Source organism: Micrasema longulum, unplaced genomic scaffold (genome assembly GCF_059751315.1).
Source record: "Micrasema longulum isolate JH-2025_06_02 unplaced genomic scaffold, ASM5975131v1 h1tg000644l, whole genome shotgun sequence".
Lineage (NCBI taxonomy): Eukaryota > Metazoa > Arthropoda > Insecta > Trichoptera > Brachycentridae > Micrasema > Micrasema longulum.
In genome coordinates, this window is record NW_028277840.1 from 21,187 (window position 1) to 268,208 (window position 247,022).

The 247,022-nt window shown below is 33.4% G+C and overlaps 10 protein-coding genes and 1 long non-coding RNA gene across 13 annotated transcripts; 5 read left to right on the top strand and 6 right to left on the bottom strand.

The window, feature by feature from the left end:
• Positions 1 to 39,214: 39,214 nt before the first annotated feature.
• Positions 39,215 to 138,740, top strand: nvy (CBFA2/RUNX1 partner transcriptional co-repressor nervy; the record flags this gene model as incomplete). The annotated part of the gene is made up of 9 exons (XM_088229201.1): positions 39,215 to 39,334; positions 39,513 to 39,676; positions 43,195 to 43,341; positions 56,126 to 56,250; positions 124,026 to 124,456; positions 131,893 to 132,029; positions 133,641 to 133,772; positions 135,615 to 135,722; positions 138,207 to 138,740. Coding segments are annotated over 9 exons (1,736 nt in total), but the record flags the coding sequence as incomplete, so codon positions are not given.
• On the bottom strand, positions 67,284 to 76,706 carry LOC148279913 (pancreatic triacylglycerol lipase-like). The gene is made up of 4 exons (XM_088229216.1): positions 76,617 to 76,706; positions 73,633 to 73,906; positions 71,383 to 71,625; positions 67,284 to 67,576 (listed from the first exon to the last, which is right to left on the bottom strand). The coding sequence occupies exons 1-4, from the start codon at positions 76,704 to 76,706 to the stop codon at positions 67,284 to 67,286; spliced, it is 900 nt and encodes a 299-aa protein (XP_088085342.1).
• LOC148279914 (lipase member I-like) lies at positions 95,842 to 108,091 on the bottom strand. The gene is made up of 7 exons (XM_088229197.1): positions 108,083 to 108,091; positions 103,967 to 104,036; positions 101,863 to 101,975; positions 100,447 to 100,720; positions 97,636 to 97,878; positions 95,933 to 96,249; positions 95,842 to 95,874 (listed from the first exon to the last, which is right to left on the bottom strand). The coding sequence occupies exons 1-7, from the start codon at positions 108,089 to 108,091 to the stop codon at positions 95,842 to 95,844; spliced, it is 1,059 nt and encodes a 352-aa protein (XP_088085323.1).
• A 9,828-nt stretch (positions 138,741 to 148,568) lies between the features above and the next one.
• LOC148279915 (nucleolar protein 9) lies at positions 148,569 to 154,591 on the bottom strand. Its single transcript, XM_088229202.1, has 5 exons — positions 154,279 to 154,591; positions 153,136 to 154,193; positions 151,767 to 151,895; positions 150,368 to 150,691; positions 148,569 to 148,856 (listed from the first exon to the last, which is right to left on the bottom strand). The coding sequence occupies exons 1-5, from the start codon at positions 154,469 to 154,471 to the stop codon at positions 148,590 to 148,592; spliced, it is 1,971 nt and encodes a 656-aa protein (XP_088085328.1). The 5' UTR covers positions 154,472 to 154,591; the 3' UTR covers positions 148,569 to 148,589.
• Positions 154,592 to 154,676: 85 nt separating this feature from the next.
• Positions 154,677 to 157,216, top strand: vih (ubiquitin conjugating enzyme vih). The gene is made up of 2 exons (XM_088229204.1): positions 154,677 to 154,937; positions 155,053 to 157,216. The coding sequence occupies exons 1-2, from the start codon at positions 154,837 to 154,839 to the stop codon at positions 155,492 to 155,494; spliced, it is 543 nt and encodes a 180-aa protein (XP_088085330.1). The 5' UTR covers positions 154,677 to 154,836; the 3' UTR covers positions 155,495 to 157,216.
• A 7,661-nt stretch (positions 157,217 to 164,877) lies between these two features.
• Syx16 (syntaxin 16) lies at positions 164,878 to 171,615 on the bottom strand. Its single transcript, XM_088229207.1, has 4 exons — positions 171,406 to 171,615; positions 169,706 to 169,872; positions 167,224 to 167,399; positions 164,878 to 166,224 (listed from the first exon to the last, which is right to left on the bottom strand). Exons 1-4 carry the CDS (start codon positions 171,484 to 171,486, stop codon positions 165,557 to 165,559), a joined length of 1,092 nt encoding a protein of 363 aa, XP_088085333.1. The 5' UTR covers positions 171,487 to 171,615; the 3' UTR covers positions 164,878 to 165,556.
• A 181-nt stretch (positions 171,616 to 171,796) lies between these two features.
• Positions 171,797 to 174,092, top strand: Arp8 (Actin-related protein 8). Its single transcript, XM_088229205.1, has one exon. It carries the CDS (start codon positions 171,991 to 171,993, stop codon positions 173,692 to 173,694), a length of 1,704 nt encoding a protein of 567 aa, XP_088085331.1. The 5' UTR covers positions 171,797 to 171,990; the 3' UTR covers positions 173,695 to 174,092.
• Positions 174,093 to 183,463: 9,371 nt separating this feature from the next.
• LOC148279919 (XK-related protein 6-like) lies at positions 183,464 to 194,808 on the bottom strand. The gene is made up of 6 exons (XM_088229206.1): positions 194,363 to 194,808; positions 188,786 to 188,914; positions 186,616 to 186,803; positions 186,109 to 186,261; positions 185,548 to 185,767; positions 183,464 to 183,939 (listed from the first exon to the last, which is right to left on the bottom strand). The coding sequence occupies exons 1-6, from the start codon at positions 194,626 to 194,628 to the stop codon at positions 183,672 to 183,674; spliced, it is 1,224 nt and encodes a 407-aa protein (XP_088085332.1). The 5' UTR covers positions 194,629 to 194,808; the 3' UTR covers positions 183,464 to 183,671.
• Positions 194,809 to 196,006: 1,198 nt separating this feature from the next.
• LOC148279920 (putative peptidyl-prolyl cis-trans isomerase dodo) lies at positions 196,007 to 205,303 on the top strand. Its single transcript, XM_088229203.1, has one exon. The coding sequence runs from the start codon at positions 196,288 to 196,290 to the stop codon at positions 196,771 to 196,773; it is 486 nt and encodes a 161-aa protein (XP_088085329.1). The 5' UTR covers positions 196,007 to 196,287; the 3' UTR covers positions 196,774 to 205,303.
• A 2,467-nt stretch (positions 205,304 to 207,770) lies between these two features.
• LOC148279921 (uncharacterized) lies at positions 207,771 to 241,973 on the bottom strand. Of its 3 annotated transcripts, none has more exons than XM_088229209.1 (6): positions 241,785 to 241,973; positions 223,718 to 224,158; positions 216,047 to 216,241; positions 212,686 to 213,177; positions 209,594 to 209,797; positions 207,771 to 208,492 (listed from the first exon to the last, which is right to left on the bottom strand). In XM_088229209.1, exons 1-6 carry the CDS (start codon positions 241,971 to 241,973, stop codon positions 207,980 to 207,982), a joined length of 2,034 nt encoding a protein of 677 aa, XP_088085335.1. In that variant the 3' UTR covers positions 207,771 to 207,979. The 3 variants fall into 3 exon arrangements, with proteins under 3 accessions (XP_088085335.1, XP_088085334.1, XP_088085336.1); XM_088229208.1 differs by having other exon boundaries at positions 241,776 to 241,973; XM_088229210.1 differs by lacking the exon at positions 241,785 to 241,973 and adding an exon at positions 235,064 to 235,201.
• Positions 241,974 to 243,120: 1,147 nt separating this feature from the next.
• Positions 243,121 to 244,507, top strand: LOC148279922 (uncharacterized). Its single transcript, XR_015822752.1, has 2 exons — positions 243,121 to 243,254; positions 244,119 to 244,507. It is a non-coding gene; the product is annotated as an uncharacterized LOC148279922 (long non-coding RNA).
• The last annotated feature ends 2,515 nt before the right edge of the window (positions 244,508 to 247,022 follow it).

Here is a 247,022-nt window from a genome sequence, read left to right on the forward strand (position 1 = left end):
CAATTGCATAAATCACACTGAATCAGTCCAACATCGCTTGCTTCGAAAAGTAGCGTGGATGCTTGGACTAGAGAGAGGTAATTATTCTTATGCTGATATAGAGTCAATGTTCAATATTTCTAGTCTACAAAAACGTAATGCTAATAATGATTCCATATTTATGTTCGGCATACTAAATGGTATAATCGATATTCCATCATTACTGGGACAAGTAAAATTCCAACTCGTAGGTTGAGAAACAATGAAGTGCTGCCCATCGATCAGCATAGAACAAACTATAGCCTTAATTCTCCAATGACCTGTCTTTGTCGTATTGTTAACTCAAGACAAGATCTGGACTTTTTTGGTTAAGGTTTACAAGGATTTAAACGAGCACTAAATAAATAGTCCAGATCTTGTCTCGATGTCCCTTATGTTTGTCAATGCTTTTTTCCCATTTTTAAATGTTTTTAACTATTCTTTTATTGTTATATTTAAACCCCATAAATTGTATAAATGGACAATGTCCTTTAATAAATAAATACCTTAAACTACGCAACGTCCGTCCGGCTCTAGTGTTTATCTATAGCAAGTTTACGTTCGAAAGAAAGTAAAGTCAGCCTCGTGGTGAAGTGGTCAGCGCATTTGCCTATCACGCGAGAGGTCTCGGGTTTGATTCCCGACGTGAATGATATGAAATATTCATTTAAAGGGGTGTTTTTACACTAGAATATTTCATAGTCCCTGGACTGGCACCTGAAGCGTAAGGCTGATCAAGATACGCTGCGATTGGTGTACCAATGCAGTGCCCTAGGCCGAAAAGGAATGACGTAGTAAGATAATACATTGTTAATGGAAGGTATGTATCTTAAAATATTTCGTCATTTATCTACAGGTATGTAAACTTCCCTGTCAAAAATGAAGTATTATGCTAACTTTATCTGTTAAAATGTGTATTTCCTACTCTGTTGTATTTCGCCATTTTTTTTCACTTTTCCCACCTTTTAAATAATAAAAGCCTAATCCCAATTTCGGTCCAAAAACTCCCAAAAATGAACTGTTTAGCAAACTAGTTGTAAATATTTATGTTTCTGTCCCCTGTTAAAATACTTATTTGATCTTATCTCCAAAATATGTTAAGAATATTATAAAATTTTCTGATTATCGTAGGCAACTGAAATGGCTCAAAATTAGACAGCGGAGAGACTATCACTCCCTCTCACTACTGTTCAATGTACTTCATAGTCCTAACGCTCCTATATACCTGTGTGAAAAATTTCAACGCTTATCAGTTCATGGTTTACCTCTTCGTTCTCATTCTCAAGGCACTCTCTTAATACCCATACACAATTCCTCTTTCTTCTCTAACTCATATAGTGTCCATGCGGCTCGACTGTGGAATCATCTCCCATCCACCATCAAAGATGTTACTACATTATCTCTGTTTAAATCACGTCTGAAGAAACATCTCCCTTCTCTTCCTTAATCTCTCCTCCTTTCCTTTTTCCTCTTTCCTCTTTCCTCTTTTTTCCTTTTTCCCATTGAGTAATAGTTTCGATTTAAGGTAATTTATAAACAAATACGTTTATTTCTATTTTTATATATCTTTAAATTTTTAATCTTTTTTTTTCTATTGAATATGTTCTGTAACTTGAATAATAAAAATAAAACTTTTATTTTATTGGTTGGTTGGAAGAAATTGCCATTTGGCAATAAGCCCGCCAATGTAAAAATAACATTATGTACAAAAAGTTAAATAAATAAATAAAAACTGTAAATGTTGTAAATAATTCACCAGTCTTGAAGATGCCCACTAAGGCGAAAGCGCTCGTTGGTCAAAATAATAAAAAGTTAAACTAAACCAAGAAGTTTCATTGATAGGTTTATTTATAATTTTATCATAGTCATTAACTATGGAGTTATATCAAGAAATATCAACAAAAATCATCAATTTGGTAATGTATCCAAAATAAAACAGGTTTATTGGATTGTAATTCTACTTTATTTTTTATAAAATATACAAAGGGTATAATATGACGCGTTTCGTATTGTTAGGACATTTTCAAACAAACGTTTGTTTGAAAATGTCCTAACAAGACGAAACGCGTCATATTATACCCTTTGAATATTTTATAAAAAATAAAGTAGAATTACAATCCAATAAACTTGTTTTATTTTGGATACATTACCAAATTAAATATGGAATTCTACCAATTGTTTGCATACACAATATATAAAAAAAATAAATCATCAATATTACTTTATAAATTGTTTATCTATTGTATTTTTTAGCAGCTTGTAATGATTTTTTAAATTGTTTGTTTTTTTAAAGCAAAAAAAAACTATAATAAAATAAAACGGATTTCTTTGAACCGTCCAATCTTTCCAGTCTCACCTGGGTAAAATTTATGATATACAAGTGAGACAGTAACAGGGAATTGTACCGAATAGCGTAATCCGTAGCCAGGCAAAACGTATGGGCGAAGGTGTATCTTTTTTTATCAAATAAAGCAATTTTGTTACTTCAAATTGACTGAAGATCACTTTGTCTTGAATTAAAAAAAAAAATTTTACTCACGATACCATGTTAAAAGCTATGGGTTTCCTGGCATTATAAATTACTTCAGAGATCGAAGATTTAATTGCGTTTTACCAAGATTGTTTAATGATGAAAAATTTCTTCATGGGGTCGATTATTTGGGATAGTTGCTGAATGTACATCTTGAGTGGTTTATGCTATGTATATGTGCCGCATGTAATGTATATGTTTGTGTATGTTTTATATATTTTTTTTATTTTTTTTTAAATTTTATTTCATTGGAAAGCCAACAGACATTTGTACATTTATAAGAATCAGTTATACCATAAATACATATCATAAAGTCCAATTAGAGGCTTCCACATAATATTGTTATTGTAAATGTTGTCACATAAAAATTATACATAACATAAAATAACTAATCATACAAAACTTATAATATTACTAGAAATGTAAATGAATATTGGTCACACAGTTGCACATTACAATAAATAATACAACTATAGTTGACCATACAGTGTTCATTTATTATGTGCCTACATACAGAACTGCACATCACCTGCATAATATAGGCTGCGGATTCAAGGCGCAACATCATAACTTGAATTATTTTTGGAAATTTCACTTTTAAAGGAAGTTAAAGATATATTATTAATATCAATACAATTTAATTTTTGATTACACATATGGCAGGTTCTATTTACAAATGAATTTTGAAAAGATTTAGTTTTACATTTAGAAATATGTGCGTTCATGTGTGTGCGTGGATGGCTCGGAGTGTACATCCGGTATTTTTATTTATTTTAATTTATTACGTCCATGGAAAACGCAAATATCAACAATTATCCTTTTTTCACTTACAATTCTTATTAATTTTTTATTTTTTGTCACATTTAATGTTTATATCTTTTTAATTTATGAAAACTTAATTGGTCTTTTTATGTTAAAAAATTGTTGTTTTTTGTACTTATTTTGTATGACTGTATGTTTTCTAAATAAAATAATATATTTTTTTTTTTTTTTAAATCTGTCGAAAACCATAGTAAACACAAAAGATCTTTAAATGTAAAAGAAAACACGTACTTAGTCCGTTATAGGAAATGATAATAATTAAATGTATTATTTATTTATTTATGTATACGCCCAATGGGCATTTTTATGGACACATTTATACATAGAGAATTATTATTAAAAAATTAGAAAGACTCGATGGTTTATAGTAGCCTTTGTGGGAGTGGAAGCGGGAGAGAGGTTTTTATAATTGAATTTGATTCAGTGATTGTTTGAAAGAAGACAACTTGTTATTTATTTATTATATATATACGGCCTAAGCTAATAACAACAGTTACATGAAGAAACCTTAATGCAAGAAACTAAAAAAAATTACATAAAACTATTTAGCAAATACAAACAAGGGCAAAACAATAATAGTATACAAATATTTAAAAAAATCAAAGATCAAAAACTTTGAGCTAAACCATGCCAATTCAACTTCATCCCACACTGTTAAGTCGCGAAGAGATCTACGAAAAGCCGGAAGATCTATCCCAAAAAATTCCAAGTTATTGGTACGATGAGTAATACTTAATCTAAACATTCTTAAAATCTACTTAAATTAACAAAGTGTATAATTAACAAAAGGTATGTATATAGCAAAATCTAGGCGGAAATGGCAAGTGTGACATTGCGAGTCACGAGAGACAACACCGTTTGCTTCTTAAATGCCTGCCCTTGCTGTAGGAACACATCGACAGTACCGTTTAGTAAGATTTCGTTCACTGTTCTGAGGATCCTTGACAGAGGGGAAAAGAATCCGATGTTAGTTTTATAATTTCCCACAGCAAAGAAAGGATTGGTTCGCAAGTTACGGCGGGTACATTAAGGTTTATCTGAGCAAGGATATCATGGGCATATATACAGTGAGATATTAATTTGTGCAAGAATATCAAACCAGCCAAAATCCTTCTGAATTTTGAGCAAATAACAATTTTTCTCAAACACTCGAATATTAAAATAGCTTTCCTAACAAATTGTGATCAACTAAATGCTGGTATTTGAATCCGCTCTAAATATATGGACAACATTTCCTCCCTAAAGTTGGTCAAACTCAACTATTATTAAAGTTCACTTCAATAGAGGAGTAAGTACAAAGAATATCAAAAGTATATATTAAACATTGAAAATATTTTTTACTCTGTTTTATTTATTTATTTATTTATTAACGGAGATTGTCCATTTACACAATTTATGGGGTTTAAATATTACAATAAAATAATATTTTAAAACATTTAAAGAAAAAAGAAAGAAGCATTGACAAACATAAGGGACATCGAGACAAGATCTGGACTATTTATTTAGTGCTCGTTTAAATCGTTGTAAACTTAAACCAAAAAAGTCCAGATCTTGTCTTGAGTTAACAATACGACAAAGGCGGGTCATTGGAGAATTTAGGCCATAGTTTGTTCTATGCTGATCGATGAACAGTACTTCATTGTTTCTCAATCTACGAGTCGGAATATTGAATTTTACTTGTCCCAGTAATGATGGAACATCGATTATACCATTTAGTATGCCGAACATATATATGGAGTCAATATTAGTTCTACGTTTTTGTAGACTAGAAATATTTAACATTGACTCTATTTCAGCATAAGAATAATTATCTCTCTCTAGTCCAAGCATCCACGCTATTTTATGACATTGTAGAGGTATTTTATCATACTCTACTGGATAGTAGCTATTTGTTAGTTCATGTAAAGGTAGTTTTGTAAAGATTATTCATATTCCAATTTAAATATATATTTTTAAAATATTTTTACATTCAACTTATTTATTTTATATGAACTTCATTATTGATGTTCTAAAATAATCTTCCTAAATATTTACATATTATATAGGTGCATACATAAATGTAATCATTATATGTGTGTGTATGTGAGTGCTTATTCTTATATATATATATAGTTGGATAATTTATATAGCGCCATTTTTGTGAACATTACCTCAAGGGCGCTGTATAATTAATAAATATCCCAGTACGTCTTGCAGCTACAGAGCGCATGGACGGTTGGGATTCTAGTTCCTCGTTTTCAATTAAGATCAATAAAAAATTATAACAGATAGGAGCTAGATTACAGGACGTCTTGCAGCTACAGAGCGCATAGACAGTCAGAAATTTAGCCCCCAATTGTACATTTTAAAAATTGACAACTAAAAAAAATAAAAAAAATACGAATAATAAAAAGGAGTAAGATAACAAAACGTCTTGCAGCTACTAAGCGCATAGACGATTGGAATTCTAGACCCCATTTACAAAATTTAGGTATTTTAAAGTTGATAAATGAAAGTTTGATAACCAATCCTCGTGCAGCTACAAAGCGCATGGGCGAGTGGAATTCTAGCAAAGTTAGAATGAAATCAATAAATTTACAAAAAATTGAGCATAGTAGTAAGTTTGTCAAGTGTTCATGCCAAGAAGTAAGCAATAAAAAACTAAATAAATAAAGCACTGTATCAACTCCATTGTTAACAAAAGGAGATAGATGTCCGAAGATAATTTTTTGTAGACAGTAGGTAGATACCGTCACCATGTGGTCCACTGGCTGCTGGAGAATTTCTGGAAACGCACGTGTGTAGACTGGGGGAGTATGCCTATTGTTCCAACGACTTGGTGTCCATTTTGGTCCGTATTATTTCATTTTATGAGACGTCAGTGTGAGGGTCAGTGCTTTTCAAACTCCCGACGTGACTGCGACCTGTGAATATCTATTGTGACAGATCCCTGTGAATGATAAGTACTTATTTATATATATATATATATATATATATATATATATCTGTGTTATATACGTACTGTTTTTTTTTCTAATTTAGATTTTAGGCCGGAGCATTCTTATTAAGTTTTTTTTCATCGTTTCCTCATTAAGGTTTTTAAAAAAAAAACAGAATTTTTTTTATAATCAATTGATCAATAAGTCCACTTATATTCACTACACACTCTCGCATGCACACAATACTCACACACCCATACACATATACACACACCCTCACACACCCTAAATATATATACTCACCCTTACTAACATGTACAACAATAATAAAACGGATACACTAAATAAGAGTACGCATTGTTTTTTATTTATGTTAATTTATTCTGACTATTATTACTATAATTTATTGATGTACATTTAAAAAACTTATGACTACTACGAGACTTTATTAATAATCTAGTAAAATTATATTTGATTGTATAAATTGCATCTTTCTTAAATTAAATTTTAATAAAATTAATCTTTGATAAATTCTAATAAACTGCTTTAATTACATATAATGAAAACTAAATTTCGGTCAATGTACAATTTTTAATTTTTCTTTTGTGACTATTCTTTTCACATATAATTAAATAAAAATTTAATGTATTTACGTTAATAAAAAAATATCAAAAAAAATATTTTTCCTTAGTAGATTGAGAAATAAATTAAATAAAGATACTGCAGAACTAATTTACAAAACAATCATTCTTCCACATATAGATTACTGCTCAACAATATTATTTTTAGCAAACGAAGGAAATTTAAATAAACTAGAAATTTTACAAAATAAAGCGATGAGAATAGTTCTTAAGAAAAATAAATATAGCAATGTAAAAAAAATGAGAGATGAACTAAAATGGTTATCTGTAAGAAGGAGACTTAAATTTAATATGTTGATATTTATATATAAATTTTTTCACGATAATTTACCAAAATATTTTAAAGATAAAGTTGTCTTAAACAAAAATTGTCATGAATATGCTACTAGACAAAAGGATAAAATAAGACTACCATTATTAAAAAGAGCTGAGTCGCAAAATTGTTTGATGTATAAGGGTTTAAAAATGTATAATGAGATGCCTGAATGTATGAAGAATGAAAAGTGTCTGAAAGAATTTAAAAATAAATGTATAAGTTACTGTAAGGAAATGTAAATATATATAGATGATGTAAATGTACATAATAGTTTATATTAGTTTTAATATAAGCTAACTTAAGAAATAAATAAAATAAAAATATATATATAATTGGTGAAAGATGTTTAGTGTTATTATTTTGTATTTTATAAATTGTATTTATATTGTGATATATTTTACTATTGTGATATATTTTACTATTTACGATCTGAAAATAAATAAAACATATGATTGAATGTATTTAATGGATTTAACCTCAAGAAATAAATAAATAAAATAATTTAAGTCACTTAAAATTTTTGGTTTATTGCACACGAAAATACAGAGATTAAACACAGAATACTTTAAAGTGAATTTGAATAGTTATGAAGGCAGAGAAGGGCGAGTGACGTGTTACGCGCCCTTGTTTAGGTCCATTGGGCACTGCGGACATAGAAGACAACACATCCTCGTCTCTCACTCTCTGGTCCCCACAACATTTTACCCTTTTTTGTTTATAAATAACAATGCAACTTTTAAATTTACGGTTATTTGTCGACGGTTTTGAGGTAATTATTTCTTTGTCGAGACTAAAACAAGCTTAAAATTTCACGCGTCACTTATTTTACTATTTTTTTATTTTATTTTGCAATTCGCCGTTTACAATAATAATACAGGTAAGTACAAACTTCGTTATAATTTTAAATATAAACAAAAACGTATTTTTGAATTTTTTTTAAAGACATGTTGAAACCAAAAAGAAATACTGCAGAGCAAAATCAAATATAAAAACTTTGGGTAATGAGAGTAGATATTTATTAATAGATTATTAATTAATCGTCGGCCTCGTAATGTATGCCGTCGTGAGCAAAAATGCATTTTTTTGACAAAAACCACAAAATAAGTTAAATATTAGGTAACGTTCAACAATGAATTTCGAGCCAATGGATTTTTTTTTCGCACCAAAACTGGCCATGAGTCCCAATTGTAGTGGTCAATTACAGTACAGGACACTCAGGCTTGAGAAAAATCACACCTTGATAAAAAAATATTAAATATAAATGTTTTCAGTTATTTTTTACTTAGGCCTCTATGCCTATGAACTACCATTTTCCACACATGCCAGAAAGGTTAGCTCATGCCTCATGTTAACAGAACGCGCGTGTGTGCGGAACGGCGCTGCGTGCGATTGACAGTTTTGGGAATGCTGGCTTTGTGAATATGAGGGTGTGTGTGTGTGGGGGTAGCGTGTAGGTAGCTGCCTGCTAGGTACGACCCACCTTAGCAATATTCCGGGGTATAAAGTAAAAGCGGTGATAAGCGCGAGTGTGACAACACCGTCAAGCGAAAATATGTTTTCTATGGCGTTTTTTTAAACTCTCCTTCCCGGTGATGTGTGGCTAGTACACATGGCATCGAATAACTTTAATATCTCTATAAATATCGGTATCGTAACGTATCGGTTAAAATTTAAGTAATTAATGCTTATTGGGAATAGAAAAAGCATTTTATGAAAAATTGGAGACAAATCACCAATATTTTTTTTTTTTTACATATTTATTACAGCAATTTACAAGTAATTATTTATACAACAAATTAATTAAGTAGTAAAAGTAAACATACATATTTTTTATTTTTGCTGTTGGTTCATCTAAACTGCCTAACTAGGGATAGCTTCCCCGTTCTAAGGCAGTAATTACGTATTTTATAATAATATTAAAAAAAAATTACAGTTTTATCATAATGTGTGCTTTTTCAGTCTTAAAAGTAAACAATGAATATCCAGAGAAAACATAAATAATACCAAAATCTCTATATCCTCAGTCCTAAGTCATTACTAGTAAAACAAGAAACCAGCTTACGTCCTTCTACATCGGACAACAATTTCTCTGACTCCCTCCGACCAATATGGATTAAAAATGCAGTCAACACCTTCCTCAGCCTGGCAATCCCACCACATTTCCACGAATCTGTGATAAGGTTATATACCCTCGGGCCTATATAATATTGCTGCCTTTGAGCCAAAAAAGTACTAACTCCTCTCTGTAGAATCAGATCCTTATTGGAGTGTCTAGTATTATGAACATGACAAATCCTTGCGTGTTTTTCCCTGTTATTATTATTATTATGGATAACTTATATAGCGCCATTTTCGTAACAAAATACCTCAAGGGCGCTTTACATAGTGATTCTTTTAAATTTGTAATTTAATTAAAATAATTTATTCTGTTGTCACATGCTACGGATTTATTCAAATGATTTAGAGAACAAGTGGGTTTTAAGTTTTTTCCGAAACATCACTTCACTTTCACAGCCTCGCGCCTCTGCTGGGAGAGCATTCCATGCCATAGGGCCTGCGACCGCAAATGCGCGTTCACTAAATTTAGTGCGCTGTTTGCGTAGAGGTAAAATAACTTTTCCTCTCGCCGTAGACGTAGCTGATCTAAGCGTTAGACGCCTGTCAGCAAGTTCATCTGGAATGCATAGTTTCCTGAGATATTCCGGAGCAGAGTTGTGCAGTGACTTATACATAAGCCAATAGAGTTTGTATTCGACCCTCTGTGGAAAAAGTAGCCAGTGTAGTTCCCGAAGTAGTGGAGTGATATGACTGAACTTAGAGATTCCGAAAATTAGTCTCGCTGCGGCATTCAATACAGATTGTAGGCGAGTCATTTTGTTCATTGGTAGACCTGCATAGATACCGTTACAATAATCGACTCTAGACACTACACACGCATTTATTAATTGACGGGCGGCATATTGAGATGTGTAACCGCTCACTTAATACAATTCAGTGTTTATCTATGTTGCCGTAGAAACATCTCCTTAATCTTCCTTAATATCTTCTCCTTTCCTCTTTATTCCTTTTCCCGTTGAGTAATGGTATTGATTTAAAGTAATTTATATACAAATCCAGTTATTTATATTTTTACGTATCTTTAGCTTTTTAATGTTTTGTAACTTGAATTATAAAAAAAACAACTTTTATTTTATTAAATAGATGCGAAGGTTTTCACGGTCACTGTTATCAATATTATGTATCTATTAGTTGGTTGTAAGAAATTGCCACTAGGCCCGCCAATGTACGATTAACGTTATGTACAAAAAGTTTAATAAATAAAATGAAAAATAAAAATAATTAATCCAGCCTTGTCTACAAATATTTGGACAGAAAATATTAAAGTTCGGTTTACAAATGACGTTACTTGAATGAGGAAGTTCAATACTACGGGAAATTGGATATAATAAATGTTTTCTTACGCCGGGTCAAAATAAAAGCACAACATTGTTCGGTAAAGTGTCTTGAAAATGTATGAAAAATTTTTTTTTTTTTTTTTTTAAATGAATTACTTTGAACGACGCCGCTAGAGCTTCAGAATCAATCAATGCAGCGTGTTGTGATTGTATGCGAATTATGTGAGTATGCATTGTTAAAATATTGTCACAACTTCAACATCCTTTGAACCGGCAACCGTTGTTCATTTCCCACCTTAGTATCCTTTGATCATCCGCCACAGTAAGACCTCGTGTAGTGAATCACGTGTTTATTTTGTTGAATGTGTGCCGCATCATAGACTTTGTTTCCACCAACCACCAGTGTTCAGCTCCAGATCGGGGGCCTGTCCTAGTGTTGGTACCGCTTGCAATTGACCAGTCGGACCACCGCAGTTCCATCAAGAACGAACCAGGTTAGTGGCATCCATTCCTAATCCATCTCATTCGTTGGGGTTGTGACCGATTGACACTACATACCGCATATCGAGGATATTTACTTATTTTATTAAAATTAAAACACAATCCACTCCGCTAAATAATATCGTAGAAGCCCTAGGGCTTCGCCCGCCGCAATTTCTCGCCCCGCATCCGCGTAGGAATTCGTTTTATTTTGATATCCGGCTTATGAAAAGCCAAGTCACAAAACTTGTGACGTCACACGCGGAATAATTTCAAAATTAGAAAACTTTAAAAAATCACAGCGCTGATAATACGTAGTTTGATATTCTATTTACAAATAAAAAACCGCTGAACTTCCTCATTTCGCGTTCGTTTTTTCGTCTATGGATTACATTTGAATTTCGAAGGAAGGGAAAAAATGTAGGGCACTCGTGTGGGACCCTTCAGCAGTATGGCAGTACGTAGGTAGCCACCGCCTGCGCGGGACGTCCTCTTCACTTGTCGTCTGCTGGGAATAGAGTGCCCCCTTGCCTACACTCCAATACTCCTCTTTAACTTCTTGATTCCTGGCCTTAGTAAAAAAGATTTCTATTGAATAACTATTTCGACGGTGAAAGGACGAAGTTCCTGAGCGACACGTAGGAGTTTTACAAAAGAGTCAGTTATTAGTATTTTTATTTTTTTACGGTAAAAAAAACTCATTTATACGCATTATTTTGGCGTGATTCCTACATAATTTAAATAAAAATCTATATACATCTTGTAGAGCTAAAAAATATTTATTTATAGATGAATATCTATTTTTTCCCCTTCAAAATAATCCCCACCAGATATTATACACTTGTGCCAACGTTTTTTTCAATCCTTGAAGAACTTCAAAAATATTTTTTTGTGATCTTGTTCAGCTCCTCCTTCGATGCCGTCTTTATCTCCTCAATCGTAACGTAGCGTTGTCTTTTCATGAGCCTTTTCAGTTTTGAGAACAATAAAAAGTCACAGGGGAGAATGTGTGAGCAGGGGTGTTATCATGGTGCAAAAGCCAATTATTAATCTTCGACAAATCCGGGCGTTTCTGGCGGATTGCTTCGCGCAGATTGCGCATAACTTGCAGGTTATATTGCTTATTGATCGTTCTACCCTATAGCAAGAACTCATGTTGCACCACGCCCCTAAAATTGAGGAAAACTGTAAGCAAAACCTTTACATTCGACCGAACTTGTCGCGTTTGTTTCGGTCTTGCTTCGTGAGGCAGCTTCCATTGGGATGATTGAGCTTTGGTTTCCATGTCATAACCATAAACCCATGATTTGTCGTCAGTTATAACCCTTTTGAGCAAATTTGGGTGGTCGCTGACAGAGTCCAACAGCTCCTGAGCAATGTTTTTGCGATGCTGTTTTTGGCCGAAATTGAGCAATTTTGGTACGAATTTCGTGGCGACCCGTCTCATGCCCAAATAATTGGTCAAAATCAAATGGCACTAGCCAATCGATATGTTTAGGTCCTCAATAACTTTTTTAACGGTGATTCGAGGGTTGGCCTATACTATTCTCTTCACTTCATCAATGTTTTCGTCTGTTGTTGACGTGCTCGGGCGTCCGGCACGTTCTTCGTCGTTCACATCTTCTCGGTCCTCTGAAAACATTTGTACCACCGATAAACGTTGTTTTGGTCCAAAGTAGCTTCACCATGCCACAGTCAACATTCGGAATGCGTCTGCGCACTTAATTTTGTTTTTCACACAACATTTGATACAGATTCTTTGATCCATTTTTTGGAATAGGGAAAAATCAAAGACGAGCCAAAAGACGTGCAAGCAAAGCAGCTGTCAAAAATTTATTGAACGTTCAAAGTGGCCGAACTTATCGACACAAGTAAGAGACATGAGTGTCAACATAACGCCATAAAAAAATCGAATAGACCCGTGGAAATTCCAAATTTCCACGGGTTTAAATTAAACATGTTTTTTTAGGGGAGACCTCTAAACTTCAGAGAAACATTCTTTATAGTGAGCTTAAAAAAAGTCCTTACGAGTTTTTTCCAAAAAGTCGTGTAAAAAATAAATAATAATTTATGATCTCAAAATGGAGTAAACCTTTAATTTCTCGGACTAGCATCCCTTCCGCAAAACCCTAACTCTCCCCGGCAAAAAAAAGCGATAAAAACGTATTTGACCAACGAAGCGATACGCACCAGACGCGGACAAGCGAAGCGGCTGGGTAGGAAAGCGGTAGGGGTTTGTGGAAGCACCGCTTGTCCGAGAAATTAAGGATTTACTACATTTTTCGTCGAAATAAATCCGACCTTCTTCTCATATTTAAAATTCTCAACTCACTCTTTGATGCGCCTAAACTAAGCTTAATGAAATTAAATATCCCAACTAGAAACCTCAGACTAAACTTACTCTTTCATTCCGATAACCATAGAACTAACTATGATTTTCATTACCGTATGCCCAGAATTCTAAGGTCTGCCAGCAAACATACCAGTTTTGATTTCTTTGATTTGTCTTTTTCCAAACGATCACTGAATCAAATTCAATTATAAACACCTCTCTCCCGCTTCTACTCCCACCAAGTCCATACCATTGTGTCTTTCTACTTTCCTTTACAATAATTTTCTATTTATAAATATGTCCTTAAAAATGCCCATTGGGCGTATATATAAATAAATAAATTTCGAGATAATTTTTTTAAATTTATTTTTAAAAAAAAGGCTTTTGGAGAAAAAAAGAATTTTTTTAAAGCTTACCATGAGGAATGTCCCTCTGAAGTTTTGCGGTCTGGCCCTGAAAAACCGTGTGTAATATTACATATATTTAATTCATTAATTGACTGTTCATTTGCTGGAGTTGATGTGTTTCCGTGTACCTGGTCGAAAAACCCGCCACACTTTTTGCTCTGCAAATTCTAGGACCGACTATCACATGCACTGCTCTATCCCTAGGAAACACAAATATTATTGTAATCAGTATGAGGACAAGACTGATATATTTGGTTCGGGACTTGATAGTTATAAAACAAGTCTGATTTCTTTTTACTCTAAAAAATAACTTTTCCCTATATTTAAGAATGTTTTCCTTTTTTGTTTTTTAATATTTTTGTAAATATTCCGTTAATATTTTTGGTCACTTATGTGTATTTACCTACTAGTTAATGTTCCCATAGTTATGAAATTTAATATTTTTTTGTTATGTATTTAAATATGTATATACATTTACCCGTACATATGTTTATTTTTCTTCATATTTATGTTCAATACATATTATGTTAAAGGCAATTTATGCTGTTTAGGTAAAAATAAATAAATGTGTTTATATATATTTTATTTTATTTATTTATTTTTATTTATTTATTTATTCACACTCTTTATCAAAATACAAATTCAAGTTTTTATTTGCCCAGCTAACAAGGGTACATACCCCGTTCCAAGCTAGGCAATTACATTTTAATATATTATAATAGTTAACAAATTAATATAGAGCACAGACAAACAAAATATAAACTTATTCGGATACACATTTTGATTCATATACATACAGACATACACATATATACACACATATATATATACACATATATACACATGTACATACACACACACGTACATACACCCATGCGCATACACATAAATACATTCTATATATGTATATATATCAGAACTTTCTCCCTCTTTCACACAGTAATACACGTTTTTTTGGGCAAAATAAGAAAATAAATTTAACCGATTTTACATAAAAAATACTGTGGATTTCAATGGGTTATTTCTCCATAACTCGTTTTCCATTATCTCTATCTACGCATCCGGTCTTGTTGAAAAAACGTCATCACCGGAAACTGCTCATCCGGCCTTCCGGTTAGGTAGTTACTTGAATTTAGAAATAAATTATGTCAAATATGTGTCTTATTTTTTATGAAAGAAATATATCGTCGGCAGATATTTTAAACGCTGTAAGAGATAGAGTCGTAAGAGGCAAGATAAGCAGTTCACAACGGAGTCCTGGTCCCGGCCCTGATGTATGGGAGCGAAGAATGGACTTGGAAAAACAGGGATGAAAGTAGGCTGAATGCTGTCGAAAAGCGATCTCTTAGGCGAATGTGTGGTAAACTATGTACGATAGATGCACAAATGTTGAGATCCGTATATTATGTACGGCTGAGACAAGCATTATCGACAAAATCAAGAAAGGAGTTCTGCGCTGGTTTGGACATGGAGAGCGAATGGACAGCGAAAAAACGGCTAAGAATATTTACAATATGAATTTTGATGGATGCAGAAATAGAGGAATAACGAAAAAGACGTATGATGTAAACAGACTACAACGACAGCAAAACAAAATTTTGAAGCTAATATATGACCTCCCTTTTCCAACACCAACTAAATAACTCTTAAAAAAACTAAATAATTAAATGACTGAGAAGTTTAATGGAACTCAGTAAATTTAGTAGCTAATGATGTTATTAATAAATTGAAATTATGGTTTGACAAAAATATATACGGTTTCCTTCTATGCAAAATAACGATAGGGCCCATCTACATCTACAGCTAGCGCATTATTACTCTGAGTCAACAACAAAGTATGAATGAAAAATGGTATGTTATTTCTGTAAAATTAATGTAATAATGCGTAAGGGTTAATAAATAAATTTTCAACAATCTTGTTTCGATCGATCGATCAATGAGGAAGTTCAGTGGTTTTTAATTTTTTTTTTATTTGTTAATAGACTGTTAAACTAAGCCAAAAAATTTTTTTTAAATTTTTATATATCGTATTATCGGCGATACGATTTTTCAAAGTTTTGTATTTCTGAAATAACTCCGCGTGTAACGTCAGAGGTTCATTTCCGCTTATTCTCATTCAGTTCTTCCCATTGGTCCAGAAGCGACAAGCAGACCGGAAATCTTCCATAGGTTTATTCACATGAACCAGTGACGTCATTTAAAGTAGTGCGTTTTTATCAAAATATTTTTTATTATTTTTTCTGTACATTTTAAAGAAACTTTGGCGTACAATTTAATGCTCTAATTTTTACCCCGCGTAAGAAAACATTTTTTGTATCCAATTTCCCGTAGGGCTGAAGTTCCTCATTATTTTTACTACAACGAATGGTGGATATAGACGTCTACGTATTTACAAAACTTCTGTCTTTAAGTAGTTTGACTAATCATTTTACACATCGTTATTCTGTTTTAATATCAATTTGTTTTTCTGCCAAGAATTTTCCCCGAGGGAGCGAGATGTTTATTTTTCGGGGTGAAAAATAGCCTATGACACTTTTCAGCTCTCCGGCTGTCCCTATGCAAAATCACGTCGATCTGTCACCCCGTTGCGATGAAAGAAATTTAAACAAACAAACAAATACACTTTCGTATTTACAATATCTGTTTAGAATCATTTATTTATTTATTTTATTTATTCGGTAAACAAACAGAATGTACCCAAATATTGACAATTTCTTTGTGTGTAGAACACTCATGCATACACCAAAATAATTGTTTACGTTTAAGACAATAATTTAAATTATGTTAAATATATTATATGAGTGGTCAGCGCGTTTGCCTACCATGCAAGAGGTCTCGGGTTCAATTCCCGGCATGGTTGACATGAAATATTGATTAAAAAATGTGTTTTTACACTAGAATATTTCATACTTCCTGGACTGGCACCTGAAGCGTAAGACTGATCATCTTACCTTCATGTAGCAAAAATGATCAAAATAAGCTTCGGTTGGTGTACCAATGCAGTGCCCTATGCACCATTGGGTGCGGAAAAGGAGTGATGATGAAATATAACAAATAAAAATATAATAAATGAAAGAAAGAGGTTGTGAAATCCAGTCTTTTGTCTACAAGCATTTGGACAAACTCAAATATTGTTCAAATAATCGATTTTTATTAACTATTAATTGGAACAGGTGGCATTCAATGTTCCGATCCGCCGGTTGCGAAATAATAATGCGCTGTTCCTCGATCAACACAGCACAAACTATGGCTTGCATTCACCAATGTCCCGATTCTGTCGTATTGTAAACTCGAGACAAGATCTGGGCTTTTTTGGTGTAAGTCTAAGATAGACCGTATCTTGTCTTGAGGTAGTAATTAATTTTTTTTTTGTCCTAGCTTTAATTTTATTTAGTTGTATTTTATTTTATTAGTGCCTGTATCTATTATAAGAAATTGTATATACCACCGTTAGAATGGACTTCATAAGTCCGTCAAATAAATAAATAAATAAAATACATTTTTTTTTTTTAAATAGATTCATAGCTGAAAGCCTTCGGCATAATTCAAAATTTGGTGCCTACTTTGGAAAATACGAAACAACAGACGAAAGAATACGAAAGTTCACAATTTACATTCTTCTTTTGCGATTTCCTAAAAGGAAGATCTTTTTAGTTGAGTCGTTTTCTTCCTAAAGGTGCGAAATATGAATAAAACACCTAAGTCTACTTTCGTCATATAAATGATTTTTTAAGTTAAAACTAAATTCTGAAGTGGACTTTGTTTTAGTGCAAAAAACATCAGTAGTCCCAGATATGCGTACTGTTGTTATCAAAACAAACATTATTTTATTTAACAAATTACAACAGGGTTGGAGAATACCTTAAATAAGGGAATATGGAAGTCTAGGCATGTACAGGGCGTATGACCTGTCATTGGCTGGTTTAAGTGGCCACTTTACACACTGTGTAACATTCACCATTTTGTCTATGTTTGAACATCCATATTTCTTCAATTCTTCCATCTGTTGATTTCAGTGAAGTTAAAGAGCTGTTGAACCTTTATTGTTGTGAAGAGATTCATCTGACTGAATTATTTCACATACTAGGCAACGCCTGAAAACAATTTAATAATAATCTTAATGACTCCCGAGGGGGTAAAATCCAGTCTTTTGTCGACGAACATTTGGACAAACCCAAATATTGTAATTATTTTATTTATTTATACTTTTACATTGTTTGTATTCTTTTTTTTATACAGAATAATGTTCCCTCACTGGGGTGTCTCGTGCGGAGGGAAACATTTTACAAAATGTGAAACATGCCTAAGATTAGCTATTTAATAAAGTTAACATAATAATAACAGCTTGCCCACCACATACCGCACGCCGCATCTGACGACATAAGTCTCTTTGGCGTTGCCCACATACACGGAAAATTTGCTCGTTGTCAAACGAGAAAAGCTGCCCGAAGCAGCTCTCTGAAATCTGGTAGCCTTAGCATCTTTGTGCTGAAAGAAAGTAATCCAGAAACACATAATATGTACTTCATTGGATTGAGAAAAGAGGGAAGTGAATTCTTCACTGACTGGGATTAAATTGATTGGACATGATCAATTCGCCGAAATGATTACAAAACTTTTTAAAAGCCTTGAAATTCTTGAAACAAGATCTGTATATCCGACAGGACCTATAACAGGGCCACGAATAGTAGCGAGAATAATAACAATAAAAAAACGTAATTAATCCAATTAACCTAATTATAATTAACATAATAAACAAAAATATTAATGAAAAACATAACCAATTTATACAGACCAATTAAAATCATTTTACCTGTTTGGCTTGATCCACTCATCGATCCGTGCGCAACCCACCACCACTATCCATTTCTTAATAGCAATTTTATATTGTGAGAACTTACTCATTGTCCTTGTGGATAATGGAAGTAGATTGTACACTTTAAGCGAGTCGTAGGTCAATCCTCTTTGACTGAAGGTTGTATTTAACATTTTTATATTTAACATTATTTGACATTGATAGTTCTTTATAGGTTGAAATAATCTCATTTGGTTCAAAGTTAAGATGTTTTGAAAACCGCAAAATCACAATCGTATATCTTTGCATTTGTTGTTTATATGCTTACTGTTTTTTCTTGCATATATTTGTTATCATTGTTTTTTTTTTGTTTTTTTTTACTTAGTAAAACTTTTTATTATATCCTTTTTAACTAATTTCTCATTTTTTTCTGTATATTCTGCGTTTATTATTTAGCATGTTAGCATGTATTTCATTTTTATTTTTTGTAAATGCCTTTTGGGCGTTAATGAACAAAATAAATAAATATGTAACATTAGTTTTATATATTTTTATTTTCTTTTTCTTATTACTTCATTTTTAATTTTTTGCTACTTTTGTGTAAAATATTTATATTTTTATTTGGGAAATCAACAGTTCCACATACATATTTAGTAAACAAACAGATATAGTGTATAAACTCAGAACTAATAACAGATTTCCACATAGTATACAGAGTAAGTCTGTTCTTTATATATAAATATATGTAAAACATGTAAAAGCCTACAAGGCGTTTAAATAAATAAATAAATTTAATCGCTGACATTTTTCGATAATCGTAAGCACCGGTTCACATCACGTCTCTATATCATCTAATATTTCTCATTCCAACGACCGCCTTGAGGGCTCTCACGGGAAGCGAGTGTGTATGACGTGTCGCTATTAATTTTTGCTCCTACAATGGAGCGGCGGGCTGCCTCTGTCGGGACAAGTCAAACCCTGCGACGTTTGGAGTGTTCTAGATGGCTGCCTGGCGCCTACATTGCCTACACGAATTTTCCACAAAAAAATATTCTGTTTTTTGAATTGAGTCGAAAACAAACGCGAATAATTTACTTTTTATTTCCTGATAACGATCTGGATATTTGGCAATCCGGAAGACTGACGTTCGGATAAACGGAGTTCTATTGTATTTTCAACACAATATTTACATTTATGCTATCTCCTTTTTTTGTAATACTTTTTTAGAGTACAATCCAATTTTTTTTTTTCTTTATAAATCATATAACACAAAGTATTTTACTAATACGTTGAATTACATTCTCAAGAGTTACAACAACTCAATTCGGGAGAACAACAAAGAAACAAAGCAAGTTTAGCACCTTTATAACTAAATATACAACAACAATATATACGCCTAAAACCTTTTCTTACACAAGCAGATAATGACAGATCATTTCCTCGGTTGCAATTTCAAATCCAAAATAAACCACCAGATCATTACCCGACAAGTATCGGCACAGCAGCTGATGGTACCACGACAGAAAAACTACTATGGTGACAGAACAATGGGTAGTGTAGTACCAAAACTGTACAATTTAATACCAGCCAAAAATCGTGAAGAAAAAAACATAATTTCATTAAAAAAAATAGTCAAAAATTATTAAACAGCAAGGGAAACTTACATGTATAAATATATTTTATTCTTCAATTATTATTAAACTATGTACTTACTTATAAATTTTAAAGAAAAATGTAAGGTAACCCGCAGACAAGCTTCGGCTTTGCGGGAACAAAAATACAATTATGTATGTTACTTATTTGTTAAAATGAATAAAACTTAAAAAAATAAAAAAATTATATATTTGTATTTTGAATCGGACGACTTGCGATTGTTTGTTATACTCTTTTTACGAAATTTGATAATATGAAACGGTTATTTTTATATTAATTGATTAAAGACCCGTACTGATTAAGATTTATTATAATTCACTAGCATTTTTGTGCAAACGCCATATATTAAATGAGTTCGGGGATGGCCAACGTTCCAAATATACACATATTTATTTTAAGGGATTCAAAGAAACAATGAGAAGAATCTTCAAGTGAAATACAAGACGGTAAATTTAAGTCAATTTAAAAAATATAAATATTATAATATAGTTATTCGTCATAATATTGGAAGTTTTGTAGACTGTACATTGTACAAGTGCAGTGAAAAAAGCATACATCATCTTTTCACCCTAGTGAATTAATCATCATTCCCTTTCCGAACCTTATGGTGCATAGAGCACTGCATCGGTACACCAATCAGTGTATCTTGATCACTTTTGTTACATTAAGGTAAGATGATCAGTCTTACGCTTCAGGTACCAGTCCAGGGACTATGACATATTCTAGTGTAAAATTAAACAATTATTTCATGTCAACCATGTCGGGAATCGAACCCGAGACCTCTTGCATGGTAGACAAACGTGCTGACCACTATACTACGAGGCCGTCAGGTAAATTGAAAATATATGTATATGGGCTTGCCTTACTGGTAAACCCTAGGCATGCTACTGAGTGCTATATTGGTATAATTACAGTGTTATTACAAAAAACATGAACCTAACACAGCAACAATTACGTACACAACACAATTTCTGACAGGACAACAAAATGTGACAAGAATATGTTTAACGCATTTCACACCATGTGTGTTAAATGTGGTGTTTGTTTTATATCATATTTTCTTTCAAAAAGAGGGTAAATATTATAAATAGAGGCTAATATTATTAATCGAGGCTAAATATTATTATTGTGAATGAGACTTAGCTTCCGTTTGGAGCGGAGAGCTGAGTCGTTAAATAAATCAAGATCGTACATCTTCAAATTAGGAAAAAAGACTAATTGCTCTTCCTAAAAGAGAATTCTGAGCTGCTCTGGTGTTGCATTTGTCATTGCTCAATAACGCAATATGTCTAGTCCGACAAAGGGGAATATTAAAATTGATTTCAGCTAGCAAATCGTCACAATCGATCCGATTATAAGGAAAATTATAGATAAACAATTGATCCGCAATCATGCGCCTTTTGTAAAGGCAAGGTTAGTTTAGGTTGTTTAAGCTAGGGAATTTATATTGCACGAATTAAAGAAATTTGTTTTGACTTCTGTCTATTTAGTTTATGTAAATGTTATATTGAGGGTTCCAGATGCAGGAGGCGTATTATAGGTGACTTCTGACTAATATACTCGATATTTAACAAAAAATTATTTTTTAAGTAAAAACGAAACCGATAGGAAGGTACTTTGTCTTTAAAACAGCTTTTAAGTATGCGGAGGAACAGCTTTTATTGCAACACTTGGCAGTTCCTTAACTGGCACCTAAAGATCAAAACGCAATAAAGCGTCACCACACTTAAACTGCGCTACGCGACAAAAGTACGTATGGTGTGCTGCGCAGTGCAGCGCAGTTGTTGTACGGCTTGTTTCATCCAAAGCAACTTAAATAATATTTCGTGTTGCCGCGACGCGCTGCCCTGTGTTGTTTTAGTGCGGTTTGATCCTTAAGCGTAAGGCTGAAGTTAAATAGGCACTGCATTCATCGGAATATTGAATATCTTTACATGTTTTTTTCTCTAAAAAAATTTTTAAATGCTTCAAAATAAGAGTATCTGTACTGTAAATCGTAACTCTTAATATAAACAATGTAATCGTAGTTAAGAACTGCAAATCTAGCGTAATCTTTTTTGAATTTCTGAAGAGTCGATTAATTCAAGAAGGTCGATAGTATCGCTACAAAAAATAAACCTTGAAGTTGTCAACATTCCGTTACCTTCCCAGCAATTACCTACGCCGGCTGCCATTTTGACAACACTTTCGTTCGCAAGTTTGTAGCCTGAAGTTTCAAATTGGGAGGTCGGGCGCCGGTGTTGCCAACCTGGCGCCGAGTTTGGCGATATCGGTCATTAGGGTACTTGGGCGGCCATTAGCGAGAAGTTCGGGAAACTGCCGCCGCGCACATCTGGCGTCTCGTTAGTGAAGACATCACTCAAAATCAAAATGTCTCCCACCTCGCGCGGGAAAACTCCAAGTTCGATGGGAATTTCAAATATTTGACATTTCGGACAGTTGGAAAGGAATTTTTAGCGGCTAAGTGTTCTCAAAGCCGCGTCATTCAATTCAGAATTCTTAAACATGAAAAATAAACAATTTTTTGAGTTTGTCCAAATTTTTGTAGACAAGGACTGGATTCAACTCCCTGGGAAGCTGTTTATATTAACCTATTATAACAGAGATGAAGAACATTTAAGAGAAGATAATATAGAAGTCTAGGCATCTACAGGGCTTATGACCTGTCAATGGCTGGTTTTAGTGGCCACTTTACACACCGTGTAACATTCACCATTCTGCCTATATTTGAACATCTATATTCATTCAATTCTTTCATCTGTTAATGTTTGTGAAGTTAAAGAGCTGAAACCTTTATTTATGCGGGTGAGATTCATCTAGTTGAATTATTTCACCTACATACTAGGCAACGCCTTTATTGTTGATAAATTACCTGGTCCATGAAGAAGTATAGAAATTGAAAAAATAACATTTTCCGTAAAATTTCGTTTCGTAAAATTAAGTTTTCTGTATAAAAAATTAAATATATTTACATTTTTACTCTAAACATGTTCAATTACTGGTTACCGACCAAGCACTTTGAATTTTAATACAAATATACACACTTTCGTACGTAAATATCGATATTAGTCTATACAGTCTTAGTATATACCGATGGAGATAGCCGTTCAAAATCGGGGCCCTGCAATCGGTTTCAAATTACTCGTATATTAACTGCTAGTTCAGAATAAGCATCCAGGTAACAGAAATCTGCATATAGATAAGCAATGACTGGAAGAAGTAATCTTTGTATTGACGCTTGTGTTTGGACCTTTTATGAGCAGATTTTTGAAAATATTTTATTTGTCTATTTGGCCTACTAGAGTATTCTGATTATTATTATTATTTTTTTTTTCTTTCTGTTGACGCCCGTGGGGCTTTTACATTATACATACTATAATAAGAAAAAGTTACACATTAAACATAATTAACATTTTTCAAATATAAAAATTTAAAAAAAAAAAATTTTAATTTAAAAATAAAGTTACATAGTTAACATAATACACTATTAAGACATAATACATACATTATGTTATGTTTATAATATAAGGCATAGTAGGATTCAAATAAAACATAATTATTATTTTTTTTACACCGGTAAACTAAACATTAAAGTGAAGTTATCCAAAATGTTAAAAACTGAAAAGGGTTTTATAAACTAAAAATATAAAACATAACACGGGCTAACTTTGAAGCATACATAAATACGATCGAAGATTTATTGACTAGACTCCGTCGCGTCGGTCGCCTGTAGTACTTATGTAGTGATTATGCCTTATCGCGTAAGCGCATTGCTAATTTTTTGTATGACGTAATTAATACTAATATTTTCATGTACTTGTATTTAAGTTTTGAAACTTTAAAGATGTACTTTTGCCTTATCATAATTGTTAGACTATTGTGTTATGAATAAGAAACAATGTGTATTGTTTTTGTAACATTATAAGAGTAGGTAAAACAGGGCGCTTTAAGAAAAATATATTTGGGTTTGACTTTATTTCTTTGAACAATGCAATTCATGTGTAAAGTTCTTACATTTTTAGATTTGCTGCGTAATATTTCTTATAAAGGAAATAGAACTTTGTCATGTTTGGAATTACGCAGTTTTGTTTTAGACGAATTTATTATTTACTACGGCGTTTTCACGCCGGCCATTTGTTTATAATAAAAACTAATGTTTCTCCTTTATAAGAGGGAAACGCGGGCAGATTGAGGCAGACCGCAGTCAGAATTAAGAGAGTGTGGAACATTTTAGTTTGTTCAGTGGAGTGTGTACTAACGCCGTTCCCCCGCGGGAGTAGGCGGAGAGGACGGAACGCCGTATTACTTTGTCTTTATATACGGACCTTGTTTCTTCTATTTTTCTACGCCTTTTTTTCGCAAGTTGACATCTACGCCCTGTCTTGATAGAGTTGTACTTCTAAACAAGTGGAAAATAAAGATAATTCAAATCAAAAGTGTTTTTATACTCTTTGATTTACGAGATTGCCATGTTCCAGTACCATTAATGTTGGAAAAACAAAATACATGGAGTTAGGAAGGAAAAAGCCAAACCCAAGGATGAATGTACTTATTGATAATGAAACCATAGAAAAGGTTAATGAAATGAAATATTTGGGGATAATACTTGATTCAAAATTGACATTAAATGCAAATTTTGAACACGTTAATAAAAAAATATCAAAAAAATATTTTTCCTTAGTAGATTGAGAAATAAATTAAATAAAGATACTGCAGAACTAATTTACAAAACAATCATTCTTCCACATATAGATTACTGCTCAACAATATTATTTTTAGCAAACGAAGGAAATTTAAATAAACTAGAAATTTTACAAAATAAAGCGATGAGAATAGTTCTTAAGAAAAATAAATATAGCAATGTAAAAAAAATGAGAGATGAACTAAAATGGTTATCTGTAAGAAGGAGACTTAAATTTAATATGTTGATATTTATACATAAATTTTTTCACGATAAATTACCAAAATATTTTAAGGATAAAGTTGTCTTAAACAAAAATTGTCATGAATATGCTACTAGACAAAAGGATAAAATAAGACTACCATTATTGTAAAGAGCTGAGTCGCAAAATTGTTTGATGTATAAGGGTTTAAAAATGTATGATGAGATGCCTGAATGTATGAAGAATGAAAAGTGTCTGAAAGAATTTAAAAATAAATGTATAAGTTACTGTAAGGAAATGTAAATATATATAGATGATGTAAATGTACATAATAGTTTATATTAGTTTTAATATAAGCTAACTTAAGAAATAAATAATAAATAAAAATTAAGACGATACAGCTTGTGTGATATTAATAGGCAAGAAATTCTGCAATATTTTAAGCGAGTATAGACTGATATAATGTTTAATTATACCCCATATAAACATACGGGTCCAGTTATCGCCGTAATCCTACAGGAACACGCAAGCGCAGTCTGGTCTCATAGACAACACCTATCTCCACCGACAGCCGCTCGCGAGTTGGCCTACGGGACACTATTAACAGAGTTCTCTCACACTCCCATAATGCGGGCCGTGTTAAGTACCTACCCACCTACTAAGCCGGGCCAGTAGTGTGCTAGGCTAGATAGCGATATCTGACAGCCCCGGTTGTATTTTGACAGCTGTAAAGGCGGGAAATGTTACGATTTGAATGGTTCCAAAATGGCGGTCATCAGTTTTTTTGAGATGCAGGCGACAAAAACATAAAGTGAGCCATTACAATATGTTTGAAAAAATTCGCGTTAGACGTTAATAAGATTCTGTTCTTTAGAAAACACTTCATTATATAATTACTAAAATTCCTAGGCAGATCTTAATAGAAAATGTTGACAAGACTTTTAAGAAAAAATATTTAAATGGCTAATATGTAACAAGGCTTTATATTGATTATTATTTTTGTTAACAGTCATGTATTTAAACTTTTGTAAATAAATTTTGGGCAAAAAATACGTATGTTTTAGTTCTTATTAATGCTTTTATTACTTTTTAAATTTAAATTATTTTATTTTATTTTATTCGAGATTTTTACAGCTATTACATAAACAAAATAAGTAGAAAAATATTAACAATACCAGAGCCAATTAGAAAATCCACTGTTAATCTAATGACATGTAATATATAAGAAAAGAGTTTACGTAATTGTATGTGTGTGACGTTTGTATTCATGTGTATGTGAATGTGTGTATTTATTTTATTTCAGAAAACATACAGTCATACAAAACAAGTATTAAAAACAACATTTTTTTTACATAAAAAGACCAATTAAATTTTCATAAATTAAAAAGATATAAACATTAAATGTGACAAAAAAAAAAAAAAGAATTTTAAGTTAGAAAAGAATAATTGTTGACTTTTGCGTTTTCCATGGAGGTAATAAATTAAAATAAATAAAAATACCAAATGTACACTCCGGGCCATCCACGCACACACATGAACGCACATATAAAACATACACAAACATAATGCATAAATATATATATGCGTGAATGAATAAGGTAGAGGGTACATATGCTTGTGGGAATGAATGAGGAAGAGGGTGCGTGTGTGTGGGTGCGTAAGTATAAAAAATAATTGTATAAAACTTGTAATTATATTGAAAATGGTACAAGAAAGAGATTGGTAAAAAGTTCGAATCTTTTTTGTTTAAATTTAAACCAAGAAATGTTCTTAATTGTATTTTTTAAAAGTATGTTAAATTTCAAAACCGTATGCTGAAAAAAAAGCGTTTTATCTTAAAGTTCAACTGATACACACTGAATGAATAATGTGCGACGAGTCCCATACAATACGAGTACGGTAGGTAAGCACAAAATGCAGTAAATACGATATAATGTCAACAATAAAACAAGGTTTGACAATACGCGAACGTTGATTCAAAACGAACATACAAGTACGTATTATATGCACCTACATAATATATAAATAAGAATAACATATAAGTTTGAAAGAAATTATTCGAATTATAAAAATCAGGTGTCACAAACAGTTGGCCCGCAGTACGGGGATACATAATTATATTAAAAGATCTTCTCACCATAAAACTTATATTTATTCAGGAATGGAGAGCAACGGAGAGGAGGATGTCTGCATCCGGAAAGACAATTTATTATCTATGACAGTTTTGATAAATTTAATATTTTTGGTAAATATATCTATGTCGTTAAATTTTTTGTTATACGTATCCATAATACGGTTAATCGTAGCGTTTTTTGACAAATTTGTTCTGCATTTAAGTGTGTGAAAAAGTTGTGTATAACGCGTTTGTCTCTGTGGTACATTAAGATGAATAATGATAATTACAGTTTAAAATTTTAATTTTTTCAGAATATTATTTTTAAACGATGTTGCAGAGTCTAGCAAAATGTCAATGTCGACAGTATATATTTGATTGTACAGGGCCAGAGCACGATAAATGGGGGAATTCGTTGCTGCATTCGTATTGTATTTCGATTTATAGAAAAGTTTTGTGTGTTCGGTCCGCCTAGGTGGAATATTGAAATGAATCGAGGAGAGTATGTCTGGGCAGTCAATTTGGCCATGAAGTATTTTATGTACTCGTATAAACTAGCGGAACCGACTGACGTTGTCCTGCCTCAACGTTGGCTTGCCTGCTATTATTTTAAAAAAAATACCTTTCATCTAGGTACTTGCTTGTGATTTAATTCCAAAACTAAAATTTTTAATATTCAAATATTGAATTTAAGCAGGTACTTTTTTATGGTCAAATTCCAAAACATAAAATAAATATGGTGCAAACGTCAAACTCCGGTCTTCTCACCAACAGAGAGACTCATGTAGGAATATATTTTTTAAAATGTATTGAATTTAATATTATTTTAGTATTACCAAAAAACCAGTAAAAATATATAAATGGGTAGAAATTATAAGAAATTTACGGAAAAAATCTGATTGAGGTCCACAAAAAACAAATGCTGTTTGTAAACATTCAAAAACAAACTTTTTTATACACAAACAAACAACATGTTTACATTTTTTTGTAAATTCCTAAAATGCAACCTTGGTAGATAGATGAAAAACATTTATGCTCCTTTTTTTCATACATTAGATTGAAGATTTTAATATCTACAAACTTGCACAGCGCAAAGACCTATATTTCTCTAAAAACCGCACGTAAATCGGTTAAGCCGTTTAGGAGTTCGGAAAAAGATAAAAGGTCCACCTGTGCTCGCCGTTTTTTTCAAAGTTGCAAGTAGGTGACACGTATTATTGTTGCCGCATTTGAAGTTAAAATACATATTTCACGAACTTGTCTTGGATGTGTTCTATTTTATCTATATATATTTTATAAAATATTATTTTTAAGGTGGTTCAATTCTGCAATTTATTTCATGAAAAGAAAAAAAATAGCATCACGGAACTTGCAATTCGTGAGATTTCATTAAATAGGCAATCGGCGTAACATCACTCTTACGCCTTTGTACAGGCTATTTGCTCAACATATTGGCTTTTATTGTTTTTATTTATTTAACTTTTTGTACATAATGTTTTTGTAGATTGGCGGGCTTATTGCCAAATGGAAATTTCTTCCAACCAACCAAAAAAATAAAAGTTCTTTTTTTATAATTCAAGTTACAGAACATATTCAATAGAAAATAAAGATTAAAAAGCTGAAGATATATAAAAATAGAAATAAACGTATATGTTTATAAATTACCTTAAATCAAAACTATTAATCAATGGGAAAAAGGAAAAAAGAGGAAAAAGGAAAGGAGGAGAGATGAGGGAGGGAAAGGAGAGGTTTCTTCAGACGTGATTTAAACAGAGATAATGTAGTAACATCTTTGATGGTGGATGGGAGATGATTCCACAGACGAGTCGCATGGACACTATATGAGTTAGAGAAGAAAGAGGAATTGTGGATGGGCATTAAGAGAGTGCCCTGAGTATTAGAACGAATACGATAGATATTAAGAAGTTAAAAAATGAATGCTGATATCAGAACACAATTTTTTGTCACATAAAAATAAGAAATTTCTAGTAAGTGTACATTCTGTTCGTTAAAAAAATAAGCCATTTAAATCTGTTTTTCTTATTCATAATTTCAACAAAAATTAAAAATTAATTTTAAAAAAATCAACTACATCAACCATGTCGGGAATCGAACCCGAGACCCCTTACATGGCAGGCAAACGCGCTGACCACTACACCGCTTGGCTGACGTATTAATCCACTTCAATTTATTTGAGAGAACTTTTTATATACGCATTAATCTTCGCATCAGTAAGATTTTTCTAGTGCTGTGCGTGTTTTCTGCAAATTGAGAAATGCCGTTTTTGCGTATGACACTTTTTTCAGAAGGTGATTATTACAGTTTTTGCGACATGCGGCATGCGGCATGCGACAAGCGGCATGGCAGTTTTTGGCGGAACATAGAATTGACCTAACTGCATCCTATAAAAGCAATATCGCTTTTTTTATTGTGAACTTGCTGCTCTCTACATAACTACGTTCAATTCTTTATTTATGTATGTCTACGTGGAAGCAAAACTCCCTCATTTCAAAGCCTTTAATTCAAGTTGAGAAATACTTGTTCCGACACCTGGGGAAATCAATCACAGCACCTGCCGTATGCCTGTTTGCTAGGGGAAGGTAGGCTAACATGAAACACGGGGTAAATTGCAACGTAACTTCGCCCCTATTTTTTTTATTTTTATATCTCAAATCAATAAATATATATATATATATATATACAATGAAAGAACTAATTGACCGAATAGATGCTGCTAGTTCAGATATGGGACTCTCAATGAATATAAGCAAAACTAAGCTTATTATCATTGATTGAGCTAATAAAGTAGCGCTATTATCCTTACCGCGCAACTTAGAAAGAGTCAACAATTTCATTTATCTAGGTTCTCTCATCAGCGATGGCGGTGGGTGTGAAGGTGAAATACGGCGACGTGTTGGTATTGCCAAAAGTGCAATGAGTCGGCTGGTGAAGATCTGGAAGAATCGCAGTATAACCATTAACACCAAAAAGAGACTGGTGAAGGCCTTGGTTTTCTCAGTGTTCATGTACAGTGTGGAATGTTGGACGCTGAAGGAATATGAAAAAAAAATCGAAGCTTTCGAAATGTGGTGTTGGCGGCGAATGCTGCGGATTTCGTGGACGGCCAAACGTACGAATACATCTATATTCCAGGAACTAGACATAGGAGAAAGACGTGCGAGGAAAGAATCCTGCAGTTCTTTGGGTATATTTCCAGGGGAAACTCTGATAGTATGGAGAAAACTATTCTTCTGGGAAGTGTCGAAGGGACAAGGTCGCGTGGACGTCAACCGACAAGATGGAACGGCACAGTCACTGAGTTATCAGAATCATCACTGACGAATCCCTATAGAAGAGCAAAAGACCGTTCCAGATGGAGGAAGACTGTCTACAGACGAGCCATGCCTGGAGTCAGGCGTAATCACCATCCTCAGACATGAGGCACGGATTGAAGAGAGAGAAATATACATTAAAGAAGCAATGTACAAGTATTCACATTAAGCGGATATGCGATGTCAAAGAAATTTGTTGAATATGTATTTGAACATAGGTTTTCGGTGACTCTACGATATTACTCTCAGAGTAATAATGCGCCAAGCTATAGAGGAGCCCAAACGTAGGAAAACCATTCTACGACTATTAGGTATTAAGTTAGCTACAGTTCGCAGCAAAACAATAGGCCGTACTGAGGTCAAGAATTGCTAAATGGACATTAATTTAAATTGAAAATATTTTTAATATGTACCTGTGTATTTATTAATGCAGGGTTATTCCAATCTATTTTTCTATAATTCGTCTATATTTGTTTTATAAAACTGAAAATACATGTGTGTATTTTTTATTTTTTTATTTATTCATTTTATTCTCAATGTACTTATGTAACATTTATTAAGACATAAATCACAACTCCATTGAACCAAAGTCCTGTGTTGAGTTTGTTTTTTTGTCCGTCATATCTCCGAAATGGCGAGTCGTAGCGGCCTGAAATTTGGCCACGTCATTTTAGATGCGATTTTAAGGTTAACGTTGCTATTTTCGAGTAAAATTTTAAACAACCTCTACTCGATAAAAACTCAAAAATTATATGGATGCCTAGTGCGGCTCCGACATATTGCCCGTAATTAACTGTCATTATCAACAGTAAACATTCTTTAATTCACAAATTTTTCTTCCGAATTAAGAAAAAATTGTATCTAAAGTAAATATGTTGATAAAAGGAAAGTTTTTAAGTAACACAATACACGTGTCGGGACAATAAATGCCAGAAATCAATGTTAATCATAAGAAAATATTCTTAATCTATTACCTGCGAAAACTGACTCCTTTAACATCTTTGACGCTCCTACTGCTGCAACCAAACATACTGCAATTCACCATAGTCGATTTTTATTTATTATAACGTAAATATCCAACTTATTTACAAACAAAGCCAAGCACAGCTACCAAAGCATCCGATCAAACCATTATGTCTATGTTGACAAATAAAACAAAATGGCCACCAATTGGTTGCTAACCAACAAACCAACATCATTTGCGTTCTATGAAACATAGCGATAGGGCTTCTCTATAGGTTTACGCATTTTACTCTGAGATATTACTAAATATCATATCAGTTCAACATCGATTTTCAAAGATTGGACGGAGGTTGGGCTTATGGAGACCAATATACGTATAATAAGTTAGAAACTACCTTAAATATATCTTCTCTTCAAGACCGTCGAAATAAATCCGACCTTCAGTCGATAACTTCTTAGAGAGAAAATCCAGCTAGTCTGCGAGCATTTGGACATACTCAAAACATTGTTGAAAAAATTGTGTTGAATGATAGAGTTTAATAGATAGAAATACGTCCTTGCTAGGGAGCGCTCAATCTGAGTGCCGTTTGAGTGATTACTTTCGGCCTGCTGCGTATTGTAACGTTCCACGTGGCTCCGCCTACTCTTCGTCATGGTTGGCACCGAAGTGACATCTCTTAAACAGTGAGTGTTATTACTTCATTACGAATATATAATATAATATCGTAAAATAAAAAGAATGATCTGGGGTAGCTTATTAAGGCTCAAATTCATGCAACAGATCCACAGAGAGGTCCATGCTTGATATATGGTAAGCCTTAGACGATAGAATAAACAAACAAACAAACAAACCATCACGCTGTTTCCGTAGGCAGAGAGGATAGAACGTCATATCTCTCTATCTTTGCATACAGACCTCGCTTCCTCTACATTCATACATCGTCTCATGCATGCACCCCGATTATTCCTACTTTTGACATGTCCATCTTCAAGTATTTGATGGACTTGATCATTCGTTGTCCATTCGCTCTACATGTCCGAACCAATGCAGCACCCCTTTCTTGATTCGGTCGATAATGGCATATCTCAGCCTTACACAGTTCACGGATCTCGACATTTGTGCACCTATCATACATCGTTTTGCCAAACATTCACCCGAGGGATCGCATTTCGACAGCATTTGACCTACTTTCATCATCATTTTTCCATTTCCATACTTTGCTCTGGCACTACAACTCCATTGTGAACTGCTAGTTTAGCCTTCTGCGATAAACATTTGTTAACAAATGATGAAATTAGGCACTGAACCAGATTAGTGAATATCATAGATCGTGTGGCGAAGCGGCAATGGGCAGGGTATTTTGCAAGGCAGGATGCCAGAAGATGGACTAGAGATCTGCAGTGGAGACCTTGGAAGAATAAGAGAGGCGTCGAAAGACCCTGAAAAGATGGGTTGATAATATATTTATTTAGCTTTTTGTACATAATGTTATATGGCTTATTGCCAAATGGCAATTTCTTCCAACCAACCTATAAAATTTTAGCTTTATTTTTATAATTCAAGTTACAGAACATATTTGATAGAAAATAAAGATTAAAAAGCTAAACATATATAAAAATATAAATTAACGTATTTGTTTATAAATTACCTTAAACCAAAACTATTACTCAACGGAAAAGGGGAAAAAAGAGAAAACCGGAAAGGAAGAGAGAATAATGAAGAGAAAGGAGATGTTACTTCAGACGTGATTAAAACAGAGAAACAGAGTAACATCTTTGATGGTGGATGGGAGATGATTCCACAGTCGAGCCACATGGACACTATATGAGTTAGAGAAGAAAGAGGAATTGTGGATGGGTATGAAGAGAGTGCCTTGAGAATTAGAACGAAGAGGTATAGCCGAAATGGAGGGGAATCAATGGCTGCAAAAATCAAAAGACAAGGAAGAGTGGAATGATATGGAAGGGGCTTATATCCATCAGCAGAGAGTTGAAGACTGAGGAAGAAAATTAAGAAAATTTAGGGTGTTATTCTGAATCCCCTTTATCCCCTAGAAAGTGATTAATTTGGTGATTTCTATATTTTTGCATGCGTTTATACTTTGCTTCATATATGGCCATACTGATCATGAAACGCTACTACTACTACTACCATCACGCCATTTCCCCGTAGGGGTAGGCAGAGAGAATGAACCGCTACACACGTCTATCCTGGCATACATTCCTACCTTCCTCCACATTCATACATCTTGTCATAGATGCCCTTCGGTTCTGTCTGCTTTTGACATGACCAGACTTAAGATTTTGGTTCATCTGATCATGCCACGTCTTCCTCGGTCGTCCCCGTCTCACGTTGCCGTTCATTTTCACCGTATGTACTTGTTTTACCATTCTCTCGTCGTCCATTCGTTCTACGTGACCAAACCATCTCAGAGACCCTTTCTCAATCTTATCAATTATACTTGACTCAGATTTACACTCTCGCCTGATTTCATCATTCGTAACCCTGTCATACATTGATTTCCCACACATTCGTGAGAGAGATCGCATTTCAACCGCGTTCACTCGCCTTTCATCCTTCCTCTGCCAGTTCCATGTTTCACCTCCATACATAAGTGTTGGGACTAAAACTCCGTTGTGCACTGCCAGTTTAGCTTCGATTGATATATTTTTATTAGAAATTACTGTGCTTAGTGCTCCGTACATTTTGTTGCCCGCATTCACTCTTCTTTCAACATCTTTTTCTACTCTCCCATCTCTTGAAAACATGCTTCCCAGATGCACAAATTCTTCTACTTGCTCGAGACATTCGTTGTTTACATGATGAAACGCCAAATAAATAAAAACACGTGAACTCAAACGTAATGATTTTTATCTATAGCATTATCGCGATCTTAAGCATTACCCAAAACACCTAATTAGGTCGGATTGAGAAAACCGTATTAGTCTTTTTTCCGTTTTTGAAATAGATTTATACGCCATTTTGCGTTTAATCATCAGTGTGGCTATATATGAAGCAAAGTGTATTCGCATTCGAAAAAAAAAAACCAAATTTCTTTCTTCTCTGCCCCCGCGATAAGAATCATAATTGCACCCCTGGTTTGAACATGTCTGGCCACCCCTAGTTCATTGCGTAGAGTTGTTTTGACAGATAACAGTACCGGCGACGGGAGACGGATCAACTTGTCATTTCTCGCTTACTATCAACGTTTTTACAGCCGTGTGGAACTCGCTTTATAAACAGAACTATACAGACATCCAGCGGAATGGTTTTAGAGGAGATTATCTCGTCAAAAACTATGTAGGCGGGAGATTAACATTGAAAATTTTTACTATTTTCATTTTTCCATTTTATTTTTTAAATATTAAAATTTATTTCAACAGAGAGGGAAAACATTTTGAGAAGGAAATATGGAAGTCTAGGCATTTATAGGGCTTATGACCTGTCATTGGTTTTACAATAAACATAATAATAAAACAGAGTATTAAAAAAATAAAGCATAATTACATGTCAATGAAATACATATTAATAGAAAAATAGTAAACGAAAAAATCCCACAAAGGCATGGCCTGTTCGTGGGTATACAAGAAAATGTTAACGAATTTTAGCTCCTATAATAATTAATGGACAGTTATAATATTTTTGTATAACATAAGAAAGAAAAAAATAAAATATTCTGTAAAAGATAATAGGGTATTTTTTTTATAGTAATCAAAAAAGGAAATAAAAAATATTTAAAAAAACACAAAAATATTCCTTATTATTTAAGGGCAAAAAATAAATCATAGAAAAAAAGAGTTCATATCTTTAGTTTGAATCCAGGATAGTGGATGTTTTTTAAAAAGAGGAAAATTTTGAAAGTTTAGAATCAATGAAATAGTATCAGTAAAAAAAGAATTAAAAATGTTTGGGCCTATAAAATATGTATGTCTCTGTGCGAGCCTCGTTTTACAATGTGGTAATTCTAACACACGATTCCTTCTTTGACTTGATCTATTTGAATTACTTGTAAATAAATTTTTGGTTGTAAAATATATAAGTGGTAACTTTACACACTGTGTAACATTCACCATTCTGCCCATGTTTGAACATCCACATTTCCTCAACTCTTCCATCTGTTGACTTTTGTGAAGTAAAAGAACTGAAACCTTTATCACGTGGGTGAGATTCATCCGGCTGAACCAAATCACCTACAAGGCAACGCCTGAAAACAATGTTCCAATTTTAATGCTTTTTCTTTTACCAGGTAGTTAATTCAACAATGTTTTAGTATGTCCAAATGCTTGCAGACCGGCTGGATGTTCAAACATGGGCAGAATGGTAAATGTTACACAGTTTGTAAAGTGGCCACATAAACCAGAAATGACAGGTCCTAAGCCCTGTAGATGCCTGGACTTTTATATTACTTTCTTTGCAATATTATTCATGTCTGTTGTAATATGTTAATGTTAAAAGCTCTCCAGGGAGTTGAATACAGTCCTTGTCTACAAAAATTTGAACAAACTCAAAATATTGTTGATAAATCCACCTGGTCTACGAAGAAGTATAGAAATTGAAAAAAAAAATTTTTCAGGCGTTACCTAGTATGAAGGTTAAATAATTAAATGAGATGAATCTCACCCGCATAAATAAAGGTTTCAGCTCTTGAATTCACAAACATCAACAGATGAACGAATTTGAGGGAATATTGATTGGTTATCTAGCTTTAAGACGTGTTAAATCTTACTCTTTTTTATTATTAATATTTTTATCTTTTTTAAAAATCATTAATACACTAAATTTATTTGTCAATTTTCAAAATGTTTAAATGGGGGCTAAATTTATATCTGTCTTTGCGTTCTGTAGCTGCAAGACGTCCTGTAATCTAGCTCCTATCTGTTATAATTTTTTATTGATCTTAATTGAAAACGAGGAATTAAAATCCCAACCGTCCATGCGCTCTGTAGCTGCAAGACGTACTGGGATATTTATTAATTGCACAGCGCCCTTGAGGTGATTTTCACAAAAATGGCGCTGTATAAATTATCCAACTATATATATATTTATGGATTTTCAAATATGGGCAGAATGATGAATGTTACATTGTCTATTGAGTGGCCACTTAAACCACCCAACGACAGGTCATAAGCCCAGTAGATGCCTAGACTTTTATATTACATTCTTTTAAATGTTCTTCATTCATGTTGTAATATGTTAATCTTAGAAATTATGGAAGAAACCACTTAAAAGTACAGTATGCATGGTCATGGCAAAATCTAGCCAGACATAAAAAGTGTGTCCTCTCAAGTCAGGAGTGATAACACCGCTTGCTTCTTGAATGATCGCCTTTGCTGTAGGAACACATCGATAGTACTGTTTGGTGAGATTTTGTTAACTGTTCTGAAGACGAATGTGTGGGGTTCATAGTCCATGATTGATGTCACACGCGTGCTAAATAATTTCACCTGAAACATAGAGTCATGACTTCAAGAAGCAAGTCAGCATTTTCTATTGAATTCAATTCTGCTGCAAAACACGAGATCAACGTTACGCAGTACATTAACATTAACGAAGTTAGTCGTAAACTTTAAAGCAGTTTGCACTTACTTTGATAAGATATTGTTAGAAATTGAATATTACATACAGATTCATTATCTTAAAAAGAACGGGAGAAAACAAATATATAAAAAAAGGTTTTAACTAAAATATTTCAGTAACTATTTTTTTTTTAAGTATTACCAAAGGCATAATTTTTCCTTTTTCCTATTGAGTAATGTTATTGATTTAAGATAATTCATAAACAAATACGTTTATTTCTATTTTTATATATCTTTAGCTTTTTAATCTTTATTTTCTATCAAATATGTTCTGTAACTAGAATTATAAAAATAAATAATTTTACTAATAAAGGAAAATGTCATAAAGAAAGATGTGCTTTAAAATGCTTGTATTTCTTTTCAGAAACAAAAAATTTAGATTTTGCTTCGGCCATTTTAATTTTTAATCTATTATCTATAAATCATTAAAAAATAAGTCAAATAGTTACTAAAGATACTAAAGTTTGGTTTAAATTTAAAATGACGTAATCTGCCGGTTGAAAAGTAATTATATTATAGTTATATAAAACTTTTAAGTATATTTTTTAATAGAATTACCTTTTAAAATTATTGTTTTTTTATATCTATTTTTTTTATATATTATTGCGCGATTTTAAAAAAAAACATTCGTTTTAAAATGGTAAAATCGTATGATTTCCTTTCTTTTCGTGCGTTTTACCCGACTTCAACCCTTGCCACTGGCTATAAATTAATTGTCCAGGTCGTTTTAATTTTAGGGACACTGTTTTATTTTAAGCATTATAATTCAGGCAAACAATGTTGAAACACTGGAGCTGTGTTGATATTTAATCGTCAACCTGACAAAATGATTATTGGTAGAAACGAAATTACCCATCACAAGGCTTTAATCGGTAATCACATTTTCATCGAAATTTAACAATTTCAAGAATCCAATTTAACAAGCTCTTGCCATGTAGCAATTACTTCTGTTTGTTCTGTTGAAAATTAAAAGTTTCGTACACTTATTTCAGACAAGGATAACAAATATTAAACTGTATATAAAACTTACTTAAAATTTGGAATTACGCTTTGTCCTCAAGCCTTTTTAATTTTTTTTCTTAAAAATGGGAGTTGCGTTTGTCTTTTTCACCGCACAGTATCAGGGGATCATTTGCGAGAGAGCGACTGAAAAACTATGTTCAAACACATATTTATAATTTAAATTTCTTTCAACAGAGAAAGAAAATATTATTGAGAAGGGTAAATGGACGTCTAGGCATTTACATGGCTTATGACCTGTCATTGGATGGTATAAGTGGCCAATCTACACACTGTGTAACATTCACCATTCTGACCATGTTTTAATATCAATAATGTTTTCCGTCTCTGTTGAAATAAATTTTAATATTAATAACTCCACAGGGGGGAAATCCAGCCAGTCTGCAAGCATTTGGACATACTCAACCATTGTTGAATTAACTACCCGGTAAAAGAAGAAGTATAAAAATTGGAACATTGTTTTCAGGCGTTGCCTAGTAGGTGATTTGGTTCAGCCGGGTGAATCTCACCCGCATGATAAAGGTTTCAGCTCCTTTACTTAACAAAAGTCAACAGATGGAAAGGTTGAGGAAATGTGGATGTTTAAACATGGGCAGAATTGTGAATGTTACACAGTGTGTTAAATGGCCACTTAAACCAGCCAATGACAGGTCATAGACCCTGTAAATGCCTATACGTCCATATTATCTTCTCGGTAATGTTTTCCCTCTCTGTTGAAATCAATTTAGATACGAATAAATCCCTAGGAAGGAAATCCAGCCAGTCTGCAAGCATTTGGACATACTCAAACATTGTTGAACATATTAATAAAACTGCGCTCCACTGTTTATCCTCTTAACAATGTGATTTTCACTGCGACATTTTATCAGGGTCAGGATAGACGTGAGGAGCGGTCCTTCTTCTCTGCCTACCCTTACGGGGAAATGGCGTAATAGTTGTAGTAAAATTGAGTTCTATTAAACACAGTAGTATTTGTTATTATTTTCATGCATTAAGAATTTGTTTTTATCTTCTTGCAGGTAGTAAAGATAGATGCCGCAGTCTATCACCAGCTCCAGGAGACGGACGATCTCCCGAAGGTGGCTCTCCGTCCAGCAATAGTGCTCCGAGGGTCAGTCCTCATCATAATGGAAGCGCGGGTAACAGTCAAATAATTCCTTTTAATCCTGGCTTCTGACCAGCAAAATGAAAAATAAGATTACCAATAAGTAGAAAAACAATATAAAAACTTACCGATTTAGGATTTAAATTTTTTCGACATTTCGACCTTTGCACGATGGTTTGTTTGTTGTGAATGAATTCGTTTTGTTTGTTCAGGTTCAGCGTCTCCCGGGGCCTGTGGCAGTGCATCAGGAGCTGGAGGAGAAGCTCGCCCTCCACCAGCTCGCCTGAAGCGTTTCCTTTCCACTCTCGTGCAGTTCGCTGCTGATCAGGGTACGGAACCAGGCGACAGAGTGAGAGCCCTGGTGCACAATTTGGTTGTAAGTCAACATATCTTTTAACGATCCTTTGTTAATTTATAATATAAAGAAATAGAATACCTGATATACTGTAACTCTATGGCAAATGTCAACGACACTCACTGTGCTATCAGTTTGCAGATGATACTGCAATTGTTGCTATTGGAGACACACAAATAGACGCGCAGCAAAAAATGAAATCGGATTTTAATCAAGTTTTGAGATGGTCCTATGATTATAGCCTAACAATAAATACAAAAGAAACGAAAGCGTTACACATTACGTCCCCATATAATAGACCAAAAGAAGATTTGTTAATATATGCACACACTCACGAATGCTTGCATATCAATCTACAGGACTGCAAATGCACAAAAATAGATCATGTATCAAAATATAAGTATTTAGGTATTATTATAGATTCCACTTTTAATTGGGAAGAACAGATAAAAACAGTTTACAATAAGCTAAGAGTTTGCCTACTTAACATGTACCATTTAAAACCATACATACCATACCCAGTGCTGAGACTAGTTTACTTGGGGCTAGTTGACCCAATTATTCAATATGGATTAAGAATATGGGGACTAATTTTCAAATCTTATACCGACAGAGTCTTGAACTTACAAGTACAAATCTTACAAACTATCGTACCTGTAAAAATAAAAATTGGGAAAAAAGACAACAATAAAATATTATTTGATTATGTTAACGTTTTGCCAATTAAGAGTGTCAGTATAAGATAGTGACAGCTTACCCACTACATACCGCACACCGCATCTGAGGACATAAGTCTCCTTGGCGGTGCCCACATACACGGAAAATTTGCTCGTTGTCAAACGAGAAAAGCTGCCCGAAGGAGCTCTCTGAAATCTGGTAGCCTTAGCATATTTGTGCTGAAAGAAAGTAATCCAGAAGCACATAATATGTACTTCATTGGATTGAGAAGAGAGAGAAGTGAATTCTTCAGTGACTGGGATTAAATTGATTGGACATGATCAATTCGCCGAAATGATTACAAAACTATTTAAAAGCCTTGAAATTCTTTTTAGAAGCCAGCAGATCTGTATATCCAACAAGACCTATAACAGGGTCACATAAAGTAGCGATAGGCTCCATTCGGTAATCATAGAGATGGGGAAAGGAACAAGACCACAGGATGTGTTCAGAAGATTGGTTAGGATATCCGCAGCAGCACGAAGGGGAGTCAACAATATTAAAAACAAATAATTTTTGATTAAATTTACCATGACCTGATAAAAACTGCGTAGTCCAGTGATCGGGGATAACCCAAGAAGATTCTAAGCGCTGACGGTGGTGGACAAGATAGTGACAGATCATTTCCTCGATTGCAGTTTTAAATCCAAAGTAAACCACCAGATCGTGACCTGACAAGTATCGGCACAGCAGCTGACGGTACCACGACAGAAGAACTACTATGGCGGCCTCCGTGGTGTAGTGGTCAAGACGCTGGACTCACGCACGGAAGGTTCCGGGTTCGATTCCCAGTGAGAACACAATAATTAAAATGTGATTTTTCTCAAGCCTGGGTGCTCTGTGATGTAATTCACCACTGTAATTAGGCCTCCTGGCCTGTTGTGGTGCAAAAAAAAATGTATGGAGATAGAACAATGTGGAGTGTAGTACCAAAACTGTACAATTTAATTCCAGCTGAAAAGCTTGAGGGAAAAAACCTAATTTCAGTTTAAAAAAAAGTCTTTTTTTTTTTAAAACAGCAAGTCAAACTTAAGTGTGCATATAAATATATTTTATTCTTCATGTATTATTAAACGGCGGCCTCCGTGGTGTAGTGGTCAAGACGCTTAACTCACACACGAAAAGTTCCGGGTTCGATTCCCGGAGAGAACACAAACATTAAAATGTGATTTTTCTCAAGCCTGGGTATTCTGTGATGTAATTCACTACTGTAATTGGGCCTCCAGGTCTGTTGTGGTGCAAAAATAAATGAATAAACCATGTACTTAATTATAAGTTTTTAAAAAAAATGTAATGTAACCCGCAGACAAGCTTCGGATTTACGGGGAGCAAAAATACAATTATGTATGATACTGATTTGTTAAAATAAATAAAACTTTATAAAAAAATTAAAAATTATGGCCAACGAAGAAAAAACATCTGAAAGGACACATATTAAAGTTACGCAGAGCCTAGATACCAATTCCAGGAAACACTTCTTGTGGGTCGTCTCTGTTATTTTATTTTATTGTTAATATTTTTTCTGCAATTATTTGTAAAACAAATAATCCGCTGCCAAAAACACCAAGGACAACATTATTTTTTTATCGTTGTTGATCCAAATTTAAAATTCTCTAAAATTAAAATTTGAAAGTCAATTCCACTAGATCGAGGAGTATCCGTCTTCCCCTTCCAAAAACTCTGCGACCTAGAGTAAGCCGATGATGCGGTTGTAATTGACGATTCAGTCGGGGGTCTTCAGGTCACTGTAGATAAGCTAAATAGGTACTCCGCATGCATGAGTTTGAAAATCAATATTGCAATAACCCATGTACTGTGTAATACTTCGTGCCTTGATGCTCAAAATCCTCTGACTCTATCAAACCAAATCATCGAAAGGGTCGAGAGTTTCAAATACCTTGGAGTATATGTAACAGAAAATGGCAGCTTTTAAAAATAACTGGGAGTTTGGTTAGGAGTAGCAGGCTCCACATTCAACCGTACGAAGGCTGTCTGGAGATCAGATATCTACTCAGTGAAAATCAAACGCCGCCTATATAACGCCTGCATAACACCTATTCTCCTCCATGGATGCAAATCGTGGCACCTCACTAGAGCCCAAAACAGCAAAATACAGAGTTTTGAGAATAGGTGTCTCAGAAGAATCTCGGGTGTGCGTTGATTTGACTTTGAAAGAAATGAAGTTATAAGAGAACGGACGCAGCAAACTCCGATGACAACTGTCATCAAGCGGAGGCGATAAGGTTAGCTAGGCCATGTACTGCGGATGCCTCCTGAGAGCCTTAACCACGCTTGCCTATTTTACAAGGCGTCTGATTCTCGACGTCCTGGATTGTTCCACTGCTATGGCAGAACTTCGGGACGAGAACCTGATTTGGGAGGACGCAAAGGAGTTGGCAGCCTATAGATATGTATGGAGGCTATTTTTAGATACCATATGCTCCAACAAGGGAGCGGACATAGAATAATATAACTACACATTATTAACGGCTTGACTAATTTTGATTAAATATTTTGTGTGTTTGAGTGGGTCCCTGGATGGTTTAGATTCACAATTGGACCCGGTAGGTGAAATGGAAAAGATTGAAATGTCAAACTCAATTTCAAATGTCACTTAGTATATAGTATATCGAAAATTCGAATACTAAAAAAACGTTTGCTGAACCAGCTTATAGCAGTCAACCCAACGTTCGGTCAGGATAACGGCTGTCAGGTCCGCTAGTTATAAAAATTTCTTCTTTATATTTTCTATATCTTCTTCTGAATGAACAAATATCTTATTTGTTTCCGTTGGTCGTTTAAACGTCTTCCTTGTTTTCCAGAGTTCGACTATCAGCGTGGAAGAGTTCCAACAAGCCTTACAAGATGCCACCAATTTTCCATTGCGTCCGTTCGTTCTTCCCTTCCTGAGAGCAGCGCTACCGCCCCTCCAGAGAGAAGTCCAGGCTCTTGCCAGAGTAGCCAAGCAGGTGGGTTTTTTTCATTTGCCACCCCAATTCTCCCGTGTCCCAATTTCACCGTGGCATTCATTAGTACCGTTACAACCCTGTTCCAACAATATTTTGAGTTTGTCCAAATTTTTGTAGACAAGGAATGGATTCGACTCCCTGAGGAGCTGTTTTTACTAACATATTACAACAGAGATGAAGAACATTTAAGAGAAGGTAATATAGAAGTCTAGGCATCTACAGGGCTTATGACCTGTCAATGGCTGGTTTAAGTGGCCACTTTACACACTGTGTAACAGCTCCTTTCTTGATTTTGTCGATAATGCTTGTCTCAGCCTTACATATCGTACCGATCTCAACATTTGTGCATCTATCGCACATAGTCTTACCACACATTTGTCTGAGAAATTGCATTTTTACAGCATTCAGCCTACTTTCATCCCCGTTTTTCCAAGTCCATACTTCGCTCTCATACATCAGGGTTGGGACCGAGACTCCGCTGTGAACTGCATATTTTGTCTCTTGCGACAAACATAATCATGTGATATAGCCACACAAAGGTTTTAAATGCCAAGACTTCCATATTCCTTCTCTGTTTTAATATGCTAAAAATGATTATATTTTTTGATAAATTATGACACTTGTACGCGAGGTCACGAGACAGAGTTATCTTAAATCTCACCTAGCGATTTGTCAGTTAACCCTCTACCCTCCTGCGGGCTGTCACCTACATTACTGGATTACACGTTTTGTTTGCTCGGCCGCAGACAGGCGGCGCGTGCAGGGGTTGAGTCCGCCTCTCACCCCATAAGACGCTCAGATCTCGCGTGAATAGGGGTGCATTGTACCTACCCGTTATCGGCCTGCACGATGGCATTACACAATATTTATTCTATACTCTTTTATCTTTTTCGAAGTTTTTTTTTTTTTTTTGGGAAAATTTTAACTTTTTCACAGTTCAGTTCAATGCAACAGTGGTTTTACTAAAAAAATAGATTTGACAAAATCATTTTTGGGTTATTTTATTTGTTTATGGACTATCAAACCAAAGCCAAATTTTGTGTATGGAAGTAAAACATGAAACTAGCAATAGAAGAATGAACGCAGATTGAACGCTGTCGAAATACGATCTCTTCGAAGAATGTGTTGAAAAATCAATATATTTATTTATTTCAATATGCTTTTTTTTAAGTTAGTTCATAACATCTTAAGAACTAATTTAAACTTTTAATAACATTACAATTTTTTTATCGAAATTTCTCAAAAACATATTTTTTCAAATTAATTTGAAATATTTAGATCTTTTCTGTCTCCTTTATTTCTTCAGGTAACTCATTGTACAGCTTCAATCCCTTGTACAATGAGTTTTGAGATTCCGTTTTTTTCCTCATTGGTAATCTTATTTTTTTATCCCTTGTTTCATACGTATGACATTGTTGGTTAAATTTTATTATTGTTTTTATTTTATTCATCCCCTTAATTACGTATAAAAATTGCTACATTATATTTAATTTGTTGCTTTACTGTGAGCGAGCCAATTTCTGTGTGCATTCTTTCTACATTAGAATAGATATTTATTTTGAGTATAATCCTTATCACCTTTTTTTGTAGAATTTGCATTTTTTAAATTTCTCCTTCATTTCATAACGATTGGAAGAACAGTAATTTATATGTTGACATATGATTGTTTTATATATAAGAACACTACTCTTTACATCTATGACAGGGTTACGAATGATGAAATCAGGCGAAAGTGCAAATCTGAGACGGGTACAATTGATAAGTTTAAGAAAGGGTCACTGGGATGGTTTGGTTATGTGTAACGAATGTTTGTTGAAATATAACATTATCTAGGATTAATAGACAGACAGTTCAGACAGCAGACACAATTCCCAGCTGAAGTTGAAGAGTGGCCCCTCGAATTGGAAGAAGTCAGCTGGATGAGGTTCTAAAAATAATAATTTAATACTGCCTTCAATCTTCAATATTCAACGTTTATTTTTCAAACATTCTATTTTTACATTATTTTTATATCTGTAGTTTTCTTTACTTAGGTTTTTAGTTATTTCTTTATTTTTTTAAATGGGATTATTTAATATATTGTGAAAAAGTAATAGAATGTTAATGTTTCTTCTATGCCTCATACTGAGCCAGTATAGTTGCGTGCGATATTCGGTTATGTGGTTGAATTTTCGAAGATCAAAGATATAATGTAAACAAACATTCTGCAATCGTTCTAACTTATCAAGTAATTCAGAATATAGATAGATACCATTTCGCTCTAGATCTCGTTTCGTCGCTGAGCCTGTGATTCTCAACCTAAGTACCAATGGCCCAATGTGTCGCTGTTAACTATACTGCCGTCGTAAGGAAAAAGGCAAATATTTGTAAGTCAAATAAAAAGCAACTGTAATTAATCATAAGTAAAAACATCATAATCATTATTCCCATGCGCACCTAATGGTGCATAGGGCACTACGTTGGTACACCAATTCCAGAGCATCTTAATCATTTTTGCTACATGAAGGTAAGACGATCAGTACTACGCTTCAGGTGCCAGTCCAGGGTACAATAAAATATTGTTGTGTAAAAACACCTTTTTAAATCAATATTTCACGTCAACCATGTCGGAAATCGAACCCGAGACCTCTTGCGTGGTAGGCAAATCATTTTAATAAAAATATCAATAAAAACGCCTTAATTCAAGTAAATTTTTTTTGAAAAAACAGAAATATTGGCGTTCTTATTATTTACCCAAATATTTCAATTTTGGTGACCATTTTTAATGAGTTGTAAATAAATCACCATTAGAAAATGGAAATCAAGTTGGGGTAGAGTGGGGTCCGAACCTCGGACCTCTGATCCGTGAGTCCGCAACACTAGCCACAGGACCATAACCCGAATACATTAGTTTTGTTTTTTTGCAAACAAGAATCTAATTATATATTTAAACAGTTTTTATGATTTTCAAAGAAGCGGGTAATTTTTTTGGGGGTTTTCTGGAAATTGAGAAATGCCGTTTTTGTGATCGACACTATTTTAGAAGATGATTATTATAGTTTTTTGTATGAAAGCGGTCTGGCTGTTTTAAACGAAACATAGAATTGACCTTACTGCACTTGATAACTCTAATAATTTTTTTTAAATTGTTGACTGGCTGCTTCCTGCGTTCAATTGTAAAACAGAAAATACCAATCCACCGTATTGTATTTTATCATGCTGTGTACATTTTTATCGTGGTGTGAAATGGGCCAATCACGCGATATCACGCAGTGGGTTCGTGGTTTGCGCGTGCACAGCGGTCCAGTCTTTGTGAATGTACTGTAGAATAAATTTTGACGGTATGGGCGGCTCTGTAGCGGACGCGCGTTTCTGAGTGAATAACCGTAATGAAAAGCGAAAAACAACCTTCGATAATCATAACAACCTTGAGATGTTTATCTCCGAATTTCCATCTCGTATGTGGCCAACACGGGCCAGGCGTCACTGACCACAGCTGGTCCTACCCCCTCTCCCGCTCCGCAGCGTCCGGGCGGGGCGGGACGGAGGGAAGGAATTAGTGGAAGAGTGTCGCCAGAAGGCTCACGCGGCGACAGATCGGAGGGGCGGGGGCGTTGAGAACAGGGTTGGCAAAAACTAAATCAAGGGAAAAACATTTTTTATGTAAAAAGTCATTAACGCGGCTCTAAACGAAAATATGAATCCAATTTTTCATAGATGACGCTTTTATAAATTTTCATTGAAAGATGCCTTTTTTACGTTTATTTTCAATGGAAATTTTACAGAACTTGATTTGCGGAAACTTCACAATAGATTGTTTGTAACAAATATCATAACAACATAATTTGGGTCCTTTTCCCAAAATGGTGTATAAAACAAAAAATAACTTATCTTACTTAAAATATTTTTAAAAAGTGATATATCAAACAAAGTCATTTTTTCTTTAAATTCTTAAAAAAAGTAACCTTTATTTATTTATTAATTTACACGCCCTATGGGCTTTTACATATTTTAGAAATTACATTCAAGTGCAGCAGTGAAACATGAGTATGTAAATTAAGTTAAAATTAAAGATAACACAAGAAAAGCTAAAAGATACAATAATAAGTAAAAATCAGGAAATGTATCAACATAGGTATATGGTACATAGAAAAATATTTAATAAATTTACATATGAAAACATACACGCATACATATACATTATTAAAGAGATACATGAAAAAAAAAGTAGTAAATAAAGAACAATATTAAGAAATTTTACACAAATTAATTTATAACCTTTTGAATACTTAACCTATATTTATATAAAGACAGACGAAATATATCAACTTCACCATACTCGTTACCTAGCCGGTGTAGTCTAGGTATTGGTGAATTGTAATAATAATTGTGACTGCCAGGAGATTCAAAAAATAACGTTAGCTGCCGAGTATTTCGAACTGGTACTTTAAAGACATTTCTTTTCCACTTTTTTTATTTGTCATCTTTTTTAAGTGATGCTTTTCTGTTGACGTTGGCCATCATCATAGATGTCTCCATGTTGTGTAAAGTGGTCGCTTAAACCAGCAAATGATAAGACATTAGCCCTGTAAATGCCTAGACTTCCATATTCCCTTCACGAAAAAAAATCCCTCTTTTTTGCAACAAATTAAGATCTAAATAACTTCCGAGAGAAAAAATCCAGCTAGTCTGCAAACATTTGAACATACTCAAAACGTTGTGTAATTGAATAACTAGTTAAAGAAGTATAAAAACTGTAAAAATATTTTCTGGCGTTGCCTAGTCGGTGAATTGGTTCAGCCGGATGAATCTCACCCACATGATAAAGGTTTCACAAAAGTCAATAGATGGAGGCAAGAAAATTAGAGCGATGACAGGGTATTAAAAGGGTTCTCTCGTTACTAGAACGAAGAGATAGTCCGTGTTGTGAAAGAGGTTGGAAGAGCTCTCTCAGATAAACAGGCGAAGTGGGATTATTTAAAATATTGTGAAAAAGTTATAGAATGTGAATGTTTCTTCTATGCCTGATAATGAGCCAGTGTAGTTGCGTGCGATACTCGGTTATGTGGTCAAATTTGCGAAGATCAAAGAATAACGAATACAAATATTCTGCAATCGTTCTAACTTATCAATTAATTCAGAGGATAACATACATCCGCATAGTCAAGGAGTGGAAGAAGTAAGCTCTGAACTAATGTTTGCTTAACATTAATTGGCAAGAAATTCTGTAATCTTTTAAGTGAGTGCAAACTGCTATAAAATTTACGACTAACTTCGTTAACCTGATTGTGCCACCCCAAATGCGTATGAATGATAACACCTATGTTTTTGACTGAAGTCATGAATGGAATTTCTGTACCATCTATTTTGAAAAAAGGAAGTGTGGAAAAATTCACTTTTGAATACATTTTTTTACTACCAACAAGTACAATTTGAGTTTTTGTTGGATTTATGAGAAGTCTATGTTTTTTTGTCTATGAAGAGATAAGCTCGAGTGCAAGTGACATTACTCTATGTGTTTCAACAATTTATTGATTGATTTGGTGTTTATTTTGTTGAACTTTATATTTAAACTTATAATATTAGAAATCAAATACTGATTTGAGTCTACTGAACACTTTATTTTATTTTTACAAATATAAAAATAAAAACTTCGTGACAATTGTTTCGCCTTGTTAGGCCTTTCCTATTATAAAATTATTGATATTTTTTCGACAGCAATTATCTAAATTTACAAAACTATAAAGCTTCATTAATTATCTCACAATACATACTTGTATGTCAATAAATACTTACTTTGTTACATTTTTCCCGAAATTCAAATATTAATACTTAAATTCCCCATTTTCTACTAAAAATTTAGCCTCGCCCCTAACCATTGGTTTTTCCCTCAATTATGATTAATGTACATGCTATAGTTCATAAGATTATTTTTATTTTCTACTTAAGTACCTTGAATTATATAACTATATAAGGACATTCAATCCATATAATCTTCACATTCGTTTGAAAATGCCCTAACAAAGCGAAACAATTGTCACGAAGTTTTTATTTTCATATTTGTAAAAATAAAATAAAGTGATCAGTAGACTCAAATCAGTGTTTGATTTCTAATATTATATGTTTCAACAATGTCAGCGGATTCGAAATAAATATATAAAATTGCAAATCATCGGCATATAAATAGTACCTACGTATGTAGCAGTGGCGAACGGTGACTTTTTTATAGGTAAGCTTTAATTTTTTTCATAATTTGTACCTGCATGTACATACACACATATAAGTAATCTCGCAAATGAGTGGAGGCGTATAAAAAAAAATATATCCAGGTACACGGATTTTTTTTATGGTTTTGTGTAAAAACAACTTCATCTCTCCAGCTCCAGTTTCACCTGCTGGCAACAGAAGACGCAATACCTACTTATTTTTAGTAAAAATAATTTTAACTAACAACCCAACAAACAAACAACAATAAATAACTTTGCGTAATGTGTAGGTATATTCTCCATTATTTTAAGACGACATGTATGCAAAAGTTTAAAAAAATAAAATATGTTAAAAAATAAGGATAATAAAATAAGTATATTCATAATTCCTTTTTGTTTGGCGCTGATTAAAAACACCGTATATTTGTTTGTAATTTACATTTTATACTGCAATTATTTAGGTACTAATATAAAAGAAAGTAAACATTCTATTGTAAGACGTCACTCCCATTATGTACACAAAAAAATATTTATTCTTTTACTATATATTTTTTTTAATGAAAAATTAATAAAAAAAACAATAAGATTAGATTTCATTTAATTAATTTATGCCATAATACATAATTTTAACTTTACATATTACATAACATAACATAACATAACATAACAATAACATTCATTAGAAATATTCGCAATAATATTGCAACAAAAATGTCACGTGACAGTCGTGACCGCCGCGCCGCGCCACTCCGAACCGTCAGCTCTGTTTCCTTCTAAACTGAGAATGAAATGAATAATGCAAGCAATTGACGACACCGAGCGAGGCGCCACTAGCTAAAACGCGCGGACTAAAAAACTGGCGTCATATGTCAACAGAATACTATCAAACGAAAATGGTCTTTAGGAAAAAACGCTCGAAATGCTACTCTCCAAATAGAGAAGATTGAAATAATATCTGTAATCTGCGAGTGAACTTAGCGAGGAAAATATACGCACTGGGTTTTTGAATGTTAAAATACAGTATACATTTTGTATTGAAAAATAAGCTGCAATAATAGGAACCGGGCAATGCGCTGGGTGCGCATTTAGCAGCTTATATTTATTTTTTGAGGAAGATATAAACAGTGACGTTAATTTATAATAAAAAAAGATTATTTTATTTATTCTCCTATAATTAAAACTACTATAAAACATTATTATTGGTAGTGAAATATAATGGTAAGCTGCGAATAATCGATTATATGGACGGTTCGCCCCTGGTATGTAGTTGCAAACAACTCCGTACTTCTAGTGACTCGATTCGGTATTTTGAAGTTAATAAGATTCAGGAGTTCACAAAAGTCGAGCTCTGAATTAAAAATTTTAAATGGTCCTAAACAATTTCGGAAAAGGGGTGGACGCTTTTATCACGCTGAAAAAAATATTTTTTTAAATTTTTATCAGCTTCCCTCTGACGGCCCTGTGTGTCCCCACCCGCGGTTTGGGTAACAGCTGTTGAGCCTGGAGCGACACAAATAATTTTAATCTGCCACCCCGCCACCCCGTGGTAGCTAGCGCCTCCCGTCTCCCTACCCTCCCGTGGGAATCGCAGGATCGGATCGGGGTGAAATGTATTGACGTTTTCCACCGAATATCGAAGGGTAATTATTACAATTTCTGACACGTTCTCTTCTTTATTGGAGCCTGGTACAAACTTTGACAAATAATTAACCCTTTTTAAGGGAAATTCCTCGGAATTTGCCTTTTCAACAAAGTTTTCGATGATTAAATATTTTTTTATTTATTTTTCGATATTTTTGGATTATTAACATCATCATTCGCATCCGAAGATGTATAGGGCACTGCATTGGTACACCTTATGCGGTTTGTATTGATTATTTTAATTGGCTCAGATCTATGAAGCTATAAATCGAATAAAAAACCAAACAAACAAACCATCACGCCGTTTCCCTGTAAGGGTAGGCAGAGAGAATAGAACGCCATATCAATATATCTTTGCATACAGATCTCGCTTCCTACATTAATATATCTTCTCATGCACGCGCGCCGATTTTTCCGACTTTTAACATGTCCATCATTAAGTATTTGTTGGATTTGGTCATGCCATGTCTTTTTCGGTCTTACTCTATTTCTGCATCCATCAATATTCGCATTGTTAATATTCTTAGCCGTTCTTTCGCTGTCCATTCGCTCTACATGTCCAGACCAGCGCAAAGCTCCTTTCTTGATCTTGTCGATAGTGCTTATCTCAGCCTTGCATAATGTACGGATCTCAACATTTGTGCATCAATCGTACATAGTTTTACCACTTGTTCTCACGAGAGATCGCATTTCGACAGAATTCAGCCTTCTTTAATCCCTGTTTTTTCAAATCCATACTTCGCTTCCATTGCAATATTTTCAGTTTGCAGACAAAAAACTGGATTTTATTTCCTAGGGAATCATTAAGATTAATAAATTACAACCGAGATGCAGAACATTTTAGGGAAGGAAATATGAAAGTCTAGTAATATAGTTTTACCACACATTCGCCCGAGGGATCGCACTTCGACAGCATTTAACCTACTTTCATCATTGTTTTTATAATTCCATACTTCGCTCCCATACATTAGAGTTGACACTAGAACTTCATTGTGAACTGATAGTTTTGCCTCCTACGATAAACGTTTGTTTGCCAAAGTAGATCTAAGTGCAACGTTCACCTGCAACTTCGAACCAAATATTAGTAAAAATATTTTTTCAAAAAGTAAAAATTGACTAAGTATCGATATCCTACTATGAAGAGAGGAAAGGATAAAGAATGAAGAAAAGAGGGAGGAAAAAGGACAATCTAAATTTTCAGGAACCTTTCATAAGTGATTTGAATTTAAATAAAGAAGGGGGCGTCTCTGACATCAGTGGTTAGATTATTCCATAATCGAGCAGCTAATACTGTGAAAGAGAAAGAAGAAAAAGAGTGGTGAATGCGTATTGAAAAGGTTCTCTCGTTGCTAGAACGAAGAGTTAGCCCATGCTGTGATGGAGGTTGGAAGAGCTCTCTCAGATAAACAGGCGAAGAGGGATTATTTAAAATATTGAGAAGAAGTGATAGAATGTGAATGTTGCTTCTAAGCCAGTGTAGTTGCGGGCGATATTCGGTTATTTGGTTGAATTTGCGAAGATCAAAGATATAACGTATACAAACATTCTGCAATCGTTCCAACTTATCAAGCAATTCAGAATTAGCATCTGGATAACATATATCTGCATAATCAAGGATTGGAAGAAGTAAGCTCTGGTCTAACGTTTGCTTAACATTAATTGGCAATGATGCAGAAACAAAATAATTATTATGAAAAAGAATAAATAAATAAATATAAAAAAGTATCTGTTGTAATATGTTAATATTAACAGCTTCCCAGCGAGTTGAATCCAGTCCATATCTACAAAAATTTCAATAAACTCAAAATATTCTTGATAAATCTTCCTGATCCATGAAGAAGTATAGAAATTGAAAATTTTTAACGCTTTCGAAATTAACAGTTCTACATACATATTTTTAGTAAACAAACAGATATAGTGTATAAACTCAGACCTAATAACAGATTTCCACATAGTAGTTACATAATACATTTTTAGTGTAAATTTTAAATCTGACAGAGTGATGTTTGTGTAATCTATATTTTTTAAATTTTGTATTGTTCATTGAAAAAGTCCTTCGAAAAAAAGCATTTTTAACATACGATGTTTTACTTATTGGTACATGAACCAGGTGGTACCGTCTACAAATCCTGGCTGGCACATGTATTGTTATTAAACCAAGCAGCTCTGTACAGTCAACCATTCCTGTCATAATTTTGTAAAGCAGTTGTTGGTCCGCACACACTCTGCGGTATTGTAGAGAAATGATTCCATGGAAGGTGAAATAATTCAATTAGATGAATTTCACCCTCATAAATAAAGGTTTCAGCTCTTTAACTTCACAAACATCAACATTGAAAGCATCCACCACATACCCAAATCCATTTAAGACTAAATGTCTTTCTTCGGATTCACTCATACAAGCAAGCATTTAAAAAAAATTACAAATTGATTATATTTCATCATTTTCTAACCAAATTCAGTAAGGAAAAGCGCGAACAAATATTTTCATATACAACTTTCAATGTCCCTTTCACTGTCGCTCTAAAACCACCCCTCATCGTTTACAAGGTAGAGACAAAGGGAAGCATCAACATATGAAAGAATAGAAGGAATATAGTTGTTCAGATATGGGCGGAATGGTTAATGTTACACAGCCTGTAAAGTGGCAACTTAAACCAGCCAATGACAGGTCATAAGCCCTGTAGATACCTTGACTTCTATATTACCTACTCTTAAATGTTCTTCATCTCTGTTGTAATATGTTAAAATTAACTTTTCTCTCTCTAAGCATACAAAAATTACACATGATCCGAACGGGGGGACCAAACGACCCCAGCGCCTATTTGTATATGGCGTCAAGAGAATAAAACGTTGGAACCGTACAATTGGACCGTACAATAATTTAATCCTGCTTGCGCATAAACATATTTTACTCATTCGTGTATTTAATTATTTTTATGTCGGCCTCGTTGTGTAATGATCAGCGCGTTAGCCTGCCATGCAAGAGGTCTCGGGTTCGATTCCCGACATGTTTGATATGAAATCTTTATTTAAAAGGGTGTTTTCACACTAGAATATTTCATAGTCCCTGGACTAATACCTGAAGCGTAAGACTGATCATCTTACCTTCATGTAACAAAAAAAAAGATCAAGATACGCTTCTGTTGGTGTACCAATGCAGCGCCCTATGCACCATTAGGTGCGGAAAGGGAATGATGATGTATTTTATACATTTTTGTTAGTTTGCCGAATGCTTATGTACGTAAAGTGAAATTGACCAAATCGGTCAGTGGGGGATTCGAATCTCCCGCTTCAGGGAGTTGAATCCAGTCCTTGTCTACAAAAATTTGGACAAATTAAAAATATTGTTATTATAAAAAAGGTCGCGGTTGATGGGTGAAAAAAGGTCACAAAAATGTGAAAATTTGCAATTTTTTATTTATTTATCTGACGCCTAATTCGTTTACTATCCCCCCCTTAGTGTCGCAGGTGGCTCTCCCCTCCATCTTCACACTCCCCACCCATCCTCCACAGAAAACCCACGACCAATGTAATCATACATTATGTAGCCGGCCCCACGTTATTCTAAAGTTCGATTGAGAAAACTTTACAGATTGATTCTCATTCGCGCAGAAACGTTTGTAAATCATAAACAGAACTGTGTATCTCAAAAAAGATGGAGAAATCTCCGCGGTGTGGCGGGTGGGACGCTTGCGCTTCCACACGCACGGGGTCCGAATCCAATTCACGCAAGATCGCAAAAATGAAGAAGTTCAGTGCAACGGGGAATTGGATAAAAAAAAGGTTTTCTTACGCGCGGTAAAAAAGAGAGCATTAAATTATACGGCAAAGTTTCTTGAAAATGTTTGAACAAAATATTTGAATGAAAACGAACGAACGACTTTGAACGATGTCACTAGTTCATATGAATCAATCAATGAAAAGAGAGTTGTGGAAGATTTCCGGTTTGCTTACCGTCAACGGACCAATCGGCAGAACTGATCGGGAAGAATTTTTTGTTGTGGAAGTTTATTTGTGAAGATCAAGTGCCGAAATTTAACAATTTATTATAAAACAATTTCTGTACAATAAAATGCTACCTATTTACGTTTATTTACGGATGCGCAAATGACACACTGATCAAGCAAATAATAATTCGACAAAAAGCTTTAATAAAAATTATCCTAAGAGTCCCAATCAGAACTAGCTCCCTCGATATATTTGAAAATCTCAATGTAAATTCCATAAAACAACTTTATGCAAAAGCTTTGTTACTATACGCCCGTAAACAGTATTCTCTACCTTCCGTTACAAATACAATAGTTACTAGATACTCCACCCTGATGCTGCAAAAAAATAAATACAACCTTCGGTTAAAGAGGATTGACCTACTACTCGGTTAAAGTGTACAATCTACTTCCATTATCCATAAGGACAATAAGTAAGTTCTAAGTAAGAGTATGTCCAAATGCTTGCAGACTAGGGAGTTATTCATATTTAAATTTATTTCAGCAGAGAGGGAATTTATTATTTATAATGCTATTTATTGCATTTAGCCGGCGGTTGGCAAGCCAAATGTCAAGAAAGTAGTCACCATAGTAATTGTAATTTAATTTTCACTTGTTGTATTAAATACTACTTACTATTTTCCAAATGCAATATATTGTTTTATTTTTGATAGTAAACACCGATTTTTCGCCAATGAACTGTATTTATTTACGAGGAAAACAAATAACAAACCGTCACGAGCGTTGACTTAGAGATTACACACGCGTTGACTTATGACTGCGATAACTTAAGCATGTTCATTATTGTTCATTGTGATCTCGATAGTTATTTGTGATTGAGGAAACGAAAAAGTTACCAAGCGATATGTAGCAACTTTACAAAAGAGCCAATTAAAGTTTTTAGTTATTTTTAAAATTAAATAATAAAAAACAATTTCACATCTAGAATTTTTTTATTGATTGTTGCAGCTCCCGTTGCAGTATGTGAGGAACCATGAAAGTGTGGCTCTAGAGCCAGGAGTAGCAGAACCAGCCGATATGTTCCTCAGTACTCCATCATCCCCAGGAGCTGGAAAAAGAAGTGCTTCTGATACGTGAGTACTGGAAAAATATTTTATTATATTTTCTGTTATAGACAGTATTTTTATTTTATTTTCGATAAACAAGATTATATGATAGAAAAATAATTAATAATTGTTAATTAAAATCCTCGATATTATCTATTTTGGAAGGCATTACTATTAGGTGTTAACATAAGTTTTTGATAACAAACTTAAATTCAACCATCACATTTCCAAGAAAGCGTCCAAAATCTTTTAATTTATTTTGCGAATATCTTAGCCATTTAAAAGCCCAAAAATTGCAATAACATTGTATAAATTATTTGTGTATCTGGGAAGCATGTTTTCAAGAGATGGAAGAGTAGAAAAAGATGTTGAAAGAAGAGTGAATGCGGGCAACAAAATGAACGGAGCACTAAGCACAGTAATTTCTAATAAAAATATGTCAATCGAAGCTAAACTGGCAGTGCACAACGGAGTTTTAGTCCCAACACTTATGTATGGAAGTGAAACATGGAACTGGCAGAAGAAGGATGAAAGCCGGGTGAACGCGGTTGAAATGCGATCTCTTAGACGAAGGTGTGGAAAATCAATGTATGACAGGGTTACGAATGATGAAATCAGGCGAGAGTGTAAATCTGAGACAAGTATAATTGATAAGATTAAGAAAGGGTCTCTGAGATGGTTTGGTCACGTAGAACGAATGGAAGACGAGAGAATGGTAAAACAAGTATATATGGCAAGATGTATAAATGTGGAAGAGGCTAGGATTGTATGCCAGGATAGACGTGTGTGGCGGTCCATTCTCTCTGCCTATCCCTACGGGGAAATGGCGTGATGGTAGTAGTAGTAGTAGTAGTAGTAAATTATTTGTTTGTAGCTTGCGTGAATTTAATTCTTTTATATAGTCTCCTAATTATAATATTCATAAAACGCGGATTGATTCGGTGCATTTTTTTAAATCGTTAATATTTGAGGATCGTTTTCACAAAGTGAAATTTTCTAAAAAAAACAAATGCGTTTTTTTATTGAAATGGGTTCTTCCATGTGAGCTTTATCGATTGGTGAAATAAAATTTTAACAAAACAATATACATGCGAAGTTGTAGCGGTTCAAATATCGTGAATTTTTACAAAACGAAATAACTACACTACATAGAGTTTTCATAAAACAAAATATCCACATATTTTTTTTGGGTGTTAAGTTTTTTAAAATCGAAAAAAATCACAAACAAAACATGATTTCGGCCAAGAAAAAAGAAGTATAATAAAATAATATTGTTATAAATAATATATAAATATATTTTGTTATTTTTTTAAATTTAAATCTTAAAGTAGGGCACACATATCATACATATTGTTATGTGTTTTCTAATAATAACATTGCAAATATATTTAATTTATAAATTGTTTATCACATATGTCTTGACCATTATTTTAAATTTTAATATGTTTTTTTCTTCAAAAATATTTTTTTCCATTTCGTAATACTTTTTAATTGCTTTAAATAAAATTTAATTTTGCGACTTTGCCTTTTTCCTAAATGGAAGTCTAATTTTGTTCTTTTCTCTAGTATTGTGATCGTGTTCATGCTGGTTCCGATCAATTTTTTTCCAAAATTCTGTTTTTTTATTAGAGTTTATAATTTTATGAACAAATATCATTGTATTGTAAAATATTCTTTGTTTATATGTTAATAATTTCATTTCATTTACCATCGACTTTACCCTCGTGTATCTGTTTTTTTTCAAAATGATTCTAAAGGCTTTATTTTGTAACACAGTTAGTTTATCTATGTTTTCTTTGTTTGATAAAAATAAAATGCTACTACAGTAGTTAACGTGTGGTTCAATAATTGCTTTGTAAATAGTTTTGCAAGAGTCCTTATCAATAAATCTTCTGATCCTTCCCAAAATTGATATTTTTTTTGCAATCTTATTTATTACCATCTTAGCGTTATCACTTTTTTTGTGCTATTATGTATGTAAAATATATATGGGAGGTAAATATCTAAACGCGTATATTTACACAGGTACTTAGATATGTCAGTAGACTTATAATTTTACAAAAAATCAGTTGAAAATGATTTCACGCAAAAGTAAACTTATTTCCTTCCCAACATAAATCAATTTTCTATACATTCCTATCACAAAAATATAGATATTTCGTTTTCGTGAAAATTCGTGAATTTAGAACATTTTTGTAAATAATTTTACTGATTTTACATTGTTGATTTTTAGTACATGTTTAGGGATTTTATATATCTATAAAATGTTTTATTTTATTTTATTTAAAATCGTAATAGTTTTTTTTAACATGAAACCTTCTCCGGAAAAAAAAACATTTTGTAGATATTTCGCTTGGTTAAAACGGCCCTCATTTAGAATCGGATTAAATACTTTCATAATTAACTATTATGATCGTCTAGAATACTTTCATATCTTTCGTTTAAATTTAGGAAGAAATTGGTTTGTTTGATATTCTGGTACAAATTAATATCTTACAATAATATTCTTGCTCAGATTAACCTTAATGTACCTCACCGTAACTTGCGTACCAATGATGTCTTTGCGATGGGAAATTATTAAACCAACATCGGATTCTTTTCCCGTTTGCCAAGGATCCTCCGAACAGTGAACAAAATCTCATTAAACGGTATTGTCGATGTGTTTCCACAGCAAAAGCAAGCGTTGTTGTCACTCCTGACTCGCGTTGACACAATTGCTATGTCCGCCTAGATTAGGTCATAATTATACCTTTTGTAAATTTAAATAGATTTTAAGATTGTTTAGATCAAGTGTTATTATATATATATACTCATTAATGCTAATCTGTTATTAGCTTCCATAATCCTGTTAATTGGCTTGAAAATAAAAAAAAACAGTATTTTCCGTTTTTTTCCAAATAAAAAAATTTGTACAAAAAAAATGGTTAAAGTTATACGTTATTCGAAAATAAAAATTCTGTTCTAGAAAATATTTTTAACATTTTCGACACCACCTTCTGTTCGCATTCAATTAGGGAATAAACGAAAAATCAATTAAGGAATAAAAACATTATTGACTAATTTTTTGTGAACTAATGAAGGATACTTCGGAAACAGGGAAAATAAAGCAGTCTTTATTATTGTATAAGGTTTTAATTATTAAATTGAGTTGGGTTGTGGTCCCGTGGCTAGTCTCGCGGTCTCTGGATCAGCAGGTCCGAGGTTCGAACCACGCTCTATCACAACTTTCCCATTTATCTACACTTTTCTTTATATCTTGCTCCACTGATGATTGAACGTCAAATAAATATGCGAAGTTTCTCTAAATATATAAAGGCGCTCCACGTAGACAGCAATTGTCGTCTGAGAATTGGCAGCTGATTGGTTCAGGGTCTCCACTGGAGTGAGGCAAGGCTGTGTCCTTGCACCGTTCTTATTTATCATATTGATGGATTTTATCTTATGCAAATCAATACCATCTCTAATCCAAGCATAAAAATGAACTATCCCCTTAAGTTGTCCGACTTGGAGTACGCAGATGATGCGGTTCTTCTTAAAAAGTATATTGGTCGTTGACAAACTGCAGAACAACATCTCCTTACCTGGGTCTTAATATTAACATTAAAAAAAACTCAGATTATGTGCAAAAAATCCTGTCATAATTCTGATCAGCCTCTTTATGATAATGGACAGTGGATTGAGAAAGTTGACAGCTTTAAATACTTGGGAGTTCACATAATTGAGGATGGAAGCATCCTCAAAGAGCTCGTAACCCATCTAGGGATTGCTGAAACAACTTTTAAAATGATGCATGTTGTCTGGATCTTTAGTCTATACTTCGTCAAATCGAAATACTGATCATTCAACTCTTGCATGCCAGTACCTCTATATGGGTGCAAATCTTGGGACCTCACCAAAGCCCAAAACAGATGCATCAGCTTTCTATAACAAGCGTCTTGAGGATGCGGCGGTGAACCTGGCTTAGACTCTTCATGCTTCAAGAGAACCTAAACCCAAGTTGCCTCTTCTTTTCACCTGCGGACTCCAGACGTCTTGCAAGGCCATCGGTGACCATCTTTCGAATTTACGAATTTATTTAAAAATAAATTAAGACTCATTCTTTCTGGCTGCAATACGCTCCAACTTGCTATTTTATGATGCTCACGCTTACACACACCTGAACGCTTACTCCCACTTGTGTAATACTGATTTTATATTTTCTATACTGGCAACTCAAATAAGACTGAAAATATTCCGTTTCTTCCCAAATCCTTCCAATTTCAAAATTATTGTGCTTCTACCGTCCTGTGAGCAAGTCACATGTGAAAAGTTGTCTCTCTGATAAATCTTTATCATATCCTGCGTCAGCATATTTCGTACAAAGTGAAGTCAGTGTTGTATAAACAGACTAAATTATTTAGTTGACCAACATCTACACGATACCGGTACCCATGCTGCAGCAGTAGTGAAGTGCTCCATATAAGAAACAATCGGAAGAACTTTAAAAGTGAGTAACAATTTCCATACAGTCCACTAAAATCTAATTCCCTTTGTTATCAGTTGCTCAATGCCTGAAAGGCATTTAACTGACCATACACCCAGACAAAAATACACCCTTTTGTTGTGCCAAAATTTAATGTTATCTTTGATTTTTATTTAGAAACTTCGCCGGTCTGTCTTTAAACAGTATCTTTTTTATGTTATTATATCACTGTTGACTTTTTTATTTATTAATATCTTTTGCTTACAAACTATAATTAATAATAAAAATAATGTGATCTCACTGGGGTTTCCCGTGCCGAGGACACTTAACAATCTACTTTTTTAAAATTACATTTGAGAATAAACAAAGAAGACTAACTTAAAATAACGAATATAATTAACAAATATTCAGACACTTTTAAAAACAAGGTATTTATGTACATCTATATTATTTATATTACAAAACATATGACAAAAAAGAAAATAACAAAAACCTAACATAAGCACTTGTGGAGCAGTTGATTCAATATTGGTATGGGCGAATAAGACAATCCATTTTACTTCTACCTAGCTCCACTATCCATTTTTTATAGCCTTTTTAAACATTTTCTCGTTACTAATTGTTTTAATAGATAGTGGAAGTAGGTTATAGATTTTAATTGAATAATACTCAAAGTCCTTCTGTCCGAAAGTGGTTTAGTTTGTATTTGTTTAAGTTGTCTATGTGTTGAGGATCTAGTGATTATATTATTTGTATGTGATGTATTGTGGGAGTTATGTCTTTCATTTAAGTAAGAGTAGTTTTTGAATCTATAAATGAGTATTCTTTTAGCGTATAATTGTTTTGGTGTCATAAATTGTGATTTGTGGAATATTTCTTCAGTAGATGTCTGTATCGGGACTGTGAGTATTATTTTAATTATGGATTTTTGTGCAACAAATACACTATTTCTTTCTGTAAAACAAATTAATAAATACCTTTGTTATTATTTTTGTATGTATGAAATTGTATATTATAGTGAATAAAGATTTATTATTATAACTGTTCACAGCATGCAGGTAACAAGAGTCATAAGGAAAAAAATAAAGCAAAACATGAAATAAAACACAAATATTGAGAAAGAAATGAATTTTTACTATTATAATTGAAATTTTGGTTATTTATAATAATTTCAGTACCCAGACTCGTCTATTTGAACCTTAATCGACAAAACGACAAACGCAGAGCCTCACTTTGAAATTTTACCACAACGAAGAGACTATCGTAGGGACGCGCATAACCCGTTAAATTAAAATAACGGCGTGATTCGTAACCGATTATGAGAACAGAAAAATAATGAATAAAGTTAGAGCGATATTGCATATTTTATAGGCCCAAAAATTTTTAATTCTCTTTTTACTGATAATATTTCATTGACACAACATTATTTTTGGTACGTGTATTTTTGTACATACACAAATCTGGATTTCTCCCAAGGGGGAGTAGGTATATATTTGCTTGTGAATGGTTTCTCATTTAATAACATATATACAAAAATCAAAAATGTTACCTGTGTCGATATTCGCTAATAAGCGGAATGGGGAATGTTGTAGTACGTAAAAGTGGCCACTTAACCCAGCCAATGACAGGTCATAAGCCCTGTAAACGCTCGAATATCCATAATCCTGAATTTGAAAAAATTCTACCTCATCTCTGTAGGGATATTAATAAAAATATATTTCATTGATCCCAAACTTTCAAAATGTTCCTTCCTTTATAAAACACGTTCTATCCTGGAGTCAAACTAAAGATATGAACACTTTTTTCTATGATATATTTTGTTGCCCTTTAATAATATTTATATTAATATTTTTATGTTTTTTTTATATTTTTAATTTCCTTTTTTAATTACTATAAATTTTTTTTAAAAACCATATAATCTTTTACAGGATATTTTATTTTCTCTTTCTTATGTTACACACAAGTATTATAACTGTCTTTTTATTATAGGAGCTAAAATTCATTAACATTTCTTATTTACTCACGAACAGGCCATGCCATTGTGGGATTTTATTTGTTTACTATTTTATACTATTAAAACGTATTTCATTGCTATGTAGTTATCCTTTATGGAGAGAATTTAGAAAAAAATTCTTTGATATCTCTACCTGAGGGAGTGCGGATATTATCCATGGCTCTAAACCAAATAGTTTCTTCAGAGTAAGCTTGGTTATCACAGTTTAAATACCAAAAAAGATGCGTATCTAATGACACCTTTCTTTTGATTGCTGCGCGGTATTGTCCATAATCCTAAAATTATGAGGAGCAATGGGTTTTTTGATCCGGATAGACCTAAATACACCTTGACAGCGTCAATATAGATTGTTTCACATTCGTGGCAAAGGTGGGTTTCCTCTGTTGTTGAACTTTATTGCTTTGGACGTTGATATTTTTCACGTCTCTGAGCTTTGAGGGAGTTTTTCTATGCAAGATTATCTTATTTTCTAAAGATACTATAAGCATCCATGTGCTATTTTGACACGGTTTTGTCTCTTTTAACTATTTTTTGACACGGGGATCAACAATGAGGAAGTTCGGTGGTTTTTAAAAAAAAAAATATTTGTTAATAGACTGTTAAACTAAGATAATTTTTTTTTTTTAATTTTTAATATATCGTATTATCGGCGCTACGATTTTTCAAAGTTTTGTATTTCAGAGGTTCATTTCCGCTTATTCTCATTCAGTTCTTTCCATTGGTCCAGAAGCGACCAGCAGACCGGAAATCTTCCATAGCTCTTAGATCATAGGTTGATTCACATGAACCAGTGACGTCATTTAAAGTAGTGCGTTTTTATCAAAATATTTATTATTATTTTTTCTGTACATTTTCAAGAAACTTTGCAGTACAATTTAATGCTCTTATTTTTACCCCGCGTAAGAAAACATTTTTTGTATCCAATTTCCCGTAGGGCTGAAGTTCCTCATCTACCAATTAAAAAAGCGCACTTAAAATAGAAATATGGTGGATAGGTTTTCTTGTATAAAAATCCATTCGGGATTAAAAAATACGATACAATTATTGTATCTTCATTTTATTTCAGTTTAGTACCGTGCCAAAAATCAGCGTTTAATATATTAAGTAATACAATATGTTCTGTTTGCAAAACAGTGAAAAAAGTATGTATTACAGTTAAGTAAAATTAAATTATAAGCAAACGAATTAGACACCGTCTATCCTATCTACAATCGTAGCAACAGACATGGAAAACATTTTTAAGACTCCCTAGGGAGGAAATCCAGCCAGTCTGCAAGCATTTGGATATACTAAAAACGTTGTTCAATAAAATACCTGGTAAAAGAAGAAGTATAAAAATTGGAAAATTGTTTTCAGGCGTTGCCTTGTAGGTAAATTCGTTCAGCCGAATGAATCTCACCTATATGATAAAGGTTTCAGCTCTTTTACTTCAGAAAAGTCAACGGGTGGAAGAGTTGAGGAAATGTAGATGTTTAAACATAGGCAGAATGGTGAATGTTACACCGTGTGTAAAGTGGTCGTTTAAACCAGCCAATGACAGGTCATGAGCCCGGCAAATGTCTAGAATTCCATATTCCCTCTCAAAAATGTTTTCCCTCTCTGTTGCAACAAATGTAGACATGAATCACTTCCAGGGAGGAAATCCAGCCAGTTTGCAAGGATTTGGACATACTCAAAACATTGTTGGAGTGTCTATCCTCACTAATTTTAGTAAATACCTGTTCTGAGATAGGCAGCATTTACTTTATTTTATTTTAAAAAAAACAGCATATTTAGTTTTAGTAATGCCTAGAAAATATTTAAATATGGAAAGTTCTTATAAAAATAAAAATAAATGAAAAAAATCTGCTAATCTTACAAAAATTATCGAACTAAAAAAAACTGAACTGTCAAAATGTATGACGAAACTGAAAAAAATACATTAAAAAAACTCCAAAAATGTATAAACATATAAAACTTACAATATAAAACATCAGACACTGATTTGAGTCAACTTATTTTACTTCATTTTTTATTCACTTTATTTTATTTTTACAAATATAAAAACAAAAATTTCGTGACAGTTGTTTCGCCTTGTTAAGGTCTTTTTTAAACGAATGTGAAGATTAGATGGATTGAATGTCCTTATAGTTATATAATTCAAGGTACTTAAAATAAAATTATGTGTTCAGTAGACTCAAACCCGTGTTTGATTTCTCATATTATAAGTTTAAATATGGAGTTCTACAAAATAAACACCTAATTTGCTAATTTTGCTAAGAAAGTAGCATGGATGATTGGCCTCGAGGGGGGATACTACACTTACGGAGAAATGGAGTCAATGTTAAAAATCTCAAGCCTACAAAAACGTCGAAATAACATTGACTCCATAGTTATGTTTAATTTGCTGAATGGCTTAATTGATGTACCATCGTTACTGGAACAAGTGGCATTCAATGTTCCGATCCGCCGGTTGCGAAATAATAATGTGCTGTTCCTCGATCAACACAGCACAAACTATGGCTTGCATGCACGAATGTACCGATTGTGTCGTATTGTAAACTCAAGACAAGATCTCGATTTTTTTGGTGTAAGTCTTTATAATTTTAAAAATTCACTAAGATAGACCGGATCTTGTCTTGAGGAAGTAATTTTTATTTTTTTTGTCCTAGGTTTAATTTTATTTGGTTGTATTTTATTTGTGCCTGTATTTATCATAAGAAATTGTATTTACCACCATAAAAATGGACTGCATAAGTCCGTCAAATAAATAAATCAATGTATAAACAATTCATTATTCGTGATTCGATTATTCGATTTGATCATAGTCGATTATTGGTCTCACTAGATTTTAATATATTTGAGGTACATAAACGAAAGGCAGTAAAATGGATTTGTCGAGGTAAATGGTACACACCACGCGATTTTCCACGCTTAGGTTTTCGGATTTAAGAATATTTTGTAGTTGACAGGTTAATTAATGGCGCGCGTGTATTTGACAGGTTAATTACACAAAAACTATGTTTCGCGCCATGTTGTACATTGCGGGTGGAGGGGACGTGATTTCAAACTTTTGAATTTAGAAAAGGTGTTCGGCGTTTGTTTTTGTTTTTCGATTTTTTTAATATTGCGAATTGGCAGCGAGCGGCCGTTTGATGTCAGAAGCGAAGTTAAAACGCGTCTTTGATGTGAAAATGGAAAATTCAACATCTAGATGGAAAAGCGCAATTATATTATTATTTTTATTGACGCAGTATGCCAAAAATTACAGTTATTACTAAAAATCTGAAATTATTTAATTGATAATGATTTTTTAAGCCGAGAACAAATTGTGGACTTTTAGATACCATTCGCAGAGCAGCGTTTATTTGATATTTTAAAATACACATTACCATTTTTACTCACTAAGTCAAGACTTTTCGGTGAGACACATTTTTTTTTTATGACAGGCTTCTTTGACATTATTTTATTTATCTTTATATATATAATTACGCTGTACGTGTGATGTAACTGAATTCCTCCTAAACGGCTTAATCGATTTACGCGCGGTTTTTAGAGAAATGTAGATCTTTGCGCTGCGCGTGTTCGTAGATATTAAAATTTTCAATCGAACATGTAAAAAAGAAGTCAGGAGCAAAAATGTTTAATTCATTGATCTACCAGGGTTTCATTCGAGCAGAATGCATACACAAAAAAATGGAAGGAAGTTGTTTTTTTTGTATATTTTTTTTTTGTTTTTGAATGTTCACAAACAGCATTCATTTTTTGTGGATCTCAATAAGATTCTCTCCTCAAATTCTTTATAACTTCCACCCATTTATTTATTTTTATTGGATTTTTGGTAATACTAAAATAATATTGACATTTAATACATTTTAAAAAATCCTATTCCTACATAAGTGCACCCCTCTGTTGGCGAGAAGAATGTAGTTTGACATTTGCAAAAGGAATGCCATATTTGAAAAATAATTAATCTTATGTTTTGGAATTCAACCATAAACAAGTACTTATTTAAATTCAATATTTAAATATTATCAACAATGTTTTAAATATATCCAAATGCTTGCAGGCTGGCTGGATTTTCTCCCTAAGGAGTTGTTCATATTTAAATTTGTTGCAACAGAGAGGGAAAACAGTTATATGTTTTCCGTCTCTGTTGCAACAAATTTAAATATGAATGACTCCCTAGGTAGAAAATCCAGCCAGTCTGCAAGTATTTGGACATACTCAAAACATCGTAGAATTAACTTCCTGGAAAAAAGAAATATACAAAATTGAAAAACTGTTTTCAGGCGTTGCCTTGTAGGTGAATTGGTTCAGCCGGATAAATCTCACCCATATGATAAAGGTTTCAGGTCTTTTACTTTAGAAAAGTCAACGGATGGAAGAGTTGAGGAAATGCGGATGTTCAAACATAGGCAGAACGGTGAATGTTACACCGTGTGTAAAGTGGCCATTTAAACCAGCCAATGACAGGTCATAAGCCCTGCAAATGCCTAGAATTCCAATTTCCAGTCGAAGCTGTTCTTGGAGCTGGGACGGGACAATATGTTCTTCTATATTGTATTGTCCTCCTGTGAACCCGGCTTAAATCTTTCCAAACAACTACCCAAAATTACGAGTTAAACCTTTGTAGCTCAAACCATACGGTGGACTACCAGAGGTCCTTAAGAGGTACACTCCTGAATTGTTGAGTCCTCTGTACCCCATCTCGCCCACGCAGTTTCCTGGGCAGGTCCCTCGCGAGAACTGGGCCCAGCTGGGACACTTGATCCCCAAGAAATCTCCAGGGTGACGGATGGACTCGGCGTACAACTCCCAGGATCTGGAGTGGCTGCATGAAGGGCTGATGCAGCCGGGTTGCTGCTGTCCCTTGTTAGGGAAGAAATCAGCATCACCTGGTAAAAAATAGAATAGAAAATATTCAATAAAAAGTAAAAAAAAATATATTTAACAATATTTGAGTTTGTCCAAATTTTTGTACATAAGGACTGGATTTACTTCCTAAGAAGACATTAAGATAAACATATTACAACAAAGATGGAGAACAAGAGAATAAAGAAGAATAAGCATTTGACATGCATGAACTTCGCACAGCCTTTTTTATCATCATTCCCTTTTCACTTCTTATGGTGCATAGGGCGCTGCATTTGTGCACCAACCGCAGCGTTACTTGATCATTTATGTTACATAAAGGTAAAATGATCGGTTTTACGGTTCAGGTACCAGTCCTGTGCCTCGATTATGAACGCTATCTTTATCTGTATATATCGAGACGGTATACTTAACTTCTGTACTATCTGTATCTTACCTCGGTATGTTCTACCTACTTGTCTTATCGACATTATATGAGCGAAACAAGCCAATGGAATGACCGCAAACAATTAGTCCGCGTTGCTTACGTCATTAACATTTAAAATAGTTTTCATTTATATTTTAAATAGGCTTCTGTGATAAAAAGTGCCCACTTCAAAGCGATTATAAACTCCAATAAATCCCAATTCAAGCAAAAGATGTTCGCTTGAACATGAATTTTTTGTGACTTTTGGAAATCACCTAGACGGTACGCTTAACGATCGTCTGTATGTATCTACTGATCGACTACAAAGCCGGCTCCTTTAACGTCTCGATGCATACACTCGAAAAGATAGTGAAACAGATGAAAAAATATAATAACTAAATTATTTTTTTAGAGTGGTAACTTTCTAACGCCTAAATAATCTTATTTGTTAATAGTACAGAACCTAGTGATATTATTTTCACATCGAGGCGTTCATTTTATTAAATAAACAGTTATGTCGGAATTTAATTCGACTTCAAAACTTACTTATTTCTCTCTCATATTTTTAATACGCTTTTAAGAAAAAAGTGCCAACCTCAAAACGATTTTAAATTTTAATAAATCATAATTAAAGGAAAAATTTATCGGTGAAACAAAGTTTTTTACACTTTTAATGCGTTGATAAACGTATCGAGGGGTTCTAGACCCGTCGGTATAAACCGATGTACTTACATCAAAACTTGATGGTGGGGTATCGGTAGTTTACCTTTGTAGTCGATCGGGAGACTTTTATTTTCAACTATGACGTTATACTGAAGCTATGTCATTTTAGAGCGTAGATGTGTGTTCCGTGACGTACGCTTCCCCTTGTTTCATATCGATGTACCTAACCAAAACTTGAAGGTGGGGGGTCCGTAGTATATCTTTGTTATTGCTAGAGGGAATTTATCTTCAACTATACCGTCAAGGTGAAGGTACGACGTCTTTATCTTCCCATCATAATCGAGGCCCAGGGACTATGAAATATTGTAGTGTGAAAACACCCTTTTAAATAAATATTTCGTATCAACCATGTCGGGAATCGAACCCGAGACCTCTTGCATAGCAGAAAAACACGCTGACCATTACACCACAAGGCCGACACCGACGCCGGCCGATCGCACCGCCTATATTACGCCTTCATAACTCTTATTTTCCTCTACGGGATACATTAGGGTCCAAAACTGCAATAAATGAATTTCGAGAATAGGTGTCTTAAAAGTTGGTGGTGGTTTGACTTTGTAAGTAATAAAGTTATAAGAGAAAGGACGCAGCAAACTCTTGCGACAATTGTCATCAAGCGTAGGCGATACGGTTGGCTTGGCCATGTACTACGGGTGCCTCCTAAGACCTTAACCACGCTTGCCTACTTTAAAAAGGCATCAGGTTCTCGACGTCCTGGACGTCCACTGCTGACTGTTCGTCGGCAGATTATGTCAGAATCAAGGCACGCGAACCTGACTTAAGAGGATGCACAGTTGCTAGAAGCAGACAGAGATGCCTGGAGGAACTTCGTGGACACCATATGCTCCAACTAGGGAGTGGACATGGAATGATGATTATAATTTATTAATAACCTAGATATCTTCGCCATTAACGCAGCGCGGGATTGGCATGGGTTAACTCAAAGTCTCATTTGTTCATAATGTTTTTTGCCCTTGTTTGTCTTATAATAATTTATGTTTTATTTTGTTCAGCTTCTTGTACATATTTTTCTTCATATAACTGTTGTAATAAATACATACACTGGTTTATATCCCGACAAGCATTACAGGGCTTATGGCTGGTTTAAGTGGCCACTTTGTAACGTTTACCATTCTGCCTTTGTTTGAACATCCAAACCTACATAAATATAATAAATTATAAAAAAACAATAAATTTTTTATCATACTTAAAAATAAATTTGAAAAGAAAATTGTCGCAGAGCGTCATTAGGATTTTGAGTTTTGGATCTTGGATTTGTAAGTCCACGGCCCTTCCACAAAACGATAACCTACTTTAAGTGGTTATTTTACATTCGTAAAGAGTTACAATAGTCTAACATTTACCATGTAATTATTATAATTAATCTAATCTTTTACGATTTTGACAGTTTATATTTTTATTTATATAATTCCTCTGTACGTGTGATGTCACCGTACTCCTCCTAAACGGCTTAACCGATTTACGTGCCGTTTTCAGAGAAATATATATTTTGCGCTGTGCGTGTTCGTAAATATTAAAATCTTCAATCGAATGTGTAAAAAATAAGTTAGGAGCGTAAATGTTTTATTCATCGATCTACCAGGGTTGCATTCGAAGAGAAAACATTTGCAAACAATGAAAAGATGTTGTATTTTTGTGTATAAAAAAAGTTTGTTTTTGAATGTTTACAAACAGCATTTGGTTTTTGTGGATCTCAATCAGATTCTTTCCTGAAATTCCTTATAATTTCTACCCAATAATGAATTTTTAAGGGATTTTTAGTAATGCTAAAATAATATTAAATTCAAAACATTCATTTAAAGCGTATTCCTATATAAGTACACCCCTATGTTGGTGAGAAGGCCAGAGTTTGACGTTTCCAAAAAGAATGCCATATTTAAAAAAATATATATTTTATGTTTTGGAATTCAACCATAAACAAGTACCTCGGTACCTACTCAAATTCAATATTATTTTAATATTAAAAAATTTAGTTTTGGATTTTAATCACAAACAAGTACCAAGGTACCTAATTGTCAATGAAATGTAGTAAATAAGGTAAGAAATGGCAGGCAAGCCAACGTTCGGGCAGGACAACGTCTGTCGGGTCCGCTAGTAGATATATATAAATTGAACTTAAACTTTAAACAGGGTCTAGATTTTCAACTGTCCGTGCGCTTTGTAGCTACAGTACATGTAATCTAGATTCAATTTGTAAACGATTATTTATAAATTTGGTAATGTATCCAAAATAAAACACGTCTATTGGATTTCAATTCTACTTTATTTTTAAAAATATACAAGGGTTTCTTAAATACTAAGCTTTGTAAATATTTGAGTTGTCTCTAACAACTAACAAGACGAAACGCATCATAATACACCCTCTTGTAAATTTAAAAAAATAAAGTATTATTAAAATCCAATAAACGTGTTTTATTTTGGATACATTACCAAATTTAATATGGAATTCTACCAATTGTATGCATACTCAATGAATAGATTATTTATAAATTCAAAACAATTCTTTTTAATTTTTTTGTACAGTGTAAATAGGGGTTAGATTTCTAAGCGTCCGTGCGCCGTATGGCTTCAAGGCGTGTTGGAATGATTATTGTACAGCGTCCTTGAGGTGATTTACACAAAAATGGCTATATAAATTATCCCAAAATAAATGAATATAGAAAAACATTTAAAAATTACCTATGGTAGCTGCGATTCCATACACCCCCGCCGACGTATGTATCACATCTACATAGCTAGCATCATTCTTGCTCAATTTAAAGGACTCGTTGACTTGTACAAAGCAAGGTCCTGCAGGATCCAAGCCACTGATCCTGGCAATCTTTTGTCCAGTCATCTTCTTAAATGTTTTTCCTGCAAAGCCAGCAATATGAGCGCCAAGACTATGGCCAATCAGGTGGATGGAGTCTGGACTTGTTCCACCTATACAAAATAAATCGTGTTGCAGGAATTTGAAATGCTGTAGGGTGGAATGAATATTATTATTTATTTGACTGTTTATACTATAATATTAGCACATTATCGGGATTAAAATTATTGCGATAGAAAGGAAAAACATTTTTGAGAAGGAAATATGAAAGCTAGGCATTAACGGGACTTATAACCTGTCATTTTCTGGTTGAAGAAGCCAATTTACACACTGTGTAACATTTACCATTATGCCTATGTTTTAATATCAATATTTCCTCCACTGTTCCATCTGTTGACTTTTGTGAAGTAAAAGGGCTGAAACCTTTTTTAATGTTTGTACTCTCTGCTGAAAAAAAATTCAATCTTGATAACTCCCTAGAAAGTAAAATTCAGCCTTGTCTACAAATATTTTGACATACTCAAAATATTGTTAAATAATTAAAGTATTTACTTTAGTCCGTATTGAATGTTAAAATATTACTTTCAAGTCAATTTTTATTTTGTTAGCACCGTTTTTTTTTCTGTAGTACTTAAGTTTCTGTCAATTTTTCTCCAGTGAATCTCGTTTATTTATATGTACATGTGATAATATTACTATTATTTATGCGAGTTTGACATAGATTATTTATATTTAAAAATGAACAAGATGGGTCCTAAAATACTTCCTTGTGGCACTCCAAAATCTATACTGTTTGCTTATGAATGATTATACTGAATGCGACTTATCAGTTGTTTTGTTACATGAGTGGCATGTAAAAAAATAAAAGACTCACTAACATATTATGTAAAGTTTATTATTAAATTGTAATTTAGTCAACTAGAACAATGATTCGAATATAATCAATTAAAATGCAGAAAGTACTGATTAAATCTAGCCGCGTTAATAAACGCGATTTGAATTTACGTTTGCGTTGAATGTCGCTATCGTGTGGGTCAAACAGTACCAGCACAAAGAAGAGAGAGTCTTATTTACGTTTTGCGGCAGTTGGTGACGTTTTTGTTTAGTGTATTGGTGGGCCTGGCACTTGGTGTTGCCAGTGGCCATGATACAAATAACTCATAAATCAGTCTAGGAAATTTCCTTGCAAACCAACATCAGACAATGATATGATTTTATATACCGTATCAAAAACTTAGGCTAATTCTTAATATACAGTCAAACTCATAGAATTAAGAATAGTCCAAAAACCGCGTACGCGCATCAAACAGAAGGCGACTAAACTACTCATAAATAAGTAGTTTTACGTTTTGACCCATTAGTTTCTTTGTAGACGTCGCTCAGTACGCAACTCCTGATTTGAATTCAACTATGCCGTGTTGTATCCTCTCAAAGTGTAGAAATACTGCTAGGATCATAAAGAAACAGGATGAGATCACATTTTATTGTAATTAGCAAATGAATGTGTAACTAGCAAATACATTACTTAAAAATCAAATTATTTTTACATTTGTCAGATTGTCGAAGAAAAAAAAAGAACATTTCGTTAGTGTTGCCAGGGTAGTAATTTATTTTACCGTACTTTGCTCGTCTAATGAGAGAACTAATGAAAATTGGACCTCGGATTAAACAACTTTGTGGTGGGCATTTGATCGACATTATCTTAAAAACATCAAATATTATATAACATTATATAAAAATATCCGTTCTATGTAAAATAAAATTTGTTTTATATTTTAAATTCAAAGCTCATTAATTCAATTACTCTTATTAAATGACACATTACTTATCTACTCTTGTTTCAATCAATATTTCCGCGTGCATAATAACATTTTGGAGAAATTAACAGATTGCTTTTTTTTTTACCTTACATTTGTGTTATGGTTATATTTTTCCCATCGTGCAACATTACACGGCGACATCACGAATGCGCGCGACGAAAGTGCGGCATAGTGGGGGAATTTTAGAACACAGTCCGATGTATTCAAATATGATTCTACGCTCCTTCTAGACTATTCTTAATTCTATGGTCAAATATTTCCTACCTGAATCTACATATTTGGTGATAGGCGTATACTTACTTTCGTACATATTGGCCAAGATTTCCCCCAATTTCTCTCCAATGAACTGAACGTACGTGCTGGATCTTAGATATAAAGACATGATGAAGCTACTGGAATCCAAGGCCATCACATTCAACCCCCCTTTAGCAAGCAAGGCTCTACAAACTGTCTGCACAGAGTCGCTCTTGCCACTGGACATGAAGCCGTGAATGAATATGGCAATTGGTAGATCTTTCTCGAAGTTCTTTGAAGACTTGATATTATGAGCTGCTCCGGTAAAAGATACCGCTTCCTGCTAAAAATATCGATCGTCAAGTTCATTAGTCAAATATATCCAAATCCATTTGATTGACATCCATTGATATCCTTATTGATCCATTTGATTGTAAAAAAATAACATTTAGGCGGCCTCCGTGGTGTAGTGGTCAAGACGCTTGACTCACACACAAAAGGTTCCGGGTTCGATTCCCAGTGAGAACACAAAAAAATTAAAATGTTATTTTTCTCAAACCTGGGTGTTCTGTGATGTAATTCTCCGCTGTAATTGGGCCTCCTGGCCCGTTGTGGTGCAAAAAAAAAATGTAAAAAAAGTCATTTGAAATGCGCGTCTTAAAACATTTTTTTTTGTCTTATACTTAGTTTCAATAATAAAGTCTTATTTTATTTTACTTTATCTCTAACTCTTAATATTTTATATATATTTATATTTTCGACACTTGACACTTGTGCAATATTTACACACATGTCCACCCTTATTCCAATATAACACCCAATCACCCACCCTCTCACTCACTTACACTCACACAAACACACTAGTACGTGTTGTACGCGTATTTAATGTATTTCTGTGGATATCTGTCATTGGTTTTGTTCTCTGTATATTTTATTTGTTATATTTTTGTTACATGTATTACTGTTGATATCCCCAATAAATAAAATAAATAAATAAAAGTTAAGAGATAGTGAGAAAATAAATAAATAAATTATTATTCATGCCGTCGAATTCCCAATATCTATAACGAATGAACATTAAATTTTGGCTTAAAGCATACTGGGTCTTTCTAAACTTGGTATAAAGTTACACCTTGGCATATTTGCAAACTGCGAATGGGAATCCCATCCTCACTATAGTGGTAGAATAGGGATGTTATTTTCATCCTTATTCTACCACCTTCCACACCCTTTTAACTCTTGTGTGGCTGTGATGTAACACTAGTCGACATAGGACACAAGACTTGATATATCTCTCTTAATTTTTTAAGTGATTAACTCATATTTTTTCAAATCTTTAATTGGACGTTTTCACACCGGATTAAGAAAGTAAAATTTAAATAACTCTGCTGGATGTTAATACAAAGAATTTTTATCCGTGTTATGCGAAGAATGAATGTCCGCTAATTCAGCAACACATCTGTATAATAGAGAGAACACGAAGATAAAACTCATAACAAGGAAGACAGAGACGCTGTTCTGTGGCGGGTATTGTGTAAAATAGATTCAGTCTTCAGTCGGTTGATGACAGTGATGGGGGACGCACGCACGGTATTTATGATTTTTAATTTATTTCACTATAACACGGCTATATTATATGTTTATTTACATAAATCATGGAAAATTAATTATTAAACAGTATTTCTCCATAGTTTTTTTTTTAATATTCCGTATTTTACTAGTGGTAACACGATGTTACATCACCGCGCGCAAAGGGATTTAAGAGTTAAATATATTTCATAGTCCCTGGACTGGTACTTGAAGCGTAAGACGGTCAAGAATGGTCAAGATACGCTGTGATTGGTGTACCAATGCAGTGCGCTATGCACCATTAGGTGCGGAAAGGGAATGATGATGGTGATATTATACCTCTATGCCTTGACGTAATTTTATACCAAATCCAAATATACAACTAAGGCACACTGTAGAAAAAATATTTTTAAACCAAAACATTTTTATAAAGTTCATGAAGTTTACTAACTGTAGCAAAGTTTATGTAACTTTATGGTGTTTAAAACTGTCTGAACATTTTGTTTATTATCTCTGTTTATTAAGTTAGTCTTCTTTGTTTATTCTCAAATGTAAAAATATTTTATAAAAAGTATATTTATAAGGCTGTAGTCGCGTAAAACAAACGCAAAATTAGAAATTCATACGATTTTGCCATTTTAAAACAAATGTTTGTTAAAAATCGCGCAATAAATTTTTTTTAAAATATATCTTAGATAAAAACAATATTTTTTATAGGTATTTCTATCAACGACCGGTATAAATGTAATAAAAACCCAAATAAGACATTGTTTAAAATTGAATATTACAACTAGAATTATCGTATTGAAAAAAAAATACATTTCTATAAAAAAAGGTTTTAACTAAACTATTTCAATATTTTTTATTTTTTTATGGCATTACTGATTGCATAATTTTACGTAGAAATAAAGGAAAATTTTACAAAAATTTATGTGATTTAAAATGCTTATATTTCTTTACAAAAACAAAATAATAAGATTCTGCCGCGGCCACTTCCTTTTTAAATTTATTATCTTCAAATTCTTATTATAAATTTTAGTTCAATACTTAGTCTTTATTGAGATCCCAAATTAATAAGCTTAGTCTAAATTTGAAATGGCGTAATCTGCCGGTCTAAAAGTAATTATATTTGAGTTATATGAAACTTTTAAGTACATTTTTTGATAAAAATACCTATAACAAATATTGTTTTTATCTAATACATAATTATTTTTTTTTTTTTATTGCGCGATTTTTAACAAACATTCGTTTTAAAATGGCAAAATCGTATGATTTCCTAATTTTGCGTTCGTTTTACCCGACTACAGCCTTTTCGGCACGGGTAACCCCAGTGAGGTCACATTATGTTTCATTATTTTTTCTTTTATATTTTCTGTTCATGTTTACCTTCTTAAATAAAAAAAATACAAATAAAAAAACAGTTTATAATGGAAAAAATAGTAATAAATATATTTAACAATAAATTAAAAGTTCGAACTAACCTCGTATTTGTTCTTCCAAAGATCCAGAGTAAGAAGGGAAACGTTAGGAACATGGTCAACCAGTTTGTCGTATTCTAATCCTAGCGACATTTTTACCAATGTACCTGTAGTAAAAAAAACTAAAAATTAAACAAAACGGTATTTCTATTTTTTACGATTTACATAGCGCCATTTTCGTAAATGTCCCCCCGAAAACAACCCAACACGTCTTGCAGTCACATAACGCGTGGGTAGTACAGTTAAGTATTCAATTCCATTGAAGTTATTTTGTCAAGTATCTATACTTGATAGTCATTGGAACAATACGCACCATCCCTCGGAAACGGCAGATATGTACATCTACCATCTTCCAGGAATCAGCGAGCAGCCTGTTAGCCACATGTCCGGCAGTGACTTTGATACGTACAATCTTCAAAAGCTACCCTACGGAACTATTATTTGAAACCAGGCTTTATTTATTAATCTTTTTAATGTTTACTTTTTAGCATGAACACTTGACAAATTATCTACTTTGCTCTATGTTATTTTTTGCAAATTTATTGATATAATTTTAAGTTGCTAGAATTTCACTCGTCCATGATCTTTGTAGTTGCAAGACGATTGGTAATCTTGCTTTAATATGTAAATGTTTTCAACCATAAAATACTTTTTTTTAAATGAGGTCTAAAATTTCAACACTCCGTGCGCTCAGTAGCTGCAAGACATGTTATAATCTTATTCCTTTTTTGAAAAATTAGTTTAATTTTAATATTTTAATATTATTCGAACACTAAACTTCATTGTCAAATTTAAATATACTGTAAATAGGGGCTAGATTACTTACCGTCCATGCGCTATGTAGCTGCAAGACGTGCTGTAATCTATGTTAGCTCCTATCTGTTATAATTGAAATATATCATAAATGAAGTCGAGGAACTAGAATCCCAATCGTTCATGCGCTCTGTAGCTGCAAGGCGTTCTAGGATATATTTATTGTACAGCGCCCTTGAGGTGATTTTCACAAACATAGCGCTATATAAATTATCCAAGTATAATAATAATAATAATAGATAAGAGCCAAAATCTGATTAAATGAGGCCCAGAAGGCTAATTAAGTGGAGCCCGAAGGGCCGAATTTTTGGCCCGAAGCATCTAACAAGAATGTACATATGTATAATACATACTTACAATTTTCAAGAGTAATTTTTAGTAGAGCGCTTTCTTCGGCTGTAGTTATCGATGATATGACTTTTTGACTACTTTTCAATATGGCTTTATCGATATCTTGTGATGCCAGAGTTGTCGGAAGTATAAAACACAGTACATATATCGACATTTTCGCAGCATGGTTTAGACTCTAAAAACAGTGAGTTTTTTTTATCTCTCTTCAATGCCCCATTGAGACGATAGTACAAATTAATCTACACGGTATGAAAAAATTACATTAGGTGGATTGATTTATATTGTATAATCAAAAATTGTACACGAAATAACATCTCACGGAGACAGGAAAAATGTTAGTAGAACAATGAATTAATTCATTCAAATTGACGATCCGCGTCGTATTATTTTAATAACGATAGTTGGAGAACCGGCAATCGATACAAGCTACATTTTATCCCGATCAAATATATCATTCCATCGAGAAACTTCTTTTTGCTAAACGACAAAACTAATATCGCACGAGCGAAATCGCGGGTAAAAGCTATGAAAAGTAGCGTTTGATATATGAAAGCTCTTCGATTAGCAAAAAATATGCAAAAAATCACGTCGATCGATCTCTCCGTTGCGACGTCAACGAAACAAAAATAAACAGGCCAGCACACTTTCGCATTTATAATCTAAGTATGGATAATAATTATTAAATTTATTTTATTTATTTATTTTAAAGAAACAAACAGTCGACACTGATATCGTAACATTAAAAAAATACAGTTTAAAGACAGACCAGCAAAGTTTGTAAATAAGAATCATACATATTATTAAATTGTGTTACAACAAAAGGGTGTGTTTATGTTTGTTTGTATAAGAGTAAATGTAGATGTGTGTTTATGTGTGTTGGAATTAGTGTTCAGGTGTGTGTAAGTGTGAGCATCATTAAATAGTAAGTAGGATCGTATCGCAGCCAGAAATAAGGAGTCTTAATTTATTTTAAAATAAATTAAGGGGCATGTAAAATACATCTAGAGAAAAAAAAGGCATTTTGTGGTAGGCAAACGCACTAACCAGTACACCATGAGGCCGACTGATTTCCACTCTATTTCCTTTTGCAGGATTTTTATCTGAGAGTATTTTAATCAATCGAAATAATAAAAATTAATCCACCCTAGGCAATTTTACCGCGCGTGTGGATTTTACGATCCGTCTAAAATAGGCGTTTAAATATTCACAAAAGAACGAATAGTAATAATTTGATTTTACCATATCGAGTTTTTTACAGTTTTGTAAAATACGTTTATACCTTTAAAAGTGACTGTGGCTACTAACGAAAAGACGCGACTGAATTATTTTCCCATGTCAATATGACAGTAATCGTAAAATTGCTAAAACGTTATGCATACGCATTATTTTTAAATTAGCCAATTCATAATAAATGAACCATTATTATTTCTGCAGGGTTATGTTATGAAAAGACAAATCAAAACACGTCTACGAAAATATAAATATTTCAATTTATCTTAAAATAAAGGTTTTTGAAATGCGCATACTACCGATCATAATATATATTTGGATAATTTATATAGCGCCGTTTTTGTGAAAATCACCTCAAGGGTGCTGTACAATAAATAAATATCCCACCACGTCTTGCAGCTACAAAGCGCATGGACGGTTGGGATTCTTGTTCCTCGTCTCCAATTATGATAAACAGGAGCTAGATTACAGCACGTCTTGCAGCTACAAAGTGCATAGACAATGAGAAATCTAGCCCCTTTTTACATTTTTTAATTGACAATAAAGTTTAGAGATTTAGTGATATTTTTTAAAAAAAAACAAATTTATAAAAAATAGAGACCGGAACACAGCGGTGTTATTATTTGTTAAAAGCGGTGTTATTTTTAAATACTGGCGGTGTTATTTTTTAGAGCCAATTTGAGTTCACGGGTTGATAATAAAAGTCAAAGGCGTTGTTTTTTCGCATTAAAAATATTTATTTTACAATAATACAACATTAAAAAAACGGAATATAAACTACATTTTTTTTTTAAATTCATTTATTATTGGTGTAAACCCGGCACTAATGCCTTGTATAAACATTAACATATACAATTAACATACAGTGTTCAATTACAAAATTATGAAATAATATATTAAAAATATATCCATACATATTACACAGTTGTTTTATAAATGTTCTATATAATAACTTTGGGATTTTAATACTTAACATACTTAGGTAGAAAAATAATAAAAATAAAGATAACGCGGTATATTCGAAATAGCAAAAATCATAAATCATTGATTTGTTGGTATTGTTGCAATGTATATTGAATGCCCTAGAAATAATACTAACTGTCTCCTGATAAGAGTTCAGGGGTTCTCAACCGTTTTAAAAATAAAATATAAAAATAAACAAAATAATAAACCTTTTAAAAAAATTAAATATTGAAAATTTTATTTTTTTATTAATGAACATAAATACCATAAATAAATATTATAAACTAACAATATATTTTTTTTAAACTGAATAAGAAAAATTAAGCAAATATTACACAAAACGCGAAATGTATATGTGTGCAATGCACATGCAAAAGATGGTCACCCAAAACCACCTTCAACGTCTCTACATATTTAGTCATGTAACGCGCTGAATCTGTCACTACACTCTTCACATTTTCAAACTCAATATTGTTGTCTTTCAGGGCATCTATTATAGCCCTGACACAATTTGTAGTGTTGGCTGACTCTAAAAATTTTACCCCTGCCACAAACAGTTTTACCTCTTCAGGACTTGTATCAATTCTAAACAATATGGCGAACACACAACGGCCTGAGGAATCGGTGGTTTCGTCGCAAAACACATAATTTTTTTTGATTTTTAAAACTTCTTTGACTTTGCAAACTCTGTCGGCAGCTACAATGAGGAATTCCAGCCCAACCCGGAATTAAATTTTAAAAATGTTTTCGTGTACAAGTGAATATTAAAAATTTTTGGAGTAGGATGAAATATCTCAAAAACGCACGCAAAAATAAATAAAAAATGTTAAAAATAGTATTCATTATAAAATCGTAAATAATGACGTCACTCCTTATATCTACGTGTAGTATTTCCGGTTTCCGCTTTAAAGCCCCCGCACCTTGTAAGGAACGTTTTGACCATATAAAAAAATAATATAATTTGTGATTGCAAATAATTCGATTACGATCTACGACCTGAAAACCGGCAAATAATACTTTGTTTATATTTCAACCAGAGATTATGTCAACTTTCTAGGTTTTTCTAAATCGAAACGTTCGTAAAAACAACCATAACATAGAAATGAGCAAATTACGATCAACTAAATGAAGTGATCAAAGCAATATTCCATAGATTCTTGTCAGTTTTGTTATTGGCTGAAGAAATACAACCTACCGCGGTCAGTGAAAGTAAAAACGCCAACCGTTTCATGACGTCACTACTGAAAAGTGACACACTGATTACAGTCATTTGGCACGTTATTTGATAAATGTAACTTTAAAAAATCATATCTTTGTAAATAACGCGCAAAAAAAAATTTTTTTTCTTAGTTAAATAGTACGCTAATAGAAAAAAAATCAATTGTAAACTGAGAAAGGAAAACTGTACGAAAAATGTTCGACAATTTTTTAAGTCTACTGTCAAATGTTTTCATTCGACGTTAATCTTGAAATTATAATAGTGTTTGTAAAAGTTGTGGCTTTGGAAATTGTTTTGATCAGTGAAGTTCACGAAACGAATTCACTGGGTACTATAAAAATTACAGGTAAAATGTCTAATGTCGTGTTTTCACCACTTTTAAACATGTGTCAAAAACAGTTAGGTTATCAAAATCGGTAAAATAACATTAAAAATAAATGTTTTGCTCAGAATAAAAATAAATCAAACACCTTGCATGTATTTGTCAATCCAGGCTCTGACATGCGGATCATCGAGCTTTTCCAAAGGTTTCAGTCGTGTCTTTAGCCAATTCCGTAACAGCGTCCTGTCTTCTAGTAACATATTTTATTTATAAGATTGCTTCGAAGTACAAGCTGAATTCTTCTCGGCATTTTTCCTATGTTTCACACCATGAATATGTTTTTCCACAAGAATTCTTTCGTTCCCAAGATATCGCCATATTCAGTAGAATCGGCACATAACAACACTTAGAAAATACAACAGTTTTTTTTTTGCTTTCTTACAATAAACATAATAATAAAACAGAGTATTAAAAAATAAAGCATAATTACATATCAACGAAATACATATTAATAGAAAAATAGTAAACAAAAAAATCTCACAAAGGCATGGCCTGTTCGTGGGTATACAAGAAAATGTTCATGAATATTTGCTACTATAATAAACAATGGACAGTTATAATATTTTTGTATAACATAAGAAAGAAAAAATAAAATATTCTCTAAAAGATATTATGGTATTTTTTTTTATAGTAATTAAAAAAGGAAATAAAAAATATTTAAAAAAAAACACAAAAATATTCCTTATTATTAAAAGGGCAACAAAATAAATCATAGAAAAAAAAGAGTTCATATCTTTAGTTTGAATTCAGGATAGTGCATGTTTTTTAAAAGAAGGAAAATTTGTTTGGAATCAATGAAATATTATCAGTAAAAAAAGAATTTAAAATTTTTGGGCCTATAAAATATGCATGTCTCTGTGCGAGCCTCGTTTTACAATGTGATATTTCTAACACACGATTCCTTCTTTGACTTGATCTATTTGAATTGCTTGTTATGAAAATTATGAAAACAAGTATGGCCTCCAACCTCCAATTCGAATCAAGCCAAGATTTCATAGAATGACGCAGAGAAACGAGCGTGAAGTTAGCAACTTAAAATGTTCGGCGAAATATTTTATGGCTGTTCAAAGCTTGCTGTTTTCCAAATACCCCAAAAATGCCGAATTTCGCGTGATTTTTGTTTTATCGCGATCGCGAAATTTTCCAGTATCTACTTATAAACTTTATTTTTTTACGGCAATCCTTGTGGAAAAGTATCCTTAAATTTAAATGCACACAACAGTTTGTGGAATGGCTGATGCTTGGTGTGACTCTACGAGATAGAATAATGAAGGTTTCAAAAGTGATTTTTGCTACTAATACTACCATCACGGCATTTCTCCGTAGGGGTAAGCAGAGAGAATGGACCGCTACACACGTCTATCCTGGCATACATTCCTAGCTTCTTCAACATTCATACATCTTGTCATGCATGCCCTTCGGTTCTGTCTGCTTTCGACATGACCAGACTTAATATTTTGGTTTATCTGATCATGCCACGTCTTCCTCGGTCGTCCCCGTCTCACGCTGCCGTTCATTTTCGCCATATATACTTGTTTTACCATTCTTTCGTAGTCCATTCGTTCTACGTGACCAAACCATCTCAGAGACCCTTTCTTAATCTTATCAATTATACTTGACTCAGATTTACACTCTCGCCTGATTTCGTCATTCGTAACCCTGTCATACATTGATTGTCATACAAGAGATCGTATTTCAACCGCGTTCACTAGGCTTTCATCCTTCATCTGCCAGTTCCATGTTTTACTTCCATACATAAGTGTTGGGACTAAAACTCCGTTGTGCACTGCCAGTTTAGCTTCTATTGACATATTTTTATTAGAAATTACTGTGCTTAGTGCTCCGTTCATTTTGTTGCCTGCATTCACTCTTCTTTCAACATCTTTTTCTACTCTTCCATCCCTTGAAAACATGCTTCCCAGATACACAAATTATTTTACTTGCTCGAGACATTCGTTGTTTACATTTATTATGCAGTCAGTAACTAACTTTTAAATACCATCACTTTTGACTTACTTTCGTTCATCGCCTATTCGCTCTCCAGGCATACATCATACATCGTAGAGACTATTTGCTGCAAATCATCCTTGCTGCTTGCGATACCTACATAAATATATTTTAAGGGAAGTTATAACTATCCATGCTTGTATCTATCATTATTTCTAGCAGGGTTGCTGTGTTACAGCACTCTCGAATCTCGTCATCATTTTTTTCTTTGTTAACATTTCTATAATCTGATTTCCGGAAGTAAATATAATCCAAATATCCTAAAAGAGATCAGTTTAAATGTTCCCAATAATTATACTAGAGCGAGATCTCATGCACTGTTTTACGCACCCAGAAGCCGTACAAATGCAAGTCAGAATTTTCCCATTAATAGGGCAATTCTCTAGCTCAATGCGCATAATATGGATCTATTTTTCTGTACATATCGGCAGTTTAACAGCTATCTTCTTTCTATGCACTAACTCACCATTATGTACAATAGAATTGTTTTTTCTTTTACATAATGGGAAACTTTAATGTACGAGTATATATATATGTATTTAATTCATATAAAAACTGTAAATAGTTGTAATATTGTAAACTTATATTTATTATCTGAATAAACTAGAAGAAATCATAAATTAAAAAGATAAAAAAAGATTATTAAATTTACATCATAAAAAAATTATGCGTACACTGAGGAAGTTCAGTTGTTTTTTTCTTCATTTTTATATATCAAAATACTTTAAAATTAATTTTAAAAATTAAAAAAAATATATATATCGTATTATCAGCGCTAAGGTTTTTTAAAAGTTTTGTGATTTTTTAAATGACTTCGCGTGTGACGTCTTAAAATCTCTTCCCCTTCTTCTCGATTACAACTCTCTTATCCTCGGTTGGTTGAGAAGAACTCGTAACGTCATGCAAAGTAGTTCGTTTGTATTAAAATCATTTCTATTATTTTTTCGTACATTTTCAAGAAACTTTGCCGTACAATTTAGTGCTCTAATTTTTACAACTCTCTTATCATTGGTTGATTGAGAAGAACTCGTGACGTCATGCAAAGTAGTTCGTTTGCATTAAAATCATTTCTATTATTTTTCGTACATTTTCAAGAAACTTCGCGGTACAATTTAGTGCTCTAATTTTTACCGCGCGATGGAATACATTTTTTGTATCCAATTTCCCGTAGGGCTGAACTTCTTCATTTTATATTTTCAGTGTAAATATGGTGTGAAATAATTGGATCGAAGTAATAACAATGAAAGGAAATGACATTAAATTGAATATTTATATATGAAGACAGTAAGCAAAGCTTACTACTTAAGAGTCTGTAAGCCATTTAACAATCCACAGACATTAAAAACACTTTATTTTGCACATGTTCGCAGTATCCTTGAATATTGTTCCACTGTCTGGTCTTCTCAATATTCCAAATATATTTCGAGAATTGAAAGAAATTCAAAAAACAAAATTTTAATCACCTAAACTATCATCATATTACAACAGAGATGAAGAACATTTGAGAGAAGGTAATATAGAAGTCTAGGCATCTACAGGGCTTATGACCTGTCAATGGCTAGTTTAAGTGGCCACTTTACACACTGTGTAACATTCACCATTCTGCCTATATTTGAACATCTATATTCCTTCAATTCTTTCATCTGTTGATGTTTGTGAAGTTAAAGAGCTGAAACCATTATTTATGCGGGTGATATTCATCCAATTGAATTATTTCACCTACATACTAGGCAACGCCTGAAAATATTATTTTTTCAATTTCTATACTTCTTCATGAACCAGGTAATTTATCAACAATATTTTGAGTTTGTCCAAATTTTTGTAGACAAGAACTGGATTCAACTCCCTGGGGGAGCTGTTTATATTAACATATTACAACAGAGATTAAGAACATTTAAGAGAAGGTAATATAGAAGTCTAGGCATCTACAGGGCTTATGACCTGTCATAAGCAGGTCATTTCACCTACATACTATAAATAATTCTTAAATTCTAAAAATTCGAAATTCTAAAAACTAAGAAATAATTCAATTAGATGAATCTCACCAGCATAAATAAAGGTTTAAGCTCTTTAACTTCACAAACATCAACAGATGGAAGAATTGTAGGGCTATAGATGTTCAAATATAGGCAGAATGGTGAATGTTACACAGTGTGTAAAGTGGCCACTTAAACCAGACATTGACAGGTCATAAGCCCTGTAGATACCTAGACTTATATATTACCTTTTCTTAAATGTTCTTTATCTCTGTTGTAATATGTTAATATAAACAGTTCCCCAGGGAGTTGAATCCAGTTCTTGTCTACAAAAATTTGGACAAACTCAAAATATTGTTTACCTAAACTGTCGTCAATATTTACATTTAAATAACTATGAAGAAGCTGCAGTACATCACAAAATCGATGCCTTACAATCTAGAAGAATCATCAATGATACCGTTTTCCTTAACAAAATATGCAATAACAACTTAGATTGCCCTCAACTGCTTGAAAAAATTAAAATTCGTATCCCTCAACGTACAACTCGGCTGCAACAATTATCGCATGTTGGCATTTCAAGCACGAATAATAATAAGAATGAATTTTAGCCCAGAATTTTAAATAATTATAACACGTTTTTTTGCTGAAATAGATATATACGAGTATTTCCTCACATTAAACAAATTTACAGAAAATGCTAGAACCCTAATTCAAAATAGTAATTATAATTTAATCTAACTATATCTACCTTATATTTTGTTTTTTTTGTGCTCTTTAATATTGTAATTATTTTCTCTTGTTTGAAAGAAGAAAGAAGAGAGGACTGATAGCTCCGTATTACTCCGTATGGATCTCCGCGCGAAAGGATTTTTAAGTTCGATTAAACAAAAAACTTTTTATTTTTATTTTTTATTATTTCATTATCAATGTGATATTTTAGATATTTTTTACGTGTGATTGTGGCTATTTCAACGTACGATTTTTTTCTTCTTTTTTTGACATTGTATTTAGTAATTTTATTTTATTAACAAAAACGGCAAATCTGCCTTTTACAAACATTTATAATGCTACATATTTGGCTTAATATTTTTTTTTAAACATAAATTTCCTTATACCCAAGATTTATATAAAAAAAATTAATCCTTAAAATTATACAGCATATTCAGTAGAAAGTTTAAGTACCAAAACATTCTACAGTAATACAACAAGAAAATCGTAAGTACTGTTTCATACAGCTGGGCAAAGTGAACAATAAATTGTGTATATTATGAAATGCATAGAAATGTACAGAAAACTATAATAGGCCTATAATTTTGGTTTATTTGTTGATACATATTTTTTTGATGTAATGGCAGTTGTTTTCTTTTAATAAATAAATAAAAATAAAATAAAACAATTTTTTCTACATATCTGTTGGAATAAATTGCAATATTGATTGAACTGTGTTTGTTAATAATTACGTCTTTAATATGCATATTCAATGAGTAAACACTTAAGATTGTTCTGGTAGAGAGAGATATTACCTTTATTACCTTGAGCATAACAAGCCATGTTATGTCTCATATTATGCTTGACATTGCATTTTCCGCATCTGGAAAATGCACGCAATGTTATGCAGGTAAAAAGCATAATCTCGAGTCTTAGCGCTATAAATTTTATTATGAAATATTGCCTTTTTTCAAGAACAGCTTTAATTTGTTCAAATTTTTGTAGGCAAAGACTTTTCACCCATTAAGGAGTTTTACAAAAAGGATTAATATTATTTATTGATTAAAATCTTCCATTACAAAGAATCAGTACTTTGCCGGACTTGTTGCTTTTAGCAATAAGTCCGGCAATAAGGCTACTTTATCATCATCAGGACTTCAACTATCTTAGAATAGGGAAATATCACATACTATAAATACCGATAAAAAATATATGAAATGGAATTGGAATAATTAATTGTATTTTCAAAATCAATATGGATATTACGGAGAAATGTTTTCATACATAAATTTAAAGATTTTTTAAAAAAAAGTCACTAGAAAAATGCGACAGGTTTTAAAAAAAAAGGAATAACCCGCTAAGCCTCAATTTAGAGGCTTGTCAGCACGTGGGATAGAGGGGATGTGGAAGGAGGTGATGAAAAATACACCGCAACATCCAGACCAATTAAGAAAAAATCTTTCTTGGATTTTTTTTGCAAATGGCGGGAATCGAACCCGCGGCGCCAGTTTCACAGTTGGCTGTCTAACCAACTAAGCCACGGCACCTGTCCAATTTGGCCTTGATAGCTGTGACGTCGAGATGCGTGACGATGTTCTAAACAAAATTAAATGGCCAGGAACAAATAAACATGAATCGTGACGTATTAGGGGCGTAGCCAATGGAACGGTCATTTTTGCGGGAATTCAAAATAACAAATTTTAAAATGTTTTTTATTCTACTAATTAGTAGCAAATATTAATTGTTTTACTGGACAATATTTCATGGACCTTTATTGCTTTAAAAATGTTTAAAAACACCGTGATATTTCCCTAATACCTACTTTATTTTTGGAACCATAAGACGCACTTTTTTCCTCTGAAAATTCAATCATAAATTGGTGTACGTATTACTGTTCGATGCGTCTTATCGTCCAAAGCATTTTTTTTTTAAAATAAGAATTTAAGATAAAATTTAAGGGTTCGTCTTATGGTCTGATGCGTCTTACACGCAAAATTGCATTAATTCACGGACTAACTTCGAAATGCACTCACCTATACCCAGTACCCAGGATACATAGGTATGGAAATGAATTAGAACAAATATTCGATATTTTCAATACAAATTCTGTTTGTGAATTAAAACGAATTCTCACTCGTTTTTTTTTACAAAAATAATGGATTTATTTTTAAATATATTATTAAATTTAACTTTGTTTCCTGGAATACGTGATTTTTTATTTCTTTATTTAACATGTAACACATAATTTTAAATTGTACATTGGTGGATTTATTGCCAAATGGCAACTTCTTCCAACCAACTGATGATGATGATTTCACTAAATAGAGGTATTATTTAGTAATTTAAGTTTTTTTTTTTTTGTTTTATTGCTTAAAAACTTTTATTTAAAAAAAACACAGCAGTTTGACATAAACTACTTGACTAAAATTGAGACCTTAAAAATTGTGCACAAAATAACACTGGGAAACATACAAGATGACGGCATAATATTAGTCAAAAATGCTGACATACACAAATATAACACCAGACAACAACAACACTATCATTTTGAAAAAGCAAAGACAAACACAAGACAGTCAAAAATACTACATAATGGACTTAAACACTACAACGACTTACCTTACTACTTGAAAACTTTTACTGGAGACAAATTTAAAATCAATCTGAAAAAGCACATGATGACTGAACTAACTAGACTAGACGAAACATAAAATGACTAGACAATATTAAATTTCTAATATAACTCTAACGGGTTTTTTAAAATTGTAAATAAATAAAAAATAAATTAAAAAAAGTACTCATGTTGTATTAATTTTTTTTATTATTATTATCTAGTTATTTTTAACTTTACTGTGTTATATTTATATTTAGTATATAAAATTTTCTCATGGTTTTTGCTATTTTTTATTTAGAAATAATATGTTTCTTTTTAACTTTTTATTTTTTGTATTATATGTTTACTAATTTTTTTAGTTTTAATTATTCTATTATTTCATACTTTATACTTCATGATTATTGTTCACTGCTGTGATTATTTCTGTAAATTATGATTTTTTTGTAAAAGGTTCTTTGAACCGTTGATGTATAAATAAATAAATAAAATACGGTATTTGGAAATTTTCATAATAGTAGTAACACAAGTATCTCCAAAAATTACAAATAAACTGTGTAAATAATTCGTTCGTAGCTTGATTGAATTTAATTACATACTATTGTCACTTAATTATATATATTCTTAATTATATATCTATTTACTTAGTACTTAATTATATATATATTCTTATTCTATTTATTTATTTTTATTTTCTTTTATTTAGGAAACATGCAGTACAATTACATAGTTTTATATTTTACACAGTTAGACTTAACTCTAATGGACCAGTGAAGTTTCCATATGATAAAGTATTTATATGTAAGGTTATTATTAATTAAAGTACAAAAAAGAGGTGGAAAAAAAACGTAAATAGAAGTTGTTCAAAAATTTAAATTAAAGTAAGAAAATGAAGAAAATTTGTAAAAGAAATTAAAAGTTAAGAATTAAAATAAAGAATGAAAAACATGCTCAGATGTAAAAATAAAATAAAATAATAATTAAAAAAATTTAAAAAGGAAAAACATAAATTTACACATACATATTTTAAGGGATTCAAAGAAACGATGAAACGAATCTTTAAAGAATCTTTAAATAAGAAAATAAATTTAAGTCAATTTAAAAACACCTTCAAAATTAATGACACAGTAAGAGCAGCAACATATTGATTTTATATACTTATACATAAATAGCGGTTAATAATTTTAATCGGTTCAATGTAAACTTTAAAAACCGTAAAAATTTAGTAATGGATTAAATATTATTATAATTAATTTCTATGATCATCTAGAATTCTTTCACATTTCAGAGTTCAGAAGGATTTTGGCTGGTTTAATATTCTTGCACAAAATAATATCCAACTATATAAGAGTAGATGCCCATAATATCCTTGCTCACCGTACAAATGCTGTCTTTGCTGTGGGAAATGTTAGAAGCAACGTCAGATTATTTTCTCCTCTGCCAAGGATCCTCAATAAAATCTCTGTAAACAGTACTGTCGATGTGTTTCTACAGCAAAGACAAGCATTCCAGAAGCAAGCTGTTATCCTCCTGACTTGATATGACACATTTGCCATATCTGCTTAGATCATCATCATCTTTATCATCATTCCTTTTTCACACCAAATGGTGCATAAGGCACTGCATTGGTACACCAATCGCAGCCTATCAATAGCGTGAAAAATTTCAACGCTTATCAGTTAGTGGTTTACCTCTTCGTTCTAATTCTCAAGGCACTCTCTTAATACCCATCCACAATTTCTCATTCTTCTCTAACTCATATAGTGTCCATGCGGCTCGACTGTGGAATCATCTCCCATCCACCATCAAAGATGTTACTAAATTACCTCTGTTTAAATCACGTCTGAAGAAACATCTCCTTTCTCTTCCCTAATCTCTCCTCTTTTCGTTTTTCCTCTTTTTTCCTTTTTCCCATTGAGTAATAGTTTTGATTTAAGTTAATTTATAAACAAATACGTTTATTTATATTTTTATAAATCTTACGCTTTTTAATCTTTATTTTATATTAAATAATATGTTCTGTAACTTAAATTAAAAAATAAAACTTTTATTTTATCGGTTAGTTGGAAGAAATTGCCATTTGGCAATGAGCCCGCCAATGTACAAATAACATTATTTACAAAAAGTTAAATAAATAAATAAAAAGTATCTTGATCATTTTTGTTACATGAAGGTAAAATGATCAGTCTTTCGCTTCATGTACCAGTCCAGGGACTATAAAATATTCTAGTGTGAAAACACCCTTTTAAATCAATATTTCATATCAAACATGTCGGGAACCGAACCCGAGACCTCTTGCATGGTAGGCAAACGCGCTGACCATTACAACGCGAGGCCGACATAATATCATAATAAATATTCAATTAAATTCATAAGCCCTGTAAATGCCTAGACTTCCCTATTCCTTTCTCAAAATGTTTTTCCTCTCTGTTGCAACATTAATTTATTTTTTTAAATTCATATTACAAATATAAGTATACAATATTACTACTAATATGCACAATTTTTATATTAATTAAATAAATACATTTACATTAACGTTTCCCATTACGTAAAAGAAAAAACAATTCTTGTACACATAATGGGAGTGACTTATGACAATAGTTTGTTTATTTTATTTTTAATAATTAAAATTTTTAGGACAAAATATAAATTACAAAAAAAACTGTGTTTTTAATCAGTGCTACACAAAAAAGAATTATAAATGTAAGTTTTCATTTCTTTCTTAAATATATTGTATTCCTACCTGCACATTTTCTTTGTTCATTTCATTAAATAAAAATATTCCTCTGTAAATATATTGATGTTGTGCTGTAGTTGTTTTTAATTTGGGAATTAAGATATTACCACCTGCTAAGTCGCGTACTTACGTTTTGTGAACTAGAAATACTACTATTTATTTTGTCTATATGTATTTGAAGCAAACAATTCTTTTCGTATAACAATTTTAAATCTAAAACCTTAATTTTTTAAAAATAATTTCACAGCGAGAAAAGTAGACGGTTTTTTCAAAAATACCTATTATAATTAGGGAGGGAGTTCCGTAGGGAGTCAGAAAAGTTAATACATGCCACGGATTGTAGAATCTTACTGGATGTCAAAAATAAAATATAAAAAATAAGGAATAATTAAAAAAATATATATTTATAGATAACAACCATGAAGTTTCGCATAAATAAATTGTCTATGTTTTTTTATGAATGTATGTATGTATGTGTATGCGCATGGGTGTATGTACGTGTGTGTGTATGTACATGTGTATATATGTGTATATATATACATATATATGTGTGTATATATGTGTATGTCTGTATGTATATGAATCAAAATTTGTATCCGAATAAGTTTATATTTTGTTTGTCTCTGCTCTATATAAATTTGTTAATTATTATAATATATTAAAATGTAATTGCCTAGCTTGGAACGGGGTATGTACCCTTGTTAGCTGGGCAAAGTGAACATGGAATTGTATTTTGATAAAGAGTGTGAATAAAATAAATAAATAATTTTCTGTATTTTTTCGGCCGGTAATTTTTTTCTTAAAGCACCACCCCATCCGATTATTCCGTACTGTAATATGGATCGGGCTAATGCAAAGTAAATTGATTTTAATTTTCCGATAATATTTCTTAATTTAATAATTACATACATAAGTTTTCGCATTCTATTTACAATATTATTTATTTGCTCCTTCCATTTTATATTTTCATCAATTATAATGTCTAAATATTTTATGCAATTTTTTTCAGTGATTTGAAGGCAATTATCATTATGAAACTGATATCCTTTATTGCATTTTGTTGTGTGGTTACAAATATTTATAGGAGGTATAACTTGTTCTTTCAATTTAAAAGTGATGTAATATGTTTTTTCGGTATTTAGAGACAAAATATTGTCATCGAGCCATTCTTTTAATTTATCAATATCTATTTTTTATTTTAAATTTACTTCGTCTCATGAAAATCCCCTTATAATGAGTACGGTACAATCAGCATGTGAAATTATATCACCATTCGTATTCTGTATATTATTAACATATAAATAACTCTCAGACATTTGGACATAGTCAAAACATTTTTGGTTTGTACAAATTTATAAATAAATAAGGCAGACATGGATATTTATTTAGAATTGATTAAAACATAAATGATTCACCTATAAAAATAAACTTGACATAGTATTTAAACAAATTTTTTTTTGTTTTATTTCATATGATATTAAAACAATAAAAAAATATTATTATTAAAGCAAATTAATCACGATTTTTTCACAGGTACATTTTGTAAATATGTAATGTTTCTCCATTAAACTTATTCTGAATATAACCATAGAGAAATATCACGTTTTTTTACATTTTAAAAGTAATAAGAGGCTATGAAATACAGTCGAGTAAAAAAAAATTTTACGGTCATTGCATTGGACACGCCACTAAAACGTCACGATTCATCTTCATTTTAAACTTTGTTCCCAACCGTTTATTTTTTATAGAACATCGTCACGAATTCGTCACAATTATCAATGCCAAACATGTCACGTTTTTCTAGTGACATATTTTTTTATATTTTTTTTTTTATGTATGAGAACATTTCTCCACAATATCCATATTCATTTTGAAAATACAAGTAATTATTCTAAATTCATTTCATATATTTTTATCGGTATTTGTAGTATGTGATGTTTCCTTATTTTATATATTTCCATATAGGTTATACAAACGTCATTTGAAACGAAATTTTATCCTCTACATGATATTGTGTTTGCTTTTACGTTACAAATATTATTATTTTTTATTCCAAGCCCAAAATGGAACGTCACATTGCCGAAAGCGTGTATTTTCGACATCTCCTACTGTTCACGTGTAATCGAGGGAATAAAGCCGCCAAAGCTGCTCGCGATATTTGCGCAGTGTACGGTGAAGACGTTATGAATTATTGACTAATTGTTTGTAAAGCAATGAAGGAAAATACATTGACTAATTTGATATAATTTGTTATTTTACATAATTTGGAAAAAAAACGGAGACAACCTTAACATTAATATATCATTTTATTATCATCATTCGCTTTCCGCACCCAACGGTGCATAGGGCACTGAGTTGGTACACCAATCACAGCGTATCTAACATGCAAAACCCACTAAACGCTTTTAAATTGGAGTTGAAAGTCTAGGCTAAAAGTAAATCATATGGAAATATTTCACATTAGCAAAGTGTAAAAAAATAATCTTCCTTTGATCAATAATCAAACAACCTTTCAATATAGCCCATTATACGATGTTCCATTGCAATGGTCACCCTATATCTATTAAACTGACGCCCCTACCTTCATCCCCCTTTTTTCAACTATTTCTCCCACAACATAAAATATTTTCATAACCTAATCAGTGCATTAAGACTTGCTATTATTTTAATTATTAAATGTATGGCATGTTGGTTTTTTATTTTTGTGTAACAACTGTTGCGAAGGTGTATAGTAGGTTTTTTATGTTGGTTTAATTGGTGTCCTGACGAAAAGACGGGTACGTCTTGAAACCGGTAGACATAGAAAAGTCGGTAAGTGGTTATATACAAATATTCAATAACATTTAGTAAATTGTTTGAACAATAAGTTAATGCTTTCAATATCAATAAAAAAATTACCACTTTAATTTTAAAAAAATATTTGATATTTAAAATCGTTGATCTATACTCTATTCCTTCCTCTCCCAAGCCTAAATTTGAAATAGTATTACCCTCAAATGATTTTTCATCATTCAAGAATAGTCCAGAAACCGCATACGCACATCAAACAGAAGGCGACTAAACTACTCATAAATTAGTCGGTTTACGTTTTAAAGTATAGAAATATTGCTAGGATCTTAAAGAAACAGGATGCAATCACATTTCATGTCTAATTAGCAAATGAATATATATGTAACAAATGCATTACTTAAAAATTGAATTATTTTTCCATGTGTCAGATTGTCGAAGAAACAAAATGAACGTTTCGTTAGTGTTGCCAGGGTAGTAAGTTTTTTTTACCCTACTTTGCTCATCTAATGAAAATTGGATCTCGGATTAAACAACTCTATCGTGGACATTTGAATGACATTATCTTGAAAACATCAAATATTGTTTAACATGATATAAAAAAATTCGTTTTATGTAAAATAAAATTTGTTTTACATTTTAAGTTTAAAGTTCATTAATTCAATTACTCTTATTAAATGACCCTTTACTTATCTACTCTGTTGTGTCAATCAGTATTTCCGCGTGCATAATTAAATTTTAGAGAAATTAACAGATTGCTTTTTTTACTTTACATTTGTGTTATAATTATATTTTTTTCCATCGTGCAACATTACACAGTGGCATCACGAATGCGCGCGGCGAAAGTGAGGCATAGTGGGGGAATTATTGGAAAAAAAACGGATATATTGTTAGTGTTGCCAGGGTAGTAAACTTTTTACCCTACATTGCTCATCTAATGAAAGAACTAATGAAAATTAGACCTCAGATTAAACAACGCCGTGGTGGACATTTAAACGACATTATCATTAAAACATCAAATATTATTTAACATGATATAAAAATATCCGTTTGATGTAAAATAAAATTTGTTTTATATTTTAAGTTCAAAGTTCATTAATTCAATTACTCTTATTAAATGACCATTTACTTATCTACTCTGTTGTGTCAATCAATATTTCCGCGTGCAAAATATTTTTTTTAAAATTATCAAATATCTTGTTTCTTACCTTACATTTGTGTTATGATTATATTTTTTCCCATCGTGCAACATTACGCGGCGACATTACGAATGCGCGCCGCGAAAGTAGGGCATAGTGGGGGGATTTTCTGACACAGTCCGATGTACTCAAATATGACTCTACGCTCCTTCTGGACTATTCTTCATTCCATGATTCTAATTTTTAAATATGTCAAAGATAGATTTGAAAAATCAAAAATGATACTGTTGATCTACATGCTATTCCTTCCTCTCCCAACCCATGAGCGTCTCCTGAAATTTTGAGATTTTATTACCCTTATGCATTTTCATATTCCTAATGTTTAAATACGTTAAAAACAGATTTGATTTTTGATAGCGTTGATCTACACTCTATTCCTTCCTCTCCTAAGCCATAAGGAGCGTCTCCTAAAGTTTTGAGATAGTATTTTCCTCTGGCCGCTCTTGGTACTTCATATCCCATGCGAGTCCTCTCATTAGAACAAGATCCGGATTCGAAAGACTTCCAGTCCGCACACTTGACCGCTTGGAATGTGGAAGGTGCCTGGACAGAGTCGCTAAAGAGTCGCCAAGATAGGCTGTGACTACAGGGAGGGACCACGCAGCCAGGCTGCTTCTCACCACCGTTTGGATAGAAGTCGACGTGACCTGAAAAATAAAATTAAAAATAATCAGCGAATCGTCATCATTTTGGTAAAGTGATTAAATATCAAATATAATTTAACGGTCAGTTTGTGTATTTCAGTTTCGAAAACAAAAAGTTTATTTATAGCAAGACGTCTCGAGTCTCAAGTTTCGGATATTTAGGAACTGATCCAGCCATAACGGTTTGTGTATATCGATAACTGCATGAAAGAACTGAAAGGCTTAAGAACGGGAGCAAAAATGGGTGATTCAAATGTCAATTGTCTTTCGTATACTAATGATGTCGTGATTATTGGAAACAACAAAGAGGAACTGCAATTCTTGGTAACAAAAGTCTACAATATATGCAAGTGAAGCGATTTGCTGATAAATATCGATAAATTGAATGTGATGGTTATTTGAAAGAAATGAAAGTATGACTAAATGTGAAATCACTGTGAATAGAGTTATACTTCAACAAGTAGAGGAATTTGTGTATCTGGGAAGTATGTTTTCTAGGGGTGGAATGATTCAGAAAGATATTGAAAGGAGAGTGAGTGCCGAGAACAGAGTGAACGGTGCACTTACATAAACCTTGGAAAATAAATGTTTGACGTAAGAGGCAAAATTAACAGTTCACAACGGAGTCCAGGTCCAAACCCTGATGTATGGGAGTGAAGTATGGACTTGGAAAAACAGGGATGAAAGTAGGCTAAATGCAGTCGAAATGCGATCTCTCAGGCGAATGTGTGGTGAAACTATGTACGATAGATTCACAAATGTTGAGATTCGTATATTATGTAAGGCTGAGACAAGCATTATCGACAGAATCAAGAAAGGAGCTCTGCGCTGGTTTGGACGTGTAGAAAAAACGGCCAAGAATATTTACAATGCGAAGGTTGATGGATGCAGAAATAGAAGAAGACCGAGAAAGACATGGCATGACCAAATTCAACAAATAATCGGCGCGCGTGCGAGAGAAGACGTATGAATGTAGAGGAAGCGAGATCTGTATGCAAAGATAGAGTGATGTGACGTTATATCCTCTCTGTCTACCCTTACGGCGTGATGGTTTGTTGTTTTTGTTTCCCAAGAAAGTGGTGCCATTGTCTAGCGACCATTATATGCCATGACGCAGTGGAATTAACAAGACAGATTTCTTAACGGCGATCAGATATTTGAAATCAAAGAGTGCGGTGCCGTTATTTAGCGACCGTGATCACCTAAGTGAGACGTACTGCGGTGAAATATGGACAATTTAGACAAGCTTAGGATTATGTGTACTTATATTTTGAAGATAAGGAGTCATCGAAAGTCAAAATAATAAATCCACAAATACATATTTTATTTTATAATTTAACAGAGGAACAAGTTTCGTTCCTTGCGGAACACCTTTGATTATCTTTTTACCTAATGGATCAACGATTCCGAGAATCCCCGCATCCGTGTGAATAACATCCACAAAATCTGCATCAGTCCTCTTCAATCGCAGATCCGGCTGCTCTCCGAAGAAACAGGGTCCAGCGGGATCAAGCCCGGTGATTCTGCCAATTCTGCGTTTGGTTTGGTTGTGAAAGGTTTTTCCAGCGAATCCAGCAATATGAGAACCCAAACTGTGACCTATTATGTGGATGTTTGACGGTGGAATCCCATCTGAAAACAAGGAACAAAAACAAAACAAAATTAAACATTAAAGATCATTGCCAACTGTCCTGGATGTCCACTGTTGACTGTTCGTCGGCAATTTATGTCAGAACTTTGGGACGAGAACCTGACTTGGGAGGGTGCAAAGCAGTTGGCAGCCGATAGAGATGCATGGAGGTTTTTTGTGGAAACCATATGCTTCAACTAGGGAGTGGACATAGATTGATGATGAATTTAAGTTCAAAACATATTCAATAAAAAATATATAAATATGTACGAATATAGAAATAACTGTATTAGTACATAAATTACCTTAAATCAATACTATTGCTCAATGAGAAACGGGAATAAAGAGAAAAGAAAAAACGAGGAGAGATTAAGGAAGAGAAAGGAGATGTTTTTTCAGATCTGATTTAAACAAAGATATCTCAGATAGTGGATAGGAGATGATTCCACAGTCAAGCTGCATGGACACTATATGAGTTAGAGAAGAAAGATAAATTGTGGATGGGTATTAAGAGAGTCCCTTGATAATTAGAACGAAGAGGTAAACCATGAACTGATAAGCGTTAAATTTTTTCACGGAGGTATATACGAGCGTTAGGAGTATTAAGTACAGTAAACAGAAATGAGAGGGAGTTATAGTCTCTCCGCTGCCTAATTTTGAGCTATTTTGGTAGCCTACGATAATCAGAAATGTATTCATATGTGGTCAGATTATGCCAATCGATGTTGTAGAATGTCTGCCAGTCAGCGGTTTGCACAATAAACGTTAGTTAAACCCAAGTTATATATCGGGTTGTGGTCCTGCGGCTGGTGTCTCGGACTCACAGACCAAAGGTCCGTGGTTTGAATCCCACTCTACCCCAACTCAATTCCCATTTTCTAATAGTTAGTTATTTACAACTCGTTGAAAATGGCTCTCGAAATTAAATATTTGGGTAAATCATAAGAACGCAAATATTTATTTTCTTTAAAAAAAAAAAAATCTTCCCTTCTTGTCAGTTACGTTTCATCGTTTAGATGCGTGTTATGTAATTTTGATGTTTCGGTGGGGTTTTTTAAAATTAAGAGAATTATGGCGGTAATAATACGTAAGTACATTTTTGTTTTTTTTTGGTCAGTTTAACAGTTTATTATCAAAGATTTATATATATATTTAAACTATTGAACTTCCTTATTTGAAAAATCATGAATACACTATAAATATGGACATTTTATATGTACAACCATCAAAAGTAAAAAAAAATTCAAAAGGATTCAAAAAAATAAAAAATAAACAAATAAACAATATTTCATTTAGTCCACTCCTGTCTAGTTTTAAAAATTGTATCCATCTCACTTCACACAAAAAGATTTGACTTATAAGCTCCATATTATTATACAGGACTCATATTGACCATATCGAGTCTGTCCAACACCGTTTTCTAAGAAAAGTGGCATGGTTGCTCGGATTACAAAGGGGTAATTATTCCTATTTTGAAATAGAGCCATCTCTTGATCTGTTTTCATTGGAGAGACGTAGAACTGAGATGGACCTTATATGCATTTTCAAAATACTTAATGCTTTAAGTGATGTCCCATCTCTGTTTCAATCAATTGCTTTTCATTTTCCCAACCGAGTCACCAGAAGTCAAAATCTGCTATTTATAAAATCTTCTAAGAGCAACTTTGGTTTTTGTACCCCAATGTCCAGAATGTGTAGATTAGTCAATTCATCACACGACTTGGAATTCTTTGGGATAGATCTTCCTGCTTTTCGTAGATCTCTTCGCGACTAAACAGTGTGGGATGAAGTTGGATTGGCATGGTTTAGCTCAAAGTTTTAGGTCTTCCGTTTTTTTGAATATATTGTATACAATTATTGTTTTGCCCTTGTTTGTCTTTGCTAAATAGTTTTATGTTATTTTTGTTCAGTTTCTTGCATTTATGTTTCTTCATGTAACTGTTGTAATTGGCTTAGGCCGTATATATAATAAATAAATATGTATCGATGTAATATTAAATTATCACTCTTAAAATAAAATTGTATGGAATTCATTAGTTAAGTATATCTTTATAAAGAAGCTTGTGTAGCTTTAAAATGGGTTAGTAGAAAAAAAAAGTGGTTTAAAACAAAATGGTTTTATATTTATTTAATATCCATTTTATTTACTTTAAATCCTGTATTGTTTGTAAGATTTTAACTCCTATGTATTTATTAAAGTCATGATATAAATTGATTAGGTGATTTTTCAATCCGGAAAAATTGTCATTTTGGGTTTTGCATTTTGTTTTTTTTTTTTTTTTGAAAAATAAATAATAGCGTTCTTATAATTTACCTTAATATTTCAATTTAGGTGGCCATTTTCAACGAGTTGTAAATAACCCACTATTAGAAAATGGTAACCAAGTTGGGGTAGAGTGGGGTTCGAACCCCAGACCTCTGATCTGTGAGTCCGCAACACTAGCCACGGGACCACAACCCGATTCTCTTTAATTGGTGTCCTGACCCAGAGACAGGCACTTCTCGAAACCGGTAGACATATAAAAGTCAGTAACAATTAATCACATAAATTGAATTTTTAAAAAACATACGTCGTACGATATCCTCCAGCAACTGGGCCAAGTCTTCTCCAATGAACCTCACACAAGTACTGGACCGGACATAATACTTTTTGATAAAGTCACTCGCGTCCAGAGCCAGGACATTCAGTCCCCCCTTGTTTATCAGGGACTTGGTAACTTCTAAAGCAGCTTCACTCTCAGAGCTGGACAGGAATCCATGGAGAAAGATGGTCACGGGAAGACGAGGATCGAGGGCTTTGGTAGCCAGGGAACGACCATCAGCATCGTTTATATTGAACGTTATCTGTAAAACAAACATTTTTGCTTCTAATGTAAATATGACCAGTTTCCAAATCTGAAACTTTTTTGTATATACGTACATTAGTTCTTCGTCATCAAATAAAAAAATAAACAATTGTATTAAATATAAATATATGCAACGTCTCGCAGCAGTCTCCTGCAATGGTCTCTTTCTTTAGACAAAATCCAAACTTGTGCACTACTCCTGAAAATGGCTTTCATTTTGGAGAACTTGTTATGTTTCCCCAGGACATTAAACACTCTTGGGACCACAAAAGATAAATTTCTCAGAGCGAAAGTCGTACGTGTTTTTGGTATTCAATAATTCAAATTACAGGAAATTATTTCTGGCTGCGATACGATCTCACTTACTATTTAATGATGTTCACACTTACACACACCTTAACACTTACTCCCACACTAATACACATAAACACACATCTACACTTACTATCATACAAATACACATAAACACTCCCTTTTGTTGTAACACAATTTAATAATATGTATGATTCTTATTTAGAAACTTCGCTGGTCTGTCTTTAAACCGTATTTTAAAAAAATGTTATTTTATCACTGTCGACTGTTTGCTTCTTTAAAATAAATTAATAAAACCTCGTACGAGCATTTTGCTGGGATCTCCTCTTTTAACCGCATGGACAGAAATGTGTCAATGACTCTTTAAAAAAATTGACTCATATCCAGTACCTTCATAAATTCAAAGAATGTCTCAGATAGGAATGTTAGGGGGCGTCGAAGCATCACTCTAAGAATTGTTTTTTTGGGTTTATGAAAGACACCTGGCAACCTCCCCAGCCCACTATACCAGACTGGTAATACAGTTCTGTAAGTGCCAATGTCCAAGATGTTCCTGAGTGAGCAGAATACATGACACAGCTTTCTTAATCTGGAATCCAGCGATTGGATCTGTACCTTCCGTCGTAGATTTTTGACAATAATTATTCCCAGATATTTATTGTAGTCAACTGGTTTTAAAAGCTGGTGCGAACAATCAGATCTTTGCACACTTTGGACAGTAAAGTTAAAAAGGGTTAATGGCCCAGTTTGATTTGTTTTGTATGTGTGTATATAAGTATTACTGGTGATCTGTTATTGCTCTAAAAATAAAATAAATTAAAGCCTTACGTTTTCGTCTCCTTGCCATATATCCAGTTCAATGCTGGCTTCTGCCTCAGGATCTTTAAAGGTTTCATTCAGCTTCTCGTAGGTCACACCCAAAACTTTCTTGAGCGAATCACCTGTAAGGAAAAAAACATTTGACTTTAGTCAACCTTTAGGTTGAAAAAATTTATACTGTAGAACTCCAGTCAGATTTCCAAAAATCTGGATCGTTATCAGAAAATAAAACCTCGAAATAAAGAGCTCGCTGCTCGTAAACAAGTTTCTTCGTCAAAACTATTTACTTTGCTGGACATGTTTAAGCAAATTTTTAATGTGATTCCAATTCACTGTATTATTTCAAAGGTAATAAAAAGTCATCTTACAGTAAATTTGTCGTTTTCTATCAAAGCATTGCCTTAATTTGATCGTTAATCCAATTATAAGAATTTTTGCATATCAAGATAACGTCTGGCACTCATTAATCCGTATAATTTTACTGTACTGTATTTAAATAATCGAAATTAGGTTCATTATAATTTTTTGTTCCTTGATAAAATTCCGTTGTAAATGACATTTTATTTTTAAAACACTGATTTTATTTTATAAACAATTAAAGATAATATTATGTTTATAAAATTTGTATAAAACCACTCACCGACTTATCTGTCTACCGGTTTCGAGACGTAACCCGTCTCTTCGTCAGGACAACAACACTACACCAACATGCAAATACCACTACACACCTTCACCATAGTAGATTTGCAAAAATATAAAATCGACATGCAGGTTATCGACAATACACATTCCTTCTAGTCTCTAAACTGTTGTAGCCAAGCATACCCTGGAGAAACTCGGTCGGGTAGAGCCAAGGATAATACCCGCACTCTCTCATGTAGAGATATCTCAGAAACTTCTTTTGGATTTTCTTTATCATAAAAGAGAGTACTTCCGTTCATGTGTCCCCCAAATCATCGAGCCACTCTCGAGTCTACTTCGAAACCAAGGAGTTGTAAAGAGTTCTCAGTACGCGGGTATTTTCGAAAACCCTGGCAGTACGCAGAACAAATCCTAACATCTCAATGCATTACCACTGGTTGTCTCTATGTGTTCATGAAATGTCAGGGTGCTCACAAATCTAACGCCCAGATCCTGCTCGCGCGGACTACCATAGTAATCCAGTGCCGCGATTATGAACGCTATCTTCATCTGTGCGTATCGAGGCGGTACCTACACTTAACTTCTGTGCTATCTCTATCTACCTCGATGTCGAAATTTCAGAGCGGTCCCAAGAGTGATCAATGCCCTGGATGAACATATGAAGTTCTCCGAAACGAAAGCCATTTTCAGAAAGAGTGTACAAATCTGGATTTTGTCTGAGGGGAGAGACCATTGCAGGAGACTGCTGCGAGATATTGCATAGATTTATGTACTAATAAGCGTGTTGTCCAGATACCCTTTGCAATATATGTATGTATGTTTGTGTTATAATAATTTATTATCAATGTTTGATTATGTCCAAATGCTTGCAGACTGGCTGGATTTCCTCCCTAGGGAGTTGTTCATATTTAAATTTATTTCAACAGAGAGGGAAAAAGTTTTCGAGAAGAAATTTGGAAGTCTAGGCATTTACAGGGCGTATGACCTGTCATTGGCTGGTGTGAGTGGCCACTTTTTACACACTGTGTAACATTCACCATTCTGCCCATGTTTGAACATCCACATTTCCTCAACTCTTCCATCTGTTGACTTTTGTGAAGTGAAAGAGCTGAAACCTTTATAAGAGTTGAGGAAATGTGGATGTTCAAACATGGGCAGAATGGTGAATGTTACACAGTGTGTAAAGTGGCCACTTAAACCAGCCAATGACAGGTCATAAGCCCTGTAAATGCCTAGACTTCCAAATTTCTTCTCGAAAACTTTTTCCCTCTCTGTTGAAATAAATTTAAATAATTTATTATTGCTATTATTTAATTATGTACGTGCTTCCACTTTCCATTATGTTGTATCCCAACTCAACACATGGCTCTTGGCCTCATAGAGTTTGGGATACTTTTTTATTATATTTTTTTGTAATATGTATGTATTTGTATAAATAAATAAATTTCTAAATAAAATTTAAAACACTTACATCTTTCCAGCAAAATTCCTATTACAGCTTTTTCAATAGGGGTTGCGATATTTGATATGGTTTTTTCACCCTTTGAAACAACAGCATTAAAAACCTCTTTTAGAGACTTTCCATTAATTTGTGTTAAAAGAAATGCAAACAATAGAAAAAATCCAAACATCGAGATTCTGAAGTTCACCATTTTTAATCTGAAACAAAATCAACATAAAATACAATGTATATATATGTGTTTATATGTATTTGTATATATGTATTTGTATATATGTATATGTATTTGTATGATGCAACTTTTCTTATAAATAGGGGCTTAAAATGAAAAATCACAATATTGGACTTATTTTTACGAATTGTCTAGATATAGGTTTACATTTATTCATTGGATTAGCGGCTGAACTTATGCATTTTATAGCACCGGGACGCGCTAACAATCGGAAGATACAGAAGTAATACCATCGCCATGACGATATAGCCATATAAAAATTTACGAAGATACACTACCGACCCTCTGTCTCTGTCACGCAACGTCGGATTAATTTTCTACAAAGGTTTAAAATATCAGCAGTCATACTTGCTACCTAGATGGGTTCATGCTCATTCGGTTGTACATGGGAAGTAAGTACCACTGACTTTGAAAATTATAACGGACTCAGTATTGATGTAGACATTTTTAACTGCACGTTGCATTTGTACAGAAAAATTCTTCATAGGTTGGTTATTTGGGATAGTTGCTGAATGTTCATCTTGTTTGTGCTATGTAAATGTGCCGCATGTAATGCATATGTTTTATATGTGCGTTCATGTGTGTGCGTGGATGGCTCGGAGTGTACATTCGGTATTTTTGTTTATTTTAATTTATTACCTCCATGGAAAACGCAAATGTCAACAATTATTCTTTTCTCACATAAAATTCTTATTTATTTTTTATTTTTTGTCACATTTAATGTTTATATCTTTTTAATTTATGAAAACTTAATTGGTCTTTTGATGTTAAATAATTTGTTGTTTTTAATACTTATTTTGTATGACTGTATGTTTTTTGAATAAAATATTTTTTTTTTTTAAAATAACCGATGAACCGGAGATTTAATCTGTTTGTATAATATACTCATTTAAATGTCTATTTATTTTTATTTTTGCTGAATTCGTGTTTCTTTTTAAGATTAACAAACCTAACATGTATCTTTTATTAGCTACTTTTCTTCTATATTTCACTGTTTTAATATAAATCTTGTATTCTTTTTATTAACTATACATTGCTTTTATTGAGTTTAACCATAAAAAAAAAACTATGTTTTCCTTCAATTATATTTAACCTTAATTTAGTACCAATTGGCTCCGGCCGTTAGTTATAATAATGCATATTTTGAATTGCCCGTAAACAAAACTTTCGCCCCTTGTGGGACAAACGGCATGTATGATGTTTTTGCGCCAAACTTAATGCGCAATGTAAACAATAAAACAATAGTAGCAACAATAAATTAGAATCGCAGTCGGCGGTCATAATGCGTGACGTCAAAATGACGTGATGCTAACTTCGAGCAGTTTTGTATGTGCTCATTTTTAAACTCGAAAATTATAAATTAAAACTATTTTGAATACATTGATAGTTTTATCGTTAGAATCCTAAAAACCTGCTTAAATATATATAACATTTTTAACTTTATCTCCGACTTGTGAAAATGCCATATTTCGCTCTAAAGCGTTTGAACCGTCTTTTTGAACCGGATAAAAATTGAGTTACCCATGCTTAGTGCATTCAAGTCCAGAGAGACTATGTGAAAAAAAGGTACAAAGACTCTTTTTCATCCCTTTCGAAATAGGTCAGGGGTAAAACATAGCAATCAACCCTCGTATGTTTGTTTATTTATTTAACTTTTTGCACATAATGTTATTTGTACATTGGCGTACAAATGGCAATTTCTTCCGACCAGCCGATTAAATAATAGTTTAATTTTTACAATTCACGTAACAAAACATATTTGATAGAAAATAACGATTAAAAAGCCAAAGATATATAAAAAAGAATTAAACGTATTTGTTTATAAATTACCTGAAATCAATACTATTACTCTATGGGAAAAAGGAAAAAAGAGGAAAGACGAAAGGAGGAGAGATTAAGGAAGAGTAAGGAGATGTTTCTTCAGACGTAATTTAAGCAGAGATACTGTAGTAACATATTTTATGGTGGATGGGAGATGATTCCACAGTCGAGCCGCATGGACACTATATGAGTTAGAGAAGAAAGAGGGATTCTGGATGGGTATTGAGAGAGTGCTTTGAGAATTAGAACGATGAGGTCAACCATGATCTAATAAGCGTTGAAATGTTTCACGTAGGTATATAGGAGCGTTGGGACTATGAAGTCCATTGAACAGAAGTGAGAGGGAGTTATAGTCTCTCCGCTGTCTGATTTTGAGCCATTTCAGTTGCCTACGATAATCAGAAATGTGGTCGTATTTCCTAAGACCAAAAATGTACCTTATGCATGTTTTCTGAAGTCGTTCAAGTTTACCGAGTTGCTCACAGCTTAAATTAGTCAAGGAAACATAAGCGTAATCTAGAATGGGTATTGGTAATGCTTGTACTAGAGTGCATTTAGTATTAATGGGTAAGAATGTTTGCAACCTTTTAAGTGAGTGTAGACAGAAAAATATTGTTATGTTGTTTAAAGTAAGTGTTCTCTCAAATTAAATATATGCATGTCTGAATTTCTCAATTAATCATTGAAATGTATTTTTCTGCTACAAAATTATGCAATATGAAAAGGTTAATACTGATTAATTTTGAAACTGTACATTGATTCAATAACGTCATTTATAAAATTGTGAAAAAAGCATTAATAACATTGAATTCAAGGGTAGCAAACATTACAATATGCCCTTTGATTGACTAACTCTTTTGTAATGATTGAGAATCATTAAAAGTAATGAAAAATGGTGTACAATGCTTGAGTATGTCCAAATGCTTGCATACTGGCTGGATCTCCTCCCTAGGGAGTTATTCATATTCAAATTTATTTCAACAGAGAGAAAACATTGTTGAGAAGGGAATATGGATGTCTTGGCATTTACAGGGCTTATGACCTGTCATTGGCTGATTTAAATGACCACTTTATACACTGTGTAACATTCACCATTCTGCCCATGTTTAAACACCCACATTTCCTCAACTCTTCCACCTGTTGACTTTTGTGAAGTAAAGGAGCTAAAACCTTTATTATGTGGGTGAGATTAATCCGGCTGAACCAAATCACCTACTAGGCAACGCCTGAAAACAATTTTCCAATTTTCATACTTCTTCTTTTACCAGGTAGTTAATTCAAAAATGTTTGTGTATGTCTAAATGCTTGCAGACTGGCTGGATCTGCTCCCTAGGGAGTTATTCATATTCAAATTTATTTCAACAGAGGGAAAACATTGTTGAGAAGGGAATATGGACGTCTGGGCATTTACAGGGCTTATGACCTATCAGGGCTTATGACCTATCAGGGCTTATGACCTTAATGACAGTTCCATGTTCCCTTCTTAACAATGTTTTCCCTCTGTTGAAATAAATTTTTAAAATGGTGTACATTCTAAGTATTAATTAAAGTTGCTAACCTCCTTTTATTAATTATCAAATACAATAGGATATGTATGTATTGTATATTGTAAAACGTATTTGAATCGGATTCGCCATATAATTTAATAAATTATATCCCATGAGATCTAATGTCGACAAGACGAGATATTAACTACCATAATTACTAGTATGAATGAATTAAAAACTGGTTTGAGTGACGTTAAGACACGCATTTTTTATTTTATATTACGTTTATGTTTATATTATTGAGATAGATGTTTTCAAAGTCAATATAACAGAAACCGAAGCTTCGGTCGATCACTAGTATCTTCTTCCATTCCTCCATCATGTTCGCACGTCCCCCGGTGCTGCACCTGACCCTGATATGGCTGAATTGAACCCAGGACCGTATGGATGGCGAACGCGCCACCACTACGCTACGAGACGTACTTATCCTCACTCGATTTCCCCTTTTCAGGTGTTTAACTGAGAGTAGCCATGTGGAAAACATTCGTCCAGGGCCGCGATTACGGTGGGAAGCTAAGGACGGCATACCTTCGCCATGACGGTATAGTTAAAGATAAATTCTCCTGCGCGATTATGAAGATACACAACCGATGCCTCCCCCATTAAGTTTTGATGTAAATACATCGGTTTGTATTGACGGGTCCAGTACCCCTCGAAACGTATATCTACGCATTAAAAGTGACAGGTCATAAGCCCTGTAAATTCCTAGACTCCCATATTTCCTTCTCAAAAATGTTTTCCATCTCTGTTGCAACAAATTTAAATATGAACAACTCCCTAGGGAGAAAATCCAGCCAGTCTGCAAGCATTTGGACATACTCAAAGCATTGTTGAAAATCATCACGCTTGATTTCATATTTATTTTATGTTCAATTATCAGAGTGGCCAGATATAAAGGAAAGTTCAAACGCATGCAAAAAATAAAAATCCTCAAATAATTCACTCTCTAGGAGGTAGAGAAGATTCAGAATACCACCCCTGGGAGTACAAAACAATTTTGTACTATTTAATAAAAAATAAAAATAAAATAAGTGGAAGTGTTCCAAGTATTTTTAATTTGTAGCAATTAATTTTATTTTTATTGACTTTTTTTTGCTTACATTTTTTATTACACAGTATTTTTATTTTATTTATAAAAACAAAAATATCCCTAATAGGTATGGCCTATTCGTGGGAATACTCAATCTAGAATACATTATAAAATCTATGGTGTTGATGCATTTACAAATACATATAGCCTTTATTTAAATATAAGAAATTACAATAAAATAAATAAAACAACTTTGTTTTAAACCACTTTTTTTTTCCACCGACCGGTTTCAAAGCAAGCAAGCTTCTTTGTCAAGGTTTACGTAACTAATGAATTAATTCCTATTTTATTTTTATCATGTTTACTAAATACTACACGTTGACCCAAAAAATCAAGTCTTCAAATATAAACTTTATATAAGTAACTAGCGGACCCGACAGACGTTGTCCTGCCCGAACGTTGGCTTGCCTGCTATTATCTTGGAAAAATACTTTTCATCTAGGTACTTGTTTGTGATTAAATTCCAAAACTGAAAATTGTTGATATTCAAAAAGTATTGAATTTAAGTAGGTACTTGTTTATATTTGAATTCCAAAACATAAATTCAATATTTTTTCAAATATGGCATTCTTTTTGTAAACGTCAAACTCCGGTCGTCTCTCCAACAAAGGGGTGTACTTATGTAGGAATATGATTTTCAAAAATGTATTTAATTTAATATTATTCTGGTCACCAAAAATCCAATAAAAAGAAACAAATGGGTGCGAATTATACGGAATTTAAGGAAAGAATCTGATTGGGATCCACAAAAAAGAAATGCTGTTTATAAACATTCAAAAACAAACTTTTTTATGCACAAAAAAATAACATTTTTCTATATTTTTGCAAATGTATTCTCCCCGAATGCAACCCTGGTAGATCGACGAATAAAACATTTATGCTTCTAACTTATTTTATACATATTAGATTGAAAATTTTAATATCTACGAACATGCACAGCATGAAAATCTATATTTCTCTAAAAACCGCACGTAAATAGGTTAAGCCGTTTAGGAGTACGGTGACATTACACGTACAGATAAATTACATATATGAAGATTACATTTACATTACGTTACAGGCCTCCGTGGTGTAGTGGTCAAGATGCTTGACTCACACACGAAAGGTTCCGGGTTGGATTCCCGGTGAGAACACAAAAATTAAAATGTAATTTTTCTCAAGCCTGGGTGTTCTGTGATGTAATTCACCACTGTAATTGGGCCTCCTGGCCTGTTGTGGTGCAAAAATAAATAATAAAAAAAAAAGTGTTATTTGCATGTACTACATTTATCTTTGACATGTTGATTTTCATTAGGTGCCTTAAATTTGAAAAAAAAACAGACACAATTTATGTTGTGATTTTTATAATTCGAATCATTTCTAACAAACTTATATGTTATTCTTATTTATATATTATGTAGGTGCATTTAATGATATAATATGTATTTGTATGTTCGTTTTGAATCAACGTTCACGTATTGTTAAACCTTGTTTTATTGTTGACATTATATCGTATTTACTGCATTTTATGGTTACCTACCGTACTCGTATTGTATGGGACTCGTCGCACATTATTCATTCAGTGTGTATCAGTTCGATTTTAAAATAAAATGCTAATTTTTCAGAATACGGTTTTGAAATTGAACATACTTTTAAAAAATACAATTTATAACATTTCTTGATTTAAATTTTAACAAAAAGGTTTAAACTTTTTACCAAGCTCTTTCTTGTACCATTTTTAATATATTTACAAGTTTTAAACAATTATTTTTTTATACTGACGCACCCACACACACGCACCCTCTCCCTCATTCATTTACGCATACACACATTTACATACACATGAATACAAACGTCACACACACACAATTACTTTAACTCTTTTCTTATATATTATGTGTCATTAGATTTACAGTGGATTGTTTTTTTATCATTTATCATTTATTTATTCATATATATTTACATTACAAAATAAAATATCTTAATTCATACATATAGAAATAATTAGGTAAAATTAGGTATATGTAAAAAAAACACATTAGTATACATAATATCCAAAGAATAATATGTTAAAAAAGTAAGAGAATCTTGTAACGAAAAACTCCCTCAGAGACGTGAAAAATGTCAATGTCCAAAGTGATATTGTTCAACATAGAGATAGCCCTTCCAACAGGCATAACCATTGGCAGGTTGGTCCTGTATATTGGAATGTGAAACAGTCTATGTTGACGCTGTCTAAGGTAATTATCAGGAACATAAAAGCTAATCCTCCGCATAATTTCAGGGTTGTCAATAATACCGCGCAACAATCGAAAGAAGTGCGTAGTTAAATACACATTCCTTCTAGTCTTCAAACTGCTGTAACCGAGCATACCCTGGAGGAACTCTGTGGGATAAAGCCATGGATAATATCCGCACTTCCTCATGTAGAGAAACTGAAGAAATTTCTTCTGAACCCTCTCCACCATAAGAGAGTACTTCAACTCACACGGTCCCCAAATCATCGAGCCTTTGTTTTGATTGGCTTAAGAATTGTTAATATTTTTCAACTTATGTTTATGTAATAGCTGTAAAAATCCCAAATAAAATAAAACAAAATGTTTACCCTTAATAAATTTCAAACCCTTACCTTTGAAATAATCCTCTAGTTTGCCCGGATAATCTGCTAATAATATAAATATGTTTAACAATTTAATCTCGGACACTACTGATCATCGCTGATCGCCATGTGCAAACTGACCGTCAGCAAAGATCGCATCCATTTTATACTTACGTAGTTATTGAACGGTGATAGCAATTTTCTGCCTTTGTTAAGAGCAACCTATTAACGTTATAAAATTACCCGAGACACTTTTGCAATTTTTCCTCGTTAGTTTAAATGCACCAATGTATATAGTATGTTAACATATTACAACAATGATGAAGAACATTTTAAAAAAGGTAATAAAGAAGTCTAGCAATCTACAGGGCTTATTTATTTATTTAACTTTTTGTACATAATGTTATTTGTACATTGGCGGGCTTATTGCCAAATGGCAATTTCTTCCAACCAACCAATAAAATAAAAGTTTTATTTTTATAATTCAAGTTACAGAACATATTCAATAGAAAAAAAAAAAAAAAGATCAAAAAGTGAAAAATATATAAAAATAGAAATAATCGTATTTGTTTATAAATTACCTTAAATCAAAACTATTACTCAATGGGAAAAGGGAAAAAAGCGGAAAGAGGAAAAAGGAAAGGAGGAGAGATTAAGGAAGAGAAAGGAGATGTTTCTTCAGACGTGATTTAAACAGAGATAATGTAGTAACATCTTTGATGGTGGATGGGAGATGATTCCACAGTCGAGCCGCATGGACACTATATGAGTTAGAGAAGAAAGAGGAATTGTGTATGGGTATTAAGAGAGTGCCTTGAGAATGAGAACGAAGAGGTAAACCATGAACTGATAAGCGTTGAAATTCTTCACACAGGTATATAGGAGCGTTAGGACTATGAAGTACATTGAACAGAAGTGAGAGGGAGTGATAGTCTCTCCGCTGTCTAATTTTGAGCCATTTCAGTTGCCTACGATAATCAGAAATGTGGTCATATTTCCTAAGACTTTATGACATGACATGTCATTGGCTGGTTGAAGTGGCCACTTTACACGCTGTGAAACATTCACCATTCTGCCCACATTAGAGCATCTATATTCCTTGAATCCTTTTATCTGTTGACTTTTGGACATACTCAAACATTGTTGAATTAACCACCCGGTAAAGAGAGAAATATAAAAATTGGAAAATTGTTTTCAGAAGTTGCCTAGTAGGAGATTTGGTTCAGCCGGAGAAATATCACCCACGTGATAAAGGTTTATGTAAGGCTGAGACAAGCATTATCGACGAAATCAAGAAAGGAGCTCTGCGCTCGTTTGGAGATGCAGAGCGAATGGACAGCGAAAGAACGGCTAAGAATATTTACAATGCGAATGTTGATGGATGCAGAAATAAAGGAAGACCGAGAAAGACATGGCATGACCAAATCCAACAAATACTGAAAGATGCACATGTCAAAAGTCGGAATAATCGGCGCGCGTGCATGAGAAGATGTATGAATGTAGAGGAAGCGAGATCTGTATGCAAAGATAGAGTGTTGTGGCGTTCTATCGTCTCTGCCTACCCTTACGGAGAAACGGCGTGATGGTTTGTTTGTTTGTTTGTTTAATAAAGGGTTCAGCTTCCTTACTTCACAAAAGTCAACAGATGGTCAAAAATATCAACAATATTTTGAGTTTGTCCAAATTTTCGTAGACAAGGACTGGATTCAACTCCCTGGGGAGCTGTGAATATTAACATATTACAACAGGAATTAAGATCATTTTAGAGACGGTAATATAGAAGTCTAGGTATCTACAGGGCTTATGACCTGTCATTGGCTGGTTTAAATGGCCACTATAGACACCGTTCTGCCCATATTTGAACATCTGTATTCCTTCAATTCTTTCATCTGTTGATGTTTGTGAAGTTAAAGAGCTGAAACCTTTATTTATGCGGTTGAGATTCATGTAATTGAATTATATCACCTACATACTAGGCAACGCCTGAAAATTATATTGTTTTCAATTTCTATACTTCTTCATGGACCAGATGCATTTATCAACAAAATGTTGAGTTTGTCCACATTTTTATGGACAAGGACTAGATTCAACTCCCGGGGGAGATGTTAATATTAACATATTTCAACAGAGATGAAGAACATTGAAGAGAATGGGGCAGAATGGTGAAGGTTACACAGTGTGTAAAGTGGCCACTTAAACCATCCATTGACTGGTCATAAGCCCTTTAGATGCGTAGACTTATTTTTTACCTTCTCTTAGATGTTATTTATTTATTTTATTAGGTTAACAAACAGTATGTACACATATATTGCCAATTTCTTTGTATATTAGAGTAAGAAACTCATGCACACACCAAAAAAATTGTTTACACTTAATACAATAATTTAAATTATGTTCTAACTAACTAACTAACTAACCATCACGCCATTTCCCCGGAGGGGTAGGCAGAGAGGATAGAACGCCACACCACTCTGTCCTGGCACACTTCCTTTGCTTCCTTCACATTCATACATCTTCTCATGCACGCACGTCGATTATTCCGACTTTTCACATGACCACTTTCAAGAATTTATGTTCAATATAATAAATGTAAAAGAAACGAAATGAAAAAATATTTATTTAATAATAATGTTAAATGTCTGCTTCTCTCAAAATTTCTATAATTTTTGACCTAAATTTACATTCATTGTCACAAAAAATATCAGCCTCGGTAAATATATTGTTATATTGGTCGCATATTCTAGTATTGTAGATTGTTTAAAATAGTTTGTTGACGCGTTTTCAGTGTAAAACAAAATATTCTGTCTCTATATTCCATTGAAATAATGACAATCGTCCGTAAGACCTCAGAAACGGTAACACAGTACACTAACCTTACGGCTGAAGGAGGAAGTGTGTCTACCTTTGAGCATAATATGGTTATTCGAAACATGCAGCGGATTTTTATAAAGATACAATTAGGTAATTATTTATTTTAGATGCATTTTCAGTTAAATGTCACATTTTATTCCGTGATTCAAAATTCAGGAGGTTAAAAGGAAGACCCTGACAGTTACCTCGCTAATATGGAAAGGATCAATTATTTTTTTAATTAACATGTATTAATTTTTTATTTATTTATTTATATATTTTTTTTTTGAAAAAAGAAATATTTTCGTTCTTATGATTTATATAGTTGGATAATTTATATGGCGCCATTTGTGTGAAAATCACCTCAAGGGCGCTGTACAATTAATAAATATCCCAGTACGTCTTGCAGCTACAGAGCGCATGGACGGTTGGGATTCTAGTTCCTCGTTTTCAATTAAGATCAATAAAAAAAAAAACAGATAGGAGCTAGATTACAGGACGTCTTGCAGCTACAGAGCGCATAGACAGTTAGAAATTTAGCCCCCATTTACACATTTTAAAAATTGACAAATAAATTTAGTGTATTAATGATACTAAAAAAAATAAAAAAATAATATGAATAGTAAAAAGGAGTAAGATTACAACACGTCTTGCAGCTACTAAGCGCATAGACGATTGGAATTCTAGACCCCATTTATAAAATTTAGGTATTTTTAAGTTGGTATATGAAAGCTAGATAACCAATCATCGTGCAGCTACAAAGCGCATGACGAGTGGAATTCTAGCAAAGTTAGAATGATATCAATAAATTTATAAAAAATAGAGCAAAGTAGTAAGTTTGTCAAGTGTTCATGCCAAGAACTAAATAAATAAAGCACTGTATCAACTCCATGGTTAACAAAGGGAGATAGATGTCCGAAGAGAATCTTTTTTTTACATTTACATTTTTTTTTTTTTTTTGCACCACAACAGGCCAGAAGGCCTAATTACAGTGGTGAATTACATCACAGAGCACCCAGGCTTGAGAAAAATCACATTTTAATTTTTTGTGTTCTCACCGGGAATCGAACCCGGAACCTTCCGTGTGTGAGTCAAGCGTCTTGACCACTACACCACGGAGGCCGCCAGTAGTAGTTTGTAGACAGTAGGTAGATATCGTCACCATGTGGTCCACTAGGCTGCTGGAGATATTTAATTTTGAGGGCCATTTTCAACGAGTTGTAAATAATTCACTGTTAGAAAATGGAATCAAGTTGGGGTAGAGTGGGATTCGAACCACGGACCTTTGGTCCGTGAGTCTGAGACACTAGCCACGGGACCACAACCCGATCAAATTTATTTAGTTCTATGTAACATAGTCTAATATATATTTACAACACAATATTTACATCTATACTTATTCTAACATTATTTATCACTATTATACACTTAATATCCTAATTTATAATATTCACTGTTTCATATGTACATTTTCATTAATTATATTCACTATTTACACTATATACTACCTGATGTTTTTCACAAATATACTTTTTACATTTAATTTTAAATATATTGACATTAATTTAATTTTTTATGCTTTCTGGCATTTCTTCAAATAGTTGTATTCCCTTGTACATGCGGCAGTTCTGGGACATTGCTTTTGATTTCTTTTCCAGTTTTATATTTTTAGATCCTCTTGTTGCATAGTTTCTATGAAATAACTCATTATTTTTTAATTTATTTTGAAAATATCTCGGAACTATTCCTTTAATAATTTTGTTTATTTCATTGGCAACATTGAATTTTATTATTTGATCAATTGTCGTGATATCTAGAAGTTGAATCATTTTCTTAACATTTGTTCGTCTCCCACATCTTAATATTATCCTCATCGCTTTGTTTTGTATTATTTGGAGTCTCTTTAGATCTCCTTCATTACTTAAATATAAAATACCAGAGCAATAATCAATGTGGGGAACGATAATACTTTTAAATATCAGCAGAGAGGTTTTAATGTCTAATTTATATACGCCCAATGGGCATTTTTATGGACACATTTATGCATGGAAAAGTATTATTTAAAAAATTAGAAAGACCCAATGGTTTTATAGTAGACTTTGCGGGAGTGGAAGCGGGAGAGAGGAGTTTATAATTGATTTTGATTCAGTGATCGTTTGAAAGAAGACAACTTGTTTTCAAAGAAATCAAGACTGGTATGTTTGTTGGCAGACCTGAGAATTCTGGGTATAGGGGAATGAAAACCATAGTTAGGTCTATGGTTATATTAAGTTTAGTCTGAGGTTTCTAGTTGGGATATTCAATTTTATTGAGCTCAGTAGTTCAGGCGCATCAAAGAGTGAGTTGAGAATTTTAAATAGGACTATTTTTACTTGAATTGTATATCATTAGGTATACACACAGATGTACACCTACAATACTTATTCCTAGAGAAAAAAAGACAGTTCATAATAAGGCCTGGGTTGCGGCTGCAATCGAAAGTTGAAGACGTCATACCTTCACCATGACAGTATAGTCGAAGACAAATTCTCTAGAGCGATTGCGAAGATACACTATCGACTCTCTGCCGCCAAGTTTTGGGTTGGTATTAAGTACATTGATTTGTACCTAGGGGACGCGTACGCCACGGTACACATATTAAAAAAATAACTTAAAATAAATATTTGCATTCTTAAGATTTACCCAAATATTTCGTTTTGAGGGACATTTTCAGCGAGTTGTAAAAAACTCAATATTAGAAAATGGGAATTAAGTTGGGGTAGAGTGTGATTCGCAACACGTACCTTTGAGCCGCGAATCCGAAACATTATTGTAATATTTGTATGCAATATTTGAGTTTGTCCAAATGTTCGCAGACAAAAGACTGGATTTCACCCCCTCGGGAGTCATTGAGATTATTTGAAATCCAGTCTTTTGTCTACGAACATTTGGACAAACTCAAATATTGTAATGAAACCAACTGGTCCAAGAAGAAGTTTAAAAATTGAAAAATTGTTTTCAGGCGTTGCCTAGTATGTAAAATAATTCAGTCAGATGAATCTATTCACAACAATAAAGGTTTCAGCTCTTTAACTTCACTAAAATCAACAAATGGAAGAATTGAAGAAATATGGATGTTTAAATATAGGCAAAATGGTGAATGTTACACAGTGTGTAAAGTGGCCACTTAAACCAGCCAATGACAGGTCATAAGCCCTGTAAATGCCTAGACTTCCATATTCCCTTATTTAAGGTATTCTCCATCCCTGTTGTAATTTGTTAATATTTGTATGATCAATATCGCTAAATTTATCATAATTTTAATATTATAAATATGATATAAGCAGTCTGCGAGTGATTTGAATGACCCTGCCTGTTTGAAAAGCGTGCATTCCGTTCAATCCATAGACAAAACGGTTGACAAATGACCCCCTTTCGGTTTGCCATAGACAATGAATATACCACCCCACGGGCGAGTGCCAACTAGATGTATTATGACCAATAATGGCCGCCCGAGTTCGAATTTTGATTAAGTGCTCGGCGCGAAATGTCATTCGTGGCTTTATCCAATATGGCTGCGGTCAACAACTGATGCTGTCAAAATTTTAGTCAAATCTTCAATAAATACATCAAAAATTGAATTAACCGTCCGAAACTACAATTTATTATCATAGATAAGCATAATATTTTTAATAAATAAAAAGAGTTTTAAATTACTACATACGAGGCAGTGCGTTCGAATGTTTAATAAGTTTATTTTAATGTGTGCGTAAAAAGAAGTTTAAAAAACAAATCATTTAAATTTTCGTGCTTACTCGGTTCACCGAAGGCACTAACACAAATACATCAAAATATTATTCATAAAAGCTACTGGTCCAAGGAGAAGTATAAAAATTTTAAAATATTTTCGGGCGTTGCGTTTTTTATTAACTTTTTTACTAATTGAAAAAACTGTTGACAAAATAATTATAAAATTACAAGTTGTTTGTACACGCATAATTAATTATAACGTTTCTACCTCTTTAATAGGGTGAAAACTCGTGTTTAGAGACGGAATTGTTTTACATTATTTTTTATTTTTTCATATATATAGTATATTTGCACTTTATTTTATTTACATTTAATTTTTACTATCTAAAACCGATTCCTTAAAATAAAATACTATAGTAAAACATCGTGTGTTGATGAGAATACAATTTTTTTGCCACTAAAAATGAGAAAATCACAATTAAAGTACATACATTTTATTCATTAAAAAAAGAAGCTATTTAATTTTTTTTTTTTATCCATAATTTCAACCAAAATTTTAACCGAAACAAATTCAAATAATTCATCTCTATCATGTTGTCCTTATGAAATGCATTGAACAGTTTTGAAGCTATGAACAAGGAATGTCTTTGGCCGAGTCTGGATTTACGAAAGGGATTTCAAGTAAACTATTCAATCTTTGATTAGATCTATTAAAGCTTTTAGGCAATAAATGTTGATGCATTATTGCTGGCAATAGATTTCTCGTAGCTTAAAAAGTTCAGCTTCTCGAAATAATTGGTTGGAGGAAAAAGTTAAATCTCTATGAAGTATAATTTTAATAATTAGTTTTTGTGCGGTTTCTAAAGGCTTACTACGATTATTATAGGCTCCTCCTCATCCAATCATTCCATAAGAAAAATAAGACTTACAAGAGCATGATGAACTATTTGGCTAGTGTATGGCATAGGCATTGAGGGGATTCTGAGGGGTGGGAACGACGTGTTGGCCTCTGTCCATACATTCTCCCCCCTCCTCAACCTGCATAGAGTTTGTATTCTTTGGGAATATTTTTGATTTTTTTTTCCTATGCGCGCTGACAGAAAGTCCCACAGGGCCGCGATGATAAAGGCTATCTTTATCTGTACATACCAAAACAGTTTACTTAATTTCTGTACAATCTACCTCGGTATGTTCTACCAACTTGTCATCTCGACATCATAAAATGGAATCCAACCAATGAATGACCTCAAAAATTTAGTCCGCGTGCCTTATTTGATTAAAAATTACAATAGCTCTCATATATATTTTTAATAGGCTTCTGTGATAAAAGTGGCCCCTTCAAAACGATGATTAATAAATCACAATTTCAGCAAAAAATACTCGCTTGAACATTATTTTTATATAACTTTTGACAATTACCAAGATGGTATGCTTTATTGTCGTCTGTATTTATCTAACGAGCGATGACGAAGCCGGCTCTTTTAACGTCTCGATACGTACACTCAAAGCTGGTACTCCGAATGCATTTTTATGATCTAAATAGATAAATATAAATGTGTTCGGAATATCAGCCCGGGAATAAAGCAAAACAAATGGAAAAAATAAAATAGATACATTTATTTTTTATGTACATATTTTTTTTCCTAGATGCTCTTATATATTAATAGGGCCAGAATCTTGCCACATTATTCGTACATCTAGGCGTTCGTTTTCAAAACTGACAGTCATGAGTGGGGGGTACTAGACACGTAGATAGGGTATCAAATCGGTAGTATATCTTTGCATTTGCTCGAAAGAATTTATATTTAATTATGACGTCATAATTAAACTGTGTATCTTTAGTTCGTAGGACTAGTTCCTAAAACGTAAGACTGATCACCTTACCCTAATGTAACACGTGATAGAGATCGCTTTTCCACAAGACTGTCATGTAATCATGTTTTAATGTAAAAATTAAAACACCAGCATCAGTAAGTATCATTAATGTTTACAGAAATGTAAAAAAATATGGCTATTTTTTAACGGATCAATAGCATTTTTTAATTTTTTAAAATTTCATCAAAAGCTTGTATTTAAAAAGTTAATTAACGTTTTTAAAATATAAAAACAGGTACCTCCGGTGTATTTAAAACAAATTATGAATTTCGAATTCATTTGTTTCGGACGCGACGCTTCCGGAAAACTCTCAAAGATGTCAGAAACCCTTGCCGTCCGCCATGTTGGCAGGCCGGACGAGCAAAATAAATTGTTTTGTCAATTCGCGGCCTGAGTTTGATGGCTGCTTTTGATCGCCGTGACAAAGAGGCCGGGCACGGGGAGGCGGGGGAGGTGTCGGACATCCATAGAGAATATTGAGGTGAATGCAATTCTCTATGGTCGCGGTAAACGTCAAATTCAGAGGACGGGGCTTGTTGTCCCGAAATATCGACGCGTCCATTATTATTATTATTTATCAAAGCTCCCGCGTCTGGTTTGGAGATGTGGACGGGAGCTTTATTGGATTTCGATTGGTCTCGTCATTTTCTCTGTTTCGTAGGTAACGGAGACTAGGTACGTACTCTACAAGAGTGGATTATTATTTTATTAATTATTATCAAATAGTTCGTTGTTTATTGCGGCGAATTGTGTATTTACTATCTTTAAGTAGCAAGTGGTGATTTTTTACTATAAAAGTTACCAGTAATGTCCATATTTTTTTTTATCAAATTGCATTAACAAAATGTTTATTTATTTATTTGAAACTTCAAGTACAAAGAAAAAGTACTTTGGCGGATTTATTGCTAAAAGCAATATCTTTCAGCCAATCAAAAAACAGATTGGTCAAAAAGAAGAGATTCTTCATAATTTTGTACAAAAAAAACATAAATACATAGAATTAAGAATAGTCCAGAAACCGCATACGCGCATCAAACAGAAGGCGACTAAACTATTCACAAATGAGTAGTTTTACGTTTGACCCATTAGTTTCTTTGTAGACGTCGCTCAGTACGAAACTCCCGATTTGAATTCAACTATGCCGTGTTGAGTCATTTTAAAATGTAGGAATACTGCTGGGATCTTAAAGAAACAGGATGGGATCACTTTCATGTGTAAGTAGCAAATGCATTACTTATAAATTTAATTATTTTTCCATCTGTCAGATTGTCAAAAAAAACAAAATGGATATATTGTTAGTGTTGCCAGGGTAGTAAACTTTTTACCCTACATTGCTCATCTAATGAAAGAACTAATGAAAATTAGACCTCAGATTAAACAACGCCGTGGTGGACATTTGAACGACATTATCATTAAAACATCAAATATTATTTAACATGATATAAAAATATCCGTTTGATGTAAAATAAAATTTGTTTTATATTTTAAGTTCAAAGTTCATTAATTCAATTACTCTTATTAAATTACCATTTACTTATCTACTCTGTTGTGTCAATCAATATTTCCGCGTGCAAAATATATTTTTTTAAATTATCAAATATCTTGTTTCTTACCTTACATTTGTGTTATGATCATATTTTTTCCCATCGTGCAACATTACGCGGCGACATTACGAATGCGCGCCGCGAAAGTAGGGCATAGTGGGGGGATTTTCTGACACAGTCCGATGTATTCAAATACGATTCTACGCTCCTTCTGGACTATTCTTATATATACACATACACATAAAATAAAATAAAAACATAATGATTCGTAATATTATAATGAAAAAACTACTAAATTTTGATTCAACAGACAGAAAAAACATTTTTGAGAATGGAATATGGAAGTCTAGGCATGTACATTGCTTATGACCTGTCATTGGCTGGAATTTTTAAGTGCCCTACGCACTATCGGGTGTGTATGTTCATGAAAAAGGCTAATGGAGTAGAATCAATTTATTTTAAAAGGTATAAAATGCCTACATAATTAAAAAAATTCAGAAAAACAGTAATAAAATGAATAAATATATTGAATATATATTAAAGTAAAATAAAACAAGAAAGATTAAATTCTTACAAGAAAGAAAATGAAACAATTATACGTTCTAAATTTGTTGCAAAAGAGAGCGAAAATATTTTTGAGAAGAAAATTTGGAAGTCTAGACATTTACAGGGCTTGTGACCTGTTATTTTTTTAATTTTTTTATTTGTTTATTTTTCCATGCACATATTATTTACATAGAAATAAATTTACAAAAACTCACTTTAGAAAAATATACCTTAAAATTAAGCTATAACATGAATTGGAAAAAATGCCCACAAAAACTTCAGCGTTTAAAAAGTTTATAGCACATATACATATATGGTTTGACATGACCATGAAAAGAAAAGAAAAGAAAAGAAAAGAAAAGAAAAGAAAAGAAAAGAAAAGAAAAGAAAAGAAAAGAAAAGAAAAGAAAAGAAAAGAAAAGAAAAGAAAAGAAAAGAAAAGAAAAGAAAAATAAAAGAAAAACCAAATTAACATGTGCTGAAATTCTGAAAATATTATTTATTTGCAGTATGCATTTATTGGCTTGTTTAAGTGGCCACTTTACACACTGTAACATTCACCATTCTGACTATGTTTAAACATCCACATTTCCTCAACTCTCCCATACTTCACACACAGAACTGTATTCTTCATTTGCCTTGACACGTCAACAAAAAAAAATATGTATTCGTGCCCATGATTTAAACATTTTTTTTAATTTTTGTCCCCTTTTCAACTAGTTGTAAATATATGTAATTCAACATTAGAAAATAAGAATCAAGTTGTTGTAGAGTGATGAGTCCGCAACACTACCCACGGGACCACAACCCGATTCTCTTGGGGGTTGAAAATTTTATACCAAATGGTTCGGTGGGACTTGGAACCGTGGTCTCGCTTTTCCTCATACAAACGTATTCCGGTATTTTCTCCATGGATCATGGCACTAGAGCAATGATTTTTTTACACACCATATACTTGTACTATTTGCGTGTCCCTATAATAATTTATTCGATCAATTGTTTATTATGGAAACTAGACCCATCCAGTTACATGCTAGGAGATTCGGCCCTTCGGGACTCGTGTAATCGGCCCTCCGGCCTCGATTGATTCGGATCTCGAGCACCCGGCCATTTGGGTGAATATAATTAGTAATTAGTAATTACTGGGTAAATATTTACTACAAAAGTATCTAAAAATCAGAGGGATGATTTTTCAAATATGCTGGATAAGAGGACATGTTGGTTTCGTAGGGTATGAGAGAGCGGATGAACGAGCAAGAGCCGCAACTTGTAAAAGAACGGCACTTTTCTTCTCAGAATTTCCCCTCAGTTTTGCTAAACGCTGTATTAAAAAAAATACGCAGCAGCATTGGGAAGATCATTACCGCGCTTCTTCAACAGGTAAAATCACTAAAATGTTTTTCCCAACGCTGCGCTGGCTGATGCAGCAAACTTCCGCCGTCATCACCAAAGTACTTTCGAAACGACCCAAATTTTTACCGGACTCGGAGCCATGAGAAGTTACCTATATAGGTTCAAATTAAAGAATGATGACTATTGTCCGTGCGATGATATTTCTTCACAGAGTATCGAACATCTGTTATTTCAGTGCCCAATTTTCAGTTTACAACGCCATAATCTTGAAGCAGAATGCAGGAAAGATAGAATATCCTTAACAGATACCCGCACTGTAGTTAAAAGTAGTTATCACGCGCCATTGATAATGGACTTATGGCAACAATGGTGATTGAACTCATTAAGGTAATAAACCAAAATCAGTGATCGAACATCCCATTTCCAAGACAAACAAAAACAATTTTTTCTAGTACCTTAGCCTTGTACATGACACGTAAGGCTACTAAATACAGGGGTCCAAATATATATATATATATAAAAATATATATACAGGGTGTTCATTAAACCCTTTCACACCCGAAACCACGATAATCAGTATGAGCAAGAAGACATATTGGCACATTAAAATATTTTTTTAGAACGAACAAAACTTTTAAAAATAAAATATCAAAAAAAGCAAATGGTTGCTTACTTCTGCAGGGGAGAAACGAAGTGGGGGAGGGGGGAATCTGATACTGCGCCACGCTTCCCTCACTTTTCCCTGCAGAAATAAGCAACCATTTGTTTTTTAAATATTTTATTTAAAAAAAAAATCTTTTTCTAAATATATTTTTAAATATGCTAATATGTCTTCTTGCTATGGACCTAAGAACTCTTAATTTATCTTAATTCATTGACTAAAGATGAATATTTCCTTGTTCACAGGCTCTACGACGGATGTATTCCTCAGACAAACGGAGCCCATCACCCGATGGATCTGGATTACCAGCCGCCCCCCAAGAGATCACACCCCCAAAACCTTCTAGTCAACCCCTCCCCGCTACTGTTCCCCATCCAAACGCACTCCCATCTCTTTGAATACCCCCACCCGTATCACCTGGGCTACCACACGCAGACGGAGCTGTCAAACAGCTATGACGTCAGAAGGGACGCGCGGGAAAATCTGGCGGGAAACTCGGACCAGAGGGCGCCAGCGTCGTCCAACATGGCGGCCGGACTGACAGCCGGCATGACCATGAACTCTATGCCGAATTCTAAAAATGACGAGGAATGGAAAAATATCAACACAATGCTCAATTGTATTTTGTCTATGGTGGAGAAAACTAAGAGGGCGCTCGCTATTTTACAGCAAAGAGGTTGGTTGTCCGCAATTTTTTACTACCATCACCATGCAACCGACCAATTAATACATACTGAGACGTAGAATTAAAATATACATGCACTTAGCTCAATCACAAATAACTATCGACATGCTAAGTATTTAAGCGATCACAAGGAACATGCTTAAATCGCAGTCATAAGTCAACGCGTGTGTAATCTCTAAGTCAACGCTCGTGTCGGTTTGTTTTTGGTTTACCTCGTATATAAATACAGTTCATTGGCAAAAAATCGGCGTTTACTCTAAACAATAATACAATATTATCGAAATTAGCAAATATTTTCAAATCTGCTTTCCTTCCATACTTTTTACTTTCATTTGCTTTTTATATATATTGATAATTTTTATGTTTTTTTTCATTACGTATTTTTGTTTAATTTAATTTAGTACGTACTATTATTTGGCATATGATTTATTGCTCCTATTTCTTATATTTCTTACTGTAGTATTGAGTGAGTTTCTAAAATACATATCTCAATTATCATTTTAATTATGCTTTATATATATTCTTTTTCTGTTGATGTAAATGATACTCTTATTTTGTGTTTTTTAATACTATTATATTTTACTATTATTTTGTTGATTTTAATGGTACCACTATTTTGTATATTTGATTATGTGTGATTCTTAATTTGTATAATTTATATTTTAAAAATTATTTCTGATTATCTTTTTTGCATTGTATTCTTTGGAAATTGATTATTTATTACATTTACCTTTTTTTCTAGATTGTTATTCTATGTCATAAAAATTTGATCTATTTAATTTTACTATGTATTTTTATTGTTATTTATTGTGGCTTGACACGGGCATAGCCTAAAAAGCCTTTATAAGTTCATAAATATTTAATTTTGTAATTTTGAATGAATAAACAAATAAAATAAAATAAATATATTGCACTTGCAAAATACTAAGGAGTATCTTATCCAAAAAAGTGAAAATTAAATTACAATTACTATAGTGAATGCTTTTCTTGAAATTCGGCTTGCCAACCGCCGCCGCCGACTAAATGCAATAAATAGCATGATAAATAATAAACAAATAAATAAAACGATATTTTGAGTTTGTCCAAATTTTTGTAGACAAGGACTGGATTCAACTCCCTGGGGAGCTGTTAATATTAACATATTACAACAGAGATGAAAAACATTTTAGAGAAGGTAATAAAGAAGTCTAGGCATCTACAGGCGTTGCGTGGTATGTTGGTGAAATAATTCAATTAGAAGAATCTCACTCGCATAAATAAAAGTTTCAGCTCTCTAACTTCACAAACATCAACAGATAAAAGAATTGAAGGAATATAGATGTTCAAATGCACAAAAATCCATCATTAAAATAATACTCAGTCCCGATACAGACATCTACTGAAGAAATATTCCATAAATCACAACTTATGACACCAAAACAATTATACGCTACAACAATACTCACTTATAGATTCAAAAACTACTCTTACTCAAATGAAAGACATAACCCCCACAATACATCACATACAAATAATATAATCACTAGATCCTCAACACATAAACAACTTAAACAAATACGAACTAATACCACTTTCGGAAAAGGGGATTTTGAGTATTATTCAATTAAAATCTACAACCTACTTCCACTATCTAGTAAAGCAATTAGTAATGAGAAAATGTTTTAAAAGGCTATAAAAAAATGGATAGTGGAGCTAGGTAGAAGTAAAATGGATTTTCTCATTCGCCCACGCCAATGCTGAATCAGCTGAACAGCTCCACAACTGTATAGCTTATGTTAGGTTTTTTTTTTTTTCATTGTGTGTTTTGTAATATGAATAATATAGATGTACATAAATACCTTGTTTTTAAAACTGTCTGAATATTTGTTAGTTATGTTTGTTTTTTAAGTGAGTCTTCTTTGTTTATTCTCAAATGTAATTTAAAAAAACTAAATTGTTAAGTGTCCTCGGCACGGGAAACCCCAGTGAGGTGTCATTATTTTTATTATTAATTATAGTTTGTAAGCGAAAAATATGAATAAATAAAAAATAAAAATAAAAAATATGGGCAGAATGGTGAATGTTACACAGTGTGTAAAGTGGCCACTTAAACCAGCCAATGACAGGTCATAAGCCCTGTAGATGCCTAGACTTCTGTATTACCTTCTCTAAAATGTTCTTCATCTCTGTTGTAATATGTTAATAAATAATTAAAAATACCAGTTTTGGAATATTTTACATATTTACACCGTTGAAATTTAAATATGTGATTGCGCAGCAGAATTATACGTCGCGAAACGTAAATATTTTGACGTTTAATATTAGGTGTTTACGGATGTTGCATTGTGATCGCGAATACGATAAACAACCATGGTGAGACATTTTTATCACGTCGCTTATTAGCACGTCGATAGTTATTTGTGATTGAGCTACAGAAGGTGCGTAGAACCAAGTTTACATGCATTGCACTGTGTCCAAAAGTTTCCCAATAACCCCCCCTTGGCACGACATCCCGCCTGAGCGCATGTGTGAAGTGTTCACGTAATGTTGCCAGACCATTAACAACATATTATCATAACACAAAAATAAGTTTATTTTGTGTTATGTTACGTTATGTTTTACCAAAAAAAATATTTTACCTACTTGACTATAAAAAAACATCAATGAATCATTTATTTATTTATTTTTATATTAACGGTTCAAGGAACCTTTTACAATAAAAAGTTCTACAGAAATAATCACAGCAGTGAACAATTCATTATGTAATATATAATATGAAATATAACTATAATGTATATATTAATCAAATTGAAAACATTCAAAAGAAATTTATAAGGAGCCTGGAATATCGTTTTGACAACATTGAAAATGATTACGGCGCTTCTTTGATCAATTTTAATATAGAATCACTACAAAAAAGGCGCCTTACATATGATTTAATTTTTCTTTTCAAAACTCTCAATAATATAATTGATTTGCCGTATCTTTTACAAAATATTGGTTTACGTTGTCCTCTTCGCTATACTAGATTAAATTCCCTTTTTTATGTACCTACTTGTAAAAACAGTTATACCTCGAATTCATTCATTAGACGTACCTGTAGAAATTATAACGGACTCAGTATTGATGTAGACATTTTTAACTGCACGTTGCATTTGTACAGAAAATTTCTTCATGGGGTCGATTATTTGGGATAGTTGCTGAATGTGCATTTTGAGTGGTTTATGCTATGTATATGTGCCGCATGTAATGTATATGTTTGTGTATGTTTTATATGTGCGTTCATGTGTGTGCGTGGATGGCTCGTACATTCGGTATTTTTATTTATTTTAATTTATTACCTCCATGGAAAACGCAAATGTCAACAATTATTCTTTTCTCACTTAAAATTCTTATTTATTTTTCATTTCTTTGTCACATTTAATTTTCATATATTTTTAATTTATGAAAACTTAATTGGTCTTTTTATGTTAAAAAATTGTTGTTTTTAATACTTATTTTGTATGACTGTATGTTTTCTGAATAAAATAAAATAAAAAATAAAAATAAAAATAAAAATAAAATAACTATATGATTCAACTGAATAATTAAAACTAAACAAATTAGATAAAATATTTTATTTTTTTTAAACTACAAAAAAGTAAAAAAGAAACATAAAATATCCAAGATGACAAATAAAAGATATTAATTAATGTGAGAAAATCTTATGCTCTAAATATAAATATAACAAAGTAAAATTAAGAATAATTAACATTAATATAAAGTGACTAGTATTTAGCTAGCTAATAATGAAAAGAAACATAATGCAACAATAATACTTTATAAATAATACGTTTTTTGGATCAATATGAAAGCTTAAATAATCTTAATAACACCTTTATTTTATCAGTTGGAATTTGGCAATAAATCTACAAATGTATAATTTATATATTTATTTATTTTGCGTTAAAAAATATTTATGAAGAAAAAAACATATCAAAATTTAAAATAATGGTCAAGACATATGTGATAAACAATTTATAAATTAAATATATTTTCAATGTTATTATTAGAACACACATAACAATATGTATGAAATGTGTGCCCTACTTTAAGATTTAAATAAAATAAATAAATAAAAATAAATATATAAAGAAAAAAACAAAAATACGTATCCACGAAAATATAGTTTAATTTAATAATATGTTTAAAAATAAATTCATTCCTTCTCTAAAAAATAACGAGTGAGATTACATTTTAATGTATTAATCGAGTTAGTATTGAAAATATCAAATATTTTTCGAACTTATTAATCAAACAAATTAATACTGTTTAATATTATATTTGTCGGCCTCGTGGTGTAATGGTCAGCGCGTTTGCCTATCATGCAAGTTGTGTCGCGTTCGATTCCCGACATGGTTAATATGAAATATTTATTTTGAGGGGTGTTTTTACACTAGAATATTCCATTTTCCAATTTTTATACTTCTTTTACCAGGTAGTTAATTCAACAATGTTTTGAGTATGTCCGAATGCTTGCAGACTTGCAGAATGCCTAGACTTCCATATTTCCTTTCAAAAGATTTTCGCTCTCTGTTGCAACAAATTTAAATATGAATAACTCCCTTGGGAGGAAATCCGGCCAGTCTGCAAGCATTTGGACATACTCAAAACATTGTTGCGTATATTTTCATTAAATAAATTTAAATATTTATTTATTTATTTATATACGGCATTTCTGCCATTTACATATATGTGGTATAAAGGGTGCTTAAAAATAAAAATATTTAAAAAAAATCGAGTGTGAAATATTAATATATTCGTACTTTACACATTATTAATTACTTGAAATACATATATATTTTTAAGAAATTATACAATAACAAAATACATTAATCAATCAAATTATAACTATTCCAACCCAATCTTTTTAAGATGATTTGCTCTTTTTGATAAAAATATGTTGGTCACTTTATTTTTTAAGTTAGGCAGAGATAAACTAAATATATCAAAATGTGATGCATATTCATTCCCGGTATTCTGTAATCTAACAATAGGTGAGTTATATTGAGCTATCGTTCGAAAATTTTAAAAATAAAATATTTTAGATGTTCTGCTTAATCTAGGTGGTACATAGAATGAAATCAATTTCAGTAGATCAGGGGTATCAAACATTGGTTTTATTATTTTATATAAGGTCGTAAGATCGGTCGATGTTCTTCGTTCTTGCAATTTAGTTAATTTAAGAGAGTCTAAAATTTTGTTATAATTTAATTGATGAGTAGAAAAACCCATCTTAAAATTAATATATCTAAGAAATTTATTCTGAATTCTCTCAATAGAATCTGAGAATATGTAATATAATCAATCTTTTATGTATAAATATAACGAGAGTCATTTTCTAAACGAATGCTAATTAAAATTTAACTGAATGTAATGTAAATTTGATGACAATATTGCAGAAAGCAGCCAGCCATAGAAAAGTGAAACTGAGATAATAGCACGTTTGTGAAAAGAGTGAATAATCAAATTTACACAGTAGTCGGAATGTTTTCGACTTTTGACAAATGATAAAAAATGAATACATTAGTTTATTTTAATTTTATTACAATCAAGAATTACGTAGGTATTTGACAGGGTTTAATGATTTTTAAAGTACCGTGGGTGTTTTCTGGAAATTGAGAAATGCCGTTTTTGTGATCGACACTATTTTCAGAAGGTGGTTATTACAGTGTTTTGTATGAAAGCGGCCTCTCTGTTTTTAGCATAACAAAGAATTCACCTAACTGCATCCGATAACATCAATATCTCATTTTTACAAAATTATGCTTTCTTTATAACTACGTTCACTTTGAAATCTCTAAAAAGACAGCCGGTTTTCTAAATTGTTTAGATTCGAGATAAATGCAATTCATTTTACTACTGAAAAATGACAGAAGACAGATCGCAGGCTTATTTCAGTGTTATACCGCGTTGGACGCAGGTGTAAACGTGGAATAAGTTGCTATGGTCGCTATCCAAGATACCGGGTATAACTTTATGCGAGGTTCATAAGTAATAATGAAAGGTGTAATTTTATACCGGTTTATAAGAAACGCATTTCTGGCCGCAAATCTTGGAAAGGATCGATGGATTGACTCAATTTTTTTTATGGAAAACTTCATTTTCGTATATTCTACATTTTCTACAGCATAGTCAGCAAATAAAGGTATTAAATTAAGCAATGTGTTTTCTCGGTAAATGTATAGTTGCTGGACTATTTTTATTTACTCCCCTAATAATTCATATCAGACAAAGCCACAGCGAAGCGTGGCCGGGTTCAGCTAGTACATTATTTATTTATTTTGTTCATCAACGCCCAAAAGGCATTTACAACAAATAAAAATGAAATACATGCTAATATACTAAATAATAAACAGAATATACAGAAAACAATTGTGAAATTAGTTAAAAAGGATATGATAAAAAGTTTTACAAAGTAAAAAAAAAAACAATAATAACAAAGGTATGCAAGAAAAAACAGTAAGCATACAAACAAAAAATGCAAAGATATAAGCTTATGAAATAAATTCTGTAAAGCAAACAATAAATAAAGTGTTACGGTAAGCAAGAAAGACATTTTTATGTTAAATTAATAAACAAGCAAGCATATATTATCACGAAAAAATAAGAAATAAAAATATGTATCTATGAAATGCGTATTTGCCAATACTACAATGCAATTTGATATAATAGTAAAAAATAAAAAATAAGTATAAGGTAATAAAAATAAACAAGTAAGTTTTTTTTTTCAATTTATGAAATTGAATTGTCAATAATAGTTTGACGAGCAGCTACAAATAAACTTGATATTGTGGACTTATAAGATGGTAAAGAATTGGACAGAATGTCTGCAGCCGTTCCATAAGTGTTACCTTACCTATGCAGTCTCGGTATCAATGAATTGTTTTGTTGGTACATTATATAATTTTATGAATAATCTTAATATTTGTACAGTACTTATGTTTTGTGCTATACATGTATACCAATATTGAATCAACCGCTCCACAAGTGTATAGCTTATGTTAGATTTTTGTTATTTTCATTGTGCGTTTTGTAACATAAATAATAAAGATGTACATATATACCTTGTTTTTAAAACTTTAAATATTTTGTTAATTATCTCTGTTTATTAAGTTAAGTCTTCTTTGTTTATTCTCTAATGTAAAAACATTCTAGCGTTAAGTGTCCCCGGCAAAAGTAACCAGTGAGAACACATTATTTTTATTATTGTTTATAGTTTGTAGGAGAAAAATATGAATAAATAAATAAATAAAATACATTTATGTGTGTGTGTATGCGTATATTATTTTGATATTAACTATTATGACTAGGAACATAGTATAAATGAAGACAGAGGTTATTTAGTTGGGATTTTAATACTCTTCCCGTACTGTGAATATTTTTAATTTTACTTATTTATTAATTAGGAAATGCCTCGGATAGCTGTTCCCCCGAGGGGTCGGACATAAAGAGGGCTGCAGGGGAGATTATGGCCGCCACAGTTCGTCAAACAGAAGAGAGGGTAGCAGAGGTCAGGAGAAGAGCCGAGGAATCTGTCAATCAGGTGCCCACACCTTATTTTCAACTTTTTAAAATTTAAATATATTACATATACAGGGGTAGGCGCTCGAAGTGTTACCAACTTCACGCTGCTGTTGCAATCAAACGGCTAATGACAGTGTGCTCATGTTTTGACGCGTGTCAGTCTATTATATTGTTAATAATTCTACCGAAGCATATCGTTTTACGTCACAGTTAAAATAAGTTATTGAAATGGAATTCAAACTCAACAGTGTTATTGCTCTGTCTTTGGCTGAAAAATCACAACCAGCAATGATTAATGAGCTACGACATTTACACGTGAGCAAAATGTTTGTGTATCGGACCATTTCACGTTGCGGTGATACTGGTAGCATAAAAAAAACGCCATGGAGGTGGACATTCAAAAACAGCAACATCGACAGAAATGGTTTGAAAGGTGAAGGCCAGAATTCAACGTAATCCACGGCACAGCGCAGCTCAATTGGCGAAAAATCTCATGTGTCTGCTCGTAGCATGGAATGCATATTAAAATGAACTACGATTGAAGTCCTACAAAATACAAAAAGTGCAAGATTAAGCGCCTACACAAAAAGCAGTTTGCCGAGCCTTTGTGTCAAAACACTTGCACGTTGGTGGTGAGCTAGAAAATTTGGTATTTTTTAAAAGACAATTTAGACCAGCGAATTGCTCTGCGAAAGCAAGCGCCTGCATCAGTGATGGTTTGGGCCGCGGTAACTGCCACGGGACGCATACCACTCATTCCCATTGAACAGGGTGTAAAAGTATAACAGGAAATCTACCGTGAAAAGATTTTGAAAGACGCGTTGTTACTTTGGGCACGTAAAAAATTTCGGTAGTAACCATTGGACGTTTCAACAAAACTCGGCACCATCCCACAAAGCCCGCGAAACCCAACGTTTTTTTACAATAAAAAGTTCCCAGCTTCATTTCATCACAACAGTGGCCTCCATATTCCCCGGACTTAAACCAAATGGACTTTTCCATATGGTACATTCTAGAAGCCAAAGTATCAGCTAAAAAATATGTGACGGTCGACGCCTTAAAGATTGCCTTCGCCGAGGATGGGACAAAATACCATCAGCCCACATTCGTGCAGCGTGTGAAGCCTTCTTGGACAGACTCGATGCTTTTATCCGCGCTAAAGGTGGCTACATCGAACAATATATATTTATATATTTTTTTTTATTGAAATGTTTTTACGATATACTGAAGTTTTGAAATTAAAAAAATCAAAATTGTCAAAATTACAGAATTTTTAATTGGTAACACTTCGAGTGCCGACCCCAACAGTTTAGTTTGTTTACACCACAACAGGCCGGGAGGCCCAACCACAGTGGTGAATTACAGCACAAACACCCAAGGTTGAGAACATTAAATGTATGTATCGGGAATCGAACCCAGAACCTTCCGTGCGTGAGTCAAATGTCTCAGCAATTGCACAACGGAGACCAACTTGCCGCGCGCCTTTGCCATTTTTGCCTCTCAATGATAATGCCAATTAAATAATTGTCACAACTAAATAGTTACAAGTGGAAGTGTGTTTGGTAATAATATTAATACGCGTTAACCATTATTTCATTGGAATTTATATCATTAACATCGTGGCCCTCAGGTGAAGCGCCAAGCGGTGGCGGAACTCCAAAGGGCTGCTGCAGCAGAGCGGGCCCGCCTTGAGAGACTCTTGAGGCTCCCATCAGCTCGGAGAGCCACCAGCCAGTCTCCACCACCACCCGAACACCACAATGTAATATAAACTTTGCTAGACAGTATTCAAATCCTTTCGTGAAATGGCTCCAAGATACCTATCGGCCCTCTGTATTAGGGAAAATACAAGTCAAATAAAATATTCTCTTGGGTTCATTCAGGCAGAGGAAACTTGTTGATATCTGGCGCTGACGTTTGATTATCAGTGCATGTTAAAAAAAATCCTAAAATTAATCGCTCTCTAGAGAGTTATTTCTTTCACATAAAACGTTGAAGAATTCACTGAGCATAACCCGTGTCGGGGCATCATTTACGTTATTTTAATTTTATGATCTAGTACATAAAAAATATAATAGATAACACTGTATTGTCATGAACATAAAACATAATTCCGAGTTCAAATAGACTACCGTTTTGGCGGGGTGACTATTTCAAGACAGTTTTCAACACCCAAATCCAGAAGCCATTTTTTAACAAATAAATTAAATTTCTGTTTATTTGTATTCAATTTTAAATCAAAAGGTAGAGTGTTGTAAATTTTGGAAGCAAGGTACATATCGTGGGCGTACAAGAGAAATTGACCAAGTGACAAAATCAATCATGTTCAGGGGAGCCATTTTAGTGTTTTTCTAGAGTTCAATTGCTTCTCAAAGATCAGATTTTCCAAGTAGGTGGTTGGTAATTTTACATTATATGTACGGTACTTTCAACTTTAATGTAAAGTATAAACATATTCAAAAAACTTTATTACTTTTATGTAAAAAAAATCAATTGAAAAACTTAGTCAATTTTACCTGTAAAATTTGTCATGAAATTTGACAGATAATCATTTTTGTTTCGTTCATTGAGGGAGGTAGTATTTTATTTTATTTTATAACTATTATGTTTTGGGGATTTTTTATTTCAATAATCAACTTTTTTATATTTATGAAGGTTAAATAAACACAGAAATACAAATTTAATGAAAAAGAACAAATAATTAAGAAGTGTTACGTAATAATCTAAAAAATAAATTTTATTAATAAACTTTTTATAAAAAAAACCGTATCTGTCAAATACAAAACGTTGACTAATTTACTAACTACTGACTACTAACTCTAACTAACTCTTCACTGGTGACATCACCTACAAGTAAAATTGACTAACTGTTACTTGGTCCATTATTTGGATTTTAAATTTACTAATAAAAGTGACTGTGATGTGTGTTGGTCAGTTTTACTTGTCAAACATCTGTGAGCTTCTATCAAATGGTCACATATTTTATAAATCGAATTCTTTTTTGAGTGTTGGATTGACTTGGCATTTTTACCAGTCAAGCATTATGCTAATACGATGTCAAAAAGTCAATAATCTCAATTTCGTCATTTTTGCAAATGGTCACTTTTACTTGTATAACCACGATACGACTCCTCTGACCAAACGCCAAACGATGTTGTCATTTTAGGTGGCACAAATAGTTGTCTCTTTTTTATCTTGTTTCATAGATTGTATTATATTGACTGCCACTAGTTTTATGTGTGTGAACGAGAAGTGCCCTAGCGTACAGTTGCCTGACGTCCAAAACGCCTACTCGTTCAAACACCTCCGTTGTGGATGTTCTGATAGGGACCCCGAGCAGAGCCTTGAGCACATACTTTTGTGCTATTTCCAAGGTTTGCATAGCACTTTTGCTGGCTCCACCCCATGCAATTATTCCGTAATCTATAATGGTTTGACAGATTGAGTAGTATACTTGATTTAAAGTTTTTCTGTCAAGAATTTTTCTTACGGTATTAAATACATAAACAAGATTTTTAACTTTTGCCGAAGTATCTACGTTAATTGTCCAGTCCAATTCATTGCTTAAGAGATGTTCAACGAACGACTAATATTTGTTTTGTAGACATGTTGGAACTGCGGACGCAAAGCTCAGGAGACGTGTAGCGGCTGCAACGTGGCGCGCTACTGCGGTGCATTCTGTCAACACAAGGATTGGGAAAATCATCATCAGGTTATTCACTATTTACATTTACATCAACTCTTTCTTCCCGGTGATGTGTGGCTAGTACACATTGCATCTAATAACTTTAATATCTCCATAAATATAATAAATGATGGGTTGAGATTTTCGGCATTCCTTCGTTATACATTTACGTATCGGTAAAAATGTTTTTTTAATTAATTAATCAATGCTTATTGGGAACATAAAAAGCATTTTGTCTAAAATCGGAGATATCACCGATACAATAGAAAGTTTACCAATGTGTCGCATGTTGCTCTCGTAGTAAAAGAGTAATCCTAATTTATAATTGTCTCGCACACTCTTTACGTCTCACTCTCGATAATACGGGTAATTTGGGAGCGAGAGATACAATTTTTATGCGTCACACGCGCGAACAGCAAATTTTCTTGTACTTCTCCCCGACGCCCGTTAGCTGCGTTAGTAGCTGCCTGACTTCAGGTGGGGGCGGTTCTTTTTGCGCGCACTGAAGGCATGAATTAATGTTTTTTCATGTTTTTAGCAATTAGATTAAAAATATCATAACTTCTGACTTCAACTATATACAATTGAAGCAATTGCCGATGAATATTACACTTTTACCATTTAAAATCTCTCATTTTTTGCGTGTGTAGTGACTAGACAGCACCGTAATACGCGGAAATTTTTAAGATAGTAAGGAAAAGGTTAAAAACACATAACTTTTTCAGTCAATATCCTGTCACCGTAGAATTATAACAGCCCAGAAATCGCGTACGCGCATCAAACTGAAGCCGACTAAACTACTCATAAATTAGTCGTTTTACGTTGTATTTTAAGTTTATTTATTAAGATAAACAACAGCAATACAAAAAAATATAAACAACATTATCAGAAAACATCAAATAAAGCCAAATAAGTTTTCCACATAAATACAATTATAAAAATCCAGTTCAGTTAGATATTAAATAAGCAAAGCTACTGACCTCAATATATACTGTTGATGAATATCCAGCAAATTCTTTGAAAGGCGAATCACTCGGGTATCGGTATGGTTTTTTTAATATAACTCTTGTCATTGATTTTTGAGCTATAGCTGCTGAAGCCATAGTCGTTTTGGTGCAGCTTCCCCAGCCAATCAGACCATACGTCAGTATTGAATTTACCAATCCATAATACAATTGTTTTAGTTCTTTAATCCTTAGAAAAAATTAATCAAACGTTTTATTTTATTAGAAATATCTTCAGTTTGTAGGTTCCATCTCATAAATTTATCTATTTTTAAACCCAAATATTTTACACTAGTGACATTTTCCAATATTGTACATTTACAATTTATATTATTTATGCAATGATGTAATTTTAGTTCATACCCGGAGTTTGGTTGTCCCACCGAAGATGAGCTGAAACAGATAAACTTTGTTTTTTCTGCATTGAGATTACTCTTTTGCTTACGCAAATTGTCGTTCAACCAATTGTTTACCCTCGTCATATCTTTGTTAGCTTTGTCATGAACTTCTGCCCAATTTGGGGCACTATATATTAATACTGTATCATCAGCGAAAGATATTATTTTTCCAAGAGATTCACTCCTACAAAGTCCGTCAATATATACTAAGAACAGTAGCGGTCCCAATGTACCTCCTCGGGGAACACCATAGTCTAACTCTGCAGCATCACTTAGTTCATCGCCAATTTTTACTTTTTGTAATCTATTTAAATAAATAAATCTGTATATAAAAAAATTAATGTATGAAAGCTTGTCCTTTATAGACTCGCTAACTACCGGACCGATTTAAATGCGGCTTTTTGCATCCAATTCAAGGGACTTAGATTTGTGAATATCTTTAATATGTTTATCAGAAAAAAAAATTAGAACCGAAAAGGTGTTTTTTATCGAACTTCCAGGGTTGCATTTGACTGAAATGCATAGTTCGCTCCAACAATGGTAAACATATTTTCCTAGACTAAGTATTTGTATAGGTACAAATGAAATAAAAATAACTACCTCAAGACAAGATCTGGTCTATCTTAGTTCTTTATTTTCTTTTGGTTTCGAATTTTATGTCAAGCTCATGTCAAAACACGGCTGGCGATTAAAGAATGATTAAATTCGCGTTGGGCATGGGTTGAGTGTCATAATTTTAGAGGGCTTAGGGTAAATCGCGCCCTGACTTTTCTTCATTAACACGTATTCCCGTATTTTCTCCATGGATTATGGCACTAGTAGTGATTTTTGCACGATTTTGATTCGAGCTCGACGAGGACTCTTAGCCAATCATATGAGGAGATAAAACGAAGAACTTACCTTATGTCCTTATTTACGAAAAAACGTTTGTTCAACTAGCTAATAGCAGGCAAGCCAACGTTCGGGCAGGACAACGTCTGTCGGGTCCGCTAGGATAATATAAATAATACTTATCCATAACGATTCTAACATACATTCAAATAGTGTTTAATCTTCCCCGATTATTGACAGTTTTAATTTATATTTATTGTGTTTTTTCACGCTCGCAGGTGTGCTGCGGGAGAGATCAGAAGCCTACGTCACTCCTCTCTGTGACATCGCCTCCTACTCAACAGCCCCCTCAGCCAGCCCTCAAATCCTCGCAAATCACCCGATCATCCACCCCGGTTTCCAGTTCCACTTCCAATGACAGACTCAACCTCACAACGGAGAGATTAACTCTCAACGCCGACAGGATCCCGGAAAATAGACTATCTCTGTCCACACTGAACAACGCCGAAAGACTCCTGTCTTCGAACCAAGAGAGAATGGCTCTTAGCGTGGCGAGCCAAGGAGAAAGGCTCGGGATATCAGTACCTGACAGAATAACCCTCGCTTTGGGCAACCAGGGTCTGGTCAGCGGAGTCGGGGGTAAGAAATGACGCATTTCGAAGACCAACGAAGTCGTCAATACTAGCAGCATGCCGAAAACACACAAGAAAAGCAGACGATAAACATATTACTAGTTTATAAACGTATCTATACTTATTCTTAACTCGTAGAAATCCATTTATGTCTATATAAGTTTGTAAAAATAAGAAAAACATTTTCCAGTATAGTATACACCGATTTCAGAACACAACTATATTGGAGACAAATTAAAAACCAGCATCAATCCTTCCGGGCCTTAAGGGGAGTATCTAAGGTCCCGTAGGTAACATATTTTTTTAATAACTATTTTGTTAATTATCATATATACTTAATTTCTTGCGTCTTGAATGTATAAAAGTTATTACAATATTTTCCTGCCAAATTCTTTAAATAATAATTATTATTTATCTTTGCTTTCTCCCTATGCAAACAGCCAACATTACAGTTCATCGCTTCACAGTTTAATAATCCTAATTTGGTCGCTTTTTTCCAGCCATAACCATAAAAATCCGGATTTCGTGATTTACATTTTACACGCGTTCTCCTTCACAACTGTGGCGCGACATTAGATCGGTGCTGTTCAACGGTCCACAGCGCGATGTCATATAGAAAAAATGTATGAATTTCGCAAAAACTAGAAATATTATGAAACAGTTTTAACATAACTTTTTTTATTCGTATTTATAGCATTCTAACTGGGGTATTCCTAGTACCCCCTACAGGAATAGGTTAAGAAGCACATGATAACTACACTAACCAGGAATGGTATTCCAAACGCTCTCGTGGCCATATTATCTCGTGTATTTTGTATGTTTTCTAGTGCCACGAGAGTGGTTCAGATGTTTATCTTGATGTTTATCTAACCTGGCAAGTTTTTAAAAATAATAAATAAATACAAAAAAAACTGTTCTGACACCTTTCGAGGTTTAAAAATAAATATTAGACAAACTTAATCGGAAGTTAAATTAACACGGAAAATCACTATAGTCCTTAAAAATTAGCTTGATTAAAATGACAGCTGTCAAACTACTGTCACTAGTGATGGGAAGGTTATGATCACTGATCAAATCGATTTTATCAGTTTTTTCATGCAAACACAAAACTCTGTTTCCGAAAATTGATATAAAAAACGCAAAAACAAGCCTATTATAGTGTGTTTAAGACAATTATTCACCAAAAAATAAGGCATTTATACTTTTTTACATGAACAACACCAAATAAATAATTTTTTTATTCGATCGATTTACATTGATCAATATGTCCCATTTCTAACATTTTCGCAAAATGATATAACCTTGTAAGAACGTCGTTAATAATTAGGTTTATTTTAGTTTTAAAGCTGATTTTACATAATTATGTTGATTTATATGTCAAGCATTGTATTTAAAAAATTAATTAACTTGCCAGATACGAATGATTTTTCGTGTGTCAACGTCTAAGGAGTGAACTACAAAACTCACTACAAAGTTATGTCGTCACTTTTGCTGACAACTGTTTATTCTAATCAAGATATACTTTAAGAACTATAAGTTATTGCTGCACATAGCAATTTTATAGTTTTGAAAACTACCCGTGTTTGAATACATAAAAATGTATGTTCGTCGTATCAGCAATACTATTTATTTTATAGACAATTTAAGTGCAATGAAATAGATATGTCTCAAAATTATATATCGTCGGCTTGTAAAACCTTCCAAGTCCAGATTACAAACATGTTCAGGAGACAATGAGGAGGTTTTGTAATTTTTTTCATTACTCCGCATGTGACGTCACTAGTTCTCTCTGGTGAGTTGTCCTGATTAGGTGGGTTGGTGGGAAACTGGTAATCTATCACAACACTCTATCGTTGGTTGATTTAGAAGAACTTGTGACGTCATTTAAAGCAGTTCATGTTTATTATTTTTTCCATACATTTTAGAAAAACTTCGCTGTACTATTAAATGGTCTATTTTTTACTGAGTGTAAGAAAACAATTCTTATGTCCAATTCCCTGTAGCACTAAACCTTTTCACTAACTCTAGATCACTAACCATTCGTCTAATAGACTGGGGGCACCCCGTGCTTTTGCTGACTCGGTAAGTTTCCTCAGCCCGCCCACTTCTGGCGCCTTCCTAAATAATTAAATTAGTCACTCGCACGCGTTGACTGCGGACATTCGCTAGATATTGGCGTAATCGTCGTCTGTAGTCGGTAACTTTTTTTAACCTATTTTATTTTTATATTTATACATAGAATTAAGAATAGTCCAAAAGGAGCGTAGAATCATATTTGAATACATCGGACCGTGTCCAAAAAACCCCCCACTTTCACCGCGCGCATGTGTGAAGTCGCTTCGTAATATTACCAGATCGCGAAATATATAATCATAACACAAAAAGTAAGATAATTAATTTTTTTTTTAAAGTTGTGTTGTGTTCTTTTAGGGGGTAGAAATACTGCTAGGATCTTAAAGAAACAGGATCATATCACATTTCATGAGTAATTAGAAAATGAATGCGTAAGTAGCAAATGCATTACTTGGATTTTTTTTTATTTCATTCTGTCAGATTGTCAAAGAAACAAAATGGAAATTTTGTTAGTGTTGCCAGGGTAGTAAATTTCTTTACCCTACTTTGCCCATCTAATGAGAGAACTAATGAAAAATGGACCTCTGATTAAACAACTCTGTGGTGGACATTTGACCGACATTATCTTCACAACATCAAATATTATTTAACATGATATAAAAAATATCCGTTTTATGTGAAATAAAATTTGTTTTATATTTTAAGTTTGAAGTTCATTAATTCAAATTACTCTTATTAAAGACCCTTAAATTAACAGATTGCTTTTTTTACCTTAAATTTGTGTAATGATTATATTTTTTGCCATCGTGCAACATTACGCGGCGACATCACGAATGCGCGCGGCAATAGTGGGGGGATTATTGGACACAGTCCGATGTATTCAAATATGATTCTACGCTCTTTCTGAACTATTTTTAATTCTATGGTAATTAAAAATAAAAAAAACTGATTAAATAAATATTGATGATCTGTTTCATAGTCTGACAGATGAGGGGTTAGTTACACTGTTATTAAAAACTAGTTAAATGAATTACATTTAAGAAGAAATGTTTTTTTAGGCTAATATTTAGAGTTTTGGAGTGTTTTAATTCTCCTGAATATTGTGATCTGGACTTGGAAAGTTTTACAAGTAATTTGACGATCTTATTTTTATATTTTTCAATGAGCATTTCTTTGTGGATAATTGTGATGTAAATATTTTTTTATTCTAACACCGTGTATGTGAAAAAATTACATTTTGTGCAATACGAATTAAAAACATTATTTTCACTATAAATAGTATAGAATAAGTACCATTTAGAATATTAGTAATAACAAAAATCTTTCATTAAACTGATCTCGATTGAAAAAATGTATACCTTCCTACTATAAGTTCCTTTTCTTGTTTTGTTAACCTAAATGTTTTCTTTTTAAATGTTGTTATAAATATTTATTAAATTATGAAACATATTCTATTAACTACTGCATAATATGTTTTATCTTGTGTACATACTGAAAATGTTTAATTAATTAAAATTAATTTGTTGGGAGAAAATATAGAAAAAAAATCAAGTTAAATTTGTTTTTCATATTTTTTCGATGCTAAAGTTTAGCTTTGGGGTTTGTGCAACATATATTGTGAATTTCCTATGTGTATCATAAAGCAATAAGTATATAAAAAAATCTTAATCAATTGATTGGAAAGAATTAATATTGGATTCCATACTATTATTCGTAATATTGTGAAATTTCTATTTTAAAAAGCTATCCAAAAAAACATTGTGCTTTGAATTCTGCTTTTTTTTCTATTTTTTATAAATTTCATCTATGGCGGCAATTCATTTAATTCAACATAATGCCACCAATGTTTTTCACAGTACTACTTTTTTTACATCAATAGACGGATGGCAAAAGGGTATATACGAGTACCTATGTCATTTTCTAAATTGTGCAGGATAAGCAAATAATTCATAGTCTCATAGCTTAAAGTGTGATAAGAACATATGAATCTAATGACGTATAAATAGACATGTTATTCCTATACAAGCTCTATAAAAGATATAGAAAATAATATTGCGTTGCCCTCAACAGTAAAAAATTGCAAATCACGATACATAAACAATAGAAACGTTACTAGTGCGAAGAAAATGGCATTTAAATTCGTGGCCTTCCATGCCTTCATTCTCAAGCTTCACCACGTCTGCAAGGGTATAAAATTGGCAGCCTAAAGAACCTGATCGATCCATCTTACCCAGCATGACAGTCTTCTTGAGGTGCATACATTCTCGCCTCGAAATATGGCCAAAGAAACGTAGAATTCTTTGTCGACATAAATTTGATAATCTTTTATTTTACTAGATTTCTTCTTTCCGTTCACAATATCATTTGCATTCTTCTCTAGCGCCTATTTTCCTTTGATCCATGAAATAATCGCCTATATTTTTAAGGACATTATTCAAAAATTTTAAAGCTGCCTGCTAGTGTCGTTTCTATGGAAAGGCGTTACACACAGAAATAAGAGTAATGACGATGATGAGTCACATCAACTGACTAGGTTGGGCTGACTGACGTTACCACACCCTGTGGTCTCTTTATAGGCCGTGTTTCTTTGTTCTTCATGTCTCCCATGGTGGGAATAAAGTTAATGTACTTCAGGATGTGGCTCTTGTGTGGACGGATGTCTTATGTGAAATACTGTTGCTTAAGAGCAATGTGATGTATTGTATTCAATATAAAATCTTTTGGCACATGTGTGTGTGTGTCATTGATCACTGGACCTTGATCCCCACACATGTGCATTGTGATTTGTTATATCAATTTAATATCTTAGTTGTAGCTAGTATTGAAATGTGTCTATTTATTAAACGCCATGTTTGTCATGTACTTAATGCAATACTAAGACCAAAAATTGTATAATTTCTTATCATGGTTTTAGAATGTACATTTATAATATTTTATCACGAGGTCTTTAACCTAGAATGTGTATTGTGAGCTGTTTTATACTATCTAGAATGTAAATTAAGCACAAAATTATGCAGTCAGCATTTCCTTACTAGAATTAAGAATATTTCCATTCGTGTTATTAGTCCCTACCTAGTTATATAAGTGTACATATTGATTTTACAATAGTTTATCTTTAACACATTATTTCATAACTAAGCATGTGATTGTAAAACTGATTGTAATTCAAAATGTTGTAAAGAACATTGTTTTAAAATTATAACAGGAAAAAACAAGGAAAGAATAATTTGAAACATATTTTCTATCAATTTAAAACCAGTTATAATGCCTACATTTTCAGGATACAAATTTTCCCTTATTAAATTTCTTTTTCTTGATAATTACAAAAGAAATTGTGTGCCGGAACCAGTCAGCATAGTTTATTTGGTATTTTCGATGAATATTAGAGATAAACCGTAAATCTATCACCAACACTCTATCATTGGTTTATTAAGAAGAACTGGTGACGTATTACAAAGTAGTTTGTTTTTTAAAATCTTTTTTTTCTATACATTTTCATGAGACTTCACCGTACAATTTAATGCTCTTATTTTTACCGCGCATACGAAAATATCTTTTATATCTGCTTTCCCGTAGCACTCATTTTTGTACCAATATGAAGCCCTACATATGTGCCATTAGGTGGGTACAAAGGATTTAAATGAAAATTGTATTTTTAATTGTCAGAATAGTAATTTTTCATCACATATTTTTTTCTATGATTTTTCTAGAACTTGTCCTTTACAACATTTCAAAGTTCTTGCAATAATGATAAGTTTTTTAAGTTAACTATCTAAATTTGGCTGTATAGTTACTCAAAATTGTTAAATAAGATAACAATTTTGATAAGATTAAATAAGATAAGAGTTTTTGTATGTTGTGAAGATCAAGGACCACGTTTATCTTCAATTTTATCTACATAGAAAAATTAAGTTTTCTTTATGAAAAATATAATCTGTGCTAATTTTTTTTCGAAACATGTTCATTGTAGGCTGCCGATGAAGATACTTTGAATTTTCATACAAATATACACAGTTTTGTACAAAAATATTGATTTTACTTAATGGCGTCTCGATAGGTTCCGTTAAAGACAACGTTTAAAATTGTCCCCCACAAATAACTAATAATAACTTTTTAAAATTAGTTAATTTTTTAAGTTATTGATAACCAACTTTCAAAAATAAGTGTTTTTCCTTTTTTGTAACAGTTATTTTGCTAAATTTACCTTTTTTATTACTTCGGTACATATTTTTACTCTTTACTATGTTATTTTTTGTTGTAATTTGTTCACTACTATTATTATAGTTTTGCAAAAGGTTCATTAGACCGTAAATAAATAAATAAAATATACTAATGTGCTTCATAGTATTAATACTGAAAATTTTCAATAGCCAAATTTGGTTCAATGAAATATTTTCTTTTGACTGTGGGCAAAATTTCTCTCTTTCAAAATAATATTCCTTTGGATCTTTATGTAGAAAATCTTGTCACAATACACCTGCGGCGATTAAGTAACGATACTGCGCACCTTCCACCGCGCAGCCGCATCAGGCGAGGTTGTAATTGAAATGTCGTTGACCTTGATACTTCCAAAGCAACAACCCATAATTTCATCTCTCTATCTGCTTTAGTTTGGTTTCAAATGTTGGTTGTAGAGACCACTGTTAAGTAGTTGTGCCGCGATCATGGTTGACCATAAAATCGACCAGCATTTGCTTAATTCAGTTGATTCTAACTAACCTAACCTTCTAAGGAAGGTATTGTGACATTTTAAAAATCTCTAACAGAATTATTACAAATGTTGAAGGAGGTGTTTGGTGATAATGTTAATGCTTTGAATGGCGCAAGCGAGCATGAGCAAGTCGAAATGGAAGCAATGCTGATAATTTTTTTCGATATCAAGGGTGTTATTATGACTGATGGGGTGCCCGAGGGTCAAACAGTTTATCAGAAATATTTTAATCAAGCTTAGGAAAAGAGTAAGGAAGAAAAGATCAGACTTGTAGAAGAACGACGCATGGATTTTGCACCAGGACAGCTCACAATTCCATATCTGTGAAGCAGTTTTTAGCGGACAAATTCATTCTTCTTGATCATCCTTTGTACTTGCCAGATCTCGCACCGTGTGACTTCTACATGTTCCCAAAAGTGAATAGTGCATAAGGAATACATTTTCAGTCTGTTGAACATGTAAAAGCAAAAACGGCAGTGATGTCGGAGAGACTGACAGCTGATAAGCTACAGCATTGTTTTGAACATTGAAAGACACGTATGCAGCGGTGTACAACTAGGCGAGGAACTCTCCTCGTACTCATGTTGAAAGGGTTATTTGCGATAATTCATGTATCTCACACTAGTCGTTATTTAATTGCCACACTACATATATAATTTCAAAAATATGATTTAAAGCACAAATTTTGTGATTGAAATAATTTTTAAATCAACATTCATGGGTTAGTTAATAATGTGTTAGAAATAAGCTAAAATAATATATCTTCTCTTCAAGACCGTCGAAATAAATCTGACTTTCTAGTCCTATTTAAAATTCTTAACTTACTCTTTGATGCGCCTGAACTACTGAGCTTAGTAAAATTAAATCTTCCAACTAGAAACCTCAAACAAAATTTACTCTTTCATACCGATAATCATAGAACTAACTATGGTTTTCATTCCTCTATGCCCAGAATTCTAAGGTCTGCCAACAAACATACCAGTCTTGATTTCTTTGATGACAAGTTGTCTTCTTTCAAACGATCACTGAATCAAATTCAATTATAAACACCTCTCTCCCGCTTCCACTCCCACTAAGTCTTCTATTATACCACTGTGTCTTTATAATTTCTTTTATAATAATTTTCTATGTATAATAAATAAATAAATTCATATGCTGGCCGGTTTTAGAACACTACTGTTCCTTTGTCAAAGTGAAAAGACATGCTTACCCATTGACTGCATGCTTAAATTAACAAATTCATAAACCAAAATGAAATGCTAGTTTGAAAAAAAAAACAAATTTTGTAGAACTATGGAAAAAGGAATGACATCCCTTGTGAAAAGAAAAGCTTGTGTTTTGGATCAAAATGACATGGTAAAAATATTTTTTGCTGATTTCCTCATTTATGCAGATTTTTTCTGACTTTGTGCATGAAACAATCTCCCACCATTGTTCCACAGATGTTTAAAAATTGTTCCAAATCTGCTTTTGATCCGATTATGATTTATGTTTACATAATAAATTGTTGTCAAGGTATAAATATCAATTAAAATAAGCAATTCTTAATATATTATGAAACGTGTAAATAAAATAAAAGTACAAAAATTGTAGTTTTTATTCCCCTTCTTCAGCCTGTAGCCGTCCGCTCCTGAACATACGCCTCCTCCGTGCCAAATGGTCTCGGGCTATTGGCATCTACACTGTTCTCGAATGCTTCCCAATATCGTATCCCGTCTTCCGGGGTTTTCGGTAGCAGTTCGAGGGCGCCAGCACTGGAGGCGTTTAGCCCATCTATCGTCTGAGCTGCGAGCAACATGACCAGCCCAGCGCCATTTCAAAGTAGCAACTCTTTCAATAATGTCCAGTACTCCTGTTTTGGTTCTTATGATTTCATTTCTCATAAGACTAATCCTCAGCAGCGCTCGCTCCATGGCTCTCTGCATAACTCAATTTAAACGCACTTTTGTTGGATAGTGTAATGGGCCCATGTGTCAATACTAGCAAAACACAGGAATCAAACATTTTTCATTTAAGATTGATGGGGGTTCAGGCATTTTTAAAAATATGTATGACAAAGTTTTCTAAAAGCTGCTCATCCCGAGCCAACCTTTCGGTTGATCTCTGTTGTTTTATTTTTCTTGTACAATTTTATGGCGAAAATATACATATTCATTCAAGGCAGTGCCCCTACGCAATAATGATGTATTTGTTGGTTATGTAACGAGTGCCATCTTATGCCGCCATCAATGACGATCTATCAGCTTTATTCGGCAGAACTAAGGGACGCGGGATTTACAAGGGAAGAGGCGAGAGTGGTGGCTAGTGTTAGGGTCTCCTGGAGGAGTCTGGTGATGTCCACATGCTTCAGTAAAGAGTGGATGTGAAAGAATAAGAAGTATTCACTTACTACTACAAACAAATATGGGAATAATCATAGTACAGATAATATGGATATGGACATACACTGATGTGCAGACTCGGCAGTTAATAAAGTAAACCGGGCTTAAGGAAGAGACTGCCGACTTTAAAGAGCATTGTCTCTGTCGTACGACTCCGGCATCTGTAACATAATGAATGGATGAATGACAAAGACAACGATTAAGCCATCAGTCTCTTTTTAAGCCCGATGTACTTTTTTTAATGCCAGGTATTAGGTGTTTAACATAAGCTGTGGCCCTTTTTTTCCAAATTTAAAATTAGCACCAAAAGCAAAACAAAACAATTCTGCTCTACAAGACATTGTGTTTGCTTTTGCATTACATATATTATTTTATTTTATTGCAACCCTTCAAAATGGGATGCCAAGTAGACAAAAGTGAGCATTTTTGACACCTTCTCGTGTTCGCATTCAATTGAGGGAATAAAGCTGCTTGCGATATTTGCTATGATGCTATTAATTATTGACTAATTTATCGGCCTCCTGGTGTAGTGGTCAGCGCATTTGCCTACCATGTAAGAGGTCTCGGGTTCGATTCCCGACACGGTTGACAAGAAATATTTATTTAAAAAGGTGTTTTTACACTTGGATACTTCATAGTCCCTGAACAGGTACCTGAGGCGTAAGAATGATCACCTTACATTAATGTAACACTGCGATTGGTGTACCAATGCAGTGCCCTATGCACCATTAGGTATGGAGAGGGAATCATGATGAATTTTTCGTAATTTTTTTCAATTAAAAATTTTAATTTTTAAATTAATATTATAGGTGTGTATTAAAATCTTTCAGTAATCACATATTATACAAAATAAAGAATACAACTTTATTTTTTCTCTAGAATATCCTTAAATACAGATTTGGCTTTCTCTTCTTTGTCCAGAGAAGATTTCCAAGTGTTAAATGACTTCTTGTAAAGTTCCACTTTAAGTTTGTTGGCTATCACTTGGCCAAACATTGAAGAGTTGAGGATTTGACTCTTGTCAGCAAGTTCTTCCATTATCTTTACTCTCTGCTCCAGGCTGGATGTTTGAAATATTTTCTCCAAAGCTCTGGATCCATTCTTGGAGATGGCCAGGTCTTGGAATGTCCCCTGTAAACATAATCCAATTTGAATAAATTGTGGAAGGTCCACTGTAAACATTATCCAATTCGAATAACTTGTAGATTGTCCCATATAAAGCCCATCAAATTTAAATTATTTGTGGAATGTCCCGTGTAAACGTGATTAAATTCAAATAACTTGTAGAATGTTCCATATAAACACCATCAAATTTGAATAATTTGTGGAAAGTCCCGTGTAAACATGATCAAATTCGAATGAACTGTAGAGTTTCTCATGTCAATATTATCAAATTCAAATAACTTGTAGAAAGTCCCCTGTAAATGTGATTAAATTCAAATAACTTGTGGAATGAAATGTAATCATGGACTTGATTATATAATAATCAATTTGGGATAGTTGCTGAATGTACATGTTGAGTGGTTTATAATACATGTGTATATGTACCGCATGTAATGTTTGTGTATGTTTTATAAATGCATGTAGATGTGCGTATTTTATTTTATTAACATAAATGGCAAATCTGCCTTTTACAAATATTTATAATATTAACATATTTGGCTTAATATTTTTTTTCTTTTTTTCAAAAACATGAATATTAAAAACAAGATTTATAAAAAAAAAAATATAAAAAAATCACACCAAAAATTATACAAGATGTACATTTAAAAAAATAACCTAAAAATTATACAGCATATTCAGTAGAAAGTTTAAATAATAAAACATTCTACAGTAAAACAACAAGAAAATCATAAGTACTGTTTCACACAGCTAGGCAAAGTGAACAAAAAATTGTATATGAAATGCATGAATAAATAAATATAATTACCATTCACCATCTTTGAAAAAGTTCAAAAGGTTTGTTCTATAGGAACAATACCCTGCACTAAATATATCAGATACGTGAGAATAACTATTGCCGAGTTCATGAAGTCTATTTAATACTGCATTACAAGTATACACTGTCCGTTCATCGTATGCATCTGTTTATATATGTATGTGTTCATATATGTGTGCATGGATGTCTCGGAGTGTGCTTTCGGTATTTTTATTTATTACCAATAATAACCTCCATGGAAAATGCAAATGTTATCAATTATTTATTTTTCACTTAAGTTTTTTATTTATTTACTTTTTGTAACATTTAATGTTTACATCACTTTAGTGAATCGGGTTGTGGTCCTGTGGCTAGTGTCTCGGACTCACGGACCAAAGGTCTGTGGTTCGAATCCCACTCTACCCCAACTTGATTCCTATTTTCTAATAGTGAGTTATTTACAACTCGTTGAAAATGGCCCTCAAAATTAAATATTTGGCTAAAGCATAAGAACTCAAATATTTCTTTTTATTAAAAAAAAAAAAAAATCTTTTACATAATCTATAAAAACTTAATTGGTCTTTTTATGTTAGAAAACCTTTGTTCTTAATTCTTATTATGCATGACGGTATGTTTTCTGAATAAAATAAAATAACAAGTACTGACCACTAAGCTTAAATTCACAATCTATCAAAAACTCTTGTCTCATAAAAAGTATCCTCACCCGTAGCTTTCTAACCAGCACTTCTCTGGACTTGGCCCCCACGAACTGGCCTTGAAAGAACCCATCGGCGACGTGGCTGCCCTTGGCATCGCAAAACAGCACGAGCAGTTCGCTGGGAGACATGGCGAGGAAGCTGTCGATCACTCTCTTGGGTCTCTGGAAGCCCAGCATAGTCTGGAGCACCACGGACCCGTGGACGTTCACAAAGTACGGCTCGGTGTTCTTGGCTATGTCTACTCTATGGAGCGGGAGCAGGCGGGCACAAAGTACGGCGAAGTATTTATGGTTTTCTTGATCCGAACAGCCTAAAGCTTGTTCCATAGACTAGAAAAAAATACATATTTACATCATTTCCTTTTCCAAACCGAGTGGTGCGTACAGCACTGCATTGAGACTCCAATTGCAGCGTGTCTAGATAATTTTTGTTACATAGATAATATCTTTACCCCCCTTAAAAGTGCCACTTGTAGCTTGTTTAATTGAGTCAAATTGAAGATTTTGTCATTTGCATTTTTTAAAATTGGATACAAAAAATGCTTTCTTATGCGTGGTAAAAATTAGAGCATTAAATTGTACGGCGAAGTTTCCTTAAAATGTATGAAAAAATAATAAAAATGATTTTATAATAAAAACTAACTACTTTGAACGACATCACTAATAGTAATAATAATATTTGGCTGATTTACATAGCGCCATTTTTGTGAAAAATCTTTTTTTAAATTTACAATTGTATACTTAAACTTACATTCTAACTAAACTAAAGTGACATATATTTTCCGATTTAAAATTGAGGGTATGATAATCTAAGGAAGTGAGATTTTAGTTAGGATCTGAACTGACTGGGACTGTCGATGATTCGTAAGTTTGAAGGCAATTGGTTCCAGACAAAGGGTCCGGCAACGGCAAAAGCACGATCTCCGAATCTAGTGTTTGGGGAGCGCCGGATTTCGACAAGTTTTCCTCTTCCTGAATCAAATGCTGACCTAAGAGTAGATTTTCTTTGACATGTATTTTTCCTAATACAAAGGTCTGATGGGTATCTTGGAGTCATTTCATGAAGGGATTTGAATACTGTCCAGCAAAGCTTGTGTTTTATTATCTCTGGGCTTTAAATCTCAAAGATGTTGTGAGATGTGAGAATATTTTTTTATTCCCATAATAAGCCTCGCTGCTGCATTGAAAACAGATTGAAGTTTATTAGTTTGACATTTTGGGAGATTTGCGTATATTCCATTACAGTAATCTAGACGTGAAATGACCATTCTTCCGAATCAACCAATGATAGTGTCGTGATAGATTTCCGGTTTACGAGAAAAGGCAAGCCAATGTTATGTTTTATTATTAAAATATATCAGGACTGATCTTGTGCATACTTAAATACATAATGTTATGTTATTACCTGAATGAATTTGACTTGTTTGGTCTGGAGTCTTAAACAAGCTTTTACAATCGCCACCAGCACTCCTGTATTTCCACTTACTAATATTTTATCAAACTTGTCAGCGAGTTCATCAAACATCGGCTCAAACTGGAAAAAAGCATAAAAATTATCATTTTAGTCACTGCATATCTTGGTCATTATACTGTGGGATAATTATTACAACTACAACATTTTTCAAGCATTTTTGAGCTACAGAAAAGTCATGCATTCAAATCATATCATATAATGATTTGAATGCATGACTTTTACACGAACACATACATTACATGCGGTACATACACATATGTATTATAAACCACTCAACATGTATATTCAGCAACTATCCCAAATGATCAAGTCCATGAAGAAATTTTCTGTATAAACACAACGTGCAGTTAAAATGTCTACATTTATACGGAGTCCATTATAATTTTTACAGTTACATCTAATAAATGTATGTGAGGTATAATTGTGTATATACATCGATCATAATCAAAAGCTTACCCACTTAAATATGAAGTGTTAAAAATGAATATTTTGTTGCATCTTATTTTGTACTTTAACATGTTCGCATACACTTTTTTCTCATGGAATCCACTCTTATGGACACACATCACAACTTTCTTATTTTTTTAAATATTTCTCTTTCGATCGAACTATAGTTAAAGGTTTGACGTAAATCTTATTTGACTAACATCTGGGAAACTTTTGTTGCAGACTGTTTTTTTATAGAGACCCAATATTTCACAATGGCCAGTGGTCGGCAAACTGTTGCTCGCGAGCCGCATGAGGCTCTTCACCCGCTCGAGTGCGGCTAACACAGCCCAATTTTCACTTCTCGATTTATTTTTGAGCTACAGAAAAGTCATGCATTCAAATCATTATATGATATGATTTGAATGCACGACTTTTCTGTTTGTATCATTCATGGAGAAGAAAAAAAAATTGTTTGTGGGTAACTCACAAATGCTGATTTTGAAGTTGAAGTTGAAGACAGCTGTCAAAGTAATGTCATTAGTGATTGGAAATAACTGATCAAATCGATTTAACAGTTTTTTTCATGCAATTATGAAACTCTGGTTCTGAAAATTGATATAAAAATGCAAAAACAAGCCAATGATGGTTTGTTTGTTTAAGTACCTACATGTAGTAAGTAATTAATTTTGCATGTTCCAAAGTTTTACCTTGGGAGGCATATTTTATAATTTATAATAAATAACAAATAACATATTTTATTTATTATAATAAATATGCAGTATTTAATACAGTAAAATAAAACAGATGAATTTGGTTTGTGTAAAAAATATAAAAAAACAATTGATTGCTAAAGATTTGTGTAGGTACTTACTTCCTCTTTTACAGTACAGTTGTCAAATAATCTTTGCACTGTAAAATTCAGCCCAGGCATGCCAGCAAGTATTGCCAGACGGTTAATGAAGCATTTGGCATATATCTGAGTGTAGAGCTTAGATCTGGCAACATTCAACACGGCCTCTAATAATCTCACTGCAGGATCGGAATCAAAAACAGGCGGCAGATTTAAAGGTTTTAAAGAACTCTCTTCTGCATTTTCACTTTCTAAGTCTTTAATGTCTTTTTTATCGTCTTCTTGAGAGTCAGCCCACGAATCGGGAGCAAAACTTTCATCGAGAAGTTGTTTGACAACAGTACGGAAAAGCTTTTTACTGGAATTTTTCAAAGCAAATACGATGATTTGTAAGAGTCCCGATGTTAATGTTTCATAAGGCATGTCTTTGAACTGCGGCCATTTTGACAGCCGGTTTGCGTGTTCCTTCATAATCTCTTTGAATTCATCAGGGACCTGTCTATAAACTAACGGCATCGAATGCTTGTTAACATTTTTATTATTTGCTTCGGGATCTTTGTTCCCGAAGAGACTCTGTTTCGGCTTTTCGCAAGGTGCCGATACCACGCCGCCCAGACATTTGATAGAAGTTCTCAACATTCTGTTCGCAGACGGATCCCACACGAAATCCTCTAAATTATTCAATAAATATTTAGCAACTTTTATCGTGAACGCGTGACATTTTTCAACATGGTCGTCTGGATATGTAATATTCGTCGGTTGATCTTTTATTTCTGATTTGATTTTTTTTGCAGGCGGCTCTTCAGGCTCGGTTTCTCCGTCTATAGCGACGGGTCCCGTCTGCAGGTGCTGCGTCGCGCGCTCGCAGCACACAGAGAGAAGTTGTTCCAGAACAAAACTGGAAAAGTTGTCCGTGCTCAGAATCCGTATCTGGTCCGAGAAGGCTGCGATGTAGCGCTCTAGAGCTTCCGGCGAAGAAAACGGAAGAAGTTGTTCTATTATTCTGCAGCCGAGCTGATTGCACGAAAATGTAACTTCTTCGTCGTTCGTTCTCTCCAAAACATTGTTTACGAAGCTTTCTGAAATAAAAACAAGAAGTTAACATCTATATGATGCATTTGTGATGCGTTTCATAGATTATTTAGTTAGTATATAGACACTAACCCTTTTCCTCATCTGAAGTAAATCCATTTTTCATTACTTCTAATATTCCTACAAAATAATGATACATATCCTCTGTGATTTTCGATCCCCTTCCCCAGCACTCTTTTTTCGCATATTTTCTGGCATTTGAAAGCAAAGTTTTCTTTTTCTTCCATTTTCGCTTCGGTTGCGAATCTTTATTTTCCGATTCCATAACAAAAGCACGTGTTAAGAAATGTCAACAATTGACAGCCAGATAACCGCGATTTGACATCAATTCATTTTAGCGTCGGATCGTTGGACAACCTGTTTAGAGTGCATCAGATAGTGAACTGTTTTACCGGTCAACGGTAGTTACCGACATGCGACATGCACTTTTTTAGTTCAGAGCATGTCCGCTAGAGTTTAACGGCCGCGGCGTTGTTTGTGTTTGCGATTGCCCGCGTCAGCCCGCCATCTTGCGTTTCTGTCAAATTTGCAGTTCTTGATTGGAGATTTTTTAAATTGACAGGAAGTTGCGAATTTAACAGAAATCTGCGGTCGCACGGTGCTACTGCTGATCGCTGGTGAGATTTAAAAATGGCTCAAAATATAGATCCTCATTATTCGATGGCAACTAATCCTTCTAAACAAAATGAAGATACCGTTAAATTGAAAGACAACCACGCAGTGAGTAAAAGGTGAGCGGTTTGGTAATGAGTGCACGTTGTTTTTGTGTAAGATTTGTCGCGGTTATCGATCGTGCAGAGGCGGAGGGCAGTCGAACTGAGCGTAAAACATCTGTTGCGGTTTCAGGTTGCAGAAGGAGTTGATGGAGTTGATGCGGGCGGCGGACAAGGGAATCTCCGCCTTCCCGGAGAGCGACAACCTGTTCAAGTGGGTGGGGACCATCAGCGGCGCGGCGGAGACGGCCTACGCGGGCCAGCGGTACAAGCTGTCGTTAGAATTCCCCAACTCGTACCCGTACTCCGCGCCCGTCGTGAAGTTCCTGACGCCGTGTTTTCACCCCAACGTGGACGCGGGCGCGGGCGCCATCTGCCTCGACATCCTGAAGGACAAGTGGTCGGCGCTGTACGACGTGCGCACCATTCTCCTGTCCATCCAGAGCCTGCTGGCGGAGCCCAACGTGGACAGCCCCCTGAACGCGCTGGCCTCGGAACTGTGGCCCAACCAGGCGGAGTACCGGCGGTACCTGCGAGACTATTACGCCAAAAACAAGGACTCGTTACACAAATAAACTCGCTAAGTAAACTATTAAATAATTTTACGAGAATATGAGAGACTATTGTACAATTTCACATTTTCTTTTTAAAAAGTGACCATCTTATTGATTATAATCTCGTTTTGTGATCGAAACGAAACAGGGCTGTCTTGTTCAACTCGGGCGTTTAACGCGAATTAATTGGCTTAGTAGAAATTTGCGGGTTCAGCGATCTATCGAATGCCTCGATTTGATTTAAATAATCTAAACACACATTCGACTGACAATATTTTGAGCATGTCCAAATGTTTGTAGACATGGCTGTATTTTACATCATCAAGATTGAAATTTATCGGAACAGAGACTGAGAACATTTTTGAGAAGAAAATATGGAAGTCTAGGCATTTACATGGCTTATGACCTGTCATTGGCTGGTTTCAATGACCACTTTACACACTTCCATATTCAATTCTCAAAGATGTTTTCTCTCTCTGTTGCCATAAATTTCGCATGTTCGATTAACTGACGACCACACGCGTCAATATTTTTCAGAGACATTCATTTTAGCAAGGTGTTTATACAATCTGCAGTAATACAATGGGCTCTAGTAATAACCCGCATTTGGACATCCACCGGAACCTCTTTTTACACGGAAGAGCGGAGGCTCCCTCTCCAAGAGTAGATCCACAAAGTATCGGGCTATTGGATACGGGGTGAGCGCTTTAACATCCTTAGGTTTAACTAGTGTTCCCCGAGGATGCGGCTTCTTTTTACCATATTAAGCATCACATTCACATAGAATGTGGATAGGTGTTTCCACATCTGCACTGCAAAACCTACATCTAGAAGTTTCAGAATGGTTCATTCTAGAAAGGTGTTCGTTCAATCTGCAATGCCCTGTAAAGACTCGTGATAACCTTCACTTTATTAGGTTGAAAGCATACCTTTGCCATACCCCTTTATCAGTTCCGTAATTTGATTTTTAAGTATAACATGACAACAAAATCCTTAAAATAATCGTAGAGAACGCCGTAGCACAGTTGGTTAGGTTAGGTGCAGTTGGTTAGACGTCCTACTGTGAAACTGGTGTCGCGGAGTTCGATTCCCGCCAGTTGCAAGAAAAAATCTCCAAGATTTTTTTCTCGATTTGTCTGGGTGTTGAGGGGTATTTTTCATTATTTCCTTTTATTTCCTCTCTTTCCAGCCTGCTGGTAAGCCTCTGAAAATAGTGGCTTTTAAAAAAATAAGATAATTCACTATCACCCTTCTGTTGCCTATATTTTTTTCGCCTAGTAAGAAAAAAGTGATGTAAGGAATTCTAAAAGCGAATACTGTAATGATTAAATTACGTATTGTTAAATTAATGATCAGTTTTTTTTAAATTTTATTTTTATACCGTGTAAAAAGGGGTTCTAGCGAACTCAAAATATTATTCATATATTGCATAGATCGCCGAACCCATCAAATTTAATTCGCCTGATTGATTTCTCAAATGTTGCCATATCAGTAGATAGAGCCACATTGTAAACCATTCTTCATTATTAATTTGTGTATTTTAGATAAATTCTCACAAAATTTCACCATATAGCCCCTTATATTATATAATTTAGACAAATTTGAATACCCACCTTACAACAATGTCATACATTAGCTATTGGCTGACCAAATATTCCCAGAATTTGGGGCATTATATTTCTCATGTATTATGTTTGTGGATGCCATTTTGTGTACATTTAATATAATGTTGACAATTTTAAAGCATGCTTTTTTTTTCATATTGACTGTAACAGTGAGAAAGTTTATTGTTTAATTTTTTAAAGATTTATTTCTAGATTTTTACTTTCAAATTCAAATTTCCTTCCTTCCAATTCTACAAAATCTATGGACTTTTTTTGCTCGTGGTAAATGAGTGTATTATTGGCACACTAAGTTGTAAATAGTGATGAGAAATTGTACAAATACAGTAAAACTCCAACTCCGGATTAATGTGTGCCAGATTTAATTGCTTTTGGAATTATACACCGAATTGGAATTACATTAAAAACTTACTAAAACAGGTCCAGCGAAGTTGATTGCACAATTAAATTAAAATTAAAGACTTCCTTTATTTTGTAATTAATATTTGACAATCCCGATGACTGGAGTTCGGATAAACGGAGTTCTACAGTAATTTAATAGGGAAATATCACTTTTTTTTACAATTATGGGAATTCAAATTAAAAATTTTGAATTCCTGCAAAAATGCTTTATTGTTTTGGCCACGCCCCCCATACATCACTATTCACAATAAACTTTGACGTGTCATTGCACTATGTAGAAACTGTCACATATAATGCTTCACGTCACGAATATTGACATCATGAGTGTCAAGTCCAATCATATCACATTTTCTTAAAAACATATTTTTTAATAATTTTATTTTCAAAATCATGAATGAAAACAATATTCCACAATATCCATATTGCTGTGATATTTCTCTATTATGTATTTAGTTTGTGCAATTTCACTAAAATAAATGATGTTCGTGAAGTTAAAGAGCTGAAACCTTTATTTATGCGGGTGAGATTCATCTAATTAAATTATTTCACCTACATACTAGGCAACGCCTGAAAAGATTATTTTTTCAATTTCTATACTTCTTCATGGACCAGGTAATTTATCAACAATATTTTGAGTTTGTCCAAACATCAGGTGAAACAGGTGAAAGAATTAAAGGAATATAGATGTTCAAATATAGGCAGAATGGTGAATGTTACACAGTGTGTAAAGTGGCCACTTAAACCAGCCATTGACAGGTCATAAGCCCTGTAGATGCCTAGATTTCTATATTACCTTCTCTTAAATGTTCTTCATCTCTGTTGATTATTAATGTTAATAAATTCAATGTCGATAATTTTTTTTGTGATTTTACACTAACTAAATATGTCATTATGTTATGTAACATGGAAAATCACAAAGTCAGTGCTTCATATACTAATTTTAGAAATAGTACAATTTAAAATGTGGGGCACTGGCGGACACATTGTGTAATGCTCACTCAAAAACACGGTAGCGCTACAATTTAATACTACACACAATGTGGTCTCGTCGCTATTTGTGAATTATGAGGAAAATTTGCCATGCCTATGTCCAAGAAAACATGTTTAAAATACATTTTCCAATTGCACTAAACTTCCTCATTAAAAATATAATAATTCTCAGCATTGAGTTTTTATCTTTCAATCGATGAACCAAATATTCTTCAGTAGTAACTGAATGAAAGCCTATTACGTACATGTTTCGAGTAACAAAACAAATCAATCGTCAGCAATAAGAACGGATGAATTATGCTGATATGCTGAAATGAAAAATGGGATAAAGTGTAAATCATTCAAAAAAGGGAAATGAAATATAAAGAAAAGTTTTTTTTGTGATTACCATAAATACTAATTTTTATTTTACAATATTTAAGTTGTAAACTGTCCGCCTCGTGGTCTAATAGTCCCGCAAGAGGTCTCAGATTCAATTCCCGACACGGTATACATGAAATATTTATTTTAAAAGTGTTTTTACTTTAGGATATTTCATAATCAAGCATAGGACTGATTCTTTCATTTAAATAACAAAAATGATCATGGTACGCAGCGGTCGGTGTACCGATTCAGTTCCCTATGCACCATTAGGTGTGGAAAGCGAATATTATAGTTACAAAACCCGCTCTTTAAATTTTCTGCTTTTAAGCAAATCCCAAGCCAGATTTGCGACCCGTAGTTCTGGCATGAACTGCCGACGAACAGTCGGCAGCGAACGTCAAGAACTAATTCCTTGTAAAGTAGGCAAGCCGGGTTAAGGCTCTCGGGGACATCCGCAGTATATGTCCATGGTGACAGTTGTCACCGGCGTTTTCTGCGTCCATTATCTTATTACTTCGTTCCCCACAAAGTCAAGCAAAAAGGATATCATTTGCAAAAGTCATATTTTGAGATTAAATTTTTTAGTATTTGTCAAGTTTATGCAAATTTAAAAAAACTGTAAATAAAAACACAGTATAATTGTTTTTAAAGCATTAAAACCTATGCTTGTCATATCTACACTGAGTTTTTACTTATGGATCTCTAGTATTATATTATTGCTTAAAAAACATACCGTTTTTCATGCTGAAATAATTTTTTACTGCTCATCGCTGTATATAAAATGGTTCAAAATTTCTTGTAGAACCTTTTTTTGTTATTTTTTGTTTATTAACCAATTTTGTCAAAAAGCTGCCTTTTTGCTTATGCTGACAGTATATGCATATAATAAACGTATGAGTCAGAACGGAATTTGCAACTCGCATGAAAATGTCAAACTACCTTCTGCTCTAATTGCTAACTCGACCACTTAATTGATTTGTTTTGTTGTCTTACACGTGCGTAATATGGCCTCTGTGAGAAACGATAGGCATACTGCTAGTAATTATAATTATGTTGTAAATGTCTCTCATAAAGACTTAGTAGGCTAGAGTACAATAAAATGTATGTATCCAATGATTTAAAAGTGTTCAGTTGTGTATGATTATATTATATTTTGCAATCCTGCATTTTTGATTTGTGATCAGTTTTTGAGACTCATTTTCTCGGACCCAAATTTACAATAGTTTTATAGAAGTCAATTTTATGTTGCAATATATTTTATTTATTATAAAGACTTTAAAAGTATTCATGAAGTTTTATTTCACTAAGTAACTTAATTGGATTGGATTACTGCTACAGTAATTGCCCTTCACAAGGCGATTTTTTAATAATTACCGGGGAATAAATCTGTGCTGACCATGCAATCTTATGCAAAATAAAACCTCCTGTACCGCAGATTCTGAGAGCCAGCCGAACTGGTTTTATTCCGGGTGTCGTGTTTGGATCAGATCATTAATAGTTTATAATATATTCTCCAACAGAGCAACGAAATTATCTCAGCCCTTACGTGTAACTTCATGGACTACGAGAAAGCATTTGATAGTCCGCATTGACTATCTCTAGAATATTCCCAATGCATACGGAATTCCTTCAAAGATCATTGCTGCTACGAAGGCGTTCCACTTGGCAATTGTCGTGTGAATCAGCAGCTTTGACGGATTGGTTTGGAGTCTACAGGAGTGAGGCAAGGCTGCGTCCTCACACTGTTCTTTATCATCATATTGATGGATCTTATCTTATTTAAATCAATAGTGCCTGAATTCCCCCCTAAAATTGTGCAAATCGGAGTACGCAGACGATGCAGTTCTTCTTGAAAAGTCTATTGGTAATCTTCAGGAAATTGTGGAGAAACCGCAGGAAAACTCCGCTCGTCTGGGTTTTAACACACTTCAAGCGGGTAAGGTATTGCACATGCGGACCGCTGGCTTCGGGCGAAAATAAAGGTCGTGCGCAAATTTCTTTAATTTATTTGAAATCGCTATATCTTCGAAAATAATAAAAATATTTTAATAAAAATTTCTATATACTAACTCAGCATATCCAAGCTATAAAATTACAAACTAAAACCAAATATTATTTGTAATTCAACATCATTATGGTTCAATTTTTTAAGTAAAAATCGATTTCTATTTTATAACATTACATATTTTGTATTTTATTTTATATTTTGTATAAAAAAAAGATTTGCATTGCTATTTGAAAAATATGTACATATAGTTGAGACCTTAACAAAGAGATTGGTCTATAATATTCATATAAAAAACATTGGATAATTCCTTTTTTTGCCTTTGAAATGAGGTATTTCTACCCTTCCCGCCGTCAAGCATCAATCAACTGAACGGGTAAAAATACCTTTCCCGCCCGAAGTGTATTGATATCAATACCAAAAAGACCGAGGTTGGTGGCATGAACAAAGAGCTCACAACTATCCTGGAAATTTTCGACACAATGGCGATTATTCAACTCTTGTATAATGCCAGTACTCCTACATGGATGCAAGTCCTAGCACCTCACCAAAACATGGATCTTTCGAGAGAATATTAGGTATAAGGTGGTTGGATTTCATTACTAACGAAGACCAATGATGGACGCAGCGGGCTCCTTCAACAAGTGGTTTGAGGGAGCGGTAGTGGATGCCTCAGGAGAGCCTTAACTAGAGTATTTACTCTCAGAGTAATAATGCGCCAGACTATAGAGGAGCCCAAACGTATGAAAACCATTCTATGACTATTAAGTAAGTTAGCTACAGTTTGCAGCAAAACAATGGGCCGTACTCAGGTCGAGAATTGTCAAATCGATATTAATTTGCATTATAATTACTTTTAAATATGTAACTGTGTATTTTTACAAATTTATTGCCTAAATTGAGAAAAAAATAGTATCTGAACTTAAGTTTTAAAGCAATATAATGCACATTTTGCCACACAAATGCCAAAAATCAATGTAAATCAAAGGAAAATATTTGAAATCAATTACCAGTGAAAACGAAGAAAAAAATACTCCTTTTACACCCACTGTTGGTAACCAAACATACTGCAATTCACCATTGTCGATTTTTACTTATTATAACGTAAATATCTAAGTTATTTACAAACAAAGCCAAGCACAGCGACAAAAGCATCCGTCAGGACCCGCTACGCGCCTATTGTCAAACAAAACAAGATGGCCGCCAGTAGACTGAAGTTGTCACTACCAACAAAGCTTCCGTTCTATGAAACATAGCGAAAGGGCTTCTCTACAGTTTGGCGCATTATCACTCTTGAGTATTTACTACATCTAAGAATTTCACAAAGTGAGTTTTTTAAGAAGATAAATACGCACATATTTATTTTGATTTATTTCGGAATGTTCATTAAAAAATATATACACACATCACATAATTATTAAATAATAGTACATATTCACAAGTATGACGTCGCTTAAATTTGAATACAATGCAAGTCACTAAATGATACTTTTACTGGAGACAATAAAAACGTCTTTAATTCAGAATCAGTAATTTTTAATTAAATTTTAGTGGTTTTTTACTTCCCTACTATTTTGTTTTTAACGTGTACATGAATTTTGGGTGTTTTATTCCAAGGAACTTACATCTTCTTTGAGATGTGCGTTATTCAAAAAATGCGGTTCATCTTTTTTATCAAGAATTTCTTCATTCTGACTGAGATAAATGCTATTTTGTACTGTGAAAAATATTCAATCATAATCTCAAATACAGACAAAAATGACTTAGGTTGTATTCAAATTAAGGTGACGATAATAAATAATCACAATTTTTACAACAATTTCAATTTTGAGAAACAAATAACAAAACAGTTATAATACTTAGAAGATTCTGACTAGATAGTAAAAATAGGCTATTTGATTTTTTATGATAGTCAAGCCGTGATAAATCGCAAGTTGCTGCCAGATACACTCGGTTTTTGAAAATCGTCAATTGTCACACAATGGTCCATCATTTTTGAGGGCTCAGGGCGCGTCTATGTGTATCATTATGTCGATGTATCCGAAAACAACTAGTCACAAAAACAACCACTCTGAAGGCAAGAAACATTAAAGGAATAATTTTATTTTTCCATTCTTAAATTGATTAAGCTCTTTCAGAGCACTTACAAAATAATATTAACTATCTTAATTAAAACCTTACTGTTTCTTTTTGCAATTTTAACAGCCGTCAACATAGAATCAAAAATAGTCCAGAAACTGCATACGCACATCAAACAGAAGGCGACTCAACTACTTATGAATAAGTAGGTTTACGTTTTGACCCATTAGTTTCTTTGTAGACGTCGCTCAGTACGCAACTCCTGATTTGAATTCAACTATGCTGCCGTGTTGTGTCCTTTTAAAGTGTAGAAATACTGCTAGGATCTTAAAGAAACAGGATGCAATCACATTTCATGTGTAATTAGCAAATGAATTACTTACAAAAGCATTACTTAAACATTGAATTATTTTACCATCTATCAGATTGTCGAAGAAACAAATTGGAAATTTTGTTAGTGTTGCCAGTGTAGTAAATTTTTTTACCCTACTTTGCTCATCTAATGAGAGAATTAATGAAAATTAGATCTCGGATTAAACAACTCTGTGGTGGACATTTGACCAACATTATCTTCAAAACATCAAATATTATTTAACATGATATAAAAAATCCATTTTATGTAAAATAAAATTTGTTTTATATTTTAAGTTTAATGTTCATTAATTCGATTACTCTTATTAAATGACCCTTTACTTATCCACTCTGTTGTGTCAATCAATATTTCCGCGTGTAGAATAAAATTTTAGAGAAATTAACAGATTGCTTTTTTTTTCACCTTACATTAGTGTTTTTTACCATCAAGCAACTTTACGCTGCGACCTCACGAATGCGCGCGGCGAAAGTAGGGCATAGTGGGGGAATTATTGGACACAGTCCGATGTATTCAAATACGATTCTACGCTCCTTCTGGACTATTCTTAATTCTATGGCTGTCAAATAATTTACACAAGAAATCAACAAATTATTAAAAATAATCATAATAGTGTTAAAAATAATAAGTCTCCATAAATAAGTAAAATAATATGCAATAACATTACTAAGTATTAATTATTTAATAAATTTTGTATTGTATTTAATGTTTTCTTAAAATATAATATATTTTCTGTTGAACTGCTACAAATGGATGCCCAATTAAAAAAAATGCCTAAGTCCAATTTTATCTGTTTTGAGTTTTCAACACTACCGTGTAGAGCATTTTGTGAACTATACATTTACCTAATTAATTTTTCATTAAAGAATACCCATATCGAATTATGTACTTGAAAAATGATTTAAAAAATATTATTTCCATTTCAAAAAATCCTTAAGTCCTAAAAATCTCTTAGTCCAAGAGTTTTTTTCCTGAGAAAAAATCCCTTAGTCCTTTAAATACTTTTTTTAAATCCCTAAGTCCTGACCTTAGGCTTGAGTCCACTTTTTTTACAAGCAATAATTTTGTAACTAAACATGTAACAATTTTGTATTTTTTTATCTAAAATAAAGAAGAATAAAAACTTTACATTATGTACTTTCAATTTTCCGAAATTCTGTCATTTAACATTCCAGGAACAGAATAAACACTAATACTTGAAATATCTCAAAACTACAAAAATGGACTAAGGCATTTTTTGAAATTGGGCATCGAAATTCAAAAGGGCACTTGTGCAGTAAACTGATTTTTGAAAATTTATTATTTTAACAGCTTTCAGAGTGAAAAATCGTGTAGGTACTATTTTATTATTTTTAAATAAAATTCAGAACACAGCTGACATTTTACTGAAAGATTGAAAAGCAAACAGCATGCATAACTCAAAACCTCAAATATTTCTCAATGCCCTTTTTCTTTTGTAGTGTCTATGTTACATATAAAGAAATCTGTCGGTTGTATAGAATATTTGATTGAATGGCATTTAGCTTCTACGGTAAAAATGCTACAAAAATCAACAATTATTTTAAATATATTATTTTGAGAAACATCTTTGGCGAGGTTGTCTATGATTTCCTTTATTTCAAAAAGCAATCCATAGAAACCGTTGAATAAATAACATAAACATATATTTTGTCTAAGGAAATAGTAGGCATAAATTTAAGTTTATGGACATGATTTTTATTTGTATAAATCGATGGAATGACAGGTCTTTAAGAAAACCCCAGACAGAGATAAGATCTCTTGAGATCGATCACAAGTACGATTATTTTGTAGGTGAAACTATTTTTTAAGGATTTTGAGGTCCTGGGTTCGATTCCTGCGATAGTCTGAATGAAATATTGATTAAAAAGTTTTTCCACACTGCAACATTTCATGTTACTGGACTGGCACCTGAAGAGTAAGCCTGATCACCTTACCTTCATGTAATGGACGATCGATATATGCTGCACTTGATGTACCAATGCAGTGCCCTACGCATAATCTGATATGGACAGGGGTATGATGATGATGATGATTGGCCAACGAATAGAAACAGTGAATTCGGCCATATAACTTGATGTTTATATTCTTATCATTTCGGGCGGAACTAAATTTCAATCATTCCCTGCCACGGTAAATTTACTGTTTCCTTAGGCAGTCATATGTTGTTTTTTTAACGCTAGAATCTAGAATCAGTATAGATAATGACGTATCTAGTTATAATTTATTTAAGTCTATGATTTAACAATCACGAGCAGAATTAGCAGTACTATGATTGTAGTTCCAAGTATAAAAATACAGTGCATCTTTCTATTTTTTCTATGGTAAGCATCCGCTTTCTGTAGCTGCTTGTACCCCTCGAAAATACTCACTTGCGTCTGTTCAACATTGTAATCAATCCGGTCTAAAATAGTTCCTTGGTCTTGAACCATTTGGGATAGGTCTTTGAATATGTCGTTGAGGTCGACGATTGACCGTACGATTCGATTGACCTCCTGCTCGCGATGGAGAGCTAGTTTAGTATTATCTTCTTCGTATAGAAGCACCTGTTGCTGTGACATTCTAGAATTTGCGGGTTTTTGAAACACTTCATCTATATCTTGATCCTCTTCTTCGAAGAAAACGCTCGAGTTTATACTATTCTTAGGCGGATTTGAAGATCCTTCTCCGTGGTTTTGTTTGTGCAGGGTTGCGCTGGTCATGTCCAAAAAATTGGTACCATCATCGATGTTAATGTCATCGAAATTAGGTATTTCAAAGAACGCGTTAGATCTTTCTTCCCGTGAGGTTATAGACTTGAGATATTGATTCTGGGCGGAGCGGAACGTTAAACTCAGTTCTTGCAGAGTGGAAACTAAAGATGATAAGACGTTGAAAGTCAGTCTCTGCTCCAATGGTGAACCTATAAATATATTAAAGTATTAGTTTAAAGTATACATAAACAATGTCTGGATTCAACCCCCTAGGGAGCTGTCAATATTATCATGGAATGTATTTTTACGATGACTTAATGCGATGAAATGAAGAAAAAAAATTGCGTAAATCATAGAAACACAAATACTAAAACAAAACACTTCAAAAACAAATCAATAAAGCAGTGTACAGTAAAACTCCAACTATCCGGATTAATGAGTGCCAGACTTACACATAAAAACTTACTTAAAAATGTCCAGCAAAGTTAATTGTTTTGACGAAGAAATGCGCCGGCCGGCAGCGCCCTTTTTTTATTTATTAACTTAAAGACAGTTTATTACACATTTTTTGAGACATAAGTCCCAACTCCATGGGACTAAAAGTCCTGGGTTGAATTGGGACAAGCAATTAGCTGACACAGACACATGAGTATATCATCACAAATATTTTATAGGATCAGAAACACAACGATAATAATAACAATAAAAAAACAAATTTTCGTCACATCAATACAGTTAACAGTAACATCAAACATTTGGAAAATCATCAAGAAGTTTTCCACTCAAATATCTCCCACTAAAAAAAATCCAGTCCTTAACTCCTCTCTTGAAAATAGTTTTTGTCCTCGAGAGCTTAATACGCTCTTCCAAAATACTGAACACTCGGTGCGATAAAGGAGAGATGTCTCAGAACAGAAGTAGTACGGGTTTTGGTTATGACATAATTCGTTCTCTGGGAAAACCTCGTAAGAATATTTTGTTGAAATCTCTCCTTAGTGTTCGACCAGAAGTGTGTAAGTGCTTCTTTTAGGTACAGTTGACTAATATCCAGCACCTTCATGTATTGGAACAACTGTTCTGACGGGTTTGTTATTATTATTCTGTATTTTTTATTAGAACATCTCTTTTATTTTATATTTCCTGATATTTGGCAATCCGGATGACTGGAGATCGGATAAATGGATTTCTACTGTATTTAAACTAGTAACCTTGTCGGCATTGTCCCTTAATGATCTGCACGAGTCTGTGAGCGGTGGTGAAGTGGCGCGATATCTCTGAAGTCAACCTTCCGGCAGCCAACTCTTCGTTACAGCTGTCATCCAAAGTCGGTCTCTGTACGTGCTGTCGGTGGATTTCCTTCAGCTCTGAGATTTTAGTCCGTAACCTAAACATAAAAAATTAATAACATTTAATTTTTTTATAAATCCGCCCAGACAAAGAATAAACTGCACAGGAAGCAGAGAGAACAATAAAGACAGCTAGTATAAAAGCAGTAGCACCATTACCATCAAAGAATCGAGCAACTTGCAGTCAATTAAGTTATCACGGTCACCCTCGTGTTCCATAACCAATGGGGAAGTTCAGTAATTTTTATTTGTTAATAGACTAGCAAACTAAATAAAAAAATGATTTTTTTTATGTATGGTATTATCAACATAAATGTTTATTTAAAGAGGTATTTACAACTTAAATTTTCGTAATTCTTTAAGAAATATTTCATCCAATAAAAGCATTTTTATGTCTTGGATCCCTAGCCATTGTGGTATTCCCGGCACCGAGAGGGTGGACGAGTTGGCAAAGGAGGCGGTCCATTCCGGGGATCCTGCCTATAGTAATTTCCTACCACTAGGTGATCTCCTCGTTATGACAAAGGAGAAGCAACTTCACACATGGCAAGAATATTGGGTAGCCTCCTCCCAAGCCAAAGGAAGACACCTTTTCCAATTGAAACCAAATGTAACAGAAAAGCCTTGGTTCTCCAAAGTGATTCTGAACAAATTTAAGACATCTTCTATATGCAGAATGCGCATTGGACATTGTTGCAATAGTTCTCATTTGTTTAGAATCCATGTCCGGGACCCTGCCATTTGCGAATGTCAGCTTGAGGAGGAAGATCTGAATCATGTTTTCTTCAGATGCCCCATAAATGATTGTTATCCTGAGTTCCTATCTGACCTCTCCAAAATCAGCGTCCCATTCCTTAGTAATATTTTAACTCTCTTGTCCCCACCCAATAAACAGATATTTAGACTTTTATGTAAATATGTAGTTATAAATGGAATTAAGTTGTAAATAAGTTATATATTATGTAAAGTGTATGTAATATTAAATACTAACACACTAACTTGTATGTATGGTACTAACACATGTGTAAATATTACAATAAGATATCTTAAACTTGACACTGGCTAGAACACCCCAGTTAGGGGTGAAAAAAACTAAGAAGAAGAAGAAGAAATATTTTTAAAGAAATAAACATTACGACGGTATATAGCGTCGAGCGCATATGTCCTGCAAAATGACGCATGCAAGTAATTATCGTCTTATGTCAAAAGTACCATCTCAAAGAAAAATAGCCCTTAAGAAAAAATGTTTGAAATACTGTTTTCTAAATCAAGAATCTTCTAATAATTTGTGTAATCTGCAAGTTTAATCTAGCAGAAAAAACCCGCACTAGGGTTAAGACATTCAAAATACAGTATACAAAAATAAGCTGGAATAATCGGCTAGTTTCTTGGCTCACCGCAGGCGCTGGGCGCGCTTTATTAATATCAATATTTATATTAGGATAAAAATACAAACGATGGAAATGATTTAAAATAAATAGTAATTATTTATTTGTTTTTCTGTAAATAAAGTTATCCTAAAACATTATTATGGTCAGTCAAATATAATGGTAAGCTGCGCATAATCGCTTTTATACACGGTTCGCCCCTGGTATATAGTCAGTATATTTACGATAATATTATATTAAGTGGGTGATGTCAAATGATTTCTAGACCAGATCAGTTAAAACTTAACCCCTGAATTATAAACATGTCTACTAACAAGAGGAAGTGTCTCTCAATTCGTGAAAAAGTGGCAATTATTCGTGAAATCGAACGTGGCGCAAAAAATGTGGAATTGTGTACAAAGTGTTCTCTATCTTCATCCACAGTGTCAACATTGTGGAAAAATAAGGATATTTATTTGTCTGCATTTGAAAAGAATATCACGGGCACAAAAACAATTAGAAAGTGCGATCGTACTAATGTTGATGACGCATTGCTCCAATGGTTTTGTACCCGAAGAAACGCAGGATTTTCTATCAATGTACCATATTTACTGGTTTACTTAGTGACAACGAGCAATAGCGATTGTATAAAAAAACCTTTCTCTGGTATAACGAGTAACGCTTATAACGAGCAAATTCAATCGGGCCCATCTTCCTCGTAATAACCAAGTTCGACTGTATTAATTTTTTCATATATTTTTTTTTTCTTCACAGGAAACTTCACAGTAAAATTTAATTCTATAATTTTTACCACGCATAAGAAAATATTTTTATATCCAATTTCCCATTACACTGAACTTTCTCATTGATGGCACAGATGTAATAAATACACATCAAATCTTATCGTAGTTTATTTCATCATCTACAACTGGTGAAGAAGCTCCCATTTCACGACACCACATATGTATAGCACTTGCCTAGTCATGACGTACTGGGCCTCCTCAAGAGAGTCGGCCCACTGGGGAGGCAGAGCCCCCGGGCTGGAGCTCCGCCCCCTCCCCTCCTCCAGGTCCACAAAGCTCTCTTGAATGCGCGTTGAAGAGGTATTCTCGTCATACAGCAAGCGCACATGGTCTGTCATCATCTGAAAGGCATAGTATAGTTTTTAGCGCCCTCGAAGTGATTTTCACATAAATGGCAATACAGTAGAGTCTCGGTTATCGGACCTACCGGGGCCATGCCCCTTTCCTTTACCCGACTGCACGGATTATATTCGCGCGCAAGGCGATAGTCCTCAGTCCTCTACGCCTGTCTGATGGTAAAACGATGCATCTATAGTTGCATCGTTTTGCCGTAATACCGATTTGCCGTTTCTGATTTTGCTAATGAATAATGTCAAAAAGGGCCATGTTGAGCGCCACATGTCCTATGTCATCTGTATAATATTAAAGAAAAATAGGAAATCATCGTGGAAATCAGAAATCCGAGGTTCGAACCTCATTCTACCCCAACATGATTCCCATTTTCTAATAGTGAATTATTTATGGCTTGAGGAAAATGGCCACAATATTGAAATATTTATTTGCGTAAATCATGACCCATTCACCTTCACTCAAGCTGTGCTGTCCTTATACAGTGACGCAATAGACCTTGTCAGGTTACCATTTACTTCATACTCCGATAAAACCTTCCACAATTTTTCTCTGTCAACTCTATCAAATGCCTTTTGCAGATCAACAAATGCGCAGAAAAGTTTCTGGTGTTTAGCCTTTAGTCTTTAACTTTTCTGTCATATTTTGCAGAGCAAATATTTGATCGATACATCCTCTTCCATTCATAAATCCACTTTGTATATTCCACACTCTATCTTTAGTCACTTTTCTTACTCTCTCAATCAGTATTCTGCCATAAATCTTTCCAACAGCGCTTAAAAGGCTGATAGCTCTATAGTTTCCCGATCCACTTTAGAGCCTTTTCCCTTGTATAGAGGCATAACAGCAGCTCTCCTCCAATCAGGGGGAGTGTAGAAAGCAAATATGTTATTAAAAAAAGGAATTTACGCCACCGAACCTAGGACCTCAATAATAGCAGGCGAACATGCCAACCAATACAAAACGAGGCGGAATTACATCCGCTATATTTCCCTTTTCAGGATTTTTAACGGAAAGTAGTCACAAGTGGAAAACACTCAAACGAGAGACACGATTTTGTTAAACCGGGTATAAACCAATGACAGGTCATAAGCCCTGTAACTGCCTAGACATCTATATCCACTAATAATTCCTTTGCCTTTGTTTAGATTTATGTATAATATTAAACTACTTCATATTTAAATGTGGACCATTCAGAAAACAGAATAACCTCTAAAAATTATTTATGACAACATAACATTAAAACAACGGGAATCGTGTCTGATATTTACCGTCCTAAATACAACTAGATTGTTATTTGTATTAACTAGATAAAGAATGCTGAAGTTGAGTGGGTGAATTTCGTAAAATATGGTATCTTTCTATTACAAAATAACGTAAAAGTGGTTTCATAATACGCGTACATAAAGCTTGCGTATTTTGGATCACATCGGTAGTTAAAACGGAAATAAATTTTTTATTACAATTTACTACAAGCTAAGTTTTACAATGTTATTAATTATTATTGTTTTTAATAATTTGTCTACCTGTTCAGAATAAATATGCCTGCTTTGGACGGCATTGTTGCGCATCAAAATAAAGACATCTGTTAAGCTTCGAGTGCACATCTTGAGACTTTCATAAAACTTTGTTCATCACAAGTAAATTAATTACTATTTAATAATTTTGTTTTTTGTATTGGAACGCAATCCACAACCCACGACACAACAGAACTTTGACATTTTGCACCACGGTACTGCGCGACATCTGTCGGCATGTTTTGCAATATCTGCGAAATGTCAAATAAATGCATCTCGTCAAAAGGTATCGAGACAAATGAAATTGACTTAAGTACGCGTAATAAATTCTCATACTCTTTTTTTGACGATCTTGAAATCAGAAACAATAATCCTGACTACCAACATAACGGTTTGAATTTAAAATAAATAAAAAATCAACAATAATGACAAACGTCAAATGAGAAACGAAAATAATTTATTCAAGTATTATATTAATGATTACAATAATAATTGTGAACATTTAATTAAAACGTCATTAATTTTCGCGTAGCCAGTCAACCGAATACAGGTTAGTTTCGGTATCGATCGTGCATACTAAATTGTAACCTCAAAATGCCGGTTTACCAGGAACCAGATCTTGAAATGTTTCAACAGTTTCCTACGCATAACATTATAGTGATACATCCCGGGTCTCTCTATATTAGAATGGGTAGGGCTTCGGACCTCATACCGGTGAAATCTCTGCACTGCATCGCTAGAAAACGGAAGCCAGGCGGAGCCGTCTACAAGGATCCATTCATCCCCCCCTCGGTTGTGAAAACGAAGGATTTGGTGGAAGAGATGGAGGAGTGTCGCTTGCAAATATCTCATTCTTTGCAGAGCTGCATGCAGTCGAACGGCGCCAGGCGGTACGCGACTCCGCCGCAGCAAATCGCCGCGTTTAACCGACGCTCGGCGCCCGAAGCCGTCGAGGAACACACCCCAGATTGGGTTAAATTCAACAGCGACACCATCATCGGAGATCAAGTACTTAATTTGAATCCAGAAGATAATTTCAACGTACACTTTCCATACAAAAGGGGGGATTTGAATATCCATTCCGAAGTCTCCGGTTCCTTGACTTCTGTGCTCACGGATTTAGTGACCATTTGGAGATGGATGATTCAATTTAAACTCGGAATACCAATATCAGATTTGGAAAAGTATAGATGTGTACTTCTCATCCCGGACATTTATAAAAGAGGGCATTTGAAACATCTGGTTTCTGTTATTTTGAACGAACTCGGTTTCGGTAACTGCTTTTTAGTCCAAGAAAGTGTTGCCGCTACTTTCGGCGCGGGGTTGGGCTACGCTTGCGTAGTCGATGTTGGCGATCAAAAAACTTCAGTTTCATGCGTGGAAGATGGAATCTCACACAAAACGACGAGGTTAAGAATGGATTACGGCGCAGGAGACGTCTGCCAAACTCTGTCTTGGCTTCTTCAAAAGAGCGCTTTTCCTTATACGAACTGGAGCGAAAGACTTCCGCAAGACGCGATGCTCATGAGGACGTTGTTCCAAGATTTTTGCCATATCAATTTAGATGTCTGCGGACCCCAGGAGAAGTACTTTACCGTGCACAAACCCGGGACAGAAGTGAAAAAATACACGCTGCAGGTCGGTGATGAATGTATTATTTCCCCTCTCGCTATGTTCAATACCGATCTTTTGTCTATCACGGGGATTAAGAATACCCGGACTCAAACAGCCCAACAGAGTGATCACGAAGACCCCTTTGACGCAGAGTACTTGAGAGAAACCGGCAGAAAAAAGGAAAATGCAGAGGGTGTGGGAGGAGCAGTCGACGTCGTCGGAGGTTACGATGGAAATATTGAAATACAACAAACTGGAAATCCAGATGAGGATATAGTTGTCGACGCTTTAGAAGCCCCTGGAGCGGAGGGATTGAATTTGGCACCGGAACAGATCCTCGGGCTAGACGCCGCAGTATTAAAATGCATAGACCGGTGTCCGAATGACGAACTAAAGCGTAAAATGTACGGGAGTATTTTGATTGTAGGCGGCGGGATCAAAATCCAAGGCTTGGCGAAGTGGCTGCAAAACAAACTCGCATTGCAAATCCCGTATCTGTACCGATCTGATCAGATAGACAATGTCGTGTGCCCCAAGGACACAGACCCCGCAGCCACGGCTTGGAAAGGAGCTGCCATCATGTCGTGCTTGGAATCTTCCAATGAATTGTGGATTAAGCAATCAGAATGGAAATGTATGCACGGAGTTAAAATACTGCGAGAAAGAGCGCCATTTATTTGGTAGCTTTAGGTACTGACAAATTAACTACTTTCTTTGGTTTTCTCAAAACAGAATATGTTTTTCAAACAAAAACAAGTTGAAACAAGATCTGCCCAAATCTAGCTTGAGAGAGAAACAACAATATTTTGAGTGTCCAAATGTTGTAGACATGGCTTGATTTCACTCCCCAGTCGAATGAAATATTGCAGTTTAAACCTTTCAAATTAATATTTCACATCTACCCTGCCAGGACCTCAAGAATGAAAGGCGACTGCGCCAACTATTACACGTACTTACCTCCACTCGATTTCCTTATTCAGGATCGGGAAAAAAATATTATGAAGATCTTATTTAATCTCCTTCAAGTAAATAACAACGTACTCCTTTATCTTTAAATATTAATAAATTATTGTAAAAACAAATATGAAAAGGTGGTTTTATTGCACAAAATATTTATTATTGTAAAAACTGTACAATATTTATAATATAAATACGTAATACTAAACGAGAAATCATTTTTCCTTTTTGAGCTAAAACCTCTGAGCATTTTTAATTGTGACCTTAAAAATTATGCATAATATGCAACACAATATGTATATAAACCCATATAAAACTACATAGATTATTTATAACACACATATTATAAAAATAATCAGTCTTAATTTTTGTGTATACATTTTTCGCTGGTCAGTGGCAATTTTTATAAAATATGAACACAATTTTATTTCAATGTACATAATATCATCGGTATACTCATAAAACCCTCTAAATGCATTGTGTTTGACTCTACTAAAGTCTTTTCCAGTCTTCCTGGTTTATACTTTGAACATACATAGTATATACTCATGAAATCATCCTAGTTCCTTTAAATTGTTTCAATGGGTGAGATTTTTAAAAAAAAAAATCTGGTAAAAGGAACTTATACATGCTAACTTTGAAGCTAAACCTCGGAAAATTTATTTTATTTATAAATCATATCTATGGGTGGAGGAACGATCGCATAAGTCAAAATGCCTCACTTTTCAGGAGACAGTTTTTTGTGTCTCCAACATTGCAGGCATCAAATCCAACATTGAAAGAATGTCCTTTTTTTTCTCGGTACTTATAGGAATTGAATTATTTCTAATAATCGGGAACACTTTGTTAGGTGATAACTCTTTAATGTTACGTCATTTAAGGGAAAGTTAGAAAAGGTTTTTCTTTAAGGAAACTTTTTTCTAGCTAATAATTATTAAATTTATTTTGTATAATAAAGTACATTGATAATAATTTCCTTAATACCATTATTTGACTTACGTGTTTTGGAACATGTGTGAACATAGTTGCATACTACAAGATGAGCAAATAAAAAATATTAATAAGTTGACTTGTGTGATTGTTCCCCCGTCCATAGACATAATACTCCAGACGAATTACATTCCCAGGAGTTACTACAACTTAATCTGGGACTTAAATAATACTAACATTCATTTTAAAAAGCACATATTGTTAACAACAAAGAAGCAAAGCAAGTTTAACACATTTATAACTAAATGTAACACAATAATATATGAGCCATAAACCTTTTTTTAAACAAACAAAATAAATATATAAAACGCTTTTAAGAATGGAGAAAGTGTTAGATCTAGAACGAGAGAGTTAAGATGTTAACATTACATGCTACGCAGACGATGCAACCATAATGGCAGTGGCAATTTCTAATGATTAGAACATATCTATCTTAGTTGGTAAAACAAAAAGTTGAAATATTTAGGTTTTACGCATTCTTAACTCCGAAGTGAGGGAACAAACGAATAAAGCCTTGGCAGCATCTGGATGCCTAATAAATGTCGTATGGCACGGAAGCAAGCTTCCGATATATAAAACGTGTGCCAGACCAATCATGGTAAATAACTGCTCAGAACATCAGAGATAAAACCACTACGGGCAATTTCAGGGAGAACCCTGAGGAGCAGAACCCTGTGGAGTCGAGACGGATTGTGATACCCATGACAAAGTAGATAGATTCTGGAGAGATTATGTCAAAAGAATGAATTTTATCAGGAAAGCTGGAAAAATACGTAACCTGTTTTCTAAAATTTTGTCATTTAGGGGTTTTTATCAGTATACTGACGATATGCAATCCTAAATTTCATTGTTTTTCAACAAATTGATCACATAAATGAATGGTCCAGTTCATTAATCCGACATCTCCAAATTACAAGATTAAACAAAATGGAAAAATAAATATTTAAATGGTCACCTAAAATCTAATATTGTTAATTTGTTTTTGAATTTGATGTATTTTAATTATTTATTAACGGTCATAGCCAATTAGTACAAATTGTACAACATAGTTAAAAAGTAATCAAAGTAAAATGACATATTAAGTTAATCAATCTTACACACATATTATGCTGTACACACAGGCACGCATGTTGCAAACGTTAGTATGAATTTCACATATTTATCAACAGATTAATTTTTAGTTCATTAGTTATTGTTGTAATGTCAGCAGTAGCAATTTCCTATATACAACTAAATGTATGAGGGAGTATGTTGAACCAATATAGACAATAAGTATGATTGTTTGTAAAAAATATTTCAATAATGTCTCAAACCAATTATTTTTATTCTTTCCGGTGATATTTAGTAATAAGGAACATTGGCAAAATGTCCGCTTTCTTAGAAGTTTATTTATGGAGTGACTCAAGCAATATAAAACCTAAAAATATAAAACCCGAAAATTATGAATGGAAGCTTGCTTTTTCATTGATATTTACTTTATCATTAGAATTGTAAAAATTCACTTTATTTATTCAATATGTTTTCAACTTTATTTTTGATTTAGTGTAGCAATGGATCGGATAAGAGAGGAAAATTGAACATAAAATTGCATATCTACTTAACTTAAATCTTGTCTTTTTATACTATATAACCAACAAATAAAATAAATACAAAACTTCGTTATTTTTTCTACTGACCGATTTCAAAGCTAAAAAAGCTTTTTTATCAAAGTATTATAAACTAATGAGTTATATCCTACTAAATATGATAAAATATTTGTATAAAACCACTTACCGACTTTTCTTTGTCTACCGGTTTCGAGACGTAAGTGTTATACAAATATTTGATAACATTTAGTAAAATATTTGACCACAAAATTAATGTTTATAACACGTCTGGTTATATTTCAAAGATATTTATTGATTCAGTTCATACTTTACACACAGTACAAGCACTAGGAAATTAACTTAATACAATATCGTTGGTTACACGGGTTGACAAGCACTGATTTTACGGATTGAGAGGCAGCGGAATTGTTATTCACAAAAGGGGGTGATCTCGGGTTCCGGGTGGCCAAAACACGTGTGTGCCTCGGACAACCGAACTAGCTCTTCCTAGTAATATGATGTCTCGCACCGTATTCAGAAGTTAGCGAAAGGGCCGAACAGCCAGCATTCGTACTTCACTGAGTAGGTACTCGAGATCAATCACTAGGATCTCGATTAATCAAATTATATGTCTGACCAAAGAACCCGGAGGTGCCAAACAAGGCAAGCAACTAGGTAAGTGAGGGTTGACAGTATAATATGACTGTACGGGATGAGAGTCAGGGCATAGTCTAGTACCAAAGAGTTCCAGAAAAGGAAAGCAAGCTGGTTCGCTAGGAGAGCCCCGAGTGGGTGTCCTTACCAAAAAGTACCAAGAAGTTAGGTAAGCAGAAAGGTTAGAGGACGACCCGGAATACTCTGACTTCTGGGGCTAGAAATCCACCTTATAAAGGCCAAAATCGAGGGGGGGGATGAGAAATTTAGGGGTCTCGCGGGGCCTGAGGTAAGCGTGGGTGGCTGGAGGGCATCGCATTGGAATGCGTCCGAATATGCAAACCTATACCAAATGTTGGAGGAGTTGTTTATACGTAACTATCTCGTACGAAAAGGATAACAAAATACGAAAAAATGTATAGGGAAAAAGCGGGTGCTATATGTTTTAAATATTAATAATATTTATCAGCAAGTACGGCCTTAAAAGCAAAACAATATTACACTGATGATAAAACGTCAAACGGTGTATAAAACTGCTTCAAAATGGAAATAAAACTAATAAAGTTTGGTCAATTCAACCTAATTAAGTGTTTTGGGTAATGTTTAAAGTCGCAATATTGTTCTGAATGAAAATCATCGTGTTTGATTTCACGCATTCATATTTTTTGACATTTCATCAGTGTGGCCATATATAAAGCAAAAATTAGTCGCATGGAAAAATTGAATATCACAAAATTAACCACTCTCTGAGAGATAGAGAAGATTCATTATTGCATCTCTGGAAAAAGCTGATTTAGTAGATTGGCAGTAATGCACGCTGACCGACAATATAACAGAAAAAAAACATATTTCACTTATCAGACAAAGCAGCAAAATCTTGCTCCATTATCGCAATCATTTTGCATAAAAATGACAGTCTTCTCTTCTAAATTTTTATAAATTTAATTCTAGTGAGATTCTTTATTGTCAAAATAAGGAGTCTGATTAATCAATGAGATTAATATCCTTAATTTTATAATATTTACAATAGGTATTACACTGTTATAAAAAATACATCATTCTATACAAAAAATATTGATACATACATAAATCTGACAGCTTGAAAATTGCAGACTGTTTTATTTTTTGATAGATATTTTTAACAGATAACTTCATACATAAGCCATGTTAATGTCTATATTCTCTTAACAGAGGTTCTTTACCTCTGTTGAGATATTTGCAAATCTTGATAAACTCCCTAGGGGGTAAAATCCAGTATTACTCTATAAACATTTGGACACATCCAAAATACATTTTTTTACAGCACAACCGGCCAGGAGGCCTAATTATCGTGGTCAATTACAGCACAGAACCCCCAGGTTTAAGAAAAACTTATTTCAATTTTCGTGTTTTCACCGGGAATCAAGCCCTGGAACCTTCTGTGTGCGAGTCAAGCATCTTGACCATTACACCATGTAGGCCGTCGTTAAATTATTGGTGTAGTCTTTTTTACTCTACTATGCGTTTTGCACGCCAATCTTGATGCCGGATGACGTGACAACGCTAATTTGAACCTATCATTCTATGAAGCATCATCTCTTGAACTTAAAACAGCCACCTACCTATCTCTGGCAATTTATCGTAAAACCTAAGAAATATTTTTTGAATGAAAAAATTAAGTAAGACTTGCATCAAATTACATTTGCATTTGCTGTCAATAAAACAAAATAAAATATAAGGTGGCTGTCAACATGACAATCGATAAAGGTTACTAAAATAAAGGTCTAAGGACCAATTGCACGGAAAACAGTTATGTTAAAAAATAGTTAATATAATAAATATTACAGTTTTGAAAAGATTTACAAAATGGGTTTCATATGAGTAGAAAATGGCTGCCATCAAGAATTTGACATATAAGGTAGCATATCATAATACACTTGCAAATATTAGTGAGTAAAAGAGATATACCCACTGCCTTAGTTCTTATTTCTATGTAATACGCGTTGGACATGACTGAGGGTTTGGGCATGAGTTAAGTGTCATCATTTTTGAGGGCTCAGGGCATGTCTACGTGTATTAATGTGTCAATGATGGCAGCCCAATATTTGCTAAATATGACGTGCAAATTTGTAAAAGAAGAAATCGTCTATTTATCATACATCATTGGATCGTTCATATTTATGAAAATGGACACTTTATTAGAAAAATAGTAATTTTTTATGTCTCCTGTAAAAAAGACTCAGAATAAAATATTGCATACATACAGAATAAACTAAAAATAAAATATTGACCATGTTCACGACAAGGCTTCAAACCACAATAGGGAAATATCACATACTACGAATACTGATAAAAATATATGAAATGGATTTAGAAAAATCAATATGGATGATAAATTTAATCATCCATATTTTGATTCTTTAAAAAAGAAATTATTAAAAAATATGTCGCCACAAAAACGCTACATGTTTGACCTTGATAATTGTGATGTCAAGATTCTATTTATATTTAAACGATCACAAAGTTCAAATTTTACACAAATTGTGACGTATTGGGGGCGTGGCCAATGCAACGGATCATTTTTGTGAGAATTCAAAATTATAAATTAAAAAATATTTTTTATGCTACTAAGTAGAAAAAAAAAAATATTTTACTCGACAGTATTTTTAATACACCCTTAATCATTTATAATTGACAAAAAAAGCGATATTTCAAATGTGTTTTTAACAAATTGCATGGGTCTTATAAGAAAGCAAAAGTATTTGAACTACAAATACCCATTGGTGCAATCCTTTTGCCAGAATAGAAAGTAAACATGAACAGAAAATATAAAAGTAAAAATAATGAGACCCCACTAAACCGCGAAACCGGCTTGTCAGCAATCAGAATGTATATAAGATTCAAGAAATTGGTTTAACACACATTAAAACTACTTTTTAAATCAGGGGAGAGTGTAAATCCGAGTCAAGTATAATTAATAAGATTAAGAAAGGGTCTCTGAGATGGTTTGGTCATGTAGAACGAATGGATGACGAAAGAATGGTAAAACAAGTATATATGGCGAAAATGAACAGTAATGTGAGACGAGGACGACCAAGGAAGACGTTGCATGATCAGATAAATCAAAATCTTAAGTCTGGTCATGTCAAAAGCAGACAGAACCGAAGGGCATGGAAGTGGCGTGGAAGAAGCTAGAAATATATGCCAGTATAGACGTGTGTGGCGGTTCATTCTCTCTGCCTAACCCTATGGTAAAATGGTGTGATGGTAGTAGTAATAGTAGTAGCAAAACTACTTTGGTCAAAATTATAGTTTAAAGCCCTTGTCCCGAAAAGTTGATATTAATCCGAAGATATATAATACTTATCTACTATAAATGCATTTAAAGGTATTTCACATGAAGGTACCTTTCCCCTATCTTTTAAAACCTACAACATGTTTTTTACTGTAATGTTATCATGCAAACAATTGTTTTAAATTATTATATTGTGACAAGTTTAAAATAAATCATTCTAAAAGTTTGGGATATACTGCAACAGAGATGAAGAACATTTTTGAGAAGGAGTACAGTTGTCGCAGCCGGATTATTAGCCGGAACACATATTGGGTAGATACAGATTAGACGATTAGCCGTATTGCATTTTGCTGAATAACCACATGCCACATTGAACGGTTATTTAATTCATTCCGGTTGACCGAACAACCAGCCATAATGTTGATTATATTAAAGAAGCTGAGGGTGGTTTCGGATGAAAAACAGACATCCACTCAATACTACTGGACTTGATGAATATAACCAATGAGTATTACCTTATGATTAAGACGATAATACCCGCAGACTCAACGGAACAACATTTTGATGTGTTTTGTTAGGTTAGGTTAGTTGTATTTCCTGCAAACATTTTTTTTTGCGCCACAACAGGCCAGAAGTTAAATAAGAAAGTTCGGTAGTTTTTTTTATTTGTTACTATTTAAAAAAGACATAAAGTTGTTGGAGAAAGTTCAGAGAAGAGCAACTAAAATGGTAGTTTCTCTAAGAAATAAATCATACGAGAACCGCTTAAAGGAGCTGTTGTTGTTGAAATCAAGTTGAAATCAATGTTTACTATGAATGAAAACCGCCATCTCAGAGGTCATTCATTGAAACTCAACACTGCCTCCTTCTCATCCAACCCCGGGAAGAACTTCCTGACAAACCGAGTCGCGGAGAAATGAAATGGCCTTCCCGAGAAAGTGATTGGTGCTAGTTCAGTTGATGTGTTCAAAAACCGCCTAGACGCACACATCAATTTATAATGTTTAATAATCATGTCCACCATGCTAGATTACGCTGATGTTTCCATGACTGATTTAAGCTGCGAGCAACTCGATAAACTCGAACGACTTCAGAATACACGCATAAGGTACATTTTTGGTCTTAGGAAATATGACCACATTTCTGATTATCGTAGGCAACTGAAATGGCTCAAAATTAGAGAGCGGAGAGACTATCACTCCCTCTCACTTCTGTTCAATGTACTTCATAGTCCTAATGCTCCTATATACCTGCGTGAAAAATTTCAACACTTATCAGTTCATGGTTTATCTCTTCGTTCTAATTCTCAAGGCACTCTCTTAATACCCATCCACAATTCCTCTTTCTTCTCTAACTCACATAGTGTCCATGCGGCTCGACTGTGGAATCATCTCCCATCCACCATCAAAGATGTTACTACATTATCTCTGTTTAAATCACGTCTGAAGAAACATCTGCTTTCTCTTCCTTAATCTCTCCTCCTTTCCTTTTTCCTCTTTTCTCTTTTTTCCCATTAAGTAATAGTTTTGATTTAAGGTAATTTATAAACAAATACGTTTATTTCTATTTTTATATATCTTTAGCTTTTTAATCTTTATTTTCCATTGAATATGTTCTGTACATTGAATTATAAAAATAAAACTTTTATTTTATTGGTTGGTTGGAAGAAATCGCCATTTGGCAAAGAGCCCGCCAATGTACAAATAACATTATGTACAAAAAGTTAAATAAATACACTTGATATACACGCATCAGCTTAATAGCTGCTACTGTATTATTATTAATAATAATAATAATAATAGACTATTAAACTAAGCCAAAATCGAAAAAAAATATCATATTATCAGCGCTATAATTTATGAAATTACTCCGCATCTGACGTCTCAAGTTCTCTTCCGCTTCTTCTCGGCCAGTTCTGACGATTAGTCTGTTGAATTATCGTAAACTGAAAACCTTTCAGGACTCTCTCACATTTTCAAGAAACTTTGCCGTACAATTGAATGCTCTGATTTTCGTTTTGTTATTTTCGCGGTTTGATTGTAAAGAAATATAAAATTTTCGCTTAATTAGTTTAAAAAAAAAAAAAATATATATATATTGATATGCGAAACTGAAGAAAGACTCAAGTCTTTATGAACAGTTTCGGGAAAGGGGTGGATGCTTTCATTGTAATTGAATGCTCTAATTTTTACCACACACTAGAAAACATTTTTAAATCCATTTACCGTAAGACTAAAGTTTCTCATTACAGTGGTGAATTACAGCGCAGAAGACCCAGGTTTCAGAAAAATCACTTTTAAATTTTTGTGTTCTTACTGGGATTCAAACCCAGAACCTTCCATGCGTGAATCAAACGTCTTAACACTACACCACAGAGACCGAGGTGAAGTGTCATTAAGGAAACAAATGTGTTTCCTAACACATATACAATATTGGCAACCCTAAAGCTCTCCCTAAAAGATCTAAAATTTTTGCCAATTAATATAGCGGCTAAACGTGACTAGCCAAATTTAAAAATGCCAAGTGTTGACTATATGATTAATCAGCGATTGACCCTTTTAAAATACAAAACCATTCGGTAATTTGTCTAGCCAATATGTATTCAGGCTAAAATGACGATCCAGCTGCGAAATATGAAGGGTACATGGCTAAAATGGATCTCAACGACATGTGGTTCCAACAAGATGGCGCTGTGTGCCATACAGCACATGTAACAATGGATCTTCTTCGTGTCGTTTGCGTTTCCGTGACATCAACTGGCCACCGAGATTGTGTGAATTTACGCCATCAAACTTTTTCTTGTGAGGCTACTAAATCACTGGTATATGCGAATAAGCTGCAGACGTTTGATGCCTCAAGAGTCAATATAAACAATGCCATTAATGATATCGATCCCGACTTAATTTGACCTCTAAGATACGCGCTGTCCAGCAAGCCGATATCATATTTCATTCATAATGTATTCAAATAAACTTACAAATAAAATAAAGCATTTAAGGATATCTCACACACAACATGTTTTAATTGAATTTTGAGTTCAAGCGCCCTTAATGGTAAACCCATAAGATCACTGTTTTGTCTAAATACATTGTATGATTTATCAGAGTTTTAACTATCTAAAGAATTTCAAAACTTTGATTACGATCACATGCACCTGTATAAATAAGGAACCAGAGCGAGGATTTCAAAGTACATTAATATTAAAATTGAATTCCATTTAAATTAGACTCAACGATTTCGGTGTCATGGACTTTATTCGGTTTGTGTTTGCCAAACTTACCGAGTTTCGGGTGCAAACATTGGTAATACAGTATCATACATAGAATCCCTAGGATAAACGGCCCCGTTGATACGGCTATTATGGGATAGAAAAATGAAGAGTTTCGTATCTTCGTACTCGCGCACAGAATCCATAGCATTGTACAGATGATGTCTTCGAGGAAACACAGACTGTAGTAGAGGGCGTACCTGGAAACGAATAACAAAGTCATTAGCGATATTTTGTATGTCGATCGCCCAGTTCATTAGTCAAGGCAAACAAAACAAATTAATTTGAAATGGGTATGGAGTTTTGTCTGTGTCGGGGCAGGAGCTTTCTGGGCGGAAGAAGAATACTGCCAGGTGTGCAAAATAAAACCAGAACCCTGGACGGGTATTTTCCGCTTGACGGCAACTCTCTCAATTCTGTTTTTTTTAAACTTATAATGTTATATTAACATTTTACAACAGAGATGAAGAACATTTTAGAGAAGGTAACATAGAAGTCTAGGCATCTACAGGGCGTATGACCTGTCATTGGCTGGTTTAAGTGGCCACTTTACACACTGTATAGCATTCACCATTTTGCCCATATTTGAACATCTATATCCCTTCAATTCTTTCATCTGTTGATGTTTGTGAAGTTAAAGAGCTGAGACCTTTATTTATACAGGTGAGATTCGTGTAATTGAATTGTTGATAAATCCACCTGGTCCATGAAGAAGTTAAGAAATTGAAAATCAAATATGGGCTGATATGGAATATTACCTTCTCTAAAATGCTCTTTATCTCTATTGTAAAATGTTTATATTAACAGCTCCCCAGGGAGTTGAATCCAGTCCTTGTCTTCAAAAATTTGGACACACTCAAAATATTGTTTATAATGTTATACACAAATATCACCGAATTGTATTGGGTCTATAACTTAAAAACCTGTTTTTTTTTTTAGGAAATTTGAGCGTTTATTAAAGAAAATCTTGTGCAATTCTGTTATTCAAAGTCATCTTTTAAATCAATGAACGAATCGAGCCAATTTTCGATGCCTTGGATTGAAGTGAAGCGTTTTCCGGAAAGTGCATTCTGCATAGACCGCAAATTTACACGTGTGTACTGTTTTTTTTTGCAAAATAATTCTTAAAGCTGTTTTGTAATATTTTATAAAAAAAAAAAAAATATTTAAATTTTTTTGTTTTTTTACAATAAACATAATAAAAATAGAGTATTAAAAAAAATAAAGCATAATTACATATCAATGAAATACATATTAATAGAAAAATAGTAAACAAAAATCCCACAAAGGCTTGGCCTGTTCGTGGGTATACAAGAAAATGTTAATTAATTTTTGCTCCTATAATAAATAATGGACAGTTATAATATTTTTGTATAACATAAGAAAGAAAAAATAAATAAAATATTTAAAAAAAACACAAAAATATTCCTTATTATTAACATATTGGCAACAAAATAAATCATGGAAAAAAAGAGTTCATATCTTTAGTTTGAATCCAGGATAGTGCATGTTTTTTAAAATAAGGAAAATTTTGAAAATATGTTTAGTTTGTTTAAATTTTCTTGGTTTGATAAAATAATATGCTGCTACAGTAGTTAATGTGTGGTTCAATAATTGTGTTATAAATCATTTGCATGAATTCTTATCAACAAATCTTCTAATTCTCCCCCAAATAAAAAAAAGTGCAATCTTTGACGTTACCATCTTAGTATTTTGATGAAATGTAAATATCGAATCCATCATTACACCCGAGCATTTCATTTCACTTACTTCATTCAGTTTTAAAAAATAATAGACGGAGCGCGTACCTGTATCTGGTTTTTCCGTCCACTGGCATGATGTAAGTGAAAATATACACCAGTCCCATGATGAGGGAGAAGGTGACGCCGTAGAGAAAGTCGGAGCAGAAGGGAGTCTTCTCGAAGAACTGGAGCCACGCGGCCATTACGAGGGCGTGGATGCCGCAAGCCACGAGCGTCCAGTATGGGAAGAGGTAGGCGATTATCGCGATGGACATTATTCGAGACACTGAAAATGAGAAAGATCATCAAGTCAAATCTAAACACAAATAAACACGGACTGAGGATATGTCATCATCATTCCTCTTCCCACACCTAGTGGTGCATAGGGCATTGCATTAGCACACCAGACGCAGTGTATCTTGATGATTTACTAAATAAATATTGTTGTCAGTGTTAGTAAGTTAAAGAAAGCAAATTTTAAGAATATTAGGTATTATTATTATTATTATTCTGGATAACCTATAAGGCACCATTTTCATAATATAATACCTTAAGGACGCTTCAATTTTTCATCATCATTCCATATCCGATTCCTAGTTAGACGGGCGGCACAATAAAGTTACGTACCAGTGACCAGAAAATGCCACAGTAGCTGCATCATGCTTCCTGCCCAGGAAATATTGTCCTTGTCCTCCTGAGCGAACCGCACCGCCCTCTGGTACGCGGCGAGGCACCACCCCATACTGAGGACCGACGACACAACTGACAGCGTCTGGTGGACTGGAAATTTAAAATATCTTAAGATTATTTTACTTATCGAGTGAAAAACACTTGCCAAACAAAACCGGAAAATCTCAGCAATGTTGACAACTCTTATACTTAAAATGTGGACGGCATTATTATTATTATTATTAATAATACACTAGCAGCTATGAAGCTGATGCGTGTTTATCAAGTGTACAAGTGTACATGGTTATTAAACATTATACATTGCTGTGTGCGTCTAGTTAACATTCACTGAACTAGCACCAATCACTTTCTCGGGAAGACCATTCCATTTTTCCACAACTCAGTTTTTCAGGAAGTTCTTCCTGGAGTTGGATGAGTAGTAGACATGGTAGTAGATTCAAGCACCTTTGAACTCTTCCCTGCCGTCGATCATGAGGGACAGCTGCAAGACCTGCTGGGGCGCAGCCTCCAGGAAGCACTCGAAGGCCCGCAGGAGCGCGGCGTCGCTGTCCTCGCGCAGCATGAGGGCATACCAGCGCCGCTGGGCCACTACGTCTCCTTCCCGCCCCGCCTTCCGAGACCTCAAGGCATACCTAGGAGAGAAAAACGGTATTAACAAGTATGGTGGAAACTACGCAGAGAACACAGTGAGAGCGCTTCGCCCCCTATCTAATAGCCCGATACTTTAAAGGACTCAGGCTTGGGGAAGATTAAATTTAGCAATAGGTATGAAAGTACTAGCCCTCCACTCGGTAGTAGACTCAGAAAGCAAAAAATGATTTACACAATAGATCTAAACAGGTGGCAGTGATGTCGGGAGCTTCTGACCTTTATCTACACAAAAATAATGCAGAAAAACAAAGATATCAGTCTCAGAGAACTATTATTATTACTAAATTAGGGGAGAGGAGTTATCAGCTGATATACCCCAACCTTGTCTTCTGGTAGGCTCATTTCACTTCCTATGTATGCCGAATGTATTAACCTTTTGATACTGTATGTATCTTCGAACAAACACAGACTTTCCGACTTTATTTTTCCTATAATAATTCAAATAATAATGTCAGGTTTTTGTTTTATAATTGCTGAAAATTTTTTCTATGGAGTCTTTTTGTCCGCTAGGTTCCATACATTATCCCGCCTAACATGACAGTTTGACTCTCGTTAGAAATTCTGATTCCTTCCGTTATTATTTGCATTATTCAAGGTCAAATGACAATTGGCTTGAGACCTAATATTTTTTAAATTATGTATTTTTATAAATATTTTTGTCATAATTGTCATATTTTATAAAGTGGATTACAACTGGTATTTATTTTGCATACTAATAAATGTGTGGCCAAGACATGGAAACGCCTGACCACATTCTTTTTGGCTGCCCAATTACTGAAGGACATAAAAATTATTTTTAATTTACAAACACAAATTTTCCTCTAAACGTCGCTTCTCTCCTATCTTCACTTACCCCCGAAGTGATTAGAACATAGGAGGATTTCTGAGTGAGAGTGGTGTGAACTTTTAGGACGCTGCTGTTTATTTTACAACGCTTCTGTGATCTGGTAAACCATTGAGCTGATCTACGAGCCGGTTCAAAACTCCAGCTCAAATATTTGAGCTGCGAGCTGACCTGCAGCTCAAAAAATAATCTCGAGTTACCCATGCCTAGTTGCAATGAATCCAGCCACGCAAGTCCTTTAGCCAAGAGTATATAAATATAAAGTACTCAAGTTATTTTTTCCTATGGGGAAAATTTGTTTAACTAAAGTGTATTTTTATATTCAGAAGCATCGAGTGTTCAAACAGTAAATTGACTACCTGATATTGATAACAAATGTAAATTTGCATATCACAGAGCCATGGCAGTATAATAAATAATGATCTTCACACATCGTGTACAAAGAATTAGCATGTGGCGTACAATAGATATGAACGTTATATGCATTTTTAAGATACTGATTGCTTATAAAAGCTGTTTTATATGGTTCAGAAAACTAGTCAAGACAGTTCTTAGGACCCAAATCATATAGAGCCGTTGCTTGGACAAAAATTTTTATTATTTTTATTTTTCAATTAATCTTGTGTGTAAATTTAATTTCATCAATAAAATGTCGTGGGGTAGTTACGAATAATATTATGATGATTCAAATGCAAGACTTGTTTATTTGTAGCATTCACAGAGGAGGCTACAAAAATTTGTTTTAATTGATTTCTACTTTTCAGGACTTTTACATAGTATTTGTGAGCTGTTGAGTATATTTTTTATTCCTCAATATTGATACTGTCCCCTTCAACGTAATCACCATCGGATATAATACACTTATTCCAGCGTTTTTTCTAATCTTTGAAACATTTCTGGAAAGCAATTTTTAGTAAGGTTTTCAGTTCCGTCAGTGATTCAATAAATAGAGTGGCTGGGGCATCAATGCAGTGTTTTTTTTGTCAAGTTGCAAACAAGCCGCAAGGCATGAGCGGGTGCATTTTCGTTTTTGCTCAGGAATAATATGGAAAATTTGCCGATCATATCAAAACTTGTCTAAAATGGCCGAATATTTGTATTAAAAATAATGTTTATTACCTTAAAGCATCCACATATCTCAGTATGGGCGCCATTTGGAACACCAAGACAAAGACTCGTAATACTTTCTGCTTTGTCATTGTTTTTGATATGGAGTCGTGTTTGTCTTTGCCTTTGTCCTGTGCGTACCTAGAAACGGAATTTTATTTCAAATTAATATTTGAAGCACTCATTTTGTGATTTATAGAAGGTTAAAAATATAACTTAATATAATTACTCAATATTATTTGATTTGTGTAAAATCACAAAACCAATTTTAATATGCCAACCGGTTTCAGAACATAACTGTTCCTTTGTAAAACCAACACTAAATGGACAGGAATTCACTCTAAAATAAATAAACCAGCAATAAGCCAGCTGTCAAACCTAAAAAAATAGATTTTCTATAATAATATTAATAATATATTTGGCTGATTTAAATAGCGCTATTTTTGTAAAAAATCACCTCAAGGGCGCTTTACAATTGTATACCTAAACTTACATTCTAACTAAACTTAAGTGATACATTATATTTCCAGATTTAAAATTGAGGGTTATCATACCCTGAAGAAGTGGGATTTTAGTTGGGATCTGAACTGACTGGGACTGTCGATGATTCGTAAGTTTGAAGGCGATTGATTCCAGGCAGAGGGACCGGCGGTGGCAAAAGCACGATCTCCAAATCTAGTATTTGGAGAGCGCGGGACTTCGACAAGTTTTTCTCTTCCTGGATCAAATGCTGACCTAAGAGTAGATTTTCTTTGACATGTATTTTCCCTAATACAAAGGTCCGATAGGTATTTTGGAGCCATTTCATGAAGGGATTTGAATACTGTCCAGCAAAGCTTGAATTTTATTCTCTCTCCAGTGCAAATCTCGAAGATGTTGTGAGATGCGAGAATATTTTTTTACTCCCGTAATAAGCCTCGCTGCTGCATTGAAAACAGATTGAAGTTTATTAGTTTGATATTTTGGGAGATTTGCGTATATTCCATTACAGTAATCTAGACGCAAAACGACATAAGCATTTAGTTGCATCTATAGGAATATTTCTCCGCACGGATTTGATCTGTCTGTTCTATGTAATGCTGACTAACAATATAAGCAGAAAAAAATAGAGATGCACTTATGGATAATATGAACCAGTAATTAAAAACTTGCTACTTTTTAATTTTGGTAGGTACGTTAGTAAATCAATCTTAAATTTTGCGTATATTTGGATGAACGCTCGAGCAGAAAGGGGTAAATGCGTTAAGAAAATATATATTATTCAAGCTATCCTGGGGTATAAATTAATACATACAAAACAACAACAAAAAGTCTAGAAATGATAAGGGGCAAGATTAGTATATACAAACACAATATCATTATATATTTTTAGATTTTCATGGCCTTTAAGCACATTAAGTATTTCTGGGTTATTATGCTATGATCATTATTCAGATCGATGTATCAACATCTTCCGAGGCCTCTCTGAATGTTAAGATGTTAATAAAACAGAAAAACTCATGTGCGACACAAAAATATCAAGAAATTTAATTATGTTTTATTATAAATTTCTGTAGTTTGACTCAATCAAATGACATGGTACACACAAAGTAAAAACTTTATGAATATTAGTGAGTGAGTGTAATCACACAAGCTAAGAGTTCATAGCTGTACTATTACCTAAAACAGTGACCTGCTAATATTGAGGAACGAAGCAGATTAGAATCAATATTATAATCTTCACTACTGAAAATAAATTAAAATCAATATTTTTAATCTGTCGTCACTACAATAATATTAATTAATACATTGCAATATATTTACACACATAAATATTTAAAGAAATGTTTGAGTTCTTATGATATACCTGAATATTTCAATTTTAGAGGCCATTTTAATTTTCTTTTTCGATTATCGATGATTACATTATATGTTAGCATTAAACAGCACCCCGAAATGCCTGGACGTCGATGCTCTTTCAAGCTTTACTCCATTCACAATATATATGAATATTCACATGGTAAATCTTTTTAGCCATTCTTTTGCTGTCCATTCGCTCTACATACTACAACTAACGCATAACCATTCCTTTTAGGGAATCGAACCTGAAACCTCTCCTATGATAGGCAAATGCACTGACCATTATTAGGTCACAAGGCTCGACTACAGACATGTCGTAAACCCTGTAAATGCCTCAACTTTCACATTCCTTTTAAAAAACCTTCTCTATCTTGTTTAAACTGTTGTTCGCTGGATATTTGAACCTGTATATTCAAAACAATTAATGGGTTAAGATATTTGTCGATAACTTTCAATGTTGAAAATTAAAATGTTTTTAAAATATTTCAAAGAAATGATAAGCGATTATGATTATGATAATAATATCATGCCACAATACAAAAACATTATCATAAAAATGTCTTAAACTTAAGTTTTAGGATTAATTGATTAGAGATATTATCAAATGTATTACCAAAATGTAATTTTTAACACATTGTTTGCGGGAACCGAGTAAACATATATTTATGTGGTCATAAGCCCTGTAAATGCCTTGACTTCCATATTCCCTTATTTAAGGTATTCTCCATCCCTGTTGTAATTTGTTAATCTTAATGACTCCCGAGGGGGTGAAATCGAGTCTTTTGTCTACAAACATTTGGACAAACTCAAATATTGTAATGAAACCAACTGGTCCAAGAAGTTTAAAAATTGAAAAATTGTTTTCAGGCGTTGCCTAGTATGTGAAATAATTCAGTCAGATGAATCTCTTCACACAAAAAAAAGGTTTCAGCTCTTTAACTTCACTAAAATCAACAAATGGAAGAATTGAAGAAATATGGATGTTCAAACATAGGCAAAATGGTGAATGTTACACAGTGTGTAAAGTGGCCACTTAAACCAGCCAATGACAGGCCGTAAGCCCTGTAAATGCCTTGACTTTCATATTCCCTTATTTAAGGTATTCTCCATCCCTGTTGTAATTTTTTAATTAACAAAGTAAATAATAAAATTGATTTTCTTCTGCCGCCATTTATGGCAGAAAAAATGAGCAGGAGCAACACGTCGAGCAAGTCGCTTGTCGCAAGGTCCTGTCCGTACGTGTTCACTCGAGGACAATAATAATAATAATAATAATATTTGGCTGATTTATATAGAGGCATTTGAAAAAACACCTCAAGGGCGCTTTGCAATTGTATACTTAAACTTACACTCTAACTAAACTTAAGTGACATATTACATACAATGTGGCCGCTGGTGGCCGCGCGTGATGGTGGGGGTAGTCATTGTTCCGCGGAGGTTCTGCTCTCGGTGGTGATTATATTATTATATTTGGATAATTTATGTAGCGCCGTTTTTGTGAAAATCTCCTCAAGGGCGCTGTACAATAAACAAATATCCCAGCACGTCTTGCAGCTACAGAGCGCATGAACGGTAAGGATTCTTGTTTCTCGTCTCCAGTTATGATATATAGGAGCTAGATTACACGTCTTGCAGCTACAGAGCGCATGGACAGTAAGAAATCTAGCCCCTATTTACATTTCTATTTTTTTATTTGACAATGGAGTTAAGAGTTTTAGTGATATTTTTAAAATGAAATAAAAAACAAATTTATAAAAATAGAAGTTAGATAACAACAAGTCTTGCAGCTACTGAGCGCATGGACGGTTGGAATTCTAGACCTCATTTACTAAATTTGGATATTTGATAGTTGATAACATTTACCTATTGAAGCTAGATTACTAATCGTCTTGCAGCTACAAAGTGCATGGACGAGTGAAATTCTGGCAACTTAAAATTATCAATAAATTTACAAAAACAAACATTTAGCATAATAGTAAATTTGTAAAGTGTTTGTGCTAAAAAGTAAACAATAAAAAACTAAACAGATAAAGCACTTCAACACTATGGATAGCATAACAGATAAAAATATCCGAAGGGTGGTTTTCGTAGATGTTCGGTAGTCACTAGTCACTGTCGCAGTATCGCACAAGTGCAAACACATGTTTTTGATAAATTCCTAGAAGATGGCCCGGTCCACGTGTGGTGGCCGGAGGGGGGAAAGAAGCCTATTGTTCAAACGACTTAGTATCCATTTTAGTCTGTATTTTTTCGTTTTATAATGAGTATGAAATTCCCGCTCAATTTTATTAATTTTTGACATTATTATTAGACAAACGTGTGTATGAGAGTGGTTTAAGGATTGACGTATCATTTTGTATGTACGAGTATTTTAGAAAGGATATTTTTAATCTATTGAGTATGCATCAATAAGTTAACTTTTAGTAGCACTGTTGTAGTGGGAGGTAATATTCCAGATAGTTAAATCTTGGTACATGCATCACAAATTAATGTCTCGGGACAATTTCTGTCCTACAAATTGCTGTTTACACGTGAACACAATGGTCGAGTCCTGGGACAAAACAATATTGTATTGTCCACGTGTAAACAGCCTTCAACTCATTGTACAGTTTTAATCCCTTGCACAGTGAGTTTTGAGACTCGGTATTTCTCCCCATTGGTAATCTTATCTTTTTTTATCTCTAGTTTCGTATGTGTGACATTGTTGGTTAAATTTGATTATATTTTTCGTTTCATTTTCCCTTTGATTACTTTACAAATAAAAAATATGTTTAAACTGTTGCTTTACTGTGAGAAAGCCAATATCTTTATGCATTCTTTCTACATTTCAATCCATACTTATTTTGAGTATTCTCATAGCCTTAATCTGTAGAATTTGAATGATTTTAATTTCATTACATAAAAAAAAGCATCGATGTTTCTTTGTGTGTCAATATAGGAAAGTTGACTAAAGTAAGCAACACAGAATTTCCTGTTTAACACAATACAGTATACTGTACCAGACCAGCTTATTACACAGAAAACGTTAACTCTTAATAACGACATCGGATGACAAATCCAGTGTGGCGCTCTGGAGCACATCAATCTTATCCTCCCCATTAAAAAAAAAAAACATAGAGATATACTGTTTATTAATTTCTTTTCCATAATTTAACCCTGCTATATCAAATAAATTAAAAATCATAAATACGCCAATCATCTTACATGCGTGCACCTCGCTCACTGCCAATAACCGACTGAAATAAAGAGATGTGAAAACACACAACCACTGGCCAAAGAACAGCGTCTCTGTCTTCCATGTTATGAGTTCTATCTTCGTGCTCTCACTTATACAGATTTATTGCTTTAATGACGTTAGATTCATTCTTCGCAAATCAAGGATAAATATATGTTGTATTAAAATCTTGTGCATTTATTTAAATTTAACTTTCCAAATCCAGTGAAAAAATGTCCATTTGAAGATTACAAAAAATACAACTCTAAAAAAATAAAATATTATCAAGTATCGAATCGTATAAAAACTACTGTGACATCACAGCCACACAAGAGTTAAAAACCTATTCATCAAACAGCTCTGCCACGCACATCCTCTTAAGACTAAAATTATTATAACTATCATTCCTTGTCAGTGATAATATTCTAACAAACTGTGGAATTAATTTTGTTTAATTTAAATTAAATAAATATAATATTTAAAAAATAGCATTAAAGAAAATTACTTACTACAAATTAACTGTGCAAAATACTTACATTTTAATTGACACAGCGGTGTTGACAAAAGCTGGGAAAAGCAGGAATCCTAGAGTCCAACAAAACGCTGAAATCTCCCCATTTATATAGTAGCGAACGGCAATATTTATATCTATTCCCACATCCACTAAATGACTAATAATAGAAACATAAAACGCAATTATGTCCAAGTCGGATATTTCAACATGTCTTGGAACTCGATCCAATTCGTCTACTGTATGCCCGTTTGGAAGCATCTTGGTTGCCGCCTTATTTCGTTCTGGCATTTTGAATCAATTTTGTCAACCTTTGTGTACAAAACAAAATGATAAAATCTATTTTATGATCATAATAAATCGGTGAGCGTTATCAAGCTGTCAAAATCAAATTCACACCTGGCCGTCAAAGTCAAAAACAATTCGCACAGACAAATACAAAGAATTAAGATTTAAAGAATGTTGATGAGTAGCTGAATGAAAAAAAAGTAATAGAACTATAGACAAGCAAGCAAAAATAAAATAAACTATTTCCCTTTCCCGCATTACACAGTGCTTAGGGAACTTAATAAAAAAAGTTATTTCTATAATAACTTGATAAATCAGAATAAGACTTTTAAAATTCATTTTAGTCTATGGTTTCATGTTATTAATAAGTTTATTATTTGTTCTAAATTATTTTATAAATGAGTCAATACAATATTTCATGTACCTATTTAATTAGTGATGTCCATACTAGAACTGAGTTAAGATTAAGTTTTTAAAATTTTTACGACCGTTCAGTTGCACAATGAGTGTTTTGAGTTACCATGAAGCGTATCGTTCGAACTCTATTCCGACGTTTTGGACTGCATTACAGCGTCTGTCATTGGGGTTGATACAGGGCATTTTAATGAACATTGTTAGGCGATTTGAAACATCGGAAATAATATGAACGACACATGAATTTATAACCCTGAAAAATTTATTACGTACAACTAGGTTATGGTTTTTTTTATAGTGTCACCCACTTATAAATCAAAGGTCTGAGATTTGAATTCCCACATGTTTTGAAGCCGTTATTTTCAACTTTTAGAAAATGGCCTGAAAATATAAATAATTTGCATTTGAGTATTTTCAAATATTTAGGAAAATAAGTGTATTTTGGTTTAAATATTTTTTAAGTGTTCAAACACATTTGGTTAAAACATTTTACTTTGTGGATAAATATATTTTTAACCAATGACGGTATTTGAAAACGAAATTCGTTTTTTTAACAAGAGCCGAGTAGATTCTATTTTTTTTAAATTCAAGAAAAGAAAATGAATTATTTTATTTATACTGTTGTCATATCATATGGAAAAAGCACTCTTAAAACGTTATTTTATCAATTCTTTTAGGGAGAAAAAATAATAAATAGTTTATATGTGGTCCCGTGGTAATATTGTAAACTCAAGAACCAAAGGTCCCAGGTTCAAATCTCACTCTACCACAACTCGATTTCCATTTTTCCAGCACACGTTAATTACGACTTTTAGGAAATGGTCTGAAAATTTAAATATTTGAGTAAATAATAAGAAATCTAATATTTCTCTTTTCATTTAAAAAAAAAGTATATATATTTAGCCCCGTTCAAACTCTATTCATAAACAATGATTTACGTTGAAAAATATCTAATTTCCACAGATTATTTCCATCGAGTGCGCTTTTGGAGGCCGTCAAATGCCGTTTTTTTTATTATTCATATTTCACTATTAAATTGTGATAATTACTGTGCATAAGTATTGTATTTTCTCTGCGGCACCTCCCAATTTTGAATCTCCTCAATCTGATATACTTTTTACCCGGTCCCACTTGATTTCTGGTTCGCGAAACGAGATTCGCGTAGTTGTTTGAGGTTAAAGGAGGGTACGCGCCTTCACTACAGCGAGAGACCAGGGCTTCAAAATTGCGGACTCAAATTCAGAATCGATGGCGGATGACGAGCGCCCTCTGCCCTCGGGCTGGGAAAAGCGGCTCAGCCGCTCCACGGGGCAGCACTACTATCTGAATACGTTTACGAAGGTATCAACATGGGACCGGCCGGACAAGCCAGCGGAGCCCGCCAGCACCGACGGGCCGTCGCAGGTGCAGTGCAGCCATCTGCTGGTGAAGCACGAGGGTTCCAGACGCCCGTCGTCGTGGCGGGAAGAAAACATCACGCGCTCTAAAGACGAGGCCCTCGATCTTCTCAAGTCCTACAGAGACGATATCGTGAACGGTAAATCGACATTTGCGGAGCTCGCGCAGAAGTATTCCGACTGCTCGTCCGCCAAGCGAGGGGGCGATCTCGGGCTGTTCGGTCGCGGCGCCATGCAGAGGCCTTTCGAAGAAGCCGCCTTCGCCCTGAAGCTCGGAGAACTGAGCACTCCGGTGGATACTGACTCCGGAGTCCACATCATTCTCCGAACGGCTTAAAAACATCTTCCCAGTAATGTTTTTTTTAGTATGTAAACGGACTCGGCTGTTCAAAGCATAAACATTATCTCGATTGTAGAAAAATAATAAAAACGTATTGTTTTACGGTGCCATTTTTGTTTAAAACCTCGAGAGTTCTTCACATAAGTTACACTGACTAAATTAAGTATTTAAATGAAATAAAACTGCTTAAAAGATTTTGATAATGAGTGTTTTGAATTTTGTCTGTAACATCTCTTCACTTTTAGAACTCTGTGGACTTTTACCATGTGCGAAATCGCTCAACCGTTTTTTTAGAAATCTAGAGATAGCAAAAAGATTGGCTCACTGAAACATTATTATAACTAAAAATCATAAATCAGGTTTTTTTTTAACCGTCAAAATATTATATAAAGATCTTCTTGAAAAAGCATGTTATGTTTTGAACAGTCGGATCTTTCTCAATAAGTTTAATTTGCTCTATAGTTTATGTCATTTTTGTTTATTCTGGGCTTTCCTATTTCACAATTCACACAAATTACCAACACATTCACATAACATAGTATATATGTCTATGGGAGCAAGTCACGATAAACACTATAGTATTGTACTGTGGCGCATTCTGAAAGTTGGGTAAAAAGTGCCTAAGATACGAGATAATTACTTGACCATAGACGGAGTGAAGTAACAAGTCAATATATTATATTATTACTGTGCCCCTACCCAGCACTGAAGAGCCTAGTGAAATAGGGAACTAAATTAAATATTTTTTGGGATTGAAAAACTCGACAGATCTGGTCTCGGAAAATATATTTTTATTTCTAAAGGCAGCACATAGGCTTACAATATTGTTATGCCACGTAAACTAATTGATTGTGTTATGTGTATGACAAAATGTCGACCAAATCTTTATTTTGATACGTTTTTTCATTTGAATTGTGCACACATGGGATTTTCTTTAACTTTGCGTAAGAGCAGTAAAATTGAATTTTTTTACACTTTGTGTCAACTCGATAAGTACAAAAGTATTATCTTTTGATACTTGGGGTAGATACATGCATTTTTTTCAAACCTGGAATACAAAGCCTTTATAAAACCATTTGAAAATCAAGTTTGCCTAAAAAAAGTACCTTTCTTTTATTGTCCGGTGAGTAAAATTTTTTTTGTGGAAAAACATAGAATTATCTTATATTTGAGGGTACTATTTGCAATCCCGGCAAAATCTATTTTTCCTTATTTTGAGCAAATCACAAAAAACTTATACAATAAACAGCTTCAACATGTTTTTATATTTCAAATTTTTTTATAACCAGTTAGTATTTTATATTGTAAGTATACTGGTAAAAAACGTTAACTCGAAAATATGCGGATTTCACTTAATGATGCAGTTTTGTAAAGTTTTTAACGCTCTACAAACTGGCAAAATTCACTAAGTCATATTAAATTTCATATATCTGTAGTTTTAAAAATAAATTTAAGGTTAAGTCGTATACCGGGTATTTTATTCAGACTGAAAGCTTTAAATAACTTAATTTTTACTTGATATAAAATTAATAAACGGAAAAATTAAAAACATGTTCTTAAATGAACACTTAACATCTTACCATATTTAAATAATATATAAAATAGTATAATTGGAACAAAACTAAAATGCTTGAATTTTCAAAACAGGGATTTGAGAGCTAAAGTTTTTTGCCAGTATACCCACGATATGTAACTTGTGATGAAATAATCATGATTATGTGAAGAAACAGTAGTGAAATAATTAATTTGATTTTGGAGATTGCCAACTTCGCAATATTCATGTAAAGGTTGCCGCCATGTTTGCAACAAACCCAATAATTTGAAAGTCAGATTCTCACAAATAAAGCCATATTTTGTCATGATTATTGTAAACAATTTATTCTGAACAAGTTTTAATTCATACACTTTTTTAAGTTTTTGGATTTTGCTGGGCTCGCATCCTCATTTGTGTTATGATAATATATTGTTCGCGGTTTGGCAACATTACGCATGCGCGCAGGTGGGATGTCATGTGAGGGGGCATTTGGCAATTTTTGGACACAGAGCGATGTATGCGAACTTGATTCTACGCGCCTTCTGGTATATCATAATTCTATGGTTCTCGTATTGTTTAATCTCCCCCTTCAAGCTCAGGTCCTCGACCTTTTATAGGACACCTAGAATCAAGTGGTACACAACTATACCACCAGAATAGAGATATCTATTTTTTAATATTTCATATTGATAATAAGTCACTGGAGTATCGTAATAACGTACACTGATAGATCCATCTTCCACTCGGCTTTTTCAAATGCAATAAATAGGATTTATTATCTTAAAAAATAACATATTTTTTTACTTAACATATTACAACAGGAATGAATATCATTTTAGAGAAGGTAATATTGAAGTCTAAGCATCTACAGGGCTTATAATAATAATAAATTTTGACAATGTTTATAGTGCCGTTTTCGTGAGTAATCACTTCAAGGGCACTGAACATTATACTTAAATAAAAAAAAAAGGTCTATCTACAGGTTAACCTTAATTACTATTAACTAACAGACAAATTTTACAAATCGTGTAATACACATAATAAGGTACTTTGTATCACCTGTCATTGGCTGGTTTAAGTGGCCACTTTACACACCGTGTAACATTAACCATTCTGCCCATATTTGAATATCTAAATTCCTGCACAATAAGTTTTTCTGGGTTATTATGGCGTGTCGTTCATACTTTTTACCGACGTTTCGGATCCCGTTACAGCGTCCATCATCAGGGTTGATGTTGACACGCCATATCAACCCAGAAAAACTTATTGTGCATCTTAACGGCCGTGAAAATCTAAGAAGTTCAATCTATATTCCTTCAATTCTCTCATCTGTTGATGTTTGTGAAGTTTTCAGGCGTTGCCTAGTATGTAGGTGAAATAATTCAATGAGATGAATCTCACCCGCATAAATAAAGGTTTTATCTCTTTAACTTCACAAACATCAACATATGAAAGAATTGAAGGAATATAGTTGTTCAAATATGGGATGGTGAATGTTACACGGTGTGTAAAGTGGCCATTTAAACCAGCCAATGACAGGTCATAAGCCCTGTAGATACCTAGACTTCTATATTACTTTCTCTAAAATAATCTTCATTCCTGTTGTAATATGTTAATATTTACAGCTCCCCAGGGAGTTGAATTCAGTCCTTGCCTGCGAAAATTTGGACAAACTCAAAATATTGTTGATAATTTTTTAGGTTTGCAAGACGTAAATGACAACAAAATATGTGTCCTATAAAGGGATTAAGTATTGGGGTATCAGGTAGAGGATAACACCGACCTTCCACTCAGTAGCCCGGCTCTTTAAAGGCCTGGGCTTGGAAGGCGAGAACCAATTTTCAGGGCTCCGTCACAACAGATCTACTCAGGTCACAGTGCCGAGGGCTTGACTCCCATTTTTCAGAATACGAATAATGACCTAAGGCCGCCATCTTTTTTTCCATTGCAGGCTAGTATATATTTTCATGCTGCGCCATCTTGTTCAGATGTATAAAAAAAAAAATAAAGTAATGGATCGTTGATTCGATTTGTTTAAAAATGAATTGTGGAAATAACCCGTTAGAATGATCACAGTAAAACTGATTGCCATTTTAAGTTGTATCCAAATATGACAAGAAAAACTTACATTTTGTACGAGTCTTTAATTTATTTTGTTTTGATATAAGTATTACTTTAACTAGAAGTAAATGTAATAATTGTAATGTTTTTCTATTTTCTAAGTATTAAATCATTATCCTTGGCTAATTTTTAGTGTTACTAAGAACCAGTTACTCCAAAAATGTTGAGTTTAATAAGTGATTGTTGAGTTTTTGTCAAAATGGTCAAAATTGATTGTTATGTCTCATTTTTTCTTTCAACGAATTTTGTCCATTTTGATGAAAATGCATAAATTATTTGAAGGTATGAGTGGTTAACTCATTGCACCACTAATAAAGATGACACAATTTGTTCATACAACACACTATTTAATTTTGACACATTTTTTTATTACAATAACATTAAGACTTAATTAATATTTTGTAATAAATAATGTGAAATAAATTGTGATTATTATATTTTATTATGAAATCATTAACTGAAATATACTTATTTATGTCATTTTTATTAATAAAGTTATTGTCATTCAGTTTTAATGCAAAAAATCACTTCAAAGACAAACTGGTGAATCGCCGGCTTTGTGTGTCAGTGACAAATTGACCTTGGCCGGCGATTCGCCGGCTTTATGTTGCAGTTGAAGTTTTGAACACCAGCATAATCATTGATAAAATGGCACCTTCGTTCGCTCTCAAAATAGTTTTTCTGCTACTTTTTGATGATGTAATTGACTTTATGTGAAAGGGCTGTAAATAAAATCATAATTTATGCGGTAAGTCCATTGTTTAAAATTTGCAATGCAACGTCTTCATCCACTCATGTCTTCATTTAACTTTAAATTTTTTTGGCACAGTGGGTTTTTAATGTAGATATTAAAAAAAATATTGAATCCATGTTTCAAATCAGCCTAAAAATATAATACGTCCGCTTTTATCTGTTTTTAACTGCCTTTAACTGTATTTAAACTAGTTTTGATTTTTAAAAATGAAAGTATCAAGTATTGTGTTTTGCTAATTTAATATCTACCTATGTACTTCATTTATTTAAAGTAGCTAAAATAATGTAGCTCCAGCGATTCCTTATATCTTGTTAGAATTAACGTAAGTTCCTAACTTGGAAAATTTATTCTGTAGCATGCTATATCTCAACGGAGAAGGTGAAATTATTAGATATTAAAGTATAAGATGTTATAGAAGTCTAGGTAACATGTATTTACAGGGCTTATAAACCTTTCATCGGTTGATTTAGTGATCACACCAATGACGTATAATATTATAGACACGTTATTCCTATACTATAGTAGGATTCACTACCTCTGGTCAGACTTCAGAGTCCTCTGGTTCTGAGAATTACAATTGGTTTATTGTCTTTTTAAGCCTGAAAAATATAGTCAAGCTACATATAATTGAATCGGTTATTAGAGACCCATTAGTCAGTCAGTATAAACTTTTCAGAAATCACAGAAAAACTGTTTTTTTTTTTTAATTTTTGAATGAAATGTTTATTAATATCCAACTTAAATAAAGAAAGTAGCTAATAACGTATTTTGTTATGATACACCTTTACTTTTTGATAAACCGTTGGTTTATTAACGGAAACAAACAAACATTGGTTTTCAAGTCAGTCACATCTGCCAAAAATCTGACTTATGGGGTTTCTCAAATAACCGATTTAATTTTTATTGAATTCTAGGAAGGACTGTAATAAGTACAGGGTAACCAGCCGCCAGCTTTGATGAATTTGCTATATCTAAGATATAGCGAATGTTGCGATGCATTCAACAATTGAAAAAAAAATAGTAATTCACTTACAATAATTCATGTAAGAAAGATATATATGTACATATTTCCTTAGTTCATATGTATTTCTGCCTAACTCGTTACCATAGAAATGACACTATCAAATTTATAAAAAATATGCTTAAAAATATAGCTTAGTATCTACTTATTCGCTGGATTTACGAATGAAACGATATATCTGTTTGTTTTTCACGGTTCCACTGAAATTCAAGCATTTTTGTCACGCACGATGGCATATTATTTCTGCGAGGCATCGCGTCTGATCATGATGAAAGTCCATTAGAGAAAGAAGGCGAAATTACCCACGAATTGAAATGCTATTTTCTTCTCCCTAGTAACGTGTCTATTTAATTATACGTCATTGCTTTGTAAGCCGTGGAACATTCACAATTTTCAATGTTGAATTTGCTATAGACCGAAAAGTCGGTTTATGGAACTGCATTCATTTTGTGGATTAAATTTTGGAATCTGCACTTCCATAAGCAATACTGTCTGGCGAATGTTGAAAAATCATGCTGTAATAATAAATATTATTTATGTCTAAGAAATTATACAACTATTTACTATTTGATTTTAAACCTTTACTGATAAGCCATGTTTTTTTTTAGATTGAAAATTTTTGCATAACAGTGTAACTTGATAGAATTTTTGTTTATAGTAATACATGTAACATAGTGAAAATGTATTAGAATTTAAATAAAGATTTGAGAGTCAGTTTCAATACCGCATTTTTGACATTTATCATTTGAAATGTAAGAGGTTTGATAAAAAAAATACACTGAATTTGTATATATTAAAAAAAATCTTTATTACTATTGTCCCCTTCAAAGTAATCACCATTGGATATAATACATTTGCGCCATCTTTTTTTCTAATTCTGAAAACATTGCTGGAACGCACTTTTTGGTATGACTTTCAGTTTTGTCAGTGATTCGGCCTTTACGGTCGCGAAATGTCGTTCTTTCATCGTTGTCTTTATCTTTGGGAACAGAAGAAAATTTCAGGGGGCCAAATCCAGCGTTGCCAACCCTTCCGGATCTATGGATTTTTTGAGTTCTCTACCGAATTCGATTTAAATTCTACTGATTTAAAAAAAAAAACATATAGAATACAATACGATATAGACACGGTTTTATTTGAAGAATTGTCAATAGCAGCTACTGCTTCAGCTCACGGCTTTTGGGCGGACAACAAATCAAGAGGTTGGCACCGCTGGCCACCACCTTTGAGGGAGTACAGTATTTGAGGTTTATAACTCTGGCCACCCCCCGCAATGCTTACAGCTTTCTGGGGAATAATGAATCTAGAGGTTGGCAATTTTAGCCATCCCCCTCTCTCGTCCACGACACATGGGTTGATAATGAATCTATCAAAATCTACTAATTTATTTTTCTTTTGAATCTACTGATTTTTGGTTGATGGAGGTTGGTAACGCTGGTGGCTGGGGACATCAGTGTGGTCTGTTTCTTTTTTAAAGTCACAAAAACGAGGTGTGTGTAGGCGTCTATCATTTTCTCTCTGGAATAATCATGAAAATTCGTCGATCACACCAAAACATGTCTTAATAATTTGTCTGTCAAAAACCAGCTATGCCTTTAAAATTACTGAAAATTATCAGATTTATCATAAACATGTGTACCAATCTAGGAAAATAAAATAGGCTCTTACAACTACATATTTCAATTTGAAATTCAAATATTCTGTGTATTTTTTTATTAAACCTTGTATTGCTTTTGTCAGGGTTTTGAAACGTAATGTTTGATATAGAAACTCAAATAATATAGCTGATGCTTTCGCTTCCTCTGTGGGTAGCTTCCAGTGCATTAGATTAACTCTGCACTGAAAACCCCTGTCCCCTGGTGTAATAGCTATGTCACTAGCCTCATGCTGGGGGGTTTCAGATTCGATTCCTGCTAAGGTCACAATGATTTATTAAATAAAATAAAAATACGTGGGATTTTTCTCGAGCCTGCGTGTTCTGTAATGGGGAAGTTCAATGCTACGGGAAATTGGATACAAAAAATGTTTTCTTACACATGGTAAAAATTATAATCCTTAAAATATAGCTTGATTAAAATGCCAGCTGCCAAACTAATGTCAATAGTGATGAGGAATTATTGATCACTGCCCATGTACCGATCAAATCAATTTTATCAGTTTTTTTATCCAAACATGAAACTCTGTTTCCGAAAATTGATATAAAAACAAGCCTATTATTGTAGTGTGTTTAAGACAATTTTTCATCAAAAATAAGACATTTATACTTTTTTCATGAACAACATCAAATGAATTATTTTTTTATTTGATCAATTTGTTTTGTCCCATCTCTAACGTTTTTGCAAAATGATGTAACCTTGTAAGAACGTCGTTAATAATTTGGTTTATTTTAGTTTTTTTTTAGTTTCATAGCTGATTTTATATATTTATGTTGATTTATATGTCAAGCATTGTATTAAAAAAATAAATTAACATCCCAGATACAAATGATTTTTCGTGTGTCAATATAAATCACTCCTCAGGCGTCACTACAATGTTATGCCATCACTATTGCTGACAACTGTCATTCTAATCCAGCTGTATTTTAAGGACTATAGAATATTTAATTGTACAATGTTTCTCAAAAATGAATGCAAAAATTGATCAAAATAAAGTACTCTGAACTACGTCGAAAATTCTACCGAATCAACCTATGATAAATGTTGAGATAGATTTCCGGTTTCTGGGAAGCCAACTCACCAGTCAGGACAACTCACAGACAACAACTAGTGATGTCACAGGCGAAGTGATTTCAAAATTTAAAAAATCAGCAATGATAATATGACACATAAATGTATTTGAGAAAAAAATTGGATTAGTTATAAAACAAGTTAGTTATTAACAAATAAACATATATTTATAATACCATTGAATTTCCTCATATCTTTTGGCCTGCAAAAATATTATTTATAAAAAATAACATGGTCAATTCAGCCATGCGGTATTTTAATGTTCCAAAAATCTACAGCTTGTAACAATTAAAATCTGCACTGAAATCGTAAGTCTTATAAGGTTTTGCACATCTAGAATTTAGATATTGCAAATAAAAAGTATCATACTAGTACAGCCTTGTTATTCCGAGCCCTTGTAATCTGAACCCCTCCGAGATCACTGACGTATAATAATTGCACATAAGTAATAACACTGACAGCCGGTGTTGTAGCTATGGCAACAGTAACACAGAAATATGAGCCCATTGCAGGAGAAGCGAGTCAACTGGCAAAATGGTTAATTTTTTGTATTAAAAGTTTTAATTCTAAGAACTTATTGCCTTTTTTTTTTTACAAATCTGTTTAGATTTTTAAAATTAATGTGGATGTTTTGCACCAGAAGAACCACGAAAAAAAACTTTAAATTATGCCGATTACAGGAATGTAATATTTTCAACTTTCTAAAGCAATGTCTGAGCTAAACATCCCAAATAAGCTGATTTGTAAGAACAACAATGAGTCCGCCTATATCCAAAGTAAGGATCGATAAAAGTCTCTCAAAACCTTCCCAGTTGTATAATGGCTTACGACGGGGATGGGCTAGCATGTTTTCTGTTCAATATAGCCTTGGAAAGGGTGATCAGGGACTCACAAATAGAAACCAGAGGCAATATCTTCTTCAAGTCAGTGTAGTGCCTCGCCTACGCGGACGATATCGACATCATCGGAAAATCTTTTCAAGCCATCCGCGAAATGTTCGTAGCCCTTGAACTGAGCGCAAGGAAGACTCATTATAAATGAGGACAAAATAAAATTTATGATTGCCTCCCAAAACCTAGGCATTATCCCACACACTTTCACAGCGGTAAACTACAATTTTGAGGTTATTTTGCAATTATAGGCAATTTTGAGGTTAAGGTTAACTCGTTTACATACACCCGGGTTCCACAAGCACCGGTGACACAATACACAAGAGGAGAATAATGGCTGCCAACCATTGCTACTAAGCGCTTCAGAAACAATTACGGTCCAAACTAATATGAAAAAATACTGGACCAAATTTTGATCAAACCAAGCTTCCGAAACCTGGGTTATGACAAAAAATATTTGGGGAATCATTGCAGCTTTCGAAAGAAGAATCCTCAGAGTTGTCTATGGCCGTGTGAGAAAACAACCATTGGTGTTGTCGCTACAACAGGGAGCTGCGTGAAATTTACGGAGCGCCCGATGTAATCCACTCCATCAAGGTAGGGCGCTTGAGGTGGGCTGGCCATATAATCAGAATGGATGACAATAATTAATAAAACGCATAACTCTCTCTGTGCCACAAGGACGACTAAGACCGGGAAGGTTGAAAATGCGATGGATGGACTGCATCTGGAATAACTGAAAACTGGAATATTTATAGGGAATGGCTTTAATTAACTATAATTAATTCAAAGATGATAATATTTGAAATCTAACTGCTGAAAACATGAAAAAACCATTGGGTATCGCTAAAGACTCGGGCGAAACGTGCACCCGCGCCAACTTCTCGAGAGCTACTAAGTAGCTAGTACTGAACTACGTGACTGGACATGTAGTGGACGTGTAACACCAGTTGTTACTGTTATACTGTGTATACTTTTGATGATATTTGTAATTTATCCCTGATTTCCGATAAAATGCTTTTTTTGTGCCAAATAAGTACTTATTATTTAATAACAAATAATTTCAGTCGATACGTAAATGTGTAATGGAGGAATACTGAAAATCTAAACCCAATATTTATTATATTTATAAAGATATTATAGTTATTAGATGCAATGTGTACTAGCTACACATCACATCATCTTCAAGTATTTGATGGACTTGATCGTGCCATGTCTTTCTTGGTATTCCTCGTTTTCTGCATCCATCAACGTTTGCATCGTAGATCCTTTTAGCCATTCTTTCGCTATCCATTCACTCTAAACCAACGCATCACCCCTTTCTTGATTCTGTCGATAATGCATGTCTCAGCCTTACACAGTTCACATATCTCGACATTTGTGCACCTATCACACATCGTTTTACCACACATTCGCCTGAGGGATCGCATTTCGACAGCATTTAACCTACTTTCATCATCAGTTTTCCAATTCCATACATTAGAGTTGGCACTAGAACTCCATTGTGAGCTGCTAGTTTAGCCTCCTGCGATAAACATTTGTTTGCCAAAGTAGATTTCAGTGCACCGTTCACCCTGTTCCCGGCACTCAACCTCCTTTCAATATCTATCTCGGTCTTTCCATCCCTAGTAAACATACTTCCCAGGTTCACAAATTCTTCTACCTGATTCAGAATATCTCCGTTCACGCTGATCTCACATTTAGTTATATTTTCATCCCTTTTTAAAACCATCACTTTCGATTTATCAACATTCATAAGCAAATCGCTTTTCTTGCATACCTCGTAGACTTTTGTTACGAAGAATTGCAGGTCTTCTTCTTCTTCCCGGCACTCAACCTCCTTTCAATATCTATCTCGGTCTTTCCATCCCTAGTAAAGATACTTCCCAGATACACAAATTTTTCTACCTGATTAAGAATATCTGAAATAAAACAATTGATCTATAAAAGTAACAGCAATCATTTTATTTGATTCAAATATAAAAATGTATAAAAACTTGAAAAATCTGGTCAACAAATAACTTAAATATAAAAATATATCAATATTGTATATTAATTCGTTAATATAAAAAATAAATATTTGTAAATATAAAATATATTGTAAATATAAAATATAGTATAATTAATATTTTGTAAATATAATTTTAAGCCTTAGGACTAATGTTCGATAGACACTTCTAAGAAATCGCTAGGGTTAATGAAACTTTCGTTAGGTACACTGGGATTAATTGCGTTTTTCTTCTGCGGTTCTGTCCTCTCGGATTTGGCCGTCTCGCCGAGTTCGGCGTGCTGGCGCATGTGCTTCTCGAAGCTGGCGGGCTGCGCGTACTTCTTCTTGCAGACCTGGCACTCCAGAGGCTTGCGCGAGTCCGGCTCGGGCCGGCGCGAGGTGGCCTGCTCGATCATGCGGGTCTGGCGCGCGGCGATCTCGTCCAGCATGTGCTTGCGCATGTGCTTCTCGAAGCTGGCCTGCTGGATGTAGACCTTCTCGCACAGGGCGCACTGGTGCGGCTTGCTGCGCTCGTGCTCGCGCATGTGCGTCGCGAGCGCCGCCTGGTTGCTGAAGCTGGCGGAGCAGAGTGGACAAGACGCCGGCCGAGTTTCGCTTAAAGCTGGAGCTTTACAATTCAGCAAGCTTTTAACATGCTGAAGGTCATGAGGTAAATTGATCTAGAAGAAAAATATAAAATTGGTTAGAAATGAGGAATTCCAGCCCAACCCGGAATTAAATTTTAAAAATGTTTTCGTGTGCACGTTAATATTTAAACATTTTGGAGCAGGATGAAATATCTCAAAAACGTTCGCAAAAATAAATAAAAAATGTTAAAAATAGTATTCATTTCAAAATCGTAAATAATGACGTCACTGCTTATGTCTACGTGTAGTATTTCCAATTTCCGCTTTAAAGCCCCCGCGCCTTGTAAGGAACGTTTTGACCATAGAAAAAAAAGAGTATAATTTGACATTTCAACCGGAGATTATGTCAACTTTCTAGGTTTTTCTAAATCGAAACGACCGTAAAAACAACCATAACATAGGAATGAGCAAATTACGATCAACTAAATGAAGTAATCAAAGCAATATTCCATAGATTCTTGTCAGTTTTGTTATTGGCTGGAGAAATACAAATTACCGCGATCAGTGAAAGTAAGAACGCCAACCGTTTCATGACGTCACTACTGAAAAGTGACACACTGATTACAGTCATTTGGCACGGTATTTGATAAATGTAACTTTAAAAAATTATATCTTTGTAAATAACGCACAAAAAAATATAGAAAACAGTGGAATTCCTCATTGTTATCTGACAAATCGCACCTCAAGAAGTACACTGCGGTATGTCTAAGTCGCCTATTTTACAGGAGAACAAAAACAAACTATTTTAAATGTTTAAATTTATTTCAACAGAGAGGGAAAAAGTTTTCGAGAAGGGAATATGGAAGTCTAGGCATTTACAGGGCTTATGACCTGTCATTGGCTGGTTTAAGTGGCCACTTTACACACTGTGTAACATTCACCATTCTGCCCATGTTTGAACATCCACATTTCCTCAACTCTTCCATCTGTTGACTTTTGTGAAGTAAAAGAGCTGAAACCTTTATCACGTGGGTGAGATTCATCCGGCTGAACCAAATCACCTACTAGGCAACGCCTGGAAACAATTTTCCAATTTTTGTACTTCTTCTTTTACCAGGTAGTAATTCAACAATGTTTGATTATGTCTAAATCCTCCATAAATTTTAAGTAATTTTATCTTGAGAGTGAACTCACCTGCATAGACTTAGCTATGCCCCTATCGTTTTTTTTGGCGATTAGGGTCTTTGGTTGATTGACAAACACTTGTACAAACTTGGCCGCATTGAACGGCTCGCTGTCCACTTCCCCCTCCACCTCCATTTCTCCCCCACTCTCGCTGGAGTACTCTCCGTAGCTCGATTCTGACTCAGTCTCGTATTCGTCCGTTCGCATTATCACCTGCGGACAAATTTTACTTTATTTGGGAAACCGACAGTTCCACATGCATATTTATAGTAAGCAACAGATATATTGCATAAACTCAGAACCAATGAACAGAAAAAGGTTTCCACAAATTGTACAAAGTTAGTAAAGAAAATATAGTACATATAGAGCAGTGGCAAGCCATGATTTATTTTATAGGTAATCTACAAAAAATGCTCATTAATTTGCACCTACATATAAGTACGAAATATTTTATATTGTACACCTTTTATTAACTTATATCTGTATTCTTAATTATTATTTGTCTACATTCTTCTAATTTTAAGATTCTTTTAATATAACCGATGGGAAAAAAATCCCTTCTGTTCTCTCTACTGGAATATATGTATGTATGTATGTACTATGTGTAAGATTACTTTTTATACATTTTTATTTTCTTATTCATTTAAATTTTTTGCTACTTTTGTGTAAAATATATTTATTTATTTATTTTAGAAACAAGCAGTCGACAATGATATAATAACATTTTTTTTAAAATACAGTTTAAAGACAGACCAGCGAAGTTTGTAAATAAGAATCATACATATTATTAAATTGTGTTACAACAAAAGGGTGTGGGATGTGTATTTGTATGAGAGTAAATGTAGATGTGTGTTTATGTGTATAAGTGTGGGAGTAAGTGTTCAGGTGTGTGTAAGTGTGAGCGTCATTAAATAGTAAGTGGAATCGTATCGCAGCCAGAAATAATGAGTCTTAATTTATTATTAAATAAATTAAGGGGCATGTCATATATATCAATAGATGAAAAAAAATATATCAATTTGTCTGTTCTTTATATATAAATATATGTAAAACATGTAAAAGCCTACAAGGCGTTTAAATAAATTAATAAATAAAATAAACAAATGTAAGTAATATAGTTAAAAATGGCTATTTTTTCTGTGGTTCTGTGAAAATCCACTCAAACAACAATTATTATTAGCTGTGCGATATACATAGCTTTATTCTACATTATTTTAATACAATACTTGTACAAAAGTTTATTAACAAATCATCATCATCATCATTCCTTTCCGCACCTAATGGTGCATATGGCACTGCATTGGTACACCAATCGCAGCGTATCTTGATCATTTTTGTAACATGAAGGTAAGATGATCAGTCTCTCGCTTCAGTTACCAGTCCAGGGACAATGAAATATTCTAGTGTGAAAACACCCTTTTTAAATAAATATTTCATATCAACCACGTTGGGAATCGAACCCGAGACCTCTTGCATGGCAGGCTAACGCGCTGACCATTACACCACGAGGCCGACATTAACAAATACCACAATGTCATTCAGCAGTAACTGTCAGCACTGACCACTGGCCGATTCCTTTTGATTTAAAAATTAATAATGCCAAAAATGGCAACTGCGAACGCCACATGTCCCATGTGATATATAATATGTCAACGGAATCCTGTCAAAGAAAAATAGTCATTAAGGTAAGATAGATGATATAAAATATTTTTAGTGCAAAAACACCCTTTTAAATACATATTTCATATCAACCATGTTGGGAATCCAATCTGAGACCCCTTGCACGGTAGGCAAACACGTTGACCATTACACCACGAGGCCGACAAAAGGTAATCTGTAGGGAGAGGGTAACGTGAATGCGTCAGTATGCTCGCAACGGCGCGTAGGCGGGTATGTTCTATTTTTTGTTGCTAGTATTGTGATTCATTGTAATAATAGTGGTACTGCTGTGTCTCTGCCAATCTTGAATTTCGTTAAGTGTTCAACCAACTTGTGTCCAGATCAGTACAATATCATCATAATTTTTTTATTGATTGATTTTTCATAAGAAAATTTTATTTCTCTCTTTTTTTCAACCCCACATGTGTTACGCACAACATCATTTAAACAAAAAAACAAATATTTCTGTCATTTAGTGTATGTTGTCCTCACAATTTCAATTGAATTCTCTTTACAGAGAGAATTTCATAGTCGTCCAAAGTCACCACACTTATAATGGCGACTCCGGACACTTTTTGAAAACCAGCTAATTAAAAAAATATATATATACGAAAGTGGTAATGTGCTTCACATGTACTTAAAAGATTGACTTGTTCAAATAAATTTAAAAAAAATATTTTGCTGACCCAAACAAACAAACCATCACGCCGTTTCACCGTAGGGGTAAGCAGAGAGGATAGAACGCCATAACACTCTATCTTGGCATACAGATCTCGCTTCCTCTACATTCATACATCTCCTCATGCACGCACGCCGATTATTCCTACTTTTGACATGTCCATCTTCAAGTATTTGATGGACTTGATCGTGCCGTGTCTTTCTCGGCCTTCCTCGTTTTCTGCATCCATCAACGTTTGCATCGTAGAACCTTTTAGCCGTTCTTTCGCATTCCATTCGCTCTACATGTCCAAATCAATGCAGCACCCCTTTCTTGATTTTGTCGATAATGCATGTCTCAGCCTTACACACTTCACTGGATCTTGACATTTGTCATACATCGTTTTACCACACATTCGCCTGAGGGATCGCATTTTGACAGCATTCAACCTACTTTCATCATCATTTTTCCGATTCCATACTTCGCTTCCCATACATTAGAGTTGGCACTAGAACTCCGTTGTGAACTGCTAGTTTAGCCTCCTGCAATAAACATTTTGCTGACCCAAATCTTCATAAACTTAAAAAATATACGAAAAAGTGTCCGGAGCCACCTCGTTCCCCGATATTCATTATTGCAGCGTTCCACATTCGTTGTGTTGTCCCAGTGTCCTGTCCTGCATGGTCAAGGCTGTTCACGCAGCCCGTACAAGACAATATCGTGTTCATGCGAACACAGCTTTTGAACAGAAAAACGACGATGAATAAACACGTTGGAATCTTACCTTTTTCGGCTGACTTTGTTTTCGTTTATTTGGCGTGACCGGTGGACGGGCAACGTCGACCGCCGCGTTTTCCTTCTCGACAAACGCGGGCGACGGCGCCTTCTTGGGCAGGTCTTCGAGCCGCACGTGCGGATGCACCCTGGTCACGTGCAGCTCCAGGAAGTACTTGAGCTTGAAGGACTTCTCGCAGGCCGGGCAGCCGAACGGCCGCTCGCTGTTGTGGCTCTTGACGTGCATGATGAGGTTCCTCTTCATGTTGAACTCGCGGCCGCAGATGTCGCAGCGGAAGGGGCTGGCGGAGGGGGCGGCGATGTGAGTGAGCGCGTGCGCCGCCAGCAGGCCCCGGGAGGCGAAGGGCCGCTGGCACAGGCCACAGTCCAGGGACTGCGTCAGCTCGCCGTAGCCGTGCTTCTTCATGTGGTTGGTCTTGTTGCGCTCGTACGTGAACTTTTTGTCACAAAAGTCGCACTCTATTAGCTTCTCTCTCTGGCCCTGAAATAAACGATTGTTTAAAATAACTCTTCATTATTATAGGCTGGCCAGGCAGTCGAGAAAAAAAAAAGTGGTTATAGAGCACCCAAGGACATGTCAACGAAAGGTCAATCATGTTAAATAAAATGTTTACTAACTCGAGAGAACCACGCGCCGACCATGCTCTAGGACCCGTTTCGTCTGCTTTAAGGTCTGAGAGATTGTTAGGACGATTAAGGTCTGCATAGGATCATTTCTACTGTTGGTATTAGGAAAATGGATTTTGCGAGGAATTCAGTACTATGACGAAAAGTAATTTCGCCTGTGTTCGATAGGGATCATGTTAGGATCTGTGTTAAGATTTTGCCTAGTGTCTTGATAATTTGACGTTCCTCTGTGATTTGGTATAGATACGTATTGTTTTTCTTCTGTTGCTTGAGTGCATGTTGTATAGGGCAAATTATTCTAATGTTTCCTATATGTATTTGGGTTTTGTGTCGTTGATTGATTTTTTTGTATTACTACGTTCTTCTTCCTTTCCAAGGCGGGATCTGGAGTGTGCGACCGCGGTCTCAATTAGGAACTAACACTGTATTCCTCCAGTGTCATACTGGGAAATTAGAAAAAGGTGATTGTGCTGACCATGTGTATTTGATTGATCACAAACTGACGATACTGCAGTGAGGGGAACAATGAAAGTTTTTAAAGTTTATTTGTTTTGTTATTTTCGCGGTTTGATTGTAAAGAAATATAAAATTTTCGCTTAATTAGTTTAAAAAAATTGATATTGATATGCGAAACTGAAGAAAGACTTCAAGTCTTTATGAATTCGGGAAAGGGGTGGATGCTTTCATTGTATCCAAATCCGATGTGAAAATGTCCAATTGAGATTACAAATAACACAACATTATCATTTAAATAAATAAGAGAGATATATCAAGTCTTGTATCCTGTGTAGACTCGTGTAAAACCACAGCCACACAAGAGTTAAAACAGTTTTAAATAAACAAAAAATGCTTTCACTCAATCAATTGTTTTACAGTTAATGTATGAATCGTTAAATCAATATTGCCAGTAATGTTAATAGTGTGACAAATATTTATGTAAGAGTTCATAGTTATTTTCATTACAAAAGTGTCACTTTTAGTTGTATAACCACAATATATAAAAATACGATAATCTTTAAAAAATTATGGAACTAAAAAAATGTAGTTTGACGAGTTATCGACTTTTTTGGGTGGTGAACTATGGTTTTAATACCAACTGCAGTGGTGTAATGATCATTAATTAAACATATTTAATTTAGTTGTATATTATTGGAAAATAGACTGTTTAACTATTGTAAAATAATCATTAAACACAATAACCCGTATTTTGTCAGGGTTAAAATTTTATTTCTTCCCAACCACTTGGCTTAAAATCGGGTAACTAGAATAATTATTTTACTGTATTTTACATTTTTACTCAAAAAAATACTACAATTATAAGACTTAATCGGTGCAACATCGCTTGCTAAGAAAAGTAGCATGGCCAATCATGCATGCTCGAGAGGGGAGACTACACTTACAGAGAAATGGACTCAATGTTCAAAATCTCAAGTCTACAAAAACATAGAAATAACACTGACTCCATTCTTCTTCTTCTCTTAGTGCCCTGTCAGGTATCCCCAACGTTGGCAATCACTCTGGCAAAAGTCTCCCTGTCCTGTGCTGCCGGAAAATCTGCTCCAGTCCTGAAGCCAGTCCAGTCTCGTATATTTCGCAGCCAGGACATCTGTTTTCTTCCAGCCCCTCTGTGACCCTCAATCTTGCCTTTCAAAATTAAATGAAGCAAGTGGTACATTTCTCCACGCATTATATGCCCCAGATATGAAATTTTACGAACTTTTATGGTGGTTAAGAGTTCTCTGTTCGTTCTAGCTCGACATAAGACTTCTGCGTTCGTTATCAGGTCTGTCCAAGATATCTTAAGCATTCTGCGATGCAGCCGCATCTCAAAAGCCTCCAGCCTATTCATAGTGTTCACTTTCAGAGTCCAAGTCTCACAGCCATACAACAATACAGACCACACATAACATTTTACCAATCTTTGCCTTATTTTCAAGTTGAGATTAGCATTGCAGAAGAGGGATTTCATTTTATTAAAAGTAGCTCTTGCTGTCTCAATTCTGCATTTAATTTCTATATCTGGGTCGAGGGTCTCTGTTAGAATGCTGCCGAGTTATTTAAATTGACTCCATATTTATGTTTAATTTACTGAATGGCTTAATTGATGTACCATCGTTACTGGAACAAGTGGCATTCAATGTTCCAATCCGCCGGTTGCGAAATAATAATGTGCTGTTCCTCGATCAACACAGCGCAAACTATGGCTTGCTTGCACCAATGTCCCGATTGTGTCGTATTGTAAACTCGAGACAAGATCTGGACTTTTTTGGTGTAAGTCTTTATAGATTTAAAAAATCCCTAAGATAGACCGGATCTTGTCTTGAGGTAGTAATTTTTATTTTTTTTGTCCTAGCTTTAATTTTATTTAGTTGTATTTTACTTTATTAGTATCTGTATTTATTATAAGAAATTGTATTTACCATCGTTGTCCAAGTATGGACTGCATAAGTCGGTCAATTAAATAAATTAATATAAACGATAAAATGAATTATCATTAATACTACGCTAATTCATACGCAGAAATATATACATGTCAATGTTAATTAAGTCATGTAACAGCCATAAAAGCGCATGTACAATTTTTTTTAAACAACCCATAAAGTAAAATTAAAAACTGACAATATTTTATCATCACCACATCATCATTTCCTTTTTGCATCTAATGGCGCATAGGGCACCGCATTGGTACACCAATCGCAGCTAAAATTAATGATAATACTTACACTTAAAATGGACAGATCTATTTCGGACGGCATGGGATCAATGGTTATCTCTGAGTTATGATTGTTGAGGTGTTGTGAGGTTATGTTTTGGCTGAATATATTATTTAATACTGCTTTATCCGATGCCTGCTGCATCTCGCTGGATCTCTGGTAATCTATTTTGTTCTTTGGGATGTGTATGCGGACCATATGACCCTAGAAAAAACATCAAAAAATTATTTTATAATCTTAAAAGCAGAGAATCACACGATATCAAACGTCTCGTTGACTTACATTACTTCTAGATATAATTTTTAAAAATGCTAAAAAATTGGTGTCCTGTAACTTAAAAAGAAAAAAAATGCAATACCTAATTTATTGAAAAGTTTCATTTTTTTGAGGGGTAATTTGGTAATATCTAATCCGCAACCCCAAAAACATTGGGAACAGGTGACACAGAAAGTGAATGGGTGTTTCATGATATAACGCTATCTTTTTCAGTGGGCCTTACTTATTAGATTTCCTTATTCCAGGTTTAGATTAAGAAATAACTATACCCGGTTTAACTATTTAAAACCGATATAAAAAAAGCTTACTTATAAAAATATTTATTACCTAGAACAATTCACAGGTTATTTCATGCTTAATTTTTTTAACAGTCAACACTGATATGTGCGCGCGCGCGCAGTAACTTTTATAAAAACACAAACGAATGTCAAAGTCAAATCGAGACTACTGTCAGTGTAATCGAGAACATGGAGAAAACCACCAGAAAAAGAAATCAAAATTAAAAACGAATTCTATAGTTTATTTGTGTTCTTTTTATTATCACAATTAATTAAAACACATACAAACATATAACTTTTCAGATATTATTTAAACAAATAATAAAAAATCGCATTGAGAAGGTCGCAGGACTTCGACATTGTTTAACATTTTAAAACAAGCCGATAAACTATCTATTTTGATTACTGAAAAATGCGACTTTTGACAGATAAAGTGCTAATTCCCGCATTATACCACATAATGTGCAGGTATTAGTTTTGGTATGGTTGCTAAACCAGATTTAAACCGAGTTTAACTCTATGCGAGGTTTATAAGTAATACTTTTTGCTATACCATCATTATTCTACCACTATTCTCAAGTTCTCAACATTATACCCAATTTATAAGTAAGGCCCAGTACATAAAGAGACATTTTAAAGTATCTTTGTCGGTAACCTGCAATTGAGGATTGTTTTTAAAAGCACAATATTCACCCCACACAATGGCGATTTGGGTTTTTTTTCAAATTTAAAGCCAGTATTGAGACACCTTGATTACAAGAAAAAAAAATCTGCAAAACACGCTTAAAACCAGCATCTAAAAATTTAAAAGTCTTATCGTTTTATATTTTTTTTTACACAATATTTTATCGTGTAATCCCTAATTTCAATAATTTATTCTAGGTGCAAATGGAAAATAAAAGAAAATTGTTAACTATATTTAAATTATTAATTAGATTACTTTCAGGCTTAGATGTAATGTGTAATTTTTTAAACCAAAGATTGTGCACACGGTTTGATGCAAAATTACGTTTCAGGAAAAGTCGTGTTTTGAAAATACGATCCTCAATTGAACATGTTTAAAAAAAAATGTAAGTACACGTATGATATTTTTCACACAGAAAACTTAATTTTGTTTTGTAGATAAAATTGAAGATAAATGTTAACTTCCCGTTGTAATACGGCTCCAGAAAGGAAAATATCGCACTGTGAGTGTAAAACTAAAGTATGTGCCAATTTCTCATTTTTGAGGTTAAAGGTCAAAACAATCGCGTTTGTCACAAGCTTGAAAGGGAAGTTTAAAACATTTTTAAAATTTAGTTTTTCAAGCAAAGTAAAATCTTCAAACCCCCCTATCTCTAAACCACACTATTTGCACATACTACGGTTTTACACTCGAGGTGCGATATAATCTTACAATAATTCGCCATGATCGCAGAACAATGACACACGTCCTCAATTTTGCATGAAAGTGATATTTTTTTTTTGATTCCATATGTCACAGATTGATAAGTACAACAGCATATCATTTGATACTGAGGTTAATTACATATGAGGGTAAATTAAGCAAACTTAGGAATCTCCATTGAAGAAGTGTTACTGAGATATTTGCGAAAAACTTAAATTCATTGAGATTTCTAATTATGCTTTACCAAATTAACGGAAAATGCTAAGTTGGCCTTTTTGTATGTATGTGTAATATGTTTTTGCAAGCTTTAGAGACGGTTTTGAATTACACTATTATTTAGGTAGGTAAATTTTTATGTATAGTTTATTTTGGCATCAATAATTAATTTTTCATTTTCGGTGGAGATCTCTAAGTCTGCTTCTATTCCCTCATATAGTCTTTATATAACCTTTTCAAGATCAAATATAAAAGAAAGTCAACGTCGCATTTTTCACACATCCGTCGTTGCTCTACGATCACGACAAATATAAACAATTCTTGCACACAAGAGAAACATATAATAATTTAGCGTGAGGAGAAAACGCCATGCAAATTGTTACCTAAATTGTTGAAATTACGAGTGAACTACAAAACACACTGACATTTGACTAAACACGAGTTGTTATTTTGCAACGCAAGCCTGATATGTGCATAAGTTAGATACTGATCGGTAGGAATCAGCTAAACATCACAAAGGCATTGTTTGCCACAAATGCAGACATCATAAAATTAAATTTGCAACAATAACACACGAAGAAATGCAATAGTGAGTATGTAAGTCGGAACTTTGCTTATTTTCTTTTGTCCGTTTAAAGAATAAAAAAAAGTAATCGATACTTTTATTTCGATGTTGTAAGCATTATTCGGCTATGAGTATTCATTTTTAAAATGCTTAGTTTACATCGATGATATATTACTATCATTAGAAGGGCAGGCAGATTAACTGATGTGCACCTATCTTATTATATTATATCGAAGGTAAAACGACTAAGCAACTTATTTTATTTTTATTTTATTTATTTATATACACGCCCAATGGGCATTTTTATGGACACATTTATACATAGAAAATTATTATAAAAAAATTAGAAAGACTCAATGGTTTATAGTAGACTTTGTGGGAGTGGAAGCGGGAGAGAGGTGTTTATAATTGAATTTGATTCAGCGATCGTTTGAAAGAAGACAACTTGTTTTCAAAGAAATCAAGACTGGTATGTTTGTTGGCAGACCTAAGAATTCTGGGCATAGGGGAATGAAAACCATAGTTAGTTCTATGGTTATCGGTATGAAAGAGTAAGTTTTGTCTGAGGTTTCTAGTTAGGATATTTAATTTTATTGAGCTCAGTAGTCCAGGCGCATCAAAGAGTGAGTTGAGAATTTTAAATAGGACTATAAGGTCGGATTTATTTCGACGGTCTTGAAGAGAAGATATATTCAAGGTAGATTCTAACTCATTATACGTAAATAGGTCTCTGGATAAGCCCAACCTCCAGCCTATCTTTCTAAAAATCAATGTTGAATTGATTCAATATTCTTGATGTGAACATCATAATATGGAGACCAGATAACAGAGGAATACTCTAGGTGCGGGCAAACTAGGGAACAGAAGAGAGTTTTAAGGGGATTGATATTTTTGAAGTCAGCTGTGCTTCTGTTAATAAATCTAAGAAGTTTTAAAGATTTATTGATAACATGTTCAATATGAATTGTAAAAGAAAGTTTTATGAGCCGCAATAGTCAAAATTTAGTTATATATACTACTGAGCTGAGGACCGTTTTTGCAAGTGAAAAAATATCTGCAAAAAGTAAAATATTCAAGAGAAGAGTTTTTAACGATAAAAAAATAACTACTAAGATTTTAACAAAAATAAAAATACCACAATTTAGAAAAAGTGGAAATACTCATTTAAAAAATCTCAACTATACAAATTGTTATGGTAGGCAAACACGCTGACCATTACATTAGTGTCAGTGTCGTTCGCAATAATTTCCTGCGTCCAAAACGTCTTTTGCATCTGAACCGTCGTGAAAATCTTTTCAACATTCTGTAGACTCAAGAGTCTGATGTTACAGAATTATCCTTTTGTGATGCTGAACTGCTTTTGTGATCCTTTTTCGATAGAGAAAATCCAAAAGAAGTTTCCGAGATATCTCTACATGAGAAAGTGCGGGTATTATCCTTAACTCTACCCGACCGAGTTTCACCGGGGTATGCTCAGCTACAACAATTTAGAGACTAGAAGGAATGTGTACTTGTCTACACATTTTTATTGATTGTTGCGCGGTGTGCTCGATAATTCTGAGATTATGATGAGCATTGGTTTGTATGTTCCTGAGAATTACCTAAGACAGAGTCAACATAGATTGTTTCATTTTCCGATATACAGGACAAACATGCCGATGGTTATGCCTGTTGGAAGGGCTACCGCTGTGCTGAACAACATCGCTCTGGATGTTGATCTGTTCCATGTATCTGAAGGGGATTTCCGGAGCAGGATTCTCCTACTATTTTGACAAGAGTCTCTTTATATATTTTTTGTCTTTTTATAATATTCAATTTTAGTTTGTAATGTACGTATTTTTTACAATAAATGAATTGAATTGAATTGAAAACTCCGGCTATCTCTTCAACATTTTGAGGGACGCTGTCCGTCTGGTATTCCATGCGGAGCTATGTTTGGGATTCTTGTGGAATTTATTCTACATACATGTTGGTAATAGTATCGTCAACGCTGTCGCCCCATCTGACCACATCTTGAACCACACAGACCCCTCGGATTGCGGTGTTCCTTACACGATCATATAAAATCCGATGCCCTTAGCATACTTTCGGTCTTGACAGTGTCCGCGCTCGCTTCAATGCCATTTGTGAGGATAAATCCGTGTTGGGATCTGTTCTCATATCTTCATTCTTCCATATGACACATCTCAGGCAGTCCGCCACGGCTGCTGGTTCACCTACCTGAGGCCTTACTTCTCCGGAGAGGTCGCGAGAGCTGAGCAGTTCACTGGCAAGTTAAAAGTTGTCTTTGGAGGATGTCATACACTCTGTTTTGCTACGGAGGTAACCATGTTGTAAAGTTGTTATGAGTTCCAGTCTGTCTCACTTTAGAAAGCTTGATATCGTCCCACATCTCATTCGATGCTCGACTTCTTTTATAATAAAATATCATGCTTACACACAAAACTATCAAAGCACAACATTAAAAATGGAGTAACGTCTATATAAAGCAGTTAGATTTTCACGACACATCAAACTTACCGTGGAAGCTGGCCAGCGAGACAATGAAAAAAAAGGAAAATATATAGGATAATAAAAGTTATTATGTTTTAACAAAAATAAATCAGACATCAAATCAAAATTTGTATATTCGTACTAGCTCCATTGCCTTACATAGATTCTGTTATTTTAGTTGCTTTAATTTTTTACATCTAAACACCAAGAATTTTATGTTAAAACATTTTCAATTAAGATAAAAAAACAATAGAAATAGAATAGAGAAACATCACGATTTTTTTTATTTACAATTTTAAATTAAGAAATATTTCGAGTTCATTTTGAACTTTGTGACCGTTTGAATTTACAAAGAACATCATCAGGAATCTTGACGTCACAATTATCAAGGCCAAACATGTCGGGTTTTAAGGACATATTTTTTAGTAATTTCTCTTTTTAAAGTTATGTATGAAAACATTTCTCCACTATGTCTAAATTGATTTTGGAAATACAACTTATTTTTCTTAATCCATTTCATATATTTTTATGGGGATTCGTAGTGTGTGATATCTCCCTATTACAATTTGTGTAATGACTAATGGACTCAAAAAATTTGCATACAAAAGTACTGTTTCTCCGAATACATTCAGTACTCGTATCATAAAATTAGGAAGTTCGGTGTTTTTTTTAAAGATAGAAAATAGACTATCAAACAAAGCCAATTCTTTATTATTATGTATCATATTGTGTTGTGGTCCCGTGGCTAGTGTCTCGGACTCACAGACCAAAGGTCCGTGGTTCGAATCCCACTCTACCCCAACTTGATTCCATTTTCTAATAGTGAGTTATTTACAACTCGTTGAAAATGGCCCTCAAAATTAAATATTTGGGTAAATCATAAGAACGCAAATATTTCTTTTTACTTTTTAAAAAAAATAAAAATATTATCAGCGCTATGATTTTTGAATTCTTTTTTAATCACTCCACCTGTGATGTCACATGTTCTCTTTAGTGAGTTGTCCTGATTGGTTAGTTGGCTTTCCAGGAACTGGAAATATATCACGCTCTATCATTGGTTGATTTCGGAGAACTAGCGACATTCGCCTGTCTTATGGCGAAATGATGCATCTCAGAAAAGTCGAACTGAGATGATCGCTTTTAAAATGTTTTATGGCAATCAAATCAGAACTTTTCCATAGTTACACCAAGTTTCCAATTTGCTAGGAAGCTTTATAAAAATAATCTTAATTACCATATGACAGATCTTAGCGAGTAGAATATTTTGAGCCGTATTACGGCAACAGATTACCATCAGACAGACGCATTGTTCAAAATAGTTAGTTTGTATGAATTTTTTCATACATTTTTGAGAAACTTCACCGTACAATTGAGTGCTGTAATTTTTACTGTGCGTAAGAAAACTTTTTTGTATCCAATTTACCATGGATCTAAATTGAAATTTTTAATCAAACTTGTATTTGATTGCATACCTGCTTATTAAAAAAAAAAAAGAAGCATGTGCGTTCTTTTGATTTACCCAAATATTTATTTTCTTGGGGCCATTTTCAATTACTATTAGAAAATGGGAATACTTAATAAATTGTATATTATCAACATAGAGAAAAATTGATTATTAATTATTAAGTGTATAGCTTATGTTAGGTTTTTGTTATTTTCATTGTGCGTTTTGTAATATAAATAATAAAGATGTACATAAATTAATTATAAACATAAATATGGGCAGAATGGTGAATGTTACACAGTGTGTAAAGTGGCCACTTAAACCAGCCAATGACAGGTCATAAGCCCTGTAGATGCCTAGACTTCTATATTGCCTACTTTAAAATGATCTTCATCTCTGTTGTAATATGTTGATGTTAACAGCTCCCCAGGGAGTTGAATCCAGTCCTTGTCTACCAAAATTTGGACAAACTCAAAATATTGTTGATAAATCCACCTGGTCCATGAAGAAGTATAGAAATTGAAAAAATACAAATTTCAGGCGTTGCCTAGTATGTAGGTGGAATAATTCAATTAGATGAATCTCACTCGCATAAATAAAGGTTTCAGCTCTTTAACTTCACAAACATCAACAGATGAAAGAATCATAGTGATATAGATGTTCAAATATGGGCAGAATAGTGAATGTTACACAGTGTGTAAAGTGGCCACTTAAACCAGCCAATGACAGGTCATAAGCCCTGTAGATGCCTAGACTTCTATATTGCCTTCTTTGATGTGTTCTTCATCTCCGTTGTAATATGTTAATAAATACGTAGTGTTTAAAACTGTATGAATATTTTTGACAATTATCTGTGTTTATAAATAAGGTTAGTCTTCTTTGTTTATTCTCTAATGTAAAAATATTTCAATAAAAAGTATATTGTTAAGTGTCCTCGGCACTGGTAATCAGAGGGTGACATGATTTTTATTATTAATTATAGTTTGTTAGAGAAAAAATATAAATAAATAAATAATAGTACCTGCAGATGAGCCTTCTGGGTGAAGGTGCGGTCGCAGAACTGGCACGGGAAGGGGCGCTCGCCCGTGTGCATGCGCAGGTGCACCACGAGCGCCTTCTTCTGCGGGAAGCCCTTCAGGCAGTAGCGGCACTCGAAGGGCTTGTCGCCGCGGTGCACGCGCGCGTGGCGCGCCAGCTCGCGCGGCGCGCCGAAGGCCGCGAAGCACACGCCGCACTCGTGGGGCGTGCGCTCCGCGTGCAGCCGCAGGTGGTGCACGAGCCGGAACTTGCGGTCGAAGGCCGCGTCGCAGTGCGGGCACGGGTAGCGCTTGCGCACGTCGTGCCCGCGCATGTGCAGCAGGAAGGCGTTGCGCGAGGTGAAGCGGCCCGCGCACAGGCGGCAGCCGTAGAAGAGCGCCTCCCCCGGGTGCTTGGTGAGGAACTCCAAATGGTACTCCACCAACTAGAAACATCGACGCGCATAAATAAACTCGCTCTTCCGGTTTAAAGTATTTATTTGTTCATTTAGCCCGGGAGGCTTTTACAATAAACAGTTTAAATGTACATCAGGCGCGCCTAGTTTAATTTATTCTATTAACATAAACTGCAAATCTGCCTTTTACAAAAATTTATAATACAACAAAGTTTGAGTGTGTCCAAATGCTTGCAGACTTGCTGGATTTCCTCCTCACGGAGTTGTTCATATTTAAATTTATTACAACAGAGAGGGAAAACATAATTGAGAAGGGAATATGGAAGTCTAGGCATTTACAGGGCTTACGACCTGTCATTGGCTGGTTTCAGTGGCCACTTTACACACTGTGTAACATTCACCATTCTGCCCATGTTTGAACATCCACATTTCCTCAACTCTTCCATCTGTTGACTTTTGTGAAGTAAAAGAGCTGAAGCCTTTATCACGTGGGTGAGATTCATCTGGCTGAACCAAATCACCTACTAGGCAACGCCTGAAAACAATTTTCCATTTTTTATACTTCTTCTTTTACCAGGTAGTTAATTCAACAAAGTTTGAGTATGTCCAAATGCTTGCAGACTTGCTGGATTTCCTCCTCACAGAGAAGTTCATATTTAAATTTATTACAACAGAGAGGGAAAACATGAAACCAGCCAATGACAGGTCGTAAGCCCTATAAATGCCTAGACTTCCATTTCCCTTCTCAATTATGTTTTCCCTCTCTGTTGTAATAAATTTAAAATTTATAATACTAACATATTTGGCTTAATATTTTTTTTTTAAAAACATAAATTTCCTTTCAAAGCTGATTTTATATAATTATATCTATTTATATGTCAAGCAAAAAATAAATTAACATGCCAGATACTAATGATTTTTCGTGTGTCAATATAAATCCACTCCTTAGACGTTGCTACAAACTTATATTGTCACTTTTGCTGATAACTGTCATTCTAATCAAGCTATACTTTAAGGACTATAGTTCATATGAATCAACCAATTATAAGAGATTTGTGGAAGATTTCCGGTTTGCTTACCATCATCGGACCAATCGGCAAAACTGATCGAGAAGAAGCGGAAGAGAACGTGAGAGGTAACACCGGAGTTGTTTCAGAAATACAAAACATAAAAAAATCGTAGAGTTGATACTAAAATTTTTTTTGGCGTAGTTTAACAGTCTATTAACAAATGAAAAAATTATTAGAAACCACTGAACTTCCTCATTGTTTTAAAACATTTTAGCCTTTGACCTGAACACGGTCGATATAATTACAATGATAATAATAATTAAAATTATTACATTATTTATTTAATGAATTGTTAACAAAAGAAGGAAATATCAGATATCAGAAAAGCAGATTCAATTGCAGCAGGAGTGGGGTGGAGTGAGTCCAACAGCTCTGCATAATTATTTGCAGTTCTGTGCATGCGAGCCGGGGAGGCGGAGCATGCTGAGTCTAGTTTGTCCAATTGTACTCGCATTGGGACACGTATTGGAGTTTGGTGGTCCTTGCGGGAACACGAAAGTTTATTATACACTGGAACCTCGTTTTACACGGGCCAAAACATTAAAAAGGCGAGATTACTGCTAAAAATATATCACACTGTTAATAATGGATGAAAATAAAAATGCCCTGCTATCATTTTGCTTTATGTTATTCTTGGTAAAGTCATTTTAAACAGAAAAATACACAGGCAAAATGTTTTTACCGATGAGAATTTTCTTTGAAATAGACAAATGTGCATACACACGCGGTGCATGCACACTAGGGTGGGCTGACTTTTTTTTCCCGAATTTGGAAATGGGGTCTAAAAGTTGTCTTTTGAATTACTCGGAATGCAAAAAATATCAAAAAGAATATTCGGCCCTCAACCAGAGCTTGAAGTTTTCAAAAAAGTCAATTTTTTGCGCTAAACCGGCTGTCATTTCCATTACAATAATCCATTACAATAATCGACTCTAGACACTAAAGACGCATTTATTAATTGACAGGCGGCATCAATGGGAAAATTTTTTCATACGCATTTTTTTTCACGATTTGTTTCAGCTGGTAGAAGCATGAACTTATCGTCCTACTAATTTGGGCATCAAGAGGAAGGTCAGAATCGAGGAAGACTCCCAGTAGTTCTACGGTGATTACAGTTGCACTTCTTATATTGGGTAGTGCCTTATCCTTTGCCTGTGAAGATTTAGGCTATAAAAAATTGTTACCGTAACAGGAATTAATCTAATCAACATTTAAAAAATTATCAGTAAGCTCATATTTCTAAATAAGGCACAAAACTATTTGAAATTCCATGATAAAAAATATATTTGCAGAGTATTACATAGTTGAAACTACGATCAATCAATGCTTATCTATATTTCTGATAACTTGTAAATTATTTTACTAACGGAGACCTACCCATTTAAAAAAATTGTAATTACAAATTAAATCATACCAGTCAATTCAATACCGTATAATCATATGAACATGTTAACCTTTCCCTCACTAAGCATCCAAAAATTACACATGATCCGAACGGGGGGACCAAACGACCCCAGCGCCTACTTGTACATGGCGTCAGGAGAAAAAAACTTTGGAAGTGTTTAGGACCGTGCAATAATTTATTCACGTTTTTGCATAGACATATTTTACTAATTCGTGTATTTAATTCATTTTTGTTAGTTTGCCGAATGCTTATGTACATAAAGTGAAATTGATCATTGTATTATATATTTACATCTTTGTTGTTTACATCTAATATTTTTTTAAAAAACAACTATTTCAAAATTTAAAAACAAATCAGAAAAATGCTTCTTTCTATTAATTTCACGATTACAAAAAATATACTGCAAATAGCTTTAATAATACTTGAGTTATCTAATTAAAATCGCATAATACATGATATTTATTTGATTAAATAATGTTTGAACATCTTCTGTGTTACACAGTGTGTAAAGTGGCCACTTAAACCAGCCAATAACAGGTCGTAAGCCCTGTAAATGCCTGGACTTTCATATTGCCTTCTCAAAAATGTTTTCCCTCTCTGTTGAAATAAATTTAAATACCTAGTTGTAGTAATTACCCCGCAGTATTATATTTAACAATATTTTACAACACCCCCTTCCCAATAAATGCATATATCACATTTGGAATTGAAATACTAAAAATACCTGTTACTTAATCCGTGCGTGAAAAGATAAGTGTGACATTTAAAACACACAAACACATTAAAAATACAATTTAATTAAACTAATATCACAACTGATAACTTTTTAGTAATGACTTACGCGAGGCTAGTTTACTACTAAAAATACAACATAATGTTTAATAAAGGACAGAGAGAAAAAATTACGTGTTATTTATTTTTATTTTTTATTTTTTATTTTCTTTTATTCAGGAAACATACAGTACAGTTACAAAGTTTAATATTTTACACAATTGGACTTAATTCTAATGGACCAGTGAAGTTTCCATATTAAAAAGCAATTAAATCTAATGTTAAATCTGAAAGTATAAAAAAGAGAAGGAAAAAGAAAACATAAATGAAAGTTGTTTAAAAATTTAAATTTAAGTGAAAAAAATATATTTTAAGGTTTGTAGTTTGTAGTGAGTATTTACAAATGGAAATAATATTAAAAATGAAGAAAACTTGTAAGAGTAATTAAGAATTAAGAATGGAAATAAAGAATGAAAAACATGCTCAGATGTAAAAATAAAATAAAATAGTAATAACATTTTTTTTTAAAAAAGGAAAAACATAAACACATGTTTATTTTAAGGGATTCAAAGAAACGATGAGAAGAATCTTTAAGTGAAATATAAGACAATAAATTTAAATTTAGGTCAATTTAAAAAACATCTTCAAAATTAATGACACATTATAGTAAGAGCAGCAATATATTGATTTTATTAACATATATAATATAAGTAATTAAAAGTAGTTTAAAAGTATAACAAGTATAAAAACATGCCAATGGCAGCAGAGAAAAAAGAAAAAATAAAGAAGGAATAACAAGTATGGCAAGTAATCATTTGAAATTTGAAAAAGCAATATAAGGAGAAGATTTTAAACCAAGAGAAGTCGATAAAATTTCATTAAAGCGATTTTAGAAAGTAATACAAAATTTCAAAAGAGAAATTTAATTTATAATAATAATATGAATGTATGTAATTTGAGTGATATAAGAGAAAAAGGGACCAACCGGAGTTTTATTCAAAAGTTTTCAATACACTATTTTTAAATAATTGTAATCCTGTATGATATATATCTATATGGTTAAAAAAGCTGTTAAAAGTGGAACACGATCTGTGTAAAAACGAATTCTGGCAATAGTTCGTATTGACACTAGGTATTCTAAAGGTTGGGTGATTTCGTAGGGCACGTGATGGACAGTTAATTTGAATTTTATTTAGGAGCTGGGACGAATCAGCTAGGCTGTTAATAATTTTATAGAGGAATGTGAGGTCCATTAATGTTCTCCTTTTTTCGAGGTTAATCAGTTTGTGAAAACGTCCAGATAAGGCATGATTTGGAAATATAAGAGAGCATCGGAAATTCAAATGTTTTAAAAATTTGTTTTGTACTTTCTCCAGCCTGTCAATATAAGTAATGTATTGTGGATTCCAAACGATAGACGCAAATTCAAGATGGGTTCTTACATAACTATAATAAAGATTTTTTATTGTTGGATCATTTTTAAAAGGCTTAGATACTCGTATAATAAAACCTAACATTTTATATGCTTTTTCAATAATTTTATCAATATGTGATTGAAATGTCATTTTTGAGTCCAGAACTACACCTAGATCTCGTATTTCTTGGACACGGTGCAAGACTGTACCCGATAGAGAATACGAATAATCTATCGGATTTTTTCGGAAGTTGAAAGAGCCATGAGGAAAATACCACAAAAAAATTTAATCCGGATCTCAACCGTGGTAGGCGAATAAGCCAACCGCTGCATTAAGAGGCGGACTTATTTTTTATTTATTTATTTATTTTTTTAAAAGTTTTATTCATTTTAACAAATCAGTAACAAACATAATTGTATTTTGTTCCCACAAAGCCGAAGCTTGTCTGCGGGTTACATTACATTTTTTTTTTTAAATTTATAAGTAAGTACATAGTTTAATAATAAATTATTTAGGAACTTAATTAGGAAAAACAACAGTTAGGTTATAATAATATTAAATATAAAAAATAATACATACATCCAGTGAAAGTTTTTCAAAAATAAAACAAGAGAACATGTTTCACAATAAAGGGAAAAAATAATATAATATATTATAAGACAAGATAAAAAAAGAGCATGTAAGAAAGTAAAGGGATGAAGAAATAGAGTGGAGGAGAGGGATTTTCATAATATAGTTGACCGATTCAAAATCTTAACATGATAATAACATCAATATAATTAAAGGAACATAAACTTATATCACACTGACAAATGTTTCATTTTACAATGTTCCAAAAAGTTTTTTTTGAAGTCAAAAAATTGTGTACTAAAAATATCTAAATGGGGACAAATTAAGTTAAATTTGGAGCAGCTACGATAAATAAACGAGTTTTTGAACATAATTTTTTTGGGCAATGGATTATAAAAAAAAAAACTTTTCGTGTTAACTTTACAGGACAGTTTATTGAAATACGCTTTAAGAGATAAGGACTATCAATAAAATTGTTTAAAATTTTGAAGAGGAAATACAGATCAGAAATGCTTCTATGTTTAGTAAGGGAAGTTAAACTATGAAAGGAAGAAGAGTCTTCGTACGAGTCAAAATAAGGATGAGATTTACGATCCAGAAGTTTTTTTTTTTTAAATTTTTATTTTGTCTTTAAACAGTACAAACATAATAAATGAATGTCCTAATATTAACTTATATCTAATTATTATTAAATTAAAAAATAAATTATTAACATTTTTCAAACGATATACGTACACTTAAAAAGAAAACTTCTATAAAGCTAACACAAATAAGATTACTTTTAAAACTTATCTGCTAAACACATGTTTTTTTAATTGACATTTAAATGAAATAATATTTTTTTGCTCTCTTATTTCCAATGGTATTTCCTTATTATATAACTGTACAGCTCGGTGCATCAATGAGTTCTGTGTACTTGTTTTCCTACGAAATGGTAGTCTTACTTCATGTTTATTTCTTGTTTTATATACGTGTTCACATTGATTAGAAAAAACCTTTTGAGGTATAACCATTAATCATTTTATGAACAAAAAACATTACATTAAAATATATTAGTTGACGTACTGTCATAATTTTGGCTTGTTTCAGCATCAACTTTATTCTGGTGTATTTATTTTTTCTCAAAATTACTCTCATAGCCCTGCCCTATTCTGCAGAACAGTAAGTTTATTTTTTTCCCCTTCAGTTGCCAAAAACAAAATATTACTACAATAATAAGTTTAAGGAATCTATTCTGTATCCTATCTAGCTGTGATATATAAATTGTATATCGAGGATTTCAAACAACAGAAGCAAACTCAAGATGGCTGCAAACGTATGCATTATTTAAAATTTTGAGGGATGCGGTTGTTTTGAATGGTTGAGTGGTGCGTATAATAAAGCCCAGATTTCTGTAAGCCTTACTTATATCCACTCAATTTCCTGTTTCAGGATTTTTACAATATAAGCCATTGCGTGACTTCAAAACAACAAGGGTTCAAATTGTCAACCATGCAAGAAAAGTAATAGCCCTTCAAACATTAAAATAACAAATGAGTAATTTCTGGAAAATACTTCAAAGATTTTTTTATCCTGAATTTTTATTTACATTGATTAATTACATAAATGCATTAAAAATGTATGCTGTCATAGTAATATTTGTAATAATTAATTCATGATTTTACGCTTGGAACTTTGTTGCTCTGAGATTTGCAGCAGCTTGTCCACCACATACCGCAGCTGAGGACATAAGTCTCCTTGGCGGTGCCCACATGCACGGAAAAGTTGCTCGTTGCCGAACGAAAAAGAAAAGAAAAGCTGCCCGAAAGAGCTCTCTGTAATCTGGTAGCAAGAAGGTAATCCAGAAGCACATAATATGCACTTCATTGGATTGAGAAAGGAGGCAAGTGAATTCTTCACTGACTGGGATTAAACTGATTGGACATGATCAATTCGCCGAAATGATTACAAAACTTTTCAAAATCCTCTAAATTCTTTTTGGAAGCCACCAGAGCTGCATATCCGACAGGACCAATAACAGGGCCTCGGATAGTAGCGAGAAGCTCCATTCGGTAATCATAGAAAGCGGGAAAGGGACAAGACCACAGGATGTGTTCAGAAGACTGATTAGGATATCCGCAGCAGCGCGAAGGGGAATCGACAATATTGAAAACAAATAATTTGTCATTGAATATACCATGACCTGATAAAAACTGCGTAGTCCAGTGATCAGGGATAACTCGAGAAGATTTTAAGCGCTGACGGATTGAAGGAAAAAAATGCAAGGTAACCCTCCCTGAAGGGGAAGATTCCCATCACGATTGAGAATTTCAATTTCACAAGCAAAAATTATGACAGTACGTCAACTAATATATTTTAATGTAATGTTTTTTGTTCATAAAATGATTAATGGTTATACCTCAAAAGGTTTTTTCTAATCAATGAGAACACGTATATAAAACAAGAAATAAACATGAAGTAAGACTACCATTTCGTAGGAAAACAAGTACACAGAACTCATTGATGCACCGAGCTGTACAGTTATATAATAAGGAAATACCATTGGAAATAAGAGAGCAAAAAAATATTATTTCATTTAAATGTCAATTAAAAAAACATGTGTTTAGCAGATAAGTTTTAAAAGTAATCTTATTCGTGTTAGCTTTATAGAAGTTTTCTTTTTAAGTGTACGTATATCGTTTGAAAAATGTTAATAATTAGTATATGTTTTAATAATAATTAGATATAAGTTAATATTAGGACATTCATTTATTATGTTTGTACTATTTAAAGACAAAATAAAAAAAATAATAAAAAAAAATTGGGAACAACAAAGGGTCTAACATCGCTTGGAACCGAGTTGTTCTAAATTTTGGAAAAATTTGTGCGTGGAAAGTAAAGTAAATACATATACAATCCATGAATATTATGAGGAGTTTTTTAATTGTGTTGATACTTTTAACATAACAGCATACTTGATTACTTGGTTTATTATTTATTATGTAGATTAACATAAAAAATTTTTTTAATTGGCTCTGGTATTGCTAATATATTTCATCTTATATTTTATGTAATAGCTGTAAGAATTCCGAATAAAATAAAATAAATAAGTTAGTAAAAATATTTATAGTATATGTTTTGAAAAGCACTAATTTACCTCGATTTTATTCTCAATTCACACGGCGGCTCGTCTTTTGACAGATCGAATGAGTTATGAAAAAATTTCAACGTAAAACCGGGGTTATAAAAATGTTGAATGGGGGGAATATTTGAAAGAAAATGTATGGAAAAAAAATGGGACCTAAATATTTCTGTGTAAAAAGCGGGAGAATGTAGAATCGAGGATCGTGAAAACGAGGTTTGACTGTAAATGCATTTAAAATCAGATTGATTGTACTTGAAACATATTACTTTCACATCATTCGGTATTTCAAATACAGTTTGAGTTGGATACTACTCATACATTATACAGAGTAATAGAGAAAGTCTCAGCAAGATTGCACTTTATTCATCTTTTAATGAGAATGCCAGATAAGTGAAAGAAAAAATGGCATTGACAAGCGGTGGATTTCTCAAAAACGTTTTCCCTCTCTGTTAAAATAAATTTAAATATGAATAACTCCCTAGGGAGGAAATCCAGCCAGTCTGCAAGCGTTTGCACATACTCAAACATTGTTGAATTAACTACCTGGTAAAAGAAGAGGTAAAAAAATTGGAAAATTGTTTTCAGGCGTTGCCTAGTAGGTGATTTGGTTGAGCCGGATGAATCTCACCCGCGTGATAAAGGTTTCAGCTCTTTTACTTCACAAAAGTCAACAGTTGGAAGAGTTGAGGAAATGTGGATGTTCAAACATGGGCAGAATGGTGAGTGTTACACAGCGTGTAAAGTGGCCACTTAAACCAGCCAACGACAGGTCATAAGCCCTGTAAATGCCTAGACTTCCATATTCCCTTCTCGAAAACGTTTTCCCTCTCTGTTGAAATAAATTTTAATATGAATAACTCCCTAGGGAGGAAATCCAGCCAGTCTGCAAGCATTTGGACATACTCAAACATTGTGGAATAAAAAGAAGTTACTCCTTTTTTTCAAGCCCCCTCAAAATTCACAAGGAATATTCAAATTTAAAATACGTAATTGTAAAAGGCCACTCATGTTCCAGCTCACGAGGCGTTAGTGTCAATGGATGCTATTCAAGCTGGGTTTGAATTGAAAAAGAAATATTATAATTTTTATGATTTATCAAAATATTACAATTTTGGGCCATTTTCAACAAGTTATAAACACAATGTTTTGAGTTTGTCCAAATTTTAGACTGAAGACTCATTAACAAATTATAACAGAGATGGAGAACATTTAAGAGAAGGTTATATGGAAGTCTAGACATTTACAGGGCTTATGATCTGTCATTGGCTCGTTTAAGTGCCCACTTTACACACTGCAATATTCACCATTTTGTTTTGAACATCCATACTTCTTAAATTCTTCCATCTGTTTATTTTCGTGAAGTTAAAGAGCCAAAACCTTTATTATTGTGAAGAGAGATTCATCTGATCGAATTATTTTGTCTAAAAACATTAGGACAAATTCAAAATATTGTAATAAAACCAACTGGTCCAAGAAGAACTTTAAAAATTAGAAAATTGTTTTCTGGCGTTGTCTAATAAGTGAAATAATTCGATCAGATGAATCTCTTCACAACAATAAAGGTTTCAGCTCTTTAACTTCACTAAAATCAACATAAGAAAGAGTTGAGGAAATAAGTATGTTTTTTTTATTTTTTTGTTTGTTTATTTTTCCATAAATATATTTACGTAGAATTTTAGTTACAAAAATACACTTTAAAAAAATACATTTTAAAATTAAGCTACAACATAAATTGGAAAAAATGCCCACAAAGACTAGCGTCTGAGCGTGGGCCATTCATTTTTTAATGATTAATAAGTTTATAGCATATAAATATGGTATGACATGACCATGAAAAGAAAGGAAAAGAAAAGAAAAAGAAAATTAATATATGCTGATATTACAAAAACAGGATTTATTTACAGTATGCATTTTATTTTTAATCTTAACTATTTTTTTAAAAAAGGTGTTATTAGCAGAATGGTGAATGTTACAGTGTGTAAAGTGGCCACTTAAACCAGCTAATGGCAGGTCATTAGCCCTGTAAATGCCTAGACTTCCATATTGCCCTCTCTTAAATGTTCTCCATCTCTGTTGCAATTTGTTAAAGTTATAAATGACTCACTATTAGAATATATTGGAACACTTGGACCTCTAATGCGCGGACCACAATCCGATTCAATGTATCTCTATTTAAACATGTTAATAAAGAATACAAATTATTATTTTTTTTTTTAATTAATTACATTTACAGCCCAAATCAATTACAACACTTACAGAAAGGTCTATCTCCGTACTACGTTTCTCTAATGGAGACAGATTAAGAGATTGCTTTATTTCAACAAAGGAATAATCACCCCTTTGCAATCCGAGCAACCGTGCCACTTTTCTTAGAAAACGGCGCTGGACAGACGCGATATGGTCAATTTGAGTTCCCATGGAATGGACGCTAAATTGGAGAAACATATTCGTCGAGTAAACAGTAAAGTGTTTTGATGGTATTAATATTTTTGATGTCCCCGGTCATTCTAATGATAAAACCAAATACGACAATCCTAAATGATTATCACAACTGAAAAGATAAGTAGTAAAAACAATTACCAGAGATGAAAAATTAACTTCTTTCAATTAAATACACTATTGGAGATCGATTGCTGAAAGAAACTGGCACACGAGATGATTATTCAATATATTTTACCACGAAAATAACATTTGATACTTAGAACCATGCGTGTAATTATTTTTCCGATAGAATAGACAATATTATTTGGAACAGTTGTACACACATGTTCAAATCGGAAAGAGAATGCATCAGTCGTTTGTTGGATAAATTCCGTTCAAATTAATCTATGCAATTACGTTTTTGTATTTAATTCTAATTTCTAAGCAGATGGCGTCTGTTTATTCAAGTGCACATATACTTGTATGGAATACACAAGAAATGAACTGTCACTTCTCGGTCGATCTAAATGAACAGATACGCAAGAGGAATAAATGCACGAAAAGTACATATTTACATCAACAATTTATTTTAATGAACATTAAAAAGTATTTATGTAATTTTGCATCTTAAAGTAGTAGACATATAAAAAAATTAAACACGTATTCTAATAATAACACGGTATTATTAATTTAGACATAATTAGAAGTACACTTTCGTAAGTCTAAATTTGGCTATTTTGAGTTATGAATGCAGTTTAACCACATTCCGTATACAGTCATACATCTTCTGAAGCACGTGTGCCGATTATTCTCACTTTTGACACGTCCATCTTCAAGTAATTGTTAAATTCGATCATGCAATGTCTCCCAGTCTTCCTCGTTTTCTGCATCCATCAACATATGCATCGTGAATCTCTTTAGCCATTATTTTGCTGACGATTCTCTCTACAAGTTCAAACCAATGCAGAACGCCTTTCTTGATTTTGTCGATATGCTTAATTCAGCCTTACATAATCTACAGATCTTGACATTTGTGCATCTGTCGTACATAGTTTTAGCATTTTTTACCCGAGGGATCTCATTTCAATCATTTTTCATCTTCAAGTACTTGTATTAGGTCATCTCATGTCTTTCTAGGTCTTTCTCGTTTTCTGCATCCATCAACATTTGCAATATATAAATTTTGCTTCATCGGTTGTGACAACACCCCATTCGCTCTACATACAAACATACAAACCAGGGGCGTGCGGTGGGGTTTTTGATTAGAGAAGGAATTAATATAGTAATTGGTATATAATAATACACTGCCCTTAAGAAATTAAAAACAAACTAAATACTTTATACATATGATTAGAAATGAAAACAATATTTTTACATATTTAGTAATAAATTGTAATAACAAATTAAGCAACTTCACTATATATACTATTATAAAGAACTGCGAAGTATTTTGTGGCATTATATTTTATTTGACAAAAATGCAGTGAAACCAAAATAAATATTATCTTGTTAAAAAACATGGCTTTTCAACGAAATGGAATTGGTCATTATTTAAACCCGAAAAATCAACTTACGTAGTAGATTATAAACTTTTTTCTTATAACAAATCAACATTATAGTGATGTAATGTTTGAATTAAATTTTAGATTTTATTTTGTATTCCTACTCTACCACAAAAAATTATTAAACTATTATGTCCAGCGCCAAAATACCAAAATCGCATCTCTGTGCTGCGCGGCGCGTGCATTCGCATCACATGGAAAATAATGTATTGGTATGTTTCGATTGCTTCCGCTGCCTAGTGAGGATTTAAGTCCGCGCCTGCGCCCGGACTGCGCGTTCAGTACGGCGCTGGAACGGAATTTCGAATATGCTTCCATCGCGATCGTTCTTTAAATCGATACACAGCCAGCCAGTAACAAGTACTTGCCGATCAGTACGCGCATGACAGCGCTGGTAAATGGGTGTGCGGGAGGCTACGTTGCTTTTTAACATATTTTTTAAAGGCGATAGTAAAATTCCTTCACAATTTATCGCGATTATTGATAAAATTATTATTACATAATTTGTTTATGGTAATCTTAATGTTAGGTATTATGACTGATAATTAATTTATTAAATATATGCTATTTTATAAACATTATTTGCCAAAATTTAGGGGAACCAATGGTTCCATGCGTTCATTTGGGTAAATCTTGAGAACGTAACTTAATATTTCTGTTTCCCATTTAAAAGAAAATGTATTTATGTAAAATGAATATTTATTGCGTCCAGAATGTATCTAATTATTGTTTACACTGTGCCTCTTATCAGCCTTTCTCACTGTTTCATGCTTTGCAATCACAATTTCAAAGTACAAGTTGGCATTCAATAACAGCTTACAATTTTTAAAAATTGTTAATCAAATCTGGACCCTCGTAACAAGTTCAAGATAATATTTTGAATGTGGAGATATGTGCTTCACGACAGGGTGGATGAAAAATGCAGTTATGTGTTTGAAAACCAGAACCCAAAATGAATGTTTTCCAATCAATGGCTGCTCTCAGGTGAAAAATCAAATTATGTCGGTATATTTTAGTGAAGACAGATAAATGAAATTTGTATTCTTTATTTTGTATCAATTAAAAAAGAGGAGTGGTGTGTAACAAAAAGTATATAATTTCATTGACAAACAACAATTTATAAGTAAGGCACTATCTTAAGTTAATTCTTTGAACTCATTTCAAACTGGAACAGTGCGTTCATCACAAATGGCTTTGACAAATTACAACAGGGATGGAGAACATTTTAGAGCAGGGAATATGGAAGTCTAGGCATTTACAGGGCTCATGACCTGTCATTGGCTGGTTTAAGTGGCCGCTTTACACACTGTGTAACATTCACCATTTTGCCTATGTATTTCATCCCTGTTGTAATTTGTTGACCTTAATGACTCCCTGGGGGGTGAAATCCGGTCTTTGTCTACAAATATTTGGACAAACTAGAAATATTGTAATAAAACCAACGGGTCCAAAAAGAAATTTAAAAATTGTTTTCAGGCGTTGCCTAGAATGTGAAATAATTTGATCATATGTACAACAATAAAGGTTTCAGCTATTTAAGTTTAAAAAATTCAACAGATGGAAAAATTAAAAAAATATGGATGTTTAAACATAGGAAAAATGCTGAATGTTGCAGTGTGTAAAGTGGCCACTTAAACCAGCCAATGACAGGTCATAAGCCCTGTAAATGCCTAGACTTCCATATTACTTTCACTTAAATGTTCTCCATCTCTGTTGTAATTTGTTAATCTTAATGACTCCCTAGGGGGAGATATCCAGTCTTTTGTCTACAAACATTTGGACAAACTCAAATTATTGTGTTTAGAACTTGTTGAAAATGGCCCCAAAATAGTAATATTTTGATAAATCCTACGCAAAGTTACAGTACTGAAACGTTCTCGCCGCTACGGCTAAGAGGGAATCGGCCAACGAGGAAATTCAGTGTTACTAGAAATTGGATACATTTTTTTTTTTCTTACGCGAGTAAAAAAACGCATTTAATTGTACAGCCAAGTTCCTCGAAAAAGTATGAAAAAAAAAAAATTTAAAAAAAAATCTACTTTGAATGACGTCACTGGTTCTTCCGAATCAACCAATGATAGTGTTGTGATAGATTTCTGGTTTACGGAAAAAACCCACCAATCAACTGATATCACCGAAGAAAACTTGTGACGCACAGGCAGAGTATTTTCAAAATCACAAAACTTTTAAAATTCGTAGCTCTGATAATAATTTTTTTTTTTAATAAAATGGCGATGCATAATAAATTGCAAGCTTTTGCCAATGTCATGTTGAATTATTTTATAAACCTGATACTACAATACATAAAAATATATATGTATAGAGTGGAGCGGTGGTGTGGGGGGTTGAAGAAGCCACTTACTCACTAATGGTTGAGAGAACACAGAAGAAGTTTCTTCATTACCTCTACATGAGAGAGTATGGATACTACCCATTGCAGTACCCAGCATTGTTCCTTTAAGGTGTGTTCGGTATCACAAGTTTGCGGGCCAGGAGGAGCATTGTCTGGTTTATGATGGCCTTTAAACTTCTGAACGGGTTAATTTACAAACCTAATATTTTGGAGCGCATTAAATTATATGTACCGAGCAACTATTTAAGAGCTAGGCAACACAGACAATTTGTTTTTCCAGAATGCAGGACAAATTTACCGTTGTTGATGCCTGTGGGGAGAATGATTGGTCTGTTGAACAGCCTACTGAGAGAGGTGGATCTTTTTCATGCTGGGATTACAAGCTTTAGACTCTTCCTCTCCAACTATGTATCATAATGTGTATTAGTGACTCAAGATTGTTTCTTTTTTTTTAAAGGAATAACATAATAATAATAATAATAAGGAGGGGATATGGAAGGAGGTAGTGAAAAATACACCACAACACCCAGACCAATTGAGAAAAAATCTTTCTCGGATTTTTTCTTACTACTGGCGGAGATCGAACCCGCGATGCCAGTTTCACAGTTGGCTGCCTTACCAAATGTGCCACGGCGCCTGTCTATTAATTATGAGTTTGTTTACTATTGTTTTTATGGACCTTAATAATCTATTGTGCTTTTTTTATATCATGTTTTGTAGATACCTAATATATCATTTATGTACATTGTAATTGGCAGGAGTTCTATATTGTACATTTAAATAAATATATTTTTTTTAATTTTTGGCTTAGTTTGATAGTCTATTGACAAATAAAAATAATTAAAAAACCACCAAACTTCTTAATTTTTGCACAAACATTCTATATTTCAAAAGCTTTTGTCGACTACGATCTAAATAATGTATTTTTTTATGTTTAAAGCATTAACTTTGTGGCCAAACATTTTAACTAATGTTAGTAAATATTAGTATATAACCACTTACCGACTTTAAAAGAAAAGAAAAAAAAGTCAGTAAGTGATTATACATTAATATTTACTAACATTAGTTAAATAATGTATCTTTATAGCTAAAAATTAATTTAGTAAAATCAAATATAAACAAAATAAAACAAAGCATGGAGAATACAAAAACAATAAGTGGCCAATTGTAATATATAATGAAGTTAGTGGAATGAAATATTTAGGTGTAATGAAGGATTCAAACTTAAATTTTTAAAACAAAATATTAGGAGGGTAAGGAAAAAAAACTGCAATTTTTTTTTTTTTTTACAAAAGGAATAAACCCGCTAATCCTCTATTCTAGAGGCTTGTCAGCAGGTGGGAAAGAAAGGATGTGGAAGAAAGTTATGAATAATACACCACACCGTTGGCCGTTTAACCAATTGCGCTACGGCGTTCGCCTTTAGGAATTAGTCATTTTTTTTATGAGGATTCATGCAAATTATTTATAACACAATTATCGAACCACACATTAACTACTGTGGTAACATACTATTTTTATCAAACCAAAAACTAATTAAATGTGTATATAAAACAAAGTTTTAAGAGATATTTTGAAAAAAAAGATACACAAGAGTAAAGTTGATGTTAAATGAATTACAAATACTTAAATGTAGTTGAATAATATGGACAGAATATTGGAAAAAAAATATCAAGTTGATTTGAACATGATCATAATAGGTACCAGAGAAAAGGTGAAATTTAGACCTATTGAGAAAGAAGGCAAAGTCACAGAATTCAATTTTATGTAAGGCAATAAAACAGTATTATGGTATGGGTAAAAAACATCTATGAAGAAGAAAAAAAAAAATGGTAAATGAAAATGTCAAGAGATTTAGTGATCTAGAGTAAAACCATTTTATCACCTCGATCTTGCTAGGACTCGAACCTGGCACCTCAGGGGTTGTAGGCGAGAGCTCTTACCAGCCACGGGGCGGACTAATCTCCGCTAGATTTCCTTTTCAGAATTTTTCCATCGAGTGGAAAACACCCGTCTTGAAGATGCCGCGAAAACGATAAAACTGATCGTTGGTTATTCCGAATTTGAGGATTTATGACATAAGTAATAAATATTGTCATTCTACATATTAAATTATCAAATTAAAAAACATGATTTATGGAAGACCACAATTAACTTTAATAATACCTGCTTAATGCTGCTGACAAAACCCTTGTTTTAATAATTAATATTGAATTTTTGGTCGATAAGTTACAATGATTAAAATATTTTTAAACTGTCAAACTCAAATGTCTCGCATTATAGTTTGAGTACTTATTTAAACAGGTGGTAAACATTGATTCATGGCAGAATTTAAATTGAGTTCAGAAGTTAAACTGGCAAAGTAATTGAATAATAATAGGCTTATCTATGTAGCTTATACTAAAAATAATATACTCATTTCGACATTTGATGCTATGTAGTAAATGAATTAATGACTTATTTCTACACAAACACTGATAAATACTTAAATGTTCGAAACAATAAGTTTTTTTATCTATTAAAATATAATTCGAGATAAAGGTTCAACTGTATAAGATATGAGTTCATACAATAGTTGCTTTTGGAAAGTTTGTAATCTGTTTCTTTCAGCCATCTTTCTTAATTATACGAATAATAGCATAATTACATCCATATCACATGAAACAGTTAGGTACTGTGGGAAGGTATCTACCCACTGTAAATCAATGTTATATTCAATAAAACTCACAAAGTAGGTTATTATTTATACAAGTGATGGATAGAAAACAAATGAATAATTCAAAAATCCAATTTTTTGTATAATGTAGGTACTTTTGTTTTTAGGAATGTGGAATGTGGCAAGATGGGAAATTTGCATAATTTCTAGTGACATGTCAGTTGTGTTTGGGATTGTGGCTGGTTTGTGGTAAATTAGGTAATGAGGTGCGTTTAGGAAATAAATAATATTGACGATTACCGTTTTTACTTTTACAACAGGATGATTTGGAGACGTGTGTGCGTCGCTGTCCCCATCAGCTGTTTCATTTTCGGTAGCTGCACTCTCTCCTACACTTTCAAAATCGAATTGATCCGAACTTTGGTCCTCCTTGGCTATATCGGAACTCCCTAATACACTGCCATATTTGCTGACATCCGTGCTATCATCTGTCATCATTTCTTTACCATCTTCCGCAGTACCACTCGCGACAAATATATCATTTGAAAATATTAATTATAACGCGCGCGATTCCCGCAATAAAATACAAAAAACTGGAACACGACGGCGATTTTCCGAATTTACGTTAATTTTTCTACGCCATCGCCCGACGCACCGAGGGAGATGCTGCCGTCAACTTTTACATTCTTTCGATAAAAAGATAAATCCGTACGAAAGTGGAACACAAATTACATCTTTCGAATTAGAATAGATTAGAACTCGATCGCGGCCGAACATACTTTGAAACCTCTAAAAGTGTACATGTCTAATAACGGATTATAAAAATACAACTAGATCAGGTATGCATTCGTATAAGATTTACCCACGTAATTAGAACATTAGTAACATTTTTGTTTGTAGGCACTGCTTGACCTCAAAAGCTTTCGTAACTTATCTAAGACCAAGACGTTTCTCCGAGTAAGAGCAGTGGGATTACGAGAACGCGAATCGAGGCGGAAGGCGATGTTTTACGAAAGTCGAGACGTTTCCGCGGCACATATGACCGTCATTTTTAATAATTTCACACGCACAAATGAGAGAACACAGAACACGCCATAACAGAAGAAAAACTACTTGTGTTTTGTTGAAAAGAGATAGCATTCGTCATCTCTTGTTGACATCAGTTGACAGCTCATACTTGTAATGTTTATTACACAACGGTAAAGTAGGTCTCTGCTATAGGTACTAGAGCGGGTAGGCGGGAGCGGGAGACATTTTGTTCATATTTGAGGAAGCGAGAAGACAGCGGTAATGGAATGCGCCGGGGATTTTGGGCAGATACTGGTTTCAATAACAACTAACAACTTGTCAGTGCTTCTGACTACCATTGCCAAGTGCATTATACCATTTGTGGCGCAACACGCAACTAAGTATTCTACGCATACACATACATACATTCCCACCGCGCGTATAATCATAATATCGTAATGTTGAGTGCTACTTTACTTACTTTGAGATTCTAAAAAGAATGTACTGCTGTTACGAGCGAGGGAGTGTCTTCTCCGTCACACGTTGCAAGAATAATCAAATATTTTAATTGATTCGAGCTGTTTTTATTGATAGTTAAACATAAAACATATTTGTAGCAATAACGTTTACCATAAGTCTAGTTTACACGCAATTACATTGCGAGTTTCGTAATATAAGCCGACGTGAATCTGCCAGGAATCTAATAAGAATATTTGCTTTCTAAGAATATTTACTGCTTTCTAAATTGTCCATATTTATAATTTTCTTCAAGTAAGTTCTATGAAATGATATCGTCAGATGCGTAATTACATCAATAATCTATGTTTACATCTATAAGGAATTGGTAGATTCTATTTTGTATTTTTCTTTTTGCATAAAAATAATCTGAAGTTTTTTTTTTTAAATGCATAGGATGTAAATCAGTTTGTACATAATTTTATTATGAGTTGAATCGAAACTTTATTTATTTGTGAAACTTTTGTTTAAATAAATTTAATGAAAACTCTGTTTCAGATTCTCCCTTATTTCGTTATTTCAGTATTTGGGTATTTATAATATGTATATAATAAGTAGGTATATATATTAGTAAGTACATTATTTTGTACGGTTTTTCAATTTAAAAAAAAATAGGTAACATTTTTAAGTCTTTGTTGCGCAGTTTAATAATTTATATGCCTATTAGGATAGATTTAATAAAAATCTAAATATACATCGAAAATAATATTAACTTTTGAAAGAAATGTACTATTTTTGTTTTTATGCGAAACAAGATTTTTATTTAGAATTTCATTTTTTAATTTCACGCTCTTATATGGCTCGCGTGACGTCATCATTCTCCGCCAGGTGATTGGCCCATTTGAGAGAATTTGAATTCCACTTGTTCATTATTCTGAATTTAAATACAAAAAACATAGAATTAAGAATAGTCAAAAACGATTAACAATTGAAATAAATTATCAAAATGGGCATTTCACATCCCCCTTCCGGCACTCAGTGGTGCATAGGGCATCTCTACATGAGGGAGGATTGTTATTATCAGTGGCTCTATCCCAGTGCATTCCTCTCGGGTATGTTTGGGACCAACATTTACAACTTAGAAGGAGTGGATCCATCACACTTTTTTCATTTTTTCAGAATAATAAGTGATTTTATCAAGATCTCTGTCATTTTAGAGAGGATTAATTTTTGTGTTCCTGATGGTTATCTCTGACAGCGCCAGCACATACTGTTTTACCTCCCGGCTGCCAAAACCAACCACCCTCTGGTTACGCCGATTGGAAGAGCAGTCAACATTATTATCACTTTAGAGATTGACATCGTTCACATCAGTGAAACTGAGGTGTAACTATTTTTAAGAGGAAAATACTCGTGCTGTTGGAGAGTCTTAAGTCTTATCTTAAGAATGTCGAACCTATGCTCGAAGAATTCCTGGTTTGATACATTGTACCAATATAATGGCTTAAATATTTTATGTTATTTGTAATAAATGTTATTTTGGTAAAATAAATTAATTTGAATTTAAATATGAATTTTAATTGCATTTGTACACCAAATGCAGAGTATTTCGATTATCTGTTACTTAAAGGTAATATGATCAGTCTATGCTTCCAATGCCAGACCAGGGACAGTGAAATACTAACAGTGAACCTTTATAATCGCTTTACGCACTGTGTAACATTCGTCTGTTTGCAAAGACAGAGTGATGTGTCGTTCTATCCTACGGGGAAATGGCGTGATGGTTTGTTTGTTTTGTTTTGTTTGTAACATTCACCATTTTGCCTATGTTTAAACATTCATATTTCTTCAATTCTTCCAATTGATGATTTTTGTGAAATTAAAGATTTAAAACTTTTATTGTTGTGAATAGATTCATCTGACTGAATAACTGCACCTACTAGGCATCTGGCTGAATTATTTTACCTATTATAACTAACTGACTCTCTAGGGGGTGAAATCCGGTAACTGTCTACAAGCATTTGAACAAACTCAAAATATTGTTGATTCATAATTTTTTTTCTTTCCTTTCCATTTATTTAGGTTTGTGTTTCAGGAACCCTTTTTATTTGATTTTTTGTCTATTTCTGTATTGCTATATAAAAGTAAAATACGTCTTTTTATAATAATAGTTGTAAAAAGGGCTCTGCACCATTTAGTCTTTTAACAGGATTAAAAATTAATATTACTGTATCTAGACTGGCTCCCAAAGCGTAAGATTGATGACTTTATCTTCATGTAACAGATGATCCGCAGATACGCTGCATTTGCAGTGCTGATGCAGTGCCTTATAGATTGCTGGGTGTGGACAGGGAAATGATAATGATATTTTAAAAATATATTCCCAATTCTTCTAATTTTTTCAAAGAGTTTACTGTTTCAATGCTAATGCTTAACATTTTATTAGATTTAGATTGAAATTTAGTTGGTTAAAAAATTAGCACTTTAATAAACCTTTTGAAGAAGAATTAATTTTATTTTATTTTATTTAAACGCCCTAGCGGGCTTTTACATTATAAAAAATACACAGATATGGTAATTATAAACTACATAGTGATAGCGAGTATAAAATAAATGAATACAAGAATACCAATTCAATGGAATGAAATTGAAACAAATTAAACCATAAAAACAATTGGGTCTCAAACATAAAATGGCTAAATAACTCAATAAATTATTCTATCATTAATAAAAGTCTTTCTTTAAATTTGGATATTGAACAGTAAAAGATATCAATAGACCTAAATTCATTGCCAAGTTTGTGTAGTCTCTGAATAGGCTAGTGTATATAATAATTATTACTAGATTTGTTTTTATTAAATTGCGTTTTGTTTGTCTGACGGGTCCGAGTTAAAGGTATGTTAAATATTATGAGGCTCGTTAAATCAAGGACGTCACGACGGACAGCCATTCAAATTTTTATTAAAAATCATCAAGTTACCAACTGTCCGTCTACTAGATAATGATTTTAAGTTAAGTTTACACATTAAATAATTATAATCAATTTGTTCAAGGGGAATTGATAGTTTAAAACTTAAAAATGAAGAACTTCCTGTCAAAAGATTCTGAATATCCACCACCTCCAACTTACTGCTTCACGTAAATGGCTTGCTGTGCAGATATTTGATTCTGAAGGGAAAGGTTGTTTGTATGGTCATGTGGAGAGTGACAGATGAATGTCTTTGGTGTGGCTGATAAACTTTAATCTGTTCTACAGTGCAGAGCCTAAACCGTCACAACTCACATTTTGTCGTTTTTTTTTTAGCTATTTATTGATTCGTAATCAGCATTTAATAAGCTGTAAACAGCTTATTAACTTATTAACTATAAACTTTAGTTTATCCAACTCTTTTTTCACTACAACTGGTAGGTTATAAATTAAATACTTATCCTTGCAGCAACATCAAGTTTTCAGCCCATAAATGATTGAAATACTAAATAAAATGTGGTTTGCAAAAAATATTTTCGTTCGATTAAGTTGATTATTTTTATTTGTAAATACAACTGGTTTAAAAAAAACTACATCATAATTTAATAAATAAACCATAAAAAAAATATATGTGTGTTAATTATACTCAAAAAAATATATTGTATGATACAGCATATATTATGCCATCAGTTTTCTCAAAAAACCAACTATAACGCAGTAAATAAGTAACGCCTCATGAAACTGCATTTTGGCTGTAATTACTAAAATTACTTAATTAATAAATTGCTTTTAGTGATTACTAAAAGCAGTTTTTTTTTGTAGTATCAAGGTTTAATACCTACTGCATTTAAACTAATTTTGGGCAACGTTTTGTCTGCAGCGACTAATGTGAATTTAAAAAAATTAAAAATTAATGACTTTGACAGAACACTTTTTTCTCACAATTAATCATCATCATTATAGACTTATGGTGGAATGAAAAAAAATGGAGTTTTTATCAATATCATTGCGATTGACTTGCTTGAAAAGTTTCTTGCGTTTTTAAGGATTGCGCGGCAGTGTTACAAAAGCTGATTCAGTAGTACAAAAGTTTGGGGAGCTAGAGGTTGATTGAG

Coding starts and splice junctions, on each gene's coding strand:
- LOC148279913 (XM_088229216.1), bottom strand. CDS start 76,706: ATGTCGCTAGGATTAGAATACGACAAACTGGTTGACCATGTTCCTAAC. Junction 71,626..73,632: donor CTTGGCCAATATGTACGAAA/GTAAGTATACGC, acceptor TATTTTGTATAG/GTGGAACAAGTCCAGACTCC. Junction 67,577..71,382: donor TGGAATCGCAGCTACCATAG/GTAATTTTTAAA, acceptor ATTTTTTACCAG/GTGATGCTGATTTCTTCCCT.
- LOC148279919 (XM_088229206.1), bottom strand. CDS start 194,628: ATGCCAGAACGAAATAAGGCGGCAACCAAGATGCTTCCAAACGGGCAT. Junction 186,262..186,615: donor CGGCAGGGAAGAGTTCAAAG/GTGCTTGAATCT, acceptor TTAAATTTCCAG/TCCACCAGACGCTGTCAGTT. Junction 183,940..185,547: donor GACGGAAAAACCAGATACAG/GTACGCGCTCCG, acceptor ATTCGTTTCCAG/GTACGCCCTCTACTACAGTC.
- LOC148279915 (XM_088229202.1), bottom strand. CDS start 154,471: ATGGAATCGGAAAATAAAGATTCGCAACCGAAGCGAAAATGGAAGAAA. Junction 154,194..154,278: donor TACTTCAGATGAGGAAAAGG/GTTAGTGTCTAT, acceptor TTTTTATTTCAG/AAAGCTTCGTAAACAATGTT. Junction 151,896..153,135: donor ACTGTACTGTAAAAGAGGAA/GTAAGTACCTAC, acceptor GCTTTTTTCCAG/TTTGAGCCGATGTTTGATGA.
- LOC148279920 (XM_088229203.1), top strand. CDS start 196,288: ATGGCGGATGACGAGCGCCCTCTGCCCTCGGGCTGGGAAAAGCGGCTC.
- Syx16 (XM_088229207.1), bottom strand. CDS start 171,486: ATGTGCACTCGAAGCTTAACAGATGTCTTTATTTTGATGCGCAACAAT. Junction 169,873..171,405: donor GGCATATTTATTCTGAACAG/GTAGACAAATTA, acceptor TATGCCTTTCAG/ATGATGACAGACCATGTGCG. Junction 166,225..167,223: donor TAAGGGACAATGCCGACAAG/GTTACTAGTTTA, acceptor ATATATTTATAG/GTTCACCATTGGAGCAGAGA.
- vih (XM_088229204.1), top strand. CDS start 154,837: ATGGCTCAAAATATAGATCCTCATTATTCGATGGCAACTAATCCTTCT. Junction 154,938..155,052: donor AACCACGCAGTGAGTAAAAG/GTGAGCGGTTTG, acceptor TTGCGGTTTCAG/GTTGCAGAAGGAGTTGATGG.
- LOC148279914 (XM_088229197.1), bottom strand. Junction 97,879..100,446: donor GCTGGAGGATATCGTACGAC/GTATGTTTTTTA, acceptor CCTTGTTTTCAG/ATGGGATTCCACCGTCAAAC. Junction 96,250..97,635: donor CGGAATCGTTGATCCATTAG/GTAAAAAGATAA, acceptor TTTATTTTTCAG/GTCACGTCGACTTCTATCCA.
- Arp8 (XM_088229205.1), top strand. CDS start 171,991: ATGCCGGTTTACCAGGAACCAGATCTTGAAATGTTTCAACAGTTTCCT.
- LOC148279921 (XM_088229208.1), bottom strand. CDS start 241,973: ATGATGACAGATGATAGCACGGATGTCAGCAAATATGGCAGTGTATTA. Junction 224,159..241,775: donor CTGTTGTAAAAGTAAAAACG/GTAATCGTCAAT, acceptor CGATGTTTCTAG/TTGGTGGAGTACCATTTGGA. Junction 209,798..212,685: donor AACAAAGTCAGCCGAAAAAG/GTAAGATTCCAA, acceptor ATTTGTCCGCAG/GTGATAATGCGAACGGACGA.